This window comes from Eubalaena glacialis, chromosome 3 (genome assembly GCF_028564815.1).
Source record: "Eubalaena glacialis isolate mEubGla1 chromosome 3, mEubGla1.1.hap2.+ XY, whole genome shotgun sequence".
Classification (NCBI taxonomy): Eukaryota; Metazoa; Chordata; class Mammalia; order Artiodactyla; family Balaenidae; genus Eubalaena; species Eubalaena glacialis.
The window spans coordinates 180011744-180278617 of NC_083718.1; the positions used below are offsets into that span (position 1 = coordinate 180011744).

Here is a 266874-nt window from a genome sequence, read left to right on the forward strand (position 1 = left end):
TGTACATGCGGTAATGGGTTTCCTAAGCCTATTTTTTGGAGTATCCTTTGAAGAAGCCAGTGAAACAGCTCCAAAATACAATTCAATGAGAGCCTTTAGAAAACAGAGTCAAATGCAACTTTCTAATGGCTTAGCTTGATCCAACAGCATTTCCCAAACTGTGTTCCTCAGAAGCCCAGATTTGCACACAGCATTAATAAGTGTTCTGTAAGAAAAGGTTTCCACAGGAAATAAATTGGAGATAAAATCAGGATTAAACAAAATCAAGCAAGTTTTTTAACTGCAGGATTTCTACAAGTGTTTAATACTCGAATGTCCATGTAAATCTCAAAGGTCAGGAGAAGGATGAATTATTTTCTGTCTTCATGGAACCTTCCTCTCCACCCATCCCCAATTTTTTCAGGAGTTCCTTTTAGAAGCTTACAGAAAGCTAGAGATGCAAGGACCACAATTTGAGAGATGCTGATATGGAGGAATGGATGAGCTAAACTCCTCCAAATCAAATTTCTCTCAGCCAGGCATTTGACAGAGTTAGCCATCTGATGGTTTAAGGCAGGGGTCCCCAACCTCTGGGCCACAGACCTGTACTGGTCCACGGCTTGTTAGGAACTGGGTCGCACAGCAGGAGGTGAGCGGCGGGCAAGTGAGCGAAGCTTCATTTGTATTTATAGCTGCTCCCCATCACTCACATTATCACCTGAGCTCCGCCTCCTGTCAAATTAGCGATGGCATTAGATTCTCATAGGAGCGTGAACCCTACTGTGAATCGTGCATGTGAGGGATCTCAGTTGCGCGCTCCTTATGAGAATCTAATGTCTGATGATCTGAGGTGGATCTGAGGCAGTGATGCTAGTGCTGGGGAGCGGCTGCAGACACAGGTTATCATTAGCAGAGAGGTTTGACTGCACAAAGACCATAATAAATCAATTGCTTGCAGACACATATCAAAACCCTATCAGTGAGTGGCAAGTGACAATTAAGCTGCATCTGGTGGCAGGCTTTATAGTGGCAAGTGAGTTGATGTACTTCAGTTGTACAGCTGCATCTGGTGGCAGGCTTTAAGTCAGAATCCGACACTTATTTTAGTCCACCCGTGGCCCACCCATTATTTTATTTACCACTTCCATCCGCGCCTCTTTCCCTCCTTGCGCACTTGTCTCAGTCACAGTTTTGGTAAGCCCACAAGCTAACCCTAGCCAAAATGAGTAAAAAAACAAACTTCGCTGGAGAGCTTCTTTGTAAAGGGGGAAAGACCCAATGATGAAATGGCAGGCTCTAAGTCTGCCAGCAAAAAGAAAGCTGCATTTAAAAGAAAATACCGAGTCCTACTTAAATTCCGGGTTCATTGCAACAGGTGATTCACATTCTCCAAGCCCACTTTGTATAATATGAGGTGACCGGCTATCCAACGAAGCCATGAAAACTTCAAACTGCTTTGCCACTTGGAGACCAAGCACCCTGCATTAAAAGACAAGCCTTTGGAGTTTTTCAAAAGAAAAAAATGTGAACAGAAGCAATTATTGAAGGCCACCACTTCATCAAATGTGTCTGCACTGAGAGCATCATTCTTAGTGGCTAACCACATTGCTAAAGCTAAGAAGCCCTTTACTATTGGTGAAGAGCTGATCCTGCCTGCTGCTAAGGACATTTGTCGTGAACTTTTAGGAGAGGATGCAGTTCAAAATGTAGCACGTGTTCCTCTTTCGGCTAGCACCATAACTAGACAAATTGATGAAATAGCTGAATATATTGAGGCACAACTGGTAGAGAAGATTCATGAGTCACCGTGGTACTCAATCCAGGTTGACAAGTCTACTGATGTTGACAACAAGGCAACAATGCTTGTTTTTATGTGATACATTTTTCAGGAGGATGTGCGTGAGGATTTGTTATGTGCACTTTTGTTGCCAACCAACACCACAGCTGCAGAACCATTCAAGTCTTTGAATGATTACATACCAGGAAGACTGAATTGGCCATTTTGTGTCAGTATATGCATGGACAGAGCAGCGGCCATGACTGGACCGCTTTCTGGTTTCACTACTCGGGTCAAAGAGGTCGCTTCTGAATGTGAGTCTATGCACTGTGTCATCCACAGAGAAATGCTGGGTAGCCGAAAATTGTCACCTGAACTTAACAATGTTTTGCAGGATGTGATTAAAATTATTAGCCACATTAAAGTACATGCCCTTAACTCACGTCTGTTCAGGCAGTTCCGTGAGGAGATGGGCGCAGAGCACACACGTCTTCTCTTATACACAGAAGTGAGATGGCTTTCTAAAGGTAGATCACTGGCCAGAGTTTTTGAGTTACGAGAGCTGCTCCAGAGATTTCTTTTAGAAAAACAGTCACCACTGGCAGCACATTTCAGTGACACAGAATAGGTCGCAAAACTTGCTTACTTGTGTGACGTATCCAACCTGCTCAACGAACTCAATCTGTCACTTGAGGGGAGAACGACAACTGTGTTCAAGTCGGCAGATGAAGTGGCTGCATTCAAAGCCAAACTGGAATTATGGGGGTGACAAGTGAACACTGGGATTTTTGACACGTTCCCAACACTGGCAGAGATTTTGAAAGAGACTGAGCCAGGGCCCTCTTTCTCCCAGCTGGTGCATGATCACCTATCTCAGCTTTCAAGAGTTTGAGCATTACTTCCCAACCACAAAAGACCCCTGAACTGGGAAGGAACGGATCCACAACCCATTTGTGAATAAGCCAGGTGAATCGACTTTGCCCGTGCTAGAAGAGGATCAATTGCTTGAGATTGCAAATGACGGTGGCCTTAAAAGTATGTTTGAGACAACTTCAAATCTCCATACGTTCTGGATTAAAGTCAAGGCAGAATATCCTGAGATTGCCACAAAAGCACTGAAAAGCCTGCTTCCATTTCCAACATCCTATCTTTGTGAAGCAGGGTTTTCTGCAGTGATAGCAACCAAAACGCGATTACGGAGGAGACTGGACATAAGCAACACACGTCAGGTGTGACTGTCTCCCATCACCCAGATGGGAGCATCTAGTTGCAGGAAAAGGAGCTCAGGGCTCGCACTGATTCTGCATTATGGTGAGTTGTATAATTATTTCATTATATATTACACGTAATAATAATAGAAATAAAGTACACAACAAGTGTAATACGCTTGAATCATCCCGAAACCATCTCCCACACACCCTGGTCCGTGGAAAAATTGGCTTCCACGAAACCGGTCCCTGGTGCCAAAAAGGTTGGGGAGCGCTGGTTTAAGGCAATGGAGTCTGACAGGGTCCAGACTTGAGGTCTCCTGATACCCTCACGGTGAGATAAGAATGCCTCTTCCACCAACGCCTCTTCCAGGACTCACATTCTTAGTCCAAACAACTAGAGAACGTGCAAAAGAGGTTAAGAGGGTGAGGATGAAAATTTCTCACAACCTGTGAGATGCTCTGTCTCCACTGAGGGGGCCAGGTGTGCTCCCTGGGGCCTGGGCCAGCGGCAAAGGTGGGGGTCCCTATGCTTAGCTGCATGGAATTGAGAGGGCAGTTAAGGGAATGCAGACTCAAAGACATGCCAGATGTTTCCAAGGAGATATTCAGAAGGGGGTCAAGGGAGAATTCCAAGTTGAAGGGTTAACTAGAGCTAGCCAGAGAGATAGGGGGGGGGAGGGACAGGAAAGGAAGTTTAGAGGTGGCAGTGAGAAATGGGTCTAGACTGTAGAATCATTCCAAATTCAAAGAAAATGTGGTCTTAGGGGCTCACTGTCTGATTTCTGTAATCCAGGCATAGACGCATTTTGATAATTCTGAGTCAGACGGAAGTGGTCTTACCTGTTGCTCATCAGCTGATAGTTCCAACCTTCATGGCTTAAATCAGGTTCATAAACAACTCAGCATAGATCCAAGTTTAGGACCTGAACCAGCAGACGCTCCTCAGCCAAAAAGGCAGTTCAAGAAAATATCGTACATATTGGCAACTTTGAAAGGGCCAGATATAAAAAAAGATGCTTGTCATAGGATGGTCAATAATGGTGGGAAATGGAAACAACGCAAATATTCCACTCGTGGGACTTGATCAACTAAAATATAATACATTAATATAGCGGAATACCATACAACCGTCACCAAGGCTTTGAAGTGTGTTTATTAACATGGAAAAAAAGACGTATGATAAACTATTCATTAAAAATACAGATTACCAAAATAGAAATAGCAGGGTCCCATTTTAACAGAAAAGAAAAAACAAACATTTTTGTGTAAGTGTTCACAGAAGGAAGTCTAAAGGGAGATTTCCAAACTGGTCCTCTGTGGGCTGAGAGATTGCTGATTACTAATGTCTTTTTCTTTACATTCATAAGTAATTCCTTTATTTATTTATTTTTTTACAGTAAGCATGGATTTTGTTTTTACATAATTATTTTTTAAAAGCAGAGGGGAAAAGCGCTATTTCCAACCTCCCGCAGTTGATACCTGAAGCCCTCACTTTCTTGCATGATCTCTCCCTCTCCATCCTTATCTTCATTATCCTGTTATTGTCGTTTTGGTTCCAAATCCTGCTCCTCCATCTCCCCCACCCATCCACCCTCAGACACACTGACGCTTCGAGAGGGATGGAGGCATAGCCGGCTGGGTTCCGAGGAGCACAGAGGCAGGAATTCTGGAAGAAGAGTGTGAGCTAAGACACCAGGCAGCCTGGGGTGGGGAGGGGAGTGGGGGTAAGGGGGTGTTTGCTGGGACATGGCTCTCTGGGGCCACTGGAGTGTGGAGCGAGGCTGGGCTGATCAGAGGCCAGGCAAGGATCAGGCAGTTTGACTCATGACAACACCGCCCTCTCGCGCCTTTGCCAGTGAACTCGATACAGGGCCTAAAGCTCACATCAGAACTGTCTTTGTAGGGTGAGGGTCTGTGACTACCTGCAAAGTGGGGTTTCCGAGGTGGTCCATCAGAAGATCTGAGTCTGGTTTCCCCACTCACAGGAGGCTATGAAATTCTAACCTCACTGAGGCTGTGCTTCTCAGACTCCTTACAACCCAGGGGCTGTGTGAAGCCACAGGATGGAAGAAACTGCATTTCAAAGGGGGAAAAAAAAGTTTTACTGAGAATTAATGAATTCGCATTTGTATAGCAATTTAAAAATTATGTTTTATTTGAAGATTTGGAAGGACTCAATTTTCTAATTGTAATATTACTGCAAGCACACATGTAACACGGAGTAGAATAAAAAACCTAGATGAATTGAACATTTTGAAGGCTCCAGAGACATTTTTTCCTTCCCCTGGGATAGATCTGCTTCAGGCTATGCTTCAGATCCTGCCCACTTTCACTTCTCTTTAAGAAGCACTGGCTGGGAACTTCCCTGGTGGCGCAGTGGTTAAGAATCCGCTTGCCAATGCAGGGGACACGGGCTTGATCCCTGGTCCGGGGAGATCCCACACGCCGCAGAGCAACTAAGCCCGTACGCCACAACTACTGAAGCCTGTGCACCACAACTACCGAAGCCCGTGCGCCTAGAGCCCGTGCTCCGCGACAAGAGAAGCCACCGCAATGAGAAGCCCACACACTGCAACGAAGAGTAGCCCCAGCTCACCGCAACCAGAGAAAGCCCGCACACAGCAAAGAAGACCCAACACAGCCAAAAATAAATAAAATAAAATTAATTAATTTTAAAAAAAGAAGCAGCACTGGCTAAACAGATCACCAAAGTGTCTTACCTCTGTGTCCCTGGGTGCAGTCAATTACACTGAGGTCAGTTAGATGGCAAGGTATATAAATTACTCTCTCCCCTGAGCAGGGTTTGATGGAGGTGGGGGGGGGGGCTTAAGTAATCTCCCACAATTTCCTACAGTGTTACTGTCTCCATTTTATCAAAATGAGAAACTGAGCTTCGATGAAGTTGAAAAGACTTGCCGAAGGTCACACAGCTAGTAAATTGACAAGAGCTGGTTGTCTAACTATAAAGCCAGTGCAAATGATGGTTAAGCCAAGGCACCTTTAAGAAACAAAGTAGCTCCCAAGCCAAGATGGTAGGATGGGGGCAATGTGAAGGAACATGCTGTTAAATGCCGTCATTTCTCAGAAAATAGAAGTTTTTCAAAGGAACTTTCACGTTCTCCTTTATTTATTTCTGTAATATTTGGGTTGTTATAACCAATATATATTTTCTTCATGGTGGTTGCCCAACAACATCAAAAGGTTATTTAGACACTAACCCCAAATAACTTCCCTTGGTCTGATTACAACCTCATCCAGCTACCTTCCTAATTATTTGGCCTCCAGTAGAGCTGGCTAGCAGAGAGGGGGTCAATGGCCAAGCTGACCAAACTGTGTTGTCCACCTGATTTTCTATTTCTCATTATAAATGAATGCAGCTCAACAAATTTTTTCTTCTCCTATCTCAACCCTTCCTAGGGTCTAGCAAACAGAAAGGAGCATTACATAATGCTGGTCAAAGCAGAAAAGAGACACAAAGTCTCTTTCGGCATAGTAACCCGGGGGTGTTAGTTCTCTCTTGGCCATGTACAGCTTGATTGTCTTGTGTCAGGTAGCAATTAAAGGCTTCTTTTCTTCATCTATTGCTGCATTACTCAGATGTCTTTCCCTTGCAAGGGACAGAAATCCAACTCAAGCTGACTTAAGAATAAAAATCAGAGTGGATTTTATTGGTTATTATAACTAAAAAAATCCAAAGAGCTCTGACTTCAGGTATGGCTGGATCAAGGCATTCAATGTCATCGGGCCTTTTTCTGACTCTTTTCTCATCTTTCTTTTGTGTCACACAGTGTGTTCCTGGCACTTCCAGTGTTCCATCCTCTAGCTTGGAAACCCAGCAGTAAGAAAAACTTGTGAGTCATTCCAACAGAATTCCCAGAATTGAATCTCATTGGTTTGGCTTAGATCACATACCCATGTCTGAACCAATTCTTTCAGCCAGCGTGGTGGAATATGCTGATTGGTCTGCCCTGAATTACATCGCCTCTCTCCTCCCACAGAGCTTCGAACCACACAGAATGACAGTGGAGAGCAGTGGTTGCCCAAAAGGAAAACAGGCCACTGTAGAAGGAGAAATGGATGCTGGGCTTGGGGAGAAAACAGATGCCCAGTGCTAGAGCTGAGGCGCCTTTCAGCTTGATCTGGGGGAGAACAGAATAGAAAGAAATAACTGATTGTCAGGCTGATGGCTGAGGAGGAGAAGAGATGTGATGGCGAGGGTAGAGGGTGGAGAATTCGATTTCAGAGACAGGGGACCCAGGGGGAGGGTGAAGCAAGAGCACAGAGCCTGTCCCTTAGGGTGGAGGAAAGCACTGGGTCAGAAGAGCTGGACTCTCTGGACCTCAGCTGGTGACAGAAGCAGCAAAGGATGGTGCAGCTTGTCCTTCTGGATTCGGCGGGGCGTAGGTGAGGCATTACTTTGAGAAGGTGGATTGCACCATCCCACCCTCTGACGTTCAGGGCAAAGTGAGGAAATCACATTTTCTTTTTTAATTTTAAATTTTGTATTAAAGTATAGTTGATTTACAATGTCTTGTTAGTCTCTGGTGTACAGCAAAGTGATCCAGTTATACATATATATTTTTTCCTTTTTCATATTCTTTTCCATTATGGGAATCACGTTTTCTTAACTGCCATGCTATGTATGTCTTTCAGTCCCACATGAGTCCTGTTAGCTTGAGTCAGCTGCCTGAAGGCCAACTGCCTCTACACCAAAGGGCAAGATTGAGTTCCTGGACCCAAGAGGCTGGGAACCTGACCTTGGACGCTGGTAGATTCCACGGGGTCCTGGCCCCATGAAAGGCCCCTTGGCAGGCAGCTGGCAGGTCTGCCCTGACCACACCCTGCCTTTGCTTCCAGACCTCGGCAGAGCCTTCCTTACAGGGCTGTGCCAGGATGCAGGGAGATCGCAGGTGAGGATTCTGTCTCGAGGCTCGGCTCCAAGCAGGCCCAAACAAACAGCAGCTGTTTTTATTACTACTGGCTCTGCAGTGTGCCTGGCACACAACAAATTGCACCTGTTATTAGGTATGTGAAGTGCACAGCAGGATAGGGATGAGATGCTTGGGAACCAGTAACGGTTAACACAATTATTGTGACTGTAAAGGAACAGATGGCAGTAGCAGGTGATAAATACCTATGGACTGTTTCGGTTTTACTGTTTGGCTGGACTTTTTCCCCCCTGCTACTCAGAATACTTTTCCCATCACTTCTTTCTTCTTCACAGGGCCGCCTGCTTGCAAACATTCTCAAAGCACAAATAAACTTTTTCCCGCTGATCCTGACATCCAAAACCTTTTTTTTTTTTTTTTTTTAATTTATTTATTTATTTTTGGCTGTGTTGGTTCTTCGTTTCTGTGCGAGGGCTTTCTCCAGTTGTGGCGAGCGGGGGCCACTCTTCATCGCGGTGCGCGGGCCTCTCACTGTCGCGACCTCTCGTTGCGGAGCACAGGCTCCAGACGTGCAGGCTCAGTAGTTGTGGCGCACGGGCTTAGTTGCTCTGCGTCATGTGGGATCTTCCCGGACCAGGGCTCGAACCCGTGTCCCCTGCACTGGCAGGCAGACTCTCAACCACTGCGCCACCAGGGAAGTCCCCAAAACCTTTTGAGAAACACCCATGGCGGTGTTTCTCAAAGTGGGGTCCCCCTGGTCCACCTGGGTTAGAATCATCATGATGTTTGTTAACTGAGCAAATTCTAAGATTCCCATCCAGACCTTGCTGAATCTCAATCTCTGGGTTTGGGACCTAGAAACCTGCATTTTAAAAGGCTCCTGGGGTGGGGGGCGGTGGGTGGGGGTGGTGATTCTAATGTATCCTGAAGCTCACAAGCCATAATCCCGCAGGCACTCATGAGGCACCAGCCGCAACAGGAAAATCCTGATTCACGCACTGGCCCTGCCCCCTTGGCCCTTCTATCAGGCAATTCAAAGATTCCAGGCCCTCAAGTTACTGATTAACCCCAGGTTTCAAGGAAAGAAATAATAATAACTGAAGGGACAACGTGAGCCAAGAAACAAGCTGAGCAGCCCTGGGAGAGCGGTGCTAGATGGCTGATGATGAGAAGGAAATAGAGGCTTGAGAAGCACAGCCTGAGGTCAGACCACATCCAGGTCCCAGTGACACCGGCTGACACTTCCCTGTCGATGCCCAGGCCCTGAGCTGCCACGTCCCAGTGGCTCCTGTGCCCAGAATGGCCTGCACTGAGCTCCTGCAGCAGCCCCAGCTTATGTCCAAAGAAGCCACCGCCTCTAACACCGCGGGCCCTGCTGGGGGTCATCGCGGCTCCACGGATGGTGACCTGGAGTGCCTGGTGTGCCGGGAGCCCTATAGCAGTGCCCGGCTGCCCAAGCTGCTGGGCTGCCAGCACACCTTCTGTGCCGTCTGCCTGAAGCTGCTGCTGTGCGTGCAGGACGACACCTGGTCCATCACCTGCCCACTGTGCCGCAAGGTCACTGCCGTCCCCGGGGGCCTCATCTGCAGCCTGCGTGACCAGGAGGCCGTGCTGGGGCGGCTGGCCTGGCCGGGCCCGGAGGTGCGGCTCTGTCCTCAGGGGCTGGTGAATCCTGCTACCTTGATAGCAGGGCATCCCAGCTTAGCAGGAGAGGATGAACAGGAAGCGGAGAGTGCCAACTACGTGGCAGCCCGGAGCCTGGCGGCACACCTGCTCCTCCTGGTCTTGCTCGTCGTCCTCATCCTGCCCTTCATCTACCCAGGCATCATCGGGTGGATGCTCAGCTCTGTCGTCGCACTGGCCCTGCTGTTGTCCGTGCTTTTCTGCTGTCACCGCAGCAGCCAGGGCAGCTGCTGTTCCTCCTCCAGGACTCTCTTCTGCAGAGAGCAGAAACCCAGCGAGATCTCTTCCATCGCCTGAGAGCGCTCCGACCAGGCAATGTCTGGGGACTTCTGTCTCTGTGGCCCGTTTACTGTCACAGTGAACAGGGTAAGGGGCTCTGCATCAGACTGGCTCCCCTGGGAGAGTAAACGCCAGCTGAACCTGCAAGCCAAAGCCAGAATGGCAGTCTTGGGTCAAGAACTGTGTGTTCGAACGATAGACTTACACCTGCTCAGGGAATAGCACAGCTAAACTGTTTGGGGATGGGGAAGAGGCACAGACCACTTGAATGCTACAGGGGCGGGGGGACCTTCTGTTCCTCTTATTCCAATGCTCCCGTTTTTCTTTCTATACCTTGATAAAAGTATTGCAAATGTTGACGTTATTGCAGAACAAATAGAACCGGAACCCCTTTTTCTGCAATTTATGTATCTGGTTGTTTCTTGCTTTCTTTTGGTTTGGTTTTGTGTGTTTGGGGTCGTTTGTTTCTATTTCTGGCTGTGACACATTTTCCCTCCGGGGAAGTCAGAGCCCACAGGAAGTCCTCCTGCGCTCCCCCTGATGTCGTCCATCTCTCGTGCCCATCCCACCTCGACAAAGGTCCTGGGGGTTCGGGCCTCCCATTGAGCTGCCCCCAGGAATGGAGAGGGAGAACTTGTGTGGAGGAGTGGGCCTTCTGCTGCTGCCAGGGGATGCCCACATTTGGTTGGCAGAGTTGGGGTGGGTTGGAGAGGACACAGGTGGGTCTGGGAATTGCTCTCAGCAGCTCCACCAGGATTTCTCAGCTCCATGTCATCGGGTCCTAACTTAACAGAGAATCACAGTGTTACAAGAACTACCCCCATCTCCCCACAGCGGGTCCAGCTGCCCATCGGATGCACATGATCCCACACTCTAGAACGAAATCTTTGTGGGTGTTGTTTCTTTCTTATTGCCTCCCGATGCCCATCTGAGCTTTTGTCATAAAGATAAGAGGCCCCATAAATGCAACAGTCCTCTCCAATAATCCCACATTTCCCGCCTCTCCCTGAGAGTCACAGTCATCTGAAAGGCTTTTGTGTCTTCTCTCCACCGTTTCTGCTCCATAACAGAGAGGAGACTTCTGCCAGAGTCAAGCATCAGCCAGGGGGGGACCCATCAGGGTGCAGGGGAGTAAAAGACAGGAGATGTCACATTATTTCCTTCCAAAGACCCCGTAACTGGGAAGCAGACTTGAAACCTCAGAGGGGTTCGTTGAGTACAATCCATTGTCCCTCCTTGCCCGCCTTTCCTCCTGATAGGATGACAGTTGCAGGCTGGACGTGAAGTTCACGGTGACGGTCCCTTTGTCAGGGAGGGATGAGAGAACGCCGCCACTGCAGCACGGGGTGGGGGTGGGGGGCGGGTTGGCCCCGACCCAGCGGCTGGGCTGCGTGTGTGTTGTTGAACAGGGCCTTCTGGCTCTCTGAGCTTCATTTCCCCAAAATGAGCCAGTAGCACTGGATTATTCCAAAGTCCCCTGAAGCCCAGAAGCTGAGGATGTTGCTGGGCTCCCAGATAATGAACGTGGGGTCACATCCCCTGTGGAGTCACACCCAGAAAAGTCAAAATGTAAGTCTGTATACAATTAGCTGTTCTTGCAATCTGCACACAAAAAAATCTTCCTTTTTCTTATAAGGTACCTTCAGGGCACACTGTGACACCCATGCTATTGGCCTTATTAACTCCTGGTGCTGGGAGAGAGTGTGGGTGAGTGCGTGTGGGTGTACATGTGCCCATGCTTTTAAGCCAAGGCCAAGCGGGCCTGGAGGACACCCTGTCTCCGCAGGATGGATAAATGACAAGAATTGTTTGGCATTTCCAGAGCTGGCCTCGGGCATGTGCAGTTTGGGAATGGTTGCCAGTAGGAGAGGGAAAGAACATTCTTTCCTCACTCACCTCCACTCCCATTCCATCTCATTCTTGGACCCTCCACTAAGAAGAAAACCTCCACCAAGGTTTCAGTTGTTAATGACAACACCATTTCTACCAAAGTAACGGTGGGCTCATGTTTACGGAGTGCTTACTGTGCACCCAGCACTGCATTAACAGCTTTATGTCCATTATCTAGCTGAATCTTCATAACAGCTTTATGAAGAAGAGACCATCTTGCCGATGAGGATACTGAGGATCAGAGAGGTCAATTCATCTGCCTGGGGTTGCACAGCCAGCCACTGCCAGAGCCCCCTAGGAAATTAACCCAGTGTTCTTTCTGCTCCCACATGCTTCCTCCTTTGTGTGCAGTTTCAAAACAACCAGGAAGCTGGTCACTGCTTGTGGGCTTGCAAGGGAGAATAGGAAACTAACCACAGGAGCCTCCAAATTCCAGTAGTCAGGTGCTCAGAGAAGCCCGAGAATTCTGGACTCTACTGTCTATGCTAAAGAGAAAGAAAAGAGAATGATAAAAATGGGATGGCTTTCCTGACTTTTACCACCCAGTGCCAGCCTCCCCTGAAGGGAGCTGTGTTAGCACATGACCAACATGCCCTCCGTCCCCATGGGCAAAGATGTCTCGACACTTCTGTCCCATTGTCCTGAAGCCCAGCTGGTCCCCGAGTACTTTTGGCCCCTGGCAGTGATGGGGCAGAGAGCACCAGAGGCTAATTTCAGCCCAGGCTGCCCTGGAGAGGAACAGAGGAAACAGGCAGTGCTGCAAAAGGATGTAAGTGGAAGAAATCGGAGGGGCAGGCCAAGGCTCAAAGGCAGGCTCTGACCCAGTGTGTGACCAATAGGAGTCACAGAACTTCTCTGAGCCATGGTGTGCCCACCTGTAAAGTAGCGGAGGATGCCACACACCTCCCAGGGCCTCCGTGGGGATTCAAAGTGCTGCTGAACGAGAATCCCATGTCCTAACAGTCTGCCTTTATCATCAGACATTGACCCCTGGGGGTGAACGGGTTCCATGGGGCCTGTTCGGTATGATCGAGCAGGGCGCCAGCCTTGGTGATGGGGTGGAGAAGCCAGTCCGGAGGAGCAGTGTTGTCCAGGACAGGCCGATCTGGTGGAGAACCTTGTGCTTAGGTCCTAAGGATGGAGAGGAATTGCAGGGGGAGGCCAAATTTCATCCCCATCAGCCCCATCACCCTATTCTGTGACCTTGAAGTCAGACATACCTGGCTTGAATTCTAGCTTCACCGCTTAAAAGTCACCTCGCCCCTCTGAGTCTCAGATTCCTTACCCATGAAACAGGTTGTATACATATTTCACAGGGTTGTGGGGGAATTAGCAAAATAACCTATGGTTGAGCATTGAGGACTGCAAGGAGGTAAAGAAGGAAGGGAGGAGACAAGGAGAGATGGGTTGAGTTCTAGAAAGCCCCAATAGGAACGATGAGAACAGACTTGTCTTATTTTATTCAGTCTTATGAATAAGGAAATATATTAAAATCCAGGCACTAGAATTTACCTCCCCCATTAACCAGCCTCAACATCAGCAGCATCTTCATTAATATAAGAAAACAATCATCGCTAACATGGTTTGAATGCACCATGCAAAGTGTATTACATATGTTATTACATCTGCTAGAAGGTAGATGCTATTATCAATTACCCTCAAATTACCAACAGGGATGCTGAGGCACAGAGAGGTCAAGTAACTTGCTCAAGATCACACAGTGAGGTGATGGTGAGGCCAAGACCAGGTCCAACTCCAGAGTTCAGGCTTTGAGTCACTTTGCTGTATCAGATGAAACATTCCCAGCACATTGTAAGCCCTCAAGGTATGTGGGCCCCTGGCCTGAAGGGTGAAAAACTAAGAAGAGACGGCATTCCCTCTTTGGATGGGGGACTCAGGGGTAGACGTTTGTGGAGGTCACCTGCTCCGTTACCCACAGCCATGTTCTCATCTCACCCTAAAGCACCTGTTCATCATTGGAAGCCCTTTTCAAATGACTGGAGGAAGTCTTGCAGTCTTTGCTGGAACAGTTAATTCTTTGTGGCAATGGAAAACATTTCCGAGAATGAAGGACCTTCCCGCAATCTCTCAGGCTATGGGAACAGCACAGAGCACAGTCAAAGAGAAATGAGATCCAAGCTCTTGAATCTGCCTGGAGCTATTAATATGAACTTTATATTCTTGTCCAAGAACCTCGAAGTTACTTTTTTTAAGGCAGAATATTTCCTGGGTCAGTAGAGAACTCTCTGAAGAATTCAGGACACCATGGAAGCTAAGATCCATCTGTGCATTTCTTCAACAAATATTTATTGAAGGTCTGCTCTGTGCCAGGTACTGAGCAAGATATTTAATCTTATTTGATAAGGAATTTTGATGAAAAAGGAAAACTAATAAGTGCAAAGTTGAATTGTGTCCCCCCTCCCCAGAAAATATATGTTGAAGTCCTAACCCCCACTACCTCAGAATGTGACCTTATTTGGAAATAGGGTTTTTACAGAGATAATCAAGTTAAAATGAGGTCATTGGGGTGGGTCCTAATCCAGTATGACTGGTATCCTTATAAAAAGGGGGAAATTGGACATAGAGACAGACATACAAAGAAGAAAGACAATATGAAGATACACAGGAAGAAGACAGCCATGTGAAGGTGAAGGCAGAGACCAGGGTTATGTTTCTATAAGCCAAGGAATGCCAAAGATGGCCAGAAAATGACCAGAAGCTAGGAGAGAGGCCTGGAAGAGATTCTCTCTCAGAGCTCTCATCAGGAACCAATCCTACCGATGCCTTGACCTTGGACTTGTAGCCTGCAGAACTGTGTGAGACAATAAGTTTCTATTGTTTAAGGAACAAGGTATTGTGGCACCTTGGTATGGCAGCCCTAGGAACCAATACAGCATCTATCCTGTGCCTGTGCTTGCAACAGGCCCCTTAGCTGGGCTGCTTCAAGTTCAGCTAAATAACTTGCCCAGAGTCTTATAGCACATACATAGAAATGTCAGGCTCAAAATCAAGTCTGATTGATTCCCAAGATTAATTCCTCACCCTCATTTTGTAGATAGGAAATCGAGGCTCAGAGAAGCCCTGTGATTTCCCCCCAGACAGAGCCCAATATGTCAGAGATGGAGTTGGAATCAGAGCCCACAGTTCCTAAATTATCCTTAATCTTAGCAACAACCATATGAGAATTACTGAATTATTATCCCCATTTCACAGATTAAAGAGTTAAAACCCAAGTCATTAAGATACCTGACCTAAGGTCACAAGCGAGTAAGTGAGGTACTAGAATTTGAACCTACTGTTTGACTCTAAAGCTATGTCTGCACTTCCCACTGCCCCACACTGCTTCTTAGCACCCTGTCTGCATTGAGAAGCAGGAAAGTGTATCTTTCAGGATGCTTGAGGAACCCACCATAAGAGCCTGTTTGCTCAAAGAGGGCAGGACTAAAGTGGACATTTGTCTTGTTTCCTTTGATTGTCTTATATTCAGCTGCGCCCCCCGCCTTGTTCCCCCACCTCCCTCACTGAGGAAACTGCCCTGTAGCTCATCTTGCCCAAGGGAGAGTTCCACCAGCAACCACTACACCAGCTGGGGCACTTGGTCCTTCCTCTACCCACCTCCCGTTTCACCTGAAGCAGTCACATGATATATGTCATATGATCTCTTCCAGAACTGGAATCTGGAGCTAGTGATGAAGGAGAGATGAGTGTTTAAAGTGGCAGCAACATGGGACTTCCCTGGTGGTCTAGTGGCTAAGACCTCATGCTCCCAATGCAGGGGGCCCAGGTTCGACCCCTGGTCAGGGAACTAGATCCCACATGCCTCAACTAAAAGATCCCGCATGCCACAGTGAAGATCCCAGCCCGCATGCTGCAACCAAGAGCCGACGCAGCCAAATAAATAAATAAATACATATTTTTTACATTTAAAATAAATAAATAAAGTGGCAGCAACAGAGCAGCTGGTCCCCATAGCTCTGGTACTTGAGCCACTGGTTGATTCAGTAAACCCTCAGGTTCCTTCCCCACAATTATTATTTTTTTCTTTAGATAGCCAGAATCAGTTTCTGTTGCTTGCAACCAACATTTGTGACCTAATACAGGAGCTGTCCAGGCTCCGGCTTGCTGAAAAATCCCACCATGAACTTCAGCCCCTCCAAAGCCTGGGAAAGGAAAGCTGCAATGCCATAGGCCGGGTAGCGGAAGCCCTCTGGTACCCCCACCCTCAGCCCTCCTGAGAGCCAGCCTGACCTCGTGGCGAGGCTGCCCTGATATCAGGCCCAGGAGAATGGTGCCCGGGTCAGCTCTGCTCAGACGGGGGGTCAGACAGGAAAACACGGCATTGGATCTCAGGCCAGCCACTTTTGGAGGAGGCTGGTCTCTGGTCTATTGGCCTCAGAATCCCCAGAAGAAACAAGCTCTAGTAGACAATCAACCAGAGGTCCTTCACTGGAGTCAGTTTGCAAAATAAAACAGCCTGCAAAGTAGCTGTGGGTGCAGCAGTTCCAAAACAACTGCAGCAATCATCCTGGCTAATGTTTATCAAGAGCTTACTACATTCAGGCTACTGTTCTCAGAGCTTCCTTAACCCTTTTGTTCTTCACAACAACCCTGTTATTCTTTATGCTAGACATTTGACATGTCATCTCAGTGAATTGACACAGAGCTGCTATTTAGGTAGGCAGCTGAGGCAGAGAGAAGGTAAGGAACTTGTGTAAGTGGCAGAGCTGGGGTTTGAAAGCAGGCAGTCTAATCCAGCTCTGCCTTATTCAGTCACTGCATTTACCATCCCCCTCCTACTCTCACCTCTCTCCCTTCCTTCCTCACCTTCCCCGCCCCAATCAAAACGAACCAAAAGAAAAGGAGGGCCCTCAGTAACAGACACACCTGGGTTCAAAACCAAGTCCCTTCATTTATTCTCTGTGTGACCTTGGGTGTGATACATGCCTTCCCTGAACCTTAGTTTCCTTGTTTGGAAATGCAGGCTAATCAAGCCTACCTGAGGGAAGTTCTGTGACAATTCAATGAGATAATGCGTAAAACACCTGGCACAGTTCCCAACATAGAGTAGGTGCTTGCCCATCTCAGTCAACCTGTCAACAAATGTGTATGAGCACTTATTACTCACCTGGCAAGTGGGGGAAGCAAAAAACTACAGGGGAAGGGATGGTCCTTACCAGCATCACCCCTGTCAGCCTCTCCCTAGCTAGGGAAACAAGATATGCACATAGGTGCTAAAATCAGACCCCAGGGTGAGATCAGGACAGTCTAAGACAAAGGGTAGCTCTAGAGGAGGAGGTTCTCCCTGGGGAGAGGCAGCCAGTGGGGCTCCTGGAATGCTGCTCATGTTCTATTTCTTGACTTAGGCGATAGTTACACAGATGAGACTTATTTTCTAATTATTTATAAACAGTGCCTACATCTTGGATGTGCTTTTCTGTACATATTTCATAGTGAAAAAATAAAACTTTAAACCTAACTTAACAATGCTATAGAGTCTAAGCAGCTTGAGGGCAAAGGCTGGGCCTGAGGCTGGTATCCAGCACTAATCCCGCATTCGGATGCCTGCCGCATCCACAACCAGTTCACCCAGGGTTTTAGAGCTTTGTGGGTTGCTCTGCAGACGGTTTTGTCTGGTTTGAATCCTGACTCTGCTACTTACTGGCTGTATGAATGAGTCTCTCAAACTCCCTAATCCTCGTTCTCACACCTATAAAATGGGGAAATAATGATGGACTTATGAGCATCAAACGAGATCACCTGTAGAGACCATTTAGCACAGTGTACCGGCACACAGGATGTGCCCAAGAAACACTAGCTGCCCAAGTTAGGCAAAAAGATGAATGTATTGGCTCATTTAACCAGATGGTGGCAAAGGCAGTTTCCTGTTGGGCCTTGGCAACGATGAAACTAAGGTATGGGGCTTCATTCAGACTGTTTCTCTCCATTTCCGTCTCCTGTTCTCTCTGCATTGGAGTCGTGTTCTCACCGACCAGCTTTGTCCATGAGATTGGAAACTTGGCCAGCTCCTACTTATGTCTTCCTAGCTTCACCTCCAGAAAGAAAGGAGCAGACGTTCTTCCTTTGATTAAATGATGAAAAATCCCAAGGAAGGACTCTGATTGGTCATCTTGGGTCACATGCCCTCCTCTGTGACCAGCAGGGCTGTGACTAGCAGCCCCAAGAGAATCTTGTGATTAGGAAGAAGAAGGACCTCAAACAAAGGAGAATGCTATTTGCAGAAGAAGGAGAGGTGTTGAGTAGAGACAGCAGCAGGTGTGAGCCAATCCCCACCCCACCACAGCTAATTAGAGATGAACTCCAACTTGATTGGGTCTCTCTTTGAGAGGCCTGCCTCCTCCCCACCCGATCTCAGTCCAAGTGGGTTCTGATAGTAACAATACCATATTTGTCTTTTATGGGTAGAGCATGTGTCCCAAACCTGCCAATCAAAGCATCATGTCCCCTGGCCACAGAGTCTGTTTCAAAGCTAAGCCAATGACAGCTCTACCCAGGAATATTACTGGAGCTACCTGGAGGAAGTATTTTCTCTGCCAGAGTTGCTAGGCTGGTAGAATGTTTGGACTTTCCGGTTACCATCTTGCCCCACCAAGGGAAGGATTTTTCTATGGGTGAAGCCAACCCAGAGCAAAGCTGAGCCCAGTGATAGAGAGAGGTTCCTAATCATATTATTTGAGTACCTAGATCTGGCCACACCTGAAACCTGACTTTCCTCTGAACTTCTCAATAGTTACATGGATCAACAAATTCTTTTTCTTTGCTTAAACCCTTCTGACCATGTTGTTTCACTTCCAGGCAAAGGAGCACTCAATCACTCGTGGGTGCTTGAGTTATGAGGTCATATAGAGGGAAAGCTAAGATAGCCAGTCCAGAGCCAGATTTATGTCAAAGTACAATAGAGAGCTGGATGTGAGTGATGAATGAAGCTGATACAGAGGCAGACAAGAGGGGGCACGTGTCCTCTGAGAGGCAAAGAGAAAAGCCTCAGGTCCTGATATCCCAAATCGCCAGTCTCAGTGAGGCCTGGCTATTTGCCAGTCTTGTCCTGTCTGTCCACGAGGCCACCTGTCATATCCTTCAATATCCCTCTTTTAAATAAGCTAGCTAGGGCTTCCCTGATGGCGTCATGGTTAAGAATCCACCTGCCAGTGCAGGGTACATGGGTTCAAGCCCTGGTCCAGGAAGATCCCACAAGTCGCGGAGCAACTAAGCCTGTTCGCCACAACTACTGAGCCCATGCGTCACAGCTACTGGAGCCCGTGCATCTAGAGCCCGTGCTCCACAGCAAGGGAAGCCACCGCAATGAGAAGCCCACGCACGGCAACGAAGAGTAGCCCCCACTTGCAGCAACTAGAGAAAAGTCCGCGCACAGCAACGAAGACCCAACGCAGCCAAACATATATAAATAAAATAAAATTTTAAAAATAAATAAATAAATAAGCTAGCTACCCAGAGGATTCCGGTACCTCCTCATCCCCTCCCCTAAGACCCGGTGCTCTGTGAGGTCTACAACCTCTGTTGAATGTTAAATGGAAGAGTGCCCCAGGGCAGGACGTGGCATATGTGAACTCCTAGGGAAGACATAAGGAAGGGGGTTTTGGTGGCCAGGGCTAGCCTCGGGAAGGATGTGGGAGCTGGCTGGGTCTTGAAGGAAAGGTTTGATTTGAACAGACAGAAAGAATGGGGTGAATGAGGGTATTGCAGGAATAGTGTGAGAAAAGTATGGAAGTTGGAAAATACAGAGTATATTCAGGGGCAGAGAGTGGGTCTGTCTAGGTCAGGAATTTGTCAGGAACAGGGAAGAAAGCTGGGCCTGGCGGCAGAGGGTCCGGTGTACCAGGCTGTGGGGTCCACTACGGCACATGAAAGGCTTAGCATGGAAGTGCTCTGAGTTATCCAGCAGCACTGAAACTCTGAAATAGCAACAGCAGACCCTTGCTGGCAGACCCTGCGGCTGTCCACCGGAGGTGAGCATGGTAGGGAGTCGGGGTGCAGCGGGAACGGTGTCCAGAGTGCTGGGGTTTGCTCTGCTACAGACCCCAGATAAACTTCCTTGGGACTTGGCCTCCAACAGCATGCATCCCTGTGGGAGGGGATGCAGGACAATTTCTAGTGGTACTAACACAGATATTCATTCATTCACTCACTTATTCAATCAGTAAGCACGTATTAAACACCTACCATACACTAGGCATTAGGTTAGGTCCTAGGGAGATGAGGGTCAATAAAACATAAGACCCCTGGCCCCACTGAGCTCACACTGGGGCACTAAGGGCCGCCTGCTCAATCGCCATTCCACCTTCTCCTTCAGAGAAACCTGATTTTGTCCGTGCAGCAATGTGCCCCATCAATACCGGCAAGAGCAGTCTCTGCTCTGGGCCCCATCCTTTAGAGGGCCCCCCTCTGGCCTCTTCCATCCTGAAGGAGAGAGGAGCCTACGAGGCCAAGAGGATGTGCCCACCTAAGCCCACACTCTGGGTACCTGGTACCCCAATATTCCCTGTCCAAACTGCCCCAAATCCATTTCCAGCCTGCAGGAGTGAACCTCTCCCTGACCCATTCTCCTAAAGGTGCAGCCACTACACACATTCCTAGGTTTGAGGAGTGGCCAAATGGCAGCTGTTTGCAGGAGGGGTATTCAGAGCTTGGATGCATGGGCTGGAGTGTCCACACACCTGTGTGGGAAACCTCATGTGGTACGGGATGGAATTGGTGCTGGGAAGAGAAGGAAGATGGGCAGTAAACCAGGAGCCACATCATGGCGTGGAACTCTGAGGAGCTGAAGGATTTCTAAATTCACACCTGATATTCCATGTGGTTTGAAGGTGTGTCTGTCTGGTTGGAAGGTTAGGACACGTTTTTTTTTTATCATTTTGTGTTCTTGCCCTGAGCTCTGCAAATGTTAGGACTGGCCTGAGCCAATCCCCTTTGCCAGATTCCTTGCTTTCCCAGACTCCCTTGCAACCACGGGTGATTATGTGATCCAGACATGTGATCCCAGCAAAGGGGCTTCTGGGAAATCGTTTCCACCTTGACCATGGGAGAGAAACCATGAGGAAAGGCTCATGAGGAGAGCTCCCTTTTTCTCTTTTCTGCTTTTGAACACAACTGCTTAAGAATGCTTGACACTGAGGGAGCCATTTGGGCCACAGCATGACACAGTGAAGGGCAACAGCCAACATGCTGAGGATGATGAAAGATGGAAGGAGCTTAGGTCTTTGAGCTTTGGGGCCAACTCTGGAACCATCTACCTCTGGATTTTATGTTCCTTAAATCATCAGTGTCATTATGATTTTGGCCACACATTGGGAAGCGTTTGATACAACAGTGGCCAGCCATCCTAACGGAAACATGCATTCTTTTTTTTTTTTGGCCGCTCTGCATGGCTTGCAGGATCTTAGTTCCCCAGCCAGGGATCAAACCCAGGCCCCTGGCAGTGGAAGCGCAGAGTCTAACCACTGGACCACCAGGGAATTCCCAGAAACATACATTCTAATGACTAGTGAGAGAAACCAATCTGGCCATCTTGCCAGCCTATGGGGAGGTTTTCCCCATGGGTGAAGTCAACCCAGAGGAAATTGAGAATTTTTTGCTACATCTGCATGTTACTTTTACTATTACTGTTTTTTTAAAATAATCTCATTTTGCTTAATGTTTTAAAATGATGTCTCTATCATAAATAAAAAGCCAAGGTCATTTGCTGTTGCAGAAAGTAATAAAAAGATTTTTGGGGACTTCCCTGGTGGTGCAGTGGTTAAGAAACTGCCTGCCAACGCAGGGAACACAGGTTCGAGCCCTGGTCTGGGAAGATCCCACATGCCGTGGAGCAACTAAGCCCGTGAGCCACAACTACTGAGCCTGCGTGCCTAGAGCCCGTGCTCCTCAATAAGAGAAGCAATGAGAAGCCCGCACACCACAGCGAAGAGTAGTTCCCGCTCGTCACAACTAGAGAAATCCCACGCACAGCAACCAAGACCCAACGCAGCCAAAGGTAAATTAAATTTAAAAAAAAACCACTAAGTGCACTGTGGTATCCCAGATGGGATTCTGGGACTGTAAAAGGACATTAGTAGAAAAACCAATGAATAAAAGTCTATACTTTAGTTAACAGTAATGTACCAATGTTGTTACCAAGTCCAAGTTCGTACTGCTCACAGCACGACAGGCCAATAAATTGAGAGACAAGTTGTTGGGGCAAGGAATAGTGATTTTATTCGGAAAGCCAGCAAACCAAGAAGATGGTGGACTCGTGTCCCAAAGAACCATTTACCGGAGGTAGAATTCAGGCTTCTTTTATACTAAAAGGGGAGGGGGTGTGTCTAGTTGCTGCAAACTTCTTGGTGTCAGAATCCTTTATTCTTGCAGCTGTCCACATAGGATAGATCACGATGTTTCTGTAAACCTCCAACAAGGCAAATGTTATTCTCTGCTCTGCAACTTTTTATCTCTATATGAATGGAAAACTGTTAGACCTTTAAAGGTCAGAGCCTCCAGAATGGGCTATCCTGTGGATTTCAAGCTATAGGCAACATTCTTAACTTGTAGCAAAAGCAATAGAATACAAAGCTTAAAGTAAAAGAAACAGATCCAATACAGAGTCAGATTTGTTCTTCCCTATTACAACATTGGTTTCTCAGTCCTGAAACATGTACCATGGTTATGTAAGATGTTAACATTGGGGAAACAAAGTGAAGCATTATACGATTCTTAGGTAAGAATTCTGTACTGTCTTTGGAACTTTTCTGTCAATCTAAAATTCTTCCAAAATAAAAAGGTTATTAAATAAATAAATAACAGGATGTTTAAATCCTAACTCAATATTTTTGAGAGTCAAAGACTCTGAGCTGAGGCCCGTTCTCCCTTCGTTAAAAAGGAAGATTAGCAAATGTTATAGGAGTACAATGGCATACTATTCAGCCTTAAAAAAAGAAGGAAATTGCCTCACTTGCAACAACGTGGATGAACCTGGAGGACCTTGTGCTCAGTGAAATACGCCAGACACAGAAAGACAAATACTGTATGATCTCACTTATGTGTGTAATCTAAAATAGTCAAACTCACAGAGGCAGAGCGTAGAATGGTAGTTGCCAGGGTTTGGGTGGAGGGAGAAGGGAGATATGAGGACATGTTGGTCAAAGTCTCAGTTATGCAAGATGAATGACTATGAGTTCTGGAAATCTAATAAACAGCATGGTGACCATAGGTAACAATACTATATTGTATACTTGAAATTTGCTAAGAGGATAGATCTTAAAGCAAATCTCAACACGCGCGTGTGCGCACACACACACACACACACACACAAATGGTAACTACGTACACGTGATGGATTAAGTTATTTAGCTTGACTGGGATGATCTTTTATAAGGTATACATATACTATCAAAAATTCAAATTGTATACCTCAAATATATATAATTTTATAAGTCAAAGATATCTCAATAAAGTTGTTTTTAAAAAAAGAAATATATATACTTTTTGTGTGTTTGTGAACCTGTAAGTCACAAAGAAAAATGGTTTAAATATGAGTTTAATTAATGGCCTTGATTATTAGTTTATCAGAAACAAATAAAAATTGTACCGCAACAAAAAAAAAGATTCAATAGCATCAAACTGTGTTCTCAATAGAATAAGGATTAAAGGGAATAACTTTCTCATGCATGATTCAAGGTGATTTAATGCAAGTTCATGTACCAGCTGAAGATATCTTGTGTACCACCAGTGATATGGGTCTCATGCACTGAGATCCATATCAGTGCAGATCAGATCAGGGGTAAGTGCAAAGCATTCTTAGATGAGAAGCAGGTAGAGGGTCATCACTCAAACTTCTGTGTAAGAGATAAGACAGAAGACTACAAAATTATTACCTAACAGACAAGAACAATGGGGGAAAATACTAACCCAAGTGTCTTTGACCCTAAATGGCTGCCACTTAGATTGGCCAATTCTAGTTGATAGTCCCATTAACAGAAAGATGTTTAGTTCTTTGGGTCAAAGACACCTTAGAACCAACAAGAAACTGCTCAGCAATGTAACAATATCCATAGTAACCAGAAACCATCCACAGCGCCCTCCACCCTGACCTTCCTCTGTGGTTGTGTCCAGTCCCTCCCCATGGTAGCCCTGTTTACTTGAGTGTCATTAGGAAAGAAGTGACCATAAACGATCTTGTGTCATTCAGCCTCAAGTTCAGCACAACGGCATCATAAGGATATTCTACGGGAAGGGATGTGGGGTTGCTTTCAGTGACGTCACCCCCAGAATTCAGTACCATTCAACAAAGACTCATGCCAGGCCAGCCCCCACTCACATCCTGGAAGGACAGACATCAATGGAGCATAGCAAAGGAGCCTCCTTCTTTCGGGGAGCCATCATCCAAAACTCATCTAAGTATCTTTGAACCGGTACTGATGTTTGAGCCTATGGGATGGCAGGATAGCAGAATCAACCACATCTGGGATTAAATCCTGACTCTGCCATCTTGTAGCTCGGTGACCCTGCACAAGTTATTTAACCCCGCTGAGCCTCAGTTCTTTCCTCTGTGAAGTGGGGCTAATAATAGCACAAACTGCATAGGATTAAATGATATAAAGTATGTATGGGACATGAAGAACCAGCCACAAGGATAATGGTCCCTGAACAATATTCATGGTTATTTCTGTAATTTCTGGGAGAATCAAATCCAATCAACTGGTTGTTCTAAACCTGATTGAACACCAGAATCACCAGGGGAACTTGTTAAAAATATAAACTTCTAGGCTTCCCTGAGTACCCTGAGTAATTCTAAACTGGGTTGGTGTGGGGCAGGACCCAGGAACCTATGCCTCCATGATATACTTTTATTGTGCCTAGCCCATAGTAGGCACTCAACAAATACAGGCCCCTTCCCCGACCTGGACTGTTGAAATAGCTTCCGAAGCAGTCACCCGTGCCCACTCTTATCCGTTAGCCCACCACCAGGAGCCACTGGGATCCTTTGAAAAGGTGAAAATATGTCACATCGCTGCCCCAAACCCTATACAACTCTCCATTTCATACAGAATAAAATCCATAAACAAGGCCCTACATCAGTGGCTCCTGGGCACACGTTAGAAATACCTGGTGAGCTTGTGAACAATAACTAGGCCTGGCCTGACCCCAGACCAACAGAATCAGAATCTCTAGGGGTGGAGCCCAAGTAGGGTTGCCAGATGAAACAGAGGACACCCAGTTACGTTGAAATTTCAGATACCCAATGAGTAACTTTTTAGTATAAGTATGTCCTGGGAAATAGTGGGACATACTTGTACTAAAACAGTATTTATTTCTTGTGTATCTGAAATTCCAATGTCACTGGGTATCCTGTGTTTTCATTTGCTAAGCCTCGCAACCCTAGGCCCAAGCATCAGCCTTTTTATAAAGCTCACAGTGACATGGCCCTCATTGCCTCTCTAAGCTCATCTATTCCTCTCCCCCAGCTCTCTCCACTCCAGCCTTTTCCTTGGAAGTGTCAACCACCTTCCTCCTCTCCACAGCTTTGCAGTTGCTGGCTGCCTGTGAGACAGGCTGGGACCTGGGACCTGGGACCCTTTGCTGCAGTGCTTGCACCTGGACAAACGGCTCCTGGAGCAACAAAATATAAAGAAACTATAAGGGACTAAAAATAACTGCATTCATGTGCAGTTTGGGCAAATGATGGACAAGATACAAAAAGACCAAAAAACCCAACCGCCACTTCTGAAGAGCTGGGAGCAAAAGCAGGGTACTGCGCATGCCCCCTGCACACAACACCACCAAAGGGGTGGGCAGACCCCCTAAGGGTCCATCTGGTCTGACCCCTGGACCCGCCCCTACCTTTACCCCACGAAAGGAACCAGCTTGCCCCGCCTCAGGGATCGAGCAAGGGAACCTGTTGCTTGTTCTTGCTCCCCCCTGTTGCAGCAGGGACCCCAATAAAGCCTTGCCTGAATTTCTCGTCTGGCCTCTTATCAATTTCTATTGATTAAGGAGGCTGAGAACCCTCGTCAGTAACACCTGGGATGCTCTGTCTATGGCAGATACCAGCAAGCCTCCCTGACCACTGCACCCTCTCCCCCAGGCTCCCCTCACCTTGCTTTACTTTGTCTTTGTAACACTTACACTGATGGATTATCTATCTGTTTGGTTATTGTACATCTCCCCTCCCTCACAAACTAGACTGTAAGCTCCGTGACTTTGCTGGAAACACTCTGGTTCTTTCCTTGCTGTATCTGCGATGCCTAGAACCTCACCAGTTACTCAGTAAATTCTGGTTGAATTAGTTAATGGTAATGAAAAGGCTTTTCCTTCCAGCACAAACCCCTAACCATTCCTTCCAGAGGAGCTGATAGAAGACCTCTTAGCAGAAGTATCTTTTACCAAGAATGAGAGCAGCTAATTTTTACTGAGCATGTCCTGTGTGCCAGACACCAATCAAAGCACTTTACCTGCACGTCCTCATTTCATCCTCATGACAGCACTTGAAGGGGTCATAATTATCCTCATTTTACAGAGGAGGAGAGTAAATTCTTCAGTGTCCAACACCAAACCTCAAAAATCTCAAAGGCATACACCAGAGGGGTAAATATACTTTCTCCGACCTTTCCTTCCTGTAGCCTTGATTCCGGATTAGCTCCCGTGTGCTGTTCAGTGGCGGGGACTGGGGTGAGGGATGGGCACTGGGCAGGGCTGTAACGGATCCAAAGTCTGGAGTCAAGAGTGTTTAACACAGGATCTCTCTCGAACTAGAGACAGGGCAAGGCTGTTGTGCAAAGTGGTGCCTGTTCCCACAAAGCCAATCTGGCTGGAAGGGGCCACCAGACACTGAGCAAAGGAGGGATGGCTGGAGGTTTTCTGCTGGCGTCCACTTCCATGTGGTTATTAATACTGCAATTGACAAGGCCCACGTGCTCAGATGTACCCCCTATGCCCCTGAAGGGTGCACGCTATTAACCCATTTGACCCTCACAATGGCCTTGTAGGTAGGTAGAGCTGCTGTTCTTGGTCCTGAGTGGCCAGTGGGGAGACGAGGAGACAGAGGCCTAGACCATTCCACAAGAAGCATGAGTCACAGACTTTGCATTGGAAGCTGGTCTCTGATCCTGGCCAGTGCCTTTTCTGTTCATGGTACTGGGCTGTTTTCACCTGGAGAAAGAGTAACAACCTTGTGGCCACAATGATTCACACTCCAGCTCTGGCACTCATCATTAGTTCTGTGGCTTCTGCACAGCCTCGACCTGAGCCTCAGTTTCCTTTCGTGTAGAACAGGTGTGATGAGATTCACAGGATTGCTAGAGGAATGACATCCATTCATGCATTCATCATAGGATTCTGAGCACCTATCAAGTGCCAGGCACAGTCCCTGGGGCTGGGCACACAGCAGAGGGCTCTCCAGGCTTTTAAATTCTAGTGGGGATGGCAGGCAATAAACTGCCAACAGGAAGATAAACCAAACAATTCCACTGAGTGAGAAGTACTGCGATTGACACAGAACAGGGCTGGGAGCCTGGAGTGGGACTCCCCAGCACTTAGAACAGTACCTGGCACATAGTAGGTGCTCAGGAAGTATTTGTTCTCTGACTGAACGTGCTGGGTGGTCAGGGAAGACTCACAGATGCCACCCTGAGTGGACACCGGAGTGGAGAGCTGGGGCCACAGGGCCAGGCACGGGAACCTCAAACGCAAAGGCCCTGAGACCAGACCAAACTTGGCGTTAAAGAAACTGAAAGAAAACTCAGGGAAAGCATGGATATCTCATCACTCACTAAACTTCCAAGTGCTGTATACACACGCGGAAAGACTGCTTCTGTGCCTGGTTCTTTGATTGCACCTGATTTACTTTTGACGACCGAGCCCTTGGCAAGCAGTTTCCGCAGAGCCGAACCCCTAGGCCCTGTGGCTTCCCCGAAGGCGAACAGACCCACAAACCGAGTTTCGCGCCGGGCTGGCCCGTCACTTCCTGAAGCCGGCACCCTCTGGCGGGGTGGCGGCGGGGCGAGCGGCTTGAGACGTGCATTTCGGAGCCCGGAGCCCGGAAGGACCAGGCGCGCACGGGGCGGGCGGCGCGGCGGCAGGACCAGTCGGGACCCGCGCGGGGGGAGGGAGGGAGGAAGGGAAGGAGGGGCGGGGCCGGGGCAGCCGGGCCGCCTTCGCCGTCGCCTTCGCCGCCACCTCCAGGTAAGAGGCCCGCTCCCCGCCGCCACCGCGCCAACTCCGCGCGGGGAGCCCCCGCCCCGGCTGGCTCGGCCCGCGGACTCTTTGCCCCCGCCCCGCCCTCCGGGAGTCAAGGCCTCCGGGTGGTTGCTTGTTTTCCTTCCGAGCCGGAAGTGCACGTAGGAACCACACGCCCGGGCAGCAGATGGGGAAACTGAGGCCGGGCGCAGCACTCAGGGTCCCCTGCCTCCCTTGAAAAATGAGGACGCTGTTCCGGGCCAGGGAGGGGAAGGGACTTGCCCAAGGTCACCCGGGGTCACTGGGCTTCCACTTGGCTCACGCGGCCCCTCCAGCGCCCCTCACCCCCCTCTCCTTGCCCCTCCAGACCTCTGAGCTCACAGGAGACACCTAAACTGAGAATTCCCCGGGGGGCGGGGGAGGGGGAGGTTAGGCATAACCTCTGCAGAAAAGCCCCGGCCCCAGTGTCACAGGGAGCCCAGGTCGCCTCATCCTGACCCCTGATGTTAGAGGAGGATGCATTACTGCTACTAACTTTGGAGTGGATTTTACACCTGAGTAAGCTGAGGCTCAGAGAGATGAGGGAATTTCCCCAAGACCACACCGCTGGGAAGGAGGTCACGATAAGAACCTGGGTTCCCCGACTCCACAGCCTGACCCAGTGCTTGGCACAGAGGAGGCCAGCACAGTGCCCCCTCTCTGCCCTGCTCGGCCTGGCACAGGGAGTCGGGACCACAGCTGGGCTAGACTGGGGGCCTTGGTCTAGACACTACTGCCTAACATGGAGTAGGAGTCAACAGTTCTCTTTTCCCTAACTCGGTGTTCATTTCAGGGCAGAAACATGAAGCCCTCTAAGCTTTGGGGGCATCCAGCAAATATTTATTGAACGCCTGCCGTGTGCCAGTGTGTGCACTGTTTAGGCACTGAGGAAACAGCAGTCAACAAGACAAGTGGTGCCCTGGGGTGGGGGGGGTGGAGGGGGGTACATTCCAGAGGGTGGAATAAAACACGGCCCTTCAGCCTGAGGGGGAGGCGGGGAAGGGCTGGGCGGAGAGGAGGGACTGTTGGAATCTTCTCTACCGTGAAGTCTGAGAAGAGGGCGGAGAGAGATCAAACCTCACTGCCTCAAGCCCTCTGAGCCTCCAGCCCTCCTGGGCCTGGTTTGAGATGCTCTGTCAGCCTGAGCTCCCACGACCCACCGCCCAGGGATTTGGGGGAGAGGGCCTAGGTGGGTAGAGAGTGGGCCATAGGAAGCCCTAAACTGACCTCAGAGCCTGGAAACCTAGCTGTGTGATCTTGGATATGTCATTCTACCTCTCTGGGCCTGTTTTCTTATCATAGAATGGGGGTCATAATACTTCATAGCACTGATGATGCTATGCCAAAATGCTTCAGAAATGGTAAAGCAGGGTCCAGAGTGTGGCCCATATCAGAGGCCTTGCCAAATCAGGCATAAGCAAGGGGGTAGTATTTATTTAGAGCATATTTATTTAGAGACCCTAGTGACCCTGTTGATAACCTGTGAGTGCTCTCAGTAAAGAAATACATGAGGCAGAGGGAGGGTGGCTGAGTTCAAGGCGAGGAGCCTGAGGCTCCCTGCTCGGCTGTCTTGGGAAATAGAATGTTTATGTCACTGTCAGCGCTTCAACCTTTAGAACCCTTGCCGCCACATGTACTGCATCAGACAGATGTGGCTAACTTTGCAGCTTCCTGAGTCATCTTGAACAAGCTAAGTGACTTGTGCCTCAGTTTCCTCATCTGTAAAATACCTGTCCCCAAGGTTGTCATGGGGATGAAAGAGGCCAAAGCCACAAACAGCCCTGTGTAGAGCTGCCACTCTGGGAGCCTTTTCAGTTTTTAAGCCCAAGGCCTAGGAGTGGTTGGATGGGCACAGTTGACTGCATAGGTTGCCATAGCTCAGCATGTACCAGCATGAGCACTGTTTAGACGCTGGAGGTACAAGCAGTCAACAAGACAAGTGTTGGCCTGGTTGGGGTGGCGGGGAGGTACATCAGGGTCAGAGCCTGGAGAATTTCTCACGAGCCTGAAACCATCTCTCCTTGCACTGGTACCACCAGGCTACAAGTGGCTGGATCAGCCTCCTGGGCCCACACATGTGGGACCTGAAAAATGTCATTAGGTGGTTTATCATCACTCTGTCCTTTATGACCTGAAGGTTTTGTAAACATTGCCGTATGTTTTAAACCGGGGCTACAGATGAAACAGGGACCTCGCTGCCATGTGTTACAACAGGCAGAAGGGGACTGGGGAGAGGATATTATCCACTTGCCACTCAGCCGCCCTCCACTTGGCAGCCAGACCCGTCTTGGTACCACCATCTGCTCAAAATCCTTCTGTGGTTTCCCACTTTCTTAGCGTAAAGAACAAAAACCTTAACACGGCCCATAAGGCCCTGCAGTCTGGGCCCCACCTACACCTGGCCTCCTCCGCCAGCTGCATCTCTGATCACTTTATCAGCAGCCCTCTGTGCTCAGGCATACTGCTCCCTCCAGCCTCAGGGCCTTTGCATGTGCTCTTCTAGACCGTTCCTCCTCCCTCATCTCCCTATTCCCAGGTTAACACCTCCTCATCCATCAGATCTGAGCCCAGCCTAGACTTGCATTCCAAGTTCCTCAGGCCACAGGACATCCCCGGGTATGTGGGAGGTTTAGCCCAAAGTGGAATTTTACACTGTATAATGCTGGGATTAGTTTCAGCCTGTACCTTGTCACACCCCCCACCCCCCACCCCCCCACACACACACCTTGCAACTGTAACCCTCATGACTTCCGGAACTGGTCTGAGTTTGCTCAGAGGTGCTCAGGAATGAAATCTACCTTTGGGAGTAGCTCTTGAGCAAATATGGGAACCTTGCTTTATATAAAACCGTATTATCCTTCATCAAAAAAAAAAAACAAAGCGCTTAAGTCACTTCTTAGTTTTGGGGGTAGGTGTTCATTCATTCATCCTTTCACTTACTCTGCCAGGCACTGTTCTAGGAGCCATCAGGGAATGTGCCACAAAAGCCACTGCCCTCAAGGAGCTTTCTCTAGTGGGGGTGACAGACCACAAACAAATAAACCTGTAACCCATTGTCAGGTGGCAGCAAATTTGATAAAGAAAAGTCACACAGGGTCTGGTGGGAGCAGGCAGTGGTGGCACCTGCTGTCTTAAACCTGGATGAATAAGGAGGGAACTCTGCTGGGGAGGTGGCGAAGCACAGATGTCCTGAGTGGCATCCACTCCCACCCTGAGCCTCCTTGTCGGGGAGACAGGCACATGGGCAACCAGCCGTTATACCTGAGAGGAGGTGAGGCAGCCCAGAGAAAGCCTGGTGGGAGGTTGGGGGCGGCTTCAGAGGTGGCAGGCTGGACAAATCCAGGAAGCCTCATGGCAGCTCCTGAGACCCTTTACTAAAGTGGAGAAGAACTTGGGTTTGAAGTCACACATGCCTGTGGGGGGTATGTCCTTCCTGGTCCTGCCATTTGCCAGCTGTATGGCCCTCACCTCTGTGAGCCTCAGTTTTCTCATCTGTAAGATGGGGACAGTGTTAGTCTCTTCCTTGTAAGGTTGTTGTGAGGCTGAAATGGGATCAGGATGCTTTTGAAGAAGGGCACCATTTGGACATGAGGACCCACATCGAGAAAAAAATAGCATGAGCTGAGGCCCTAGATGAGAAACCCAGCATGGGCTGGAAGCAGCAGATGGTTCAGTTGGGGGCAAGGCTGGCTGGAAGGAGGGAAGTGGAAGAAAACAAAGTTGAAAAGTAGGGTTGTTACTGAACCAAGCTCAGCTCCACTCACCCACACGTAGTAAAGCCAATCTACTGACACCGGGTTGTGGTGAAGGAAAGCTCAGCGTTTATTGCAAAGCTCCAGACAAGGAGTCTGGGGAAGTCAATGCTCAAAAAAACCCAAACTCCCTGATGGGTTTCAGGGAAGCTTTTTTTTTTTTTTTGGATATATAGTTGATTTACAATGTTGTTAGTTTCTGGTGTATAGCAAAGTGATTCAGTTATACATGTATATATACATATTCTTTTTCATATTCTTTTCCGTTATGGTTTATTACAGGATATTGAATATAGTTCCCTGTTATAGTAGTACCTTGTTGTTTATCTATTTTATATGTAGTAGTTTGTATCTGCTAATCCCAAACACCCAATTTATCCCTCTCCCATGCCCATTCCCCTTTGGTAACCTTAAGTTTGCTTTCTATGTCTGTGAGTCTGTTTGTGTGTTGTAAATAAGTTCATTTTTATCGTATTTTAGATTCCATGTATAAGTGATGTCATGTGGTATTTGGCTTTCTCTGTCTGACTTACTTCACTTAGTATGATAATCTCTAGGCTATCCATGTTGCTGCAAATGACATTATTTCATCTTTTTATGGCTGAGTAGTATTCCATTGTGTAGATATATCACATCTTCTTTATCCATTCATCTGTCGATGGACATTTAGGTTGCTTCTGTGTCTTGGCTATTGTAAATAATGCTGCTATGAACATTGGGGTGCGTGTGTCTTTTTTAATTATAGTTTTCTCCAGATATATGCCCATGAATGAGTTTGCTGGATCATATGGCTACTCTATTTTTAGGTGGTTTTTTTTTTTTTTGGCCACACCATGCAGCATGTGGGATCTTAGTTCCCTGACCAGGGATCAAACCCACACCCCCTACAGTGGGAGCGTGTAGTCTTAACCCCTGGACCACCAAAGAGTCCTATTTTTAGTTTTTTAAGGAACCTCCATACTGTTTTCCATAGTGGCTGCATCAATTTACAGAGAAGGATTTTTGAAGGCAAGATGAGGAAGGGGAGTCACAGGGTGTGTTACCAGCTCGTGCACAATTCTCTGATTGGTTGATGGTGAGGTAACGGGGTGTCACAGGTGTTAACGTTATCAATCCTCAGGCTCCAGTGGGTCTGGGGGGCTACATGCTCATGATCATCAAGTAGTTAACTTCTTCTATTTGGTGGGGGTTTTAGCATCTGTAAAACAACTCAGGAAATGTGCATCAGATACTGTTATTTAGGTACTTCAGAGAGGAACTGAAGATTCTGTGACTGCCGTACGGCTGATTTACTGTTTAAATTATTACCAGTTCTCCTGGCACAACTGCTACATTTGTCACTACACAATCCTTTCAATCATTAATTCTTGAGCCAGGCTTTTGTGACTCAGGGGAGACCTGGGAGACTACCGCTTTTCCATAAACAAGAGACAGGCAGAGGACATGTGGGAAGGGGTCTGTCACAGGAAAGCCCCACAGGGTCCTGCTCGGTTCAGGGTGTTAACCTGTGGACAGATGGAGCTAGTGAGATTCTAATTCGGAGGTTTTCAAATTGTGTTTGAAATCTTTTGGGCCACCTCAATGTATAAACTAGACCAAAGAGGAGCAGTGTAGCATCGTAGTTAAGATGGCTGCCCTTGGGCTAAGACCCAGGTGCAAGTTTAAATCCCACATCACTTATCCAGTGACCTTGACATTCCTTTCTCAGGGCCTCTTTCTCCATCTGTAAAACAGAGATAATAGCACCTACCTAGTAGGATTATTGGGAGGAAATGAGATGATGCATGGAAAGGGGTGGCATTTACTAACATTTACCAAGTATTAGCTGGTACAATTTTTTTAATTAAAAATTTTTTTAATGGTGATGAAATAGACTAACATAAAATTTGCCATCTTAACCATTTTGAAGTGTGCAGTTCAGAAGTGTTAGGTATAATCACATTGTTTTGCAGTCGATCTCCAGACCATTTCAACTTGCAAATCTGAAACTCTGTACCCACTAAACAACAACTCCCCATTCCCCCTCCCCCAGCCCCTGGCAGCCCCCACTTTACTTTCTGTCTCTGTGATGTTGGTTACCCTGAGGACCTCATATAAGTGGAGTCATACAGTATTTGTCTTTCTGGGACTGGTTGATTTCACTTGGCATAATGTCCTCAAGTTTCAGCCATGTTGCAGTGTGTTAGAATTTCCTTCCTTTTTTAAGGCTGAATAATGTTCCATTGTATGTATATAACATTTTGTTTATCCAGTCATCCATGGATGGACACTTGGGTTGCCTCCACCTTTTAGCTATTATGAATAATGCTGCTATGAATATGGGGATACAAATATCTTTTTGAGACCCTGCTTTCAGTGCTTTTGGGTGTGTAGCCAGAAGTGGCATTGCTGGGTCATTCACTGTTGAAATTTGGAGGTGGGCATGGATGGCTCCCCACTGCATCTCCTCTTGCCCATCAGAGTAAGAGAGGTCCCTGGGGCCCTGTGGAGCAGTTTGAAAACCAGTAGGTCAAATGAACCATTAGAGATTTTGCCATTTCTCCCCCTTCCTTCCCAGGAAGACTTCCCTCTTGAATTGTTTTTTAATTATCCCTAGCGGAAACCACCCTTCATTCAGCAAATGTTTATAAGTGCCTGCTATGCTTCCATGTGGGCAGAGGGAGAGATAAACAGTAAGCAATAAACATAAACAAGGAAAGGATATAGTGTGTCAGACAGTGATGTGTGCTCTGGACCAAGCAGCGGAGCCAGTTAAAAGCGATTGGGATGAGAGGCTGGGGGCAGCGTGGCTTCCCTGAGCTGTGAGATTTGAGCAAAGACTGGAAGGAGATAAGGGAGTTGGCCATGTGGTTATCGGGGGAAGAGCATTTCCGGTAGAGGGAACAGCCAGTGCAAAGGCCTTGAGGTGGGAGCATGCGTGGTGGGATCCAGGAGCAGCAAGGAGGATGGTGTGTCTGGAGCAGAATGGGTGGAGGGGAGGGGAGGAGAAGGGTGCGCTACATGTGGCCCGGGTGCCTTCATGGTGACTGTGGGTGAGAAGGGAGTCACTGAAGGTTTGGAGCAGAAAAGAAACATGATCTGATTCTAGTGTGAGGTGGAACTTTCTGGATGCTATGGGGTGGATAGCTAGGGGTGAGGGCAGAAAGAGGCGGGAGACTGGTGAGGAGGCTCTTGCCAGAGAGATGATGGCAGCTTGTACGAGGATGGGAGTCAGGGAGGAAGGGCGCAGTGATAAATGTGGACAAAACGTCCTGCAGCCTGGGCATCCACCCCGATAGCACGCTGTTACCCTCCCTGCGCCACCACCCCGCCCTTCCTCCAGGCTGCTGAAGTGAGGTTGGGATGGGAACTTGCCCTCCATGCCAACATCCCTTTTTTTCTTCTGGTCTGTAGTGGGATTGTCCAAAACCCTCTGGGTTCTTCTATGTTGGAACTGTTGCCATGGAGACCTCCTGAGATGCTGCAGTTACCACAGACCTCCAGTTTAACTTCCAGATAGAGGTATAGAACGAATGGGTTTGTCTCCTAAAATGCTGAGAGTGGGGAGTAAATTGGGCCTGCGTAGAATCTCCACTTCTAGGACCATGTCAAGATTGTCTTGCTGTGTGTGTGTGTTTTAACTTTGGACTACAATCTTCAGAGTTTCTGGCTTAAGAACAGTGCTGTAGCTGTATTTGTTATAAAGGATTTCTTCAGCCAGATGCTTTTCCTTCTCCTTGGCTCCAGAATAATTAGTCCTCAGCCTTTCTGTGACACTGTAGCTATCTCTCTGGTAATGATTATCTCACTGTACTGCACACTCATTAAAAAATGCAGCTGTGGCCAGTTAACTCAGAAAAAGAGGAAGAGAGAGAGAAAAAGAACATCACCCCCGACCCCCACTGGGCTCCCTTCCCCTCTCCAACACACACACACACACACACACACACACACACACACACACACACACACACACACACCCCAGATTTGACCTTGGCCTTTACTGACTGCTCCAAGTTAAAAAAAAAAAAAAAAAAAAGCCACAGCTGACTCGCGTGTAAGAAAAACAAAAGAAGTTCATTCTTGCATGAGATCTTCTAAAGACCCAGGTCCCGGAGTTTTAAGGATGATTTCAAGGATTTTCAAGGATGATACTGACCACATTTGATTTTCTCCTTGGTGCTGACTTTGGAATTTTTTCTTGCTCCGAGAAGAAATCCCACTGCATCGTTTATGGTGCCTGTGAGCAAGTGTGGGTTGGGCACCTCCTGTGGGTGCCTGCAGAGCCCAGGTCAGATGTTCGGGAATGACCGTCTGCCTCCACTACTGACAGAAATAACCCAGTCCGTGTTTTCTTTGGTGACAGATAACGTGACTGGTGAGAGAAAAATAATGATTGTGGTGCATCAAAACGTGGTCCCACTCCAGACGAACCGCTTCCGTCCCACTTCTGGGCCTTGCAGCCTAGCCGTCGACCGGTGTCCTCCCTGGGGTCCTCACTATGTACATGTTGTTTCCCTGAGAGTTGGGGCTCTCCTGGGTCAGGTGTGGACCTTTCTCAGGGTTCCTTGGTGTCTTCACGGCACCTGGGCAGAGACCAGGAGACCCCAGGGAGTTGGGACTTACTCCATCCATTAGGGATGTCCTGAGCCCAGGGTGCTGCTGGACCGGCCCTGTGCACATTAGGTGGCCCCAGGCACACAGACTCTGCTAGCCCTGACCAGCGGGGTCTTTTTCTCACCACAGGAACCCAGCTCGCTCTCTCAGAATCAGTCCAGCTTCTCAGACATATTTGAGAATGTCAGTTCAACTTCAGACTGGATCCTGAACCCTAATCAGAACGAGGGGTGGAGGCCCCTGAGGACCAGCATACCCAGTTTAGGTGGCACCCCACACACGGCTGCTGCCGCACTCCCTCAGCTGGAAGAGTTTGGGGCCCATCCCTTCCGCCTGGACAGTCCATGGAGTTGGAACCCTGGGCTCCTCCATCCCACCGTCACGGGTGGCCGAGAATTGCCCTTGTCCATCTTGTTGATGACAAGACCTGTTGGTCAGAGGAATGGGACTTAACTGTGACCTCAGCCCCACTGGCTTGGCTGGGCCACATGGAGCCAGGGCTTTCTGAGACTAAGCACTCCCCTTCTAGGGATCAAGAACACAACTGTTTTTAATTCTTTTAAAAAAATGTTTTTATTTTAAAGGCTCTAATAAGCTCACAACAGAAAATGTTAAAAATTCAGAAAAATAGAAAGCATAAAAATCGATTACTTCTAGGCCCACAGCCCCACCTCCAACAGACAAGGATCATTAACATTTCGATGTACTGCCTTGTGATCTTTTTGCTCTGTGAAACATTTTTTAAAAACATAACTGGAGGGCTTCCCTGGTGGCGCAGTAGTTAAGAATCCGCCTGCCAATGCAGGGGACACAGGTTCGAGCCCTGGTCCGGGAAGATCCCACACGCCGCGGAGCAACTAAGCCCGTGCGCCACAACTACTGAGCCTGTGCTCTAGAGCCCGCGCGCCACAACTACTGAGCCCGCGCGCCACAACTACTGAAGCCCACGGGCCTAGAGCCCCTGCTCCACAACAAGAGAAGCCACCGCAATGAGAAGCCCGCGCACCACAACAAAGAGTAGCCCCCGCTCGCCGCAACTAGAGAAAGCCCGTGTGCAGCAATGAAGACCCAACACAGCCAAAAATAAAAATAAAAAATAAAACATAACTGGAATCGTACCATATATCCAGTGGTGTACTGTTAACCACCTCCCTGGAAAATAGAATCCATTCGTTTGTAGCAGTTTCCATTTCTGTGGTGGAAATACTCCCTCTGTGGCCCATTTCAGGCTCCCAGCATCACTGACACAGAGCTGGGAAGAGATGCCAGTATGAACCGGCATCAGTACACCATATTATAATTTAAAATCGTATCTATTTGTTCCGATCTTGTAATCAATACACAGTCATTATTGAAAATTCATAAAACTTGAACATATAAAGAAAAAATTAAAATCATCCAGAATTGGACAGCCACCGCCCCACCCTCCCGGCTTAGAGACAGTCACTGTCACCATCCCAATGTAAGTCCAGCAGTCCCCTCTGTACAGATGGAGATATAAACAAAATAACTGACTTCAGAGTTGAAAAGCAGTACACATCTGTGACAGAATATTGGGGAAATCCAGAAAAGTCTCTGGTATCTCACCTTTCAGAGATCACTATAGAGGCTATTCTTCTAGACATTTTTCTTCTCTGTGTCTTTTTAATATGGGTGGACTTGTGGCTTGAATCTCCTGGTTTGTAGGCATAGTATATACATTCTCGTGCCTCATAAGAAGATAACATCCAGGGGAAGGGTGTTATCACTACTCATTGATTAAAAACCCTACGGAAGCTTGAGAGGCAGAACATACTCTGGTTCCTTGAACATGGCAAATGGCCCATTAGGATGAAGCTCAGGTTATTTGAAGTTTGAGGTGGTCCCTGAGCATCTTTTTGGTTCTTCAAAAGCATCTTCTCTCTTCTCCTGCTGGGCTCTGGGACATCCCTGGGTAATTCCAGATGCTTGGCCCTTGTTCCATTCTCCCTTCCTCATCTGATGCTTGATGGGAGGGTAAGAATAGGAGTGCCTTTCTGGAGGGCATAACCAGGAAAATCTAGCTCTTGCTTAAGCCTGAAAACTAGTTCATTCGTTCGTGTCACAGGCAATTTCTGAGCACTCACCCTGTGGCAGGTAAGAGGTTGGGCACCAGAATACTGATATGGAGTAGATCCGGTGCCTGCCCTCTACTGCCAGGCTAACCAGGGAGCCAGTGTAGCACCCATGGCTCAGGGTACAAGGACTTAGAACCGACAATCCATGCACAGCGCCAGGGCTGTGCCCAGTGAATGGTAGCTGCCTGCAAACCTGCGGGGGCAAAGGCCCAGAAGAGTGGTAGTAGTGGTAGTAGGGTAGTAGTGGTAGTAGGGCTAGCCCTGAGCCCTGGGCTAACCGATCCCTCTTTCCCACAGGCCTCCTCCAGATCCCACACCCTATGGACCCATGGGCTTGTTTTTCTGGTTTGCTCCTCCAGGGAAATTTGCATATTTCTCCAAAGAACCTTCAAGAAGCTGGACAGCCTGTTTTCAGACTTAGAGGGGAAGCCCACGGTTGTTTCTTGAAATCTGGGTAAGTATTATTTAAGGTTTCTTTCTCTTCAGAACCCTTGTCATTATTTAAAATGATCTTCATTTAAATGTCGTGAGTTTACATGTTGTCTGTCTCCCCGACTAGAATGTATCTCTATGGTAGAAGGTGGTTGTCTGTCTGTCTTAGTCACCGCTGTGTCCCCAGCATGTAAGACAGCACCTGGTACATATTTATTGTACGTATCTGGTACATATTTGTTTCTTTATTTATTTATTGGTTTTTGTGGGGTTGTTTAGCTGTGCTGTGTGGCATGTGGGATCTTAGTTCCCCGACCAGGGATCAAACCCGTGCCCTGGAAGTAGTGGAAGCATGGAGTCCTAACCACTGGAACGCCAGGGAATTCCCTGGTAGATCTTTATTAAATTAACTAACTGATTGATTTGGAGTGGAGGCGAATATCTATTTTGGATTTACTTAGAACTTAAGGTTTTCATATTCTCTAGTGACATCCCACCTTTCCTTTTTAAATAATTATAGATTCACAGGCAGTTGCAGAAGTCGTACCAAGAGGTCCCGTGTACCCCTACTCAGCTCCCCGCATGGCCATCGCCTTTGAGGTTAAGTCGGACTCCTTAGCTGGGAGGACTTGGTCCTGCAGGGTGTAGCCCCTGGCAGCTTCCCCTCCAACCTCATTTCTTCCCTCCCAACCTCTACACCCACCCATTGTCCAAATCCTGGCTACACTGAGCATCCTTTTGGTTCTTCGAAAGCATCCTCTCTCTTCTCCCTCTGGGACTTGACAGATGCTATCCCCTCTGCCGAGAACATTCTCTTCCCACTGACCCCACCCCTGTCTGATGTCACCTTCTCTGGGAAGCCAATTGTGGGTTCCCCTCTTTGTATCCCTCTATCTGTGTTTTCTCCATCACAGCATTTATCCCACTGGGTTATCGTCATCTGTTTACTTGTCCATCTAGCTCTACCACTGTCCTGTTTCTTCTACTGGAATACCCTGTCCCATCCATCTGCAGGGCTGTCCCCATACTTCCTGCAGCCCTCTGCTGGAATGGCACCTTTCATCCGATACTGTTGTCACCCCCGCCGTCCTGATCACTGCATATCCCCCTCTCCCTAACTGTTCACTGCCCAACTGAATGTTTATATATTTATTTACTTACTTACTTACTTATTTAGTGGACTGTTACATCCAGATCCTCTGAGTGCGAATCTCAGTTCCACCGCTTAATAGCTACGTGATCGTGGGCAAGTACTTAAATGATTATGATCATGATTTATTGGTGTATTATTGCCTGTCTCCCACCAGAATGTAAGCCCCTTGAGAGCAGGGAATTTGTCAGTTTTGTCCCCTGATTTGCCTCAAGGCCCTCTTCGTTCATCCAGCAAGTAGTTATTGAATGCCTGCAATACTCCAGGGCCTGCTCAGAAAGCTAGGGTTACAGCAGTGAAAAAACAACCAGGGGCCTGCCTCGAGAAGTTTATGTTCTACTTGTTTACACAAGTAAACAATATAATTTAAAAATATATTATTTAAGACAGGAGTAAGTCTTATAGAAATAGAACAGGGTGCTAGGATAGAGAGGCAGAGTAGCTTGGCCTGGGGAATCAGGGAAGGCCTCCCAGAGGAGGTGACATTCAGACTAAGGCCAGAATGATGTGAAGGTCAAATGTAAAGTGTCCCAAGCTGGGGGGGATGGCAGGTGCATAGGCCCAGAGGGAGGACCAGCTTGCGTATTTGAGGAGCAGAAAGACAGCCAGCGTGGCTACAGTGTAGTGAACAAGGCGGGTGTGGGGGGCATGAGCTGGAGTTTAGAGGCGGGCAGGGGCCAGATCAGGACTCTGTAGACTATCATGAAAGGATTGGTATTCATCCTGGGGTGATGGGAGGCCTTCGGAGGCCTTTAAGCAGGCAAGTGACATGATTGGTATATAGGACAACAAGGCCACTCAGGCTACTGTGTAGAGGATGGATTATAGGGCATCAGGAGAGTATTTTGTTGAATGAATGAATGAATGAATTTGGCCTGAGCTGAGCTCTTCGTGCACTCAGCACACCCCCTCTCCCCTGTGGTTAGAGACAGGGCAGCTCATGCTTCTCTGATTAGAAGACTGTTTCTTCTTGAGCTGAGAACTAACATGGGGCTCCCCAAATACCAGCCCAATCAAATACCATCTTGGGTTCTTCTGGGTAATAGGGGCAATTACCCCAGCTGCCAAGTGGCACATGGAGTTGTTTAAAGGTAGTGGAAATTGCTAAGCCTGCTGACATCAAGGCCAGACACTGCCCCCGGTGATGTCCTTAGTTCGTGGCTTGTCGCTGTCCTCTTTGTCCACCGACATGGTCTGCGCTGATTATCTGAGCCAGGGAAATCTGCTACAAAGAGATCTCAAACTTGGGTTCCTGGAGCAACCATTGGAGGCCAGTCTTGCTGGGTGACATTGGGCATGGTCTTAACCTCTCTGGGCCTCAATTTCTCCATCTGAAACAAGGGAAGGAGAATCCCTGTGCGGGTATAGAGGAGAGAACATGGGGTTTAGAACCAAAGTCTGGTTTGACTTTCATCACATACTTACTGTGTAACTCTGGGGAAATCGCTTGGCCTCTCTGAAGCTTATAGTTAAAGGAGAGAATCATAACGCCTCACGTCCTACTTAACCTTACATGGTAGTTGTAAGAATTAAATGGATTTAAAGTGCTCTGTAAACTGTTATGTGCTGTCCAGATGTTGGTTTGTGGCTTTTAACTACCTCAGAGTTATTTTGAAAAACTGATGCAATATTAGTTGTGGACAAATTTTTAAATAATCCCTCCGTGGAGGTGATACTTTGAGAACAAAAGATTTTATTACTCAGCTGGATGAGAACGAATTTGTGGGCCAAAGTCAGGGTGGAGTATGGGTATTAGACTAGAAATCTCTTGGCGATAAGACGAGTGTTCGAAACAGAGATGGTGGCCAAGAGCTCTGGCGTTGGGCTCTGGTCTGCCATTTACTGGCATGTGACCCGGGCCCAGTTACTTCTTCTCTGAGCCTGTTCCCCCCCGGTTTGAAAACTGGATGCTATGGTATCAATAGTACCTGGCTCGTAGAGTTGGCTGGGACCGTGCATGTTAAAAACTGTAGCCCCAGAGCCTGGCATCCAGCAGTGGCTCAATAATGTTGCCTCTTACTATTATTTGTACACCTTTGCTGTGTGCCAGGCACTGTGCTGAGCATCTTATTTATTTGTTTGTTGATTCTTTTATGCGTTTATTTCTTCATGGCCATGTCATTTATTGCTTACACAGCTCTTCCAGACACGTACTATTATAGTTCATTTTTAGGCAAAGGAATCTCAGTGCAGAGAGGTTGAGTTCCCCAAGGTCCCACATCTATGAGTTGGAGGCACTTAGATTCACACCCTGTCTGTCTGGTCCTGAGCCTGCATTCGTATCCACAGTGCCCTATGGTCACGGCTGGTACCCTTCCCAGTACCCGCTCCCAGGGCCCTTGGATGCCTGACTTGGCTTGGTTTGTCCCTTCCCCAATCCTCCCCACCCATCCCTTCCCTTCTTCCCCTTCTGCCCCTGGGAAGGAAAGAGAATAAAGGGAGGGACAGAGGAAGGGGAAGGAGACCTTGCTCCCTCCCTTCCTTCCTTTCACTGAAGTATAACATACATAGAGTATGCAAATCTTAAGTGTGCAGCTCAGTGAATTTTTAAAATATATTTATGCCCATGTAATCACCACCTGGGTCAAGATATAGAACATTTCCATCACCCAGAAGCCTTGCTGTCCCCCTTCTAAGCCAATATTCCCTCCCACTGGCAACCTCTCTTCTGACTCTTCTCACTATAGATTGGTTTGACCTATTCTTCAAGTACATATAAATGTAATCCTACAGTATATATTCTCTGGTGAATGACCATCTGCTTACCATTGAGATTCACTCATGTTGTGGTGAGCCAAACTTCATTCTTTTCATTGCTGTGTAATATTCTATGGTATAAATCTGCATAGGTTGTCCATTCTGCTGTGGGTGAACATGTGGGTTGTTTCATTTGGGACTATTATGAGTGAAGCTCCTATGAGCATTCATGTCTTTTGGGAGACATAAACCTTCATTTCTCAGGAGTGGAGTTGCTGGGGTGTAGGGAAGACACATGTTTAAATTTAGTGGATAAAGTCAAACCATTTTTCACATGGTTGTACCAATTTACACTCCCACCAGCAGTGTATGAAAGTTCTATTTGCTCCTTATTCTCTTAGTATTGTAGGTCTTTTTAATTTTAACCTTTCTGATAGGTGAATGGTAGTATCTCATTGGAGTTTTAATTTCCATGTCTCAGATGGCTAATTTACACTCCCACCAGCAGTGTATGGAAGTTCTATTTGTCCCTTATCTTCGTCAGCACTTGGTATTGTCAGTCTTTCAATTTTAGCCATTCTGATGGGTGAGTAGCCGTGTCTCATTGGGGTTTTAATTTCTGTTTCTCTGATGCCCAGTGATGTTGAACACCTCTGCGTGTGCTTATTGGCCATTGGATATCTTCTGTGAAGCACCTATTCAAGTCTTTTGCCCATCTTAAATTTGCCTTGTTTCTTTTTCTTAGTGACTTGTAGGAGTTGTTTTTACACTATGGATACAAATCCTTTGTGATATACACATTGAAAATATCTCCCCCAGCCCCAGTCTCTTAAAGATGATGAATAGAAGTTTTTAATTTGAATGAGGGCTAATTTAGCCACCTTTTCTTTTATGATGTGGTAGTTTTTGTGTCCCGTTTAAGGAAGCTTTGCCTACCTGCTGAAAGCATTTTTCACTGGGATTTCTCCCTGCAGGGCTGGAAATGGCCACAGGGGACAGGTCAAGCCGGGGGCTGCCCCAGGTGGCCGAGCCAGGTGTGGAAGGGGAGCCGCATCTGCCCACAGGCCGGGAGCTGACCGAGACCAACCGCTTTGCCTATGCCGCCCTCTGTGGCGTCTCCCTGTCCCAGCTCTTTCCAGAACCTGAGCAAAGGTGAGCACTTTTATCTCACAGAGGGACGGTCATGCTTCTTCAGGGAGATGATTCTTGGCAGCCAAGCAGCCTGCCAGGTGTTACTGGACACTACAAAGAGGAGAAAGCCATTGTCCTTGCCTTCAAGGAGCTCACAACGTGGTAGGGGGCTAGGGCATCCCTCATTCAGTACCCACTTATTTATACCTTCACTAAGCATTTAAGGAGCACCTACAAGCATTTCACCAGGCACCGTTTGAAGTACGTGGAAAGTGGACATGAGTAAGACAAACAAGGCCGACACCATCCCTGCCCTCAAGTAGGACACACCCTAATAGGGGGATAAGATATCTACATTCAGTGAGCACCTACTATGTGCTGAGTGTTGTACAAGGCCCTGTGGAGAAAACAAAGAAAAGCAAGGCCTGGCTTCTGCCCTCCTGGTGCTTACAATCTGGTGGGGGGGGGGGCACCCAAGTGAGTGACTTTAACAGTGGGCAAGTGGGCTAAGTGCCACGATGCGTATCAGCTTCAGTGACACTCAGTATGTGGAGTCGGAATAGTAGAGTGGCTAAGAGCTTGGGCTTGGCCTTCAAGGCCTTCAAGGATTTTGCGGGGAGAGAGTTTGGAGACCAGAGGAGGGAGTTGTTTGGAGAAACCAGGACAGTGGCCCAGAGATGGAGGGACACAGGTGAGGCAGTTTTTCTCAGGGAGAATGCAGTTGACTAGGGGACAGCTTGGGTGCTGTGGACGGGGCAGAGGGAGGAGCTAACTTTGGCCCCAAAGGTCCAGATGGGGAGGGGGGCCTGGGAGGACAGAGATATCATTCCTGAGACAGGGAGCGATGGGTTGGGGGCAGGAGATGGCAAGAAGTTTTTGCATCTGCAGTGTTTTCAAGAACCGCAGCCCCCAACCCCAGCCATGGTCCCCATGAGTAAACTTCCCCGTGCCTTGGGTCTTGGCTGGGTTTTTGTTTGTTTTTCTTTTTATCTTTGTCCCTCCCACTGGCCCGAACCTTGAGCGTTTTCATCTCCTTGGGGGTCACTTCTAGGAAGCCTTCCCAGACCCTCCCCAGACGGGAAGCTTCTCCACCTGTCTGTCCAGTGACCTGTCACCACAGCCACCATGCTGCACCGTAACTCTTCCCTGCAGGGCAGGAGCTGCCTCGTTCATCTCTGAGTTCCCAGTGCCTGGCACACAGCTTGGTGTAACACATACCCTCGGTAAAGGTCTGCGAGAAGAAGGGATGGATAAATACTGACTTTCTTAGCACAGGAGACATTCCACGGGATTTGGACTTAGATCTGGGTTCAAGTCCTACCCCTGCCACTTTCCAGTTACATGTGGCCTTAGGCAGTTTATTTAACTTCCCTATGCATCAGTGTCTTCATCTGTAGAATAGGGCTAGTAATACCCACCTGCTGAGTGATTACAAGAATCAAATGAGATAATATAGTTAAAGCACATGGCATAGTGTTTGGCCCACAGTAGGTGCTCAATAAATGGCGGTGCTTGCTGAGTCTGTGACTTACTTTATTTGTTCAATTTCCTCATCTGTAAAATGAAGACAATCCTGGAGCTTACCCCTACCAGTCAGGGTACTTTGGGCTGCAAGTAACAGTACACTGTACTAAAAGAGATTTAAATAATAAAAGTTAGAATGACCATCATCAAAAAATCTAGAAACAATAAATGCTGGAGAGGGTGTGGAGAAAAAGGAACCCTCCTGCACTGTCGGTGGGAATGTAAATTGATACAGCCACTATGGAGAACAGCATGGAGGTTCCTTAAAAAACTAAAAATAGAACTACCATATGACCCAGCAATCCCACTACTGGGCATATACCCTGAGAAAACCATAACTCAAAAAGATACATGTAGGGACTTCCCTGGCGGTGCAGTGGTAAGAATCCGCCTGCCAATGCAGGGGACAACGGGTTCGAGCCCTGGTCCAGGAAGATCCCACATGCTGCGGAGCAACTAAGGCCATGCGCCACAACTACTGAGCCTGCGCTCTAGAGCCCGTGAGCCACAACTACTGAAACCGGTGCACCTAGGGCCTGTGCTCCGCAACAAAGACAAGCCACCGCGATGAGAAGCCCGCACACCACAACGAAGAGTAGCCCCCGCTCGCCGCAGCTAGAGAAAGCCTGTGCGCAGCGATGCAGACCCAACAGAGCCATAAATAAATAAATAAATAAATTTATTTAAAAAAAAAAAAGATACATGTACCACAATATTCATTGCAGCACTATTTACAATACCCAGGACATGGAAGCAACCTAAATGTCCATCAACAGATGAATGGATAAAGAAGATGTGGCACATTCATACAATGGAATATTACTCAACCATAAAAAGGAATGAAATTGAGTTATTTGTAGTGAGGTGGATGGACCTAGAATCTGTCACACAGAGTAAAGTAAGTCAGAAGGAGAAAAACAAATACCGTATGCTAACGCATATATAGATGGAATTTTAAAAAGTGGTACTGATGAACCTAGTGGCAGGGCAGGAATAAAGAGGCAGACATAGAGAACAGACTAGAGGGCACAGGGTGGGAAGGAGAAGCTGGGATGAAGTGAGAGAGTAGCATTGACATATATACACTACCAAATGTATAATGGATGGCTAGTGGAAAGCTGCTGCATAGCACAAGGAGATCAACACAAAGCTTTGTGACGACCTCGAGGGATGGGATAGGGTGGGAAGGAAGCTCAAGAGGGAGGGGATATGGGGATATATGTATACATATAGCTGATTTACTTTGTTGTACAGCAGAAATTAGCACAACATTGTAAAGCATTTATACTCCAATAAAGATGTGAAAAAAATTTTTAAATTTTAAAAAAATAATAAACAATAAGAGATTTGTTTTTCTCACTTAACAAGAAATCAAAAGGAAGAGAGTTCCAGCATTGATACAGCACCTCAAAAAGCCTTTGGGTTGGCTTTTCTGCAGTTCTCTTAGCCTCCCCCTCCTGATCATAAAATGGCTGCTGCAGTGCCATACATCACACCATCACAGAACAAGACCCAAGGCAAGGAAGAGGAGGACAGGGATTCTCTTCAAGTCTCTCATCAGGGAGGAACTCTTTCCCGGGATTCCCTGAGAAGGCTTCCCCTTTTGTGTCATTGTCTAGGTCTAGTCAAATGCCCTCGCCTCACCTGCAAGGGAGGCAGGGAAAAAATAAAGGCACTTGACATTCTCTGTCTCCGTCATGGGAGGGGGCTTCTGCTGGCCAGGAAGAAGGGGCTGGGGAATCACTGCTGCTGAGAAACGGCCATCCATCAGAGAGGGTGGTCCTGAGGAAGGAACATGTTGATGGCCTCTGCAGAGCCTGGCACAGAGCTACTGCCAAACAAACGTTGGATGTTCTCATTATTAATAATGAAACCACGTTCTCTATCTAGAGGTTAGTATATATCTCATTGGATGTTCTGTTCCCAAGCAAGCCAGGGTCCCATCTCCTGCAAGGGTCCAACTCTCTCCCTGCTGTAGCCCATACCTGTGCCATACATGGGAAGCTCTATCTTTCCAGAAGCTTCTCAGATCTGATAAATCCCTACCTGATAAGCTGGTAGATAGGCGGGGGAAGAGTTTTGCCTACTTTGTTCACATAAACAAATATTTATGAACCTGAACTGTGTGCCAGGCCTGTGCTGGGCACCGCCTGGGAGGGCACATGGAGAAGTTATTGTTCTGTGTCCCCCACAAAATCCAAGTATGGTCTTAAGCACATGTGGCTGAGCCGGAAGCATCTGCCTTGGGGGCACTTTCCTTCCTGAAAGTTACAATGCAGTATGCCACCTCTTTCCACTTGGTTGATCTCAGTCTTCTTAAGGCCCAAAACACATCTTAAAACCAACCTCAATCTGGGTTGTAAATCCCAGATATGCTGTTGGTTTCAGTAATCTTTAGAAAACATTCTGTGTTAGTTTATGTCCACATGGGGCATAAAAGCAAGCCTTTAAAATATTTATCTCTCTTCCATGCTGTAAGCGTCACAGACGCTGTTCCTTACAATGAACTCTATTTATTAAACATGGAGATATTAATGGTGTAGAGTAGGGGTCAGTAAGCTTTGTCCGTGAAGTCTAGATATTTTAGGCTTGCAAAACCCTGTGGTCTCTGTTGCAGTCACCCAGCTTTGCTGTTCCATGTAGGCTAAAAGCAGCCGGGAGACAGCATGTAAAGGAATGGGCGTGCTGTGTTCCAATAAAACTTAGTTTCAAAAAAAAAAGGGGGCTGCAGCCCCCTGGTGTAGTTTTCCAGCCCCTAGTGAATAGGAGGAGCTTTGGACTAGGAGTCGGGAACCTGGATTCCAGATGAGGCTTTGCCCTTTCCCAGCCAGGAGACCCTTGATATGGTGTTTAACCTCCACAGCCCAGGGCTCTGTCTCAAGACACGGCAAGGATGAGAGGGGAGATGGATGCACCAGCCTAGCCGGTGCCCAGCACTCGGTGGGTGCCAAGGAATGTGATTGCTGGAGAGGGACGATCTCTGCAGTGGTTAAGCATGGCCTCTGGAGTCAGAGAGAACCCTGGACCCTGGAGCTGTCACTTAACCTCTCTGGGGAATTCCCTGGCAGTCCAGTGGTTAGGACTCCGCAATTTCACTGCTGAGTGACCTAAGATCCCACAAGCCATGTGGCACGGCCAAAAAAAACAAAACAAACTAACAAAAAAACACCTTTCTGGTTCTGGGTGTCTTTATCTCTAGAATGGGGGTAAAAATCGTACCTCCCTCCGTCATGGGGCTGTAATGAGAAGTAAATGAGTCCATGTGTATGAAGCACTAAGTACAGGGACTGACAGATAGTTGCTCTGTGATCACCATTTATTATCATTATTGCTATTGATTTTTATGTGCTTCAACTAGATCACCAGTCACGTTAGAAGCATTTACCAAGGCCCTGCCATTCTACAATGCTATTTCTTATTTAATAGATTGCTGTACTGGCACTTTACATATATATTTATTAATTCATTTGTTCATTTAAAGAAACACCTATATAGGGCTTTATATGTGCCAGGTTTTGCTCTAAGCACATGACAAATGTTAACTTAGCTTTCAACAACCCTATGAAATAGGTTTCATCATTATCGCCACTGTTTTACAGATAAAGAAACAGAGGCACAGAGAGGCTAAGTAACTTGTCCAAGATCACACAGCTTGTGGCAGAGCTGGGATTTGAACTGGAGTTCGTGCTCTTTACCCCTCCACTCTCGTTATGAGATGCTTCTCTACATCCAGGACTTCCTTCATGGACACGGGGCCAGGCCGTGCTGCTGCCCTCGGCACTACGTATATGTTTACCCCGAAGTAATGCTCAATTCACTTAGTCATCCCTCCCCACATATACGCTCACGCATCATCCCAGGGTAATCCCAGTAATTGTAGCGGGGTAGGTTACAATAATTGTTATAGCAGTAGCTAACATTTATTGAGGGTTATCGTCTGCCAGGCACTATTATGTCATTTAATCTTTCCAGCCAATCTATGAGACAGGCCCTATTATCATCGTCATTTTACGACAGAGGAGAGTAAAACTAAGGTGAAGTAGGGCATGAAGCCGTCACCGAGGGAGCCAGGACTCCCCTGAGGGGTCAGACATTAGAGCCCGACTCAACCCTCTTCTCCACTGCCTCTCTTGGTCACCTTGTAAATAAAATAGTGATGCTAACTAACATAAGTTGAGTATCTACTGCATGCCAAGCCCTGCTCGGGGTGCTTTATATGTATCATCTCATTTAATCCTCAAACAATTTTATGAAGTTGGTTTCTTAGACCCATTTGCAGATAAGGAAACTGAGGCACAGAGAGGTCGAGTTACTCGCTCAGATGTCCTTCAGGAGTGAAGGACTTTCCTGGGACTTCCCTGGCGGTCCAGTGTTTAAGACTCCATGCTTCCACGGCAGGGGGCGCAGGTTTGATCCCTGGTCAGGGAACTAAGATCCCACATGCCCCGTGGCATGGCCAAAAAAAAAAAAAAAAGGAGTGAAGGACTTTCCCCCAGCTACTGAGAGGACTTTCCAGCACAGCCTGGGCCTGCCTCAGCTGAAGAGAGCCACTTCACCCAAGGTTCTGCCGCCTTCCTGGGGCGGCCTTTGTCCGATGACTGTCTGAAATAAGGGTATAAAGGCCCAGCCCTGTTGCCCCACTGGGGGCAGTTCTCAAGGGTCACCCCATCTTCAGATCTCCCTGCAGGGTCAGCTGAGGCTTCTGTTGAGACTGGATCTCCCTGCCCAGTCCTGCATCCTCCCTGCGCATTCACAGACGTTGACCCCAACGGAATCCCCAATAATCATTTCAGAGCTGCTTCCCAGGGACCTGGACCAAAACAGTGGTAGGGCCAGGATTTGAACCCGAGTCCTGCACTGCTCCTGTCACAGGCCTGGCCTGCAGAGATCTCTCTACTTGGGCTTTGGCAGCAGCAGCTCTAAAGAATGGGTTGGGTGGGCTGCCTGGGATCCCCGGGAACCGGAGCCGGGTGGTGCAAGCAGGGAGCTTCCTGAGGTCGCCCTCTCTACCAGGGAGCTCTGCTTGTCTCTGGGAAGCCTTTTCTCTGCACTGGTCTAATCCCCTCTGATCTGCTTCCCCTGTTCCGCATCCCAGTGGTGGCTTGGAATCAAAGCCTGATGTGGACTCTGCTGGGGTCCCCAAGGTGCCATGTGTTTCCTGCAGCTCCTGGGGTCCCTTCTCTCCTGGAGCACCCCATCCATCCCCCACCCAGGGACCCCCATGGGACTCAACTCAAATGACTGCTGTGGACAGAGCCCCCATGGTGGTGGTGGGCACGGCTGGAGGACAGACTTCTCTGCACTTTATCCACTTCTACAGCAGCCAGTGTGTCTCCAGAAAGCATGTCTGTGGCCATTTCCAACAGCAGCCAATCTCCATGTGTGGGAACCTTTTCTGGTCACTGCCTCTCACCTCACAGGTGGATTTGGGGCTCCCTCTCTGGACTCTCTGGACTCATCGGGGCTTGATTCCTGCCTCTGACCTAGCATATCCCACGGCACTGGATCAGTTAGTTCCGTCCAAGTCTCCACCCCGCTGTGAGCTTCTCATCCAAGGCCCATCTTGCTCATTTTTGATTCCACAGCCCCCAGGGCAGGCCAGCCTCAGGGCATATGGTCAGTAACTGCTCGTTACCCTCTCGTTCCTGTGGTTTATCAGCCCTGTGGTCAAAGTTTTGGTGGAGGAAGAAGCTCAAGTCCACACACCTGAAATCAGGTTTTGGCTCTCTTCCATATTCCGTGGGCCGCAGTCGCCGTGGTTTTTTGTAAGTGCCAGGTCTTCACATCCCTGCACACACCTCATATCGTGAGATGCACGGTCCAGGATCTCAGCTGTGTCTGTCTTTCAGATCCTTCTGCACGGACTTTGTGGCCGGCCTGGTGAAGTGGCTGGACTTGTCCGAAGCTGTCTTGCCAACCATGACTGCTTTTGCCAGCGGCCTGGGAGGCGAAGGAGCAGACATGTTTGCTCAGATTTTATTGAAGGACCCCATCTTGAAGGACGACCCACTGGTGATCACTCAGGTACACCCACCGCCCAGGTGGCGGCTGCCAGGGAAAGTAGAACAGATAATTTCCTCTCAAAGTCAGCCTGAATATCGCTTGTAGTGGCGTGGGGGGAATTGAAAGATTAAATATTGCATCATAATTTCATATGATGATGACGATCATAGCTAATGTTGAATTATCATTATTGAATATTTACTATCGATTTATTACTTAAACAGTACTTTTTATATGCTAATACCTTACTAATATGAACTCATTTAATTCTCAAAGCAATTTTATTAAGTAGGTAGGATGATAAATGGAGGCACAGAGACGTTAGGTAACTTGTTCAAGGGCACACAGCTGATTTGAACCTTGGCAGTCTTACTCCAGAGCCCGTGCTCCTGACTGCTAAGCTGTGGTGCCTCCTTTTGGAAGCAGCAGCTTTGCTGTGTGCCCTTGGGCATGTCACTCACCTGCTCTCTGTTCATTTGAAGCAGGCAGAAGCTTGACACAGGCTATCGGTGGGTCAAGAGAGCAGATTTAAAACAGCCCTCCCCCTCCTTCATCTGACTCCCTGAAATTCTCACGTATTTATTCAGTTATCTGCTTACTTGTTTGTCTGGCTCGCCTCTCGAATGTAGGGCAGAGGTATTTTGTCTGCCTTGTTCTCCCACTTCTTAAGGGTCAATAAATATTTGTCAAATGAGCAGGCTGGTTACATATCAACCTATTGCTAATTCCTGTTACTCTTCCCTCAGGACCTTCTGAGCTTCTCACTCAAGGATGGTGAGTTGATTTCATAAGTTGTGGGGCACGTATCTGCACCTCAGCCAGTGAAGCCAGTGGTAGGTGTTGCCCCTGCGGTCCCGTCCCCAGTGGCCTTTTTGGCACAAGAAAGGAAAGGGAAGCCAGTAGAGCTGGGGAGCCGGAAGCTCTCCATTCATGCCAAGTGCCGGGTGGTGCTTCTTAGCGGTTTTATTGATTCCGCACAGTGCCCTGTGGTTCCGCCTTCTGAGTAGCTCTGGAGTCTGGCTCCTGCCCTCTGAGGTCTGTTCTGCTGGCAAACAGGGAGAAGGAGCACGGAGTTGAAAATGAAATCCCAACCACCTCTACGCTGTGTAGTAAGGGAAGTCCCCCCCACTGCCCGCCGGAACCCTGGCTTGTGGGGGACGGGAGGGGTGAGAAGAGGAGGAAGAACAGGACGTCAGGAGCAGAAACGGCGTGTGCAGGAGCACCGGCTGGAAAGAACGCTCAGAGGAGGGTCACGGGGGCCGGGGCCGAGCGGGCTCTCCACCTACACGAGACCCCAGGCTGTTCCCGTGGAGTTTATAGTCTGAGAAGTGCAGCTCTAAGGCTCAAACCCCAATGCATATTTTTGGCCCTAGTCTAGCCTCACAGAATGCTTTCACTCCATATCTCAGAGTCAGATGGGAGCCCAAGGGTGATCTGGCCCAGCCCCTGCTTTCAGGCGGGCACGACCTGAAGTAACACTTCTCTTTTAGCCGGTGAGGCCACGTGGCTGAGTTGTGGTCTGAGGATGTGGCGGAGTTGGTCTGAAAATCCTCAGCTCTATCACTTTTTTCTTTTCCAAACAGAAGTAAGGGAAGTAAGGGAAGAATAACAATATCCGATCGTCCTGGATGCTGTTGGAGTGAGGGGTGGGTTTGCGCGGAGGTCTGAGTCTCAGGTTGCTGGAGAGCAAGGCAGCCCATCAGCACACACACGCTCACGTGATAATCACGGTAACAGCAAAGCACCAGTTCTTGAGCGCTTGCTGGGCGCCCAGCCTGCTGCCAAGGGCTGTACAGGCACGGAGCCCTCTCGGCCCCCTGAGGGGTGCTGGAGGTCGTTGTTCCCATTTTGCAGGTCAAGGTCATCTTGGATGAGACGCCCATATTCCCAGGTGGAGAGGTTGAGGCCCAGAGAGGGGAAGGGGCTTTCCCGGAAGCACACAGTGGCAGAGGTGGCCTGGTGGTCAGAACCAGGTCTCCGGCCTCCAGGGCCAGCGCTCTGCCCCACGGCCTTGTCACGGGGGAGAAGAAGCTGCCCCAGCACTCCTGTGTCGGCCTCACTCTCTCCCTTTCCTCACCCAGCGAGCCACGTTCATCCTAGCCTGCTTCCTGCCCCCGCCTGCCAATCACAAGCCCTCCTGAGCTCCCAGGAGCACCCAGGACACTTTAACTTACCCCCTTTGCTGTGGGTGACCTTGGCCTGGCTCTCACAGAATAATTGGAGTGGGTTTGAAACAGCCCGTCTAATGTCATCACCTGGTACTTCATTCCCTCCCAGGGGTGTTCTCGTAGGGAGCCTCTAAACCGTCATTGCCTTTGAAATGTCTCTTGAGAATAACCACCACTTATGAAGCACCTGTTAATGCTGGTCATGGTACCCGACCCTTGTCAAGCATTGTTTCACATCATCCTCATAGCCGTCCTTTCATGTAGACGCTCCCACTTTCCAGACGAGCAAACTGAGGCTCAGAGAGGTGAAGTAACTGGCCTAAGCTGGTAAGTGGCAGAGCTGGACATTCTAAAACAAGTGCTATTAACAAAAACCTTAGCAGATTTTACCCACGGGGGTTGAGGAATGTGGCAGCATCCCCACAGCAATATAATAATACTTCGTATCTAAAGAATACCAGTCTCTGAGGGGTGCCTTTGTTTTATCTCAAAGCCCCACCAGATGCCAGCATCTACAAACAGGAGCAGCTTCACTGGCACACCGGGACCCCAATGGGAGTGGGTGCTAGGGCTCAAAATTTCCCCAGAGGTCAGAGGTAGGTGGCCCCTCAAACCATCTAGACGACCCTCTCATGAGACACAGGCAGACCTCGGAGATATTGCGGGTTCAGTTCCAGACCACCGCAGTAAAGCAAGTCACGTGAATATTTTTGGTTTCTCAGTGCATATAAAAGTTATATTTACACTATACTGTAGTCTATTAAGTGTACAGTAACGCTGTGTCTAAAAAAACAATGGACATACCTTAATTTAAAAATGCTGTTGGAAAAATGGCACTGATAGACTTGCTGGATGCAGGGTTGCCACAGACCTTCAATTTGTTAAAAAAAAAAACAAAAAAACCCCGCAATATCTGCGAAGCACAATCAAGGCAAAGAGCAGTAAAACGAGGTCAGCCTGTAGATGAGAAAAGGAGGCCTGGAGTGGGAGTGGCTACAGTTGTCGTGTCCAACTCTATCCTTATTAATGAAGAACCAGGGACCAAGAACTGGGTGCATCTGGGGATCAGGCTGCCTGGTGTTAAGATTCAAGCTCTACTTTGGCAAGGTCCTGAATGTCTCAGTGCCTCGGTTTTCTCAGGTGTTAAATGGGAACAAACAGTACTTTTTACCTTATAGGGCAGTGGTGAGGATTAAATGAAATAACCCAGGTAAAGTGCTCAGAACAGAGCTGACATGCAGGAAGCAGGCCATGAGTGCCACTGGGGCATGGTGGTGGTGGTGAAATGGGAAAGCCCTGGGAACCAGAAAACTTGGACTCTCATCCTGTCTCTGAGACTCTCATTGTGTGACCTTGATCAAGTCACTTAACTTCTCTGAACTTCAATTTCAAATACAAATGAGAGGCAAGAGCCAGATGCTACTTCAGAGCAAAACAAAACTGTCTTTGGTCCTAAGAACACAGTCAAGGATCTTGTAAGGAGAAGGTCAGTGTCATAGTTGGGCCAGTTGTTCGAGGCCTTTCCCATAAGCTCCATGAGAGTAGGGCCCTTGTCTGGCTTGTCCACCATCATATCCCAGTGTCTGCAACACTGATGGACACGTGGTGGGCATTTAGTACTTGTTGGGTGGATGGATGGATAGATGAAGGGATGGAGGAATGGATGAAGGGATGGAGGGACGGATGGATAAATGGATAGAAGGTTGGATGGATAGAAAGAAGGATGGATGTCCTTTCCTTAGAGCACAAGCTTAGATACTAGCAAGGTGGTTTGTCTGAACTTGAGGGTTAAAACATCTTTTTTCTACAGAGACTGATGGGGTAGGACACACAGCACAGAAGAAGGCTGTCTGTGCTACTGCATTTCTCTCTGGGTGTGAGACAGGGTGATTAATCATGGAATCAGCCCAAGAAATCAACACAAAAAGCCGCACGTCTCTGAACTTCCTGGAAGGTTGACCCTTACTGACAATACTGGGATCTTAGTCACAAAACGATGCCATCTTGGCAGCTGGGTGGATTTTTTTGTGCATGGTAATCATTTTCTTCTCCTCATCCAGTGACAACCCATGAAGCTTCTTGCCCACGCAACTGGAAAAAATAAGCCTTTTATATATTGAAGGTTAAACTAAATCTGAGCCAACTGTAGACTGGGTTTCACAACTGTGGCACTGTTGACATTTGGGACTGGATAATTCTTTGTTATGGGACCACCCTGTGCCATGTAGGAGATTTAGCCGAATCCCTGGCCTCTACTCACTAGACGCGAGTAGCACTTCCTGAGTTGTGATAACCAGAAATGTCCCCATACTTTGCCAGATATCCTCGGGGGACAAAAACATCCCTGGTTGAGAACCATGGATTCAGGACCCAAAATTTGGCCGTCTCAGGTGGGGCTGGTTTATTTGTAGTTGGTAATCTTTATAAGTTACCTAGTTGCTCTCCTAGGTCCTGTACACAGATGGTGAATTATTGCATCGTATATAATCCCCAAATCAACTGCTAGAGTAGATACTGTTATCCCCACTGATAGGAAATTTGGCTCAGGAGGTTAAGTAACCCGAGGTGGCATTTCAAAGTAAGTTTCAAATTCCATTTATAAGGCAGTGAGTCTCATGGTGAACGTGCGCAGGAGACTTAAGCTGAAGCATGGTTCTTGCCCTCTGTACTCGGAATCCAAAGATAACATTGACTCCAGGCCATGGAACCCGACGACATGCAGCCGCATGAGACCTAACAACCTTCACAGCAAACTTGGCTCTACTTTCTGACCTGGTCTTTATTACTGAGTTGCAAACCCTACCTCCCCAGTGAATCAGAAAGGTTTGAGAGGTTGGTCGTTGGTCGTGGTGGAACGCGTTGTCAGCTGGTGGCTAGGTTCTTCATCAGGATCCTCAAGATTCGTCAAGCTTGCTATTAGTACTGAAACTGGCCGGTTCATCCATTCAGCAAATAAGAACGGAGCCCCCACTGTGTGTACCAGGCCGTCTGCTAGGTGCTGGGAGTAGTTCTAACCAGGGCCGATGCTCATTGAGTGCCTACTGTGTGCAGGCCCTGAGAAAAATGCTTTACAATGTGTTTAAACCCCTCAACAGCCCTGGGAGGTAGATGCTATTCCTGTCCCTCATTTTACAAAAGAGGCAGCCACGGCCCAGAAAGTGAAATCACCTGCCCGAAGTCACACAGCAAGGATTCGAACCCAGGCAGTGTGGTTCCAGAGTCCATGCTTAACTGCTGTTCTGCTTCCTACATGGAGATAAAATGATAAAATCCTCATCCTTACAGCTGACTGTAAGGGGATTTGATGAGGCCAGAATGAAGAGTGGGCACCCCATGTGGTAGAGGCCAGAGGAGCGGCCAATCTTGCCAGCAGCTGAGAGGGTGGAGCTGGAGGAGGGCCTCAGATGGGCCCCCTTTGCTCCCATGACCACTGGCCTTGAAGTAAGCTTGTTGCCACGTTGGACGCCCTTAATTGTCCCCCCAAAATGAGCCGTGAAGAGAAAAGGCAGGAGTCATACCCGAAACCATCTGAGTTCACGTCCTGCCCTGAGACAGGGTGCATCTTAGAAGTCCTGTCCCTTGGAACTTCCCTGGTGGCGCAGTAGTTAAGAATCCAACTGCCATTGCAGGGGACACGGGTTTGATCCCTGGTCCAGGAAGATCCCACAGGCCACAGAGCGACTAAGCTCTTGCACTACAACTACTCAGCCTGCGCTTTAGAGCCCGCGAGCCACAACTACTGAAGCCCGCACGCCTAGAGCCTGTGCTCCGAAACAAGAGAAGCCACCGCAATGAGAAGTATGCACATTGCAACAAAGAGTAGCCCCCGCTCGCCACAACTAGAGAAAGCCCGTGCGCAGCAATGAGGACCCAATGCAGCCAAGAATAAATTAATTAATTAAATTTAAAAAGAAAAAAAAAGTCCCGCCCCTCCAGCCACGCTCTGCCCACCAAAGTGAAGACCCTGGGCAGACTTGTAAGTCAGCCCAGTGCCCAGCGGGGCAATGGGGGGAGGAGCGTGGGACTAGAGTAAGGTGTGGTTTCCTTTATATGAAAAAAAAATTCATTGAGGGTGAAATTGGGTATAAATATTCTAAATGTTACATAAAATGTACAATTAGAAAAGCTGGAGGAATTCCCTTGTTGTTCAGTGGTTAGGACTCGGCGCTTTCACTGCCAGGTCCCGAGTTCAGTCCCTGGTCGGGGAACTAAGATCCCACAAGGCACGCAGCACGGCCAAATAAAAAGTTGGTCCATCGAGGGATGGCAGTGCAGTAGGCTGGGTAATCAGTTGAATGAATATGGCCTGAGAGTGTCCTCGGACCGCAGGGAAAGGCGAGACGAAGGTTCCCCGTGCTGACACAGCAGCAGCAGCTCACAGCCTCACCCCAGCAGCCCTGGCTTCTTAGCATCTAAGTATAGAGGAAATTTGACAGTTTACCATAAAAAGAGTACTATTAGCCACCCTTTCTTGATCACTTACTGCATCCCAGGTGCTGGCCAGTCTCATCACATGCATCTTCTCACTGCATCTCAACATACGCCAGATTAAAAGGGTATTCTTGCCCCCATTGTACAGATGAGGAAACTGAGGCTCAGAGAGGTCAAGAAACTTGCCTGAAGCCGTTCAGCTAAGTAGGTAGTCAGATGAAAATTCAAACCCCAGTCTGTGTCGCAACAAAGGCTGAAGTTTCTGCCTCTGAATTCCTTTCCTTTGGTCTGGAGGGCAGTCCCCAAAGGGAAGGGATTGGCCGTGATCTCTTCCCAAAGGTCTGGGATTCTGCTGCTCTCAGAGGAGAGGCAAGTTCAACCCCAGGCAGGTCATTCTGGCTCCCGAACTCAGATCCATACTGAGAACAGAGGCTGGTTCAGTGCCTGGCAATGGAGGTTGTACTGCTTCCTGAGGAGGTGCATTTGGAAATGTAGGGCAGGTGGTGGTGGTTATCACAGCGCCTGGGGGGCACCTGGCATTTAGTGTCAAGCTCCAAGGGCGCTGTTCATCCTTTAATGCACAGCACAGTGTTGGATGGTGAAGTGCAAAGTGCATCAACTTCTCTATTGAGATGCTGGTGAGAAAAGGAGCCCAGAAGTGTTTGTTCTGCCCCCTGGTCTGTCCAAACACACTGGGTGACTTTGGACATGTCCCTTGCTCTTCCTAGGCCAGAAGAACCAGTTGGGCTCCAAGGGCGGAGCCTGGGTGGGTGCTGGGGCTGCCCAGCAGTTGGAGGCTGGCATACTCCTGCCCCCTGGGGGCAGAGCCATGATCCCTGAGTCCGCCCCCCACCAAGATTTTCCAAAGAACAGGCTGCCGGGTGATGGGTCCTGTGTGTGCACCTTTGGCCCATGGCCTAGGGCTATGCCTGGGATTGTGGGTGCACCCCACATATGCCATGCACCCAGAAGGTAGGATTCACAGCTGACCACATGGGATTGACCTGGAATCCCAAAACTCACTCGAGTAGATTTGCCTTATTCTATTTTTTTTTTTGGCTGCACCGCTCAGCTTGTGGGATTTTAGTTCCCTGACCAGTGATCGAACCTGGGCCCTCCACAATGAGAGCTCCGAGTCCTAACCACTGGTCCTCCAAGGAATTCCCTGAAGTAGATTTGCCTTTAAAAGGCAGCCACAGTGAAATGAACAGAAACTTTGGCATCCTGGGTTTTAAGCCAAATTCCACGGCTCTCTCAGCTGTGTGATTTAGAACAGCGGTCCCCAACCTTTTTGGCACCAGGGACCGGTTTCGTGGAAGACAGTTTTTCCACGGATTCGGATGGGGGAGATGGTTCAGGCGGTAATGCTAACGACGGGGAGTGGTGGGGAGCAGCGGATGCCCGCCGCTCACCTCCTGCTGTGCAGCCCGGTTCCTAACAGGCCGCGGACCGGTACCGGTCTGTGGACTGGGGGTTGGGGACCCCTGATTTAGGAAGTTTCTTAGCCTTTCTGCACCCATTCTTCCCTCTTGTGCAAAATGAGGCATCATAATACCAGCTTCCCAGGACCACTGGGAAGATTAGCAATCAGGAATGCAAGCTTCTTGAGTGGTGCCCAGCATTTGTTAGGAGCACCGTGGTTGCTGGTTTCCTTCCCTGCAGAGGTAGCAGGAGGAGGAGTCATCTTGATTACACCACTTCCTCCAGGCATGAATGCACCCAGACCTTCTCAGATCAGGAGCTTGCTAGTTAGAACAACAAGTGCAAAGGCCCTGGGGCAGGAATGAGCTTGGCTTCTTGGTGGGACAAATACTGGTGGAAACAGGGACCAGTAGAAAGTGAGGTGGTAGAGAGTGGCAGGAAGGGGTTAGAAAATGTACAGTCTTGCAGACCATGGGAAGAAATGTGGATTTTATTCTAAGTGCATTGGGGAGTTTTAAGTTGGGGAAGAGAACCCCAATCAGATTTATGACTTCATCCTTCAAGCTGCTGTGTGGCAAATAGAGTGTGGAGCAAGAGGAACCAGGGCAATGGCTGGTCCTTGAAGAGCGATGGCAGTCAACAGTGGCCGTGCAGCAGAGATGGGGAGCCGTGGTCAGACTCAAGATACATTTTGGAGGTGCAGCTGTCAACATTAGCTGGTAGATTGGATGTCTGAGGAGGGGCAACAAGAAAAATCAAGAACGATGCCCAGGCTTTTGGCCTGAACCCCAAGTTGGGCTTTTTATTGAGACAGGATGGATTGGCCCTTGAGGAGTTAGTTGGCTACCTGGCAAGTTGTCCTGGGTAGCCCAGGACTCCTGCCCCTCCTCCACCACTCACCACCTGCCTTAAATAGAACCTCAGCTCCAAGTCCAGCAGCCTGGTTGTCAAGGTCCTTGAAATGACCCTTACACGAGGCTGACATTCCAGAGTCCCGTGCCCGAGAATACCTTGAGAGGTTTTAATCACCTGTGCACCTGGCAGTCTATATTCCAGAAACTGAATCACGGCAGCCTTGACCAATGGAGTATGAATTAGTAGCTGATAATAACTGCCATTAGTTAATCACCATGGCCAAGGCTTGTTAATTTCCACAGGTCGATTACGGCCTTCATGCAATAGTCTGTGATCCTAGGAGGGACCAGGGAGCTCCTTTATTCGTGGAACTTTAGCTGATCAATAACCCCAAGACATGGCCTGTGGTGTCTATTTCCCGACACAAAGACAGGTCTTCATCCAGGGAGGCGGCCGAGGGCAGCTGGGCAAGTGCTGCCAGACCACGGCTCGCTTTAAGGACCCTAGTTTGAGGATGGAACTGGTTTATTTTGCAGAAGCTGAGGTCATCGTAGCTACTATGACCTTAGTATAAAATTACCGTGCAGCACTGCAGACACCCAGCAGAGGAGGCCAGTTCTGCAACATTCATTAAGGACCCGTCATGGACCCAGAGTCCTCTCCTCAAAACTTTGTGAGGTGACTTACTATTTCCACTTCCACCTGAGCAAGGATGAGCTTTGCCCAAGGTTAGACACACAAATAGTATCCGTACCCAGGTCTGTCAGGTCATTAATTGAACGTTTATTCTTTGTGCCGAGCGCTCTCCTAAGGACTGGAGATAAAGCAGCGTAGAGTTTATACTTACAAAGTTTATACTTCACAGGGAGAGACAAACGAAAGTAAATGGATATGATGTCAGAGCAGGGCAAGCTCTGTGTGGAACAAAACGCAGGGTAAAGGGGTGGAGTAATGGGGGCCGGGGGTCAGGAAGGCCTCTCTGGGCAGGAGGCGTCTGAACAGAGACTTGAATGAGGAGGAGGAGCCTCACAAGAAGATCTGGGGAATGAGCCTTCCCGGTGGTGGAAACAACACAAGTGCAAAGGCTCCGCAGCAGGAACATTCTAGAAGGTGAGGTCGTGGAGTTGGCCAGGGGCCTTGTAGGTCATGATGGAGTTGGATTTGCTTCTGATCGTGATATCACGTCCTTAACAGCTTTGGGATGTGAAAATTTGATCTTTGCTAATATGGTGAAAAATGCCGCCTTTCTTCTGATCCATATGCGTAATAGTTGCACGCTGTTCCGCCCCAGAAGCTCTTTTCTTGTTCAGCTGACTGGTTCTCGGGGCCGTGCGCTTAGGATGCATCTGGGGTTTGGGTTTCATCCGTTGCGCTGCTGTTAACATCTCTGTGCTTAGAAGCTGAACTGACCCCGTGCTCTTTCTCTCTTTCCAGGGCGCTATGATGCTCGGGCCCGAGTCCTCATTCGCCACGTGACCTCCCTCCTCCGAGTGCCCTTGGAGGAGCTGGACCTCCTCGAAGAGACGTTCCTCAAGAGCCTGAAGGAAACCAAAGAGGAGGAATCTGAGTAAGTGCGCCCTGTGACCCTGGCCCCCCTGTCAGGAATCAAGGACTTCCACTCTTCAGATAACAGCATGCTGTGTGTCCCCTCCCCCCATTAAGAGATGGTGCACTGAGGTGGGAAGAGCACTGGACAGAGAGTCCCAGTGCAGCCCTGACTCGCTGTGTGGCCTTATCAAGTCACTTTTCCTCTCTGGGCCTCCATCCTCATTTGTAGGAAGGGGGGATTGAATGGATGAATGCTAAGGGCCATGAGTTTGTGACTTTAACATTCTGTGGCCCCAACACCCCACTCCCCCTCAGCTCTTGTGACACCTTGTCTGTGGGCCAGAGTGGCCTGGGTTCAAATCCCACCTCTGACACCTATTTGCTTTTTGACCTTGGGCGGTTGCCCCCCCCACCCCCCCACCCACCCCCCCCCTTCCCTAAGCCATAATATTCTTATCTGTAAAATAGGAATAAGAATAGCATCCTCCTAGGGTCATTGTGGAAAACAAATGCAATTGTATTATCAAGTGCTCAGCCCAGGGCTGGCATGTAGCAAGGGCTCAGTAAGTATGAGTCCTCCCCTTCCCCCACATGCCCCCGTACCTGCCAGCTGTCGAGAGGCTTTGCTATCTGTGTATGGTCGGGTGTGTGTCGAGGGAAATTTTCCTGGTAACTTGGCCAGAGCTCAGCTCTTTGCAGAACGCCTTACACAGCATCTAATCCCAGGGTAATAAATCAGTCCCAGTCACAGCCTAATTGCGGGCTCCTTGCACCAGGCACATCTCCCAGCCTTGGTTTTGTTCGGCCGTGAAGGCGTTCTTTGAGCAGCCAGGCTGTGCCAGTTCAGCCCAGCTGGGAATTTAGCTTTGAAGCCAAGCTCAGAACTGGAGCCGCCCTCCCGCCAGGGTTTATAGGGCAAAGGGAGGGGGTTGTTTCCTTGAGAAAGGAGGAAACTTGGTCTGTTGAAATAACCTGAAAATAGACTTGTTTTGACTCCCAGAGCTGTGTCAATAAAGAAACACCTGGATCCGGGCCAACACCTGGATCCCTCAAGTATGCCTTGAAATGAAGGAAACTCTTAAGTATTGTTTGGAAATCTATTGTCAGAAAGAAACACATTACCCAGAAGGTCTGTTCTGATAATACCAGTAATGACAGCTCAGGGAATGTGTAAAACAGAGCCCAGCTCTGCCACTTACCAGCCGTGTGATCCTGGGCAAGTTATTTAACTTCTCTGGGCCTCGGTTTCCCCAGCTGCAAATGGGGATAATAATAACACCCTCTTCATAGGGTTCTTGTGGGGCTCAAATGAGTTTGTACACATAAAGCGCTTCGAGCAGGCCTTGCACAGAGTTACTAGTTGATAAATATCAACATTTGCTATAGTGCTGTTATCATTGCTGTTATTACTGCGTGGGCCATTTCCTCAGAAAAATACTCCACAGGTGTCATTTTTTTAACTCAATTTTAGGGACTTTGGCAACCTCTCAGATTCTATCTATGGTCTCTGGAAGGGTCTGAGACGCAGGGAAAGCATAGGAACTGGTCAGCCAAGGGACCTGGTTCTCTGTTTGATTCTGCTGCTAAGTCCCTGCGTGGCCCTGGGCACGTTGCTTTCCCTCTCCGGGCACCAGCACCAGTTTTTTCACCTGTACAAGTAGAGTATCGAATTGTATGTAGGTTTCTTTTAACTCTAAGGTTTTGTGTTTCTGCAAGGTGAGCTTCTCACTCAGCACTCCAAGGCGATCCTTTGCAACTGGAGTTCAGGGTGTGATGTACCACCTTTCTGTTCTTGGGTCTCCATCCGAGCCCTGAGGCCATCCAAGCTTCCCCTACTTGTTTGGTGACTTCACTTCTCTGTGCCTCAGTTTCTTCATCTCTAGCACAAGGATAGTGGTAGTATCTCCATCATAGGGCCGTCAAGAGGGTTAAATTAATTAATACATATCAAAAGCTTGGAACAGCACCTGACACATAGTAAATGTTAGCAAATGCAGTGCTGGAGGTTGATACTGTTCCTATCGTAATAACATGGTCTACATCTAACCTTTATTGAGTGCTCTCTAGATGCAGGTACAAGATACCATCTCATCGGGTTCTCATTACAATCCCCTGAGGCTTTTGCAGAGGAAGAAACAGAATGTCAGAAGGGTGACGTAACTCACCCAAGGCCACCCAGCTGGTCAGTGGCACCATCTGATTCAATCTCCTTATCCAGTCTGAACATTGCTTATTGCATCCCTCAAGGCATGGTTGAGAATCTGAGGTTTCATCCTTAATTCTGATGAAGGCAGTGAAGATAATTCTTTTATGGGGCTTTCTGAGCTTTTACTAGGAATGTGTCTCGAGACTCCCCAGAGATAAGCACTCCCTCGCTATCTACTGGAGAAGGTGATTTAAAAAAAAGAAAAGGATGGTGGTGAGGGCAGTAAAGGTAAGGAACACCCTCTCATGGGAGATAAGGTGGCAGTGAGGGAAATTTCTTTGTGGACCCATGAGATAAGCAGTGTGGGTGTCTTTGCTCTTCACAAGGTATCTGTGACTTCAGCCTGGGATTTGGCCCATGGAATGTCAGCTCAAGGTCACTTCTGGCATCCCAGGTCATGAGTGTGGCCAGAGGCTATGTGATGACATAGATTGCCATGGTGCCTAGCCAGCAGGCAAAGTCAGTAATAGGAACAGGGCTTCATTTGGATTTAGTGTCGTGCTCTGAATTCTCACTTCCCAATATAGGAAGCATCATAGATGTAACTCAGAGCCAGCCTCTCCTCTTGTGCTTTAGAGGTTGAAATTCAATCAGACAACTGAAGTTATTGCAGGAGTGAAATGCTGTGATAATTAATGATTAATGGGAAAGCTATTCGTTTTATGTACAAAACAGTTACTAAGAGCGTTCAAGTACTTAAATAAGGAAATCGATTGGCAGTTCAGGTGTACATTAAGAGAGAGTGCCTTAGCTAAATAACTTTTAGGGAAAATATTATATTCTTTTTGATTCAGCAAGGGTTTATAAACATTCAAATAATAATACAAAGCAGGGACTTCCCTGGTGGTGCAGTGGTTAAGAATCCGCCTGCCAATGCAGGGGACACGGGTTCGCAGCCCTGGTCCAGGAAGATCCCACATGCTGCAGATCAACTAAGCCCGTGCGCCACAACTACTGAGCCTGTGCTCTAGAGCCCGCGAGCCACAACTACTGAGCCCACGTGCCACAGCTACTGAAGCCCGTGCGCCTAGAGCACGTGCTCCGCAACAAGAGAAGCCACCTCAATGAGAAGCCCGCGCACCGCAATAAAGAGTAGCCCCCGCTCACCACAACTAGAGAAAGCCCGCATGCAGCAACAAAGACCCAACACAGCCAAAAAAAATTTTTTTTAATAATAATAATAATACAAAGCAGAATACTAGAGATTAGAGTATATCATCAATCCAATCTTTATAAAATTGATCTGCTATACTAGCATTTATACATTTAAATAAAACAGCTTCAAGAATGATATTTACTCTTTAGTTATTTTATTCCCTTTAGGCTATGAGTTTCCCCCTCCATAAACTCAGCTAAAAGTGATGACTGTCTAGTATCCCAGATGTGCAGGTGTCACTGCAGGAACAATCTAGAAGCAGACGGTGCTGAGAAATGTCAAGGGCACCCACTCAAGAATTTGACTATGTTCTTAATAATAAATCTGTACTAATCATGAAAATGTTGTAACATCCTAGATTTGTTCTACTATCCCAGAAATTTCATTCTTGATGGTGATTGGCCTACACTCTGGCTAAATATTTTATTTAGCCAAAATGTATGTGCCCTCTGGTTTTCATAGAAACGGACAGTGAGTGGGAGAATAGATCACTGCAGCAAGATGTTCACGTCCAATTCTTGCTGGAATGAGTAGGTTCTTTTCAAAAAACGTCTTCTGAGCCCCATCCAGGTGCCAATCCCAGGGCCAGCTGCTGAGGGTGGAACGCAGGAAAGGCTTTATCTGTGTCCCGAAGGTTCAGCCTTGCGATTCTCAAACTTGAGATAACTGGAGAGCTTGTTACAGGTGGTTTCCTCACCCAGGAAGTAGTGCTTTTAACAGCTACCCCCTGGGGATTCTGATGCAGTTGATCCAAAGCCCACCCTTTGAAAATCAATGGTCTAGAATTCCAGGCTAATACAGTACAGAGGGTTAGGGAGGCCTGGAGTCGGAGCATGTAGGCAACCTTGAGGCTCAGGCAGGCGAGGAGGTGACTCTGGAACGATGAGTAATGTTTAACCAGACAAAGGAAGGTGAGAAGGTCCTTGGCCGCCGAGGGCCAGCAGGAACACAGGACTGAGGCGTGGGCAGTGTGCCTGCAGGCAGTTCAGTGTTTCTGGAGGGTAGAGTGTAAGTTAGGAACTGATGAACGATGAGGCTGTGAAGAAGGCAGGGACCAGGTCACGGGGGGGCCTGAGTGTCCTGCTGGAGAGGTGACTCTATCCTCAAGGCAGAGGGAGGACCAGGAGGGAGGGAGAAAGGGGGGCAGACAGTTGTGATTGTACTTTCCTGCTTGACGTTGGTCACGTGGTGGTGCTCTCATCACCCTCCCATTTCCAGTCCCTAAGTGAGAAAATTGAGGCTCAGAAAAATCAGGGGAGCCAGCGAGATCATGGCAGAGCTGGGCTCAAAGACCTCACCCCAAACATGCAGACTATTTCCCAGGCAGTGTTCGTTGAACAAGATGCTGCTGGTTCACGGAGCCAGCTGCTCGTAGCCCCTGTGTGTTCCTCTTGTACGCCCTCAGCAGCTGGAATTTCTCCTCAGGCCTTGAACCCTGCCGAAAGCAACTAATGTCCAGCCTTCCTGTTTGCCCCGATTGGTACTAGCAATTAAGGGCCAAAGTATATCTCCAGCCTGTGTTATGGAGGAAATTATCATAACCACGGAAGGAATGATGATAGCAATAAATATATTGAACGATTACAGTATGCCAGTCACCATAGGTTTAGCCCTCCTAATACCCCTGGGAATTCAGCGCTATTATTATTCCCACTTCATGGATGAGGAAACTCAGGACAAGTAATTTGTACATAGTCCCAAGGTTAGTAAGTGGCTCTGTCCAGCAGGATAGCCTAGGTTTTGCTGCGGTAACAAATGACCTCCACATCTCGATGGCTTACAGCAACAAAAGTGCATTTCTTGCAAGTTGGCTGTGGCTTTAGTCCACACTTTCTTGGTTCTGGGTCCCAGTTGACAGGGTGACCTCTGTTGGGAGTGTTGCTGGTCTCAGGGCAGAGCAAAAGGAGACTTACCAGGCGCTGCACTGACTCATAACGATTTTGACAGAAGTGATTCATATCCCTTCCAGCTACTGGCTAAAGCGGGTCATGGAACCACTCAGCTCAACAGGGCAGAGATGTGTAATTGTTCCGTAGGGAGGACCAGTGCAGGAGGGATAAGTGAACACCTGGAGGATTGTCATGCACCACCACAGCAGAGGGAGGATTCAAGCCTAGTTTACAGGATTTGAAACCTGACACCAGAACCCATGCCCTTCATCGCCATCCTGCCTTCCGCTTTGCTAAATGCATGTGGTTCGGCCTCTTCCCGCACATCTGAGGGCGTGAATTTCAATCATGAAAACCCAGCACCTGTCATCATGGAGAATTGGTTTCTGCTCAGTGGTGAAGCAACCAAGAAGTGCTGTGCTGTACCCCCAGGAGGTGCTTAGGGGAAAGTTGGTTGAGGTGAGCGGACAGACAACCAAAAAGCATAGCGGGTCTCCGAAAGCCCATCTCAAATCCAACTTCTTTTCACTGACCGGAGGATGAACTGTTTCTCGCTATCACGTATGGTTCAGGAGGCAAGAGATGGGAAGGAAACGGTTCCGGTTGAGTACTGCATTGCTCTGCTCGCCGACACACAGAAGTTCCAGCCTGCTGTCCACTCTCCATAAAAGTTTGTTGATCGAAGAGATGAAGAAGGAGATAATTTAAGCTTTACAAACCAACAGCCTTATGAGGGAGATGTTATTGTCCCCGTTTTTACAAAAGGGGGAACTGAGTTTCAGGGAGATGGAGTTTCATGGCAACAGCCACTGTTTCGGTCCCCACTCGCAGGGCCAACTGTCAAGCTCTGCGCTTGACAGACATTTTTTTTGCTGATCCCCACTGCCGCTCTGGAGGCGGGTACTCTTATCCGTGACCTCGTCTGCGATATGCAGACAATAATAAAACTGCTTCTAGGATAAGATAAACCATTCGAAGTGCAAAGCACAGTGGCAGGCCTGTTGGAAGTCCTCAATAAACATTAACCCTTCTTTTATCGTCATCGTCATCTGCCATCGCTCTATACATTGAGTTGTTGTCCAAACTCCAAGTTCAGTTCAGAGTTCCCACTGGTAGTGACCGCACTGCCCCACCCTTGTCTCCCATCCTTCTCCTTATTGCCCCAAAGCACCGGGGGCCAGATGTTGGACAGGAAAGTTGGGTTTAGTGACTCTCCTGGGCCATTCTCAGGATGCACCTGACCCCAGTTTACTCTAAATGCTTCCCTTTTGCTACATTTTGTCACTTTCAAATTTCAAGTCTGAACGGTTCTAGCTATTGCCCCAAGGCCAAGGTCTCCAGCACAGACATTTCTCTAACCCCTCTTTGAAAAGATAAATCTGAAGGAAATTGGTTTCCAGATTCCTTCCAGAGGGAGGTGGGCTCAGATGGCGGAGTGGGGGGAGGGGAAGGAAGGAGGGAGGTGATGATGTCTGTGACTCTATCTGGTACTCATTCTGGGTCCATCTGTGTAAAGATATTTTTGTGCTTCTTTCGCCATTATTATTATTATTATTTTGTCTTTTCATTATTCAAATTGCAACCCTGTTAGGATGGATCCGTTGGGTAAGTAGCACGTCCCACGTACTGGGATTCCCCAGCTGGGTTTTAGAACGTTGTCAGCTTTTTAAAACCATCGATGGGTCCAAGGTAACCTTGGTACCTCGCTCTGCATGACAGAGCACCCAGCACTGATCCCAGTTTGGGGGTTGGTGAGGCGGGGAGGTGTCAAGGGATCCCAGACACAGCCAGTCCTAGAGAGCAACCTCTTCCCCCCCAAGAATGGCCGAGGCATCCCGGAAGAAGAAAGAAAACCGGAGGAAGTGGAAGCGCTATCTCCTGATAGGCCTGGCGACTCTGGGAGGCGGGACAGTGATCGGTAAGGTGCGATGGTGGCACTGGCCAGGGCAGCGCGGAGTGAGGGGTGATGCCAGGCTGGGAGCCCACCCCTCCTCGCATGCACGTAGTAGGTGTGTTCACTAGTATTGTCCAGGAGAGGCAGCGGGAGGCCGGTGGAGGAAGAATGCAGCAGGCCCCGTCCTCACTCCCACCTCTGCCCACCACGGGCCGCTTTCCTCGCAGGCGTGACTGGGGGTCTGGCTGCCCCTCTCGTTGCTGCCGGAGCCGCGACAGTCATTGGCAGTGCCGGGGCAGCGGCTCTGGGCTCAGCGGCCGGCATAGCTGTCATGACCTCGCTGTTCGGGGCAGCTGGAGCTGGCCTGACAGGTAAGGTTCCGAAGGAGTGGTGGCCCAGATTCTCACCAGTGAGGGCTCCCTGGGAGACGGAGGGGGAGGACGTGGCTTTTCTCACTCTGAGTCCTGGCGCTGCCAGAACTTATAGCAAAGCTTCACAGAGAACTGGGTGGATGGCTTGGCATGGCTCGGGAGAAGGCTGAGTTTGAGAAACTGCACCCGGTGTAGACTTCTTAGAAAGGGTCTGATTGGACCTGTTTGTCACCATCTAAGAAGTTCCCAGGCAGGCCGCCTCAGAGACGGTTGAGCTTCCTCTTGTAAGAGAGCACGTGGCTACCCCTCATTTACCAGCATCCCGTGGGGGAGTTTTTCCAAATCATATGTGTCAGTAGCTCTCCAGTCATGCACAGAGTTTCCTGTTAAGTGGCATGTTGCTTCCCACGTTGAGGATCTTGGTCAGCTCACACCACTTTCACTGAGAGGGGTGTGTTACACTCCTGAAGTTCGTGGGCGGGAAGAAGATGTAGTTCCCACTGAATCAGGCCAGAGCGGTGGTTCCGAACTTGGGCTCTGAGTTTCAACCCCAGCTCTGCCAGCTGGGGGCTAGCCAGCCTTTGGACACCTGTTACCTTCATCTGTAGTCAGGACGATAATGGCACCGACCTTAATGAGTTCAAAAACGAGACGTTTGTCAAGGGACAGGGCACACGGTTGGCAGTCACTGTGAGTGTGTGAGTACACAGAGCCACTCTAACGTTCCCCAGGGTCCCCAGTGACCCCCATTCTCACTTTTGTATCCGGGTCTTTAGGATACAAGATGAAGAAGCGTGTCGGGGCCATTGAAGAGTTCACATTTCTGCCTCTGACAGAAGGCAGGCAGCTACATATCACCATCGCCATCACGGGATGGCTGGCATCCGGCAAATACCGTGAGGACCAAGGGCAGAAAAGGATGCAGAAGGGGGTGGATGTTGGCTGAGCTGGGTCTGTTGCTGTGGGCCAGACCCTGGCCTAGGCTCTTGCCTGTGTATGTCTTTACGGGGTGGGTAGGGGGGAACCTATTTTTCAGAGGAGGAAACTGAGACTCGGAGAGGTGAGATGACTTTATCCCACATCTGTCTTCCCGTCCATCCATCCGTCATCTGTTCATCCATCCATCCAACCATCCATCCATCTACCCATCTATTCATTATCTGTCCATCCATCCATCCATTCACCCACGCAGCCACCTATCTATCCATCCATCCATCCATCCATCCACCCATTTAAACACCCACCTACCCACCCACCCACCCATCAATCCATCCTTTCCACAGAGTTTATAGAGCATGTGCCAGACACTGAGCCAGGCCCTAGGAATTCAGTGGAGCAGCACAGTCATGGCCTCTGCTCCCATGGAACATATGGTCCAAGGCAGAAGACAGATCACTGAGCAAGTAATTACAGGAAAGCTTTATGGATGGCGCAATAGGGGAGGCACAGAGTGCTTCTGGGGAGTGAGGGAAAAGTTATTGGAGGAAGTGACATTTAGGCTAAGGACTGGCTGGGAAGTAGCCAGAGAAGGAAGGAGAAAGAAGTGAATACCAAGCAAAAGGGCAGCATGTAGAAAGGCCTAGTGGTGCAAGAGAAGCACAGGATGGCTTGAGCAAGGAGCTAGAAGACAAGAGTGTGGGTGAGGCCAGATCACACAGGAGCATGTGAGCTGTGGCGAGGAGTTTGAATTTATCCTCAGAGCAAGTGAAAGATAGCAAAGGAGTTTCAACACATAAGTGAGAAGTCAGTACATCTTGGCTGTGTGACCTCAAGCAATTTTCTTCACCTCTCTGTGCCTTGGCTGCTTCATTTGTAAAGGAGAACAAATTATCCTTGCCTTTCAGGGCACTTACAACGATCAAATTAAACAAGGTAACGTGTGGAAAGCACCTGGTTTTTAGTGACATTCCACAAACGTTATTTCCCTTTACTGCTCTAATTTGAACGTGTGTGTTTTGGGGGGATTCTAACCAGGGTGGCACTGAGGAATAAGGCCATGGTCCGCTTACTGTTGCCTCACTTTTGCAAGTGCCCAGTGTGAGGCTCAGCCAGCAGGTCGTCAATCAGAGAGAGAGCAGGGTGGGCCAGGGAGTCTGGAGCGTCCTGACCAAATACACAAGCTCCGAGCCTCCTGGGTTCCCAAATTGCTGGGATCCGAGGGCAGAAGCCACAGCTCTTCTAAACAGCACAGGAGGAAGCAGGTGAGAAAATGCCCAGGCTCTGTTTAGAGGCATTACTGGGCGCCAGAGTCTTATTGGTATGTGCGCACCAGGGCCAGTCCCCAAACGGGGAACTCTCGAACAGTGACTGAGCACCTAGCACCGTGAGTCAGGCGTTTCACCCACACACTCGGAGCTCGATGTACGTTACCTCGAGTGACCCTCACATCCACTCTCTGAGGTGAGGGCTGTTCTTGTCCTGATCTGGACGAAGAGGCAACCTAGAGGGATCACACGGCAGACAAGTGGCACATGCAGGATTCGAACCCAGGTCTCCTGACCCAGAGTTCACGGGTTTCTCTTCATTTGTGTCATGATACCATCCATGCTACAGAAAGACTGAGACAGGAAGGAAGGAGCAAGAGTCTAAGTGAAGGAATTTGCACTTCTGACCAGTATGGAAAACAAATCCCTTATGGTTGTTTTACCCACCCCCTTGCTGGATTGGCCCCAGGGCAAAATCAAGTTCATTTGCGGTGGGGGCCGGGGTGGGGGGGGCCGTTATCATGCAATATGCTCCCTAGGCAGAGGCGGTGGTTACAAGAAATGTAACCAGGCTAGGTGAATGAAGTTCAGGAGGGAAATGAGTCACCTCGTCCTGCCTCCTTGGCGGCCAGGAAATAAGTCTCGTGTCATCACAGGCTTGCTTCTGTGTGTGATGGGAATAAATGGGCTTTCTTGGGTCCACCCCTTTATTAAGTAGGATTGTTTGTAATCATGATTATGGCTTTGTAGCTCACCACTAAGCCAGGCATTTTGCATGCATTGGCTCACTTAGTCCCTCACTTCAAGCCACGGAGGTGGGCATCATTATCACCCCCATTTTACAGATGAGGAAACCGAGGCTGATAAGGGCTGCCCAGGGTCGCCTCGCTAGTCAGGAACTGGGGCATGACTCACCCCCATTCTGTCTGGCTCCATAGCCCATGTTCTTGGCCACAGGGTGATAGAATGCAGTACTGCACTTTACAGTTTACATAATGCTTTTTGTGCAGCCTCTCACATGATCCCCACAACACCTGTGAGTCAGATGCCATCATTCCATTTTAACAGGTGTAGAAACCGAGGCTCAGAAGGGCAGCGTGCCTTGCTTGTGAGTCTTGCAACCAGAAAGCTGCCGAGCTGGGTCCAGAGCCTGGGCCAGCGTCACAGCCCACCACACACACACACACACATACACACACACACACATACACACACACACACACACACACATATCTGTGCCCGCATCCTGTCTCGGGCTGGCCATCTCCTCCTCCATAACTAGAGACAGTTAATCCCTGAGCTGCTGCAGAGCTGTGACAGGCTCTCTGCAGAGCAGGGAGCAGCCCCTCAGTGGTCTGTATGTCAGCAGAGCACCCTCAGGTAGGGACGAGGCCTTCGGGTCGGGCAGCTCGAGGCATCTGGCTGAGCCAGAACCCGAAGGCTCTGGGAAGCTGGCTCCACTGTTCATTCATTCATCCTGTTTTCATGAGGCTTTGGGAATCGAGTGCTTGGCAGACAGACTGCAGGACAGACGTGCACTAAACAGATGACACAAAAATAAATGGATAATTGCAGACTGTGACGAGAACTCAGGACGAAAAAGTGCAAGGTGCATTAGATCCCCCTTGTCAAAGGGGCCGGGAAGCTTCCCCGGGGATAAGGCGACTGAGCTGGAAGCTCAGAGACAAGTAAGGGTGGAAGGTCACTCGGGCCATGGGCAGAAATGCACGGGGCCCCTCGGTGCTCCCACAGCCCAGAAATGAGTGACTACATGATGTTTGCATGGCCCTCTCCCTCCCCAGGCTGAGAGCTCTTTATCTAGATGGCTCAGTCTCCTCAGCTATAAAATGGGGCTAATTGTGGGGCCCCATTTCAGAGGCTGTGTTGAGGTAAATCAGAGAGTCCATGGGAAAGCCCTCAGCGCAGAGCTGCCCAGCACTTAGTACTTGCTCACTAAACGTTTCCTACGATGATGAGTGTCTGTATCCTCAGGGTCAAGCCCCTGGCCTGGCATAGTCTAGGTACTCAGTTAAGGTTTGTGGTATGAATGAATGAATGAACGAATGAACGAACAAAATCAAAAGCATGTGTTTCTAGAGGGTAACCTGATGGATGATGAGGCTGTGAAGAAGGCAGGGGCCAGGTCACAGGGGGCCTAAGAGCCCTGCTGGAGAGGTGACAACATCCTCAAGGCAGAGGGAGGACGAGGAGGGAGCGAGAGAGGGAGGCAGACAGTCATGGTTGTATTTTCCTGCTTGACGTTGGTCACGTGGTTGGTACTGTCATCATCCTCCCATTTCCAGTCCTTAAGTGAGAAAATTGAGGCTCAGAAAAATCGGGTGAGCCAGCAAGCTCATGGCAGAGCTGGGCTCAAACACCTCTGCTCCAGATTTGCAGACTATTTCCCAGGCAGTGTTTATTGAATGAGATGCAGCCGGTTCAGGGAGCAAGCTGCTCGTGGCCCCGAGTGTTCCTCTTGTGCGCTCTTAGCATCCTCGATGCCAGAATTACTGCAGAGTGAGAGAAAATAACACTTTACATACACAGTAGTTGGAATACTTACTTCTTACAACTACTCTATGAAGAGAGATAAATACTAGTCTCCCGACTTGACAGCTAAGCAAAGTGAGGCTTAGCGTGGGATAGTGACCCAGGGTGCCCAGGGTCACCCAACTACTAATGAATGCAGGAGCTGGGTCTCGAACCCCAGCCTGCTGTCTCAGAGCGTGGCCCTGTGCTCTGTCTGGGAGCGCGTCTGCTCTGCTATCAGCTGCTGTTCAGTGGCGTGGGTGGGCCTCTTGTCTCCCTGCAAGGGTGAGTGGGCCCCTGTCGCCGACTGTCTGGGAAAGGGTGGGGGGCCTCCTCTATCCCAGGAGAGACCCCACCTACCTGTGCTCTCCCCAGGCACCTTCAGCGCCCCGTGGGCTGCCCTGGCCCACAGCTGCGAGCAGTACTGTCTGGCTTGGGAGGCCAAGTACCTGATGGAGCTTGGCAACGCCCTGGAGACCATCCTCAGTGGTCTTGCCAACATCGTGGCCCAGGAGGCCCTAAAATACACAGTGTTGTCTGGTAAGCCTCCCCTCTCCCCACACCAGCAGCATTCCCACCACTCCCAAGCCACACTGGTTCTGTACCTTTGCATGCCTGAGGCCCCCAGTGAGCCAGGCACAGTGCTGGTCTCCAAGAACACAGAGAGGCAAAGTTTATGGTCTTCATAGGGAGGAGACAGATAAACAGCCCATCACATTATCACATAGTGTGTCGGTTAGCAATTGCTGCATAACAAACAACCCCATAACCCAGTGACTTAAAATAACAACCATTTATCACAGTAGCTCAGAAGTGTTGAGGCTTCATTTGGCTGATCTTTGCTGGGCCTGCTCATGCATCTGTGGGTCAGCTGACTGTCCACTGATCTAGGCCAGCCTTGCCTGGGGCAACCAGGGCAACTCGGCTCTGCTCCATTTGTCTCTCCTCCCCGTCCTGGGATCGCAGGCTAGCCCACACCCACAATAGAAGTGCACTAGAGGCACAAGTCCATTTCAAGCCTCGCATCCAGTAACATCTCATTGGCCAAAGCAAGTCACATGATTGAGCCTAGAGTGGATGGACAGGGCAGGAGCAGGGGGCACTGCAGAGTTATGAGGCCAAGTGGGAGGATACAGGGTGGAGTGACAAATTGGGGCCATCTCTGGAATCTCACACATGGCAGATACTTAAACATAAGGGATCTAGGCCATGTATCAGAAATGCGTGAGCTTCAGTTTTCTTCTGTACTACTCAGCAGTTTGACCACACATGGAAAACTTACAGATTCCAAGTTAGAGACTCTGGATGCATTCACTCAGGCATCCATTAGCCAGCCAATCACTTCCCTAGAAGGACCCCCCCCACCCCTGCCACCACAGCCTTCATCACCAATATCCCTCCTCCCTAGGCCTTGTGGCTGCCCTGACCTGGCCAGCCTCACTCCTCAGTGTTGCCAATGTCATCGACAACCCCTGGGGTGTGTGTCTCCATCGATCAGCAGAGGTTGGCAAGCACCTGGCCCACATCCTGCTCTCCCGGCAGCAGGTACCTGGGAATAGCTGGGGCGGGGAGTGGGGGGAGCGGGCGGGGGGCGAGGAAGCAGGGAAGCATGGGGGCTGACTTGTGCACAGACATCATACCTAAGACAAGCCCACGTGGGGTAGCCCAGTGGCTTTGGGGGGGTGGGGGGGTGGTCGTCCTTGCTCCTCCAGTTCAAGTCATAAAAGCACCCTAGGGGGACTTCCCTGGCGGTCCAGTGGTTAAGACTCCATGCTTCCACTGCAGGGGGCACAGGTTCGATCCCTGGTCAGGGAACTAAGGTCCCGCAAGCAGCGCAGTGTGGCCAAAAAAATGAAAAGTGTCCTAGGATGGACCAGTAAGAATTACAGACTGTGCATCTCTAGCAAGCAATCAGGTGAGAACTGACTAACAGGCCTCTGCAGGTGTGGACCAGGCCAGCTCTTCCTTTGCAGAAGTATAGAGCTACCCTCTGAGCAGATCTCCAGTGGCCCAAATACCACGTAAAACGGTTAGGGTTCCATCCACATTCCAGACAGTCCGAGGCAGGAAAGTAGAAGTGAAGGGCCTTTCACATCCCTTGGCCAGGACTCAGCCCTGCGGCCATCCCTGGCTACAGGGCAGTTGGAGAAACTTCATTTTTGGCTGGGTGGCTGTGGGCCCAGAAAAACTCAGGAGTTCTGTTACCAAGGACAGAGGGAGAATGGGTGTAGGGTGATGACTGGTAGCCTTTGCCACAGATTTCCTGCAGAATTGGAATACTATTTAATGGAGGGTCTTCCATGGCAGTAAATGGAGGTGGGGGGGAGGGTGGGGGGAGGGTGGGTACATATACCGGCCCAAAAGCAAGGGAAAGGAATGGAGTACTGAGACCAGCTGGACCTTTGGAACTCATCTGCTCCTGCCCTCTCCCTCCATGTAGAAGTTGTACCCAAATACCTCTCATGACTTTCTTTTTCAAGTTGCCTTTCCTACAAGTTCTTGAGTCAGAAAATTCCTCTTCGCATCTAACTTACAACCTCCTCTTATAGCACAAGGCCAATATTTCATGTCCCCCCTTCCTATCTAGGAACAGAACAGTTGTGTGTCCCCCCCCACCATGTGACTCTTTGCCTTTTTCCCCATCACTCCCGGGGTACCTCCCACCTCCTCTCTCGGCTCCAGAAGGGCCCCGCTTCACTGCAGTCATTTGCCACAGGTAGATGGGGAAGGAGTGACGGCCACTGGGTAATGGTTTGAGATAAAACCAGGGAATTAACCCAGCCAGATGCTGCCTGTCAACCTGGGAGGAAGCCGGTGTCCGAGCAGGTGCCCTCCTGCATAAGTGAGGGCCCGGACTCTCCTGATGGAGGCATCAGAGCCTGTGGCGGGGAACAGCACAGGCGTGACTCGTTAAGCGGGAGGCAGGTGCTGAGAAGTGTGCAAGGGCCACCGTCATCGGGGCTGATGTTTTTCTAGAACTGGCTGTGCACCGTGCCCCCAACACCTGTGTCCTTTCTCCCCCAGGGCCGGCGGCCTGTCACCTTGATTGGCTTCAGCCTGGGAGCCAGAGTCATCTACTTCTGTCTGCAAGAGATGGCTCAGGAGAAAGGTAAGGCTGGCTCACTGTCACAGGTGAAAAGACTTCCGGAGTCCATCCCCCAGGCCAGAGGTTCTGCGCTAGAGGTCGCGAGTCTTGTGACCGTGTTCCCAGATCTTAGAGTTTAAAACAGTTTGAAAAAGAAAAAATAGTCATTTGGAAAATTGTTTATTTCTTCCGTACGTAAATTAGAGTGGGTGTGAGACAGTCTTGTAAAAATGGCCTTTGCGTTCTGATGCGGGTTCTTGAGTGGGAGGGGAGTGGAAGAGTCCGAAATCGGGGTGTTGGCAGGGCCGCGTTCCCTCTGAAGGCTCTAGCGGAGAGCCTCGCCTCTTCCAGCTTCTGGTGGTGGCCGACAGTCTTAGGCTTGCAGACGCGACATTCCATCCTGCCTCGTCTTCACATCACCTTCTCCTTTGTGTCGTCTCTTCTCGCCTAAGGACAGTGTCAGTGGCTTTAGGGCCTGCTCAAGTCCAGGATGACCTCATCTCAGGATCCCTCACTAATTACATTTGTGTGATTTAATTACATCTGCAAAGACACCTTTTCCAAGTAAGGTCTCACTCACAGGTTCTGAGTGGACACATCTTTTGAGGGGGCCACCATTCAACCCACTACAGACACCTTTGGGAGTGTGTCATGCCATCCGAACACATACTTTCAGTGTTGATGCAGCGGAAAGCTTGAGGGCCCCTACCCTGGTCTCAGGTCGGTGAGGCCTCCAGGACTGAATGCCGGTTTGGGGCAGATCTGTCACCAGGGGCTGCCATAGCAAGGGGATAGGGGGGTGAGGTGCAGAGCTCAGGGCACTTAGAGTGGTCCACCGTGCGTGGGACTCAGGCTAACCTCTCTCCTGGTGTAGCACAGCAGCAGCAGAGAGAATTCCTTCTCTGGATGGGGGGGAGTAGCAAAGAATTTTCGGCCGTCTTTAACGCACATTTTGTTGGTCAAAGCAAGTGACAGCCAAGCCCTAGGTCAGTGGGGCGGGACAGTCCCCGCTGCCCCTTATACTCTTCCTTCTGTCCACAGCGGAGGAGCAGGGGAGCAAATGTTTGCCAAACGGTGATCCAGACTCTGACGCAGGGGATAGAGGAGGGCATGGGCTCTGCAGGCAGCTGAGACCTGGGTCTGAGTCCTACCCCTGCTCAGCTGGGGAGCCTGGGTTGGGTAAGGACTCAGCCTCCCTGGACATCGGTCTCTCCATTTGCAACAGGGGGTTCATGTCACCTCTGGGCAGTGTCAAAGGCCAGAGAGCATGGAGGTCAGGCAGCCGGCCCAGTGCTGGGTCCTGGTCAACACATCCTCTAGCGGCTTTTAGGCTGAAGTATCTCTGCTGGTGTTGAGGGTGGCTGCACTCGCCCCCTGTTCTCTAAAGCTGTTCCCCCCCAGGGAGGCGCCTGGAAAGTTGTCATCGTCTGTGCTGTCATCGTTTCGCTCCTTTCCTGGTCATCCTTCCCCCAATCCATGCAGCAGACCCATCTGCCAGGCTCCTCATTACCTGAATGACGTGGTCTAGAGGAGAAAGGCATGTCTTTGGCTCCAATTAGCATAAATTACATGTTAACCAGATCATGAATACAAGCCAAGTCTCCAGTTCCCCTCCTGAACGAATTGAATTAATTACCATTGATCATTTGGACACGGCCATTGGAATTGAGGTCGCCCATCAGCTGCCTCCAGCAAGTGAGGCTGGAAACTGATGGAGGGAGATGTTCCTGCCCTCAGCCTTCGGCGGGGGTGGTTCTCAAAGCAGCTTCCTTCCCGCCTCTTTCCTGGCCACTGCCCCCTCCCCAGGCTCTTCATAGCCCACTGCTGAGAACTGGGGCTTTGGTATCAGGCAGACCTGGATCTGGGTCCCAGCTTCATCACTGACGAGCTGTGGCACCTTGGGCAAATCACTTAACCTCTCTGAGCCGCAGCTTCCTCATCTGAACGAGGGGCTTAGTACACTTACCTCGAAGGCTCTTCAAGAGATTAAAATGAGACGATGAATGTGAAAGTACCTGCCGCAATTTGGGTTCACTCAGTAAACGCTTCTTCCTCTAATCTGAGGACCTGCTGTGCACGGGGAACTATGGTGAGTGTCGTGTAGATAGAGGCGCTTGTCATTTTGTGTCTACTTTCTGGCGCACACACTAGATGGTGAATTCCAGGTAGGCGGGATCTGCCTGTGCCCCACCATCTCCCTGGCACACGGCACGTTCTGAGAGCTCGGGAAGGTGGGTGGACTTGACTTTGGGCTGACATGCTGAAGAGCCCAGTGCAGACTCCCCATGTGCCGGGCCGTGCACTATGCAGGACCTCGGTCTCCCGGCAACCCCCTGGGAGGTTGTTATTCTCCCTGCTTCCCGGATGAGAAACTGAATGAGGCTGCGAGGGAAAGCCAGGCGGATCCTAAGAGCCAGAGCCGGGATTCGACCCCAGGTTGTCTGGCTCCAGGGCCCTCACTCCTAACAACTGTGCTATACTTTGCAGAGGGCCCAGACCTTGAATGTGGGTGGGGCTCCTCCAGAGGACCTAGAGGGAGGAGAATTCCAGAGGATCCGGCCAGAGGGAAGAGGAAGGGCTCTCAGTGTCTGAAAACGTTGAGTCTAGTTTTTCTGCAGCCTGTGAGAGGGGACCGAGGTGGAATGTGGGAAATGGTTAGGACAGGAGCCTGGCACAGGTCTCGAATGCCGGGTTAAGGTGTTGGAACCGACTGGTTAGACGCTCGGCCTCTGAACTGTGGGACGAGTGAACAGCTGAGCAAGTCCTGCAGAGGGAGGCGCTGGGGGCAGGGGCAGGGGATGGTCAGTGCTGGGCAGCTTGTGGTTGACCCCCCTCCCCCCGGTGCACACATTCTCTCTCTCACACGCGCACGTGCACACACACACACACACACACACACACACACACACACACACACGGCAGCAACTCAGCCGACCCCAAGGGCCTCTGCTGAATGGATGGGAAGCTTCCCAAATAACAAGAATCTGGTAGGAATCTGAATAGAAGCCCAGCGGCCAAAAGTGCAGCTGGTTTTCTCCCCATCCGGTCACCTTCCGAAGGAGGAACTCACGGCCAGAAGACTCTGAACATGAGTCTTTATTCTTGATCAGCCTGATAGTTTCCCCTACTTAATAACATCCCATCCCACCCTGTGTCTGGACGGCAGGTAGTAAAGGACCCTGGCAACCCTTTGCCTTGACCTTGGTCAAGAACACTCAGGAAGGGGTCTGCCCCTTGGTTGGCTGAGGCTTATTCCAAATGTAAACAGCGGCTGCTCTCACATGGGGGGAGCTGGGGCCCCACTTTCTCTCTGGGGCAGAAGAAGGCTCCCCGTGCCATGGGGCACAGGCACACTGTTTAACCCTGTCTGCCCTGCCGGCCTTCTCAGCTCCTCCAGGTGAACGGCGAGCCCCTGATGCCAGGCCTCAGAGCCGTTTATTTCCCCAGTTTCCCTCTTCCTTTCCGGAGATTATGTAAGGTAACTCCTGGTGGCTTATAGAAATGGGAAGTTGGAAACAAAACACACCCACCTGCAGAGGGGAACCGAGGGGTCCTGAACCCGGAGAGCTGGGCGCTTGTGCGTGGCCTCCCTGACGGCCCCCTGGGGGGCCTGGGTCCAAGGCCACCCAGACCACGAAGTAAAATGAATAAAAACATGGACATACACACACTCATAAAAATAGGCTCACATTCCTGCGTGTTGAGTGTGGCCCTCATCTTCCTGTGTTCTCTTTCTCCGTCATCCCCCATGTCCTCTTGCCAGCCATCCAGCGAGCCTCTGGCCTCCAGGGCTTTACCGCTTACCACCCGGTCCCCACCCATCAACAGATGAGAGCCAGACACAGCTGGAAGGATGGCACAGATGCAGGCCTTTGCGTCATTAGGTGACGGGGCCACACAGCTCTTCCCCACCGAGAAGATCCCAGCTCAGGTGCTGCAAATATGTGGGCTGTGGAGCCAGGGCATCTGGTTTGAATCCCACACGCACTGCTAGGTTCACCTACCCCCTCTGAACTCCAGGTGACTCGTGTGAAACACAGGGAATTATAATAGTATTGCCATCAAGGTTGTAAGGATTAAATGCAAGAGTGCATATAAATGCTGGCATATAAGAGCCTGGTAATTCTTATTGAGCATTTATATTATGCTAAAATCTGTCTTAAGCTTTATAAAAGGGAGCTGGCTTGGAATTCCCTGGCGGTCCAGTGGTTAGGACTCCACGCTTTCACTGCCGAGCACCTGGGTTTGATCCCTGGTTGAGAACTAAGATCCCACAAGCCGTGCACAGCAGGGCCAGGAAAAAGAAGGGCGGGGAGCTGGCACATAGGATTAGAGCACCACACACACATAGGTGACCTTGACCCTGGACCTTGCTGAGGGAAAATCAGCCTCCCACCAGAGTGGGGGCCCACAGTTTCTGTTCCTTTCTGTTCCTACACCCGCCTTCCCCCCTCTTCCTAGACAGCCCCCTCCCAAGTCCTGGCCTTGTGTTACTGATGGGGCACCTTCAAGTCTCCAGCTGGCTGTGGTTGTGAATGAATTATTCACCCTTTGCCCGGAGCTGCTGTTTCACATCTAATTCATTCCAGTTCAGCTGTCTGGTTTCAGGCAGCCCTGCTTGTTTAACACCCAATTAATCTGCACACGAAGGAGACCCTCTCCTAATTGCAGGAAAGCTGTCATTATCTGAGTTAGGGGACTGTAAAAGAGGAATTACTCTAATGCAGTTGAATCCACTAATTGTTTTCTGGATTCCCTTGAGACCAAGTAATAAAATGTAGCAATAAATCCTAGAGTCACCCAGAGTACAGAATCCTTCAGCTAGCTTCCCCCCACCCCCTGCCCCCTCCTAGCTGCAGCCCATCCTTTTTTCCCCTCCCCCAAGAAAAGCTGCCTGTAGCATTAACTATCTCACAGCTTCATTTCCTTTTTGGACCATGTTGCAAACAGCAGGGGGTTACTGCTTAGGGGATATGCAACCATTCACAAGGTGTCCCTCACCCGGGCCTGCCCCTCCCTCAAGTTCAGTGTGGGCAGCTTCCTTACAAATGGGTGTCTAGACTACAAGCCCCTTGAGGGCAGGGATTGTGTCTGACCAACCTCTGTGCCTCCTGTACCTGGGATAAAGCCAACAGAGAGTGCTCTATAAGTGAATTGTCTAACGTTATAAACATTCACATTGTATCAGTCAGGATAGGTGAGGTTATGCTGCAGTAACAAACGTCCCCCAAATCTTAGCAGTGTAACACAGCAAAGGTTTATTTCTCACTTGTGCCATCTGTCCACTGTGGGTGGGCAGGGGGTTCTGATCTTTGTAGTCATTCAGAGATCCAGGCCAGTGGAGCCTCCTTCAGTAGGAGACAGAGATTGTGGTGAGTTACACACTGGCTCTTAAAACACTTTCACCTGGAAGTAACACGTCACTTTCACTCATGTTTCATTGGCCAGAGCAAGGCACGTGGACATTTCTAACATCCAGGAAGGGGCAGTGAATGTATTCCCACCATGTGCTCCAGTCAGAAAACCTTACTTGGATTCTGGCCTCTGTAATTAATTCTCAGCTGAAGCCTCAGGTTCTTTATCTATAAAATAGGGACTTTTCTCTCTTCCTCCACCTTGCCTCACAGCTTGCAGGATAGACGTACACCTTGATGGAAAGCCAGAGTATGGCAGAGGATGCTTGGGTGAGGGCCCCAGTGATTGATGGTACCCAGGAACCCAGGAGCTCGGCCAAGGGGCCCCCACACAGACAGAAGCAGCAAAGATTCCCCAGCACGTTACCCACCAGAGGACCAGAGCTGGGTCCAGTCTGGCTGGGAGCAGGCTCCAGGCGGACAAAGCTCTGAGCTGTGTTGATGGTGATTGGCTCCAGACCATGCCCAGGGCCCAGAGAATCAAGGGAGATGACCTGGTGAAAATGCCTTGAAAAGGTAGAGCTGCCCACAAATGGGAATGACTGTCATAGCAATAGTAGTAGCAACGGCTGCCACTTACGAAGGCCCAGCTCTCTGCCTGGTTCTTGCTCACGGATTTATGTACATTCTTGTCAGCCCTCACAACAACCCCATAAGATAAGTAATCCTGCCCTGTTTTTCAGATGAGAACAGTGAGATTTAGAGAAAGGTGGAGTAGCTTGCCCTAGAACTAAGATTTTGATACCTTTCTCTGACTCCAGAGCTCCTATTCATATTGTTATTTTGAGCCCTTCTGGCTGGATGTTTTCACTCAAAGCAGTATCTCAGATCAGACCTTCCCAACGGAGAACTAGTCACAATCAAATTCACTCCATTAACTCATATTCATGAAGCACCTACTGTGTGCCAGGCAACATGCTGCGCTTTGGGGAGATGACAACAAACTAGCCAGTGCAGCCCCCGTCCTCATGGAGCTGACGGTCCAGTCTGTTAAATAATCTGCCCTCCCTGAGACATGAGTTGGGGTCTTGCAGAATGGCTGTGGGGGTGGGCAGTGATGGATGTCAGTCATCTGAACAGCACTTGGCATGTAGTAGGTGCTCAGTAAAGGGAGCCTTACTGTCCTTCCATGCCAAGTTCTAGGGTAGCCGCCTGGTTGGGGCTGACACCCTTAATGTGAACCTCCTGCCCTTAGGTGGAGACATCTGTCTCTACCACTTAAAGCCCGTAAGTACTTGGCTTAGGAAATAGAAAGAGTCACAAGAAACCAGCCCCCCAGGACACAGTCAGATGCTCGGCAAGGCTTCCAGGCCTGCTGTGCTCCTCCCACAGCCCAGGTAGGTGGTTTGGGTTTGCAGGGGCACCTCAGGGGCTGGACGCATCTGCCAAGCTTCCTTCATCAGTTAATCGGATTCTCAGAGCAGTCTTGCCACATACTCAGACGTGGGTGGTGGGAAGGACTGACTCCCAGTGGAATCCCTTGCCTTCTGGATGAGTATTTGAATGCTTTGTGTGGCTGAGGAATCTTCTCCATGCAGAAATAGACAGACCCAGGTTCAACGGGGGTTTACTGAGACCCCGCCTACCTGCTTCCGTGATTGATTCATTCTAATCATCATCATCGTCATCTCAACAGCTAACAATTATTGGGCACTTACTATGTACCAGGCACAGCTAAACGCTTTGCATGCCTTATTTTATTTAATCCTCCCAATAATCCTATGAGGTTTTAATTAGCCCCATGTTACAGATGAGGAAACTGAGGCTTACAGAGGGGAAGTAATTAGCTCATGCTTACAGGATTAATAATGATGAAACTGGAATTTGAGTCCACAATGGCGGAGCCATGCCTTTTTCATGACGTGTTCTCTAATTCTTACAGTAACCCAAGGTCAGGATAATTATCTCCATTTTACAGCTAAGGCTCGGTGTGAAGCAAAGCAATGTGCCCAAGTGGGTCCATTAGGATTTTTTGGTTGCAGGTCCTGAGATTTCCATCAACTGCCCTTCCTTCAGCCACACCCAGAGCTCTTCTCTCCCCAAGAATGAAAAAAGGGAGTTCAGGGTAACTCCTGTCTGCTGAGGTCCAGGCATCCCTTGCCTTTACACGTGTTCTCGTGCCTTTACGCTTGTTCTCGCTATCCAGAATGCTCTCTCCTCCCCTGACCCCAGGCATGGAGCCAGTTCAGACATCCTTCAAGATGTGGCTCGCGAGTTGCCTCCTCCATACTCTGTGTGGAAGGAAGACTCAGACTCGGGAGCATTTAGGAAAGAAAAGTAGTTTCTTGCAAAAAGGTGTAAACTAATTAGACTTTGGAAGGTCTGGTTTGCCAAATTACACATACGTAAGCACACACGCACACAGCAGGTTCTTAAAGGAAAACACACACTCACAATCACCAGGGTTGCCGAGTTTTCATCAGTTTGTTCTTGATGGAAAAGCAGCCATTTCTCCTGATGTTATTCTTTCTCATGAAGCCACAGGGACACCCAGAATCTTCAGACATCAGCGTTCCAAACACTGGGGACAGGATTCCCATTAGGGAGTCAGCAACTTATGCGAAATGCTCCTTCATTTGGGAACTCGCACCGGACAGGGTGCCCCTGTTATTCTTGCTTTATCTCAGACGGTCAAGTGTGGGTTTGGTTTTGGTTTTGGTGTCGGTCGCCACAGATGGGATGTCTGTGCTGATGCCTGACGGTGACAGTTTTATTAACTCTGATCCTGGCAACACCCTCATGGGGCAGGCATTTGATTCATCACATTTTGCAGAGGGCAGACAAGGACACTGAGACTCAGAGAGTCAAAGGGATTTGCCCAGAGTCAGAGCTGGGAGGTGGCAGAGCTGGAAGGCGGCAGAGCTGGGATTTGCGCCCAGCGCCCGGCCCCTAAATCTGGGTCACTCTTCTTCGTGCAGCCACCTCCCTGTGCCCTCCCTCACCCTTACTCAGCTGTCTGTCTCCACACTCACTCACAGCTCTGGGTCAGGCATTGTCTGTTGTGCTCACCTCTGTATCACCAGCTCCTGGCCTAGGCTTGGCACATACAAGGAACCCAGTACGTGTCAGTAGTTGATTCATTAACGAGGGATGTGACACCCATGAAGTTTGCCGTGAGTGCTGCCTGCAGAGAACAGTGCTGAGACCTTTGGGTGGTGAAGGGCTCAAGCTGCCTCATCACAGTGGACCCCACCGACTCCGAGACCCCGGCCAGCTGATTGGCGTGTCGCCCAAGCCTCCTAGTGACCCAGGGCCGCTCCACTCTCCAACCTCCCGGCAGGCATAATTAGCCATCATGTTCACGGCCCGTATAGGACTCCTGCCCACCCAGAACCAAGACAAAACGTGCCCCTGCCAAACGTGATGCTTTTGGGCAGGAAATGAACATAGCCAGAATTCCCAGAGATGAACAGTCCACTCCCGACAATGGTCCATCTGCCAGCCGACAGGATGAATTTGCTTTGGGAGTGACTGATCCTCTGACCAAGAGTATTTCTGGCCCCAGCAGGTGGCAAGAGTGGTGGGCAGTGCCTGATGCCAAGAACAGCCACAATCCAAGTACTCACCAAGAGACTCTGGGCCCCAGATCAGTGGATTGTTCATCTTTCTATGTATGTACTTTCAAAGTTCTCAAAAATTGAGTAGTTGGAAAGAGAGCTCAATTCAGACTGACTCATGGTAGCTGAGCCAGGAGATGGCCACATGAACCGAGAAATCAGTTCTACGTCAGCTATTTATGCATCGATTCTCCCCTTCATTCCCAAAAGATGTGAAGGGAATTGATAAGTGACATTACATGTTGTCTCTGGCTGGTGGCCCTGTCCATGCAGCTGGCAAGACATCACGAGACAAGCCAGCTCGCCTGTGCATGTTTTCACTCATCCAATGAAAGCCTGCGGGGCCTGCTGCACTCTGGACACCGGAGCCCATTCATTACATCAGTCCTGGCTCCCCCGTCCCTCCTCCATCTGTAAGCTGGCCCCATTCGATTACTTCTCCTTGTGTCTTCAGGATGCAAGGGACTGTGACCTGAGTTCAAATCCAGCCCTGGCTGGTTACTGTCTAGGTGCCCTTAGGCAAATCACTTCGCCTCTGAGCTTCAGGTTGATGAGTAAAATGGGACACTGAGGCCTTTGGGGCTTGCTCTGGACTTAATAACTACCGTTTATTGAACATACTATGTACCAGGCACTCTGCTAAGTGCTTTGCATATTTTCTCTCCTTTAATGTACAAACAACCCTAAGATGCAGGTATGGATATTCCTTTTGCTAATGAAGAGGTTGAGGGCAGGGACTGTGTCCGTTTCCTTCGCCCCTGCGTCCCCAGCACCTAGTATGGGATTTGGCACAGAGAAGAGGTATAATAATGTACGTATGGAGGGCCCGGGACCCAACTTGAGCCAGTCTGATGGCACAGCTGGCCTTGCGGTAAGGTAGATGTGACCACACGGTGCTTGGCGTGTGGCCAGCCCTCAGTAAATTAGAGTCCCTTTCTCCCGCTCTCCATTGGTATATCCAGATGGATTTTCCAGGGCTGTGGCTCTCACTGCCTCTGAACTCACTAAAAGACAGAAACATCTTCAGTCTGGCAGCTCCTGGGAGGGGATGGAGCAAAATGTGGGATTCATTTGCTGCTTTTTTTTTTTTTTTGGCTGCTCCGTGGGGTTTGCGGGATACTAGCTCCCCGACCAGGGATCAAACCCGGGCCCCTGGCAGTGAGAGTGCCAAGTTCTAACCGCTGGACTGCCAGGGAACTCCCTCATTTGCTGCTTTAATCTAAACTAACGGGGTCTTTCTGACAGGCCTGTGGCTGCAGACCATGCCAACCCCCTTTGAAAGGCATCTGCATCCTCTTGGTGATGCAGATATCCTTGACTTTAGCAGTCACACCTGCTGAAATGCATTTGCTCACACATGGAACGTCTCAGCTGTGTAAAGGCGAGGATTCAGGAGCTTGCTCTGGCCTCTCTCAGGGGCCCGGCCTCGCTGCTCCACCGTAAACCCTCAGGGCTCAGCCACCGGTTGACCCACGTCACCCTCCTCCCGCAGGTTGGCCGTCGACCCCCGTGCCTACTCGATAAATCCACTCAGCTTCCAGGGGCCCCAGGCCTGAGCTGGAAGAGCCTCCAGAAATGGCTTTGTTTAACGTTTTCATCTTACAGGCAAGGAAAAGGAGACCGGGAAAGCACGTGGTCTGAAGGCAGTGATGACTGGTGTTTGTGTTGGGAGTTTGATGTTGTTATGATAGAAGAACCCAGAAATGCCCAGATCCTAGCCCTGGAAAAGCTCCCTTCTCCCCACAGGATTCCCAAGAGTGATGAGCACATAGACTCTAGCTAATGTGGCCAGGGTACCTACCACTGACCACCACCTAGGCTGGCACCAGAAACCCCTGGGGAAGAACTTGGCTGAAGCTGTGCTGGGTCACACCGCAGGCTCAGCCCCCAAAAGCTCCACTCCTGATCCGGGGACCTACCTCGTCCTGGCCGGCGGCATGAAGGAAGGGAGTCAAAGGAGAGAGGGAGACAAAGAGGGCAGCGTCCCCACCAAACGGGATGGAGACGGGGCCACAGAGAGAAAATGTGGTCCCGGTCCTCCTCGAGGGACTCAGCTTGGAGAGGGAGCAGAGCCGCGGTCTGACTTCCCGATGTACAGTGACCTGCCCACAAGTATATCAGTGTCCTTGCACTTGACCAGTCAGACCAGCACCCCCTCTTCCCTTGGGGACAGTAGTGGGAGGCCTGGGAAGAAGGTGGGCAAAGATGTGCTGGTATAAAAGGAGGAGAGGCTGTGAATTTCACTGCTCCTGCAGGTGAGACCAGACAGAGCCCAGGTCCTTCACTCCAAGACCAGAGCCTGTGCCCTCTGTCCAGCCATCTCAGGACCATCAGCATCCCCTGGACCTGTTGTGCAGAAGCTCCCCTGGGGTTCTTTATTCCAAGACCTGTCTCCCTAGCCTGCCTTTCCTACCACCTGTCTAGCCATCTATAGACACACTTCTTACTCCTAACTCAAATGTATACGGGGCGTGAGGAGTGGGTTAACCCCTCATTAGGAAAGTCATAGAAAAGTCTGCTAATAATTACCCAGAAGGCCACAGTTCTCCACGCCACGGGGATCAAAAAGGCCTGGTTCAAATCTCAGCTCCACCATTTATGAGCTCTATGACCCTGTGCAAATTATATAAGTTCGTCAAGCCTTCCTCATAGTAAAAATAGATCTAATGACACCCACCCATCAAGATACTGTAAGGACAGACAAAATAGCACGTGTAAGGCACCTAACACAGGGCCTGGCTCACAGTAAATGCTTGGTAATTGGCTAAGATCGTTGCACAGCAGGTGGTTTGCAGTCTTGAAAGCATTAGGACACTGTAAAGGGCACTTAGCACTCAGTGTAATCACAGTTTGATGATCCAGAGGCACTTCAAGAACATCACCTTGGGGTCAGTCAATACGATGGGCCTCGGTTCATCCTTTTATCCCATGGACATCAGAAATTATGGAGTCTTAGACTCAGGGTTCCAACAGACATTTGGAATCATCTGGTTCAGACCCCTACACGTACAGGATCCCCTTAACATCATCCATCAGAGGTCTCTACTAGTGTCTGCTTACTTGCGTCCAGTGGCAGGAAGCTTAGACTCTGCCCAGGGTAGTTAGGAACTTAGGAACAGATCGATTTAACCTGAGAGTCAGTGGCTTGTGGGCTGTGCAACATCAGGCCCTGCTCAGAGAGTCTGTTAAGGTGGCTCGTGTTCAGCTATTTCCAGGGAGGCCTCTGGCACCGCAACAGAGCCCCGAGTTCTTCAGTGCCTGCGCGGCCAGCATGTCCTCAGATCTGCTGTAGGCGTTTCAGAAACATGTTTTTATCCATTTTGAACTCAGAGCTGATCTGAGTCCCATTAAGCAAGTTCACAAGAGACAGTGTGGAGAACCGAACGCTGATTCATTTCAGTCCACCATAATCGCCACCTTCAAGCAGACGGAGCAGGTGTCTGGGTTCGCTGTCCGAGCTCCTGGGGAAACAGAGTATCTGCCAGAGCTTCTCTCCACAGGAAGAGGAAGGGAATTCTTTTCCTGGCCATGGTGAGCCCTGGTGACCATCCCACTCTCGTGGACAGATCCCTCCTCCAGTGACCATTCTCAGTTTCCTTCCCTCCTGGGCCTCCCCCTTGCTCAGAATTTTGCATAAACAGGTCCCTTGCATGAGTCCCAATTGATAGTAACTGAAGAATCCAGACCCTCTGCAGTGAAGGAGCATCCCTCTGGGGCTTTGAGGATTCCAGGAGGGGAAGACATCACAAGTCTCCTTAATTTACATATTACTGAAGCATCTCAGTTCACAGCATTCTGTAATGGAAACTGTTGGGGTTTGTTTCCTTGTATCTAAGATGTCCGTGACTATCGAGCCTGCTTAGCCAATATCACCAAAACGGTTGTCTTTTAGAAAATTGCCAGGCCTGTTTTGCAGGACAGAAGATTAGAACCTTCCTGCCTGTGGGTGGTATGTTCCCTATACTTTGTGTTTTAATGACAGGGTCTGAGTTTGGGGGCCTCCATCCCTGCCCCCCGAGCACAGATGTCCCTGTGTGAAATCTGACCTTTCAGGTCTCTACTATGTTCTTCTTTATTCTTTGTGTCTTCCATCTTTGGTTCACTCATTTACTCAGACATCCATTTCTTTATTTATGCAAAGCCCATCTCCTGGATTTGCAGAACTTCTCAGGAAATATGGATAAATATAAAACATCAGGACCAAAAAAACACAGATGTGAACAGGAGGCATGAGCCAGTTGGGAAGCCCAAACACAGCAGAGTGGACCCTGCAGCCAGGCCTGGACCTGAATCCCAGCTCCGCCACTTACCAGCTGAGCACATGTACCCAGTCACTGTGCCTCAGTCTCCTCGCCTGTGAAATGGGTCTAGTAATACCTTCTTCAGAGCTTGATTGAAAAGATTAAGTGGGATAGTATATGTAATGCATTTAGCAGAATGGCTGGCAAGTAGTAGGCATTCAGTAACCACTCTCTTTGTCCCTGTTACTGTCATTACATATTCTCTTGTTATTACCCAGTTGCTATAACTGAGCTGTGACTTTAGCTACTCATTTCCTAGCAATCAAAGCAAAAGCAGAAAGCATTGACTGCCTGTTTCTCACTTCTGTGAGGGGATGTGGAGATGCCAGCTCCAGGGGTAACAAGACCTTCCATTTCAACCTGACTCACTCTGTCTGAGTGTTGCACCCTCTCCTTTTAGGAGCTAAGTGCCCAGGTTCAGGCTTAATTAGCCATTAGAGCTTCAAACAGCTCTGCCTTTGGCTAGCTAGAAAGGTTACAAACCCGGAACCATGTGGATGACGCCATGGCTGGGAATGACCTTTCCAAGGTGCTGCCTAATTGTCAGGAGGGTGGTAGCAGGGGCGTCTGCAGAAACTCAGACGGGAGATAATGATGTCTTCAGCCTTGAGCACCTGGGTACTTGGAAGAATGTTAAATAGGCGACAAGTCCCAAGTTGGAGTCTCATTTGGGTAATTTTACATTTTGTAATTTAGCAATTGCTGGAGATTGAGGCTTCGGGGGACTGTTGCCGAACCTGGCTCACAGCTTAGCGAGCAAGGTTTTTATTCATCCTGCCACATTTCTCTGCAGAAGTTTGTTGGAGAACAGCTGCTCATCTTCAAAATGAGAAGCCATCGTTCCAAGGTGGGGAGCGGGGAAGGGAGCTGATGTTTATTGAGCACCTACTGTGTGCCAGGTAGGAACAGAATCCATCTTGATCTTCTTCCCAGTCACCTTGGGAGGTGTGAGCATTACTACACCTGGATGCAGGTGTTAACATTTTCCATTTTTACGAATGAGGAATCAGACGCCCAGGGAGGTTTTGTGACTTGTCCAAAGGCACACAGCCAGTAATGAGCAAATCTGGGATTCTAACCCAGATGCGTCTGACTCTAAACCACTTCCTATTGACCCTTCTTTTCTGCTGCCTCTTATGATAAGCTTGCTACCCTCAAATTGCCTGTAATCTAGGTGAGAGAATGGAATCCAGCCTTTAAAAAGGTAGATAACAGTACCACATGCTTCACTGCAAGGGCCTAGACATTGAGCAGTTCAGAAGAGGGAGCCTTCTCCTTCCAGGTGGCAGGGAAAGCTTCAGGGAGGAGGTGGCAGGCCTTGAGGAACAGGTAAGCCTTGAGAGGCTGTGAGGGAGACAGGAGGCCTTAGAGCCGGAGACTGGCAACAGCAAAGATCCAGAGAGAGGAAGTGAACGGTCTGGGGAGGGCAGGTGACCTGAGCCAAGGTTGCTGCTGGGAAGTTGGGAGAAGTAAGGTGGGAGAGATGAACAGGGTCCAGAATTCCAGGGCTTGACTGTTGAGCGGACGCAGGCTCTGACTTGAGTCTTTCATATCAGCACTTTCTCTTGATGTATTTATCCATCAATCAGCAGACATCTTCTGAGGGCCTGCCATGTGCCAGGACCTGTGCAGGGCACAGAGGGGACAGAGATCGGCCAGACCCCATCCCCACCTGCTGAGAATTCGGGTGGGAAGGGACTCCCTTCTGAGCATGCTCCCCACTCCATCCCCAGCCATCCTGCCTGCAGCTGCGCAAACCCACCCATCTGCTGGTCCCGGAGGCCTCTCTTCTCTCTCATTCTGCTTCCTGAGGCCAGGATCTCCAGCCCCCGGTTCGGCCCAGCCTTAGATGCCCCTTAAGAGGATTTGTTGAACTGCACCGAATGAAGCCAGTTGACTGAGTGCCATTCCTGCCAGGCCCGTCCCATGAAGTGTCTCTTTGATGGCCACAGCCAAACTGGGTAGGCCCTGGGCCTGCCTGACTCCCCCAGCAGGGCTCTCTCCAGCGCCCCATGGGGACCGTGGACCTGCCCCTTTCATTGTACAGCTGAGTGTTTACCCAGCTCGTCCAGGCTGCACAGCTAGTAAGAGGCAGGGCCAGGGGAAAAAAAAAAGAAAAAGGCAGAGTCAGGTCTGGAGCGGGCTCCTCTCAGGGACCCCGGGGAGCGGCGGGCGCTCTAGGCTGTCATCAGCCCACCCCTTGGCAGGTGGCCTTCCAGAAAGGTCCTGGAGGAGTGCCAGGCCCAGGAGACACCTGGAGCATTTGTGGTTGCCACAGCACCACCTTGTGGTCACTCTTGGGGCGTGCACTTCACAAGCCGAGCCTGGAGTGGGTTTCCAGCAAGAGCTCGCCGGGGAGTGTCTACCCACTGCCTTCCACTGAGGACTTGTGAAGAACTGAGCAACTGCTCCTGCTTTCTGAGAAATGTCCATGTCAGCCAGCTACATTCTCCTTGTTTGCATTTATTAGGCATCAAACATACAAAGTGGGGGGTAGGGGAGTTCCCTGGCAGTCCAGTGGTTAGGATTCGGCACTTTCACTGCCAGGGACCTGGGTACGATCCCTGGTACGGGAACTAAGATCCCACAGGCTGCATGTCATGGCCAAAAAAAAAGAAAAAAAAGATACAAAAAGGAGGAGGAACTAATATTTACCAAGTACCTGCTGTCACAGGTGGTTCCAGACATCATCCCATGGACCCTTCCCAACAGCCCTGCAAGTTAGCAATTCTTGGGCCAGTTTCCAGATGAGGAAATGGAGAGGCGTGGTCTGGCCCAGCCCAGGCAGTGCAGGGCCCATCAGACCCCTGCTCACACGTTATCAGAGCAGAAGTTCTGCCCGCCTTAAGTATGGCTGGACCTTTCTGGCAGCAGCTGCCCAAAGTGTGCTGTTATTTCAATGAACTTTTTTATCCCCAGATGAAAATCAGGAGGAAATGATCTGAAAAAGAATTTCTTATAAGAAAAGAAAGAAAAATCAGATCCCATTAGTGATGTCATCTTTTTTTTAAATGACCAAAACTATACAAGATCACGGTCCTGTGGCACTTTTTTTTTTTAAGATGGAAGGGAACTCAGATGGGGTTGTTTTTGAGAATTCCACAGCATCCCAGACATCACTGGGAGGCCCCTGCCATGTGGCAGACCTATGCGGAGAAAGTCATTGGCAGAGAAGAGGAAGGACAATGACCAAGAGCAATGGGTATCTCCCATTACCCATCGGGGACCTGGGCTCAGGCTAAGGAGGTCCATGGACACACACTCATGCTCACGGGGACATCCAAAGATGCAGACAGCTGCCAGATCTGAGCCGCTTAGCGATCTGGGGCTCCACGGTTTGGCAGAGCTATTCATGCAAGGAGATGGCGGAGTTTGTGAGAAAGACATTACTACCAGCAGCCTTATCAGTGATCTCTGCCCTGACTGTTCCTTACCAGCAGTCACTGTGCCATCTGTTTCAGAAACGGAATAAAGAGTTGTAAAGCTTGGGAGGGGGTAAGAGGAAGCAACCATGGGGAAATCTTATTTTGTACCTGGATCCAGTCACATTAAGTAAATTACCCAGTTGAAACATGACCACCTTTTAAAATAACTGCTGTCAGAAAGCGAACCTGACACTGTAGCCCAGAGAACATCAGAAGTTAAGTGGACTCAGACTTGCTAAACTATAGCTAATGCTGTGGACACCAGGTTGTAACCGCTAGCAGAATGATAACAACCACTGTGGATTCACAACCAGGTTCACAACCACAGGCATTATCATACAGGATCATGATTTGTGTTATTTCTATTTAGCATGGGTGTTCCAATTTAATATTTTTATATCAACTCATAATGTATTTATTTTGTAAGGAACCATTACCTCAGCTGGAAACCGAGTATTATCATACATGAAAAGAATCATTAAAAAATTAAAACATTAAAAATAAAACAATGCTATTAAGATCTAGCATGATGTTGTCACCTGCCAAAGGCCCTGAGCCTGAGACCTATCCTTTTTCTTTTAAAGAGGAGATGATTAACATACAGTGGAGAAATATTAGAGCTATATTAGCAATTTCTGGAGTGGCAATAGTGTGAACTAGTCAGCCTGAAAATTCTCTCACTACAAATACTCCAGAAATGCTAGATGAACTATAACAAATACCTCTTTAAATGCTTAGCTGGGCTCCCAAAAAGTAAAGGAAATCAATCACCAGAGGTGAGGAACAAGGAGGGAGCAGAAAACCAGAGTAATAAGCATGTTGCCCTGACTGGGGGGAAAAAATATGTCTCCTTGGGGAATTCAGAGACACAGGGCCATGCCTCACTCGGGTTTAGGGTTCACATTTATACCACCTGCATGATCCCAAGTTCCCAAAGTCAAAAAATTGACACCAGACTAGTCTGGGGAAAAATAGGTCCTCAATCCAAACTACACAGATTCCCATGTAAGAGCAGCTTTAAAGATGAGCTCTTATTCCAGACTTAAAAAACACACAGGGGGAAAAAAAAAACACCATGTGGGAAAGTCACAAACAAACATCAGGATTAGATGCTCAGTCTAATAGAACAGTCTGAAAGAGCTCCCCCCTCAAAAAATAAGCAGCTTTACAATTATTAAAGATATAAATTAAAACATTGAAAAATAAGTGGAAAGAGTAAGACATTGAAAAAAGAACAGGGAGATTTTAAAATAAGTCAAATGGAACTTTTAGAAATGAAAATACAGTCATTGAAATTAAAACCTTGGTGGATGAATTAAACAACAGATTAGACAAATCTAAAGAGAGAAATAATGAACTGGAAGATTGATTTGAAGAAATTACAATGCATCACAGAGAGTTAAAGAGATAGAAGATAGGAAAAAGAAGTTAAGTTCAACATTTGCCTAATACCAACTCCAAAAAGAAGAGAGTAGGAGAGAGATACAGTTTATTGGCTGAGAGTTTTCCAGGCTTGATTCCTGAGGTTCAAGGAACATGAGTCTTGAGAAGGATAAATATTTTACACCTACGCACATCATAGTGAAATTGCAGAACTCCAAAGATAAAGAGAAATTATTTAAATGATTACTTTAAAAATGATTTTTTAAAAATGATTACTTACAAAGAAAGCTCAGCTAGACTGATGAGACTTCTCAAAACAATAGAAGCCAGAAAAGAAAGAAAAAGAACTGTCCATCTAAAATTCTATATCCAGCTAAACTATCATTCAAAATGGAAGCCAAAAGGTATTTTCAAAGACTGAGCAAGTTTACCTTTAAGAGACCCTTGCTGCAATAACTACTCAAAGATCTACTTCAAAAAACAGTGAATATTACTGTGATAATACAGAGAGAATAGCACTGTTCCCAGAATCCAGGGCCATGCTGGTAAACACTAGCTGCCTTTATCATAATTGAATAAGAGCCTCCAGACCCTGCTCTGCAGCCGTGACCTCTGGCCCTCTGAATCTGGTGTTTGTGCTTGATCTTGAACTTGATCAGGATCAGTACTTGAACACCCCACCTTGATCTTGCCTAAAGGGTTCTGCCTTGGCCTACTTTTCCAGTTCTCTAGGTGGATCCTGCCTTCACTCAGGGTCCCCAAACCACATCCCTGAAAACAGCCACTTGGAAACAGCCTGGCTGGGCCACCCCCGCACCCTGGCATCATTCCCACCCAGTGTTCTTCCCACTCCTTCCCCTTCTCACTAAGTGAGAATTCAAAGAACCATTCATCTAGTACTGGTATCATCAGGGATTTTTAACCCCTTGCTTATTGCACATGACCTATCAGTACTTTGCAGTGTTTCAGATATATTGTGTATATCTGTGGTAGACTGATTGCAAAAGATGGCCCTACTTCTCCACCCCTCCCTGTATCCACATCCTTTTCAATATGACCCTGAAGCTCTTCCCATCAAGAAGTGGAGTCAGTTTCTTCACCCCTTGAATCTGGGCTGGCCTTGTGACTTGCATTCACTAAAAAAGTAGAGGAAATGACATCATGTCAGTTTCAAGCCTAGGCCTCAGAAGGCCTTGCACATGGATTCCACCCTCCTAGAACCTTGCCATTGTCTTAAGAACAAGTCAAGGCTAGCCCACTGGAGGATGGCAGATTACATGGAGCAAAGCCAAGTTATCTTAGCCAGCCCCCAGCCTACCTACCAGCTGGTTGTAGACACATGAGTGAGCCCAGTGGGATCAAGCATGCCTGGATAATCTCAGCAGAACTGCCTAGCCCACTGGTAGGATCATGAGAAATAACAAATGGTTACTTTAAGCCACTGAGTTTGGGGATGATTTGTTACACAACAATAGCTAGCTGATAGAACATATATGACATTTTATTTATGTGTATGCATATATATAATGAAATTGCTTGTTTTATACTGGCTCATAGCCTACAGTTTACCAGCAGCTGTATTTCCAAGTTATGTCGTCTTAGTCAGTTTGACCTTTCTGATGGGGAATTGAGTTTGGGTGTTAGGGTGTAGGCGGATTGCCATAACTCTCCATCAAAAAATAGAAAGTGTGTCATCTTTCATGTGGACCCCTTTTTCTTTTTCTTTGCATTATCTTTTCGCCCACTTGGTTTGGCACATGTTCCCGAGATTGACAAAGCAGAAGGTCATGTGCCTTTGGTGTGGTGCCCACATCAGGATATTAATCTTCTAGCAAAGTCTAGCCTGCTAGTGCATCTCTTGACTCAACCAAATTGGAACTGTTCATCTTGGCAGGGTGTGTTGTTCTGTTTTTAATATACGATTTTAGAAGATGTCACAGTTATCAAAAAACATATGTTTTGAGTCAAGATTATGTTTCATAGCAAAGAGAAGTAGGACAGGAGAGTAGGAGAGAAAATGTAGGAATAACTGAATTCCACTCTGCCACTTACTGTGTGACCTTGGGCAAGTTACTTAGTGTCTCTGAGGCAAGCTTTTCCCGTCATAAAATGGGAGTAGTACTGCTTAACTCCTAGGATCATTATGAGAAGTAGATGCAATAATATATGTATAAAGCTCTTAGCCTATCCTGAGGTAAGCTGTGATGATGATGATGATGAAGATAAAGAAAAGAAGGAGGGGGATTAAGAAATAGAATACCAGAACTTTGTTTTAAAAAAAAACAACTTTGCAGCAAGATCTCTCTCTCCAATTTCATTCCCAGCCTCTAAGAAGTTAGACCAACATTACTGTCCATGATGTTTGAAGGACAAAGCCAAGGCAAAAGAGTTTGTCACTAAGCTCAGATACATTTAAACATCCTGACCCTTGAATTCCTAAACTCTCACTTAGCTGGAAACTATTTCTGGGCTGTCACTAGATACCAGCTGAAATGCAGAACAGATTGTCATTCAGCCAACTGGCTCTTTCATCTCCATGATAGCAGACGTTGCATTTGATGGGATTTCTTTCCCTTCCATGGAATTGCATCTGTCAGTTGCTTTGTCCTCAGACAGACCCGGCTTTAGCCCACCCGCTCCCCCCCAACCCTGCCCTCCAGGGTAGGGTGGTGGAGAACGAAGAGAGGTCAGGCATGGAGATTAATTTTTTGGGTCCCAGGATGCTAGTAACAGCCTTACCACTTTGCCAAATGAAAGAGATGGAAATCAAAAGGGAGAGATGAAGGCTTACTCCTTCCATAAAGAATTCATCCCAAATCCTTATAATATATCCAAACGGTCTCCCTTAAACGATTCTTTCCAGTGTGAACCTCATTCCACTGGGGGGTCGAGGGGTGGTGGACAGTCAAAGCCTCCCTTCATCTCCCTTTATGCCTGGCTCCTGCCCTCTCCCTCTCCCTTTGGCCACGTCTGTGTGTTTATCATGGGCGCGTATGTGTATCTTTGGAATGGATTTCGTTTGTGTTAGATGCAGTTCATATCATTTACTTCAAGGTCTGTTTTCTGGACTCGAAGTCAGGAGATAATTTCCTCCTTCATTCCCACCTTATCACTCACTGCACACATGACCCCCTGCCAGGAGGGAGAAAATCCTGCTTTTTTGCTTCTCAAACTTTGGTCTTTGCAGCCCAGGAGAATCTCATTATTGACAGTGTGATAGGCCTATGGGAGTTTGTGATGTTGCCTTTCTGGCCGTTTGATGAGATTTCTGTGTAACTCCTAGAGGAGGGTGTTTGGAAAGACCTGGAAAGCGCTGCCTGGGCCTGCCTAACTTTCAGAGAGCCCACTGTATGGAAAGGACAGAATGACAGGGGAAGCTGGGACTGGTTGTTCCCAGTGACGGCTGGTCCTCCCTCATTGTACAAAAGGATTCTCCGTGGGACGCTTTGAAAGGGCTGGCCCTACTTGGTACATTTTAAGAATGTTTAGTTTAACAAAAACTCAGTTTATATATGATTTTCAAGGCCAAGGCTCTAGTGTAAAGGGACACTTGCCGTTGTGAAGAACGGTCTATTCTCAACTCTTGGGTTTTCTTTTGAAAAGCTAAGACGATCTCCAGACTGCCAGGAGCGCCAGGTGGTAAAAGTGTCATATCAGGAATCTGGCGTGAACTGCTGAAGGAGTGATAAGAGCAGTTGACAAGATAGAAACTGATTTATCTAAATTCTGAGTGATAAAAGCAAGTGAGGATGGTTGCACAACCATGTGACTGTACTTAATGCTACTGAACTGTACACTGAAAAATGGTTAAGATGGAAAATCTTACGTTAGGTGTATTTCACCACAATTTTTTTTTTTTTAATTTTGGGAATTCCCTGGCGGTCCAGTGGTTAGGACTCCGAGCTTTCACTGCCGAGGGTGTGGGTTCAATCCCTGGTCGAGGAACTAAGATCCCTCAAGCCGTGTGGCTCGGCCCAAAAAAAAGAAAAAAAAAAAAAAATTAAAGTAAATGAGGAAGTGTTTAACCATTGTTTACAGCTCTTCAGCTGCTTCTCTCTAGAGGCTGTGCTCTGAAGGAGACCGATGCTACTGTCCACTGCTACCAGATGCCTGGCATCACCACTTCCCACAACTAACTCCTAAAATAGTGCCTGCAATTAGCGGCTGGCTAGAAACAGGCACGGTGAGTATAATGGCTGAGCCATCTCCAAAGACAAGGCCTCATGCCCACCATTTCTACCTAGTCGCCAAATTGATCATCTGCACGGGAATAACAGTGGACACCACTGACCAAGCCACGCGCCAGACACCACCCTGAACATATAACCTCACGCCACCCCTGGGAAATCAGTATTATTATATTATCTCCATTTTAAAGATGAGGAAGCTGAGGCTCCAAGTTATTAAATAACTGACTTCAGTTCACGTAAAACCAAGATTTGAACACAGATTTCTCTTGTGCCAAAGGTCAAGCCACTTCCCCTGGACTGCTGATTCCCAACCTTTTTGAACCTGAGCCCTTTCTAATGGCAAACACTTCACAGCCCTGCATATGGCAGTCATCACACTTTCAGCATCTCCTGGAGGAAAAAGTATGTAATGACCAAAAACTACCTGAATCCAGGAATTCTGTGAGTTGCAACAGCATCTGATACAGTCTTAGAATCATGACACCTGCTGTGTGAGACAGGAGACATTTAATTGGCCGACAGCAGTTTGCAATTGTGCAGTTTCTTAGGCCCTTGAAGTTGCTCTGGATCTTTGCCCCCAGAGATGGGGCACCCTGAGCTGTACCATGAATCATCTGAAGGGTCTGGAGACCCTGAGCCTTCTTATTATGTAGGCCAAGCCCAAGGGATTTTTGTTAATACAGGTGATGTCGGGTGCTTCTTGGGAGGGTCACCATGAGCCTCTGGGTCACATTGTCAGAAGCCAGCAGAGGAGACTGAGGCCGAGTCAGCTTTGGAAGGACCGGTCATTATTCTTGCCCACTGCAGACTGCGGTCAGTCACAGTAGCATCCGTTCCCCTGGAGCAGAGCGCTGGAAACCAGCAATTGAAAGAGCTGAGAACCCTGGTTAAATACTCTTCCATTTACTTTCAGCCAAGTCAGCACTCTTCATTTGCTTTTATCCAGTCTACAGAGATCCTCAACTAGAGCCTCTTGGAAGAAGTTATACCGGGAGGAAAATTTTAAAAATTTAAAAAATAAACTTTTTGCGTGTATTCTCAACATGAAGGGTTGCTGAGTCCCACAGCTTGCTTTCATTCATTCCACAAATACTTACTGAGCAGAGCATCTGTGCCAGTTGCTGTTCTAGGCACTGGGGATTCCCTGGAGAACACAAAAAAGAACAATCTCAACCCTTGAGGAGCTCACGTGTAGTAGGAGACAGATTATAGGAGAGATTGTAAAAGTAAAATAGGTAGTAAGTCAGATGGTCTCAAGTGCTATGGAGAAAAATAAATCAGAGAAGGGAGATGGGGCACCTGGTAGGGGTGGGAGGTTGCATCTTCCTCCCTTTGGAGGGTGGCAGTTCAACAAAGAGGTGAAGGAGCAGGTCGGGGGGTGAGGCTTGTGGATGTTGGAGGGAAGCACATCAGGAGGAGAGATCAGCAAGGGAAAGGCCTGGCATGTTCTGGAACAGCAAGGCCAGTGTGGCTGGAAGAGAGTGAGCAAGGAGAAAGCGTGGGGAAGGTCACGCAGGGCTTCGAGGGCTGTTGAAATGACTTTGACTCTGACTCCACGAGAGATGGATCCCACAGGAGAGTTTTGAGCACAGGAGTGAAATGATCTGACTTTCCTGCAGTGTCATTTACATATTACACAATCCCCCCATTTTAAGTGTACAATTCAGTGATTTTTAGCGAATGTGTGGAGTTGTACAAACCATCACCACGACCCAGTTGTAGAACATTTCCATCACCCCCAAAAGGTACCTCATGCCTATGACTCGAATTTTAAAGGGATCTCTTTGGGTCCTGTGTTAAGAATAAAAAAAAGAGGGACTTCCCTGGCAGTCCAGTGGTTAGGACTCGGTGCTTTCACTGCCGTGGTCCCAGGTTCAATCCCTGGTCAGGAACTAAGATCCCACAAGCCATGGGATGCGGCCAAAAAAAAAAAAAAGAATGAAAATAAGAGGTAAAAGCAAAGACAGTATGGGAAGGTAATGTTTCTCACCATACGTGAGTGACAAAAAGGACTGAAAGTGGAGGGATAAAGACAGGACTAATAAAGCTTTTCTTTTTAATTGCCCCAGGGGTGGAGCCTCCTTAATGCCAAAGTCATAAGAATGAAAGGCCTCCAGCTTCAACAGTAAAAGTATTATATTAATAACATACACAAGACTGTTTAAAAAATGAGCAATCCAAGCCCAAAAGCTGAACCTGAACTTGAGTCCTGAACTTGAAGGTGACTGATGCACCTTGGATCCCTGACTATTTATAAAACTATGGAACTATATCTTAACACCTTAAAAATTCACAAGAAGAAAAGTTGGTGGTAGCAATATAGGAATAAATCCCAACATGTTTCAGCAAACATTCGTGGTTCCTGCAGGAAAAAGACAGTGAGGTCATCTTATGTTCGTTATTATTAAAATGTTAAATGCCAGTTTCTTGTGTTGGTCTTGAAAAGCGGGGGTATTCTGCGCTGAACTCATGTCATGATGTGACGGATCATCTGTGCCCATGAAAGGGGACTGCTTGACACTAAAAGTGGTACCTGAGTGAGGATTTTCTGTATTTTACCTGGAAGGCTGAAATCTTCTGGTATTATAAGGTTTTGGACCAAACAGTGAATTTTGACATTTTTTCTCCAGCATCTACTTCAGCAGCCAGTTTTCCTAACTCAGGTTTCCCCTCCTGGACCGTCTCATTCCGGGAACAGTACAGGATTCTCCCTTGGGTGCGTCTAAAATGATTCTCACCAACTTTCTTTAAGCTAACACCTGTGCATTACCAAGAGCCTGCCACGTGGCTGATCTCTAGGTATGCAGCCTCCTAGAGAGCAAATCATCTTTTCAAACATAAGACAGGCACATCTGAGTGTGGCAGCATTCTGAGAATAAAGGGGAAGAGGTCTAGAAAGGCAGTTTAAAGCCAGGCTTCAGAGATAGGTAAATGTGTTTCCAGCTCGCCGCCTACCCTCACTTGATTTGACTGTGCTCTGGACTGTTTTGTGAGATTCAGCTACTAGTCTCAGCTCAGCAAAAGGCAACTACCTTTGTTTGCTTTTCATAACACCTGTCCGATCGCTAGTCACAGGATCCTGACAGCTGCTCAGGGTAACCTGATAGGGAATGCTGCAGTTCCCCTGCTGGCCACAAGGAGGTCCCAGCCCTCCAGGCGTCGGCACCCAGGGCTGCAAAGCTGTCCCAGCTCCCCAGATGGAGAGATTCTGGGGGACAGGGCAGGTGCCCTGAGTGGCCGGCGTCTAGAGAGAGCTGCTAAGCTCAGTCGTTGACCCTGGACCCACAGCCGTTTGCACCGTGGGAGCAATGATAACCCACCTGCGATCGCTGTGCTCTGAGTTGTTACCGTAAACAGCAGAGAGAATGGTCCCAGGCCCCAACAGCTCCCCGTGCCGGTTTCTGGGCCCAGCTGTATTCTCACTACCTGTGTGACCGTGAGCATGCCCCATCCCCTCTGAGACTCCGTGTTTCCTCATCTGCCGAGAGAAGGGGTCAGAATCAAAGCTACAGCCTTGCCAACAGCATAAGCACCTGAAATAGCCCTTACATCAAACAGTATCTGAGTCATCCTTGCAATTCAACACAAACCACCAGCTTCCTGAAGTTTTCCATCCTTCTGCCAGATTATCCTATCCCTGGAAACAGAGGAGTGAAATCAGAATTCTGTGCCCTGGAATCTTATAACTCAGAGCCAGAGGAGCACAGGGGTTCTCAAACTCTTGTTAGCCTGGAACCCTTTACTCAGACAAACTCTGACACAGCAGCCCAAACGGAAAACAGTTAGACGCACTCTGGTTAGAAACCGGAGCCCAGAGAGAGGAAGCCACCTGTCCTGTGTCTCTCAGCAAGAGAGAGTGGTAGGACTGGGTGAGCTCTCCCTCCGGGGCCCACTCCCCAGGAATGACACGGATCGTGCTACTCCCCAAATTTGGGGGAGCTCAGAACCTGCAGAGAGGCAGGGGCACAGGACAGGGGACGGGGCGGGGAGACACTAACTTCCACTGTGCGTTCACTACGCTGGGTTTTTCCCCACCATGATTTCATCCCCATAAAGACCACCAAGGCAGTACCATAGCCACCTGTAGGCTCAGAGAAGTTAAGTGACTTGGCTCAGAAGTCACTGAGCCGGGATTTGAACCCAGGGCTTTGCAACTGCAAAGCACATATCCTGGCTGTCCCAGGGGATGGCAGTGTATTTACTCACTCATTCATTCACACCTTTACTGAGTCCCAAGTATAGACTAGACACTGTCCTATACAGCTGTGACCAAGGCAGCTGAAGCCCCGCCCTCCCTGAACCCAGATATTAGAGGAGGAGACAGATGTAAACAAGTGAGGTGTGACAAGAAGAAAAATAGAGCCGGGTCAGGGGGTGACTGGGGGTGGAGGTGCACGTGCACCCCCATGGGTCTAGAGCAGTGCTTCTCAAAGTGCACTCTGCACTCCCGTGTGTGAGCTGTTGGTTTCCAGTCTGCAAGGAGATCAAAGAAACGCTGCTTTGCTGATCTATACTTACAAGACAGACAGCCCACAGGCCAGCCCTCATCCACGAGCTGCGCTCAGAGGAGCCCTGGCCTAAAATACTCTGAACCACTAGGTCAGTGCAGCTGCTATGTGTACTCCGTGTCCCAGGATCCTGAGCCCCCCTCTCCTCTCCACTCCCACCTTCCCGCCAGGCTCTACAGACCCCTGAGAACCTATTGCAGAGGAAGGCTCTGGTGTCTCCTGCCTGGCACGTGCAGTGCGCTAGGGGCCATCAGTCCCTTCTAAAGGGAGACACCCCATCTGAGTCCACGGCCAGTTGTGAGCTTCATGGAGGGTGGAAATAGACCTGGGTCCCAATTTGGGCCGTGCCACTTACTGGCCATGTGATCTTGAAAATGTCTTTGGTTTTCCTTAACTCTAAAAGGATGATGATGCTTTGCAGGAATAGATCGGACAGCGGAGGGCCTGGAACTCAGTAAATGGAAGCCACCATACTGTGTGGGCATGTGTGTGTTTGTGTGCATGAATGTGTGTGCGCGAATGTGCGCAGGTGCCTGAGCATATGTGTGCATGTCTGCATGAGTGTGGGTGTGCATATGCACGTGTGTGCGCGTGTACGTGACATCCATTCCCTCCACCACTATTGGAGAGTCGCTCTCGGGACCCGCTGTGGCCAGGGCTGCTGACGGTCTTTTCCGGGGTCTCTCTCCAGATTGCCAAGGGATCATCGAGGACGTTGTCCTGCTGGGCGCGCCCGTGGAAGGAGAAGCCAAGCACTGGGAGCCTTTCCGGAAGGTGGTATCTGGAAGGATCATCAATGGCTACTGCAGGTCTGTCCAAACCTTGTGCCTGTGAGGAGGTGACAGTGCTTACTGAGCACCTAGTGTGCCCAGGCCCTGTGCCCAGGACACAGATGTTGGAGGCCATGCCCTTGTCCTGGAGGATCCCAGGGACCGGTAGGACACCAGCCCTGCTAGAAGCAAGGCCTGGGCCAGGTGTTCTGACCTGGGTAGGATCCATCCCCATAGGATGATGGACAACAGGGACAGATCCTAAGAAAGATTTCCCTGTGTCGGGCCTGAGACCAGTTTACAGGATGACACGAGAGGCGAGGCTGGTCACCGTGATCTGGGGGAAGAGGGTGAGTGGGATGAGACTGAAAAGCAAAGATTGGGCCCTAAATGGGGGGTCTTTGAATGCCGACTGAGGAGCTCGTGTGTGGGTTATCTGGCAGCGCAGGAAGGGAGTGGGGAGTGTCCAGGCTGAGCTTTCAGAGCAGTGTCTTGGGGCAGGGCTGACAGCCATGGGGGAGCCAGCACCCACACCACACGACAGACCCTCCTGCAAGAGAGGGGGGCTGCGAAGACTGACAGCTGTGGGGCTGGAAAGGAGGCATCCCTGGGCTTGGGTTTGAGAAGAACTTGAGAGGTTTCAGCCAAACCGTGCCCTCGACTCTGGGGAAGAAGAGAAGATGAAGGCCATCGCTGAGATGTCAGGAGATTGGCCTGAGAAGATGCCTGGGCCCTTCAGCCTCCAAATGAGGCAAAGGAGGGAGGTGACAGTGTAAACACGAGAATAGGGATTTGGAATCGCACAGACCTGGGTCTTAACATTGGCCTCAGTTTCTCCATCAGTGAAGGGGGGATAATAGTAGTGACTCCCCCCAGGGTTGCGAGGATAGTCCAGCAATTTACAGAGTTGCCCATGGTGGGTGCCTGCTCCGTGAGTGACAGATGGTGTTACCGTTTATCAGCAGCAGCATCAAAGCGCCAACCTCGTGCCAGGCACTAGCTGGAACCTCAACAGGAACAAGCCCCCACCTAGCCCTGTGCAACCTCGCACTCAGCAGCGCAAATAGGCAGGAAACAGGCAGCTCCAGGCAGGCATACGGAAGCTTGTCTGTGACACCAAAATCCAGAAGCTCTGAAACCAAAGGCTTTTCCCCAAGTGTGGTGCACACTCACTTAGCAACAGGAGGTGAGACTTGTTGGGGAAGCGGCTGAGTCACGGGGCTATGAACATGAAGTGTCCAGCAGGGCGGCTGGAGATGCAGCCCTGGAACTGAGAGAGATGAGAACTGGAGTGAGGGCCAGTGGGATGTCAGCTTCAGCTGAAGCCAGAAGGACAGGTGAGATCATTTGAAAGGCAAAGCCTAGAGAAAGAGGAAAGTGCTGGGTTCCTGATTCTAAGGAATATATGTCAGGGTGGGAGGAGGGAGAGGCTCCAGCCTGAGGTTAAGGGCAACTCAGAATCATGCAACATACATGCCCAAGACCTCCTGCTGGACGTGGGACTACAAAGATGGACAAGACAAGAGGAGTTCATGTCTAGCAGAAAAGACACATATGGAAACAGACAATTATTCAAAAAAAAACATGAAAAATGCGATAATGCAGTGATGGGGGAGTGGATATGACAAGTATTAGATTCTTACCACCTGTCTCTGTTGTCATTTTCTCCGTTAATCGTGCAAGTGAGGAAACTGAGGCCCAGAGAAGTGAAGTCAAAAGGCCAGTTAACTTTAATTTTGATCTAAGCCCAACCATCCCAAGTAGAACCTGCAACTGAATAGAACAGATTTGGAAAGTCTTTATCATTTTGATAATTTAGCCCATGTCTAGTTCAGAGCTAAAGATAAAGATGGTCTTTAGCCATGGATAGAGGGCATTAAAGGGGACACGGAGTTGGAGTTCAGCCAATCAGTATGGCTTTATCACTCATATTCTAAGCTGAGTTCTTAGAATCAGGATATGGTAGAAAGAACAAAGAAACAAAGACAAAGAGCTCATGCAAATCAATAAGGAAAAAATCTAATAAGAAAAATGGCCAGAGGGACTTCCCTAGTGGTCAAGCGGTTAGGACTCCTGAGCTCCCAATGCAGGGGGCCCGGGTTCAATCCCTGGTCGGGGAGCTAGATCCCACATGCATGCTGCAACTAAGAGTCTGCATGCTGCAACTAAGAAGTCTGCATGCCACAACTCAAGATTCCACATGCTGCAACGAAGACCTGGCACAGCCAAAAATAAATAAATAAACAAAAATTAGAAAATGGCCAGGGACTTCCCTGGCAGTCCAGTGGTTAAGATTCCATGTTCCCAATGCAGGGGGCACCAGTTCGAACCCTGGTCAGGGAACTAAGATCCCACGTGCCTCATGGTGCAGCCTAAAAAATAAAAAGAAGGAAAATGGCCAAAGGATATCTACACATAAACATGGAATAAATACAGTCAATAAACTTTTGAAAATATACCCAACCTCATTATTAATGAAATAAATGCAAACTAAAATCAGTAAAATACTATTTATCATCCGTCAGATTATCGAACATCTGAAACATGAATAACATTCAGTGTTGGTGAAGATGTGGAGAAATGGGCACTGTCATACACTGCTGGTGGCAGTTGAATTCAGTGGAGGATAATTGGCAATATCTATCCAAATTTTTAATGTGCCAATCTTCTGATCCCACAGATTCTGACTTCTGTGATCCTGCTGTACTAGATACATGCACAGAGATGGGTGCACAGAGGGGATCCTTGCAGCTTCATTTATAATTAAAAATTTAAAACAACCTGAATGACCGCAAAGAGGGGAACAGTTAAGGGGGAAAAAAGCAAGTGTGACAATATGTACTATGATCCCTATCCCATACATAGTATGATAGTACTATGATATGTACTATGACAATATGTACTATTTACGAAGGAAAACGTTTCTGTGTGTGCATATGTGTATCTGTATGTCTGAAAATGGACAGCCAGGTCCAGAGGGACCCTGAGAAATTAATAACAGTGGTCACCCCTAAAGAGTGGACAGGATTGGAGGTAGGGCTTAAAAGAGACTTTTTTTTAATTGATACGTAGTTGATTTACAACATTGTGTTAGTTTCAGGTATACAGCAAAGTGATTCAGTTATATATATGTGTGTGTGTATATATATATATATATATATATATATATATATATATATATATATATATATATAAAAGAGACTTTAATTTTTTAAGTAAGGGCAGTTTAAAAAATAAGAAAAGAACACCCTAATGTCCATAGCAGCACTATTTACAGTAGCCAGGACATGGAAGCAACCTAAACGTTCATCAACAGAGGAATGGATAAAGAAGGTGTGGTACATATATACAATGGAGTATTACTCAGCCATAAAAAAGAATTAAGTAATGCCATTTGCAACAACATGGATGGACCTAGAGATTGTCATACTGAATGAAGATATTGCTTATATGTGGAATCTAAAAAAGGGGTACAAATGAATTTATCTACAAAACAGTAATAGAATTACAGATGTAGAAAATAAACTTATGGTTACCAGTGGGTAAGGGGTGGGGAGAGGGATAAATTGGGAGATTGGGATTGACATATACACACTACTCTAGATAAAATAGATAACTAATAAGGACCTACTGTATAGCACAGGGAACTCTACTCAATACTCTGTAATGGCCTGTATGGGAGAAGAATCTAAAAAAGAGTGGATATATGTATATGTGTAACTGATTCACTTTGCCGTACAGCAGAAACTAACACAAATTGTAAATCAACTCTGCTCCAATAAAAATCTTTTAAAATAAATTAATTAATTAATTAAAAACAAGAAAAGAGAAGGAATGGCCACAACATTGTTGTCAGACAGTCCTCAGTTAAAATCTTGGCTCCACCATTTACCACTCAGGTGGCTTTGGACAAACAAATCTGAAGCTCAGTATTCCTACCTATAAGGTGGGAATAACAGTCCCTCCTGCACAGGGGTTCTGGGGAGATTAAATGAGATTATGTAGGATGAAGGCTGGCACTTTATAGGTGCCCAATAAGTGATAGCGGTTATAATTATTATTACTGGGCATATTCACAGCACACGATTTTTTTGATGCTTTCATAAACAGCAAAGGGAAAGAATTAAAATTGCATGTGTGCAATATGAAAGCAGCAAAATCTTATTAAACCCATCTGTTCTGTTGAGAACCTGAGGCTAATAAGTTTGGTTTTCCATTATTTTGTGAGATCCTGAGCCATCTCTCCAGAGAGAAAAAGGAGGAGGGGGAGAGGAGGAGGAAGGAGAGAAGAGGGAAGGAATGCACAGACCAAAACAATAACTGTAATTTCTTGATTAAATTAAGCACCGACCAGGAATTCATATTCTTGGCCCCCAAAGGTGTTTTAGTTGCCGTAAACCTACTTAAAGACTGGGAGTGGAATGAGGGGGTGGGGGGAGCTTCAGGCCAACACTACCAAACTATATACATTTATAAATTTATAATGTACATTAATCAAGCTCTTTGCAAGTTCGTTAACTTGCTTGGGCTTTCACGAACCTCCTGGAAGCCAGCCGGGGTGAGTGGTGCTTCTCCCTATTATACTGTGAGGAAACTGAAGCTCAGAGAGGGTCAGGTGCCTCACCAAGGTCACACAACAGAGCCAGGATGTGAGCTCAGGTGAGACCGTCTCCCTGATAGTTGGGATATCTGCACTGAGAGGGTTTTGTTCTGAGCCCCCGGGGGACTCCCGGTGTGGTCTCTGCTCCAGTACCGTGTGGGGTGGGGATAATGGTAGAAGGAGCGGGGAGGACCCCTGCCCACAAGTGGTCCCAGGCCTGGGAGGAGCCACGGCACACCCTTCAACAGGTCATGTGGTGTGAATCAAGGTTCACTTGTATGCATCCGCCTGGCCTGGAGGGCCATTGAGGCCTGGCTTGCGGGGCACCGCACCCACCTCCCACCCCCAAGGGAGTTCCTGATTCTGCTTAGGATACAGGGTGCAGCCCTAAGGCACAGTCCTGCCCTCAACAAGCTCTCTGCCCAGAAAAAGAAAAGACCCAGGAACGGACACACGGAGGACATGTGACAAAGGTCACAAGAGGAGCAGACACCAGTCACGTGAGGGACAAAGGATTAATACTATCAAGTGGAAGGGCTCAGGGGCACTCCCTGGAGAGGTGACATGCAAGCTGAATTTTGAAAAGATGGATAGGAGCCCATCAGAGCCTGGAAGAGTAGGCCGAGCAGGAGAGAGGCCACACTGCCCACGAAGGCCCAGAGCGGGAGGTATCATCGTACCCAGTGCCTCCTGAGCCCTCACGTGTGTGAGCACTGGATACACGATGTGCCATCTCTGTGCACGCTCCTGCCCGCCCCGGAAGGTAAGTTACAGCGAGGAGACTGAGGCTCAGAGGGGTCAAGCAACTTGCCCAAGGTCACACAGCTGGTAACTGACAGGGTGGGACTGGCTCTGTGTGGTCCCGAGGGTGGGCTCGTGGCCCACCCCAGGCAAAAGAGGCAGATGCTGGGTGCAGAGGGTCTGGAATGCCAGCAAAGGCCCTGTGGTTTGCTTAGCACAGTTTCGAGGCAGTTTCTAGGATGTGGAACCTTCTAACACATGTTCCTGTCCTGCCCCTACATGTGTATGAATAAGTGCATTTAACATTGTAAGTAGAGTGTTGTCATGATTAAGACGGATCATTGGGAAGGAACAATGCTGACTTTGCTCCTTTGCTTTCTGTGTCAGCACCATATAGGGACCTCCCTCACGCCCCATATTTGATGCACTAAGTCTCATGATTAGTTAATAAAACAACTTGAGTCAGTCTCCTTTCTTCTCCCCTTAGCCATCATTCTGAGGGACAGTGTTTCTTGGGCCTTCAATATTAGGATAACCATTGGGACGTGCAAACATTGCTCTCTGGCAGTTAGGGAAGAGAAGGCCTGTGGGTAGTGGAGAGTCAAGGTTGGCTTCTGAGAGGAGAGGGCCGTGGTCGGATGAGAGTTGAAGGAAGACCCCAGTGGCTCGAGAGAGGTGAGGCCAGGAGCGAGGAAGAGGCCGTTCCTTTTGTCCGTGGGGGGCTGGGTGGGGAGTTGCCTGATCTCAGGGCTGGAGCAGAAGGGATGGGTTTTGGGGGAGTGGGGAGTAGGGGCAGGTAGTACAGATCTGCAGGATTCCGTGATAAGTTGGCCATGGGGGGAAGGGAGGCCTAGGACATGGCTTTGCTGGCTTCTGCTCGAGGGACCTGGTGGACGATTCAGAGAAGGAGTCACAGGCTGATGAGCTCAGGGTGGGGCACAGCAGGAAGGTCTGTTGAGAGCCCCTCAACTCTGGACCCCAGCCTTCTAGAGGCTTCTAGGGTGGTAACCACACAGGCACCCATGTGGCCAGAGATCCCAGAGGGTCAGGCCTGGAGAGCCCACAACACCCTGCGTCCCAGACAGCTTTGGGGCCTCGCCTGTGGGCACAGAGGGTCACGCGGGCAGGCTGGGGACTCCTGACTCTCAGCCCATTCCCCCCACACGGCGTGGAGGGAGGGCCCTTCTTTCAAACAAGTGCACAGAAACGATGGGCTCAAATGGCCCTGCAACCGGAGTCAGACTCGGTCTAAACAAAAGACGCCCAGTGTGCTAAGTGGGGTCTCAGTCCTGGAGGCAGAGGGGGAACAGAGGCATACACGTGCATGGACTTGCTGAGGGAGGGGCCCAGCTTCACCCCGGACAGGGCGCAGGGGTTCGAGGGGCAAGGCTGTCCCGTGGACCCCGCAGACCACGTCTCCCGTGGACAGTGCTCGGGGTACCTGAAGAATCGGGCCACGGAGTGTCCGGGGTTATCTTCTTGCCAGAGTGCAGGGTTTATGTCTGGATGGGGGCAGGGTGCAAGGCGTGGTGTTCACAGCAGCCATGAGAGTGAAGGAGTGTTCCAGGGCTGTGACCTGCCTCGGGGGGCCGCGCTCACCTCCTAGGTGGCTGAGGGCAGGGAGAGCTGCAGGCTGGGCCAGGCCTGTCTCAGAAGGCACAGCTGGTCCCTCCAGCTCAAAGACAGATGGGGGGCCCCAGACCCAGCGTTCCAAGCCACGGAACACGGTGGCCCCAGCTCCCTGTGGTCCTCTCCCCTGGGCAGACGCCCTGCTGCCTTTCTTTCGTCTCCCAGGGAGCCCTGGACCAGCCTCCACCCCCAACCCTGGGAACTGGATACCCTCCCCAGCTGAGAGCAGCTCACCCAGCCACATGCAGACTGTGGAGAACTTCATCCAGCTTCCTCATTCACTCACTCAACAGATATTCGTCTATTGCCCACCAGCACTGTTCTCTGCTCTGGGGACCCAGCAGGAAACAAAGCAGCCTCCCTGGAGCTGCCACACCCTGGGCAATGCTCCCGCAATGCCAGTGGCTGCAGCTCCCACCATCATACACGGGTGCAGCGGGGCCCTGGTTTCCCACAGAAGCTCCCGTCCCACCAGGCTCCCCTGGGGCCAGGCAGGGCCCTCCTGAGGTTGACGTCCACCCCTTCTCACTCCGTCCTCTCTGCCCACAGTGGGGACTGGCTCTTGAGCTTTGTGTACCGCACGTCCTCCGTGAAGCTCCGAGTGGCCGGCCTACAGCCTGTGCTGCTGCAGGACAAAAAGGTGGAGAACGTGGACCTGTCCTCCATGGTGAGTATCACCTGTCCCTCCTGCGGCTGGAGGGGTGGGCACTTCGTCACTCCAGCCCAGCAACCCAGGTCCCAGGGACACTGGCCCGGGCTCAGTCCACCCCAGAGGAGGGAGATCATGAGAATTCACTTGGGAAGAGGTAACTCCTGTTCAAGGGCACCATCCTTGTGCTGGGGCATTGTCCCCAGGCCTCTGGGGCGGGCACTATTATCCCCATTCCACAGATTAGGAAACTGAGACTTAGAAAAGTTCCCATCACACAACTAGCAACTAATAGCCTGGATTTGAACCTCCAGAGCCCATGCTCTTGCCCCTATATTACTGCCCTCCCACTACGCCTCCCCCCACTCCTCCTCCCACTGCCCCCACTCACTCCCCCAGCCGGCATTACTAGTCAGGACAGTCTGTTTCTCCTGGAAGTAACCAGAACAACCAGAGGACACAAGTGGAGGCATTCAGGCTGGACCAGAGCAGAAGCATCCAATTGCCAGACTGTGAAACCGTGGAATACAGAGCAGGGAAAGTGTGTTCCAAGGTCCCCCACCTTGGAATCATCTGGAGAGTTTATTAAAAATGCAGATCCCAGAGCCCCCCTGCCCAGACCTCCTAAATCAGTCTCTAGGAAGTAGAGCCTGAAAGTCCGCATTTTAAACATACTCCCCAAGGATTCTTACACATCTCAGACTAGGCAGGGCAGACAATGAAATGAATTCTTGCTGGGAGTGGAATGCGAGGGAGCCCACCCCAGCAGCTACACAAACCTAATTTGAGTTTCTAGAGCCATGTTTTGGGCTTGAAGGAACCTCGTCCACCCACCACATGTCTGTCATAGGGAGTTAATAATAGCTTCATGTGTGGACACTCACTTGATGCCCAGTTCTGCCCTAAGCCTTTTGCAGTATCCATATCCCCACTGTACAGATGAGGACACTGAGGCTTTGAGAGGCTAAGGGACTTGCCCAGGGTCACAGAGCAGGAACATGGCTCAGCAGGACTCAAGCCCAGCAGGACTGAGCCAATGGGCATCGCCCCCGGTTGGGTAGATGTGAGAACCAGTGGGAGAGGTACCAGCTGCCAGGAGGGTGAGGATAATGGGCTGCAGTTATGTCCCCAAGCACACTCAGCCAGTGAAAATTCCTGTGTTGCAAGGTTCACGAGAACAGGAACTTTGTTTTCCCATTATTACATTGCCGGCTGCCATTTATCAAGTACCAAGCATTTCCTGAGCGTAACCCAATTTCCCCAGGTACCACATAAGTAATTTGAGCCAGCCGCACCATCCTGCCTGAAAGCAGACAGTCCAGGCCCCTCCCTGGGCATCTGAAAACTCCCCTGGGGAGGGGCACCCCGGTGGACCCTGGCTTCTCCCTTCAGCTTCAACAGCAGCGTGACCCAACGACACACACACACACACGCACGCACACACACACACACGCACATACACACACACACACTGCACCTCGTGGTAGGGGAAGCAGGCACCCTGACCCACCCACACCAGCACAGCTAATGCTGGGTTGCATGCTTATTGAAACTTGACTGAGGGTTGAAGAGAGCACAGGGGGATTCTAGCGCAAAAACTTAAAACCAGAATGTTATCAGGCACTGCTGCCGCTGAAGCTCGTGGGCCATGACCTTGCCCCGAGGTCCCCTGGGCCTCCCACCCAGCCTGCCACCATGTCACTGGGGCCAACTTGTCCTGGCTTATATCTTCACTCCCCCAGACTCCCAGGGCCCTAGCTCACAAGTCCTGACCCACCAGACAACACGAGTGAAGCAGTCCTGTGCCTTCCTGACCGGCAGCTTTGGGGGCTGGTATTGGTCCAAGAATAAGAAGAGTTTCTAGACTCATCCACCCATGAAACTTATCACTCCTAATTCAAGAGGCAGTCTTCCCAGGACAGACATGAGCTTCAACCCCTAGAGCCATCTCTTTAGATCATCTGTATCCCCAACACACTTGCTTCACGTGATGTCAACCTCACAGCAATCCCGTACCGTGGGTATTGGGCATCCCCAAGTCACAGACTGGAAAACTGAGGCTTGAGAGAATAGATTCAATGTAGCCAGAGAGTCATAGATCTGGTCTCTGAAACCAGGTCCAGAGCCTGTGCTGTACATCTCCCTGTGGGAGTGAGGGAAGCTGGGTAACAAGACCAGGAAACCGCAGGACTCAGTGATGCCTCCTGGCCCATGTCTAGGGGTCTCTGTCCTGTTTGAGGGTCCCTGTACCCTGATGGGGTGAAGGGGAGAAGTGACTTGATGCCTCACCACTCCAGGGGTCTTCCTCTGCCACAAGAATCAAATGTGAAAAGGAATGGCTGAACGTTCCTTTTAAATGAAAATTTCCTTTAAATGCTACAGAGCCCCTGAAAGATAGTTTCTGCCCTGGGAAGCCCCTGAATGGGATACAGTGGGAAGAGCACAGCCTTTGGTGCCGGAGAGGCCTGGCTTAGAATCCGGGCTCTGCCACTGGTATACTGGCTGTGTGACCTTAGGCCAGTGACTGAACCTCTCTGTGCCTCGGTTTCCTCATCCTAGAAACAAGAGATATCACCTATCTTCCAGGGCACATGCGAGATGGTTGGTGCACAGTAGGTCCTCATTTAATGCTGGTTCCCGCGTCTCCTGCCCCTGTGTCCACCTTCAGTTCTGCCTCTGGGACCACAGCTTCAGAGACTCCTCTCCCCACTCAGACTGCCTTCATGGCAGCTTCCCAGCTCCTGCCTAACAATAGCTCTTTATCACATTAGGAGCACATCACAAAAAGCAGTGCTTTCCTCTTCTGGGTAATTAGAGGTAATTAGCATTGCCGTTGTGCTGCACTCTTTTCCTTGAAAATTCTTGCTGGAAGAGAGGTTGCTGGCAAAAGAGTCCTCATGACTGCTGTTGCGAAGCACTGGCTGCCCTGTGCTCGGAGCAGAAACCTACAGGACCTTCTACAGGAGAATTCCCTTCTCCCCGCTGGGCTGACGTGGGCAGGGCCCCCTGAGCATCATCCCAGCGTCAGCCACCCGACACAAACGTGGTCTGCGGTGGCTCCTAATCTCAGGACAAGCCTGAGCAGGAGTGAGCCAGGGGCAGGCCCTGTCGCAGGCAGAGGGCATCTCTGGTGAACGGAGCAGACAAAGCCCAGGCTGCCTGCCTGCCTTTCAGGCTCTCCTGTGTGGGGACTGGGTTGCAGCGGGTGGGGGTTTCTGCCACCCCGGGGGCCACGTCATGAGGTTTCTTGGGGGGGCAGAGACCCAGCCCAGGGTCTCTGGAGTCTTGGTGTCCCAAAAGAACGCCAGCTGGCTTCTAGAGCTTAGCCCAGGGCTTGGCACACAACAGACATTCAGTAATAATAACAAGAATAACAACAATAGCCAGCGTGCCAGACACTGCTCTGCATGGTTTACAGACCTTATGTCACTTGATCCCCATAGCTGTCCCATGAAGTAGGGATAATAACCCCATTGTACAGGTATAGAAACTGAGGCTGCAGGAAGGGACACTGCATGTGAGTGGCAGAGCCAGATGAACTAGGGAACCTACCTCAGAGCCTGGGCTCTTAACCAGTGCATTCACACTGTCTGCATTCACGCATCTCTGTGGCTTCCCATCAGTGACCTCCAACTCTAGGCCAGTAAGCCTGTGACATGTATTATCTCGTTGAATCCTCACAACCAGCCCACATGGTGTATGGTGTACGTATCTTTATTAGCCCCATTTTACAGAGGAGGAAACTGAGGCCTAAGAGGTAAAGGAACCCCAGGGGGCCTGATAGGCTTGGAAATTGTTGACCAGGCAGAGACAGGTGGCAGCAGCTTTGGTTTGGGCAAGTCAAGGTGTCTTGCAAGGCAGGAAACCAGAAGCGCTGAAGCCCATTCATCCTGTGTGGATCTGGTTACCCTGAGCACCCACAGTGTACAGGGCTGTATGTGGGGAGTAGAGGTGAGTTAGAAGTGGTCCCTGCACTTCCTCAGCTCACACGGTCTATCAGAACACAGACAGATGCAAGCAGATGAAGACAATGGTGTGTAGTGAGTGCTGTTGCAGGGGAGCCCCAGGAAGGGTCCCTAACCAGCGTGGGAAGGTCAGGGAGGCTTCTCAGCATCAGGGACATCCAGCATATCCGGACAGGTGGCAGATTTCAATCTAGACAGCCAGGGAGATGGTCTTGGGCTGAAATCTTTATCCAACATCCGCCACGCCAGAATGTTCCACTGCTCAGAAGGGATTCTTTTCCCATCCACCTCACTCCTGCTCTCCCATCCCTCTGGCTACCTGTAAAATTGGAACTCTGCCAGCCAGTTCTGCCTCTGGGTCTTTGCAGAATGGCAGATCAGGGACAGGGTTGGCTGAGACCTGGACCAACTTGTAGCCAAGAAGGTCCAGAGCTGTGCATTTTAGGGCAGCTGCACAGTGGAATTTCCATCTGGAATCAGCTGTGGCCAGTAGCCATAAACACCTCCCTCCCTTCCCATCCTGCCTGCCTCCACCCAGCCCTAGTACCAGCCCTTCACCAACATTAAAAAGGTATAGGGAGGCCATCCTTGTTTGTCCCTGTGGGTCTAGGTTTCTGCTGGCCCGAATTCAGATGTGATGGCTAGAGCTTCAGCAGCCATTTTGGGTTCCCGAATGTATCTGCCTAGCTCACTCCCTACCTTCTATCCCTCCTTCCAAGAAAATTAAATTAAAAGGAACTCATATTTATGGAGCACCTACTGTGTACCAGGCGCTGTGCCTTGTGGTTTGTATTATATCTTCCCACCAACCCCATGCGATGGGTATCACTAACCCTAGTTGTGTAATGTCCCTATAAAAGTGTTTGGGGTCATATATGGAACAGAATAGTTCCCACAAAGTCCCAGGCCCTTGGAACTCTCATAGCAGACATTCAAGGTATGAGGTGTCATGATCCTCATTTTATAGATGGGGAAGCTGGGTTTCAGGATGTTGTACAGACTCACCCAGTTACTAGAAAGAGACAGAGCCAAATCTGGAACCCCCATGTCTCTGATTCCAAACTTAGGTTCTTTCTAGTGCCATGCAGCCACTAATGTCCACCCGCTATGGAAAGATGCTGCCCTACCTTGACCTCCACCCTGAACCCAGGGATCTGAAAAGCCTCTTCTGTGTGTATACATGTGTGTGTTTTCACTGAACACTCTTTAAAAGTGGTTGTAAAGAAAAGAACAAGAAGTAAGCAGGTTATGAGAAAATAACAAAACTGTACAGGGAATTGTCTTTTATGTTCTTGCAAAGTCATTGGAATAACCCGGTGTGATTTGTGATTCAAATGGAAATGCAGGTGTTACCAGCCGAGGAACTTACTTCCTAAGCTCCCCAGCACAAGCCTCCCCAGTGCTTTCCTGTCTCCTTTTTAGACAAAAACCTTCCTCTTCAGTCTTGAAGGACTGTTCTGTCTTGTGCTTGCCTTTGGCACTAAAGCAGGCACCCTAGGCTGGCTGGGGAGAGCGCAAGTCTCCATTCTCAGGGAGGAGATTTGAGCGAAGCACCTCCGCTCTCAGCATCTCAAGCACAGCACACGGCTGTGCTTTTCACGTGCTGTGTGTCGTTAAGCAAACCACCACCCCTCTCTGGGTTTCTCTTTTCTCATCTGTAAAATGAAAATGATTTTTAAAGTCTTCCCCACTACACACCTGATTTTCTATGAAGAGAACAGGCCTGGATTCAGACCCCAGCTCTGACACCTGGGTGACCTTGGGCAGGTCACTTTACCTCTCTGCCTCAATTTCTTCATCTCCAATTAGCAGCCAGTACCTGTCAAAGGAGTATATTCAATAAACTCATTTCCTACAATGTATTAAGGACCTACTGTGTGTCGACCATTGTCCATTTTCACAGTTAGGCATCGGGCACTCCAATCACACCCCTATTTTTCAGTCACTGATGTATGCCAACACAAAAATAGGGGAGTCTCTCTTCTCTCAAGAAGGGGGTGGGCACTTCTGAGTTCTTGACCCTTGTCTTAGTGAAGATTCCATCCATAACAAAGGCCCAGATGAAGTGGCTTAACCACACAAGAGGTGATGCTGTCCCATAGGCAAAGGCCAGAAGAGGCGGTTCAGGGCTGGTGGCTCCATAGCCTTCAGGGGCCAAAATTCCCTGTCTTGCTACTCTGCCATCCTTAGTGAGCCAACTCATGGCTCATGGTGGCTGCCACAGCTCTGGCCATCCTGTCTGAATTCCAGCCAGCAAGAAAGAGGAAATAGGGGGAAAAGCGAAGCACTCCCCCTTTTAAAGAGAATTCCAAGGAGCACCGCATGACACTGCTGCTTCATCTCATTGGCCAGAACTCATCACCGTAGTACACTTAGCAACAAGGGAGGCTGGAGAATGTACCCAGCTATAAATTGGAGTTCTTATGACTAAGGGAAAGGGGGAGAGTGAATCGTAGAAAGTACCTGGCAATCTTTCTAGCCATAGTTCTATTTTAGATTTGGGGGCTTTTTCCTGGAGGAACCCTCACAGCAACCCTCTGATGTAACTACTCTTACCGTCCCCATTTTACAGCTGAGGCACATGGAGGTCAGAGGCATACAGGGGCTTGTCCAAGGTCCCACAGCTGGTGATCCACAGAGCCCTTCCACTGTAACCTAAAGCTGCAGGCAGAGAACGGGAACTTCCACTCCAACTCCATCAGGAGGATCTTTCCTGCCCCCAGAGGACCCAGATTCTGTAGAGAAGCTTCCTTCGTCTTTATTTAATAAATTTTAGAGCAGCCTTGAACCCAGAGGCCTCCCACCCACTCTGGACTTGAGAATCCTTGAGGGTTGGAGTCATGGCATTGGTGATTGGTTGGTGAAGATGCGGAGGGAGAGGCCCGGGAGCCCTGGGGAGGACTGGCCTCTGCCCACCACGCGTGGTCCTCACTCACTGTCCTTCTGCAGGTCAGCGGCCACTTGGACTACGCCAGGCAGATGGGCGTCATCCTGAAGGCCGTGGGCATCCACACCAAGCCAAGCTGCGACGAGAAGGGGCTCTTGCTGGCCCCAGGCAGCCCGCCCCAAGAGGAGCCTGGCCAGGCAGCAGCCCCCTCCTCATCAGATAAGACCACCAACCAGGATGGGCAAACCCAAGGTCCCACATCCCCTTTGGGAGACACCCCCAAAGCAGCCACATCCCTTGACCCCAGCCAAGCCCAAGTGCCAGTGGGACCGGACCAGTCTGAAGGGGCCTCCCTTCCTGCTTCTGCCAGCCCTGCTGCGAGCCCCCCCCTCTGCAGCCATGGCATGGGCCCCAGCCCACTGGGCTGCCCCGACTGTGCCAGCGAGACACAGGGGTCCTGCCCAGGGCTGGACTGACCCCGGAAGAGTCACTCTCCCAGATGTCTATATGCAGCGCTCTCTTACCCCGCTCCACCGGGTCCCTCACATGAGCTCTGGAGATGCAGCATTTCTACCACTGCCTTTCCTAAATTGAAGACATTGGTGCTGGAAGGAGGGGGATTGTCAGAAGACACCGTCCCCTCCCCAAGGAAGCAAGGCTAGAGCCCTGCAGAGTCAACGAAGCACGGTATAGAGCCCCAGGGCTAGACCAGCCGTGGGCCTCCTGTGCTTCGGGTCAGAGCTGTAGGGTCTGGTTGCCTATCAGGTGGCTCAGGAGCTCTGTGGAGCCTGAGGCTCCCACCCAGCCACGCTCCCCAGCCTCAAAAGCCTGGTGTCTGCCGACCCATTCTCCAGGGCTGCCTGCCAGCCCACAGGCACCACTGCCACACCTACAGAGCAGGTACAAGTGGGGCAGGCAGCTTATTCTCTCTGCTCCTGGGAGATCCGATGAGATCTGCCACATGCAGCGGTACAGGCTGTGCACCGCACTACAGGGGCAGCATCGGAAAGACGTGATGTGAAGGGCGCCCCCCAAAGTTATGCCACGTAGTGGCCCTGGATATAATTGTTACAGAACGTGGTGAAAAAATGCTGGACCAGCAGGCAGTGTGGACGGAGACTGGGCCTGTGACGAGAATGAATTAGGTGGGAAAGGACCTCCTATAGCAGGAACAGAGGCGTGGTGATTCTAATAATAAATAATAATAACAGCTACCGTGTGTTAGGTATTTACTGTGTACAGGGTGCTTACATGGATTGTCTCAGTTGACCCTCACAACAACCCTATGAGGTAGGTACTATTATTATCTTCATTTTCACTTGCAGACCCAGAGAGGTTAGGTAAGCTGCCCAAGATCACACAGATGGTCAGTCTCAAACTCCAGTCAGTCGGCCTCTAGAGCCCAAGCTCTTAGCCACTGTATCTGCATCCCTGGAACCATCCCCTTTGGTCCTCCCACTGTCCCTGAATGAGCGGGCCAGAGATAATCCACCCCCGCCCCCCGCATCGTGCAGATGGGGAAACCAAGGCCCAGGCAGAGAAAATATTGACAAGCTCAGGGGAGGCAGCGAGGAGTGGGGAGAGGCAGGGGAATTAGAGTGTTGGAGCCAAGTTGGTCCTCAGGGGTACGTGTATTTGTTTGTTCTTTCAAAAAATATTTACAGAACTCCTACTGCTGTTAATCCAAACAGCTCGTGTCACCCATGGAAAACTGAGGCCCCGAGAGAGGAAATGACGTTGCTGAGGTCCCAAAGCAAATTCAGGGCAGAGTCTGGACCAGAACCCAGGACACCTGCACCCAGAGTCTCTTCCCACCTCACCAGCTGCTTCTCCAGCCCGAGTGGCCCCTCAAGCGAATTCAGTTCACACCACAGTCACCGCCTCAGCTAGTGTTTATTGAGAGTCCACTGGGGCAGGCCTGGGCGTAGAGGGGGAGCCCCAGTAAGCACCATGGCCCCTCTACAGCCAGTGGCATGGCCAGAATTGAGTCTACTCAGCACCAAGGAGAGCTCCAGGCCGCCAGTGGAGGCCCCTGGGAGTTTGGGTTGATGGAACTTGGAGGTGGGAAGCAGGATAAGAAAAACCTCAGACTAAAAAGAAACCTAGGGCGCCCCTGGTGGCACAGCGGTTAAGAATCCGCCTGCCACTGCAGGGGACACGGGTTTGAGACCTGGTCCGGGAAGATCCCACATGCCGCGGACCAGCTAAGCCTGTGAGCCACAACTACTGAGCCTGCGCTGTGGAGCCCGCGAGCCACAACTACTGAAGCCCGCACGCCTAGAGCTCGTGCTCCGCAACAAGAGAAGCCATTGTAATGAGAAGCCTGCACACCGCAACGAAGCGTAGCTCCCGCTCGCCGCAACTAGAGAACGCCCGCACGCAGCAATAAAGACCCAACTCAGCCATAAATAAATAAATTAAATTTAATTAAATTTAAATTAAAAAAAAAAAGAAACCTAAAGCAGGTAAACTTTGGGAACCAAGAGTTCCCCCCTCAGAAAAAACCAGGCCCCTGTGCCAGGGCCCACCTGCCTGCCCGAGGGCACCAGCCCGCACCAGGGTCAGCTCTACAACTCTGCTGACACAATGGCCACCACTCCCACTTCCCTCACTGATCCCCAGGGAAAGCCAGAAGGAGGTGGGCAAGGGCTGGTTCTGCCCCCATCAGCTGGTTCCCTTCTAGGCCCAAGGAAGTCCCGGTAGAGGAACACCATTCCTGGCGCTGAGCAGAAGCCGCCAGCTATCCCTTTGGCTCCAGGAGATGCAATGCAGCCGCCTGGGAGCTGGGGTGGGGGCCCTACCCAGCATCCAGAGCCAGGAGTTGGGGAACCAGAGTCAGGCTGTGGGATCTGGGCCGGGGCTGAAGAGGAGGAGGAAGGTGGAAGAACAGTGGGAACAAATAGCCCTTCCCGGCCCTCAGCCAGAGGCCAGGGGGCTGGACGGCCAGGAGCTATAACAGCAGGGACCACCAACCGACCACCTGCCGAGCGCTGGGCATTCTGTGTGCGCTATCCTAACGCTCAAGACACCCTATGAAGCAGGCATCATTACTCCCATTTTGCATGTGGAATAATAGGCTCAGAGAGGTTAATTAACTTGTACAAGGACTGGTAAGTGGTGAAGCAGAGGTTCAAATTTACGCCTGCCTGACTCCCAGGCTCGGATGCTTTCTGTGCAGGCAGCTGTATCCTGAGAGCCTGACTGGTCCGAAAACTGTCTAGCAAACCATTCTCAGGGTTAAAGATCGCCTGAACCAGCACATCTCAAACCGTAATGTGCGCAGGAGCCACCTGGTGATCAGCAGGTCGGGGTGGGGCAGAGGCGTGCATTTTTAACAGACTCCCGGGAGCTGATGCTGGTGGCCCATGGACGACACTTTGAGGAGCAAGGAATTTGGCCCAGCGCCGAGCCACCTCTGCAGACAGAGGTATCCCTCCCATGCAGTCTGATAGAACGTGCAAAGGAGATGGTTTTCTTCATCCTAATCTGGACCAAGAGGTCCTTACCCCACTCCCTGGAGTCCCCCAACCTTACTCTACACACAGCCACAAGTTACACTCAATAGTGGGGCATCCTGGAGAAAACTCTACTGAGCCAGCAACTAGCCCTCCAGGTAGGAGGCCTGGAGTGGGCAGGGGGAGCTGGCTCAGTGCAGCCCCCTGGAGCTCAGCGGGCTCCCGGGAGACCTGGAGCCTCCTGGTTTTAGCCAAGAGCTGGTCCAAGGCCTCAGGGTCTTGGTCCCATCCAGTCCAGCTCTCCAAGCCTGCATCAGTTCGTGGGGGTACCAAGCGGATGCAGCTGCAGCTCAGGCTCCGCAGGATCAATGTTGAAGAAGTTGACTGCGGTAGTGGTCCTGGCAGGCGGCGGGGGGTCCCGGGTGGCCTCTCCAGGCAGCAGCAGCTGGGCCGTGAGTTGCAGGCCTGAGGAGCCCCCCGAGCCCGGGTCCGAGTCCGAGTCCAAGTTCGGCAGCAGGGGCAGTGGCAGCACGTGCTGCAGGCTCAGGCCCGGCCGTGGGCCGCTGTGAGAGGTACGCGTGGAGGGCGAGGCAAGACTGGGCTGGTGCTTCCGGGGGCAGTGGGGACACGGCAGGAACCTGCCCAGGGCCCGCTTGAAGTCCCGCATGAAGAGTGGGTAGATGATGGGGTTCATGGTGCTGTTGCAGTAACCCAGCCATGTAAGGACATCAAAGAGCCCCGGGGAGACGCAGTCGCACACAGCCTGGAGGGACGGGGCACGTCATGCCTGGTCCCGGAGGAGGGACGCAGGCCACCCCACCCAGCATGGATGGAACAGACACATAAACACGTGGAGAGGCGGCCCGCCCTCCTCCCTCCCTGGGTCTGGGCAGGGGTGGGGCTCAGGGCCTCCCCAACAAGGCGTGGACTCACCTGCCCCTTGTGGTAGCATTACCTGGGCTATGTTGACCACAAAGAAGGGCAGCCAGGTCACAAAGAACATGCCCAGCAGGATGCCCAGTGTCAGGCTGGCCTTCAAGGCCTTCCTGCTGTGCTTGGTGGCTAGACGCCTGCTGTCAGCTGACTCCACCTCGGGGCATGGGGTCCTGGGCACCTGCGGAAAGGAAAGCCACGTGATTTAGTGAAGAATGAACCCCAGTCTGACCCTGTTCCCAGCCACAGACTGAGCCTTACTCCTAATTCTAGACTGAGCCCTAGTTCCAGTATTAAACTGAGCCCTGACCCTTGAATGAGCTCCAATTGTAGTCCTAGACTGAGGCCTGACCCTGACTCCCGACTGAACCTTGACCTTGGCTTCAGACTGAGCCCTGACATCAGCAATAAGCTAAGCCCTACTCATGGCCCTGAACCCCTGATGCCTACCATAGATTGAGCCCTACATAAACAAGATCTCAAACTGAGCCTCAACCCTGGACCAAACTGAGCCCAATTTTAGCACCAGACTGAGCCCTGATTCCAGAAATAGACGGAGCCTTGGTCCTGGTCCTGCACCGAGCTATGACCCTGACCCAACGCTTCACAAGGAGCTCTAGGAAGTACAGTGAGATTTCCGAGGTGCTGGGGCTCATGGTCATGTGCGTTGGCCCGTGTCAAATGTTGTCCTTTGCAAGGAGTGTGGGTCTTCTGAACTGTTGGATTTGTGTTTGGGGCAGTGTTGTCCTGCGCTGCACTTTGGCACTACAAGAATTAGCTGCAATTGAACAGCACTTGACAAAAGAGGGCAGTTGCTGTCCAGGGCTTGGCCATCTCTTTGCCTGTGGATTCTCTTCATATTTTGGAGTGATGGTTTTGTCTGCACCACTACTCTCATACTCCACAAAATAAAGTGCATTTTTGAAAATATGTGCCCAAAACAAATGTGTACAATTAAATCTGTATAAATTACTAGGGATGCGAGCAACCTTGGCATTTTAAACACACATTTCACTGTGGACTGACAGACATCTCCATTCCCACACGTGGACTCCGTGAGCGGGAACTAGGGGAGAGGAGGAGGAAAAAACTAGGAGCTGCTCCATGGGGAACACGGCATGAGGGGTTAGAATGTGACTTTACAAATGGGAGCGCAGGCGTCCCAAAACATTAAAAAGGCTCTCTGATCCCAGATGACCCATTAGCCCAGAGGTTCTCTTAATTTTTTCAACTTTGTGAGTCCATTGAGACTCTAATGAAATCTACAAAACCACTCCTCAGAAAACAAAAAGCTTATAAAATTTTATAAATACACACACAGAGAGAAAAAAGTTCCCTCATGTCCAGAGGGTTCAGAGACCACTGTGAAGTCCATCCATGAAACGCCTAGGGGGTCCATGAAAGCTGGAATGTGAAGCCCTCCTCTGAACGATGTATTGTAATCAATTTGGATTTTCTTATATCAGCTTTCCACAAGGCAAGATTCACCTATATTGACAATTTTTAAGTAAACACTGGTATGCAGAGGTGCGCACAATTTACTGAATTATGAAGGGGTATGTGGGCTGCCTGGGAATATACCTGGGCTTTGAAAGCCAGGGATTTCCCCCCAACATTTCCTAAACTGCATGAGAGCCCAGCTTAGCTCTTGAGGCAACCAAAGATCGCTTGAGTATGGGAAGATGAAAGAGAAGGAGGCAGGAAGGGAGCCAGATTCCCAGGCAACCTTCACAGATGAAAATGGGGCGGAGGAGGCAAAGCCAAGTTGTGTCAGCCCTGCGAACACCAAAGCCACACCCCCTACCCCATTCCCCTCCCAGCCCTTTTGCTCTCCCCGCCTCCTCAGGGTAGCCAGGCTTGGTTACCGTCCATGGTGCTGAAAACCAAGCTGCATACCTACAATATCTTTCTATAGGATCTGGAATGGCAGTGGGCCGGAGAGGGGAGACAGGCACACTGCAACTCCCACCCTTCGATGTGTTTCTCTAAGTGAAATCTGGTTAGACAAATAGCAAAGACACCCAGAGCAGCCTAAAAGAGGCCCTTGATTTCTCCCCTCTGTCTTGGTGGGGCAGCATTGTGCAGAGGCAAGAGCTTGTTTTAAGACAAGTGATCTGGCTTCAAATCATGCCTCTACCACTTACTCGCCCTGTGATCTTGAGAGTCTCTGTTTCCACATCTGTAAAATGGGAGAAAATACTCACCTTACGGAGTTGCTGTGAACCTGTGGATATACATGCATGCACAGTGCCCGACATAGAGTAAGTGTAAATACATAGCAGCCCTGATGTCGATTCAGCGGTATGAGTATGAGGCTGGGGGAGTTTTTAGCACCCTCAGGAGCCCTGTTTTTCTGCCAGCAGCTTGAGCTTTCCAAAGCAGCACAGATGTCAGGACAAATGCTCTGACCCACTATGCTATAGCAAGGAAGAAAAAGAGGATCTCCTTTTCTCTCTCCTTCTCATTTTCTCTCTTTCAGAGTGAACTCTATATGGCTCCCGTGGCCCCACCTGTTCAACCTGGAGGGAGAGGCTCCTGCTTCCCCAAAAGAATCTCCTAGGATCTGCCGTGACTTTGAATTGCTGCCACCAGTGGGGACAGACATATGGGGAAGAGGGAGACACCGTCTCCAGAAAGCCCTAGCCACACAGGTACCCCTTGGCCCCTGAAGACCTGGGGAGGGGGCAAAAGACAGCTGTGATCTTGCTAGAGCTCTAGGGCACTAGGGTACCAAGGCACTCAGGGAGACATTTGGGGGCAGTCGTCAGGGCAGGGTGATCCAGAGGAGACAACCATGATCTGAGAGTCCCCCTCTAGTCTTCCTGGGAACAAACCTGTATTTCTCTTTCTCCTCTTCTCCCCAAAGAGTTGACCCAAGAACACAAGCAAGAGGGAAGAGAGAAGGAACTGAGGCTCAGAGATGGTGGGGGAACCTTCCCAAGGTCACATTGTGCCAGTACAAAGCCTCAAACAAAAGCACCAGTGACCCCAAATGATCATCTCCACTTATTGAGCACTTACTATGCATCAGCAGTTGATGTTCATTCTGCCACCGAGTCTTTATGGGAAGAAGGTATTATAATCTCCATCTTGCAGATGAGCTTCAGAGAGGCAAAATAACTTTCCAGGAGTCACACAGCAGACAAGTGCTGAGTTAGGGAATCAAAGTCATCTCTGGCTCCAGAAACTGCACTTCACCAGGCTGCTTCCATTTTGGAGGATGGCACCCCCAAGTAAAACCCCACCACTGTCACTGAGAGGCCCTCATGAAGCAGAAGCCAATGGCAACCGCCAGGCCACACTCTGGGTTCTGGCTGATGCCAGCCTCACCCTTCCCACTTCTCTCTGCCCTGTAGCCACCTCATGGCCCCATGGCACGTTCTGTTGTTTGCATGTCCCTTATACATGTCTGTGGCATTTGTCACTGTCAGAGGGCAGCTACTGGAGGACAATTGGGCAGTGCCCTTCCAGGAGGCAAGTCCGCTTACAGGTCCTTATGTCCATAAAAACCCGTACCTGTGTCTCTACACTTGGCTTGGACAAGAATGTGTACCACAGCACCATTCGTGATAGGAAAAAAGGTTGGAAACAGCCCAAAAGTCCATCAAAAGGAGAGTGGTTAAATAAACCCAGGTACGTTACCACTATAGAATACAACACAGATAGGGAGGGTGGGAGGGAGGGAGATGCAAGAGGGAAGAGATATGGGAACATATGTATATGTATAACTGATTCACTTTGTTATAAAGCAGAAACTAACACACCATTGTAAAGCAATTATACTTCAATAAAGATGTTTAAAAAAAAAAAGAATACAACACAGATGTTTAAAAGAATGAATTGATCAAATGGAAGGATCTCCACGACACATTATCAAGTGATAACGGCAAATTGTACAAACGAGATACAGCATGATTCCCTTTGTTTAAAAAAATACACAAAGCAAAGCACTAAGTTTCTTTAGGTACATAAACAAATATGGAAACACACAGAAAAAGAACCGGAAAGACATTGAGAGACCTAGGAGTGGGAGGTGATTGGATAGGGTCAGAGAGGTCTTTTATTTTATCGTTATTGATGAATTTTCATTTTAAAGTGTACTTGCGTATTCCCTCGTGTAATTTCAAATTTGTACGATCATCTAATCATAGTGTGAGGGTAATAGGATAGACCCTGGAGCCAGACTGCCTGGTTTAAATCATGGCTCTGTTACTAACTAGCTGAGTGACCTTAAGCAAGCTACTTTACCTCTCTATGCCTCAGCTTTCTCATCTGTAAAATGGCAATTACAATGGCATCTACCTCGTAGGATTGTAGTAAGGATTAAATAATAGAAAGTTACTTGAACAGTGCCTGGCACATAGTAAGTACCGTGTGATTGTTAGTGATCCTTGTTGTTGTTTATTGTTATTTGTGTTCACCTCAGCTCCTTCATAATGAGGCTGCTGATGGCAGCGAGGGTGATTTTCCCCCTAGAAAGTCTCAAAGGGGGAAAGCTGCCCAGGACCGTGCATTTTTACCATCAAGAGGAAAAGATAGGAATTAACATTTGTCAAGCACCTACTATGCGCCAGGTTTATATATACCATCTCATTGATTCTTCAAACAGCCTCAAATGATAAATAGCATTACCCCTGAGATAGAGGGAGGTGAGTGACTCATCCACAGTCATCCAGCTGCGATGGGAGAGAGGCAGGATTTGAACCCGAGCTCAGGCAGATGCACAAGCTCCTGTGCCCTGCCCCAGCTGCACCAGGCAACCTCGTCATGAGCAGCAGCCAAGGCTGTCATGCTCGGCTCTGCTCCTCTGCCAGCCTCTCCCACTCAGCCCCCTCCTCCCCCTCCAAGATATTTCTGTGATCACAGCCTCCTCTGAGGAGGAGGAAGCAGAGGTGGAAGGGAAGATGGATCACTAGGACAGAATGATGCATAGCTGGGTGATGGAGGGTGAAAAAGCTGGGGGAGGAGGACAAGGAGGAGAAATTGAGGGAGAGAAGGAAGGTATGGGGTGCAGAAGGAAGGAAGAGAGGGGTGAGCTACAACAGAGGGAGGGGGGATAGAGAAGGGGAAAAGATGAGGTGGAGAGGAAGACGATAGGGAAAGGGTTTTGACCACAGAGACACAGGAATCCTGGCAGAGAGAGAAAGAGGCTAAGAACGCAGGAACGCCCAGCTGAGCCTCCTGCTGCCCCCCATCAGGCTGAGCACCCACACTGGCCCCTCTGCAATCCCCCAAGGATGCGTACCATCCCCACATGGGCACCCACCTTTCACACACACACACACACACACACACACACACACACTCCTGCCCTGGCAGCATCTCACTCTGGCACCACCACCACCTCTCACACCCCTCTCTCCAACCCCAGCCCATATACCCTGCCTGACCTCTAAGCAGAACTCTTTCTCACAGCCCCTGGGGCTGGGAAGACCTGTCTGAAACCCCTGAGCCAACCAGTGGCTTTTTAAAAGGCCATTCACATCAATAGGCAGATGTGGTGGATAGAGGCATAGAAAGATGCTCCAGCCAGCTCAGCTCCCATGTCCGAAACCCCAGAAGAGCCAGGACTTCAGGGACTGGTGCCCAGCCCCCTTCCCTCTGTGGGGAAGCTAGAGGCTGGATCGGAGAAGGAGCTAAGGGTTCAGTGGGGCTGGGAAGAGGAGGAAAGGGGCCTAACACAACCCCAAGTTCTGTTCATTCTCATCAGTTCCTTTAGGTCCAGGCACCGAGAACGCCTCCATCCCCAGGTTGGATGCTGCTGGACTCTGGGGCAGGCCAGCTTGGGTGGGGGAAGTGGGTCACGATCCAGGAGGCCAGAGTAGAGGCAGCATCCCAGAAGCAAATTCCCCAAATGCAGGCAATTCTCCAGGCAATAAGGAAAATTGCCCTGCAGAAGGCTTGCTTAGGATCTGAGTGGGTTTGGAAGCAAGGGCAATGGTAGAGTCTAACACTGTCTCATTCAAATAAAGAGAAAAGGCTTTTCAGAAAGTAGGAAGAATTTGCACAAACACATTTCTGGCTTGAGAGGCTGCGGGTCATTCTGCCAGCTAAATGACCCATGAAGACTCCTCCCAGCCTTTGGTTTCGTGACTTCCTTGCTTCAGTTTGCAAACGTATGCACAGGGAATAATAGATCCTGAATGTTTACTGGCGGAGGCACCCTTCTTATAAGCTCCAGAACCCTCATCATGATAGGGTTTCGTGATCAGTGTCTCTCTCTCCAGCTAGAAAGTAGATTCCAAGAGGGCAGGATCTTCTCAGACCCACTCATCCCTGCAACCACAGCACAAGGGAGGTACTCAACACAGTACCAAGGAAGTGAATCAATGTACTAAAAAGTGCAGGATTCATCAGCTACAAGAACTGCTTCTAAAAGTGGGAGAAAAGGGAGAAATGTGAGTTGGGATTGAATCCCTGGCTCTGTGAAGCACTGTTGTTCATTTCATTTCTCTCATCACTGTGCACTGACCACTCATGGCACGCCAGGCACTGTTTTAGGTGCTGGGAATATAGCAATCGAGACAAGTCCTCACCCTCACAGAACTTACATTCTAGTAGGAGGAAATAAACAGTCAAACAGTAAATGGGAAAGTATATAATATGTCAGGCGGTGGTATTTGTTGCTGAGAATAACTTAGGAAATTAGGACTGGACGGGGTCTGGACAAGTATGGCCGTTACTACTCTTGACGAAGTGATTAGGGAAGACAGCCAAGCAGAGGCCAGAAGAAAGTGATGGAAGTTAGGGGGAGAACCATGCGGAGATGTGAGGAAACGGCACTTCAGGCAGAGGGAGCAGCAAGTGCAAAGGTCCTGAGGCAGAAGTGTGCTTGGTATGCTCAAGGAATAACAAGGGGGCCAGGGGAGCTGAAATAGAAGGAGTGTGGAGGGTGGTGGAAGGAAAGGAGGCCAGAGAAGGAGCAGAGGAATGACATAACAGGACCTGCTTTTTTTTTTTTTTTTTTGGCCATGCCTCACAGCTTGCGGTGAAAGTGCCAAGTCCTAACCACTGGACCACCAGGGAATTCCCAGGACCTGCATTTTAAAGGGATCACTGTGGCTGCTGTGTAAGATCAAAAGGGAGCAAGGATGGGCTCAGGAAGCCAGTGGGTGATCACTGCAATAACCCAGGCATCAGAAGCCCAGGGGGCCGAGGGAGGCAACCAAGACATAAGAAGTGTTTTGAAAGCAGAGAGTACACTGGGTGTGCAGTGTGAGAAAAAGAGAGGCATCCAGGCTGCCTCCAAGGTTCCTGGCCTGAGCAACTGATATCAGTTAGTCGATATGAGGAAGACAAGGGAGGGACTATGTCTGGAGCCTGGAAAATCCGGAGTTCTGTTGCGGGCAGCGGTAAGTAAGTGGCCCAGGCTGGAAGTCATCAGTGTGTAGGTGGTACTTCTGGTCATGGCACAAGACCAGCTCACTGAGTGAATGTGGGAAAAGAGCAAGGACGTCAGAGGACTGAGGCCGGGGGATGCCTCGGATGGTGGCGGAGCAAGAGGCCCAGTAGAGGAGACTGAGAAGGCACAGCCGGTGGCGTGGAGGGTCTCACACCGGGTGGCATCCCTGAGGTCAATGTTTTAAGAGCGTGTCACCGCCCACAGGCAGCACAACGCTCAGATCCAGGCGTTGGCATCAGCCAGACCTGAGCCTGAACCTCACTAACCGGCTGTGCATCCCTGGGCAAGTCACCTCCCCTCGGTTTCCCCAGATGTCAAACAGGGATGATGATTACTTGCCCCGTTGGGTGTTCGGGGGATTCGCTTAGCTCAGTGCCGGGCAGGTAGAGAGCGCTCAAAGGCTGTGGGGCTGCAGCTGTTAGCACTTGGGGGACACCTGCCCAGTTGCTGAGGCCACAGTCTCAGGTACAGTCCTGGCCAGTTAGCTTCATGGAAAGAAAATCTATGCATCACAGACACTGCTGGAACTGAGAATCCAGACCAAGGCCGGCCAACTTCTCACCTCCTTAGTCACTGGGGCAGAGCTCCCCAGAGTGTGAGAATTGGAGATACCCTTGGGTGGTAACTGGACACCCCATAAAATAACTGAGTCACAGAGTGGGAACATAGGCCTTTACAGTTCCCTCCCAGCTCTTCTGGTTACGTCAAGAGAAAGTCTCGTGTCAATGGTACTGTGTCTTTAACATCCCTCCAACATCTAACAAAGAGAAAGCAGGCCTCAGGCTCAGCATCTCCAGCCATCCAAGCTGGACTTAGCAACGCTGCTGGCGCTTCTGCAGCCTCGCTGAGGTTGTGTTTGTGATCACCTTCTATTTATGGCAAGGATACTGACTGTCCATTTCCGGAAGAGAAAAGAAGATTTCTTTCTAAATAAATTCATGGAAGTAAAAAGATAAATGAGATGACGCCAAGGAAATGCTAAGTACATACGGATGCAGAGGCTTGAGGAGTGTGTGAGGGTGGGTGGAGGGGTAGCAAGGCAGACACCACAAGGCAGTTCTCAAACGCCTGAAGTCTGGGAAACGCTCCTTTACAAGAACCCAGGGAGAGAGGATGGATGGCCCAGGGCAGCTGCCCCACAGCTGCAGGACCAAGTCAGGGTCACAGCCACCTGCTGAGACAAGAACGTTCTCCAGTGCATACAGATCGGGGAGAGAGCAGGGCCGCAGCCAGGACCTCCTGTGCACCCAAGACCCTGTCCTCCTACTTGATGGGCCTCACTGCTGGGATGACACAGGTAAGCCACTCTAGGGGGGCTGCCGACCAGGGTGTTAGCCTCTCAGCCCCCATCTATCCAGTGACCCCCCCCAAGGTACCTCCCATCCTGCAGGCGCCTCCTCCACCTGAGGCTACACCAAGATGACACGGGAGAGCCCATCTGGGATCTTCTTGGGGGCCTGTGACCTAATTCTCTAGGGCTCAGGCCTGGTCAGTCTAAAGTCCCATCCCTTGGCATGAACAATAGGACTCGGGCACCGTGTGACCCACTCCACTCTAGGCACTGCGGACCTTGAGCAAAGAGCACCTACCCCATTCACAAGTAATCAGTGAGCACCTACTATGTACAGTGGAGATCAAAACCCACTCAGATACACCCAGCCCTCGTGGGAGCTTACACTCCAGTGGGGGAGACAGACAATGAACAAATCAACACATAAACTGGGGATCGGGATCAAGAATAAAAGGGGAGGGGAGGGCAGGGAGGTCTGCAGACAGTGTGGTCAGGGAGGGCCTCTGGGAGTGGGTGACCTGTGAGCTGAAGAAGAGTCTCAGTCAGGCAAGGGCGGCCCCAGGGGAAGAACATTCCAGGCAGAGGGCACAGCCAGTGCAAAGACCTGGGCACAGAATCAGTCTGGTGCCTACTAGGAGTGTCAGAAGGGCCACAGGACTGCTGCAGAGAAAGGGGTGGGGAGGGGAAGAGGTGCAGCTGGAGAGGTTGTCACGACCAGATCCTGAGGCCAGATCCTGACACAGGTCTCCCCTTTATCTTGAGAGCAATGGGGAGCCACTGAAGGGTTTGTAGCAAGGAAGTGAGGTGATCACGCTTCTGTTTTTGTTTGTGCAGCAAATGGATAGGAGTGGGTCTGGCGTGGAGGCAGGGGGAGCCAGCAGGAGACTATCAAAGGCTCCCAGGTAAGAAGCAATGGAGGCTTGGATCAGGAAGGTGGCATTGGAGATGACACATGTTTAGAGGCAGCACCAACAGGCCTTGCAAATGAATCCCATGAGCATGAGGGAGAGAAATTATTCCTAAGTTTCTGGCGTGCGATGCCATGATGGTGCCATTTGCCACGATGGGGACGATGGGGGGACGAGCAGGTGGGGAGAGTTGGGACCCCTTGAATCCCCTGTTGCACATGTTACCTTCGAGAAGACTGCCCCACATCCTGGAGCATCCTGTGGACAGTTGGACATTGAGTCTGGAGTTCAGAAGAAAGGTGGGAACTGGGAATGACCAATTGGAGGTCGTCAGCAATTGTATATTACGTGGCGGATGCCTAGTGGGCACCCAATGGCTGCTCGCTCCTCTCCATCCCACAAGCCCGGGTCTCCCTGCGCGCCCCGGGTACCTGCAGCGTCTCCAGGGCCTGGACGGCCATGCCGGTGGTGAGGGAGGCCACCTGCACGGCCTGCTTGCGGGCGGCCAGCAGGATCCTGCAGTAGGTGAAGCAGATGGCGCCCGAGGGCAGGAAGAAGGTGAGGCCCGACGCCACCAGGACGAAAGGCAGGCTGGCCAGCAGGCGGCACTGGCCCGGGGCGGGCGCCCGCGCGCGGCCCAACTCGTGCCAGCCCAGCAGCAGGGGCAGGAAGGAGGCGAGCGCGGCCAGGCTCCAGGCGCTCAGGACCAGCGCCAGAGCGCGCGGGGGCGTCATGCGCAGCTTGTAGCGCAGCGGCGAGAGGATGAGCAGGTAGCGGTCCAGGCTGATCAGGCAGAGGTTGAGGATGGAGGCGCTGCAGCACATCACGTCGAAGGCGGCCCAGAGCAGGCAGAGGCCCCGCGCCAGCACCCAGCGCCCGTACAACGCGTTCAGCATGGCCGGCGGCATCACCACCAGCCCCACCATCAGGTCCGACGTGAAGAGCGACACCAGGAAGAAGTTGGACGTGTTGCGCAGCGTGGGCTGCGTGCAGATAAGCGCGATGAGCAGCGAGTTGGCCGCCGCCGTCAGCGTGATGACCACACACAGCGCGGCCGCCACCCAGCCGCTGCCCCCCGGCTCCGATGGCGGCCCCGACTCCCAGTCCGGGGTGCTGTTGGTGGTGGGGCCCTGCTCTGGGACCATGAGGGCGGAGCGCGAGGACCTGAGGCCCGAAAGGGGTCCGGAGGACGAGGTAAGGTGGGCGGGAAGACGGGGAGAGGGACCTGCAGGAGCAGAGGCTGGATGGGCGTAGTCGGTGAGAACAGACCACCCCCCCCCCCGGGGCCGCAGGTGGGAAGATATGAATGGGGCGCTGGGTCAAGGGGCAGCAACCCGAGGAGGATGGAGAGGGGGTCTTTGGGCGCCCTCGGGTGTGATGTAGGGACACCTGGAGCAAACCGGTGAGAAGTCTGGGAGGGGGCACCTGACGAGCAGTCCTCCAGAGGAGCGGCCGAAAGTCAGGAGGACCGGGACGCAGACTCTGGGCGTTTGGCCGGGTGGGAGCAGAGCGCCTAGAGGGGGCGGGCGGTAAGATGGGTCGAGGGCAGGGACGCGGGGAGGTGGGAGCCCAGGGCGAATGGGCGCTATCCAGGCCGCCCCGTGGCAGGTGGGCGTAGGGGGGGTGCGCCAGGTGGGGAGCCGTGGTGCTGGGGGTCGCAGGGTGGGGGGTCCACGGGCCAGAGCAAAGCCCCCGGCGGGGAAGGCAGGTCTCAGAGCCAGCGCAGAGGCACCCCGGGCTCGGGCGGACACGGTCCCCGCGGCGAGAGGGAGGATGCCGGGCCGGCCCGCAGGCAGAGAAGGAGCAGCGGCCGCGCCTCCGCCCCTTCCCCACCCGGCCGCGGGTCGCCGGCCCCGCTCCCTCCCGCGCTCGGTACCTGGGGCGCTGAGCGCTGCTCCGCCGCCGGCGACTGCGGCAGGAGCCGCGGGGCCAGGAGAGGAAGAAGCGGCCGCGGGCCAGGCAGGCGCCCAGGGACCGGGAGACTCCGCGAGGGGCCGGCGCGCACGGAGGAGCGGTGGCTGCTTCCAGGAGCGCGCGGACCCCGAGCCGCGGAGCCTGCGCCCAGCCCCGCGGTGGGCGGGGAGAGCCGAGCCCGGGACTCGCAGGCGGGCGGGGTTCCTGGTACCCGCAGGCCTGCGGAGGGATGATCCGAGCGCTCCGGCTGCGCCAGGTGGCCTCCCAGCTCTAGCAGCCTCCACCCCACGCATGCCCCTCCCCACCCACACGGGGCGCAGGAGGAACTCAGAAGAGGGGGCTGTGGCCCGCCTTCACCCAGGACTGCTCCCCATTGCGGGGCTGCCTGCCCGCTACCAGGGGGAGCCCGTTGGGAGGTATTGGGCAGATCGCTTGACATACATGTACACATATACAATACTACACTTACGTACATATATATTGTATATACTATGCAATAGCCTATATAATACTTCCTTCAAACCTTTGAATAGATGGCTACCTCCTCACAGTCCTTCCGAGCAGAAACCATCCTGCCCCCCGACAGCTCCAGGTACTAAGGATGAAGACCCCGAGGTGCTGGCACTCCCAGTCTACCCAAGAGTGGGAACAGATTGGGGAATCCCCTGGCCAGGTGGGGTGGAGTCACTGCAGGTAGAGGGGTGGGGCGGGGCACACCCTGTGCAACGCTGCTGTGTATTCCACCCACCCCCAACCAGAACTAAGAAGGGTCTCTACCTGACATGTCACAGATTGATATTGTGGATTCAACAAACATTTATACTGAGCACCTACGAGGTGTCAGGCACTGTTTTGCCCAATCTGGACACTACAGTAACCAAAACAAAGATCCAGCTTCATTGAGTTTACAGTCTATTGGAAGGAGACATACAATAATAAGCGTAATAAACGTTTAAAGTAGTCACAGAGTGATAATTGCTATAGAAAAAAAGGAAATGGAGAGGAATGTAAAGGGGATCTAGGGTAGAAGGGGGTCTTTTCCCCTCCACAGAAGCAGGAAAATAATACCTCCCATGTTTAAGGTTCCTGCTGTGTTCCAGGAACTTTATTATACTATTCCTACCAATACAATAATGCTAAGAGGTAGGTGTTAAACTGGGGCTCAGAGAGGCCAAGGGCCTCACTCAAGGTCACCAGCAGCTAGTGATCAAGTGGAACTGAAACTCGGGTCTGCCCAATGCCCAAGGCAGAGAATCTTCAACACCCTGCACACCCCCATGCTCCCCCCAAACCACTATTTGGCACCCAGAATCCCAGCCCTGCCTGCAGATGGGTCTATGCAGCAGGAGGAGGACTGTTCTCCCTCCCAACGCCACCTGCACCACTGTGACAATCTCTGTCGTGCCTCAAGGAACAGGATACCAAGCACTGGGCAGAGAACCAGAAAGACCAGACTTGGGATCCCAGCTTCACTGCTAACCAGCTCTGTGGACTTAGGGTTGGCAACTCCATCTCCTTGGGCCACTGTTTTCTCCTCTGCAATAACTAGCAGAACAATACAGCACCCACTTACAGGGTTGTTGGTGTCACCTGTAAATTTTACAGTGCTGTGTCAATGCTGGCTATTGGCCTCAATGTTCCCATCTGTACAACGGGAATGCATTCAGCTCTTCAGTAACTCCTTCAGCCCAGGGATTTTTGATGTGAGCAACAGCAAAGCTGAGAAGTGCTGTGTGGAACACACTTTGGAGCCCAGTGACCTGGGTTCATAATCCTGATTCTGCTACTTGCTCTGTGACCTTGGCAAAGCCTCTTCATTTCTCTGCTGCTATGAAACTGGGGTAGTGGGGATACACATGGCATGAGTATTTAAACCATTTTGCACAGAGGAGGTGGCTGATAAATTTTAGCTTTGTGAAAATTAAAAGTATATAGTGAAATAGAATATTAGTCCCTCTACTTTAGCTCTTTCAGTTTGATTCCTTTATTTAAAACACAAAAAACTAGGGGGAGGGAGAGGGATGGACGGGGAGTTTGGGGTTGGTAGATGCAAACTATTACATTTAGCATGGATAAACAACAAGGTCCTAATATATAGCACAGGTAACTATATTCAATATCCTGTGATAAACCATAATGGAAAAGAATATAAAAAAAGAACATCTATTATGTGTATAACTAAATCACTTTGCTGTACAGCAGAGATTGGCACAGCATTGTAAATCAACTACACTTCAATAATAAAATAAAATAGAATAGAATAGAATAATTTTTTTAAATCTAGGGAATTCCCTGGCGGTCCAGTGGTTAGGACTCGGCACTTTGACTTCTGGGGCTGGGTTCGATCCCTGGTCGGGGATCCAAGATCCCAGCAAGCCTTGCGTCGTGGCCGAAAAAAAACTAAAGAAAACATGACCAAAAATGTTAGCATTTGTTCATTCTGTGTGATAGATTAACAGATGCTTGTTATATTATGAGCTGTGCTTTGCTATAATCAACACCAAACACTCCCATTTACCATTGCAACTAAAAGAATAAAATACCTAGGAATAAATCTACCTAGGGAGACAAAAGACCTGTATGCAGAAAACTATAAGACACTGATGAAAGAAATTAAAGATGATACAAACAGATGGAGAGATATACCATGTCTTGGATTGGAAGAATCAATATTGTGAAAATGACTCTACTACCCAAAGCAAACTACAGATTCAATGCAATCCCTATCAAATTACCAATGGCATTTTTTACAGAACTAGAACAAAAAATCTTAAAATTTGTATGGAGACACAAAAGACCCCGAATAGCCAAAGCGGTCTTGAGGGGAAAAAAACAGAGCTGGAGGAATCAGGCTCCCGGACTTCAGACTATACTACAAAGCTACAGTAATCAAGACAATATGGTACTGGCACAAAAACAGAAATATAGATCAATGGAACAGGATAGAAAGCCCAGAGATAAACCCACACACCTATGGTCACCTAATCTATGACAAAGGAGGCAAGGATATCCAATGGAGAAAAGACAGTCTCTTCAATAAGTGGTGCTGGGAGAACTGGACAGCTACATGTAAAAGAATGAAATTAGAACACTCCCTAACACCATACACAAAAATAAACTCAAAATGGATTAGAGACCTAAATGTAAGACCGGACACTATAAAACTCTTAGAGGAAAACATAGGAAGAACACTCTTTGAAACTTAAAAGTTAATGAACTTTTGAAACTTAAAAGTTTCAAACTTAAAAGTTTCTTGAAACTTAAAAGTTTTTGCACAGCAAAAACTTAAAATGAAACTTAATATTTTTGCACAGCAAGGGAAACTACAAACAAGATGAAAAGATAACCCTCAGAATGGGAGAAAATATTTGCAAACGAATCAACGGACAAAGGATTAATCTCCAAAATATATAAACAGCTCATGCAGCTCAATATTAAAAAAACAAACAACCCAATCCAAAAATGGGCAGAAGACCTAAATAGACATTTCTCCAAAGAAGACATACAGATGGCCAAGAAGCACATGAAAAGCTGCTCAACATCACTAATTATTAGAGAAATGCAAATCAAAACTACAATGGGGTATCACTTCACACCAGTTAGAGTGGCCATCATCAGAAAATCTACAAACAACAAATGCTGGAGAGGGTGTGGAGAAAAGGGAACCCTCTTACACTGTTGGTGGGAATGTAAATTGATACAGCCACTATGGAGAACAGTATGGAGGTTCCTTAAAAAACTAAAAATAGAATTACCATATGACCCAGCAATCCTACTCCTGGGCATATACCCAGAGAAAACCATAATTCAAAAAGACACATGCACCCCAATGTTCATTGAAGCACTATTTACAATAGCCAGGACATGGAAGCAACCTAAATGCCCATCAATAGATGAATGGATAAAGAAGATGTGGTACATATATGCAATGGAATATTACTCAGCCATAAAAAGGAATGAAATTGGGTCATTTGTAGAGACGTGGATGGATCTAGAGACTGTCATACAGAGTGAAGTAAGTCAGAAAGAGAAAAACAAATATCGTATATTAACACATATATGTGGAACCTAGAAAAATGGTACAGATGAACCGGTTTGCAGGGCAGAAATAGAGACACAGATGTAGAGAACAAATGTACGGACACCACGTGGGGAAAGTGGCGGGGGTGTGGTGGTGGTGGTGGGATGAATTGGGAGATTGGGATTGACATGTATACACTAACATGTATAAAATGGATAACTAGTAAGAACCTGCTGTATAAAATAATAAATAAAATTTAAAAAAAAATAATTTTTCAAGACTGGGCCTGGGTGGTGGTGCCACCTTGTGGCCACAGTTATTATCTTGAATTTAAGAACTTTTCAGAAGTTCTGCGTGCGCACCTGAATTTGTCATTTCGGTCATAGAATAATACAGTCTTGGATGTCCTTAACATTTCAGGGTAGAGAGGCATGCTCAGTGTTTTCTTTATTACTTCTAGCCACAGGGTGCTCCCTCCCTAGAGGAGAAGGCTTGTGCCACAGTGGGATGGCTGAGTCTTAGGAAGTCCTCTGTCCCAGATCTCCATGGAGAGCTCCTCATGACAGAGATGGCGAAACCAAGGTCCAGGGAGGTTGTGAGGCCTGCTGAGAGCTGCTCTCGCAGGAGGCATTAACCAACTGGTTAACTGAGGGCAGGGATTTGTCTGCTTTGTTCACTGTTGTATCCTCAGCACATATTAGGTTGCCATAAATATATGTTCAATGAATGAATGAAGAAAACTATCAGCCCAACCACCAGCAGTTGTGGGCCAATCATTTACTCTCAATAATTATTATTATAATGGCTGACATTCATTGAGGTTCTATTATATGCCAGGCACTGTTCCAAGCTCTACATGTACATTGATTCATTCCCACGACCTTGGGAATGAGGTGGTGCGATCATTATTCCCCAACTTACTAATGGGAAAACTGAGCCTCAGAGATCTTAAGTGACTTGCTCAAGATCACGCAGCTAGGAAGTAGCCCTACCAGGATTTGAACCCAGGCAGACAGGATTTTCCCAGAGGCTCAGAGCATGGGAGGAAAACTAGATGGGAGTTATTGGCTCTATATAGGCAAACAAGGAGGGGAAGCCGGTACTAATTACCCGCCCATCCGGAGAGGGGCCAGCGCAGACAGTGCTGCGTCAGTGTTTATCCCTTGTAAAGATTTTCAATCCCTCCACCCTTGCGGGGATTGGGGAGAATGGTGGCGGCGGACCTTCAGTTTTTCTTCTGGGCTGTCTTGGTGGTTCAGTTTGAGGTTGGAGAAGAGAAAAATTGGCCGTCACTAATCCACATCTCACTCCCGTTGGCAAACTGGCACAACTAGAGATGCTTCTCTGTTCTCGCAGATCTGGCTCTTCCCACTCGCTGCTCCCACATCCAATCAGCAGCGCCTCTCCTGTGTGGCCCCGCCTCTTTACCATGGCCTTGCTTCCCTAGGCCTCCCCCGCCCCCACCCAATTCTGGCCTCCATCACCTCCTGCTTGGACTACTGCAGTCTCCAGCCGGTCTCCAGCCTCCCCCTCCTTCTCCTCCCACAAGACTTCTTTTCGTCTCGCTGAAACCCAGTTCTGTGCAGACACCTCCAGGGCTCTTACTGCGATGAGAGTGAAGTCTGAACTCTGGCTAGCACTCCAGGCCTGCCACCAGCCGTGCCAACCCACCTGCCTGCCTCCTTTTCAACCAGCTCTTATTAATTTCTTTACATATCTATCCATTTATACCCCACCTTGTTCCATACACAGGATGAAGGCAGCTCCTGACCAAGACTCATCCTGCCAAGTTGATGCTCAGGTCTCAGAGGCCTAGTACCAAGGACACCACCCCAGGAAGTCCTTCATTTGGACCTGGTCTCTGAGTACTTTCTCTGTGCCCTCCAGTCAGTCCCCACCTCCAGCTGTATAGAATGACTGTTAATATGGCCAGGGCTTACCCCTGCCTGACTGAGAGGTCACTGAGGTCTGCGTGCAGGAGAGATATACTTTTCTCCAACCCAATTCCACATCAAAGGACACAGGACCACCCTGGATAGTTGAGTCCTGCACGACCGCAAGAAGCGCCATTCTGTAGTTGGGAAGTACACAACCTACACAGCAGTACAGAGCCGCCATGAAGGGAAGGCTTGGTACCCAGAGGAAATCGTGTGTGTAGTACACAACTGTTATCATTAGAGGGCGCTAGACTGGAATCCACGCGCACCGCTGCCTCCCAGCCTGGGGGAATCACTCCCAGGGCATAAAGGCCTCAGTTCACATTTGCAAAATGAAGATGCTCCGTGGATTAGAAACAATATATATAAATTGCCTGGTATTGGTGGTCACAGCAATGTGTGCAAGGAAGAAAGAGAGTCATAGCTCTCACCCATCCCACCAGCCCTGTCTCAATGGAGAATCTGGGGGGCCCCGAGCTCAGCTGCATGCAGGTGATGATCTCAAACCCATAGGGTCATCGTGAAGGGGAAGGGACTCCAGAGTTGTCAAGCACCCAGCCCGGCACATAGGTGGTCAGCAAATGGCAGTTACTAAGGTTATACCGAGAAGACTGATTCAGCCAGACTGCCTGGGTTCAAGTCCTATTGGAGACATTTCTCAACCCTGGGCAAATTACTTCATCCCCCTGTACTTCAGGGCAGTAAAACGAGGGCAGTATTTGCATCGTAGGGTGGTGGTGGGGATTCAGCGAGTTAATTGATATAAAGTACTTAGTACAGCACCCCACGTCCTATATCAATTTGTAACCATTAGTTTTTGTCTGTTTCCCCTTCTCCAGAGGCCAAGCCAGCTGGGGTGCAAGGAAGGGCTGATGCAGGGTCACCGTGAGGGTGAGGAGGTGTCATGGGCCTAAAGGATCAAAGGTCAAAGACAGAAAAGGGGTTCTGGAGGCCCAGCCAACGTATATGCGACGCCAGAAACAGACAGCCAAGGACGGAAGCAGGAGGTGGGGAAGCCAGGAGCCAGGGGGGGCACGTCACGGCGGGAAAGTGAGGACCACCAGGACGCAGGGAGGGGCGCTCAGGGCTCCATGTGCACGCAGCCTGACTCCCTCCCCTTGGGGAGCCCTGAGTCAGCAGGGCTGCCCTTTGAGGAAGAGAACACAGGTGTTGAACGAATTTATTCATGAGAAAACTCGGGGTCCATCCTACTGGTTACAAGCTCCAGAAGCTCTTGTCGGAATAGCCGTGAGGGCCGGGGCACCCCCAGGCAGGGGGCTGGTGGGGCCGGCAGCGGCCCTGGGACAGAAGAGCAGACGCAGGCAGCTGTGGGTACTGAGGGGCGTTCTTCCCTGCCCGCCTGCCCAGCCCTCCCCCGGGGCCCCGCACCCCCTCTAGGGCTAAAGTGCAGCTGGGAGGAGTGGGGGGAGGGGACTAGGCAGCTGGAGAGCCCCAGTGAACACAGCCGCCCCACGAGCCCTCGACCCTCCTCTTCCTCGTTCCTTGAGGCTCATCCAGAATCCATCCCACCCAGGTCCCTCCTGGGAACCTCTGGGTAGCGGAGACCCCTCCCCACCATCAGATATTCAGAAAGAGCTTCCCAAGAGGGTGAGGCTGACTCCATCAGCTTTGAGGGGCCTAGAACCTGGGGGGCAGGGAGAGGCGCTAAGATCTGGGAGAGGGCAAGGAGGGAAGGATGCTCTCTGGTCCAGGGCGTCATCCCCTCCCCCTGGCCCAGCAAGGCTCCTCCTCCCCCGCCTTCCTCCCCGCCCCCCGGAAAGCCAAGGCAGGCAGGGAGCCTGGCTCCCAGCTCCAGGGCCGTGAGTCAGCAGGGTCCTGCCCAGGCCTGACTCCCAACCATGCCATTGAGGGAGGGCCACCGCAGTGCCACCGGGGAGAAGCTGCCCTGGGGACGGGGGTGCGAGGCCTTTGGGGAAGCCGGTGGGGCTGGAGTGTCCTGCTTCTGCCAGTGGCCTTCCTAGCCCTGCCTCAGGGCTGCCACTGGCAAGGCGCCCAACCTCAGCTCAGGGCCCTGCGCCACCATCTGCACCCCAGGGCCCTGCCCCACCGAGGGGCCGTGCGGGCCTTGGCGCGTCTTGGACGGCCTCACCCCAACTCAGCAGCTTAGCCAACTATCCCCCCTCCCCAGGGCACACATCTAGGAGGCAGAAAAGAAGAGAACCCCCCTCCGAAAAAGAACCCTGAAGACCTCTGCTTCTTCCCCCCAACTCGTGAATATATTAAATTGTGCAGCTTGGCGCCAGTCCCACCCCCTTCAGATCTCCGTGGCAACCGGGAAGCGTTCCAAGTCCAAGTCTGAATCCAAGTCCAACCAGTGCCAAAGGGGGGCTTCAGCCTCTCCCCCAACTCTTCCCCAGGAGGGTGAGACCCCACATTCCACAGGGAACGAGAGGGGAGGAAGAGTCGGGGGCCTCAGTCCTCAGCCCCCTCTTCCTCTGCGTGGGGGGCCCCAGGGGGATCCTCGGGCTCGGGGGTCTGCCCGCCAGGGTGTGGGTGGGCGTGGAGGCCGGGCTGGGAGCCCTGCGCGTCCTCGCCCTGCACGTAGACGCTCAGCCCCTCGTGACTGGGCTCCTTGCCGCATGCCTGGCAGCTGCAGTGCAGGATCTTTTCCACCAGCTTGTCCACCCTGGGCACCTCCTCATGGCCAGGGCACTCCAAGGTCACCTGCGGAGGGCAGGAGAGAAGGGGAGAGAGGTTTCCAAGGGCCTGGGGCAGGCAGGAAGGCCCCAAGGGTAACACTCCTCATGGGACCAAGAATCCCAGAGACCCCAGAAGCCTGAGCCCACCTGGGACACCTGGGCCCATCCAGGGGGAGGGGGATGAGTCCCTGCAGGAGCCACCTGACCTGTCTCCTCACATCCTGCCACTTTCCTGCCCATCCCCACAGCGGCCAGAGGGCACCTTGAGGGGACCCAAGTGGTCCGCCCCCGCCTGAAACTCCCCCCCGCCCCAGGGCTGCCACTGCTCTCGCAGAGAAAACGACTCCCGACTCAGGCCACCCAGGACCTTGAGGTTGACCCCCGGTGGACCTCTCTCTCCACCCCTGACCTTGCGCCCCTCCCGCCAACTCTGTCCTGCCTGATCTGCCTGAGACTTCGCACATGCCATTCCCTCTGCCTGGGAGGTCCTTGCCCCATCTGTCCCTTCCACACTGCCCTAGACTTTGCCCACTTAACTTCTACTCAACCTTTGGACCCGAGCCCAGACATCACTTCCTCAACGAGCCCCTCCCAACACCCCCCCACCCCGCCCAGCCAAGGCTCGCCCTGTACGAGCCCCGTTAGCGTTCACTCTTCCCCTGTTGTCGCACCACTAGCTGCCCTTTCTTTTTCCTTTCATTCCTCCTTGTCTCTCCCTCCCTCCTTCCACAGAGCACCTTCTCCACGCCAGCTCTGGGGACACAAGGACAGGCATGGTCCTTCAAGGAACTCAGAGTTTAGCAGAGGAAACAGACTTGTCAAAATCACCCAAATGCAGATGAAAAACTGTGTGTGTGACAGATGCTCAAAGCAGAGGTACACAGTGCCTGGGGGATCAGGAAAGGGGTTCTGAGAAAATGATGCCTGAGCCAAGTGCAGAGGAATGACTAGAATTTAACTAGGGGGGGAGGAGGAGAAATGTATGTCAAACAGGGAGAAGAGCATGTGCAAAGGCCCCATGGTGGTCGTAAGCAGAGTAGGTAAGAGAGACTGAAAGGAGGTGGGATTGGTGTCAGGGTCAAGCTAGTGAAGAAGGTGAGAGAGGCAAGATGAAGCTAGAAAGACTGGTGAGCCAGACCATGCCTTGTGGGCAGGCCTTATGGGGCCTGGCAAAGATTTTGGTCTCATCCTATAACAATGGGAAGCCACCAAAAGGATTTCAGCCTGTGACTGACATCAGAACAGAGCTTCAGAAAGAGCTCTTGAAAAAAAAAAAAAAAAAAAAAGAAAGAGCTCTTGTCCTGTACATGCTGGTGTCGGACTTGTGAGCCATCACGTGGCAAGGACCATGTCTGTATCTCCAGCACGAGGCTCGGACCCTGCACACAGTGGCCAAGGCCGGGGCCGGCTCTGGGCGGGAGCTGGGCAGCAGCGGGCAGCAGTACTCACGATCTCCCACAGGGACTGGGCCGGCATGCAGGAGTCGCAGTGCACCAGGGACTCTGTAGACTGCGGGAAGGTATTGGGAACGCTGTAGCTGAAGCACTGTCCCAGGCACGCCCTGTGGGAGGAGAGCCCGCCACGTCCGTGTCACCACGGTGGAGGCAAGAATGGGCAGCCCTGTCCTCTTCCTCCCTCCTGGGCCCGTGTCCTCATCCCTTCCACCCACCACCCCGGGATCCCACCTGTTCTGGATGGACTTGGCCTCACAGCCGCTGTGGCCCACGATCTGGGTGATGTTCTTGGCCTCGCACCAGGCGCTCTTGTCCGGGAACAGTGCCAGCTTGTTGATGGGCGGTGGAGCAGCCAGCAGCATGGCGGGGAGGACAGCCCCCACCAGGACCCGAAGCATCGTGCCCGTGACCTTTGGAGCCCTTGAACTGAGTACAGACTGCAGGTGAGGCCAGCAGGGTCCAGGAGGCTGGGCAGAGGGCAGGGGGGCAGTGGTGTTACAGCGTGGGCTCTGACACCTGACTGCCTGGGTTTAAATCCTACCTCTACCACTCACTAGCCAAGCACAATCTTGGACAAGTTATTTCTCCTGTATGAACCTCAAAACTGGGGCTGCTAATAGTACGAGCATCAGATGGGTATCATGGAGATTAAACAAGGTATTTCATGAAAAGCCCTGAGCAGAGAGACTAGCAGATAATACACATTCCATATGTGTTAGTTATCTTTATAACTTACTTTGTAGCTTTGAGCAAGTTACTTTTTATCTCTGTGTCTCACTTGCTTCATCTAAAGGGGGATGGTGATGCTGTGTGTGGCAATGATTATTGCAAGTACTAAGCCAGACACTCAGTTTCCAAGCATCCTGTTGAGTATTGAACAATCATTAGCTCCCTCCTCACTGTGATGTTGTGGGTCCTTGAGGGGCTGGCCAGCCAGCAGGTCTCCTGGACATGTTGCCACGGTTGTCAGCAAAGCTAACCATCTTCATGTCACTGTGAATTCTTGTGCCACCTTGGATGGGTGGATCTCAGGTGAAAAAACTAACCCTAACTAGACTGTACTTCTCGTTTGGGTGCCCCATCAGAGCCCCAAGCCCTGAGTCTACACACACATCACTATCTCCAGCTCCAACCTCACCCCTGAGTCAAACAAGAGGCAAGGCAATCTAAGCCAAGGGCTTGACCCTCTGAGAATTGGATGGAGCGAGGCACTAATAAGGCAATACCAGAACCTGTCAGGAGATGGCGGTGCAGGGCAGAGTGTGTGTCGCAAGCATTGACTCAAAGGGGATTTTCCCAATGTTCCCCAACTTCATCTTCTGTAGGTTTCGCCCACTCTCCCACTGCAAGAATTGTGGAGGAGGGAGGCTTCAGAGAGATTCGGAAATGAGGGCAATGCTCACAAAGGGGTCCTCTGGGGGCAGGACACTGGGGAAAGGCACTGGACTGGGAGTCTGGAATCCACATATGCTGTGGGACCCTGGACACTGTGGCCTGTGTCCCCACCTGGGAAATGAGTGGGGTGCCCTGGACTGGTGGTTTCCAAACCTGGTAGAGCGTCAGAATTCCCTGAGGACTAGTGAAGTGAAAGTTCTAGGGTGGGGTGGGATTCTGCATTTTTTTACGAGCTTCCAGGGTGGTTCTGATATGCAGGCCAGGCTTAAGAAGTGGTCCAGCTCGGTCAGACTGGGATTCTGTGTCTTGGGACAGTCCCCAGAGGGTCCTGGGTGGGGCTGAATTGGGAGCAAGGGCCAAGTATGGTCCCACTGGTCCCACAGATGCCCAGTACTAGTCAGGCTGGCTCAGGGCTGGAAATCCCATTCAGAACAATGCTACCCTCAGCCCACCTTCTGCTGAAGTGGCAGGTATTTGGTAAAAAGTTGGGAAGTGAGAGGTGCTGGGGGATCTTGCCCGCTCCTGAAGGCTAACTACGTGGGCTGACGCAGCTGGGCTTGCAGGGAGGGCCCAGGCCGGCCTGCAGAGCTGTGACCACCTCCGCAGCGCTCCGCTCTCTCCATCCAGCAAGTTCTGCTCAGGTCCTGCCCCTTCTCCCTGCAGGAGGTCTCCGGAAGCAGAGACAAGTCCCATCTCACTGGATCTCAATGCCTGGGTGACCCCTGCTCCCAGCCCAGTGGGGAGGGGTGAAGCGGGGAGAGCAGTGGGAGGTGAGTCCAGACCGTCTGCCCCATCCCAGGGGAGTCTGTGTCATGACCCAGGCTCTCAGCCACACATTTCCAGTCTCACTCACAAGGTGGGCAGCCCCACCTTGAAAGCCCATGTTTTCAGTACAACCACATCCTAAGAAAATAGAATGGACTTGTTCCTAACTGGCAACCTAATTTTTCAACACCCTTAGCATCCAGGAGGATTTCTCACCCCACCAGGTCCTTTTCTGTCCCTAGGGAATTAGCCTCTGCACCAGGGTCCGACCACCGTAGCACACCAGCGGAGACCCACCTAAGGCCAGAGCTCCCTGGGCCTCCCCAGGCGAGACCGGCCCCTAGAGACCTCAGAGAGGTCCGGGGACTTTTGTCCTATGCCTGACTCCATCAGGATTCCTCAGGAAGGCCAGGTCAGGTGGGGCAGGGGATGATGTTAGGTTTCCTTAGGATCGGGAATGGAGCCTGAGGTTGTAATGAAAGGAGCCTGGAGATGAGCGCTGGGGCTGGCTTGGGGTTGGGATTAGGAGAGGTCAGGACTGACGCTATGGGTCCGGACCAGGCTAAGGGGGAGCGGAGTTGAGATGGGGGTTGAGGTTAATAACAAGGTGTAGTGGGAGACGGGACACCGGTGAGTGTTTCAGGGGAGTCACTGGCCTGGAGGGTGAGGACTAGTTATCATGCATCAGGTTGTAGCAGACGCTGAGGGGAAATGAGATAAACTGAGGCAGAAGGCCACCTCCCTTATCTACCCCCCTCTCTAGGGCACAGCTAAAGGTCAGCTGGACCCACAGAGCGGGTGCTATAACCCAACCCACCAGGCCCGGCCTCTCACCAAGCCCTGGCCGGGACCTCAGAGGAGGGGCCAGGCCGCACTCACCCTCTCCAGGCCAGCAGCCCTGAGCTCCAGCCGAAGCATGGCCCCGGGAGCCTCCTAAGTTCAAGTCCCAGGCCTCCCACCTAGGAGCTGTGTGACTTCTGGAAGTACAGTCCACCTCTCTGCACCCACCTACCTCAGCCCTAAAACGGGGAGCAGAGCCCTCTCCTTGAAAATGACTGGGAGGATGCGATGAAAGCACCCAGCACCCAGCAGGGACCCAACTCAGGCCAGTTCCCTTCCCCCTGGGGGATGGTGGGGAGGCTGGGCCGGCATCAGAGCCAAAGCTGGACGCTGGAGCAGGAGCCAGAGGGGACGCCGGGCTGGTCTCCCACACACACCCACCTGCCGCCCACCCTCCCACCCGGCCCCCAAGAACCCCTGCTGCCCCCCCTTCACACTGGACTCAGCTCTTTGCTAGCAGGTTTTATTTTTTGTTGGCTTGTGTTTTGTTTTTTCAGGCAGCAGCTCAGCTGATTTGATTTTACTTTTTTGATTTGATCCAGCAGTCGGACCTTCCTTCCTGAGACTTGAGAGCCTCACCCAGATTCTCATCCCTTCCTCCCGCCCTGAAGGTCACACGACAAGTCACGGGAGTCCCAGAACGCCAGGGCGGGAAGGGGATCCCCCAAGCCGATCCTCTTGCTTTGCAGAGGGGTTGTCCCGAGGCCCCCAGCAAGTCAGGCCAAGCAATGCCCTTCCCCAGGCCAGGCGGTTCCCTGCAGTTTGACACCGGTTTACCAGGCACCTTCTAGGAGGGCGGAGAGGGCGGCGAGGGTGGGGGCCTGGAGAGCGCAGAGCCTGGAGGGGAGGTCGAGGGAGGTGGGTGAAGAGGAAGCAGCTGTTCAGTGCGGGGCAGTCAGACAGCTGGAGGGGCCAGGGGAGGAGAGATTCTCAATTCTGGATTGAACTCAGGAGTACAATTAGTTACCCGTGGTTGAGGGAACTGCACGGGCAAGGCCAGGAAAGGGGGTTTACAGATATCAGCCCAGCACACCCCTCCCAGCCTCCTAGTAGTAAGAGCTGCTCCTAACTGTGGGCCAGGTGCCGTTCTAAGGCTTTTATGTATATTCACTTATTCGGTCCTTATAACAACCCTAGGAGATAGATACGGTATTTCCCCCATTTTACAGATGAAGAAACCGAGGCACAGGGAGGTTAAGAGATTTGCTCACGCTGACACAGTTAGCATTCACTAGAGCTGAGATTTGAACTGGACAGCAGCAGGGTAACCACCAAGAGTTTCACAGAAGAGGAAGACAAGGTGACGGGGAATGATCTGGAGCAAGCAAGAGGCCGGGGCTTCCCGCCCCAGCAGCTGCGTCTCCTACCCCTGTCAGCACTGCGGGGCTCAGCCACAGCCAGGGTTGGAAGCATGGGCGCCCCATGGGGCGGAGTTCAAATCCCAGCGTGGACTCCCCTGCAGAGGAGCATGCGGCCGAGGCCGACCCCTGGCTCCCTGGAGCCTTGGGGAAGGTACGGCGCCGCCCTTCCTCCGAGTTGTGGGGAGGCCACAATCAGGGCACCCTCAGCCCAGGGTACGTACCTTCCTACCAGCCCACCGTCCACTCCCCAATCCAAGCCCTCCGGATCCTCAGAGGCCTTGTGCCGACACCTGACACATCTGAGGCTGCCAACAACACAGAAAGATGGCCCCTGGGGGAGGGGAGGGGACACAGCCAACCCACTCCAGCCCCGTGGAAACTGAGGCACAGAGCAAGGAAGTGACGGCCCATGTCTCCCACGCAGGGGACGAGGGCAGTGAGCAGACACAGGGCACCTGCCCTGGCAGCTTCCTGGGGAAGGACGGGGGTGGGGCAGCAAGAACACAGGCTCCGGGGTCGGGCCTGTGGGGTCCTCTCTACGTTTCACGCCTACCAGAACCTAGCATCTTCCCTGAGATGCTTGCCAACAACTCAGAAGCCCGGGCCCCAGCCCTAGATATCCCGACCCCACACTCTGGGTTGTGGGGTGCAACCCAGGCATCTGTATCCACTCCCACATGATTCTGAGGACCAGCCAGGTCAAGAGCCCCCCAACTCCCCAGGGAAGGGTCCCCCATAACAGCAATGCAGACAGGGGCCACCCACCCCACTGCCTAGGCCTAGTGCCTGGAATCAAACCTGAAATTCACCAGAGGGGCCTAGATTTCAAGGAAGACCTCTGGCCCGTCCGCACCCACCGTAGAGCACCCATTGCACAGCAAGGAGTCGATTTAGTAAAACAAGTGAATAATCACCCTCCCTGTTTCCTCTTTGGGATAAATCTGAATATTCAGGGTCCTTAAGGCCAGGTACACCAGAATTTTCTTGGTACAATGGTCCACTCACCCCCAAACACACACACACACACACACAAGCACACACCAGGCCTTCGGTTCCCAGCAACCAGCCTGGTGTGGGAGCAGCTGGAGGGCAGGGCCAGCAAATGGTTAGAAGAAGGCAAGCCTCTCCCCAACTTTAACTTCTGCTTTCCGTAACCTCCTCTGGAAATCTTTCCCACCTAAGGCCCCAGCGGATTCAGATGGAAGTTTCTACCTGTGGGCTCTGGTGACATCTGGATTCGCACAGAAAGCATGTGGGGTTTGTGGTGAGTTGTTTTTCAAACTTATCAGACCAGATGCTCCCAGTCCCTTCCTCTCCCTGTTCTCCTCCTCCCCTGCCCCACCCTGACACACACAAAGGGCCGGCTCTGGGTCTCCTTTATTCACAACGGGCTGTGACAGACCCCAGTTCAAACCCTAGCTCAGCCCCTTTAACTTTTCTGTGCCTCAGTTTCCTCACCTGCAAAGTGGGGGTAGCCGCCTCTTAGGGCAGTTGTGAGAATTAAACTGAAGAGGGCATGGAAATTTCAGGAGAGGACGCCTGTCACAGGATGTCCTCAGCAGAGGTCCTCACTACGAGCGCTAGCTTTGAGTCACCCAGGGCTACTCACCCTCCCTGAACTCTGCCCACACCCTTCTGTCTCCCCCTCCCCCCTCCCACACACCCCCCCCCTTGCCCTCCCCTCCTTTCCCCCTCCCCTCCCCCTCCTTTCCCCCTCCCCTCCCCTCCCCCTCCCCCTCCCTCCCACTGGATCCTGAATGCATCCTGAGAATATCTAAACCCCGGGGTTGCATCTGCCTTGAAGAAAATGGATTTAGGGGAAACTCAAACAAGATGATGGCTGGGCGAGGGTTTTATGAACTGTCTGTGCTGCCAGGGTGGGAGCAGAGAGGAAGATCCCACTCAGACTCTAATTCTTGGGCCACTGACTGAAGGGAAAGGGTCCCGGAAAGACCAGCAACTTCGAGCAAACAGGCTGGGCCTGGCTGCCGGGCGTACATGCTGCTGGGTGCAGAGGGTGTGGCATCTGTGGCCGGCCCTAGGCTTGGGGATCAGCAGGAGTGAGGCAACCACCGCAGGTCTTGGAATGAGTGCAGGGGACTTCCTTGAATGGTGCAACGGAAGGGAGGGGCGAGCCAGGGTCAGACCCCAGCCCTGATCAGCTCAGCAGGCCCACTCTGGGGTCCAAGGACAAGTTCAGGCCCAAGCTCATCCGCTGACTCCCTGTGCGCCTGGAGGCAGGACAGTACAGTGCTTAGAGGCCACTGACCACTCGGTTCACCTGCCCAGGCCTCCCATTTGCCCCTGTGAAATGGGAAGCACAGCCTGGGAAAGTCCATCTTAGCAGATTCCCTCAAGAGGAGCCTGGCTCCAGCGCGCTCCTTAAGGCCACTGTGATTCCATGACCCCAGTCACCACAGGGTGGCTTCCTTCCTTCCGTCAGCGCTGGCAGAGCATGAACCAACTGTCCAGGGGCGGACACGAAGGGCCAAGCCCATGCCCCAAAGTCCTGCCCATCTCTGCCAAGCAGCTCCACCTCCCTGGCTACAGCCCCCCAGCCCAGACCACGGCCCGCCTGCCCGCAGACCCTCCTGACCGAAAACTGTCTCCAAAACAAATCAATGCTAATGAGCTGCTGCAGGGCCGGCCTACACATCTGCTCAGCAGAAGTCCCGCTGCAGACTTCACCAGCATCCCTGCCCGCTCCCGCAGTCTGCGACCCTTGGGGGGTGGGGGTGGGGAGAAGTAGCGAACTCAGTTGGAAATTTCACTCTAAAAGGATGAAGATATATGCGGCTAATGCACAGCACATCCTCCTGGGTCCACCCTCCAGCACACAGGCCCAAGAGAAAGAGGTCCAGCTCGCAAGGGTGGGGATGGGGGGGGGGGGTCACCGACGAAATGCTCCAGCCTCGCCTTTTCTTTGGCCCCAACCAAAGGCAAACCACACCCAAGCGGCCCCAGCATCTGGAGGAGTTTCAGGAGGCTGGTGGTTTCCACAGTAACAAAGGGTGAGGGGTTCCTTGTTGACAAATTGCTTCCCCACCCCCATCCCCCGCCAGCGCCCAGCCTTTGGCCTCCGGCCCTGACCTCTGTTTTCCTGGGGTTCCCGTAGTTACAGGCTGGTGTCCTCCAGCTGGGCGAGGACCTCGGAAAGCCTGAAAATGTGCCCTTCTCCCCGGGTGCCGGCCACCCCCCTGGTCACGCCAAGGCGGCCAGCTGCCCCCTTTACTGCGGCTTGTAAAAGATCAGAATCGCCCCGCCCAGTGAGCGGGGCGGGCAGGTGGCCGGCAGCACGGCCCAGTTGTCCAGGCCGCCTCGCGGGGGTGGAACTCTTACGAAAACTGAGCCCCCTGAAAGGCTGGCTTCCCTGCCCCAGACTCAATTCCAGGGGGATGACCCAGGCCAGTCCCCCGGGGCAGGCGGAAGGTAGGGGGAGGGTTTCGCTTCTTTTACCAGGTCTAGGAAACTATTCACGAGCCCCGGTGGGGGCCCCGTGCCTCCGACCCGGGCTGGGGGCGCTGTCCGATATTGAGGGCGGGGGACAAGGAAGACGCAGGAACTCAGAGAGAGACTCCCACAGCGGGGCAGGCGGAGAGACGGAGAGAAAACATAAAGGCAGAGGCACAAACCCAGGGAAATGGAAAACAGGCAGAAACGGAGAAACAGAAAGAAAGGGACAGAACCAAAGAAAGAGAGGAACGGAAATAGAGAGACAGGCAGATGGGGAGACAGGCAGATGGGGAGAAACACAGAGAGAGACAAAAAGGAGGCAGAAACGTACGGGAGCGGAGAGGCTCGCGGCGCGGCGAGGCCCGGACAGAGCAGCGGGGACGCGCGAGCCCCGCAGCCGAGCTCCGGGCGCTGCCCCGGCGGCCGCGCGGCCCGACCCGCCCTCGACCCGCCCGGCTTTCTCTCGGCCGCGCATCTCCCTCCCTTTCTCTCTTGGCCGCGGAACTCCTACCGAGAAATGGAAACCCCTGTTGAGTCGGGGGACCGGCTCGGGGCGCAGGGGTGCTCCCTGGCCACCCCGTGCCGCGTCCACGTCCCCAGCCCCGGCGCCCCGAGCCCCCGCGCTCCCGGGCTCGGCGGCGGCGCCTCCGCACGGTGCCCTGGGCCGGCGGGAGGGCCGGGGGCGCGGCGCTGCGCCTGCGGCCGAAGCCTCTGGAAGCTGGGCGCCCGCGTGCCGGCCCGGGCGGGACTTACCGCGCGCGCGGCGGCGGTGGGGTGCGCGGCGCGCCCGCCGGTTCCTGCGGAGCTGTCTGCGGGCCGCGGGGGGCAGGCGCGGCGCCCCCGGGAGGCTCGGGGAGGCGGCCGGCAGGGCTGGCGGCGGCCCCGCGAGGCTCGGCTGGGCTGCGCTGCGCGCTGTCTGCGGCCCCGGGCGGGCGCGCAGTGCGGGGGAGCGGCGAGCCGAGCGGCTCCGACGTCAGGGGTGTCTCCGCTCCAAATAGGGAGCGAGGGCGGGGGCAGTGGAGGGAGGGACGCGAAAAAGAAAGAGCGGGCGGGCGCGCTGGGCCGCTCCCTCCGGGCGCGCAGGAGGGGGCGCCTCAGCCGCCCGGGGCCCCGGCCCCCTCTCCCCGTCGCCCTCGAGCCCCGGGCCGGGCTCCGGCGCGGTCCGACGGCGCGGCGGAGCTACCGGGGCCGCCCTGGTCGGCGCCCTAGGGGCAGGGCAGAGAGCCCGGCGCCCCGGCTCGTTCTAAAGCGCCCTCCGCCGGATTTCTCTGCGCTCGGACTTCTCTCCAACTTTCCCCCAGCCCGGCCATAGGGCCGTGCCAGGCCTCCGGGTGACAAAGATGGAAGTGTTCCTTTTTGTGGGAACCGGGTGCTGCAGTCTTGCTCCGAGGGTGTGGCGCCCCAGTCCACCGAGCCGCGGCACCAGGAGACTGTCCTCCCTCCTCAGTCCTGCGCTGCGCCCAACCTATCCGCTCCCGGCCGTGCGACCCGGGGCTGGTCCGCGCTCTTAGTTCCCTAGTGTCACTCGACCTCCGCCGGGCCTCGCCTAAGCGCCAGGCACTTGGCTTAAGTGTGCAGAGAAGGGTCTGAGAGTCCCGAGGAGGACTATTAGGAACGTCGGAACCTGGGCTCACTTCTCTGACTCCTGCGAAGAGCAGAGCGCCCAGCACGGCGTCCCAGCCTCAGCTGTTTGGTACGGGGATACCCAGCTTATCAGCCTGTACTTGGGCACTCGGGCGGGTTTCGGTCGTGCCCTCTCTGTTTGGTGTGCCAGTGAAGTGAGAAAATAGCTTTGCTCCTGGAAAGTAGTAGCCCGGTCCTGAGACAAGATTTCGGAATTTTGCGTTCTACCACAGTGGTGGGTGTCCATGCATCTCGCCCCAGCCTGGCTGGAAGCCCCAGATGGAAGCAGCCCTGCTCATCCAATGTCACAGGTTGCTGAGCATCCCGGTGGCTCCTAGTGGCCTGTTGATAATTCCATGGTGTACGCTGACCTACCTGCCTCTCCAAACCCAGTACTGCGTCTCTATGCCTCCTAGCTCTTGCTTGTGCTGTTCCCTCTGCCTGGGGTTCCCTTGCCCTCCTTTCATCTCCTGGTAAAGGCATTCTTCAAGCACCCGATTGGAAAGCCTTCCCAAGACCCAAGTAGCATAAACCCCTCCCTTCTCCGGTGTGATCCTGGAAGCACAGGATACATACCCTCTGTTCATGGTAATTTCCCTCTAGACTAGTTGAGTAGATCTCTTTCCTCCACTTGACCGTGGGCTCCTTGAGGGCAGGGATAACCTGTGTCAGTGTCCCCAGGGCTTGGCAAACAAGGGGTACAATATATTTGGCTGAATTAAGTAATTAATATCCCCCATAAATGTTTCCATGAGTATAACTATAATAATGCTCATAATAGCTCAGGCATATTGAGCACCTTCCTATACTACGTGCCTGGTCCCATTCTAAGCACTTTCCACCCACACAATAAATCTGTGAAATAAACAGCATTGTTATCCCCATTTCATAAGTGAAAGTACCAAGACCAAGAGAGAGAGGTTAAGTAACTGGCCTAAAGTCACACAGTAAAGGGGATGCCAGCTACCGTCTGTTGGAGGAACACATCCCACCAGGTGTAGCCTCACTGCCTGGTACACAGTAGGCACTCAGGAAACACTGACCATTGTGCTCACCACTGCCACTCTCACTGTGCACCCCAGGTGGGGTGGGGACTGGATGTCTACATTTTGTAAGAACCCACCCCACTGCAAGAAGCCAACTGGGTAGCCTAATGAGTTTGTCAAATCATACAGACAGCCTGAAGTAGAAGCCCTTGACAGTTCAGCCACCCAACCACCTAATCAAGGACATGGGGTTTGGGATTGGGTCACACCTGTCTGGTGAAGACTCGTAATTACAGGAGGGCTACCATGTGAACAAGGGGTCTGGAAGGTAACTTGTTAATACTATCAACAGCTATCACTTTGTGCCAGGCATTATACTAAGCACATGCCTGCTTTATTGTATGGAAACCTGACCATAATCCTATCATTATTCCCATTTTACAGATGAGAAAAATCAAGGCATCAGAAGCCTAGTTACCTGCCCAAGATCACACCACTAGTGATGGACAAAGTCCAGACTTGAATCCAGACCCGTCAACTCCAAAGCCCATGCTCCTTTGCCTACCACACCCTCTTGACTGCCTCAGAGCCCCTCCATCAGGCTGCAGCAAGGATGCTGCACCACCAGGACCCAGGGTGGTGGGGCCCCAGCAGGAAAGGCAGAACCTGTCACGTCAGAGTCTCCAAGTACACGGAGATGCACCTGGTTGGCAGCGGTGCGCCAGTTGCCCCAACAGGCCTGGCTGGCCCTGGGCACGGGCCTGAAGCCAGAGCCTGCTGGCCCTGGGCCAGCCTCTTGGGGCCGAGGTAATGTGGGGCCCAGAGCTGGGGTAGAGGGCTGAAAGCCTCTCTCCCCAGCTCATTAGCAAACATCTGGGCTCAGGAAAATGACCGACCTGGAATGTGACTGGGCTTCGGGGAGCTGCTCCCTCCCCGAGTCCTGGGAATGTGAGCTCCCTCCCGCAGGGCACGGGCTTGGGCCAGCTGTTTCCTCTAATCCCGTCAGCCTGGCCTCAACAGGGGTCCAAACCTCTGCACTCTCCCGGAGAAAGAGGGAAAACAAGAAAAGGCCTTCCCTCCCAGTCCGGCCCCCTGACTCAGAAGGTTGGTACTGGGGCCTGGGACAACCACAGTCCGTCCCTCTTCTGCAAGATAAAGACCAAGAGAGTCCACATGTCCAAATGTGTAGGTGGGAGGGGCTGTGAGGACTCATCACGGAAGGTTCTGGAGTCTTCCTGCTTGGGTTTGAATCCTTGCTCCATCACCCACTGACTCTGTGCCAGTTGTTTCCTGTCTGGGCCTCGGTTTCCTTCTCTGTAAAGTGCAGCTGGTAACGGCATATACTCTCTAGAGTTGTTGCCAGGGCTCTCATTTATTTATTTATTAACATAAACTCTTTTATTTATTTGTTTATTTATTTTTGGCTGTGTTCCGTCTTCGTTGCTGCGCACAGGCTTCTCATTGCAGTGGCTTCTCTTGTTGCGGAGCACGGGCTCTAGGCATGCGGGCTCAGTAGTTGTGGCACGCGGGCTCAGTAGTTGTGGCGCACGGGCGTAGTTGCTCCACGGCATGTGGGATCTTCCCAGACCGGGGAGCGAACCTGTGTCCCCTGCATTGGCAGGCAGATTCTTAACCACTGTGCCACCAGGGAAGTCCCTCTCATTTATTTAACAAATACTTTTGTGCAGACTGTGTGCCAGGCACAGAGGTGTCAGGGACACAACAATGGGCTGGACCAACAAGGTCCCAGCCCTCAGGAAGCTTCAGTTCTGCAACAGGGAGGTGGAGCGTGTACGAGTAAAGAGGAGAATGGGTTTCTCATCATCTAAGTGTCACGGAGGAACTAAGCAAGCCAGAGTGAGTGATGGGATGGGAAAGCCTCAGAAGACATCTCAAAGAGGCGACGTTTAAGGTAAGATTATGATGAGAAGGAGGCAGGATTCAAGGAGATAAATGGATGCAAAGTGCTCGGCACAGTTCCTGGAAAATAGCACGTGCTCCAGAAAATGAAAGCTATTTTAGGGAGGTGTATAGCAGAGAGAAGGCAGGCAGTCAGAGTCCCTGGATCAAACCCAGGCTTTAGCACAAAGCTTTCTCTCACCCTCACTCAAGTAATGCACGTCCTGAGCCTCAGTTTCCTCATCTGTGAAATAGGAATTTTAATAGTGCCCAAGTGCACGCTTACTGGGAGAATTCACTGAGGGACGTGTGCATGAAGCACAGAGCCTGGCACCAGCTCGGCCCTTAGGAAGTGAAAGCTACTAGTGTCGTCTTCTCCTTTCCCATGGAGGAAAAGGATTTGCCTAGGTTCACTCAGCGAGTCAGTTGCAGATCCAGGAGCAGAATCAGATCTTCTGACTTTGAGCCCACCCCCTGGGCTGGCTCTTGCCTTCTCCTGTCCCTGGGGGCTCAGGAAGCCTCTGGGCCCCATCTTGGGCTCAGAGAAAGCAAGAGGAGGTGACAATGCACTATAGGGTCTGCCCCTGAAGGCTACTGAGGGTGTGGGAGGTAGGGCGTTGGCCCTGACTGGAGAGCAGAAATGAGGCCCCAAGGGGAACTTGTCCCCTGGAAAAATGTCAAATGCCCTTTGTAGGTAGGGTGGGAGACCAAAAATCAAGAGGGATCAAGTGCTAAGGAGGGGGAGATGAGAAGAGAGAAAGGTCAGAGATGAGATCTAAATTCGGGGAATTTCAGAGTGGAAATTTAAACTCAAGTCGGTCTGACTCCAAGGAATGTCCTTTTCCACTCCAGAGAGGCAATGGTGGTTATGGCTGTCTCCTCATCTGTAAGAATGAACATACCGATGTCACCAGGAATGTGACCTAAATGCCAAGGACAGGGTGCCAGGGGCTATCCCCAACCCCTCACTTTGCTCCTTGTTTGTTTGCTTCCTCCCCCCATCACTCTCCCTGTTTTCTTCAGCTGGGGTTGCCTGATCCCACGGTAACAACCCACCCACCTCCAAGTGACAGCACCAGAGCCGGGCTCTCAGGAAAGGGCCTTGTGCCTGGAATTCCTCCGCCCTGCTGCTGTGGTAAACACGGTGAACAGGGCTGCCCGGGTGGTGGGCAGCGTTAGGCAAGTCAGTTCTTTTATAATGTCCCTTCTCCGTTGTTTCTTCCATTTCTCAGCTCCCAGCAGCCCATGTATATCCACAGAGAGTAGGAGAATTTTTCTCTCTCCTCAAGAGTTGGTCCTTCTGTATTTACTATCCCACAGAACAGCTATTTTTCCTTAAGGTTTTTGTGCACCAGATAAAGTCTTTGAAAAATCTTCCTGTTAGGAACATGGGTATTGGAGAATTGGAAGGCACAGAAGAATATCGCCTGGGTGTCCGTCCAGCCCCTCTACCAGGGAACCGGCTCCCAACCACACACCAGTCAACACAAGGTACCTCCGCAGCCAAGTTTGTTCTCCATGAACCTGTCCTCCTGTGGCCCAGAGTGACAGCTGACCCAGGCTGGGCCAATCAAGTCCTCTCTCTGAGGAATCCAAACAGAGAGGCATGGGGACTGTGCCAGGGAGCTGAATCGCGTTAGGGGCAGAATTCTAGAGAACTCTGGCTGCTGAAGGAGCTGATGAGGGGCTTGGTTCTCGCCCCTCTGCCCTTCATGTTCACCTTTCCCTGGACTCTCTGAACTTCTCCAGTATCTTACAATTTTAAGCTGATTGGAGGAGTTTGTTGCCTACCTCCCCAAAAGTCTTGATTAAAACAACCTATTTTTTTGACCACTTACTAAGTGTCCAGCGCAGCATCAGGAACTGGAAACAGAGTAAGGCATAAGGCCTGCCTGGAAGGGAAAAGGGCAGACACACTGACAATGGGAAGTAGAGGAGCAAAGGAAAAGCTCATTGGCAGGGAAGCTGCCCAGGCATGAGGCCATAGGGGTTCAGAGAAGGCAGCATTCCCAAGGAGCTGGCATGCCTAGGAAAGGCTTGCTGGAAGAAGGAGGATTTAAACAAGGGCTCTGAGGTATGAGCAAGACTTGGACAAGTCAAGAAAGCCGTCCACACTAAGAAAGAAAGGGCCCGGAAAAAGGGTTTTGCACTGGACAAATATGTGGCCCTCAGACCTTCAGAGCACCACAGAAGAGACCATTAACACACATTTTCTGGATTGGCCCAGATGTAGCCTCAGTATCCTTCTTAACACAGCTCCTCAAGGCAGTCACCAAAATGGATACATTTGGCTTGTGAAATAAATGTATTTGTTTGAATGAATTTGTCACGCCTAGGAAAATGTGTTTCAGGAATAGATAACTAGTTTGATTGAAATAGAGGTAATAGACTAACATTCAGTTTCTCAGTGAATATTTATTGAGTGCCTACTATGTGCCAGGCTGTATTCAGGTACTAAGGATATGGCAGTAAAAAAGAAAACTCCAAAATAATAAAAGTATCTACCCTCAGGGAGCTTACATTTTAGTGGGAGGAGACAGACAACCAACAAAATATGCAGGTAAAGATACAAACTGTGAGATCATGATAAAGGCCAAAGAGAGAAAGCAGAGAAGTGTGTTGTGGGGGGTGGGACGGGGGGGGGAGAGGATTACAAAAACCAGAGCAGTCTGGGAGGGTCTCCCTGACACACACTGAGGAAAGACTTGAAAGAGATGAGGGAGCGAGTTGTGTGGACACCCGGGAGAAGAGAGGGAACATCCAATGTGCTCAGACACAGCAGGGACAGAAGGACTGGAGCAGAGGAACAGAGAGCCGGTGGTAGGAGTCAAGGTCAGACTGGCACCAGGACGGCCAGATCACGTAGGGCCTCAGAGGCCACTCTACTGACTTCGGCTTTTTCGCCAAATGGGATGAAGGCTTTGAGCAGAGGACTGACATAATCCAGTTTATGTTTTAACACTGGCTGCCGTGTGGAGAATAGCTTTAAAGGGGGCAATAGTAATAATATAGTCTAACATTACTATACACCAAGCACTGTTCAAAAGGCTTTTCATATGTTCTCATAATAACATTTTGAGGTGGGTATTAGCATCATTGCTCCCATTTACAGATGAGGAGACTGAGGCATGGACAGAGCAAATAACTTCCAAGGCCCCATAGCATCAAGTAAGTGTCAGAATTGGATTCAAACCCCAAAAGTGTGGCTCCAGAGCCCCTGCTCTTGGCCTCTATCTTACTTCATGGATGGAGTAGGGGGCATACAGTAGGAGGTAGAGATAGGGGCTACATGGTAGAGGACCTTCAATGCTAGGCTAAGAAATGTGGACCGATAGTTTGTGCATCATCGGGGAACCATCGAAATTGTCTGAACAGGAAACAACACACATTAAACTGAGTTAAAACTGGTAAGAGGGGGAGAGGCTGAAGGCTGGGAGGCCCCTGGAAGATCTGCAGAGATTCTGGCAAAGTGAGAGCAAGCCCCCAAGGGTCCCCTTCCTCAACTAAACTGAGGCTTTACAGATCACATGTCCAGGCCAAAAAGAAGTATTATGGCTGCTTTCTGGGGCCAAGGGAGAGGAGTCATTAGATGTGGCCACTAATTGACACGTTCTATGCCTCACCTTCTGTGGCTCTGTCTCCTGGTCTTCAAGAAGGGTATCTACATAGATTAAGGAAAGATCTACAATTACCTTGATATTCCTTGACAAGAGAACTTTTCCTGGTAAAACAAGCAGAACTTGGGTTTTATCCATGAAGTCCACTATAGAGAAAAGAGGAAGTAAAGTCTGGAACAGTGGTGGGCCTTCTCTTTATTTCTGGGGTGTGAAAGAGTCTGTCATGGGATATCACAATTGATAAACCTCCAGCTTAAAGGGGGATGATTCTTTTGATCATAATTTGTTACATAATTGATTATAAGAGAATCTTATTTAGCTGGCTATTTCACTTTTCTCCTCAAGAACAGAATGCCTGACCTCACATTTGTACTGTGTGACAGGAAGGAATCATTACAGCTGTCTTACAATGAGGCCCAGAGAGATCAAGTGACTTGCTCATGATTACGTAGTGACCCAGGGAAGCAGCTCAGATGAGAACAGAGGATGCTCTATGGTAAGAATTTTGGGAAGCCTTTCTTCTAATTGAAAGTCACTGACCCATAGAAATGACCAGTCAGGGCCACCCACTTAAAAAGTTAATTTAGGGGTTTTAAAAATATAGCAAACATTAGGACTTCCCTGGTGGCGCAGTGGTTAAGAATCCACCTGCCAATGCAGGGGACACGGGTTTGAGCCCTGGTCCGGGAAGATCCCACATGCCGAGGAGCAACTAAGCCCGTGCGCCACAACTACTAAGCCTGCGCTCTAGAGCCCGCGAGCCACAACTACTGAACCCGCGTGCCACAACTACTGAAGCCTGCGCACCTAGAGCCCGTGCTCCACAATGAGAAGCCTGCGCACTGCAACGAAGAGTAGCCCCCGCTCGCCGCAACTAGAGAAAGCCCGCGTGCAGCAACGAAGACCCAATGCAGTCAAAAACAAATACATTAATTAATTAAAAATATATATATATATAAGAAACATAAAACGCAACTTCCTAATTGAAAAATAGTAAGGATAAAACTATTCCATAAATATAATGATAATCAAAAATGGGTCTTGATCACATCCAAAGATACAGACAAGCAAGGAATGACAGACACTGGAAGACATGCAGACAAAGACTAAGAGAGGCCAGAGAGCACACGCGCACACACACACACACACACACACACTCTCTCTGACTACCTCTCAAAGAATCACAGCATATTTCTACTCATGCACAAGTAGACCTAATTTATACAATACTGCTCTTTGGAAATTAAATACCTTAGTGCCAAGTTTCACATTGTTAGATAAGGGAGTTATGGACGAGGGGAAGGCCAGACTAAACGCTAGATTTTGGACTTAAGAAATCAGTACAGGGCTTCCCTGGTGGCACAGTGGTTAAGAATTCGCCTGCCAATGCAGGGGACACGGGTTCAATCCCTGGTCCAGGAAGATCCCACATGCTGCGGAGTAACTAAGCCCATGCGCCACAACTACTGAGCCTGCCCTCTAGAGCCTGCTAGCTACAACTACTGAGCCCGTAAGCCACAACTACTGAAGCCCACGCACCTAGAGCCCATGCTCTGCAGCAAGAGAAGCCACAACGAGAAGCCCGTGCACCACAACGAAGAGTAGCCCCCACTCACCACAACTAGAGAAAGCCCGCACACAGGAATGAAGACCCAACACAGCCAAAAATAAAAACAAATAAATTAATTTTTAAAAAATCAGTACAAACTCGAGGACACACACACACCCCTATTCCCTAGCTCCATCTGCTGAGAGGCCTAGAAGCAATGACACTATAGCAATGAGCACACTTACTGATCTTGGTTTCTAACTACCATTCTCCATTAAAAGGAATTAGGGCTCCTTGGAGAAATGGCTGACTCCAAGGCTGGGGCAAAGCAAATACAAGAAGAGTCTGGAATATCTCGTGCTTAAAGAATGGACTAGATATGCCAAAGGATACAGGCAACAGCTTGAGAGAGCTCCTATTAGACAAATCTGAACAATTTGAGTAATAAATATTGACAGTAATGGATTATAAACAATTTAATAAAACAAGAATCCGCAAGTCCACACTGATATAAATTAATGATCAAATAAATGGGGGGAAAGGGAAAGTTCTTCCTCATAGAACGTCAAATAATAAGGAATAATGAATTTAGAAAATTATCAGTGGATGCTAAAACTATGATAGTTTGATAAGGAACAGGATATTTACAGCCTCAAAAGTATCTCCCCACAACTTATTTATAAATTACAAAGAGAAAAATAATAAATTTACAGTGGAGAAACCAGGCAAACACCACTTTAACTAAATGGCCAGAGTTCATATCATTAATGTTGAGACAAATGGACATCATGTGCCTCCTGATATGATGTACTGAAAAGGACACAACATCACCTGTGCCAAAATTACAAAATCTGAATCTAATCACGAGGAAACATCAGACAAACCCAAACTGAGAAACATTCCACAAAATAACTGGCTTGCACTCTTCAAAAATGTCAAGATCAAGAAAAAAAGCTGATGAACTGTTCTGGATTAAAGAAAGAGACTCGACAACTAAATACAATGCATGATCCTGGATTGGATCCTAGACTGGGGGAAATCGATAGACAATATATTGTTTTGACAATTTACAAAATTTGAACATGTACTGTGGATTAGATACTATTTTTATCAACGTTAACCACCTGATTTTGGGACTTCCCTGGTGGCAGTGGTTGAGAGTCCGCCTGCCAGTGCAGTGGACACGGGTTCGATACCTGGTCCGGGCAGATCCCACATGCCGCAGAGCAACTAAGCCTGTGCACCAAAACTACTGAGCCCACGTGCCGCAACTACTGAAGCCTGCGTGCCTAGAGCCTGTGCTCTGCAACAAGAGAAGCCACCGCAATGAGAAGCCCGTGCACCACAACGAAGACCCAACGCAGCCAAAAATATATAAGTAAATAAATTTTTTTTAAATTGCCTGATTTTTATAATTGCACTGTGGTTATATAAGAGAATATCCTTATTCTTAGAAAATATACATTGACGTATTTAGGGGTAAATGGGCATATCTCCAACTTCCCTCAAATGGCTCAAAAATACTATACATACACCAAGAATGATAAATGAGAAAAAATGTGAACAATTGGTAAACATGGGTAAAGGATACAGAGGAATCCCTTGTATTATTTTCACAACTTTTCTGTGAGTATCAAAATCAAAAGTTATCAAAAAATTTAACCCCTTAAAAGTAAAACATAAAGGTAGTGAATATTACCAGTATACATTATAAAAAGTGTTTCCATTTTCTACCTGGTGATAGGGGTGCATTTTACTGTCTATAAATTATGTCTTTAAAAAAAAACTAATTGGGAGCTTCCCTGGTGGCTCAGTGGTTGGGAATCTGCCTGCCAATGCAGGGGACACGGGTTCGAGCCCTGGTCCGGGAAGATCCCACATGACGCGGGCAGCTAAGCCTGTGCACCACAGCTGCTGGACCTGCACCCTGGGGCCCACGAGCCACAACTACTGAAGCCCGCGGGCCTGGAGCCCGTGCTCCGCAACGGGAGAGGCCGCCCCAGTGAGAGGCCCCCGCACCAGGCTGAGGAGCAGCCCCCACTCAACGCAACTAGAAAGGGCCCACGGGCAGCAACGAAGACCCAACACAGCCAAAAATAAAAATAAATAAATTTATTTTAAAAAAACGAAAAAAACTAATTGAAAAGTATATATAGCTTTATTTTTTTTTTTGGCTGTGTTGGGTCTTCATTGCTGCGTGGGCTTTCTCTAGTTGCGGCGAGCAGGGGCTACTCTTCTTTGCAGTGTGCGGGCTTCTCATTGCAGTGGCTTCTCTTGTTGCAGAGCATGGGCTTTAGGCGCGCGGGCTTCCGTAGTTGTGGTTCGCGGGCCCTAGAGCGCGAGCTCTAGAGCGCAGGCTCAGTAGTTGTGGTGCACGGGCTTAGCTGCTCCGCGGCATGTGGGATCTTCCTGGACCAGGGCTCGAACCCGCGTCCCCTGCGATGGCAGGCGGATTCTTAACCACTGTACCACCAGGGAAGCCCCGAAAAGTGTATATAGTTTTTAAGATACATAGGTCAATAAAATGTCATGATGCTTTATTACATTTGCAAGGATTTAGCAAAACTCATCAGTAATACTGACCTGAAGCTCTGATTGACAATTATATTTCTAACTAATAAACACAGGAATTATTTTAACAAACATAGCTAATTTCAAATTCGATCAACTTTTTCTTATCAATTTAAACTCAATGAAACTCTGATTAATTTCAACTAATTCCATCAGGTTTGTATCAAATCATGTTTACATTGGCTTAAACCACTTTGAATGATCCTTCCCAGTTTAAACAGCTTTCAACCAGCATAGCAGAGCAGTTAAGTGTCTGGGTTCTGGAATCAGGTAAAAATCCTGCCTGTGTCACCTCTTAGCTGTTTATCCTGAACAAGTTATCCTTTCAAAATCTGTTTCTTCATCTATAAAATGAAGATAATAGTACTTCTCTAACAGAATTGTTGTAAAAATTAAGTATGATATACATAAAGCCTTAGAATAGTAACTAGCACACAGTAGGTGCCCAATAAATACAAACTATTATTATATATTCATTTGAAGTGATCAAATTAAGTTCTGCCAGGCTCAAACTGGCTAGACCAGGAATAAAGATGATTGACAGTTGATAATGAGCTCCTTTTTCTAGTCCCAGTTTCTTCCCCATTAAAGGCTCATCTTCTGCCCACTCCTGAACTCCTCCAGAATTCTTGACATCATCTTCCCCTACTTACATCTTCTGGCTCTGAACTCAAGTGAGAATCACACTATTGAAGCCAATTATCCTGAAGGCAAATGCTCCGTCCTTATCCTGTTTCCTACCACGCCAGAAGCCCCTGGAGCTCTCGGGTTCCCGTTCTGTTTCTTCAGTGTCCTTTTCCCTCCTTCCCCTCTTGGCATAGCACTGAGGCCGTGTGCTCAGTAAGTAACTCTGGTCTTTGAAAAGCTCAGGTGGAGTTTCAGGAGGCTTTACTCGTGCATGTCTCAATGGAGTAGGGTGAAAACAAATGACACTGATGCTTATTCATGAAGATGCATAGTATAGTGTTTTCCAACAATTTTTAGGCTTTTTATCACCAGGAACTCATTTGAGACACCCATTCTCTCCCTCAGATCTTGCTAACTTAGACTCTAAGAGCCAACTCCTTGAGCCCATGGATTATGCCCTCTTCCTGTTCTAGAACAGTCCCCTGACTACCTACCATTAATACCATGTGCTCTATTCTGATTCAAATAGCAGCATCTGCTTTTTAAATACTTGTGTTAGCATATATATTTGACCCTCAATGTCTGTAAGGTAGAAATCATCTTTTCCTCTCTTTACAGATGAGGAAACTGAAGTTTGAAGAGACTAAGGAACTCCCACCGTCACATGGCAAGTAAGTGGTGGAGGAGGGACTCGGACCCAGGTCGTCCAGCTGGGAACCCTAAGCTCTTCCCGTGGAGGCCCTGCCCCTCCCTTGTTCCCTGCTCCCTGTCCGTGCCCTCCCTTCGAGGCACTTTACTGCTGGCGCAGTTACCCTAACTCTCACCCTTGTTCCACACAAGACTGCTCAGCAAACACGGGAACGTCTGCCCTGCTCCTGCCAGGTCTGTTTACCCCAGCATCATACTTTAGTGTCCGAGGGGAAGTGGTGCTTGCAGCACACTTAGAGAAAAGAGTGGTGATAACTTCCAGATGAGCTTGTGATTCTAAATTTAACATTCCTTTCGGTACTGAGAATTTCCACTTTCCCCCTTCCACCCCTTGGCATTTATGTAATTATAAAGCATGCCACAGGAGATCGTTTGTCTCAGCACCACTCGGGATGAAGGCTGTTCCAGCCCCATGGAGTACCTCCTTGTGGAAAGACTTTGCAGAATTTATTTGGACAGGTTCAAAAATAGTCCTTCAACAATACAATCAGATTGAACCATGACAAGTAAAATATAATTATGGCTTGGTTACATTAAAAAAAAAAAAAAAGTAAACAGTGAGGTTTGGGAAAACTAAAAGCAAAAGTACATAGATATTTCCTTCATTCCCAATTTCTGCATCTCCTGCAAGCAGGATTTCAAGACTGCATCCGTGGATCTTTTGAAAGGGGTGAGAGAGGATGACAATCAAGGAGACAGCTCAACAGAGTGTGTTCTGAGGCCGTTTCTCAGAACAAAGGCATACTTCTGCACAAGGCAAATGTAGCCTGATAAAGGCTCCCCCAGTGGGTTCTCAGAATGCCAAAGCCATTCACCTAAATGAGTTCAAAATACATATTGTTCTGGGCCAAATTATACAGTGTCAAGTTCAGACTGTATGGATTTATATATGTTGGCAGGGCAGGCCACTTTTGGGGCGCCACAGCTTTATCCCAGTATCCTGTGCCCAGTTGGGTTCCCATCACTCTCTCCCCAAACCCATGAATTTCCTTGTATTTGGTTCCAGAAGTGCAGACAAAAAGCAAAGTTTCACAGGCCCACAAGGGAATACGGCCCCAGAGGACTTGAATTTCTGATGAAACTTAAAGTAGAACAGAATGTGTGCCTTTGCCAACAAGCTGGGACTTTCTGAAAGGTGATTTGAGACAGGAGCAGGGAGAGGGGACAAGATCGAGCATTGTGCTTTGGGCCAGTCTCTGCTAAGAGCTACAAGGCGGGAATACAAAGTACTCTGGAGTTAAAGCAAACAGCCAATGCTTCCCTTGGCTGGCCTTTGCCCAGAACTATTCCCTCACAGAGCTCAGTTTCTCAAAACACGCAAGTGGTGTTTCAAAGATGCCGGGCAAAGGGGTCCATCCAAATGAATGCCTAAAACCTAATAACGAATGACATAGAGAAGCCTGATTCCAGTGTCCATTTCCACTCCATATTCTACTGACACATCTAGAGAATTAGTGGGCATGCTGTGTTTTCTGTTTTTGTCTTTTTTGGGAGGGGACCTGTTATTCTCCTCTCTGCCTGAATAAAGATGGAAAAAGTGGGAGGAAATAGTAACTTTTAAAGCGAATATGGAGAAAAGTGTAAGAGATGAAACGGGTTGTAAGGTTATTTTTCTTTTAATTACTTGAGTGTCTTGATCATGGAATGAAGAGGGCAGAGTGAAAAGCAGCGGAATGGCTATGGCAGGCCAGGGCCATGACTTCCAGTCCTGGGCTCAGGCCCATCTTTGGGCTTCAACTGATCCAAAGAAATGAAAAAGCCCAGAGAGCAGAGGAGCCTGGACAGTTTGTAGGGCCGAGAGCCACTGCTGCCTGTTTTGGTCCAGAGTTTAGCACACCTTTCTGGGAAGGGGGCTGGGGTGAAGGACGAGGAAGGAAAAGGGGAGAAGGCATACCTACACTTGCAAGAACTGTCTAATCACTGTTCCCGAACTGGGGTCAGACACCAGCTCCACCCTGATGCCCACCCCATCCCTCCACACCTCTCCCGCCCCTGCACACCCTGGCTATACTGACCTACTTGTGGTTCCCCAACAGTAAAACGCACTGCCATGATTCTGAGCCTCTGCAAAAGCTACCTTCCCTCTCTTCCTGTCTGTCTGGAAGGTCCAATCAACTTCAAGTTTCAGTCCATGTCCTCTCCTCCTCTGCCAGGCCATCCTCAGGAGACTTAGTTGCTCCTTCTCCTTTGCTGCCACTGCACTTTGTCTACACTCCTCCTCGTCCAGTGTCAAAAAGAGTTTGTGTGTCTGTCTTTGCTTCAAACTCTAAGCTCCTTAAAGGGGCCTGTGTCCTGTCTCTCATCCATTTATCTCTGCTGCCTATAACCGTGCTCAGCTCACGGTAGATGCTCAATCAACATTTAAAGGGACAAGTGGGATCAAGTTCCACCCATCTTAATTTTATTATAAAGAGAGAGAAATAAGATCTGAAAGACTGAGCTCTGAGATTCTGCACATTTTTAGAAGAAATTGCTACAATACTACTTTTGTGTCTAGCCTCCCTGGTTCAAGTGAAACCAAAGGGATAAATTCACAGAGGGGCATGAGTAGTGGCCCTTTTGTCCTCAGACTTCAGCTGCTATGTGAAGATGAAATCAACCCCAAACATGGCCTTCCGGACAGCTGTGTGAGCCACGAGCTCTCCCCAGCCCCCAGGACAAAGCCCCCAGTGCTGAGGCCCGGACGGTGTCGAGTTCCTTGAAGCTGTGGGGAACTGTGACATCAACGGAGTGAGCCACTGACAGACACAGTGAGGTTCCGTACCTGCCAAGACAGCCCACTACCTGACCTCAGCACAGCAGACACAGCTGAGACGTGCCCAGCCAGGTCCAATGATGAGAACACAGGGTTTTAAAGAACGGCCAGAGCAAGCGAGGATCCTCAAGGCATTTGTCATCTTCGGACAACGCAGCAGCACTCTCCAAGCTCCGATTTATGAGGTGGAAACAGCTCTGAAACTACACGTTAAGGGGCGAGTGGGGAGGAATGCACAACGGCTGTGGTTCCAGGAAGGCTCTAAAGAGAGGCTGGGACCAGGCGGTTACAGCTGCTGGCAGTCCAAATATACTTTTCCTCCTGCTCAGAGACCAAAGGCAAAGAAACGCAGGCAATGCACTGGGCTGCCTATTTTTGTTTAATTTATTTCTTTTAAGACCACCTCCTTGCAATTTCCAGAGAGAAAATACAAAACAAGAAACAGACTTGGTTTCAAATACATAAACAGTGTGCTGGAGTTTAAAGCATTACTGATAACATTGTTACAGAAGAGTGTCAGCTTACTCCAGGGCACTTCAGTATTCCTGAGGAATAAACATGATTTCTCTTTCCCTCCCACCGGGATGTTCTCAGATGTAAGTCACTGCTCCTGCTCCTGTAAAGTAAGGACACTCAGGTTAGAACTGTGCACACAGCATTCTGACAACCCTCTCTAACTTGCTGCTGCAGGTCAGACCCAGAGGACCAAAGGGCCCCAAGCCTTACCACTCTGTTTGCTTTAAATCTGTCTCACAAGAGGACTGTATCCTTCCAGCCCAGGTTCTTCAGAGTGGCTCCTCAATCTTTGAGGGGGGAAAATAGAAAAGGAACGGAACAGGGCTGAACAGTCGGTACCTGGATAACTATATTCCTAAAACCCATCAAAGGGACGGATCCCAGGTGAGTGGAAAGAGCACGGCTCTGGAATCAAATGGCCTACTAATGACAGGAGCTTCGGCAAGTTTCTTAACCTCGGTAAAATTCGGCCTTCTCACCTGCTGAATGAGGGTAGTAAAACCTCTCTCACAAATCTACTGGGAGAGAGGTCTAGAGAAAGAATGTAAAGATGAAGCACCTAGGATGGTCCACAGGTCATAGCAGGCACTCAGCAAGCAATTACCATGATATGACTACATTGAAAAAGCCCCAAGTTGGGATTTTGTTCCTCTTTTCAGAGAATGGAGGATGACGACATCAAGGCACAGACTCAAGTTCAGATAAAGTTACAAGGCCATTTTGGAGCAGTACACACAAGGCTGTAAATACTGTAACAATATTTTCCACAGTAACTCCCAGCCATTAAATACATCCACATATAATCACCCCGAGCCATTATCCATGACAACTCAGTTTGGAACAATGAAAACATTTCAAACAATTAAAAGACCTGAAGCTCCTCTCCCTGTTCCTTTATGTTCTCCTCTAACTTCAGCCGTGGCGCCAAGAGAGCGAGGTGCCAGGGAGCAGTGGAAACCGCCTGTCGTCAGCGCTGATGCCACGCAACTGCGCCTCCGCTCACTCGCGCTGTCCCTCTGATTGCCTCACCCTGGCTCCGGCGCAGGGATGGGTCATGACTACGGAGGGCCTGGGAGACGCCTGCCAGGCTTTCCCGCTGGCCGACTCCCCTGCTCCCAGTCCTCTCCCCAGGCCCGCACAGGCTGGTCAGTAGGCAGCTGACCGTCTGAGCATGTTCTCAGATAGAGGCGACCGAGCTGTGGTGGCATACTGTCATTTAAGATTCGGTCACCCTTGTGGCTACAGCTTTTGACCAGAACTGGGACACTCATTTGTACCTCCTTTTCTGCCCTACTTGTTATTATGGTGGAACAATGAACGAGTCAATCACCCTTTCTTAGTTGGCCTCAATTATAATAACCAACATTTCTATTTATATATATATATATATATATAGCACCTCATAGCTTAAAAACATTTTCACATTTAATCCTCACAACAACCCTGTAGGCAGAAATTACTACCCTCATTTTACAGACAGAAAACAATCTCAGAAGTGAAAAACTCAAGAGCGCATAGAAAGCAAGTGATGAACCAGGACTCACATCTGGGTGTCCTGGCTTCTGTGCTCTTTCCACTGGCCCCCTGCTGCTGCCCAGATCACAGTGATTCTAGCTCCAGGGTAACCAAGAAAGTAGATGATTCTACACATCCAGAGACTGTGAAGCTCTTCATGAAGCTTGTGTTGCTATAAAGGTCATGCCTTAATAAGCCTGAGGCCATAGGCACATCTAATAAGATATACAATTTATTTCATTCATTTATTTTACATTTATTTGAGCACCTACTTTGTTCCAGGCCCTGGGGATACAAAAATAAATAGCACCTCTGTCCAAGGGCTGCTACACACAAAAACTTTAGGAACCGTGCTACCTCCTTCCTCTTGAGGCATGTGTTACACTTTTTCATCCTGTCTGCATCATTAAAAACCCATCTGTAGACAAGGACTTCGGCAGAATCATGTGGGACTCACAGTCAAGAACCTGCCCTCTTCAGTAGAAAGCAGAATAATGGCTGAGTTCAGAAGTCTTCAGGTTTAGCTTGAATGTGTGTGAGATGTTTACAGGGCACTCTGAGATCTCGAACAAAAGTGCTACCTACAGATATCAGATATTTAATACGGATCTACTTTACCCTAATGATAAACGCTGAGCACTTAGGATCTCAGTGGTGCCACAGTGACATGACAGTGTATTTATCAATTATATGCACTCTAAAGAATTCTTCGGGGACTCAGGAGAAAGAAAGAGAAATATCAATTCTGTACATACTTTGACATATTTTCCATGTAGAAGATATGGAGCCTGGAAATCATGCTGACAGTTGGAGTAGGCCATTCCCAACCCCATTCCAGAACCAAAGGCTAATGGCCACATTCTTCCTGGTGAGCAGAAAAGGAAAATCCCAATAGGGAACCATTAAGAGAAAATAAAGCTTTTCTCCAGCTTAAATACATTTGCTTAGGGTTCAATAAATACTCAACATGCATCATACTGTTGACTATAATATGCCATACACTTCTGTCAACGTTTAATCACCAGCCAAAAAATGGGAAAGGGGGCTCTATTAAGTACCCATGCTGCTAGATTTGAGGTATTAATAAGTGGTACAATATGAAAACAGTAGACACAGTTGAACCTCTTAACTTCTCTATGTCAGTTCTAACCATTTGCTCATTTTAACTAATTCTTAAACTTAGAAATAAAACCACCTTTCGGTAAGGTCTTTGAATTTTTAAAATATGTAAGAATTTCTGGAACTTCCCTGGTGGCGCAGTGGTTAAGAATCTGCCTGCCAATGCAGGGGACATGGGTTCGAGCCCTGGTCCGGGAAGATCCCACATGCCTCGGAGCAACTAAGCCCGTGCGCCACAACTACTGAGCCCACGTGCTGCAACTACTGAAGCCCGCGCGCCTAGAGCCCGTGCTCCGCAACAAGAGAAGCCACCGCAATGAGAAGCCCGCGCACCGCAACGAAGAGCAGCCTGCCGCCCCCGCTGCAACTAGAGAAGGCCCACGCACAGCAACGAAGACCCAACGCAGCCAAATATAAAGTAAATAAATTTATTTTTTTAAAAATAGAATTTCACCAATATTTACATATTTTCATTCTAGTAAGTCATGAGGTTTTCTTAAGCCAATGCCATGATTATTTCACATCAGCACTATGTGTTAATTATAATTCTCTAGTTGTGTATTCCCCACCAGTTCTTCATGGAAAGAGGTCAAAGTGACCCCTTTGGCTTCTATTCAATATCCAAACTGCAGAAGTTCTTCCACAAAATGAAAGGGACATTTCCTGCCCTTTGCTTAGGAGAATTTTTGGCCAAAAAGCATGGGTATTTCTGGTCTACTTTTTTACTACCAGCAGGACTCTCGTTTTCAAGTTCCTTTAGAAACAATTATAATTAATTAGAATTATCTGAGAGTGTAGATTTGGCCAAATGACTCACTGGCATAAAGTACAGGCTTTTTTTTTTTTTTTTTTTAGGCTTTTTTTAATGAAGATATCAGGCACCGTGACTCAATGCCCAGGGGGAATTCTGGAGATGCCCAACCCATTTTGACCTCTTTTGAGTGCACGGTCTTTGTCTAGCTCACTTTACAGAGGCCACCTAAACCCACAAATGGATGGACTGGCAGCCACGTAGCCATGCCTTCTGGAAGCGTCCCTGCCATGTGCACCTATATACTAGGACATTATGTTGTAAAGGTAGGAAGAGTCACACTTACTTTTAAAGAAGGTAAGTGAGAAAACAAGTCCTAATCCAAAACCAGTACCTACAAAGAGGGAGGAAAAACATGTTAAATATCTTAATAGTAATGACAAAAACAAAACAAACATTTCATAAATGTGAACACTTATAAAACAGATTTTTTAATTTGGTAGAGAGATGATTTTCTCATTTCTAACCTTCCTTCTTGTTGTCAGAGGCTTTATCTATGCCTTTGGTGCCTTTGGTCCCTTTGCCCCAATAGAGGATAAGAACTTTCTTCACCATTCTGTCTAAACAAGTCTTAGGGGTGGGGGAACAAACCAGGAGACAGTTCCCGAGTAGAGGCTCTCTGCGCTGCTTGCGAATAGCGTCCAGCACCTTGGGCTCTCCCACCCACCTTCCGCAGGGGTGCCACAGCCAGCACATCAGGTAAACAATGTCAGCAGGAAGCTCCCCTTGTCGTTTCAGCACTTTGAGTGATGGCTACTTTTTGAGGAAGATGGAAAGGAGTGATCCAGAACAGTTGCCAAAGGTTGTCACAAGTCAAACACAAGTCAGAGTGTCCAGACAGAGGGAAAGCACTTCCTCAAATGTGAAGATTAATCCCCTCTCCTCATTTTACTCACAGGGCATTCTTAACCACTATCCTTCAAAATAAAAGAACAAATGCAAGCCTGTTTTAATGATCTGGTAGAAAAAAAAAATTTTTAATACCTAATTTTAAATCAAACTTCATAGGAACATAAGCTTGGGGTTAAAAAAAAAAATGTTAAATTCTCATTTTGACCAATATTTCTCAAACCTTGGTCACTGCTACAGTCATAATTTTTGCTAATGCGTACTTATCTGCACACTTATCTTCTTTGAAAAAACCTTCAATGTATGTATTTAATTATAAAATTCAACCTCAACTTAAATAATATTAGTATAATCATAGATTTGACTGCTAGCTATATTTTTTTCATAAGGTGTGTTAAAATGAATGTAGAACCACTAAAATAAAAACATTTACCTGTGGTACTACTTTAGGGAAAAAAATCATCTCCCATACTGTAGAGATACATGTCCCAAACTTTGAGATAAACTTATTTTTCCATTATCAAAAAAGTAAGTTATACATGCCAACGAAGACAGCTAAGATCTGATTTTTTCCCCCAGACCTGACAGATTAATTGTTTTCAGACTTTTCAGAGTATACCGATGCTCTTTACTAAGTGTCTGCTCCATGGTCCAACAGAGACCACGACCAACCTCTTTACAATTAAGTACCACATAAAAGTCCCAATTCTCACTTGCCTTAATGGTTTTCAAATACGTGCTGTTGAAATTCCAAGAGCTTCTTTCCTGTCTAACCATGAATTTAGGCTACTGCAGTGTGAACATTCAAAGTACTCCTCAGTCAGCAAACCTGACCTTTCTGCTCCAAACACAGAGAACTTCGTCTTGAGCAAACAAGCTAATCCACACCTTTTTTGCTTCACCTATGCAACAATCCAGCTGATGCTGGCCTGAAGAAAGTGTTTATGCTATCATCCAGAATGATTTCTGATAATTTTCTCTTACAGTCTATAGGTGGCCATGATGTGTATTTCCTTCCTATGACTATATCCTATACAAATATGAATTTTAATTAAAAATCATTACTTTGTACTGTCCAATAGACCCTGCATTAGGTACTGGTGCCCAACTTTAAAATGCAACATTTGAAGATCACTCATGTCATCCTAATTTCCATGTAATTTAATAAAATGATGGAAAACTCGTCAGTTTACAGACCACAATAGTTAACCTATTCAAGGCTGATATAAAGAGAAGGAAAAGGAACAAACATCAGTATTTCCCATGAGTACCCAACATTCCCTCCCTACTCTACCAAAAAAAAAAAATTATCTTTTAAGCCAAACAACACCCTGATATGGTATTACCCCCCAGTTTCCAGATGCAGAAAATAACTTGCTCAAGGACATGCTCAGTTAGTGGAAGAGCAATGAACTGGGCCCAAGTCTGCCAGACTCCAAAGCCACTATACCCACTATGTCCTGACACTGGATTCCCCTACAACTTCAACCCCTAAACAATCACTACCTCCAAGGGAAATTGGAGTGTCAAGATTTCTACTGCCAATGAAGTAGGATACAGCCAAAAACCAAATTGTGCTTCCTATGCAACAGCCCAGAACGCTAGGCAACCAGGGTAGTAACAAGTCTGCACAAGGCCAGATGGGCTTGTTCCGATTCATTCCCAGACTAATCCTACAGCACATGTCACAGACACAATTCTACCTGGTAGGTGTGATTCAAGAACTTCACGGAAATGGCAACTATCACGATCGACAGTCCTCAGCAAGAATCTGCCGTTGCTTGGTTTATAAAATGGCACAGGGTTCAATTTCAAAGCAACTTGCCTCACCCCCTTGCAGCTGGAAGATGAGTAAGACAGTAAATTGGTACTAGAAAATGAGGTAAAGAATTTGGACTGGGGGGCTTCCCTGGTGGCGCAGTGGTTGAGAATCTGCCTGCCAATGCAGGGGACACGGGTTCGAGCCTTGGTCTGGGAAGATCCCACATGCCGCGGAGCAACTAGGCCCGTGAGCCACAATTACTGAGCCTGCGCACCTGGAGCCTGTGCTCCACAACGAGAGGCCGCGATAGTGAGAGGCCCGCGCACCGCGATGAAGAATGGCCCCCACTTGCCGCAACTAGAGAAAGCCCTCACACAGAAACGAAGACCCAACACAGCCATAAATAAATTAATTAATTAATCAATTTAAAAAAAAAGAAAAGAATTTGGACTGGCCTACAGATTTCAAACCAGGCAATGGGATGGGGAGTTAGGCCAGTAAAAACATAATGGCTTACAATCAGAGCTTTTGGTCTTCTCCATCTGGAAGGCAATTTTTTGGCAAACAAATCAAAAGCCCAAAAGGAAAATATTTCAGCATTTTTCTTGTCCCTCTGATTCCATTCCTGTCTCTCCTATTTTCCCCCAAGGAAAGAAAGCTCTCTGATGCTCAACTTTTCCTAACAGTAGACCAAAAACGATGCTAAACCCACTGCTACCAGTATCACTCAACCACAAAGAGGAGAAATGCTTCAACATCAACCAGTACAGAGCAGAAAATCTTCCCTCTCTAGACTTCATTTAAGTTCAGGTATATGCCTGACCGCCCAGTTTTGCTCCGATTAAAGGCATTTACCTGCAACTATAAATATGAGATCAAAATTACAGTTCAGACTAGCCCAAAGACGGAGTGTACTCTATGGTCTTAGTTAAATTGGGCTGCTACATCTTCAATTCCTATGAGACTTTTCTTCTCTATTTCTATATTTTTAAGACACAAAATATCAAGTCTGTTCTCTTCAGAAAAAATAATATGGAAAATGATGTTTAAATGCCAATGTGTTACTTTAAGTTAGCTACCTCGGTTATTTAAGAGATAAACAGTGGTGGAACTGCTGATGAGTTTTACAGGTTCAAGTTCTCACATGCTCAATTTTCTTTTAAAAGGCAACATGTTGCTTCAAAGAAAGTCCCACCTGATTAGGGGACACCAACTCTGCAGCTGTTTCCACTAAAGATTGGCACCTCTAGGCCAGGTTTAAACTTCGTAACAATAAAACATGAAAGGTTTGTCTTACAATGAAAACAAACCAACATGGAAAAGAGAAGAGTTTTTCTCTGCCTTTGGCCACTTTTTTTTGTTGTTGCATGACAAGTTCTCTTAGAAGAAAAAGCCAAAGGAAAAAGTACAAAGCATTTTTCACCTTCCCTGGAAGCAAATATTTAACTATGAATAAAATTTATATAACTCTGCCTCCCCTTTTAAGCCTGTTCTTTTGGCCCACGATGTCTGGAATGACAAATAACCCTAAAGTAAAGAAATGCCTGATTGTAGATACACATCTTCCTAATGGCAAAGTCCACCAAGGGGGGTGGGGAGCAAGGCAAAAAAACCAAAAAAACAACAAAAAAAACCCCCACCCCATAACAGAGAAGCCTTATGGAATTGACATTAGGCAGGGAGCCCATGCTCTGAAACCATTTCTTCTGGAGAGGAAAAAGAATTGGCACAAATTCTTTCAAAAAGAAATTACTCTGAATCAATCTAACCCTGCACTTTAGGGCATGCTTAGTGCCCAAAAGGACATCATAAAACCAGCTAGTAGATAAACACACATTTTTAGAAAGAAGCAATTCCTTAACAATTCATCTGATACTATTTTAGTAACAAAACAACAGAGAACTTGCTCCACTAACTACATAAAAAATACTGCCTCATCACATCCCCAAGTGGATTTTATAACAAATTTAAAAAAATAACAACCAACAGCAGGATATCAGTGTATACCCTAAGCCACACTTTGTGTGGGGGTGGGCGGAACTATGCTGATGGCCATCACTGTGACATATGGACCATTTCTAGTTAATCAATGCAACTTTTAGAAAAGTCTTTGCTCTTACCATGCCATATATCATAAAGCTTGACTTCACTGAAATTATTGAGAAAGCAAACATAATCAGCAAGAATTAAGAAGCAGGCTACATAATCTGACTGCAGTCCTGGGGTAGAAATGTACTTTGAATTTTTGGGGGGGCCGCGCCGGATGGCATGCAGGATCTTAGTTCCCCGACCGGGGATCAAACCCGGGCCCTCTGCAGTGGAAGCGTGGAGGCTTAACCACTGGATTGCCAGCGAAGTCCCAGAAGTGTACTTTGGATATCAGTCCCTAAGCAGAACAAGTTGGAGCGATAAAGGTTCCTGTGGAATCAACTTTGTAGAAGCTGCAAATGCCAATGGACTTTCAACTGAGGAAGAATAACTCATTGTTGGGAGAGGCATAAAAAAATCCTTAGAAAGTCACTTAGAAAACATTTCTATGAAAGATTGATCATAGGGGAAAGAAGACCATAGACCCACTTTATTTATCAATAATTGATCATATAATTAAGATCTCACTCCAGCTTATAGTTAACATTTTAAACAAAGCTCCTAAATTCATAAGTCTAATGTGTAGTTATCAATGCTAAATTTTCATCTGCATCTAAAAATTAAAATTGCAAAGCAACTCCATTTTAATTTGTATAATATAACAAGATGTATGAGCAAAACCTTAACTACCATATTCAACTGGCAGTTTATGAATATGAGAAACTACAGGAATTACAAGCAAGTTTTCAAGATCCTAGGAGCCATGGGCCAAACAACTTTATTCTTAAATGTCTGAAAGAAAAGATACAGCTTCCAAAAAATGACAGATTTACTCTCCCACTGAGTGGGATGGCAAGAGCACTGATGCTGTCACGACATAGGCCCAGTTCAGACCACTGGGCCATCCTCACCAGCCAGCTCTCTTGACCTTAGGTCAGTGCTTTAACCTCGCCCACCCTCAGCGTGCTCATCTGTAGAGTGAAAACCATCTCCTAGGGTTGCTGTATTAGGAAAATGTAAAGGTATCTGCAGTGTCTGACACAGACTTCAATAAATAGCAGTAAGTTCTGCTACCTTTCTAAAAAGACTCAAAAGATGTCAAAACTGTAAGATAATAGTTAAATCCTCTATTAAAACACAACTCCCTGGCTTGCGGAGGATCACACACTGTGGGTGAACCAGAGCTGAAAATCAGAATCTATTTTTCCCACTCTTTGCATAGTTGACTTTATTTCATAGGCATTAGCAACTGTTTATAGAAATACATCAGGTTTTGCTACATGATTTTTAAAAAATAGGGGATTCCTTCAGACTCACTGCTGAACTAGAACATTTTGCTTTAAAATATAATAAAGATTTTCCTAGAGCTGTCTTGTGTTTAATAAAGCTATATTTATGCTTTGAACATGGATTAATATCAAACTGGCCTATTTAGAATGGGTGTGCTTTCCTGTTCAATCATGTTGCTATCAACACTATTACAATCATCGAATGCATTTGTTGTGACAGACAAACAAGAACGTGCTTTTATAGAAAAGTACCCTTGGGACTGAGTTTGGTGAGAATTACATTTCCAAGAAACATTCCTGATTTATGAAAGATGCTCAGGGCCCAATTTATGAGGGGAAAAAAAATAGTTTTAAGTCAACTCCAAACTGTGTTACTTAATCCTTTGAGGCAAAGACAGATTGTCCCAGGTGTCCATGTGTAAATGCCAAGTCATGTGAATTAACCAAGAAAGTGTGCCAGACCAAAGGCCCAGAGATGGTAAATGTGGTCTGTGTTAATCAGCTTCTCACAAGTCAACATTGCTGCAGGGTATGTAGGAAATAGACTAAGAAGGTGGCTATTTTACAAGACCTTAACCTTCCTGTTGCCTATCGGACTAGACAGAGGCTGAAACATCTGTAGGAATTTCTCTGGTGGACATCAAATACCAGGATTCTGATCAGAACAAGTAAAGCAGTCAGCAGAAAGCAGTAAAGATAGGGAAGGTAAATGTGGAAGTCATTACCGGTGTGCTCTGCTTGAAGAAAAGCCAAACTCACAAAAAGGGTCCTTTTAAATGAGTGCATATAGCACATAATCTAGCTTTCAGAATTCTGACAGTCGTACAACTTTCCAAGAATGCAAAAAAGAAACACGGCTGTACACATTTTACTAAAATATAGTTAGTTAATTCACATGTGGGCATAGTATGTAGGAAAATGTGAAGACGCTCTGAAGATTAATTATTAAAGGGACATTGAAAAAATGCAGAATTACTAAGTTTCAATAAACACAATAAAAGATGCCATGTGTTACATTTATTGGGGGGAGGGCGATTTGGAGGTACTAACATTTATAGAGTGGCAGGCACTGTACTAACGTTTCTATATATTATTTCATTTGATCTACAGAACCACCTATGAGGTATACTACGATCTTGTCTTACAGAAGAAGAAACAATGTAAAGGGGTTAAGTGACTTACCCAAGTATACACAACTAAAAAGGGGAATTCAAACCCAAGCTGTCTGACTCCAAAATCATGGTTCTTCCCTATTCGCAGAGATAAACCTCAGGGAGAGGTCAGGAGAGCAGCAGGGAGACTAGTCTATTGCTACATGACACAAAGTGTTTTTCTGGATTTGCTGGACTGTAGTGCTCTGCATGGGTAATTTATGACAATGTGACTCTTCAATCCCTCAAGAAAACAACAGAAACCACAGATGTTTGACTTATCAAGAGTGATAACAAAACCCTGAAATGACTTAGAATCAATGAGAAACAGTTAACAAGTCAAGCTGGGATGTACCTCCCTCTGTGCACTGGCTGGAGATAAAATGAATTCAAACTGTTCAAAAGGGACAGTTGAACAGTATTCAACTGGTATTTTCCAGCAAGTCCCTTCCCTCTCAATACCTCCAGCCCCTCCTCATCAATATCAGTAACTGGATTCTCATCTTTGTGAAAGTAAATATAAGAATCAGGGATTCATTATACCTTATGTATACATCATTATAGCTATTACGTTGTTGCCTATTCCTGATTCAAATGAAAAATCAATGGAGAAACAAGAACCAATGGTTTCTTTTCCTTATACATTTACTTGATCTATATTTATTAGCATTTATTAAGTAGAAGGCACTGGGGATAAATTTCTTTCCTCTTGGAGCACATCACTAGAGTATGTAGTGTTTATTCTTCAAAGAGTGGGAAATGTTACCCAGTGGTTACACATCAGTTATAGGGTTATGTGGACTTGGGGGTAACATAGGTTAAACATGATTGAGAATACTGATTAGGTTACTTACTAGTGGTATGTCTCAGTCCCTGGACAAATTATATACCTTCTCTAGGGGTCAGTTTCTTCGTATAGAAAAATAGGAATACTAATATTGCCTATCCCTGACTGGGGAATAGCAAGGATGAAACAATATAAAATGTGTAAGAAGCTTGGAAAAACAGTGCATTGCACACAGTAATTGTAATTGCCTTCTTTTCCCACAAAAAGCGTTTCAAGAACAAATATTTGAGCACTGAGCACTGAAGGGCAAGAGTACTGGGTTCAACAAGGGTCAGAAGTAAATAAGACAGTCTCTTCCCTGGGGAGCTTGGGATCAAGAAGGAATAACAAGTCAGGTATCCAGAAAACTGAACAAAAGCAGATCCTTGATGCCGGGAGAGGGTCAGTGTTCTGCTGGTCGACAGGAAGGTGGGAACACATTTAGCAGAGTTTTTGTTTTTGTTTTTTTTAATCTTCAAGAAAGAAGTGGCATTTGAGCTGTCTTAAATGGTAGACTTTTAACAGCCAGAGTTGGGGAGGGGGGTGGCGCGCCCCACCCAGCGGCCGAAGAGAAGCAGGGCTTGTGCAGGGAAATGGGAGCAGGAGACAAGGCTAGAAAGGGACGGGGACCTCTGAAGGCACCAGAAGCTGGACCAAGCAATCTGCACAGCACTTAATTCAGGAGGCAGGGGCTTCCCTGAAGAGTTTTTAGAAAGGCATAATATGACTGAAGCTGTGCTTTAAGAAGATTCATCTGACTAAGGTGTGTAGGATTACTTGGAAAGGAAGAGACATTTTGCTGGCAGAATTTACAGGACTTAAGAACTGATTAAGTGTGTGTATGTGTATCTGGGGTTTTGGGGGGGTGCAGTGGGGAAGAAAATGCTGAGAACTTCTACCTGGATAATTATAAAAACATTGGTGCTGGGGCTTCCCTGGTGGCACAGTGGTTAAGAATCCGCCTCCCAATGCAGGAGACACAGGTTCGAGCCCTGGTCCAGGAAGATCCCAATGCCGCAGAGCAACTAAGCCCATGCGCCACAACTACTGAGCCTGTGCTCTAGAGCCTGCGAGCCACAACTACTGAGCCCGCGCACCTACAGCACGTACTCCACAACAAGAGAGGCCACTGCAATGAGAAGCCTGCGCACCACAACGAAGAGTAGCCCCCGCTTGCCGCAACTAGAGAAAGCCTGCACACAGCAACAAAGACCCAACGCAGCCATAAATAAATAAATAAATAAAAATTTAAAAAAACATTGGTGCTATTGAAAAGTCATCAAATAACCTTTTAATACCAAATTCCCTTAACAAATCTAAAATATAACTTGATTTACAAAAATGCAACATATACAATGTTTTCATGAACACCAAATAACATCACATAAAGGGGAAAGCATTTGCTAAGCACTAATGCTTCAGGATTAAATTACCTCATTACATCTTCACAATAAACTTCTCTTATTAGCCCCATTTTATAGACCAAGAAACTGAGACACAGAAAGGTTAAGTAACTTGCCTCAGGTCACATGTCTGGGATTTGAACCCAGGCAGTCTGACTCCAGAGGCCTCGTCTTTGGTCACCATGTTAACCCTGCCACCAGTGTGGCCTCCTCACAGATATACAAAGTTATTATAATCAACCTTACTTACCAAAGGAAACTAAATACCTTCCAAAATTCATCCTAGCCAACACTATGTGTGGGCATTTCCTTCATTACACAAACTGAGCACCCACTGTGTGCCAAGCACTATGCTAGGCCCCAGGAAATAAGGTCCTGCACTCAGTAAGTTCATTATTTAGTGTTAGAGCCTACTGATAATTAGAAACTCAAAGTACAAGGAACAATGACAGAAACAGGATGTGCTCGAGGCACTGAGAAGGGTACCCAAGCCATCCTGGAGGGTTGGAGAAGGGAGCGGGAGAGAAGGTGACGAGAGAAATGGACTACGAGGAGCTCCCAGTTACTAAGTTACCGAGTGTGCAGCGGGAGACAAAGCAAGACAGTCCTTTATGGCAAACTAAGGATCTTGGCCTCTATTACAAGCAGTAGGGAAGCAGTGGCAGAAATTAAGCAGGGAAACAACACATCAGATGTGTACTTTACAACAGCCCACTCACAGCAATGAGGACAGATTTGAAGAAGGCTCCATCAAAGATGGAGACACCAGTTAGGAGAAAGCCATTGCAGTAGGCCAGGCGGGAGCTAGGTCCAGACTTCTGATTCTCCCTTCTCTGCTATCTGACTGAAAAATGTGACCCTACATACTTTGGTCTCTCCTCAACACCACACTCCCCCCACCCCCTGCCTTTGTGTACTCCATGCCTAGCAGAAATGAGAGACGGTACTAAAGGTAAGCAGGACAGGTTAAAGCACGACTCTGACCAGGGATTAGGAATTTCTGAGGAGTGGGAGTGACCACACTTTATGATGATTCTTAGATAAGGGATCCTTAGGTAAAGATATAGTCATGGACAGAGATGCAGAGATGGAAAAGGGGGTCAAATATTTTAAAAATATACCAATGGTTTTGCATTTAAGGTAGTGTTGGTGCAAATGGTGACTATCCCAGACCAGCATTCACAAAAGTGTGGGAATGGCTTGCCTGAATTTCGGGGACCTCCGTGAGCAAGCAACTTTTTCTTTGCTGTTCAAATCTGGCTCTCAGGCTTCCCTGGTGGCGCCGTGGTTAAAAGTCCGCCTGCCAATGGAGGGGACACGGGTTCAAGCCCTGGTCCAGGAAGATCCCACACGCCGCGAACAACTAAGCCTGTGCGCCACAACTACTGAGCCTGCGCTCTAGAGCCCGCGAGCCACAACTACTTAAGCCCGCACACCTGAAGCCCGTGCTCCGCAACCAGAGAAGCCACCGCAATGAGAAGCCCATGCACCGCAACAAAGAGTAGCCCCCGCTCGCAGCAACTAAAGAAAGCCCGCGCACAGCAACGAAGACCCAGCACAGCCAAAAATAAATAAAATAAATAAATTTTTTAAATTAATTAATTAATTTAATTTAAATGTCTTCTTAAAAATCTGGCTCTCATAAAGTGCCCAAGATTATGAGGTTTAGGAAACAGCACCCAGCTGACTTTCTATTATAGTAGTATTCTACAGTCATTCTTTGTTTTTTAGATTTATTTATTTAATTATTTATTTATTTTTGGCTGCATTGGGTCTTCACTGCTGTGCGCGGGCTTTCTCTAGTTGCGGCGAGCGGGGGCTACTCTTCGTTGCGGTGAGCGGGCTTCTCATTGTGGTGGCTTCTCTTGTTGCGGAGCACAGGCTCTAAGCACGCGAGCTTCAGTAGTTGTGGCTCGTGGGCTATAGAGCGCAGGCTCAGTAGTTGAGGCGCACAGGCTTAGTTGCTCCGCGGCATGTGGGATCTTCCTGGACCAGGACTCGAACCCGTGTCCCCTGCACTGGCAGGCGGATTCTTAATCACTGTGCCACCAGGGAAGCCTACAGTCTTTCTTAAAGGCATAAGTACTCTACAAAGCCCCATAAATAAACCTCTCCAAATCACTGGACTTGCATACATTAAGAAACCAAAAATTTAGTTCTCATACACTGAGTGAAGAAAAAAAAAGTCTTCCTAAAGATAAGCTATGCGCTGAAATAAAATGAACTTCAAGTTGCAGTTGGAACAAAGGGAAAAAAGCTGTGATTTTTTTTCAATGGTCACAGCCAATCTCTTCCGGGAAAACATAAGATTAGTAGCATTTATACTAATGTCAAGACAACATAAGATTAGAGCAGTAATATACTGTATTTTTGCTTCTAATCAGAGGGGGATATTATAAGCTCACATACAGGCTTATGCTGAAATGGTTAAAAAAAAAGAATTCCTACAACTCATGGACTTCAATGTAGTCATCTGAAATGATGCCAAGAAACTAGCAGCTTTCTTAGGACTACCTTCCTAGTAAAAAGTGAATTATGTTGCTCAAATCATTTGCTTCAGTTAATCATTTAAAATCTATCAAAAAGGAATTCTGAGTAGTTTATATGTGCAGGTTGTGACAAACAATCAGAAACATTTGTTTCTAACATTTGTCAAAATAAAGTAGGTCTACAAATCCATCAACAATTATGTCAGAGTGTTATAATAATTACAAATTATCCTAAGCATTCTAATGCAGGTTTAGGTTGGATAAACAAAACGGAAGTAAAAGCAATGGATTTCAATTCCTCCCATATACACTGTTAACTATTAATCAAATTCTACCTGAAGATATACACAATTGAAGCAACTTGGTGGTGGGTCTCTATTATTTTAAACAAGCACCTGGGCCACACTGTGATCTGCCCCCCCATCTGCCCTCTCTCCCAGACACATCTCACTCGTACCATTTTTCTAAACGGCTCCCCATCCTCCATTAATATTGACCATATTTTCATATCCCATATTCTTCCAAAATGTTATTCTAAGTGGTACCCCCCCCCTTTTTAAAATACGGAAGGCTTCACAAATTTGTGTGTCATCCTTGCTCGGGGGCCATGCTAACCTCCTCTGTATCATTCCAATTTTTTTTAGTATATGTGCTGCCGAAGTGAGCTCACCTCTTTATCCTTTATTTCTTGTTCCTATCATGCTTTCTAAAAAGCATTTCAGGGACTTCCCTGGTGGTCCAGTGGTTAAGAATCCACCTTCCAATGCAGGGGATGCGGGTTCAATCCCTGGTCAGGGAACTAAGATCCCATCATGCTGCAGGGCAACTAAGCTCACGTGCCACAACTAGAGAGCCCACGTGCCGCAACTACAGAGCCCACATGCTCTGGAGCCCGTGCCACAAAACTAGAGAGAAGCCCTCGCGCCGCAACGAAAGATCCCAAGTGCCCCAACTAAGACCCGATGCAGCCAAAAATAAATAAATAAATAATTTTTAAAATAAATAAATAAAAAGCATTTCAAATTCACTTTCTCCACTTCTTTTAAAAATGACAAGTTAAATTGTTAATAATCATTATCTAGATTCCAATGGACTTTCACTTTAAGTAGTACAGTTCTTTTTTTTATTTTTTACAAGTATGTATTTAGTCAAAAAAAAAAAAAGACCTAAAAATTATAAGCTATGCTTTCTTTAAAGTCATTCTAGGGAATTCCCTGGCGGTCCAGTGGTTAGGACTCCGTGATTTCACTGCTGAGGGCGCGGGTTCAATCTCTGGTCAGGGAACTAGGATCCCAGAAGCCGTGCGGTGTGGCCAAATTTTTTTTTTTTTAAAAAGTCATTCTTGGGCTTCCCTGGTGGCGCAGTGGTTGAGAATCTGCCTGCCAATGCAGGGGACACGGGTTCGAGCCCTGGTCTGGGAAGATCCCACATGCCGCGGAACAACTAGACCCGTGAGCCACAACTACTGAGCCTGCGCGTCTGGAGCCTGTGCTCCACAACAAGAGAGGCCGTGATAGTGAGAGGCCCGCGCACCGCGATGAAGAGTGGCCCCCACTCGCCGCGACTGGAGAGAGCCCTCGCACAGAAACGAAGACCCAACACAGCCAAAAATAAATAAATAAATTAAAAAAAAAAAAAGTCATTCTAATTATTCTGTTTGTTCCTTTTTCTTTTTTTTTCCACTTCATTTCCCATTATGTTTGTTGCTGAAAGAGTCTGTGAGTACAGATGTACTATATGTATGAATATTCGACCCTGTGTTGGGTGAGTGTAGTCTGGCAGGGCTGTGGCAGGGGAGTCGTAAAGAATGAGAAGTCTAGAGAAGTTACATTTGTCACGGGCAGGATTTATCAACCTTGACTGCTGACATTTGGGGCTGGTATTCCTTTGTCGTGGGTGCTGTCGTTTCAGCGGCATCCCTGTCCGCGACCCACCAGATGTCAGTACCCCCACTCCCCCATCCCCCAGTATGGCAACCATACATGGAACCAAACATTGCCAAATGTCCCTGGGGGTGAGGAGGTACTTCACCCCCAGTCTAGGGGTTTACAGTTTATAAAATACTTTCACAACCATTAGGTTATTACCTAATCCTGGGCTTCATCAAAACCATGTAGGGATTAGCATCCCAAATTTACAGAAGAGGAAACTGAGGCTCAAAGAAGCCAAAGACTGCCCCAAGCTCACTCGGCTCAAGGCCCACTCTTTCTTTTTGGGCTGCACCATGCCAAATGGTACACGACCAGGGATTGAACCTGGGCCACAGCAGTCAAAGCGCCGAGTCCCAACCACTAGACCACCAGGGAATTCCCAAGGCCGACTCTTCTTTCAATGTCCCACACACTGCTTTTCCAGCTGAAGGAGGTTAACACTGCAGGCCCTCAGTTCCCTCACCCTTACAGTGAGAGGCTGGACACAATTCCCTTCCTTCTTCCTCTTCTTTCTTTCAAAGCAGAAAGCCTTTCTTCCAGAGAAATCTTCTGTGAAAGCCCAGTACATTCAAAAGATAAAACTAAGCTGCTATTTGAGGAGTCCAAGTAGCATCCAGGCCCTACCCTCCTGAACCCTGTACTTGTCCCCACCCCAGATGGGCCCCACAAACTCTAGGGCTCTATAGACCACATTTTGAAAACATGATAAATAAACTCCCCTGTTTGTTGTAACATATAAGTTATATGATTCTAGATAGCCATTTCTCAGTTAGAAATGGTCTCTAGCTGAAATAGGAAGCAAACACATTCAATAGAAATGTTATCTTAAACCAAGGTCCAAACTACGTTACTGACTGGTCAGTGGTAGGAGAATGGAGAGAGTGTGTGTGTGTGTGCCCCAAGTGTGTGGGACCCCAGTGACTGGGTAAATCCAGGAGGAGTTGTAAAGCAGCAGTCTCGTGGACAAATCTGTCCAATATCCAGAACAGAAACAGGTTCCAAACAAATCACTCTATAGGAACAGACCCTGGGAAACACATCTCAAATTCTCCAGACATCATTTTTCCAATCTGTTAAATGAAAGGGTGGAAATCACTGTTATCAGTCTTTTTTCCCTCCAAAGCATTCAAATTATTTTTCCAAATAAAATCTTATGCAGAAAATATATAAATACAACAGATCAAAGCAGAGTTGCTCTGTTCGGGCAGGGGGAGGGGACTGGGCTGAAAGCCTGACTAGAAATCCATTTGCTCGGCCTTCCCTTTCTGCTCTGTACCTAGCCCCCCTCCGCCAGTGGCAACCACTAGGGTACTTTGGAAGACATTTAAAAACCACTAGACCAAATGAATCCCTAAGGCTCCTTCCAGCTCTAATAATCTATCATTCTGTAAGTCTATGTATTCATGGAAGTTATTCAACTGGGGCCAAACAAGGAAAGCAACAATGGGACATCACGTCCACCAAGAGCGAATCCCATTAACCTGTCAATCAATGAGAAACTTCATTAATAGTTACCAGTGTAATTTCAAAGTTAGTGAAAAGCTTATTTAAACTAACCTACTAAATAACAAAACTAGACTTAACATATTTATTTAAAGATTATTCATAGTCCTCAACTGTAGGAACCAAATGAACTCAGTAAATAATTTTTTGAACAGAAATTGTTCTCATGTTTATTTCCTTACATCATAAAAAGAGCAAAGTTAATGATCCTCCCCACCAAGCATCATTATCATTCCAAGAAGTAATTTGGATTAAGTTTATTGTTTATCACTCCATTTATATAAGTAGGATCGTTTATCACACATGATGTTCTAAAATTTGCTTTTCTCACTTTATGATTATCAAGGACACCTTTCAAGGACATATATATAAGACTTTTTGTGAACATATGTTTTCATTTCTCCTGAGTAAATAAATACCCAGGAGTAGAATGAATAGATGGTATGTTTAACTTTATAAGAAACTACCAGTTTTACAAAACGATTGTGCCATTATACTTTCCCAACAACAGTGTACAAGAATTCCAGTTGCTCCACATCCTAGAAAACCTTTAATGTTGTCAGTCTTTTAAACTATTTTAATGGGTCTATAGGGGTATCTCATTATGATTTTAATTTGCATTTCCCCAACGCCCATTGATGTTAACATCTTTTCATGTTCTTATTTGCCATTAGTATAACTTCTTTTGCAAAGAATCTTTTCAAACATTTTACTAATTTTCTCAGATGGATTGTCTTCTTATGATGAAATTTTAAAATTCTTTATTCTGGAAACAAGTCCTTTATCAGATACATGTATTGCAAATATTCTCTCCCATTCTGTGGCTTGCCTTTTTTTGTTCTCTTAATGGTGTCTTTCAAAGAGCAAGTTTTAAATTTTGATCAAATCCAGCATATCAATTTTTTTCTTTGTGATTTTGCTTTCTGTGACCTAAGAAATCTTTTTTTTTTTAAGGAATCTTTTTGAACTCAAGGTCACAAAGATTTTTCTCCTATGTTTTCTTTTAGAAATATTTAGTTTTAGCTTTTACATGTCTGTGATTCTTCAAGTTAATTTTTATATGTGATAATGAGGTTCATTTTTTTTCTCTCTATGGATACCCAGTTATTCTAGCACAATTTCTTGAAAAGATTTTCCTTTCCCCATTAAACTGTCTTGGCATCTTTGTCAAAAATGAATTAACAATATATTTATGGGTCTACTTCTAGACACTAGCCAATCTCACCGATTTATACGTGTATCCCTTCTCCAACACCACACTGACTTGTTTACTGAAGCTTTACAGTAAGTCTTGAAATCAGGTAATGTTAGTCTTCCAACTTTGTTTTTCTTTTAAAAAATCGCTTTGGGGACTTCCCTGGCAGTTCAGTGGTTAAGACTCTGCGCTTCCACTGCAGGGGGCAGGGGTTCGATCCCTGGTTGGGGAACTAAGATCCCGCATGCCTCAGGGCACAGCCAAAACAAACAAAAAAAATCACTTTGTTTTGGATTGTTTACATTTTCATGTGGATTTTTAAATGAACTTCTCAGTTTCTACAAGTATCTTTGAGCATTATTTTTCTTGCTGAAAAAGAGATAATATAAACTTCCTCACTGAATTGCTAGGAGAGTAAAAAAGGGATAATATATTAGTGTGCCAAGTATGGTGGCACATAACAGATATTCAATTAATGTTAACTTCCTCTCTCTTTCCCTCTCTTGGCCTTTAAATAAACAGGATCCAACCTAGCAATGCCCTAACATTTCAATAGTGGGTTAATGGCCGTGGTAAAAATATTACCACACCAAACGACTTTTATAAGTAAATATTTGTATTTTCCCTTGGATTCAACACTGAAATGCACTTGCCAGAAAAAGCAATTCAGCATATTTACTAATAAACTGTTTCAGGCCACATTTTAGGAAAGCATAAAACCACAGCCAGAACAAAAATTTAAATATGTTTTCAAGTTTCATATAGTGCCTAATTACATTATTCTACAATACTAACAGAAAATTCTCCTCTAGGAAGATCACAATGTTCCATTATTCATATTGCTGCTGCAAATGGAAAAAGGATTTCTGCTCCCAAACATTGTTTATAAATACATAAAACAAACAAAATACGGCTACTAATTCAACAATTAACATGTACTAATTTGAAACCCAAACCTATAAACAACCAAAAACCTTTGAAGTATTTTAGTTTACCCTAATTGATATCACTCCATGAAATGGAGAGGTATCAGTTTGCAAACACAGGCTACCAAAAGGCACTTTTTGGTGAGCCACCAATACTTTGTGGTAACCCACATTTATCAGATGAACTGATACTTAAAGAAAAACAGTAATTTGCTTTGTTTTTCCATGACTATTCAATGGCCTCTTTCAGTATAGTATTTTTTTTTGAATTTTTGAATTTTATTTATTTTTTATACAGCAGGTTCTTACTAGTTATCTATTTTATACATATTAGTGTATACATGTCAATCCCAATCTCCCAATTCATCCCACCACCACCACCACACCCCTGCCACTTTCCCCACGTGGTGTCCATACGTTTGTTCTCTACATCTGTGTCTCTATTTCTGCCCTGCAAACCGGTTCATCTGTACCATTTTTCTAGGTTCCACATATATGCGTTAATATACGATATTTGTTTTTCTCTTTCTGACTTACTTCACTCTGTATGACAGTCTCTAGATCCATCCACGCCTCTACAGACGACCCAATTTCATTCCTTTTTATGGCTGAGCAATATTCCATTGTATATATGTACCACATCTTTATCCATTCATCTATTGATGGGCATTTAGGTTGCTTCCATGACCTGGCTATTGTAAATAGTGCTGCAATGAACATTGGGGTGCATGTGTCTGTTTTGTTTGTTTGTTTTTTTTATTTTTGGCTGCGTTGGGTCTTCGTTGCTGCGCACGGGCTTTCTCTAGTTGCAGCGAGCGGGGGCTACTCTTAGTTGTGGTGCGCGGGCTTCTCATTGCAGTGGCTTCTCTTGTTGCGGAGCACGGGCTCTAGGTGCGCGGGCTTCAGTAGTTGTGGCACGTGGGCTCAGTAGTTGTGGTGCACGGGCTTAGTTGCTCCGTGGCATGTGGGATCTTCCCAGACCAGGGATCGAACCTATGTCCCCTGCATTGGCAGGCGGATTCTTAACCACTGCGCCACCAGGGAAGTCCCGCATGTGCCTTTTTTTTTTTCTTAACATCTTTATTGGAGTATAATTGCTTCACAGTGGGGTGTTAGTTTCTGCTTTATAACAAAGTGAATCAGTTATACATATACATATGTTCCCCTATTTCTTCCCTCTTGCGTCTCCCTCCCTCCCACCCTCCTTATCCCACCCCTCTAGGTGGTCACAAACCACCGAGCTGATCTCCCTGTGCTACCGCATGTGCCTTTTTTTTTTTTTTTTTTTTTAATTTATTTATTCATTTATTTATTTATTTATTTATTTATTTATTATTTATGGCTGTGTTGGGTCTTCGTTTCTGTGCGAGGGCTTTCTCTAGTTGCGGCGAGCGGGGGCCACTCTTCATCGCGGTGCGCGGGCCTCTCACTATCGCGGCCTCTCTTGTTGCGGAGCACAGGCTCCAGACGCGCAGGCTCAGCAATTGTGGCCCACAGGCCCAGCTGCTCCACGGCATGTGGGATCCTCCCAGACCAGGGCTCGAACCCGTGTCCCCTGCATTGGCAGGCGGACTCTCAACCACTGCGCCACCAGGGAAGCCCTGCCTTTTTGAATTATGGTTTTCTCTGGGTATATGCCCAGTAGTGGGATTGCTGGGTCATATGGTAATTCTATTTTTAGTTTTTTAAGGAACCTCCATACTGTTCTCTATAGTGGCTGTATCAATTTACATTCCCACCAACAGTACAAGAGGATTCCCTTTTCTCCACACCCTCTCCAGCATTTGTTGTTTGTAGATTTTCTGATGATGACCATTCTAACTGGTGTGAGGTGATACCTCACTGTAGTTTTGATTTGCATTTCTCTAATAATTAGTGATGTTGAGCAGTTGAGCAGCTTTTCACGTGCTCCTTGGCCATCTATATGTCTTCTTTGAGAAATGTCTATTTAGGTCTTCTGCCCATTTTTTGATTGGGTTGTTTGTTTTTTTAATATTGAGCTGCTTGAGCTGTTTACATATTTTGGAGATTAATCCTTTGTCCGTTGATTCGTTTGCAAATATTTTCTCCCATTCTGAGGGTTGCCTTTTCGTCTTGTTTGTAGTTTCCTTTGCTTTGCAAAAGCTTTTAAGTTTCATTAGGTCCCATTTGTGTTTATTTTTGTTTTTATTTCCATTACTATAGGAGGTGAATCAAAAAAGATCTTGCTGTGATTTACGTCAAAGAGTGTTCTTCCTATGTTTTTCTCTAAGAGTTTTATAGTGTCCTGTCTTACATTTAGGTCTCTAATCCATTTTGAGTTTATTTTTGTGTATGGTGTTAGAGAGTGTTCTAATTTCATTCTTTTACATGTAGCTGTCCAGTTCTCCCAGCACCACTTATCGAAGAGACTGTCTTTTCTCCATTGTATATCCTTGTCTCCTTTGTTATAGATTAGTTGACCAGTATAGTATTTTTTTTAACATTAAAATGGTCTTAAACAATCAATTTAACTACACGTAATTGATTAGCGGATGAATACGCAAAACCTGCTGGTTAATTCTAAGGTAGGTCAGCTGCTAAATCATTTACTGTCCTACTTTCTTAGCAAGGAAGGAACAAGGCCAAACCCTTTCTTTTCATGAAGATGAATGCATGGCAAAGCATTAACTTTCATCCCTGTTGACTGAGCTGCATATAACCAGTGACAAATCTCAAGACATAACAGAAATTAATAAACTGCAAAATGTTACTTGGGCTCCCCTCCTGCCTCTCCTACCTGTCAACCGCAATTCCGCTCTCCATTTATGTAGGTTTGACATCACCCTGACGACTCCTGCTCGTGAGACTGCATTTCAAGTTCTGTAAACATTACTGCTGTACTGTCACCATTACATCCGTCTCCATTCCACTCCTTCTGCCCCCATCTTAGTTCTGGGTTCCTCTAACCTGATCATTTCACTTATGACATGACTTTGCAATAATATACTAATACATCCCTTGCCCTCATTCTGGCCCTTTCCAATTCATTCTCATAATACTTCAGGGATCTTTCTGAAATCAGACATTCAACCACATCACTCTTCAGCTTAACATTTAATGGTTTTTCTCAATGCTACACAAAGAGCCATACAATCCAGTAATCCCACTCCTAGGAACATACCCAAGAGAAATGAAAACATATGTCCATATAAAAACTGGTATACTTGGTCACAGCAGCATTATTCATAATAGCAAAAAAGTGTAAACAACCTAAATGTCCATCAACTGATAAATGGATAAACAAAATGTGGTATATCCATACCATAGAATATTATTTGCTACCAGATGTCAATACTATCCAAAGTGATCTACAGATTCGATGCAATCCCTATCAAAATCCTATGATATTTTCTGCAGAAATATAAAACCCATCCTAAAATTCATATGGAATCTCAAGGGACCCTGAATAGCCAAAATAATCTTGAAAAAGAACAAACCAAGAGACACATTTCCTGATTTCAAAACTTACTACAAAGCTACAGTTATCAAAACAATGTAGTACTGGGAATTCCCTGGTGGTCCAGTGGTTAGAACTCAGAGCTTTCACTGCCGTGGGCCCGGGTTCAACCCCTGGTCAGGGAACTAAGATCTCTCAAAACACACGGCACGGTCAAAAAAAAAAAAAACACAGTGTTGTACTGGCATAAAGACAGACAGATAGACCAATGGAATAGACAGCCCAGAAATAAACCCTTGCATATATGGTCAACTGGTTTTTGACAAGGGTGCCAAGACCATTCAGTGGGGAAAGGCCTGTGTTTTCAACAAATGGTTCTGGGAAAACTGGATATCCACATGCAAAAAAAATGAAATCAGAATCTCCTTATCTGGCACCATATACAAAAATTAACTGAATACAGCTCAAAAACCTGTAAGACTCTAAGACTCTAAGAGGAAACATAGGGCAAAAACATCACCACATGGGATTTGGCAATGATTTCTTGGATATGAAATCATACAAATACATATATCGGTCTCTGCCTCCAGTTCCTGGCAGAGAGCTCTTAAATCCCTTAGAACTTCCTGGGTGATAGCCGTGTCTTTTACTCTAATGAGGCGACTCTTGATGGGCTCCTGCATAGCTTCAGGATGAGGGCTGATCACCAGAAAGACCAAGTCACGCTTGGAATTTTCAGCCTCATCCCCCATCCTCCAAGAAGGGGAGAGGGGCTGGAGACTGAGTTAATGATTAATCATGCCTTCATGATGAAGCTTCCGAAAAATCCCAAAAGTATGGGGTTCTGAGAGCTTCCAGGATGGTGAACACATCTACATGCCAGGAGGGCTACATGCCAGGAGGGAGGTGCACCCCACCTCCACAGAAACAGAAGTTCCTGCGCTTGGGACCCTTCAGGACCTCACCAAATGTATCTCTTCATCTGGCTGTTCATTCAGATTCTTTAGTATCCTTGGTAATAAACTGGTAATCTACTAAATAAACTGTTTTCCCGAGCTCTGTGAGCCATTCTAACAAATTACTGAACCCTAAGAGGGAATCATGGGAACCTCTGATTCATAGCCAGTCAGTCAGAAGCGTAGGTAACAATCTGGACTTCTGATTGGCATCTGAAGTGAGAGTCTTAGGGGACTAAGCCCTTAACTCATGGGGTCTGTGCTATCCTGTTATTGTCAGAATTGAATTGTGCAATGGAGCACCCAGCTGATGTCAGAGAATATCTTGGTGTGGAAAACCAACACATTTGCCATCAGAAGTACTGTCATTATGAGAGTAGAGAGAAACAAGATTTTTGCTGCTCAGACACCAAAAGCACAGTCAACAAAAGAAAAAATTGACAAACTGGACTTCATAAAAATTTTTTAATTTTGTGCACCAAAAGATAATACCAGCAGAGCAAAAAGGTATCCCACATACATGGGAGAAAATATTTGCAAATCACAGATCCGATAAAGGATTAATATCAAGAATATATAGAGATGGGACTTCCCTTGTGGCACAATGGTTAAGAGTCCGCCTGCCAGTGCAGGGGACATGGGTTCAAGCCCTGGTCCGGGAAGATCCCACATGCCGCAGAGCAACTAAGCCCATGTGCCACAACTACTGAGCCTGTGCTCTAGAGCCGGAGAGCCACAACTACTGAGCCCGCGTGCTGCAACTACAAGCCTGCGCGCCTAGAAGCCTGTGACCGCAACGAGAAGCCACTGCAATGAGAAGCCCACACACCGCAACAAAGAGTAGCCCCCGCTCGCCACAACTAGAGAAAGCCCACGCGCAGCAACAAAGACCCAACGCAACCAAAAATAAATAAATAAATAAATATTCTAAAAAAGAATATATAGCGAAATCCTAAATGCAACAACAACAAAAATAATTCAAAGACGGACAAAGGGGGCTTCCCTGGTGGCACAGTGGTTAAGAATCTGCCTGCCAATGCAGGGGACACGGGTTCGAACGCTGGTCCAGGAAGATCCCACATGCCGTGGAGCACCTAAGCCCGTGCGCCACAACTACTGAGCCTGCGCTCTAGAGCCCGTGAGCCACAACTACTGAGCCCGCATGCCACAACTACTGAAGCCCGCACGCCTAGAGCCCATGCTCCACAACGAGAAGCCACCACAATGAGAAGCACGCGCACCCCAACGAAGAGTAGCCCCCGCTCGCCACAACTAGAGAAAGCCCGCGCGCAGCAACGAAGACCCAACGCAGCCAAAAATAAATGATAAAAAAAAAAAAAAGATGGACAAAGGAATTGAACTGACATTTCTCCAAAGAAGATATACAAATGGCCAATAAGTATATGAAAAGATGCGCTGAACATCACTAATTATTAGAGAAATGCAAATCAAAGTTACAATGAGATACTACCTTACACTGATTAGGATGGCTACTATTAAAAAAATTTTTTTAAAAGAAAAGAACAAATGTTGGTGAGGATGTGAAGAAACTGGGACTCTTGTGCAGTGTAAGTAAGAATGTAAAATGGTACAGCCACAACGGGCTTCCCTGGTGGCAAAGGGGTTAAGAATCTGCCTGCCAATGGAGGGGACACGGGTTCGAGCCCTGGTCCAGGAAGATCCCACATGCCGCAGAGCAACTAAGCCCGTGTGCCACAACTACTGAGCCCACGACTCACAACTACTGAAGCCCGCGGGCCTAGAGCCCGTGCTCCACAGCAAGAGAAGCCACTGCAATGAGAAGCCCACACACCGCAACAAAGAGTAGCCTCCACCGGCCGCAACTAAAGAAAGCCCGCGCGCAGCAAGGAAGACCCAACACAGCCTAAATAAATAAATAAATAGAGTAAACCTTGAAGACATTATACAAAGTAAAATAAGCCAATCTCAAAAAGACAAATACTGTATGATTCTACTTACATGAGGTACTTAAGAGTAGTCAAAATCACAGAGACAGAAAGTAGAGTGGTGGTTGCCAGGGGCTGGAAGGTATGCGCAGGAGTAGAGAGTTATTGTTAACTGGGTACACAGTTTCAGTTTTACAAGATGAAGAGTTATGGAGATAGATGATGGTAATGAGTGTACAGCACTGTGAACGTATTTAATACCCCTTAGTGGTACACCTAAAGACGGTTAAGATGGTCAATTTAAAAATGTTTTAATTTAAATTAAAATTTTAAAAATTTTATTGAAATATAGTTGATTTACAATGTTGTGTTAGTTTTGGGTATACAGCAAAGTGATTCAGTTTTATATATATATATATATATATATACGTGTGTGTATATATATGTGTGTATATATATATATATATATATATAACTTTTTCAGGTTCTTTTCCATTATAGGTTATTACAAGATATTGAATATAGTTCCCTGTGCTATACAGTAGGTCCTTGTTGTTCATGTATTTTATATATAGTAGTGTGTATATGTTAATCTCAAACTCCTAATTTATCCCCCCCATAAAACGGTAAATTTTATTTGTATTTTATCACAATTAAAAAAAAAATTGAGGGAAAATACCCCTCAAGACTATGAGGATTAAATGAGATAATGTAACATGCTTAGCACAGTGTCTGGCACATGGTAAGTGCTCAATAAATGGTAGCCATTATCATCACTCCCCGAAGGAGCCAAAGTCTCTCTCTCCTCTGGGATGATGCCTGGACAGTTTCTGAGACCCGAAATGCAGACCTCCACCCGGTCCACCTACTAAACACCTAAGATGGAATTCTCTAAGATGGAATTCCGAAGTCTCCACCTCCTCTTCACATTCCTCAAGAAGGTAAGCCCCTCAAGGGTAGGCCCAGTGCCTATTCACCTGTGCACCCCTCCCCCGAGATTTCCACAATGCCTGGTATTAAATTGCTTAGAGAAGTATACATTAATTATTACTACTATGTATATAAAACTGGAATACCAATTGTCGGACTTCCATACCACCCACAATAGCCGTGATAGGAGCAAATGTGTTATTTTAATTTATAATTGCTATCCTTCATTCACATGCCTGCAGCTAGTATTTACCAAGTACAGGTAATGTACTAACCACTGTACAGAGATTATCTCATTTTATCATCACTTGTAAACAACTACCATTTTATAGTTGAGGAAACTGAGGCACAGAGAGGTAATTATTGGTACATTTATTTCTAATGCAAAAAATCAGGCAAAAGAAAAGGAAAGGCATGTGAATGCTACCACAGTCCATTAAATGGAATACATTCTAGGGGCTGCTTATAAATGTCCATGGCTTGCATTTTTCCTTATGCTTAATACACCTGGCTTGCAAGAACAGCCTTTTTCAGGAAAGTATCATGGCATTGGTCAACCCCTCTCCCAACCATGACATCTCCTTCCCCTCTTTTAGATTTTCTGGCCAATACATGGATTATTAAGACTAGACATTCCTGGGACTTCCCTGGTGGCGCAGTGGTTAAGAATCCGCCTGCCAATGCAGGGGACACGGGTTCGAGCCCTGGTCCAGGAAGACCCCACATGCTGTGGAACAACTAAGCCCGTGTGCCAAAACTACTGAGCCTATGCTCTAGAGCCCACAAGCCACAAATACTGAGCCTGTCTGCTGCAACTACTGAAGCCCGTGTGCCTAGAGCCCATGCTCTGCAACAAGAGAAGCCACCGCAATGAGAATCTCGTGCACCACAACAAAGAGTAGCCCCTGCTCGCCGCAACTAGAGAAAGCCCGCGCCCATCAACTAAGACCCAACACAGCCAAAAATAAATAAATTAATTAAAAAAAAAAAAAAGACTAGATATTCCTTACTCTGGTCTCAAAGTGGGAGTGAAATGTGGGGGAGAAGGGACATAGCCAATTTCACAGTTTTTTCACATTAAGGATTCCCAAGGCCTCCAAATGAATCCACAAAGTACTGGAGCGAGATTCTCCTCAAAGCTTCCTCCAGCAAATCTGGGGCCATAGCCTCTGCCACACAGACATCAACTTGGTCATGAGGTCACAGCCTGCCAGCACAGGCCTTCTGCATTCGAGAGTGAGTTGTAACAGCACTCTAAGGGCAATGACAATGCTTCTATGACCTACACTCGCAGGGCTTAGATATTCTCAAATTGCAGGGAAGGACCTCCATAAGTCTCATCAACTCTGATTCTCTCATCTCTTAGGATCTTATTTCCCCTGGGAAACAGAAAATAGATAAAACTTCCCATCGAGTCCGAGTGACAAGCAAAGGTGAGCGCATCAGCTCTGTCCCAGAACTATTGAGACTCCTGTGTTAGCACAATACTATGCTTCCTATTCTCATTAGCAAGAATGTGTGTCTTATTCATGTGGGTACACACAAGACTAACTAGTCAGTATGTACAAGGAAAATATCAATAAATGGCACAGCCCTTGAGCAGAGTGGGAAAGAAAACCAGAGCATTCAATAAATCTGATAAAACAAAAATAAATTCATAAAATTAGCAAAAACCATTAATGACGCCTTCACATAAACTAATGGAACATGCTATTCATAAAATGTAATATTCTTCACTCCTTTTTAATTTCCTGCAATAAGGCTTTGGCAGTACCACTTAAACCAACATCATGCTCTACTTGTTTAAATAAAAAGGTGCTCTCTGGTTTATGTTTCTTGGTTGACTACTCCCAAATATTTCTAATACTACTTTATTATTAAGATTACTGACAATAATTTACATGCCCAGATGAAATTAAAAGTTGGTAACAGTTCCAAGAGTACAAGGACACATGATCAAAGTGTGAACTGGCAGAAATTCACATGAAATGTACCCTACTTGGACTTTTAAAATTTAAATGCTAATTCATTCAGTTAATAAAGACACTGAGTAGCAGATACAGGCTGAGAACAGAGTCTACAAAATTCTCAGCAACACATATCATTCATTTAACAGTAGTTACTGTATGCCTCCTCTATCCCAGGGGCTGGGGGTCAACAGTGAACAAAACAGTCTCTGGTTCTCACGAAGTTTACATTCTAGGGAGGAGGGACAATCAAGTAAAGAAACAAATTGCAAATTCCAGATGGTGATAGGAGCTATTAAGAAAAATTTGTGGGGCTTCCCTGGTGGCACAGTGGTTCAAAATCTGCCTGCCATCTACCCTGAGAAAACCATAATTCAAAAAGAGCCATGTACCACAATGTTCATTGCAGCACTATTTACAATAGCCAGGACATGGAAGCAACCTAAGCGTCCATCGACAGATGAATGGATAAAGAAGATGTGGCACATATATACAATGGAATATTACTCAGCCATAAAAAGAAACAAAATTGAGTTATTTGTAGTGAGGTGAACGGACCGAGAGTCTGTCATACAGAGTGAAGTAAGTCAGAAAGAGAAAAACAAATACCGTATGCTAACACATATATATGGAATCTAAAAAAAAAAAAAAAAAAAAAAAAAATGGTTCTGAAGAACCTAGGAGCAGGATAGGAATAAAGACGCAGATGTAGAGAATGGACTTGAGGACACAGGGAGGGGGAAGGGTAAGCTGGGACGAAGTGAGAGAGTGGCATGGACATATATACACTACCAAATGTAAAATAGATAGCTAGTGGGAAGCAGCCACATAGCACAGGGAGATCAGCTCGGTGCTCTGTGACCACCTAGAGAGGTGGGATAGGGAGGGTGCGAGGGAGACGCAAGAGGGAGGAGATATGGAGATATATGTATATGTATAGCTGATTCACTTTGTGATACAGCAGGAACTAATACACCATTGTAAAGCAATTATATTCCAATAAAGATATTAAAAAAAAACACAAAAAAACGCCTGCCAGTGCAGGGGACACAGGTTCGAGCCCTGGTCCGGGAAGATCCCACATGCCGCGGAGCAACTAAGCCCATACGCCACAACTACTGAGCCTGCGCTCTAGAGGCCGCGAGCCGCAACTACTGAGTCCGCATGCCACAACTACTGAAGCCCGCATGCCTAGAGCCTGTGCTCCGCAACAAGAGAAGCCACCGCAACAAGAGAAGCCACCGCAACGAGAATCCCAGACACTGCAACGAAGAGTAGCCCCCGCTCGCTGCAACTAGAGAAAGACGGCGCACAGCAAAGAAGACCCAACACAGCCAAAAATAAAATAAAATAAATTTTTTAAAAAAGCTTTAAAAAAATTTAGTGATGTGATGGAGAATAAATAGGACACCTAGGAACTTCTTAAATGCTAACAATGTTATTATTATTTTTTAAAGACATTAGTCTCAAACCTTATGGATGAACTAGGGAGAAAGGAAAAATGTGAGGGGAAGAAAGGAAAAGAAAGGAACAAGAAGTGAAAGAAGAGAGAAACATGTTTAACAAACAATGGCCTATTGTGCCTATTATAGGGAGGCGTGTGTTTTGTTTTGTTTCTTTGAGTCAATGAGCTCAGTACACCAGGTCAAACCATATTAGAAATCTTCTATCCCACATACTCCTATTATACACAAATAAATAGATATTTTAAAACCAGAATATGGGGGAAATAAAACTGCTTTCCCTATGATAGGAAAGGAGGGGTGGTATTTATAAATAAATGTAGCTCTTCCCATAGGACAAAATCATATGAGAACATTACTCAAGCTTCAGAGTAAATCCTTGAAGAACAATTTTTAAAACAACTTGTGCCTAAAGTACATGCTTATGAGGGCTCTTTAACTCAGCTGTACAATATCTAGGCTAAACACGAGCGATTAAAATAGTCATTTTTCAGCAAATCGGTGGGAAAAGAATGAAAACACTTAGTTATAAGGTGCCAAACAGAGAAGTGCTCACCAAGGGAGCTGTCCATTCACCTTGACCTCCCTTCAGTCTCTCTGAAGCCAGAGAATATGAAATTATCAATATGCAGCTGAAAGCCTGCCTTGGCCCTTCTTCCCTGCCTACATCTACAAAACCTCTATCTTATTATGGCAGGCTGCCGTTCCTGAGTCTCCATCTCCATTTTGAAGTACTAGAAAAGCAAGCAGCCAAAGATGTTTAAAGAGTTCTATAACCTCACTGCCTATAGGAATAGGAACTAACACACTCACTATAGAAGACTGTTCATTCCAGGGACTTCCCTGGTGATCCAGTGGTTTAGAATCTGCCTTCCAATGCAAGGGATGCAGGTTCAATCCCTGGTCGGGTAACTAAGATCCCACATGCCGCGGGGCAACCAAGCCCGCAGACTCTAGAGCCCATGCGCCACAACTAGAGAGAAGCCCACGTGCTACAACGAAAGATCCTGCATACCACAACTAAGATCTAAGGCAGCCAAAAAAAAAAAAGTGTTCATTCCATAGTCTCAAATACCTCTTAGACGAAAGTCCCCCCAAATTACACTTCCATGCTTCATTTCTCATATGCCCTTTCTCTACGTCCATTACTTCAGGGACAACCCCCTCAAAATCTGAACTCAGCTTCTCCCTCAAAATTAAAAACTTCTTCTCAACCTCATTATCATTCTCAAACAAATTCAACCATGTAAGCAGAAAAACAATCAAAATTATGAGCTTTTTTCTCACTACAGTCTCTCTCCTGCCACTTCACATGATCAGTTACTAAGTATTATATGTAACTTAGTATAATGAGGTGCACATGCACCCCTCCCGCTTTACTTCCAAATTCTGATCAATGACATCACCACTTAAGTTCTAACCTTGGAGTCATCTTTGTAAGAAATGAAATGAGGCAAGTTAACCCAGTTGGAGAGAAGATAAAGAAAATAGCATTTATTGAGTTTCTACTACGTACTTGGCACTGTGCTGGCCCAGGAGGTCGGTATTACTATCTCCTTTTTATAAATGGGGGGAAAAGTTTGAAGCTTCTCAAATAGACCCATTCCTTTCTGGTCTAACAGTTCAGACTTTTTTATCACTTCACATTCACAGTACTGTTAGCCTCCTCTACTCCTGATTTGTTCTATATAAAACACTGCCAGGACAATCATACCAAAGTTCCATTTACATCACATAAGTTCCCTGTTGAGGGCACTGAAATGCCTTCTGTTTCCCTATCTGCCCACTGACTGGCCCATAGCTCAGTACATATTTGTTACTTAAAACCATCTCATGATTCCCTACTAGCCTCGACTTACTGAGCCCTGGGAGCAGAAAGTAATAGTTTTTTTTTTTTTTTTTAATTTTTGGCTGTGTTGGGTCTTCGTTGCTGCTCGCGGGCTTTCTCTAGTTGTGGCGAGCTGGGGCTACTCTTCGTTGCGGTGCGTGGACTTCTCATCGCGGTGGCTTCTCTTGTTGCGGAGCATGGGCCCTAGGCGCACGGGCTTCAGTAGCTGTGGCTCATGGGCTCTAGAGCGCAGGCTCAGTAGTTGTGGCACACAGGCTCAGTAGTTGTGGCTCACGGGTTCTAGAGCACAGGCCCAGTAGTTGTGGCGCATGGGCTTAGTTGCTCCGCGGCATGTGGGATCTTCCCGGACCAGGGCTCGAACCCATGTCCCGTGCATTGGCAGGCAGATTCTTAACCACTGCGCCACCAGGGAAGTCCCAATAGATTTTTAAGACAGAGGTGTTGAATACGCAGAATGCATGTGAAAAAGCCAAAGCCAACTCAAAAGCCTTCAAGATAAAGTAGAATCTCTCTAAGGTAATTCACAATTCTGACTCCACCCAAACCAGCCTTGTTTAGGGAGTAGGCGGGTGCTGAAATTAGAATGCCTGGTTCTAACCCCAGCTCCTCCACTCCTAGCCACTTAATCTCTCCGTGCTTCAATTCCTCCTCCATAAAAGTTCAACCAGCCTCTGCTCAAGTTCTTCCACTCTCCCTGACTATCCAAGTCCAAGTCATTAACCAAAGCTCTACTAAAGGCCCACTTCCCCCAACCCACCACTCCATTTACTTGATTTATAATAATAAACAAAAAGTCTGAATAACTTATTTTAGTTTTTATCTGTAATCATATATCACCATGCTTCATTTAATTATTCCACCTGTGTATGCCCCACCAATGTCCCACTCATGAATGACACACACTACTTACTGCCTCAGGTGATCATCAGTGGCACAGTATCAATATCAACAATTATTACTACCACCATTTACTGAATATATAGTAAGTGCCAGGCATTGTGCAAGTATCTTGTGTACTTTTCTGTCCTTCAGTCTTCATAACCCTTTTAGGTAAATCTATCTCTTTATCCCCATTTCATAGTTAAGGAAGCCTCTACATAAACTCACTCATTTAATCCTCAAAACAACTCTGTGAGATAGCAACATTATTGCCAATTTACAAATGAGTAAGCAGGCACAGAGAGGTTAGATTACTTGCCCTAAATCACACAGCCGGTAAGTGGTGAATTCGAGGATGAAGATGTAGCTGTGATAAATTACTTCATTTACTGACTCATTCTCAACATCTTTTATTAAGCACTCTTCTGGGAGCTGAGGATACAGCAGTGAATGAACCAGAAAACATCCCTGCTCTCATGGACCTTACAATTTTATTTCTTTTCCAATATTTTCATTCAAGGGCACAATCCTAAATACTTTTCTAAGATTTCCATACAAAAATATCAAAATTAGATAATAAAAATTAGTATCGAAGAAATGTATGGTATTTGAAACCAGAAAACCTGGGTTAAATTCCCAACTTTGCCATTGATTAGGCCCTGGGCAAATCCCTTCACTTGACTCTCAATTTCATGACTTGTATTAAATAATGTATTAAGTTGCACACCAAGCACAGAGTCTGGCACTTAGTGAGTTTCCCTCTTTCCCTCTCCCCTCCAAGCAGTGACTTCATAATTTTTGTGTCGTCCCTGAGCACATGTTAAAAGGCTACACCGAGTTACACTAAGGGCTGAAAAGTTACCAATCACTATCTTACTTTCCAAGGCAATTCTAATTCCAGATCACCATCACTATGTCTCGGATTTCAGGCCCCAGGCTACTCTGATGCCTATAAACCACGTTACAAGTCGGGAATGACAGCAACTCACGTTAGAGCCTGACAGTATCTATAAAATGCTCCCGATGACCTTCTTAGAGGGCACTTTTGATTCAGCAGAGGAGGAATGTGGCCTCCAGGCCAAGCTGCACGCCCCGTGCGAGAGATGTGACACGAGGGAGGAGAATTTCCAGCCTCCAGCCCAAAGTTGCGCCCTGCATACTGCTTCAACTCGCAGAGCTCCCCAACTCTCCTGCCACCTGCCAACCCGACCCCCAACTCCTCGGGGCTGCATCTCCACACCTCTCACCTCGGGCAGCCACCCAGACTCCTGGAGCCCGCGTCCCCGGCCGCCGTAGTGACCTCCCGCCCGGGCCCGGGCAGCTCTCCATGGCCTGAGGGGCTGGAACAGGCCGAACGGCCTGACCTCTCACGGGGCTTCTCCTCCGCCCTCCGGGTCAGCGGAGCCTTGAGCCAACTTATCGGCTCCGGCTGGGGCCTGCCGGAGACGAGGAACCCCTTACCTATCTTCACGACGGCATCCGCCAAGCACCGATCCCACTTCCTGCCGAGCTCTGAATCCGACATGTTCCCCACCCGCAGTTCCAGCTTTCCGGACCGTCGGGCCCCGCGCTCAAACCCCAGGCAAGTCTCGCGAGAGCCGCCTCCGTTTCCCAGGCCCGGAAGGCCGACGACGTCCCGCCAGATATCGCGAGATGATCTGACAGCTTCCGTACTTTCCGGTTTTTTTCAGTTGGTCGTCAAGGTGACGGGTTGCCTGGAGGCCAGAGGTGACCCTGACCTTGGAGCCGCGCCTACGTAAGGGTTGCGAGGCAGACAGGTTTCCTAGGCGGCATCCAGAGCCCTGTCTGGAAGGTCCTTCCACAACACCAACTCCCGACGTTGGCCTTGGAAATTCCCAGGGCAAGTGAGGGCACAGCGCTGGATTTATTGATTCATTTACTCATCTTGGCTTTTTCTCCTTCCTCATTTACTCATTTTTTGCAGTGGAGCTCCCGCCTTCACCACTAACACAGAAATTGCTCTGGCAAACGTCACCTATTGCGGGGACTTCCCTGGTGGTCCAGTGAGTAAGACGACGTGCTTCCATTGCAGGGGGTGGGGTTCGATCCCTGGCCGGGGAACTAGATCCCACATGCATGCCGCAACTAAGAGTCCTCCTGCAACAACTAAAAAGGAAAGAGCCCTCATGCAGGAAGGAAGATCCCGCGTGCAGCAACTAAGACCCGGCGCAGCCTAAATAAGTAAATAAATATTAAAAAAAAAAAGTCACCTATTGCCAAATAAAGTGGACGCTTTTTGATCTCTGTACAGCATTGGACACAACTGATGTTGTGTGGTATTGTCTCTCTTTCCTGATCCTCCTTGTCTCCGCCTTCTCTTTATTCATTTGACTCCCAGGACACCAGTCTTTCCTAATTATCCTCTTCTGACTCTTCTCCTTAGGGGTCCATCCAGGGCTGTTTTTCTCTGCAGCTAGTTAAGAGTGTTGGTTCGCTGGGTCCCATCAATCCTCTTTACATACTCTCCCTGAGTAATTGCAAACAGTGCCAAATTCTATCTCCAGATCAAGCTTCCTATTCATAATTCAGCCTCTTTGCTGGTGTCCTTTAGTTTTCCCTTCCCGTTTCCATCCTCCATCCTACCAACAAATACAGATTTGACTCTATTATTCCTCTGATTAGAAGCTGTCAATGACTCCTGTTCATCTACTGGTTATATTCAAGCTGCAACAATACATTCTAGGAAACCTACACTAATAGAACTTAGAGGCCCCCTTCATCCATCCACTAATAGAGCATGGAGCCTCCCTCCATCTTCTTACTGTCGCAGGAGCTCACCTACCCCACAGGATTCTCTACATTGTATTGAAACATCTCTTTACAGATGTTTGTATCTGCCAGTAAAACTAGAAGCTCATTAAAGGCCTGAGCTGCCCCTTCTTCATCTGCACACTCCCAGTTCAGAGCACAAGGCCTTGGACAGTAGGATCTTCTACGAAATATATGAACTGAATTGAATTCATTCACCCATATACTTATTTATTCTTGACATCTTTAACAGCAGAACCACTGTTCTAGTCCTTGCTATGACAGAGCCCCTTCCTTCAGGAAGCCTTCTTTCCATGACATAACCATCCTTCATCCAGCTCGCATCTGAACTATATATCAGACTATATTGTAATTGTTTGTGTGTCTCTTGGATGTGACTGTGAGCTCCTTGAGAATGGGGGCTGTGCCATTTCTATATCCTGATGACCAGGAGAGAGCCTAGTATATATTGGATTTTCAATAACTGCTTTTCGAATGGATGTAAGAATGAATATATAAATGATTGGCTGACTGATCAGTTGAGTTAGAGAGAGGAAAAAAAAGTCTCTGTTCTGGGGGAACTTTATAGTGTAGCATTTATGTTGAAAAAGAGAAGGAAAATTAACTTCACTAAATACCAATGATGTGTCACAAATACCACCAGGCATCTCATGTACTTTAATTTATCCTCACAGCAAGTTGAGATTAGGATCTTCATTTTCGCAGATTTGGAAACTGAGTCTCAGAGATGTTAAGTAATGTGGAAGATGCACGAGGCTCTGCATTGTGTAGATTTAGAAACTGACAGAGGCATTTTTATTGGATTCAAGAGAGTTGTGAATTTTTGTAGAAGGCAGAGAGCAAATTACGAGAGCAATCAGAGGCAGATGGTATAGCATGAATTCTGGAGCCAGGCTGTCTGCGTTCAGATCCCAGCTTTTTCCTAGTTTGTATCTATTATTCTCTCTTTCCATGGTTCCTTTCCCAATACGATGCTTTATTCACTGCTGTAGCCCCACCCCTAGAACGTTATCTGACACATAGTGTTTGCTTGATAAATATGTTGATTGAATGAATAAATAAATGAAAACTCTGGAGTTTTTATAGTTCTTAGAGAATAAAGACCAATACAAGAGGGAAAAATATATTTTTAAACAGCAATTAAAAAAAAAAAAACCAGCAAGACACTCACTGTAAACTTAGTTACATTCAAAATGATTAAAAATAGATTTCTCAGTGCTGGAGAAGGGAGTTACAAACATGGAAAGGGAAAAAGCTTGAAAGAATTCTTTGCTTTTGGATTGGAATTGAGTGTATCAGTATGAGCTCATGGTATTTAATGTAATAGAGATACATATAAAAGTGTGTGTGTGTGTTTGTTTCCCAATCCTGTCTGTGGAGAGGGCCTAAAAGCAACGACATACCAGTAGCAATAAGCAAACCTAGATCTTGGCTTCTAAATACCATTCTCTACTTAAAGGACCCAGGGCTCCCTGGAAAATTGGCTAAGACTCCAGGGCTCAAGCAGGGAAAATTCAAGATGACCCTGGAATATCTTCTTGTATCACAAAGTAAGGAAGTCTTCAAAGGATGATAGTGTCATGTCAAAATGTTTTAGTAACTACAAACTGCCTAAAGAATTGCTTTGTTCCTAATTTGAACCCTTTGTGTAAGCTATTATTACCATCATTAGGACTTCTCCCAATTGTATGGAGCAAATTTCACAAAGATAGACGTTTGCGTTTCAAACGGGTAAACACAGAGTCTTGTAATAAAGCAATTTCACAGTAAGAGAGCCAGTATCTTTTTACATTGGATAGAAGAAAAGTGAAAAAAACTGTCACTTAAGTAGAATAGATTTTAGCCTCGACGGGTTTATCAACTAAACATAAACTCTTTATTTAGTTTACTAGGTTGTAAATCCAGCTTCATTAACAACACAGATTAGAATATTTTACAGCACAGCACCTGCATATATAAAGGTCTTTTAGATTCCAGTATTATTTTTTCAGTTTCCCTTCAATTAAAAACTAATTCCTTTCTTAAAGGGAGATTCACATTTTTTGATTCATATCTTCTCTAAGAGGGGTCTTATATCATCTTGCCACTTCAGTAATGTGTCCAAAGTCAAACAGCTACTAAGTAGCTTCCTTGTTTGTTTCCAAAGCCCAGGTGGCTGTCCTTTGTTGTTGTTGCTGTTGTTTTAAAAGCATGAATATGTGTGAAATACAACAAGCATACAGAAAAGTGCTAAAAACATAAATACAGCGTGACACATAAATTATTGTAAAACAAACACTACTAGCACTTCAGAAGCCCACTCCCTGGTGTGTCCTTTGCCAGATCACATCCCCTCACTCCCTGCCGGCATAACCACTACTCTGACTTCTATGTTATTCATTTCCTTGCTTTTCTTTAAGTGTTGTTATCTGATTATGCATCCTTCAACAATATGGTTTAATTTTGCGTGGTTTTGAACTTTATATAAATAGAATCATACAGTCTGTATTCTATGGTATTTGACTTCTTTTGCTCATTATTATGCCTTATGATTCATCCACGTTGTTGCATGTATAGTCCGTTCTCGATTCATTGCTATATAGTATTCCATTATATTCTATCCATGATTTGGTTTTTGTTTTTTTTATTGAAGTATAGTTGATTTACAATGATTTAGGTGTACAGCAAAGTGATTCAGTTTTATATCTATATCAATATATGTTTATATATATTCTTTTTCAGATTCTTTTCCATTATGGGTTATTACAAGACACTGAATATAGTTCCTTCTACTATACAGTAGGTCTTGTTGTTTATCTATTTTACATATAGAAGTGTGTATCTGTTAATCCCAAATTCCCAATTTATCCCTCCCCCCTTTCCCTTTTGGTAACCATACGTTTGTCTTCCATGTCTGTGAGTCTCTTTCTGTTTTGTAAATAAGTTCATTTGTATCATTTTTTAAGATTCCACAAATAAGTAATATCATATGGTATTCGTCTCTGTCTGATTTAATATGATAATCTCTAGGTCCATACATGTTGCTGCAAATGGCATTATTTCATTCTTTTTTTATGGCTGAGTGATATTCCATTGTGTGTGTGTGGGGGGGTGTGTGTGTGTGTATATAAAACACATCTTCTTTATCCATTGATCTGTCGATGGACATTTAGGTTGCTTCCATGTCTTGGCTCATAATTTGTTTATTTTTTCTACTCTCCATGGGTATTTGGGTTGTTTCCAGCTGGGTATTATTACCAACAAGGTTTCTCATCCTTGTACATATATCCTGGTGCATATTGGCATACGTTTTTATATGATATGTAACTAAGGAGGGCAATAGGGTTTGTTTATCTTCAGCTTCATTAGATACTGCCAACTTCAGCCCAAAATGACTGTACCAATTCACATCCTCACCAGCAGTGTATAATCACTCCTGTTGCTCCACATCCTCGCCAAGAGTTGATTTTTTAAAATTACACTCTAAAATTGTTGCCAATCTGATAGGTGTGTAGTGGCATTTTATTGGGGTAATCCTTGCTCTTTCAAGTGATCAAGCTACTAGATCATGTGTTCTGAATATATAATAGCAGGAATGGGGGATTCGAACTGAATGAAAGGGTCCCTGAAAGAGGAGAAGATGACAGAGACACTTTGCAAACTTAATGCTTTGCTACCTTGAAGCAGGTGTACTGGGTTGAATAGTGTCCCCCACCACATTCATGTCCTTCCCGGAACCTCAGAATGTGACCTTATTTGCAAATAGGATCATTGCAGATGTTGTTAGTTAAGATCCGATCATAATGGAATAAGGGGAACCCAAAATCCAAAATGACTGGTGTCCTCATAAGTAGAAGGAAGAGATGTAGAGAGACAGGCAGATACAGAAGGAAGATGGCTATGTGATGATGGAGGCAGAGATCAGAGTTCTGTGGCTGCAAAGCCAAGGGGTGCCAGGGGGTGCCAGCAATCCCAGAAGCCAAGAGAGAGGCATGGACAGAGTCTCCCTCTGAGCCACCAGGAAGAGACCAACCCTGCGACACTTTGAGTTTGGACTTCTAGCCCCCAGAACTGAGGGAGAATAAATTCCTGCTGTTCTGAGCTACCCAGTCTGTGGTTCTTTGTTACAGCAGCCTTAGGAAACTAAACTAGCAGACACCACACTAGATTGGAAATCGTGAGAGCTGGATCCCAGGCTACTCTGCCGCTAACTGGTAGTGATGTACCCACAGCAGCTCCCCTCAGATGGGCCTCCCCATCAGCTCTCTTCAGATTCTTGGATTTGCTGCTTCCCCTTGTAGCTCAAATCCAGCTTAATGGACGTCGGCGGCAGGCCGGGCCAGGCCGAAAGATGAGGCCACATTGCAGCGGGACAGAGACTGCGACCGCGCTGTTGGCCCCAGAGAGGCACGAGGACAGGGGACACGGGTTCGATTCCTGGTCCAGGAAGATCCCACATGCCGCGGAGCAACTAAGCCCGTGCGCCACAACTACTGAAGCCCCCGCACCTAGAGCCCGTGCTCCACAACAAGAGAAACCACTGCAATGAGAAGCCCACGTACCGCAGTGAAGAGTAGCCCCCGCTTGCTGCAACTAGAGAGAGCCCGCGCGCAGCAACGAAGACCCAACACAGCCCTAAATAAATAAATAAATAAATAAATAAATTTATTTATTTATTTTTAAATGAAGAAATGCTAGAAAAAAAAAATGGGCCTAATGCTGGCAATGGCTCCCACTGTTACTAACTCCGGGGTATTACATCATTCCTCTCACTTTGTAAATAGTAACTTTACAAACTCTCCTCCATTTCCCAGTTTGAGTGGACCACGTGTTTCCTGCCTGGACCCTGACCCTAAACCTATGAGAGGCCCTTGCCCCGCCTCCATTCCCTACCTAACTCCACCCACACCCTTTGTTTCCTTCGTAGAGCATATCACAATTTGCAATTATCTTCTCTATTTATTTACTCCTTCCTTCTCCCCCTCCATCACCCAACCCTGCTTCTCCCACCAGACAGTAAGTTCCATGAAAGCAAGGACTTGACTTGTCTCATTATCACTATATGCCTAGTGCCTTGCAGTGTCTGGTACATTGGAAACATTTAATATTTCTTGAATGAATGGAGGAAAGACGAGCAGGAACGATGTCTTCTTCATGTTTGCCTCTCCAACACTATCCATGCCGGGTGCTCAGTGGTGCTCAGCTGATGTTCCATGTTCTCACATGGTCCTGCCTTTAGTGCCAGAGGGGCCCAGTGTGAAGCACAAGTTAAGAGTAATAACCAGAGTGGATTTAAGTGTAGCTTTGTGGCCAATTTTTTTTTTTTTTTTTTTTTGGCTGCGTTGGGTCTTCGTTGCTGTGCGTGGGCTTTCTCTAGTTGTGGCAAGTGGGGGCTACTCTTCGCTGATGTGCGCGAGCTTCTCATTGCGGTGGCTTCTCTTGTTGCGGAGCACGGGCTCTAGGCGCACAGGCTTCAGCAGTTGTGGCTCCCGGGCTCAGTAGTTGTGGCGCACGGGCTTAGTGGCTCCGTGGCATGTGGGATCTTCCCGGACCAGGGCTCGAACACCTGTCCCTTGCATTGGCAGGCAGATTCTTAACCACTGTGCCACCAGGGAAGTCCCTGTGGCCAATATTTTTTTTAACCATATGTTTGAATTGACCTTAAAGGGAACACTTGAAAAGGTGCAACTGAAGGTGCATTTTCTGCCATTACCTGCATTTGACATGGATGTGTGAGAGAGCATGAATTTGAGGCAAATAGCATCACTGAATTGGTTTGGATTTAAGCACGTGAACTAAGTGAGTGACAGTTGGTACAAATGTAATCATCATAGCTTGAGTATTAATATTTCAAGGGCCAACCAAAATCAATCAGACATTTTTCCACTACAGAGCTCCCCTGGCTAACTTAACGTCAAGTGACCTTTGATTTTGACCTGGATTATATGAACGCAGCCATTATGGGGTAACTGGATATCACTTGTCTCTTCTGTGGGTTAATAAAAAGTTAGGGAATGCAAAAATGATTTCTTAGCCAATGCAATCTCTTTGCTAGAGAAAATATTTCTAAACATGGGATCCAAGGAGAAAAAACGGCATTTTTGGCAGAAAATAGGCTGGGTAGCCTCTTCTTAATTTCTCTTCTGTCTCACAGCCAGAGAGGTGGGTGTCTCCGCCCTGAATTTGTACTTCGGTCTGTCTGCTTCTAAAGTCACAACTTTACCTGGGAGGTTGATGGATGTGTTTCAGAGGGTCTTTCCATGAATCCCTGAAACTATGCAAATCTTTATGGAGGAGTGCATATCTTTTTTTCTTTGAGTCTATGGCTTTCTTCTGATTCTCAAATAAGGTTGAAAACTATTGACCTGGAGTCAAATACAGGTCTGGGGATGAGGCCAGTCCCTCCAGCAGAGGGCGGTGGCTCCCACATTCACTGACCTCCTTGACCTTACAACATTGGTTGTCAAGAGATGGAAGAGGGGGCTTCCTTGGTGGCGCAGTGGTTAAGAATCTGCCTGCCAATGCAGGGCACATGGTTTGAGCCCTGGTCCGGGAAGATCCCACATATTGTGGAGCAACTAAGCCCGTGTGCCACAACTACTGAAGCCCATGCGCCTAGAGCCCGTGCTCTGCAACAAGAGAAGCCACTGCAACGAGAAACCCGCAACCAAGAGTAGCCCCTGCTCACTGCAACTAGAGAAAGCCCATGCACATCAACGAAGACCCAACGCAGCCAAAAATAAATAAATAAAATAAATAAATTTTAAAAAAGGAAAGAAAACATGCTCATTAGCGCTAAAAAAAAAAAGAGAGAGATGGAAGAGGGTGAGCCAGGTAGGGCTGACCTGAGGGCACCAAAAAAGAACACCAACCTTTCCCTGTTCTTCCTGTTGGGTTGGTTTTGAAATCCCATTTCCAACCCCCAGTTGCCACATCATAGGATACATAAACTCTCAAGCAGTGGCTTTGGGGAAGACTACCTTCTCCCATCAACTTCCTGAACAGGCCTGGAAGATTCTTCTCAAGGACACGTGTTTTTCTAAGCGTTTTTGCCCCTTTGTCAATGCTGGTTTCTCTTGCTTCCTTTATGGACATGTTTAGACCACCTGAACAAATGCTGATTCAGAGGTCCTGGTTGGAATACATTTTTCAGTGGAAACTTAAATGAACTGACCTTGATTCTCACTTGGACACACTTGCCTATAGGATAAACACCTAGCTCCTTAACTTTGCATTCAAAGCCTTTTGAGAACGGTTCCACTCCCCCTTCAACTCTTTCGCTACTCTCCCACTTGAGGTTGAAATGGAGCAGGGCCCTGTGGGGCCCTCCTGGGTACAAATCCTTTCAGTGTCCCCCATTTCTCCTTTGTAGGAAATAGGTTTCATTCAGCCTCCTTGACCTTCCTTGAGTTCCAAAGGGCAGATTCAGTTGATTATCAAGGTAGGGAAGGAATGCAGAAACAAAGGAGGAGCAGTCAAGAAACAACAGTGCAGCCATGGGGCAGGGTCCTAGTTCTTCCTGAAGGAATATACATAAACAACACCTTTGAGTTCTGCTGCAGGAATTAAAGCCCCCACCCAGGCGGAAGATGGTAACTTCAGGTTGAGCACAAGATTCCTGGAACACTGCACTGTTACCTCACCACCAACCAATCAGAAGAAAGTCTGCACGCAGTGGAAGATAAGGAAGACTCTGACCCCCTCCCCCGAATGATTCTCCCTTTAAAAACTATCATGGTCAAGCAGAATCTTCAGAGTTGGGTTTTGGACACAAGTCTGCCTTCTCCCCAGGTTGCCAGCCTCCTGAATAAAGCAACTTTTCCTTTCCAACCAACACTCATCTCTTGAGTATTGGCTTTTGAGCAGCAAGCAGCTGAACCTGAATTCAGTAATAAGGTCTCCATGTAAGGTCTCCTTCTTGGCCAAATTATTCCTGCAATCATTTTGGACCTTCCAACAAGCTCTTGAAGAGGTCACGCCTTCCTTCCTGTTTTCCTAATCTCTCCCATTCTTCAGCCCCTTCTTCCTCCATGGAGCCTTCTCTGGCTGAGAAGCAGTGGATCATAGAGGTGTTAATGAAACCAAACAGGACCCTGTGGGCATGGGAGCCTTTCTGTTCAGCCTCCATGACCTTCCCTGAGTTCCAAAGGGCAGATCTGAACAGTTGCTAATCAAGGGAGGAGCAGCCAAGAAAACACCTGAGGCGAGATTAAAGGAAACAGAGAAGCTCGTCAAGAAGATTACCCAAGACCAGATTAGAGGAGTGCAGGCCCTGCACGCACCCTAATCTTGTCAGCAACCCCAGCCTTGAACTATTGCTATAAAACTCCTCAAAACCCTGCCGGGCTGGGACCCAGTTTTTTGGGTCTGGAGCCCGCTGTGCCCCCCCTTTGCCCAGCAAAGCAATAAAGCTATTCTTTTCTACTTCACCCAAAACTCTGTCTCCAAGATTCGATTTGGCACCAGTGCACAGAGGTCAAGCTTTTGGCATCATTAAGGGCTCTGAAAGACTGAGGAAGCAAACCACAAAGATAATTGAGGGGAGAGTCTTGTAGGCACAGAGAGGAGCAAGTGCAAAGGTCCTGGGGTGAGAGCTTGCTTGACCCTTTAGAGGCACAATATGGCTGGAACAGATTGTGCAAACAGGAGATGAAGTCAGAGGGATGGTGGAAGCAGATGGTATAGAACTTTATAGGCCACAGCAAAGACTTTGGTTTTACTGTGAGTGAGGTGGGAAGACAGTAGAGGGTTTTGAGGAGAGGAGTGACACCATCTCACTTGTGTTTAACAAGGCCACTCTGACCATTGTGCTGAGAATAGAATGTTGGGGGCAAGGCAGAAGCAGAGAATCAGATAGAAGAATATTGCAATCATCCAAAAATGATGAAAAAGGAGGCAGTGAGAAGAGGTTGACATCTGGATGTTTTTTGAAGTTAGAGCTGATGGGATTTGCTGATAGATGGGGTGTAGGGTTTGAGGGAAAAAGAAAGAGGCGTTAAGGATGGTTCTAAGATTTTCAGAGTGAGCAAGCGGAAAGGCAGGAATTGACACTGAGATGGGAAAAACTGAGAGAAAGAAGCTTGCATGGGGGAACAGAATCAGGAATTCCATTTTGGCTAGGCGAAGTCTGGAGCTGCCTAGTAGACCCAGTTTATGTGCTGCCCCATATTTCCTCAACTCTTTCTCCTCCCCGTGGCCCCTTGACTGCTTACTCAAAGAAGAGCCTTGGTCACCACACCTAATGGTCTCCTGCTAAGACCACTGGCTGTCTCAGTCTCTCCCAGGGTGAGGGCCAGGCTCCAGCTCACCTTCACCATGCCTGCTGCAACGGAAGCTGAAAAAGCTCCAGGCATCAGACCCAAACGACCAGACCATGGCGGATATGGTTCCTCCCAACGCTTCTGAGTCTAGGATTAAGTTCTAAACCACGGCTTGGGGAGCGGGCATCCTCAAGAAGCCCCAAAAGGCCAGGGACTACAACCTGAGGTACAGGGGTAAACTATTATCATTGAGAGACAAGAGATGAGAAGGAGTCAACAGATGAATTCTATTTCCTTCTGCAGGCCAGAAATAAACTTTACCTTCTTAAGAGGCAGCAACATGTGCTGTGGTGTCTCCCCACCTCCACCCCGACTCCCACCCTGGCCTCTCTGGAGATGTTTCCATGTGATCACACCACTAGTTGTGTTTTCTTATGAATATATGACTAGCTTGATAATGCACTCCCTTGTGTTTGCTTACCTTCACTCCTGGCCTCATTTTCCCTTTCTCTCACTCTCTGCCCTGGGATTCCACTTCTTCAATAGAGCATTTCTAAAGCACCTGGCTAAGTCCATATTCAAGTGGAAATACAGAGTGAACTGGGGAGAGGTCTGTGCTGGAGATAAAAATGGAGAGTTCAATGCATATATATACACTTCTCTAAGATCACCTAAGGAAGGAGTATTGACAGAGAGAAAGGAAGACCAAGGACTGAGCTTTGTGGCACTGTAACATTTAGAGGCTGGGGAGTTGAGGATGAATCAGCAAAGAAGAATGAGAAAGAATGACTATGGCTGGGAGAAAAACCAAAAAGAATGGTTTTCTGGAAGCCAAATGAAGAAAATGTTTCAAGAAAAAGAACATGATTAACTGGGTCAAATGAAGATGAAGAACTGGCCATTGGATTTAGCATCAAGGAGGTTATTTTGGTTACATTGACAAGGACAGTTTCCTTGGAGGGGTCAGAACCAAAGTTTAAGACAGTGGATTTGAGGGAGACGAGGAGGAGGACTGGAGACAGCAAGTGTACCCTGTCTTTTCAAGGAGTTTTCTCCAAGGAGGGACAAAGGAAAAGAGCAATAGCTTGAGAAGGGGTGGAGTTGCTAGCGGGTTTTTAGGATGGGAGAAATTACTCATGTTTGTGTGTGGAGGGGGATGATTCAGGATAGCGGGTAAAACCGATGATCCAAGAGAGACAAGAGAGGAGATGGCTGCAGCCTGAAGTTCTCAGCAGAAATGCTAAGATTTTTACATTCCAGGGGGCTGGAAGTAGGAGGTTTGATTCTGAGGAAAGAGGGAGGTTGCTAGACATCTGGAATTTCCTTTCCATGGATGCCTGGGTCTCCAGGGCTCAGCTTTTAAATTTGAACATTTCCTTTTTGATGTGGTTAGAATCCCTGAGCTCACAATGTGTTCCCAAGAGTATTTAATTAAATGGGAATCTGGTGTGCATCTGTGACTAATTAATGCTGATCAAAAACAATTAAATATTAAATGTCAGGGCTGTTACCTGGTTCCTAATCATTGCAAAGGGCTGAATGTAATGATCAAGTCCTGACCTCCATAGGAACCAAGTTCATGTTAAAATAATGAAAGACTAAAACTGAGCTGATGAAAGAGCAGAAAGTTTGAAAAAATATTTGAAGCAATGAAATGCTGAGCATCAGGACAAGGGAATCTCTTAGAGTTCTCTTCCTCAATGTGTGGGTTTATACTGGATTTTTTTTTCTTTTTTACCATATTTTTTTTTGACTGCGCCGTGCAGTATGCAGGATCTTACTTCCCCGACCAGAGATCGAACCTGTGCTCCCTGCATTGGGAGCGCAGAGTCTTAACCACTGGACTGCCAGGGAAGTCCCAGCATGTGGGTTTAGAAGGGCCCTCTGGCTAATAGAAATAATGGCAGTTCCACTGAGCAATGTAGTAAACATTTCTAACAGTTCTTTTTAGAGCAAAATATGCTTTCATATGCTTTCACGTGCTTTCATTTTATATGATATATATAAAATGATGTAATTCATTCAACAAGCGTTTCATGAGATCTGATTTGGCCAATCCTGTGCTAAGCTCTGGGAATAAACAGATGCATAAGACTAACCCTCTGTCGTTAAGATCTAGCCTGGTGCTTCTCAGAGGGCGTCCTGATGTCCACCATTGTCAGAACCAACTGGGATGCTTTGCCTTTCCTCTCTCTACTTTACCTAGTGTGATTAAGGGCAGCTGTTGTCTCCTGGTTTTGTAAACAATATTTTTGTTTCATTTCTTGTTGAGTGATTTTTAAAGATGGGGGGTGGGGAGAAACGACTTTGCCATCTTGAATCTGGCTGGCCATCATGACCCTTACGGTCCTGGTGAGGAGTGGGGCGCTTCCAGTGGACCCCACGGATGGGCTGCTTCTTACCCATGGGAGCAGGGTGGGAGATGGAAGGACAAAGACCAAAAACAATGGCTTGGATGGGTGAGGTTGCTGAGAGCCAGGAGAGTGAGTCAAGCCTAGAGAACCATCTAGCAAAAAGATGGGTGGAGGCTAGGAACCATAGCATGAAGCCAAAACAAAGAGAGTTTATGAACAAGGAGCAGCAGGGTGGAAAGACAAGGAGGTGGTCTGGAAGGAGTCCAGAGACAAGCTGGGGATGCTTGTGGAGACTTTATATCTCATCCCTGCACTGGCTTGAATATGCTGCCCAGGTCATATAAAAGCATCATGGTGGATGGGCCATTTGATGTTTTCTCCCTCATTGCCCATCTGAAAAGTGAACAGTAAGCTCCTTCATGAGAGTCTGAGTTCTGAGTTGTTGTCAACTTTAAAGTGCTCATTTGATGCTCTCAGGATGGTACTTGATACTTCAAATTCTTAATTTGTATAGAGGAGACAAATGTAGTTCCCTCAACCTGCTTTACAAACGCATGGGGATGCTCTGTGGACCAATGAGACTTTCAGTCTGACTTTCCCCTTCGGGAATAGGATGCCCTTAACAGGGACCATTTATCCTGAGAGCTCAGACACTTTTGTCTTCTGCTTGAAACCAAATGCAGGAGAAGGAGGCAAGGAGGAAGGAGGAAAGGGAACTCACAATTCTGTTTAGCACCTGTTGAGTGCAAGGACCTTTCCATGTGTTGTTTCTTTTTTTTTTTTTTTTTAAATTAATTAATTAATTTATTTATTTTTGGCTGTGTTGGGTCTTCGTTTCTGTGCGAGGGCTTTCTCTAGTTGCGGCAAGCAGGTGTCACTCTTCATTGCAGTGCGCGGGCCTCTCACTATCGCGGCCTCTCTTGTTGCGGAGCACAGGCTCCAGACGCACAGGCTCAGTAGTTGTGGCTCACGGGCCCAGCTGCTCCGCGGCATGTGGGCTCTTCCCAGACCAGGGCTCGAACCCGTGTCCCCTGCATTGGCAGGCGGATTCTTAACCACTGCGCCACCAGGGAAGTCCCCCATGTGTTGTTTCTTTTATTCTCCTAATGGCCATCTGAGCTGAGCCTTCTTACCCACTCTTACAGATAAGGAAACCATGTCCATGGAGGACATGGAATTTCAATGCAGGTCTCTCTGGCTCCAAAACTGTGATCTTCCCAGGACATCACAGTGACTGTGGCTCTGCCACTGCCAACCCTTGTTCCTCCCTCCCCACCCTCAGTGAGAGGGACACTGTAAGACAGGAGGTGACCAACCTCCCTTGTTTCAAAGCAAGAAGATAAGCTGACTCGAGGCTGAAGTTTTCTCTGAAATTTTATGACTCTGATCTTTTGAACCATGAATAAAATAATTTTTACTTTTAATATGGTTAAACATGAGATCCTCTTATCCAGTGAATAAATATATGTTGAACACCTAGTTTACGGAAGATACTGCGACAGAATGTTGGAGGATTTGGAAACGTATAAAATATAGGCAAATCGTATAAAATCACTTTCACGGTTAAGATTAATTTGAATTCAGACATACTAAAAATTATCCAACTTTCAGTTTGAAATTTGTCAATGGCATTCACAAGAGAGGTCAGGGCGGGATTTGCCAGTAGGGGACTCACTCACCTGGAGGTATTAAAATCTTGAAAATGGATGAATTTCTCAAAGAAGATGGAATTACAAGGGATAAAAATAAAGACCAGGATAGAGCCTTAAATTATATCAATTTTTGGGAGCTGCAAGAGGAAGTTAAGGCAATGAAGCCCTAGGGATGAAAGGGGAAGAAGAGACAAAGGAAGAGAAGATAAATAAGAATAAATAATAAGTTTAGAAAGAGCACACACAGAGCTGCAAGAGGGGGAGGTGCCCAGGGCTTCATAAAGGGCAAGATGAATGGGAATTTTTTTAAAACCACAGAGTACAAATATCAAGAGGTCAATGATTTTCTGCAAATGTCACATCTTGAGCCAGTGGTGAGAGCAGAAACCAGAGAGCAGAGAGTCCGAGACAAATGGAGAAAGCTGGTTCATTGTACAGAGGAAAAGGGAAGAAAATCAGATGCGTACATAGTACTCAACATTCAAAGTGGACTCTGAGGGAATTCCCTGGAGGTTCATGGTTAGGACTCAGCACTTTCACTGCCGTGGGCCCGGGTTCAATCCCTGGTTAGGGGACTAAGATCCCGCAAGCCACGCGGTGTGGCTAAAAACAAACAAAAAACAAAACAAAGCAAAAACCCAAAATGGGCTCTGAAAGGATTAAATGCCTAAATATGAAAGGTAAAAATATATTCAACGAATGAACAGAACATAGGAGGATATCTTTGTGACCTAGGCAATGGAGACAAATCCTTAAGGAGAGAAATCTGTTAATTTGGTTACATCGTAACTAAGGAATTCTGCTCAACAAATGACACTGAGAGACAGTTAACAGGCAGATGACAGACTGAAAGGAGATATTTGCAATCTCTAAAACTAATAAGAGTCTAATATTTAAAATGTACATGGTGGAGAGAAACAAATTAGGAGTTTGGGATTAACATATATACACTACTATATTTGAAATAGGTAAACGACAAGGACCTACTCTATAGCACAGGGAACTATACTCAATATCTTGTAATAACCTATAATGGAAAAGAATCTGAAAAAGAATAGGTATAGATATAGACATACAATTGAATCACTTTGCCGTACACTTGAAACTAACACAACCTTGTAAATTAACTATACTTCAATAAAAATAAATAACAAATAAAAAAATAAAAATAAGGGGGGAGGGAGAAATGGAGAGTTGCTGCTTGCCAGGTATAAAGTTTCAGTTATGAAAGAGGAATAAGTTCTAGAGATCTGCTGTACAACGTTGCACCTACAGTTAATGACATTGCACTGTGCACTTAAAATTTAAGAAGGCAAATCTCATGTTAAGTGTTCTTACTACAATAATAAAAATAAATAATAAAATAAGTCTATTAACAGTCAAACAAAAAAATAAAATAAAATAAAATGTACGTGGAATACCAGCACATCAACATGGAAAAGACAAACTCTTCGTAGAGGATGCAGCGGTGTTTGCCCAGATCCCCCACTTCAGGACTGAGGCACTCTCAGACAGAGTGGTGCCTTGCCCAAGATCAAGCCCTCTTCCTAAAGGCATCTTGCATCCAATGACTGGTCCAGGAAGGAATATAAATGCCTTAGCCTCCTTGCCGCGAAGCAGGACAACTCTGAAAACCCATTTCAACTCCAGAGCTCCTCATGGTTCTGTCTGAAACCTTCAGAGCAACTTCATCAGAGTGCAGCTTCTCCCTCTGCATTCTGATTCTGATTGCCCCAATTCTGATTCTCTTACTCAAAGGTTTAGTTCCTGAGAGCACCCCACCTCTAGAGTTCTTACATGCAAATTTCAGATTCAGAATCTGTTTCACAGAGAACTCAACCTATGTCAGTTGATACTGGAAGCAAACTAAAATGGGATTTTAGAGCTGGATCACCTGCCAGTTGCCTGGCAGTTAAGACCCCGTCAATGGTGGTTTGTAGAGTACCAGGAGCCTCTGGCATGCAATTACGGGGTAGTTTTAAGGATTTTCACTGGTGGTGAACTGGAATGGGATATGAGAGGAAGAGGATGAACTGATGGGTGCAATCCATCAGGTGTTTGGGAGTTTTAAAGACTTTGGAATTGGATGGCTATTGCTGGAAGCTACCAATGCACCGGAGAAAGACAATGAAAGGGGGAGAGTGATTAATCACCAATAAAGGGTGAAATCACCAATGTGTTCCCTACCAAACCCAGACAGATCATAGAAGATGCTGTGGACTACTGTAAACTCCGCCAAGGCGTAACACCAATTGCAGCTGCTATGCCAGATGTGGTATCTTGGCTAGAGCTGATAAACACAGCCTCATATACATGGTATGGGGTCACTGATCTGGCAAATGCATTCTTTTCCATCTCTCTCAGAAAGAGGGACCGGAAGCCGTTCACGTTCACATGGAATAGACAAGAGTATCTATTTACAGTCTTGTCCCAGGACTATGTCAACTGCCATTTGTCTGAAGGGACTTGGACTCCGGATCACCTCATAAATAAAAACCTATCCTTGCCCTGGGTTATTTCATAGTCTAGGGAGAAAGACAGAAAGTAACAGAGAGATCAGAAAACAATCTACTCAGGGAGTGCTTGTACTAGTCAGGACTCTTGATTGCAAGGGACAGAAACCCAATTTGAACTGGCTTAAACAGTCCCAGGCTTGAATCTCATTGATCTGGCTTGGGTCATGTCTATCCCTGAACCAGTCACTATGGCTCGAGAATGAAATACTCTGATTGGCTAGGCCTATTCACGTGCTCAGTCCAGGAATGAGGGGTGAGGTGGGGTTAAGATCAGCCCACTGGGCTGAAAGCAAGGAGGGGATGGTTCCCTAAAGGACAACTAAGGACAACTAAGGAATTGAGGCTGATCAGGTAAAAGAAGCAGATGTCCCTTGGAGGGCTCAAGTAGAGTAGCCATCTGCCCGGGGAGTCAAGGGAGGCTTCATGGAGAAAGTAGACTTTTTTTTTTAATTGAAGTACAGTTGATGTACAATATTATATAAGTTACAGGTATACAATATAGTGATTCACAATTTTTAAAGGTTATACTCCATTTATTGTGATGATAAAATATTGACTATTTTATACCTAATAGTTTGTACCTCTTAATCCCCTACCCCTATATTGCTCCTACCCGCTTCCCTCTCCCCACTGGTAACCACTAGTTTGTTCTCTGTATCTGAGTCTGCTTCTGTTTTGTTATATTCACTGGCTTGTTGTATTTTTTAGATTCCACATATAAGTGATATCATACAGTATCTATTGGAAGTGGTCATTTGACTCAGACCCCAAGGAACAAGTAGGAGTTTGTCAGGTGGAAACGATATTCCAGGCAAAGAGACAGGCTTGTGAAAAATCACGGAACTGTGAATGGGCATTGCATGTCTAGAGAAGATAACAGTTCTCAGTGGTAAGGGATGGGGCTGGAGAGCTACTGAGCTCACCTTAGGGAGGATCTGTCTAGAGAAAGGCAGTATAGACCTATGTCCAATACATTGATATGAAGTTATTATTGTCAACTATTAATTTGATTCTCTCTAGATCAGTAAAGGGGACTTCGTGTGAGGCAGAGTATCTAAAGTCTAGAATATTAGCTGCTGTGGGCAGAGATGTTTGACTCTTGTTCAGTGATGTATCCATGTGCCTAGAACAGTGTCTGGCACATGGTAAGAGCTCAATAAACATTTAGGTAATAAATGTCTGAATTTAACCGTAATATTAGACATTCCACGAAATCCTTGAGTAAAGGAATAGGGCTGGGAAAGCTTAATAAAGACAAGGGCAAGGAGTAGGGAAATTGATGGGGTTGAAAAGAAATAGAAATAGATAATAGTAATAATTAATTAATTAATGATAACACTTACTGAGCACGTATCTATTAGAGGTTGCTTGTACTAGTCAGTAAATATCTAAATATCCTATATTCATTATCTCATTTAATCCTTATATCCACCCTATGAGGCAAGTATTGTGATCCCCACTTACACAATGAGGAAACTGAAACTCAGAGAGGTTAAGTGAGTTGCCCAAGACCACACAGCTAGTTATGCTGATACTCAAACCCAATCTGTTTCTCTCTAGAGCCAAAGCTCTTATTAAAAATAAGTCCTTGGACTTCCCTGGTGGCGCAGTGGTTAAGAATCCGCCTGCCCATGCAGGGGATGCGGGTTCGAGCCCTGGTCCAGGAAGATCCCACATGCCGCGGAGCAACTAAGCCTGTGCGCCACAACTACTGAGGCTGCGCTCTAGAGCCCGGGAGCCACAACTACTGAGCCTGCATGCCACAACTATGGAAGCCCGTGCGCCTAGAGCCCGTGCTCTGTGACAAGAGAAGCCACCGCAATGAGAAGCCCGTGCACCGCAACGAAGAGTAGCCCCTGCTCGCCGCAACTAGAGAAAGCCTGCGCGCAGCAACGAAGACCCAACGCAGCCAAAAATAAATAAATAAATAAAATCTACGTTTTAAAAAAAAAAAAGTCCTTAAGAAAAATAAAGCAAGCACCTTTTACATGCCGGGTACTGTTCTAGGCATCATACACTTTCTACACCACAACACGTCCATGCTGGTGGCATTGTTATCACCATCATGCCTTATGTTAAAGACACAGAAACGAAGGCACAGAGAGGTGAAGTAGTTTACCTAAAGTCACATGTAAACAAACAGCACAGGCTGGATTTGAGCCCAGGCAACTAGTTCCAGTCTCAAGACTCTAAACTAATACCACCCTGCCACTTGGCTATGACACTGTCCTGATTCAGACGGGCATTTAGGCTGCAACTTATGATACAGTTTGTTTTGATGAAATTAAAACTTTAGAACTAACCCTGAGGGGACTTCCCTGGTGGTCCAGTGGTTAAGACTCTGTGCTCCCAATGCAGGGGGCCTGGGTTTGATCCCTGGTCAGGGAACTAGATCCTGTATGCCACAGGGAAGATCCCTTGTGCTGCAGCTAAGACCTGGTGCAGCCAAATAAGTAAATAAATAAATATTAAAAAAAAAAAAAAAGAAAGAAAGAAACAGCTCTGAGTTTGAATGCCTGATTTCCCACTGACTGGCTGGGTGACTTTAACCTCTCTGAGCCTTAATTTCCTCAATTGTAAAATGGGAATAATAGTCATACCCACCTTGCAACTGTAAGGATTAAATGAGGTTAATGTCTAACAAGTTCCTGGCATGGTTCCTGTCATGGATCAAGAAATTTTAGTGCCTTATTTATTTTTTTGCTTCCTGTCTTGTCAAGGATATTGAATTTAGATTAGAGGTTTTAACTCTTTTATGCCATGGACCTCTTTAGCAGTCTAGGGAAGCTGATGCAGCCTTTCTCAGAATGATTTTTAGATACAAACAGTAAAATTCATAGGGTTACAAGGAAACTAAATATAATGAAATACCATTATCAAAAATGTTTTAAATCTGAATTTGTGATATAGTAACATATGTGCTTGTTAATGCAATGAATCATGAGACAGAGTGGCAGGCTCTATAACTACTACTAGTTCAAAGTGAAGTGGGTAAAAGACATTTGGGGATAATTTACAGCACCTGTTATGTGAAATGAAAATATCTGTGATTCCTGTTGATGTCAGTTGCTGGTCCTGCTAAGTCTACTGGGGTTTGTTGCCTGCGCTCATAATTGAAGGAAGCGTTAAACTCAAGTAAGAGGTTAGTGGGAAAAAAAAAAGTTGTACTTTTTTTTCCCATCCAAGTTCACAGGCCCTTGGGTTCAAAACAGCTGGTCTAAAGGAAGGCGGTAGTGGGGAAAGTCAGGAATTGGCCGGTTTGTTTGGAAGCTCCTCATAAATGGGTCTCTTCGGTCATGCTTTTGGATGTTATTTATTTGGCCCTGTATGGAGAGAAATCACACATCTCAAACTCACTGTGTCTTCCTTGCTGCTCCTCGAATGTGCTAGGCAAGTGTGGCCTTAGAGGGCCTTTGCACTAACCTGACTGTACTCTCTGACAGTAACAATCTTTCCTGAAACATCAGTTGCCTCTCTCTGACTCTCACATCTCTCTCTCTCTCTCTCTTTTTTTTTTGGCCAGGCCATGCGCCTTGCCGGGATCTTAATTCCGCAACCAGGGATCCAACCCCGGTCCCCCCACCCTCCCACCCCTCCACCCCTCCACAGTGCAAGCTCAGAGTCCTAACCACTGGACCGCCAGGGAATTCCCTCTCACACCTAAGTCTTCAAACGTCCCCTCCTCCGTGAGGCCTATCTTGATTACCCTACCTAAGTGTCTCCAGCCCTCCCCAAACCCTTAGCCTGCTCTAATTTTTCTTTTGTCCTTAGCATATACCACCTATCATGTTTCATAATTTACTTCTTTATTTTGTTTATTTTCTCTTCCTCTCTCCTCCACCCACCCCCGACTAGAATATAAGCTCCGTAAAGAAAGGGATTTTTCTTTTCTTTCGTTTTGTTTTTGGCCTGGCGTGGCATGCAGGATCTTATTACTCTGACCAGGGATAGAACCCGTGCCCCCTGCAGTGGAAGCACCCAGTCTTAACCACTAGACCGCCAGGGAAGTCCCAAGAAAGGGATCTTTGAGAGAGTTTCCTGACTGTCCAGTGGTTAGGACTTCGTGCTCTCACTGCCAGAGTCTGGGGTTCCATCCCTGGTGTCAGGTAATTAAGACCCGGCAAGCCAAGCGGCACAGCCAAAAAAAAAACAAAAAAAAAAAAGGAAAGGGATCTCTGTTTTGTTCACTACACTACGAGAACAGAGGATGGCGCGTAACAGGTGCTCAATAAATTGAGTACATCAACGAATGAAGCATGGTTGCGGGTTGCGGGTTGCGCTTTACAGTGAAACAGCTCAGACCTGAGAACCAGAACCGGACTCTGATGTCGGCTGCCGCTGCCAAGCTGGGCTGCCTGGGGCAATCCACTCAATCTCTCTCAGCCTCGGTTTCCCCAACTGTAACAGGAGTCAAAAACCCTGTCTCACAAGTTTTGAGGATCCATTGAGCCAGTCAGTAAAAGGCTGGCATTGGGCAGGTGTTTCATAAATGCTAGTTCCTGGTCCCCTTTGGACCTGGAGGAAGCAACTTCCTCCTGTTGGCACTGGGTCCCGGGAGCTCCCGTAAGAGGGCAGGGCTCTTGTCCCTCACCTTCGCTGTGTTCCCAAAAAGGCTCAGAATAGAACCAAAGTCTCCTGGCTCCACTTTTGTTGTAGCCAACAGACCACACGACCACTTTTTTCCTGTCCACGACTTTTCTTTTGAGGTGGAAAGTAGTCGTTGGAATAACTCACCCAGGGGCAGGGAAAGGAAAAAACAGCAAAAATTGTTTTAAAAGGGAGTTATACAAGCATGTGCAGGAAAACCCCAGTGAGGGACATAAATGCTGATTCAAATAAGGAGGAAATATGAAATTTGACAGTTTTCCAGGCCTTCCCTGGTCCTAAATTTCCTCTCTTCCATCACACTTTTTTTTTCTCGCCCACAAAAACAGGCATTAAGAAAGATGACAGGTCAAAAAATAGACCATGGAGAAAAGAGGAGGGAGTTGGAAGTCGTTGATCGGTGTGAGTATAAACGCTACTCCCTATTATCACCAACCTATTCCCAAAGTCATGATGGGGAAAGGCAGGCTCCAGCAGAAGCTGATGTCTCCCTAGGGAAGGAGAATGAATTCTGGATCACTAACGGAGACCGTTTTCCAGGGCTGCTTTGATCTCCTGCCCGAACCAGGGCTGGGGACCAGCAGGCTGGGACTCCAAGGAAAACCGGACTTCACAGCAGTTTCAAGCAGCTGTCTGCCCACAAGGGCGTGTGCCTGCAACACATCCAGCCCAGCTTGTGCCCTGCTCCTGGGCCCTGGTCCTTCGGCCCCAAGGAGTCCTGCCTCCCCTTTTCCTCCCCACCCAAAACGCTGAGTTGGCGTCTGAAAATGAGTAAGTGTGAAGCGAGACTGCACATTGGTCTTTGCTGAGGATTTGTTTTTGCCAGACGGCTTGGTGGAGAAGATTGCGTTTCTTGGTTATTTTTAAACTGGGATTTCTGGAATTTGATTTGGAAAAACACAAAAACGAAAACCGGAAACTCAAGTCATGAGAGCCTAGTGGCTCTGGGCATCCTCTTTAGGTGGGCTTGCTACTCCCTAGAGTGGCCAGGAGCCCAAGGAGTGTGGCGCTGGCAGAGAACAGAGATGCAGAGGGGTTCCAGGCAGTTCCAGAAAGCATCCCTGCTCTCCATCCCAGGTGAAGAAAATGCCACACCTACATGACACCTCACTTCTGGTCACTTGCTGCATGCCAGGCTCTGTGCTGGATGGTGATAGAAAGTCTTGGTCCCTGGTCATTATGGGGGCTCACCTTTTAGATGAAAAGATTGATGGTTGCAACATATTTACGATAGGAGCTTGATGGGGGAAGATACAAGGTTCGAGGTGGCGCTGCTAAACCTAGCCCAGAAGGATCCAGAGAGACTCCAGCTATGAAACCTGAAGAATGAGTGGGAGTTAGCAAAGCCCAGCCAGAGAGGACTACGGGTAAGAGAGGGGTGTGGTGTGGTGGGGACAAGAAGACAGAGGCTTTGAAGACAGACAGATTGGACTTCTAGTTCTCTTCCTCCTCTGACAAGCTGTGCCATTTAAGCAAATGTGCCTGCCTTCTCCGTACCTCATTCTCCTCATCTGTAAAACTGGAGATAATCTGAATCCTTTACTTACAAAAGCTAACATTTACTAAGCCTGTACTGGGTGCCAGGCACTGTTCGAAGCATCTTACATATCTTTTTTTTTTTTTTTTAATTTTATTTTTGGCTGTGTTGGGTCTTCGTTTCTGCGCGAGGGCTTTCTCTAGTTGTGGCAAGCGGGGGCCACTCTTCATTGCGGTGCGTGGGCCTCTCACTGTCGTGGCCTCTCTTGTTGCGGAGCACAGGCTCCAGATGCGCAGGCTCAGTAGTTGTGGCTCATGGGCCCAGTTGCTCCGCGGCATGTGGGATCTTCCCAGACCAGGGCTCGAACCCGTGTCCCCTGCATTGGCAGGCGGATTCTCAACCACTGCACCACCAGGGAAGCCCAACATCTTACATATCTTAACTCATGATAATTTTGAAAAAAAATAAAAATTTGTCTCTCATATGGATATGAAATGAACCCGTAGCAAAGATTTTATGGAATCTGTTAAGTAATGAGGGAACCAGAAAGACGTTATGACTAGTTCCAAGGAGAAATCAAAGTACCCCACAATTATAGTGAGATAAGGAACAATGAAATTAATTTATAAATAGTTACAAAACTGGCAAAGTTGGTCAATATCCACTAGAGAATAAATAATGAATTGCATTCCACTGGACACAACTGCATTTCTATAGACAAGAATCATTCACATTACTGTCAGTTTTCTATAACTTACAGAGCTATAAAGTAGTTCAAAGATAATGAAAGGGAGAGATAACCTTTCACTGACAGCCAGTCAGGACACCCAATAAATTTCAGGATCTTTCCAATTCATCCATATGGTCTCCCCATACCCCGTATGGTCATAATAATCTCAAAGAAAAATTATTCTTGATCATAAAATAAAGCTGGTCTCATTAGATTTGTACTAATTGTTTACACAAGTGCAGTGAAAGTATTAATTTGTCATACAAGTCTTGTAAATTTGCTTTACAAAATTTAAAGCCATACAGTTTTCTTTTTAGATTATTAGCAGTTCTTTATTTTATTTTATTTTTTTTAACATCTTTATTGGAGTATAATTGCTTTACAATGATGTGTTAGTTTCTGCTGTATCACGAAGTGAACCAGCTATACATATACAAATATCCCCATATCTCCTCCCTCTTGCGTCTCCCTCGCACCCTCCCTATCCCACCCCTCTAGGTGGTCACAAAGCACCAAGCTGATCTCCCTGTGCTATGCGGCTGCTTCCCACTAGCTATCTATTTTGCATTTGGTAGTGTATATATGTCCATGCCACTCTCTCACTTCGTCCCAGCTTACCCTTCCCCCTCCCCGTGTCCTCAAGTCCATTCTCTACGTTTGCGTCTTTATTCCTATCCTGCCCCTAGGTTCTTCAGAACCTTTTTTTTTTTTTTTTTAGATTCCATATATATGTGTTAGCATACGGTATTTGTTTTTCTCTTTCTGACTTACTTCACTCTGTATGACAGACTCTAGGTCCATCCACCTCACTACAAATAACTCAATTTCGTTTCTTTTTATGGCTGAGTAGTATTCCATTGTATATATGTGCCACATCTTCTTTAGCCATTCATCTGTTGATGGACACTTAGGTTGCTTCCATGTCCTGGCTATTGTAAATAGAACTGCAATGAACATTGTGGTACATGACTCTTTGAATTATGGTTTTCTCAGGGTATATGCCCAGTAGTGGGATTGCTGGGTCGTATGGTAGTTCTATTTTTAGTTTTTTAAGGAACCTCCATACTGTTCTCCATAGTGGCTGTATCAATTTACATTCCCACCAACAGTGCAAGAGGGTTCCCTTTTCTCCACACCCTCTCCAGCATTTATTGTTTGTAGATTTTTTGATGATGGCCATTCTGACCTGTGTGAGGTGATACCTCATTGTAGTTTTGATTTGCATTTCTCTAATGATTAGTGATGTTGAGCATCCTTTCATGTGTTTGTTGGCAATCTGTATATCTTCTTTGGAGAAATGTCTATTTAGGCCTTCTGCCCATTTTTGGATTGGGTTGTTTGCTTTTTTGACATTGAGCTGCATGAGCTGCTTGTATATTTTGGAGATTAATCCTTTGTCAGTCGTTTCATTTGCATATATTTTCTCCCATTCTGAGGGTTGTCTTTTCGTCTTGTTTATGGTTTCCTTTGCTGTGCAAAAGCTTTTAAGTCTCATTAGGTCCCATTTGTTTATTTTTGTTTTTATTTCCATTTCTCTAGGAGGTGGGTAAAAAAGGATCTTGCTGAGATTTATGTCATAGAGAGTTCTGCCTATGTTTTCCTCTAAGAGTTTTATAGTGTCTGGCCTTACATTTAGGTCTTTAATCCATTTTGAGTTTATTTTTGTGTATGGTGTTAGGGAGTGTTCTAATTTCATTCTTTTACATGTAGCTGTCCAGTTTTCCCAGCACCACTTATTGGAGAGGCTGTCTTTTCTCCATTGTGTATTCTTGCCTCCTTTATCAAAGATAAGGTGACCATATGTGTGTGGGTGACCATATGTGTGTGGGCTTATCTCTGGGCTTTCTATCCTGTTTCATTGATCTATATTTCTGTTTTTGTGCCAGTACCATACTGACTTGATTACTGTAGCTTTGTAGTATAGTCTGAAGTCCAGGAGCCTGATTCCTCCTGTTCTGTTTTTCTTTCTCAAGATTGCTTTGGCTATTTGGGGTCTTTTGTGTTTCCATACAAATTGTGAAATTTTTTATTCTAGTTCTCTGAAAAATGCCATTGGTAGTTTGATAGGGATTGCATTGAATCTGTAGATTGCTTTGGGTAGAACAGTCATTTTCACAATGTTGATTCTTCCAGTCCAAGAACATGGTATATCTCTCCATCTGTTTGTATCATCTTTAATTTCTTTCATTAGTGTCTTATAGTTTTTTGTATACAGGTCTTTTGTCTCCTTACATAGGTTTATTCCTAGGTATTTTATTCTTTTTGTTGCAGTGGTAAATGGGAGTGTTTCCTTAATTTCAGCCATACAGTTTTAAACAACTACAAATTAACTTTTGTCTGGAAATTTTTATAACGGATCTCCACTTGGAATTTTTAAAGGCTCTATTATTTGTTATTCATAGGTTAAGAAACCCAGCCCAAGAATCTTTTTTCACCAGATTTCTCTCATCTGTTGTACCTACAAATTTGGGTGAATTCCTCTTTTTGAGGTCCCCCAAATATCCCAAATATCATTCCTTAGTACCTGTAAACCAGGTGCCAGACCAGTTTTCTTGGAGAGCTTTGTAGGGATTAATTCTGTAAATACAGCCAAATTTGAAAGCAAGTCCCCTAAAACCAAGTTACCAGCAGAGCTTATGATTAACCTCTCTATCCAAAACTTTATTCCCTTTCTTGTCCAGCCCTTGTTCTCCTCAGGATTGAAGAGTATCAAAGAAAAGGGGGGATTGAAAAGAAGCAGGACTCTGCAGGGCCCTCCCAGGTACAAAAGGCCCTCCATGTCCACTGTTTCTTGTTTGTAGAAAAAAGGCTGTAGTCTCCTAGGCCTTCCAAAGAGCAGACTCAAGCAGTTACTAATTAGAGAAGTGATGGGATGCAGAAACAAAAGAAAAGCAGTCCAGCAAGAAAAGTAATAATCCCTTAAACAATAGTTCAGTGATAAAACAGAGTCCCAGTTCCTCCTCAAGGGAGATACATAACAATCTGACATGTATCTTTGAGTTGTTCTGCAGAAACTAAGACCCCCACCCAGGTGGAGGATGGTGACTAAATGCTGACCACAAGCATGTAGGCCTCAGACTGATTGGAACCAGAAGGTTGATGATTAGGATTCCTGAAACATCACCCTGCTACCTCACCACCAACCAATCAGAAAAAAGTCCATGAGCTGATCACACACCCTGCAACCCTCACCCCTAATTTTGCCTTTGAAATTCCTTCCCTGAAAGTCTTCGGGGAGTTTGGTCTTTTGGGCATGAGCTGCCCATCCTCCTTGCCTGGCCCATCAATAAATGCTGTACATTCTTTCACCACAACACAGTGTCACTAGATTGGCTTTGCTGCCCATGGGCAAGCAGACCCAAGTTCAGTTCAGTGTCAAATTTTGTTCCCTAAAATGTCTTGTTATACCTGATTTGAGGAGCATCATTCTCAAATATGACACTCCAGGCCTTGGTGTACAATCGATTTATCCCGGCAAGAAGGAGGGAATATTCTTATTAAAACTATGCAAATAATTCTTGCCATGAAAAGTAGGGGTACATTAAGAGTTTCTAAATTCTGCAAGGTCAGTGAATGTTTAGTTCCACTTACAAAAGCAGAATCTACTAAATTGTTATGGGTTACAGATGGCTTAAGAAGAAAGACAAAGGGCTTCCTTGTAAATCTGGAAAAGAGAACATTAAAACAACATCAACAATATTCCAAACAAATAACTACAATAAACTTTCCCTTGTCAGTTGATTCAGTCCTATGTAATTAATTCTAGTTCTGCTGACTCTTGAGGTGGTGTCTTAGGAAGCCTTCTGCTTGACTATAGCGTCCTGGAAATCCTGACTCACTCCACTGGCAGAGCCTAAAAGTTGTCTGAGCCGGGTCAGCTCAGCTTTGAGTGTCAATAGTTTGAAGTATCTGGTACAGTCCTTTTCCGTGAAGCTCTGAAACTGTGCTTTTTTGTTGAGAACACAAACTCTGGTCTGTGGCTTATAGCCGGGTCTTCAGGCAAGCCTCAGAGATATCGTAGATGGCAATGACCAAAATGGATATGGTTAATTGATTACTGATAATTTTCCAACATGAAAGGTCTGATGAGAGTGCATAATAAGAATCATGAAACTGACAAGGAAATTTCGTTGTTTCTGGCATGTAAAACAAAGATAATCAAACATTCGGAAAAGAATAAAATTTAGGCAAACTATCTCTAAAGATAATGATTAAGCCTATTTTCAAAGAAGTTAGTCAATGTTACATCTGATTCATAAAAATGGATAAACATAATTTGTAGAGAGGAAAAAATCTTGAGAGATAACATATAATAATCCTGAGACTTTTTTTTGTACCGGGAATATCTGTAGATGTCTACAGACCTCTATTCTGTAAGTCTGATGTGCATTCCACTGGCCTAGACCATGCTAGATTCAAATTAAAGAAAGAAGCCTTGGGAATTCACTGGCGGTCCAGTGGTTAGGACTTGGCGCTCTCACTGCCAGGGGCCTGGTTCGATCCCTGGTCCCTCACGCCACGCGATGCTGCCAAAAAAAAAAAAAAGAAAGAAAAAATAAAAGAAGGAAACCTTACCCAAGTATTGTAGCAGAGAGTAAACATTTTAAATAATATCTGAGCTCATGACTGATACACTATACTATTGTTGCCAATATCAGGCAAAACACTGATAGGACTCTGATGAAAGTAGGAAAACTCAGCAAAGCTATTTCATAATTGTTCTAGTTCTTAAGAGAACTGGTTCATAACAGTGCTTTCCTTGAGGGTAAAAACATACTATGGAGAGTAAAGACATTGTTCCAGGGACTTCTCATAAAGGATACAATTTTAAAATATTTGTATAAATAACATTTTGCCTAGATATATTTAACCTAGAGAAAGCTGAGCATTTCTTCTGATTTGACAGCTCTTTCCATGCAACTCTTCAAGCAAATCTAATTATTTCTAGCATCTTTTTTTATAAAGTGAAAGAACAAGGGACCTCCCTGGTGGTGCAGCAGTTAGGACTCCGAGCTCCCAATGCTGGGGGCCTGGGTTCAATCCCTGGTCAAGGAACTAGATCCCACATGCGTGCCACAACTAAGAGTTTGCATGCGACAACTAAGGAGTTGGCAAGTCGCAACTAAGGAGCCCTCGAGCTCCAACTAAGACTCAAGACAACCAAAATAAATAAATAAATATTTGTTTAAGAATAAATAAAAAATAAAGTGAAAGAACAAATCTTTGTGATTTTCCAAAGATCCTATGGGAAAGCTCAAAGATCGTTTTAGACGTAGCTAATATCTTGAAATTTTATTTTACTCTTTTTCGATATTTAGGATCCAGTCTGGGAAGGCAAAAATTCAAAAAAGTTATCAGTGACGATTTGGACATTCAGTTAAGAGAGGCTCATGAGTGCCTATCATTGTGATAATAAAGAATTTAAAAATAAACATAGACGGTAACAAGATGGTAAAGAAGATTCGCTTTTTCGTGAGGAATCGTGGTTCTTCTTTTTTCCCCCTTAAATAATCGATACAATAAAATCAGAATAAATCACAGAAACTTATTAAGACATGGAAAGTTTGCTATCTAGGCAATTATACAGAAAGTAAAGAATAACCTTTCATAAGCAGGTGAAAGCACTTATCAGTAAACCAAGGAAGCAAGCCTGTCAAGACTGAGCAAACTTTGCTGTAATTTTAACATATTTCGTAGTTTCTTTTCAGACTCAGGTGTCACAAATCAAAGCAAGTAAAATTTATTTATATATATAAATGCTCTTTTATATTCTGAATCAAACTGACACTTTACCTTAGCACAGTGTTTCTCTTTCAGTGGACCCACAAGGCCAGAACAATTTTCATATTAATGCTAAGATGATATTTATGTTAACAAGCAATGAGTACACCTTTTTTTTTTTCTTTTTTTTGGCTGCGTTGGGTCTTCGTTGCTGCGTGCGAGCTCTCTCTAGTTGCGGCAAGTGGGGGCTTCTCATTGCAGTGGCTTTTCTTGTTGCAGAGCACAGGCTCTAGGTGCGTGGGCTTCAGTAGCTGCAGCACACGGACTCAGTAGTTGTGGCTCGCGGGCTCTGGAGCGCAGGCTCAGTAGTTGTGGCGCACGGGCTTAGTTGCTCCGCCACACATGCTATCTTCCGGGACCAGGGATCAAACCCGTGTCCCCTGCATTGGCAGGTGGATTCTTAACCACTGCGCCACCAGGGAAGTCCCGAGTACATCATGTTTACCTTCAAATGAATCAATATATTACATTTTAAGATTTGTTAAAAAATTTTTCCCAGCCTCAAATTCCAATATGGTAAATATTAACAGTTAAAATTTGCGTAAACAAAATTAAAAAAATTTATATATAAAAAATAAAAATAAAATCTATATATTTTTAAAATTTGCATAAACAAAAGCTGTTTGGAGCCCTCAATAAATCTGAAGAATGTAAGGAGATCAAGAGGCTCCCCCCCAAAAGCCTGAGAACACCTGCTCACATATAACACATATAGTTCTCTGTTACCGCTGCTCTCAACCACTCATAGCATTTTTACTTTTAATCAAAGTTTTACTTTTCACCAAAGTAACTAACTTCTATGTCACAGATAACAATAGGGTGTGGGGTAAGTTAAGGAAAACCTGTCCGCCTTACCCAAGTATTGCAGCGGACAAGCAGAGCTTACGGTGCAACTTTCTACAGTCACAGGTATCTCTTCTACACGTTTTAAAAATGCTCATTAACGTAACCCAGAACATAGCCTTTATATAGCATATATGCAGAATATATAAACTTAAAATCATGCTTAGTTAACAATGTTTCAGTGTTCTATCTTAGAAATGATTTAGGTATCAATGATTATTCATTAAATAACTCAATTTAATATCAGTGCAAGGTTTTCAGTCATCTGACGATCTTGGATTAGCTAACATACTATAAGACATGATCGCTGTTAAAATAAGATTTGTCAGAATAATGATTCAATCCAGTTGAATACAAATTTACCTTTCTTCATTTTGTAAATGTTACACAGGAGTAACGTTAGCTAGCTTGATCAATTAACCTGAATAAGTTCAGGATAAATAAACCCAAGTAGAATAAAATGTCTACTGGTATTATAGTCACACTGATAAATCAGACATAGCTGTTTTTATTAAAGTAAAATTATGTATTTATTTTAAAAATAAATTTATTTATTTATTTATTTTTGGCTGCATTCCGTCTTCATTGCTGCACATGGGCTTTCTCTAGTTGTGGCGAGCGAGGGCCACTCTTTGCTGTGGCGTGAGGGCTTCTCACTGTGGTGGCTTCTCTTATTGTGGAGCATGGGCTCTAGGGGCGCGGGCTTCAGTAGATGCAGCACGCGAGCTCAGTAGTTGTGGCACACAGGCCTAGTTGCAGCTCCGCGGCATGTGGAATCCTCCCAGACCAGGGCTTGAACCCGTGTCCCTGCATTGGCAGGTGGACTCCCAACCACCGCTCCACCAGGGAAATCCCAAAGAAAAATTATTAAGCTAGCCTTATTTGCCAAAGATTTATCTTAATTAAGTACATTTGAGTTTTTAAAACACTTCTGAGTTTCCATAAGAATAATTGTTTTTTACTTATCACACAATTTAAGTATTAGAAATTCAATTTCCTCATTTTATTCAAATTTTAAGAATATTTATAATCTTTTTTTTAATCTCTGTAAGAGATTCAGAAGAGCTCCTTTTCTTTGAGTCTTCATAATCTAATTTATTAAGATCCTCTACAGATATGAAAACTTTACACACTTACACAACAAGAGATAAGAGCCTTTCAGTATTACACATATACAAACTTACAGAGCTTTAGATCTACAATTTTGCCAAGGATCAAGAATAAACTCAAAAATACATGAAACTGACTGGTCAAAATCTTAATTGATTTGAGCTCAAATAAACAAACAAAAAGACTAAAAAGCCAGATTCTCTGCCTCTTTCTCCAGAGGATAGATTTCTATAATTCATTAACCCTTTCACAGAGATCAGTAAATGTGCTGACCATAAAAATCAAAATCCCAATTGTTGCTGCCACTAAAGGGGAATAATTTATTGACTGTAAACAAACCAAAATGAAAAACAAAACACAAACTTAGTAGAAAGAATATATAGAAACAGAGACTTAGCAAAGTTAAAGTTCTATTGCTAGTTGGGATCTACCTCTGAGAGCCAAGAAAAGATGTGCTTGTACTTAAACCACCCACGAGGTGTACTTTGGTAAAGGCAGTTTACCTGGCTCTGTCAGGTGGATCTGTTGGATATCTCAGTGGAACATGCAAGGCTCATTTTCAAAAAAGATAAAATCGTGACTCTTATACAGACACAAATGAACATTGACCAAGACTTTATTTCTTTTTTTTTTTCTTTTTTTTAATTTTTTTAATTTTTTTTTTTTTTTTTTTTTTTTATTTTTGGCTGTGTTGGGTCTTCGTTTCTGTGCGAGGGCTTTTCTCTAGTTGCGGCAAGCGGGGGCCACTCTTCATCGCGGTGCGTGGGCCTTTCACTGTCGTGGCCTCTCTTGTTGCGGGGCACAGGCTCCAGACGCGCAGGCTCAGTAGTTGTGGCACATGGGCTTAGTCGCTCCGCGGCATGTGGGATCTTCCCAGACCAGGGCTCGAACCCGTGTCCCCTGCATTGGCAGGCAGATTCTCAACCACTGCGCCACCAGGGAAGCCCAAGACTTTATTTCTTTTTAAATATTTATGTATTTATTTATTTGCCTGCCATGGGTCTTAGTTGGGGCACGCAGGATCTTTTGTTGCAGCGCATGGGCTTCTCTCTTGTTGTGGCGTGGGCTCCAGAGCGGGTGGGCTCAGTAGTTGCCCTGCAGCATGTGGGATCTTAGTTCCCTGACCAGGGATCAAACCCGTGTCCCCGGCATTGGCAGGCGGATTCTTAACCACTGGACCGCCAGGGAAGTCCCTGACTGAGACTTTATGGAGCTCATTACACACACAATGAGGGAACCACTAAGAGGTTACAAGTGATTAAAAGCAAAATTCAAAGTATTACATTTATAGTCAGAAAAGGAATGCTGAAATGACTTTACAAACAGATGCAAACTGACAAAACTGGTCAATATCCTCTGGACAAAATTTCACTTCACCAGACACAATTTGCATTTCTACTAGCAATAATTATTGCATTACTATCAGTTTGCTACAACTTACAGAGTTGTAAAATAACTCAAAGACAATGCAATGTGGCCTCCCCTGGTGGCGCAGTGGTTAAGAATCCACCTGCCAATGCAGGGGACACGGGTTCGAGACCTAGTCCAGGAAGATCCCACATGTCACAGAGCAACTAAGCCTGTGTGCCACAACTACTGAGCCTGCGCTCCAGAGCCCGTGAGCCACAACTGCTGAGCCCATGTGCCACAACTACTGAAGCCCATGGGCCTAGAGCCCGTCCGTGCTCTGCAACAAGAGAAGCCACCGCAATGAGAAGCCTGCGCACTGTAACGAAGAATAGCCCCGACTCGCTGCAACTAGAGAAAGCCACGCACAGCAACGAAGACCCAATGCAGCCAAAAATAAATAATACATTTATAAAAAAAAAGATAATGGAACGTGCCAAGAACCTTGATGTGTGAGTTAATCCTTCTAATGTTTTTTCTACTTTCTTTCTCTCTTTCTTTTCCCCCCATTTCAAAGTCTTTCACAATTTTTCCCTACATCTTTTAAGTAGGCATATAAAAAAATTTATTTTTGGCTGCGCTGGGTCTTCTGTGCTGAGCACAGGCTTTCTCTAGTTGCAGAGAGCGAGGGCTACCCTTCATTGTGGTGCGGGAGCCTCTCATTGTGGTGGCTTCTCTTGTTGTGGAGCACGGGCTCTAGGCGCTCAGGCTTCAGTAGTTGTGGCACACAGGCTCAGTAGTTGTGGTGCACGGGCTTCGTTGCTCCGCGGCATGTGGGATCTTCCCGGACCAGGGCTCGAACCTGTGTCCCCTGCATTGGCAGGTGGATTCTTAACCACTGTGCCACCAGGGAAGTCCCTAAGTAGACATTATTATTATCCCTATTTTAGATAAAGAGAATTCAAGGCAGAGAGAGATTGAGCCCAAGGTCACACACCTGGTAAGAGGCTGAGCTGCTGTGAAATGTACCTAAGATTTTATTTTAATCAGGTATGGTAAGATGACAGACATGGAGACAACTGCCTTTGAAAGAAGAATGTATTACAATTCTCAAGAGGAGTGGGGCATGACAGCTACACAGGGCTGCGTGGGAAAGCAACAGGGTCAGTACGACAAATAAAAGCATGGGCAAAAGTTTTTACTGTGGTTTTCATGGGAAGGAAGGAGAGAGGCAAGGTGAATCAGGATTGGCTAGTTTGAATAATTTCAGCAGGCTCCAGGCTATGGGGTGGTCCCTAGTTACCTGGTATCTGGCCCTAGGGTGATTGACAGCTGGGGCAATATTGACTCGGCTGTGAGAGTTGATAAAGGATGTAGTCAGGTGTTTGGTTTTGGATTGATTGGTTTGCATGTGAAAGGCAGGTTTTTAGGCAAGTTGTTTACTATCTCTAGGAATTAGCTAGCCCTGGGAGGGGCAGTCTCTCCAGGATTAGCAAGGCCCTAAAATGTCAAAACATCATAAATACAGAAAATAAAAACATGATTAATACATGAGCCTGAAACTGAACTTCAGCAGACTGTCTCTGGAGTGTGTTTCTACCTTGCACACTCTACTGCCTTTCATAGGGTTATTGTGAGTACTCAAATGGGGTGTAAAGTACACATATAATACTTAGCACATTGCCTGGCACTTAGTAAGTTCTTTATAAATCACCAGGACTATTATGCAAAGGCCAAGAAGTGGGAGAGAGAACAGGGTGTATTCAGACAACTAAGCAATTCAGCATGACTTTACTAAGGAATGCTAGGGTGTAGGGGTGTGAGGGGATACTGGGGAGAAATCGAGCTGGTGTGGTAGGAGGGGCCAGCCACGTCTTGGAGGCCTTGTTAAAGAGGATGGAGTTTACCCTGAGGGCAAGGAAGGACCGCTGAAGAGTTTTAAACAAGGCTCAGATTTGTTCTTTTTAGAGAACATCTTTCTGGCTGCAGTATGGAGAATGAATTTACCCCAGGATGACAGTGGAGTCAATAGTGACCAGCAGAACTGGAGGAAGGTTTGATCTCCCCAGCAACCATTCAACACTCCCAGATTTTCATTAGGGCCTCTGCCTTTCCCCCATTCTCAGTTCCTTTGGCGGTGGGGTGGGGTGGGGTGGGGAGTGGGTCTATCTCCCCCAGTGGTGGAGAACTTGACCCCCCCAGGCCCAAGTGAATCAACTCAGCCCATTCCTTGGGCCACTATGATTGGCTCAATGAGAGGTCCAATAAGAGTGACTATCAGGACTTTGACTCAGACTATTGGGAAACAAACTTGTTTTTGTGGGCAGAACTCGAATATGAGAGGATATGAGGGCTGGAGCTGCTGCAACTGCCTTGCCACTAAAAGGAGAGAGCCTGGAGCTACAGGGGGCCATGGCCTAGAACAGAATAAGGCCAACCCAGTGGGAAACAGAAAATGAGCTCCAATGTCATCATTTGAGCCCTGAATCCAGGCATGCCTGAAGCCATTTACCTCACTGTTCACTCCATTTTTTGCCAAGCCAATTTGAGTTTGGTTTCCGGCTGATACAATGAAAGTAAGTGAAAGCAAATGGCTCATTGCCAGTCATTCCCTAATACTGACTAATCAAGAAAAAAAAAAAAAAGTGCAATCCTACTTCCATAGACTGAATGTTTGTGTTCCCCCCAAATTCGTATATTGAAATCTAATCCCCAATGTGATGGTATTTGGAGGTGGGGCCTCTGGGAAATAATTAAGTCATGGGGGTAGAGCCTTCAAGAATGGGATTAGTGCCCTTATAAAAGAGACCCCAGAGAGCTTCCTTGTCCCTTCCAACATGTGAGGACAGCAAAAAGATGGGGGTATATAAACTAGGAAGCATGCTCTCACCAGATACCAAATCTACCAGCATCTTGCTCTTGGATTTCCCAGCCTTCAGAACTTTGAGAAATAAATTTCTGTTGTTTATAAGCCACCCTTTAGAAAGAATCCAAATGTCCATCAAAAAGAAAATGGAAAAATAAATTATGGAATTTCTATACAGTCAAAGTTATTCTATACGATGGCAACTCAAATAACATATATAGCCCTGCACACAATGAAATACGACACAACCTTTTAAAAGACTGTGATAGCTCTGTATAAAGACGTGGTGACTTGTCCATGATATATGAAAGAAAACAAAGTCACAAACAATATGTATGGTATAATCCATTTGTGTCTAAGAACTTTATGTTTTAGTACATACTAGAATACCCACCAAACTGTCAATCATGGTCATCTCTAGACAGTCAGCTCATGGGGAAATTTACATATCCTCCTTTATATATTCCTGTAATGTTTTATTTTCCTAAGACATTTATTACTTGAATTTAAAAACAGATTAAGGTTAAATATTTTTTAAAATAATGAAGTTACAGTCTCTATATGTGTCTAACTGCATTCTTTTAACATTATAAATGAAAAATAGCTCAAAATGTTCTAAAAACAATGACATCATTTTAATAGATAAAGGGGAAATTGTGCAAATATCTCAGCAAATGCCTTCAGGGTCCTTCTCTCCCAATTCTACACATTTGTAAGACTTCAGTCAAAGGAGAAGTTTACAGTTCTATGGAGAGCATGAGAATTAGGCTCTTTGGCCTTAACAGAGCTCCAATATTAGCAGATCAAAAGCTAGAAGTTCTGTCTTCATGTTGACAACATCCAAATGTTTAGAAACATGGGGAAAATGGACTGACCTTTCCTCTTCTTGATGCAATTGTTTTGGCTTTGAGCAGGAAGTACTTTTGCATCTTATTTCAGGGTTTAATGTCTGACCTAGAGATACAGCTCCTACTAACAGAAGAGGAGTTAGAGTAAATGAATGAACAGTTAGTTGGGAGGGAAGAGTGAATAAAAAAGTAAAGACCCCTTGGTGGCAAGTAACAGAAAATCCTACTCAAACTGGCTTAGGCCACTTGTATCTGACAAGTCTACTAGCTTCAGGTATGGCTGGATCCAGGGGTTCAAAAGTATCAAGATTAGTCTCTCTATATTTCTTTATTGTGGAACTTTATATAGGAATGGTCCTCCTACGTTGTGGCACTTTCACCAGCAGCTCCAGTATTACATCCTATTCTCTCTTAATACCAGCCGGAGGATGATGTTCCATTTCCTTGGCAGTCCCATTGACTTGAATTGGTCCCAATTCTCTTTTGTCTGAATGGGGTCATGTTCAAAGCTGTCACTGTGACCAGAGGGGTAAAGTAGACTGACAAGTGTAGGCCTGGTCAACGTGCCCGTTCCTGGAGCTGGGGTGAGAGTTATGCCAATCAAGTCATATGGACTGAGAGTGGGGGAAGGGTGGTGTCCTCAAAGGAAAATCAGAAGAAGGAGAAGGTTTCAGAAAGAACAGATATAAAATACAGGAATAGTCAAGTGGCTAGATGGGGCTTCGGCTCCATTTCAAATAGTGGCAAATGCTATGAAGAAAAATAGAGTAGGGTAATGGGGACAAGAAAAAGAAAATCTTGCCTCCTTCCTCTGCAACTAGTACCCTTTCCCTGCTCTTGAGGCATTTTGGGGTTTAATAGGTCAATGCCATCAGCTTTTAGTTTTATAATCTGGAGAGTCCTTGGGTGTGAAGTGAGGGAATTCAGGATCAACATTCCAGGGGTGGGGGAAGAGGTTCATTTTCACACGATAGGGGGCTCCAGGGTCCTGAGCTTCCCAGGAGCTTCAGTGAAGCAGTGCCCTGGGTCAGGATGCTTTCATTTCACATTTTCCATCCAGTGCCTATCCAGCTTCAGGCAGAGCTCACGGTGATACTGCAGCCCTCACAGAGTTGACTCAATACGATGAGGCACAGATAAGGAACAAGTCAACAGACATATAGAACATGTTTGGTGGTGAGAAACGCTATGACAAAAGATAAAGCATGGTGAGGGGGAAAGAGGGTCACAGGGTGGTCAAGGAAGTGCTCTCTATTGAGAAGACATTTGAGCAGAGACTGAAGGACTTGAGGGATGGAGCTGAAACCTTGCACCTCAGGTTGGGACTTGAACCCATGTGGCCAGGACTCGAACCCAGCCAAAACCCTGATTGGGATTTGAACCCACGTGGCTAGGACTCGAACCCGGCCGAAACCCATAGTCTTCCAGCTGAGATCACACACCTGGTTTCAAGACTTAATGAAGCTCAGGTTCTTGATGTCTCATCACAGAAAGAATTCAGTGAGAGACAAAGTGATGGTAAGAAGTGGATTTATTTAGAGAGAAACATACTCCACAGACAGAGTGTGGGCCATCTCAGGAGGTGAGAAAGGCACCAGGGTATGGGGTTTGTCAGTTTTTATACAGGTGGGTAATTTCATAGGCTAATGAGTGGGAGGAGTATTCCAGCGATTTCAGGAAGGGGCGGGGTTTTCCAGGAATTGGGCCACCGCCCACTTTTTGATCCTATTGTCGGTCTTGGAACTGTCATTTAGCTTGCTGATGTGTTGCAGTGAAGGTATACTGAGGCTCAAGGTCTAGTGGAAGTCCACTTGTCTGCCACCTTGGACCCATTTGGTTCTAATCAGTTTATGTCATGTCCTCGGGCTATGTTATTCTTTCAAAGGTTGTGTCCTGCCCCCTTCCCTCCTGTTTCAGAGCCATGCAACTCTCTGGGGGAGCAGAGTTCTGGACAGAGGGAAGGGCAAGATCAAAGACCTTGAGGCCAGAGGATGTCGGTGTTGTTGGAAGAACAGCCCAGAGGCTGGTGTGGCTGGAACAGAGTGAGTGAAGGGAAGAATGGTAGGAGGCAAGGTCGGAGAGACAATGGGAGGACAGATCATGCCCTGGTAGGCCATGGTGACAACTTTAGCTTCTACCCTGAGTTAGACAGGAAGCTGTTGGACAGCATGAGCAGAGGTGTAGCATGATCTGACTTTGGGGTTTTTGGGGGTTTTTTTGTTGTTGTTGTTTTTGGCCATGCTGTACAGCATATGGGATCTTAGTTCCCCGACCAGGGATCGAACCTGTGCCCCCAGCAATGGAAGCACAGAGGCTTAACCACTGGACCTCCAGGGAAGTCCCTGAGTTTGGGTTTTAAAGAATCATCCCACCCACCAACCAACCGACCAACAGCAGAAGGAATACTCTGACAGCTGTGTGGAGAACAGACTGCAGTAAGCAAGGCTGGAAGCAGAGAGGTAGGTCAGGCATCTGTTGCAATAATGCAAGTAAGAGATAATGTTGGCCTGGACTAAGGTGGCCACATGCTAATAGTGAAAAAAAAAAGTGGCCCGGGTCTGGATGTGTGGCAAGACAATGAATGAACCAGCCAGGTGTACCTTGAGGGTCATATGACAATGATGGGGATATTTGTAATTATTCATAAGGGCATCCGCAGACTTTTGGCCAAAGGGCATCCAACTCCCACCTTCCTCCTATTAATACACAAAGCCCCCTCTGTTGGGACTCACTTGGAGTCTTACAGGACGGGCTATTCCTAACACCCTTACTCACACTTATAAATGGAGCTGAGAGGGCCAGATCCTTCCACCCTCTGTCCCTTAGGGATGGGCCTGTTACATAAGCTCAGCCAGTGGACTCTCCAAAGACAAAGAGAATGGAAAAGGGGTTGGGAACCCCAGACTCATCACAGAGACAGCACTTGAACATGAGTAGCATAGCCTTAGCTATGGTTTCTGCTGCCCAGCCTTCCTCAGACAAGGCTACCAGTGCACTGCACAACTCCAGCAGGGCACCATTTCATGCTATTCTATCTTAGTCTAGGGCAGGGGTCAGCAAACTTTTTCTGTAAGTATTTTAGGCTTTGCGAGCCATATGATCTCTGTCACAGCTACGCAACTCTGCTGTTACAGTGCAAAGAGGACCATAGACAACATGTAAAGTGATACGCATTCTGGGGGCAGTTGTTGTTCTCTGCAGCCCTGATGGAAGAAACCAGCAATGTTGTAAGAAAGAGGTAGTTCCAATAAAACTTTATTTGTAAAAACATGTGGTAGGCTAGAATTGGCTGGTAGGTCACAGTTTGCTAATTCCTGGTCTATGGGAAGAGTGTCTTCTGCTACAGGAATTGTACAAACATGACTGCCAGGCCTTGGAGGTCCCTTTATTCCTGCTGGTTTTCTAAGCTTCCTCTTGATTCTGTGAATCCCCATATCCTTTGTCTTAGTCAACTCAGGCTGCCATAACAAAATATCACAGATTGGATGGCTTAAACACTAAGATTTATTTTCTCACCATTCTGGAGGCTGGAAAGTCCAACATCAAGGTGCTATCAAGGCAGGTTCATTCTGAGACTGCTTCTCTTGGTTTGTAGGTAGCCTCCATCTCACTGTGTGCTCCCATGACCTCTGTTTTGTGTGTGCTGAAGGTGAGGGGAGAGAGAGAGCTAGCCCCCTGGTGCCTCCTCTTATAAGGGCACTAATCCCATTGTGAGGGCCCCACCCTCATGACTCATCCTATCCTAATTACCTCCCAAAGGCCCATCTCCAAATACTACCACATTGGGGGATAGGGCTTCAACATGTGAATTTGGGAGGGACATAAACACACAGTCCATAACAGCTTTCTAATGAATTTTGGTTTTGCTTAAGGTAGAGTCAGTTTCTTTTTTTTTTTTTTTTTTAATGTCTGAAACATTTATATTAACATATTTCCATACAAATAACCCAATGAAAGTTTAGTATTAGTTGTTTTGTTTGTTTGTTTATACTGCAGGTTCTTATTAGTCATCAATTTTATACACATCAGTATATACATGTCAATCCCAATCGCCCAATTCAGCACACCACCATCCCCACCCCACCGCTGTTTTCCCCCCTTGGTGTCCATATGTCTGTTCTCTACATCTGTGTCTCAACTTCTGCCCTGCAAACCGGCTCATCTGTACCATTTTTCTAGGTTCCACATACATGCGTTAATATACGATATTTGTTTTTCTCTTTCTGACTTACTTCACTCTGTATGACAGTCTCTAGATCCATCCACGTTAGAGTCAGTTTCTGTGGCTTGCAACCAGGAAGCTTAATTGATGCAGCACTTAATTTCATTTAATTCTGTGTGGCTCTTAGGAAAGAAAACAAGAAGGGAGAGTGAGGATAGCTCAAAGTCCCTCATTCCCACTGCTGGAGAAACAGCCTAAAGCAGATTACAACTAACAGAAGTCATTAGTGTCATCTTGATTTATGATACATCCGTGTGTTTAAGAGTTTCCTCACTGCATAGTTTTAACTTCCTACCTCTTTCTTAGAAGGTTCAATCAGGACTGCAGTGAACAATAACTGCCCCTGGAGCTAGTTCATTCATGGTCGCAGCCTTCCTCCCCACATCCTCCCCTCATCAGCTGCTTGGCTGTTAGAGCTGTGTGTTTCCTGTTTACAAAGGGATATGAAATATATTAGTTGAAGAGTCCACCCCTAGTGTTTCGCTGCTTCCTTCTGCCTCACAAGATGAATTTCACTTGGCCCTGGAGTTTTATTTGACTTTGGAAGTAATGGATTTGATGATGTTTAGAAATTCATGACTATAGAAGACCATATCTGTAAGGTGCTCATTCATGTTATTCATTGTGTTTTATTTATTTATATAATCCACCCTGTTCCCAAGAGGATTGACTAAATGCATGCTGTGTAAAAGATTAAAAAAAAAAATAGGGCTTCCATGGTGGTGCAGTGGTTAAGAATCCACCTGCCAATGCAGGGGACACGGGTTCAAGCCCTGGTCTGGGAAGATCCCACATGCCACGGAGCAACTAAGCCCCTGCACCACAACTACTGAGCCTACGCTCTAGAGTCTGCGTGTCACAACTGCTGAAGCCCGTGCGCCTAGAGCCTATGCTCTGCAATGAGAAGCCCCCACTCGCCGCAACTAGAGAAAGCCCGTGCACAGCAACAAAGACCCAACTCAGCCAAAAATAAATAAATAAATTTATTTTAAAAAAAAATGTAAATGGTATTGTGGTTAAGACAATGCTATGTATCTTCCTGAGAAGACCACATTTCCCAACTCTCTAAGAGTTATTTATGTTGGCCCCAAGTGACTGAGGTCTGTGCAGTGGAATGTGGCTACAAGCCATGTAAGCTACCTCCAGGCCTGGCCCTTCAAAATGTGCCACCTCACCATCCAGTTTTTTCTTCCTTTTGCAATGACCTTGATCAGATGATGGGAAAACAAGACTAAAGAGGGCTGCCCAACCCACACTGGATTCTGTATGAATGAGGGGGAAAAAAACCCACAAAAAAACTGTTATTTTGTTAAGCCACTGAGAGTTTCAGGATTTATTTGTTACTGCAGCGTAGCATGATATAGCCTGACCAAAACAAGTACAAACAGACTTATAACAAAAACAAACAACAAGAAAAATGCAGTTCGCCTAACCTGACCTCTCCTCACTTTCTAGTCTTATTCCCCAGCTGCTGTTTTAGCAGCTTCTTTGGGCATTGATGTCCATATTTCTACATATGATTTTACTTCTAATTTTTTATGTATCTATTTTAGGCATTATCTATTAACTTCCCAGTATGGCAGATGACTTTTTTAGCATCCTTAAATCATCAAGTACCCTGACTCTCTGCTTTGCATCTTCACCAGGTGATAAATATGAAATGTGGGGGGTTAAATCCACGTTCAGTTTTGATGTTATTCAGAATATGCAAATGTAGAACCCTGGTGAGCCAGATAGTGTACTATCATGTTTCCTTTCTGAACATTTCTTATTTTATTTTTATCTGTATTTCTACTTGTCTTATATTTGGTTTCATTTGCTTAGTTTTTGTGTTGTTTTGTTTTGTTTTAGTCTATGTAGTACGAATTCTTCCTATACTTCGATAGCGGATATTTGTCATTCTTCCTGGCTGCCCAGGTTTAAACCCTTCCTGTATTTGGGGAATTCCCCCTTAGGAGACTTGTGGGAAGCAGAACTTCCTTCATAGAAGTGGAAGATTCTAGATGCTTACTTTCCCAGCCTCTTGCAGCTTAGGGCATGGCCACTTGGCTTGGGCTCCACCCATCAGATGCACACATTTCTTTTTTTTTTTTTCCTCTTGTTTTTTTCTTTTCTTTTCTTTTTTGGCCGCACCACACGGCATGCGGAGCTTCCCTGACCAGGGACGGAACCCATGCCCCCTACAGAGGAAGCACTGCGTCTTAACCACTGGACCACCAGGGAAGTCCCATAATGCACACATTTCTGACTTTTAATAGATAACTAATGACTGGAGAAGCAGAAAATACAAGAACCCTTTTTTGGGGTAGAAGAAGTTGCAGCAGGGCAGCAGTGCAAGACAATGACATTGAACCATCCCCAGGGATGCAGCAGTATCAGATCTGCAAGCTGCAGTGCCTAGTATTTGGGGACAGTGGTGGCATCACCTTCAGTGTACTAGTTTACAGCCTGCTTTAAGGAGTTTCCTCTAGTAGGGTAGCTATGATGAGTGTTCTCTAACCCTCTTGGGATTTTATGGACCACCTGATATTCTTTGAATAAATTCCCTTTCTCCATAAGTCAACTAGAGTTTGTTTCTCTTAGCTTGCAGATGGGGACGGCTATTGCTATAGTTTTCTTTCTTTCTTTCTTTCTTTTTTAAATATTTATTTATTTATTTGGTTGCGCCAGGTCTTAGTTGAGTCAGGCAGGCTCCTTACTTGCGGCTCACTGGCTCCTTAGTTGCGGTATGCGAACACTTGGTTGCAGCATGCATGTAGGATCTACTTCCCTGGCCAGGGATCAAACCCGGGCCCCCTGCATTGAGAGCGCAGAGTCTTAACCACTGCGCCCACCAGGGAAGTCCCCAGCTATAGTTTTCCACATGGTCACATGCAAGGCCGACTTCCTGGGCGTATGACCCATGCAGTTCCACGGGGCCCCATTCTCAGAAGAGCCCACGCAGTTTTTGTTTCTGTTTTTTTATTTTATTTATTATTTATTTATTTACTTATTTATTTTGGCTGCGCCAGGTCTTAGTTGCAGCATGCAGGATCTAGTTCCGCAACCAGGGATGGAAACTGGGCCCCCTGCACTGGGAGCATGGAGTCTTACCCACTGAACCATCAGGGAAGTCCCCCACCCAGTTTTTTTAATGCCCTGCTTTTACCATCTTGAAATTCTTAATAAGTTTCAAGCCAGAGGCCTTGCCTCTTTAGTTTCATTTTGCACTGGGTCCTGTAAATGACGCAGGCAATCCTGGTTGCATGGAGTGGATGATGTGTGAATTTCCCTATTTTTCAGGAGACCTCAACCCCGGAGCCCTCTGCCTTCCTATACCCATCTGGCCTGAGCTGTCTGCACAGCTGTCATGCTGTCTTCCTTTTGCCATCAACTTGGGAGTTTCCCTCACTTTTGGCCTGGGTTGGAGCCACTGTCTCCTGGATACTCGTCTTTGTCTTGTGTTTTCCTCTCACATGGGTGGAGTACATCATCAATCACTTTCTGAGAAAAAGTGCATGGGAGGTAAAATTTTTGAGAGTTTGTGTATCTGCAATTATGTTTATTCTGCCTCACATCTGATTGATAGATTGGCTAGGCGTAGAATTCTATCTTAACATTTTTCACTTAGTGTTTTGAAGGCTTTGTTCCTTTGCTTTCTAGCTTCTATGTAATTTATTATTTAGAAGTTCAAGGCCGTTCTAATTTCCAAGTCCATACATGTGGCATGTTTTTGGTTTTTCTTTTCTCAGTCTCTCTCTCTCTCTCTCTCTCTCTGAAAGCTTTTTGACCTCCAGGCCAATGCCCACAAGTTTCCTGGGGATGTTCCTCCAATGTCAAAATGTATTTCTTCATACTCCATAGGGTTCAAACTAGGAATAATAATTACAGAATCTCCCTATTTCTTTCATTCAACAAATGATTTAATGAACACTCACTGAGTGCTGGACAGTCTGCTGAGCCCTGGGTTTGCAATGGTCAATAGGGCAGAAAGGACTTTTGCCCTCCGTGGAGCTTGTGCTATAGTAAACAGAGAAGTATGTGTAATTAGATCAAACAATTGCATATTTTGGTACTTACTATGAAGAAAAGATGGTGTTGTGACAGTGAGGGATGAGGGTGATCAAGGAGAGTCTCTCTGAGTTCTGAAAGATGGGAAAGAGGCAGCATGTGAAGAGCCAGGGTGGAATGTTCCAGGTAGAGGTTTCTACAGATACCAAAGTTCTTGTGCCAGCCTGTCAGACTCACCTGATTAAAATTCCTGTTACTTCTTGACTCTCACCTCTAACTCTCTTCCAGCCTCTCTGGCCACCTCACTGTTCCTTGAACATACTGGACACGCCCCAATCTCAGGGCCTTTGCACTGAATACTGCTTCTTTTGAGAATACTCTGCCCCCACGTGTCTGCCTGGCCTGTTCCCTCACCACCTTCAAGTCTCAAATGTCATCTTCTCGTTGAGACCATCCCTGGCTACCCTGTTGAAAATTGCAAATCCACTCCTCAGCACCTCTGATACCCTCCCTCAGCTTTATTTCTTTTCCCTTAGTCCCGATTCTCATGCAACATACTGTGTTCATTGATGTGTCTTGTTTACAGTCTGTGTCCCCTCACTAAAATGTAAGCTTCCCCAGGGCAAGGATTTGTGCACATTTTGTTCCCTGCTGTATCTTCAGTGCCAAGGACAATGTCTGGCACATAGAAGGTGCTTGATAAACATGTTTCGAGCGAGTGGATGGCTCTGAGTGTGAAAGAGCTTGGTGTATTTGGGCAACAGAAGGCCAGTGCATGCGACAGGGTGAGCAGATGGGGGGAGGGCAGGAGAGGAGATTGGAGAGGTGGGCAGAAGGCAGACACGTGGGCCTGGTGGGGCATAGAAAGGCAGGTGGATTTTATCCAAAGCATAATAGAAGGCCTTCCAAGGGTTTTAAACAGAGAAGAGACATTATCCAACCTGAAAATTTTATTTATTTTTTTAAATTTTTATTTATTTTTTTTACAGTTTTTTTTTTTTTTTTTTGGCTTCACCATGAGGCTTGTGGGATCTTAGTTTCCTGACCAGGGATTGAACCCGTGCCCCCTGAAAAATTCCCTGAAAATTTTAAAGGATCACTGTAGCTGCCATGAGGGCCTGGACTTAGGATAAGGAGTAGAAATGGGGAGATGAGTTAGGTGGCTACTGCAACAGTCCAAGCATGAGGGCAATGCAGATGGTCAAAGTAAACAGATTGCAGATTTGATAAGAAATCTGCACTCAACCCTTGTCTCAGGATCCTTGCTAAGATCCAGGTGTAAGTTTACTTTTACCTCTTTTTAGGAGATCTTCCTTTAAATTTCAAGTTTGGTTTCATGGTTAATGATCCAGTTAGACTCTAAGAGAGATTGGAAGGGGATAAATTAAATCCTGCCAGCCCTCAGAAGCTAAGACCAAGAAGTCAGAGGAATCCTTGCCCTAGCCTTCAAAGTCCTTAACATAAGATTTTCTCCCCTCGACTTGGCTCATGGCTGATCATACTTCCTTGGTATTCCTTGAATCTGTCCTGACCTCTCCATGTCCAAGGAGCGAACCCTTCCTTGCTCTCTCCTGCTCCCAGTTCACCTGGTATGCAGATCAACCTCTGCTTACTGCTCTGCGTTGAAATTATTCACTGGTTTGCCTGTCTTCCCAACTAGACCGTGAGTTCTTTGAGGGCAAGGACCTTGTCTACTAATCTTTGTGTCCTGGTCTTGTCTACAGTGAGTGGCACATAGCAGTTGCTCAGTAAAAGACTGTTGAACTTGACTGCCATAGCCACACTGACCATGCCCTCAGGACAGCTCTACTGCTAACATCCTCATGGTGAGATAAGAAGAGCTGGCTTGTCTTTATCAGCCCTGAGCCCTCAACCTGATCAGTCACAGACACTCTTTCCAGGATCTTTTCCACATTAGGCAGAGACTTCCCAGATGCAAAGGCCTCTGACAGTTCTCTCCAGCAAGTGCCGAGACTTGGCTAGCCAGGGAAAGGATTCTGAAGTTGTCTCCAAATAAGGTGAAGGGATTAGCTGCTGTTAAAACAGCATGGGAGCTGTCAGTAAGGAAATAGTCTCTCTGAGATGGACCCTCCTGAAATTGATAATATGATGCTTCCAAATATGAGCTACTGACAGGACAGGAGCCTGCTTATCACTGAGTCTGACTCTTCCTTCCCAGCCAGGGATCCAGTGGTGCCAATCCCACTGAGGGCTGGTGTACAACAGATGTCAGGATGCAGCCCACTTGAGATCCCAGGCAGGGAAGGGTCCTTAATTAGTTAACAGGCATGGTCTAGTAATAGTAATGTCACAAGGAAAGTGTGGGTTCAGGCTTTCTGAATAGTGTTAAAACACTATGTAGAATGAACAGTCAGAAGTCTCCATGAGCCAAGTATTATTAGAAAAGCCTTTGTTTTAAACTTTTATCAAGAATATTCATACAAAGTATATTATTATCTATTGCTTTGTAACAAATTATCCCCAAACATAGCCACTTAAAATGGCACTTATTGGGACTTCCCTGGTGGTCCAGTGGCTAAGACTCTGTGCTCCCAATGCAGGGGGCCCAGGTTTGATCCCTGGTCAGGGAACTAGATCCCTCATTCCGCAACTAAGAGTTCACACGCCACAACTAAAGATCCGGCACGCCACAATGAAGATCCCGTGTGCTGCAACTAAGACCCAATGCAGCCAAATAAATAAATAAATATATTTTTTAAAAAACCCCAGCACTTATTATCTCATGGTTTTTCTGGGTCAGGAAAGTGGAAGAGGCTCAGATGGGTGGTCCTTGCTCAGAGTCTCTGATGAGGATGCAGTCAAATCTTTGACTGGGGCTGCATCATCTGAAGGCTCGACTGGGGCCAGGGGATCTGCTTCTGTGATGGCTCACTCACATGGCTGTTGGCAAGAGGCCTCAGTTCCTTATCACATGTACCCCTCCACAGAGCTGCTTGAGCATGCTTATGACACGGCAGCTGTCTTCCCCCAGAGCAAGCGATCCAAGAGGGAGACCAAGATGAAGCCTCCATGATTTTTATGATCTGGTCTTAAAAGTTGCGCACTGTCATTTCTACTTTATTCTATTTGTTAGAAGCAAGGCACTAAGTTCAGTTAATAGTCAAGGAGGGGAATTAGGGTCCACCTTCTGAAGAGAGTGTCAGAGTTGCAGACATATTTTAAACTGCCTCATCCAGTCAAGAAAAAACAAGAAGACTGAAAGTCTTGAAGCTGCTAAAATTTCTATTGCATTTAGGTCAAAGGGGATTAGGCATGAAGAAGAGTCCCAGACCAAAAGTGATGGCGAGTTTGTTCATTCATCCATCCATTCATTCATCTATTCATTCCACAGCTACCCATTAACACCTACTGTGTGCAGTTGGGAATCTGGACTATATGTTATAGGGCTCATGAAGAGGCACAATTATAATTAAAGTGACAGTTGCTGACCTTTATAGAGCACTTACTGTGTGCCCTTGCTGCAGAGAGCTTTAGATCTAATTATCTCATTTAATCCTCCCAATAACCCTTTGAGGTGAGTACTATTATTGTTCCCCATTTCACAAATGAGAAACTTAGACTTGGAGTGAAGTCAGGTACCATCAAGAGGTAGAAACCATGATTTGACCCAAAGGACTCTGACCCCAAAGCCCTTACACTTCTACTACTAATAATGGTCACAAGTATTATTCCTACTTTAATTGTCTGTTCCTGTTATTTGGCTGAGGCTGAGAGGTTGAGTGACTTGTCCAAACTTGTTTTGGCCGAGCTGGGCTGCAAAGCCAGTTCCTGAGAGTTCCAAGTCTGTGCTCTCTCTCCTCCACTTGCATCAAACCAAGTCCTTTCTGTCCTGCTTCATGCAGAAACAGAGCTAAGACGGGAAAGGGCCCAGGGGAGCGGGGAGGGGTGTGGGAAGGGGAGAAATTATCGCCGAGGCCTGGAAGCTTTTATAAGCGTGGCTTTCCCCTGGTTGGTGGAAGAACTCATCAGCATCTCTCCCAAGGCTGCTGTGGAGATGCCGTGGAATTCCTGGTGGGCCTGAAGAGGTGTTGCTCTGCCGAGGCTGTCAGCCAGCTGGCCTCTCAGAGAAGCCCCTGCGGGGTGTGGACACTCCAGACCCTGAGCTGCAACGAGAAATGATGTCAGATGTGGCTAATCATTACGGAGCCCTCACTGAGCTTCAGGCACGTAGCTAAGGTGTTGTGTGTCGTGCACGTACACTCAGGGCATCCTCACAGCTGTAGACGAGTCTGCACTAGCTATGATTCCCATTTTACAGAGGAGGAAGCTGCAGCACAGAAAGGGTGACTTGTCTGAGTCCACACAGACATCCAGGCTTAAAGTGGGTTAACTAGGGTTCGGAGAGGGGGTGAGCCATAAATAGTTTAAGTGCAGGGGCCTAGAGTTAGGGGGTCTGGAGGCACTCCTGCCCTTGTGGGCCTTTCCTTCCATAAAAAATATTTAAAATCATATTTTAGGACTATGTTGGAATAAGGATGAATCAAATCCAGACTAAATTTGTTATATATTTATTATCATTATATTCATTTTTTTCCTCTCGATTTTAAAATAAAAAATTGGGAATTCCCTGGCAGTCCAGCGGTTAGGACTCCATGCTTTCACAGCCAAGAGCCTGGGTTCAATCCTGCAAGCTGCCGGCATGGCCAAATAAATTTTTAAAATAAAATAAAATAAATGAAAATTAAAACAATGTGTGGGCCCCTAAAAATATCATGGACCTCATGCAATGTGCCTCTTATGTCTAATGGAGAAGTCGGTCCAGTCTGGTGTCCTGATTCCCTTGCTCACTGACCCTGTGGCCTTGGCAGAGTTACTTGACCTCTCTGTGCCTCACTTTCCCTCCCTGGAATATGGGAATAAATGGCAGACTATATTATAAATGGTGATAATGAGGATGACATGAAGTAATACATGTAAAATGCTCAGCACAATGCCTGCCATAAATGAAAATGCCCACACTGAAGATATGGGACTCACCAGCCTCCATAACTGTGAGGCTCAATTCCTTATAAACAAACAAACAAATAAATAAATCCATCCTATTGGTTCTGTTTCTGTGGAGAAACCTGAATAATATAATACACTGTCATGATAAATTTTTGAATAAAATGTTTTCTCCTACAAAATAAAAATAATACTTGCATATTAAAGAAAATATTCCAAGACAACCTCTGCTAACATTTGGGTATATTTCCCTCCACCTTTTCAAAACAAAATTTTAACACAGTTGAGCTCTCTATAATTTTGTTTTTTTGCTCTTAAAATTTAACATTATGACAAATTACATTTCCTCATATTATTACAAACCTTGAAAACATAGTCTTTTCTGATTTAAAATAAAAATAATACATGCTTATTGTAGAACATTTGAAAAATACAGAAGAGTGTAAAGAATGAAAAGTCTCCTGTGATTCCACCACACACTAGTATGTTTTTGTAATACATTCTAGTCTGTTTTCTTTTCATGGATATAATATAATAATAGATTTATTCTACTTTTTTATATTATAATCTCATTAAATATTCTTCAAAGTCTTATTTTTAGATGGCTTGTTATTATATGAATATACCATGAGTTTTTTAGAATACATATCACCCCATTTTTTGGTTTTGTTTTTTATATCACTCTATTTTTTACATAAATTTATTTATTTTATTTATTTATTTTTGGCTGCATTGGGTCTTCGTTGCTGCGCGCAGGCTTTCTCTAGCTGTGGCGAGCAGGGGCTGCTCTTCGTTGAGGTGCGCAGGCTTCTTATTGCAGTGGCTTCTCTTGTTGTGGAGCACGGGCTTTAGGCGCGCGGGCTTCAGTAGTTGCAGCACGCGGGCTCAGTAGTTGTGGCGCATGGGCTTAGATGCTCTGTGGCATGTGGGATCTTCCCGGACCAGGGCTCGAACCCGTGTCCCTGCATTGGCAGGAGGATTCTGAACCACTGCGCCACCAGGGAAGTCCAATATATCACTCTAGTTTTGAACTGTAAAATGTAATTTTAAACTGTAAGTATATAATATAAGCAGAGGCTCCATAAATCACTTCACCATTCCCCTCTGGTTGGACATTTAAGAAGACGCAGTAAATATTAAAAATACCAGATGATTTCTCCTTCCCACCAGTGTCCTGCAAAACTGGTCCATTTGTCCAATTTACCCCCAACCTCTTTCCTTCTGATCCCACACTCCATACTTGCTTAGCTACACTTGTCTTTGTGTATGGGATGAATGAATGGCCACAGTGGGCAATAAACTGAATGCCTGCCAGAGGATCTCAGATCTTAGACTTTATTTTATAGGCGACAAGGAATGAGCAAAGACTTTTTAGTAACAGAGGGCCTTAAGCAGATCAGATCTGTTTTCCAGAAAGATCAGTCTGGTAGGAAATGAACAGTAGGTGCAGAAGGGAAATGAAAAAGGCAGGAAGTCTAGGTAAGAAGCTTTTCAATTGAGAGGTGAGAGCAGTGGAAATAGAAATGAGGAGATAGATGAGAGAAAGACATTCCAGATAAAGAAGGGACAAGGCTTGGTAATCAAAGAGGAGGGAGGAACGTGGTAGAGAGGCCACTGATAATTGAGGATGATGAAGCCATTTAAGTAAAACCCTGCCCTTATGCCCACCAACCCCTGGAAGGGCAAGCAGGCGGAGTCCACTCCCAGGAAGTTCCCCAGCCAATCACAAACATCCTCAACATCAAGACGATGATGTAAAACATCTTTGCTATTCCTGTGCTCTCTGCATTGGTACCTTCTCTCCCACTTTGCCTCCTCTTTCATCTTCTACCCCTGGACCCCCCCAGGGCCTCTGGCTCCATCGAGCCACAACCCCTTGTGATTGAGGCTAAAGAGACTTATTTCTGTCTTACCAATATTAATAGGTTCTTGTAGATCTTTGTGGCATTATTATGATAAAAGATCTGCCTTCTCATCTCCTTCCAGGGTTGAGAATGGAAGGGAGCAGAGAGAGTGCAGGGCCCAGGGAAACCTATCCTGCCACACAACCAAGAGAGGAAACACACAAAGGACCAGGTTTGAAATTCACGATGCCAATTTTCACTGGATGCATTGTTCTTTTGGTAGCACAGGCCTTGCCTGCCACAGTCAAGAGGGAGGTTTTGTTGGGCAGAGGGTGACGTTTTCTTGGCAGATGATGTCAATTGTGGTGACTGGAGCAATGCTTTTGAGTCTCGGTTTTTCTACCTATAATGTGGCCTGAGTATTACCAGTGTTTTTGCAACTATGCCTGAAGGTAAACTTTCTCTTCAAGATCAAGTTCTGCTTCCTGATTCAAGCAGTGGTCATCTTCTCTGCCAAGAGGCTGTGTCTGGGGGTCCTTGACCAGGTCCTCACTTTGCCCTTATTCTTCATCAAAGTGTCTTTTGGTGTGAACCCCCTTTTCTCTGGCTTCAAGTTTCCATGAGGCAGGAGGTCCATCACAGTGACATGTCAGCGGCTTTTGGTTCCTTCTCTTACCGTTGTCCATAGGAGGAGGAGTAACGATCTGATTGGCAGGTTTGGGAGAAGGAACTGGACATGCTCAGCTCAGTGCCTTCCTCCTTGCTTCTCTTTAGCAACACACATCTTCTTCTGCTCCTCCAAGCTGTAAGTCCAACAGGAGCAGGCTCTACCCCTGAGGCATAGGTCTGTTCCCGTCCACTGCCATCTCAAACTGGGTGGCTAAGCCTGCCTAATTCTGGGGTGAAGAATTAGAAGGCCCCTTAGTCAGACACCAAAAGCCAACGTTTTCATTATCAGCTTTATTGGTAATAAAATTTCTTTCATCTCTTACCTACTTGATTCCTGTCTTCCCTTCATTTTGTTCCAAATTCAAGCAGGAAAAAGTGGCATGTTATTTACTGGGCTTTCCCCAAACCCTAACAGTCCCAGTAGAGACACATCTAAGATGCTTATAATAAAATTAGAGAATTGGACCTCCCAATAAATAGAAACAACACACATTCATTTTAAGTCTAACAACAGAGACAACATATAATTCATTATAAGCCTAGCAACAAAGTGATGGGATTTCCAAAAAAAAAAGTTGTGTTCTTCCAATCTGTAGCTAAAATATTTACATGGGGCCCTGGTGATATGCAGGCAGTGGTTTACAGAGTGCAGCCTGTTCAAACCAAACAGTTGCTCTAGTCCCGATTTTGGAAACTCGTCAAGGAATCAGTGTTTACTTAGACGACTTGGGCCCCAAGCAGCTCTTGTGTAGGCTGGATTCAATCCAAGGAGAAGCCATGGCTCGGGAACATTCCTTCTTCTCCCCTGACCATTAAATCACAGACCTCTCAGCTCTCCAGGGCCCTCCAGAGGGCATCCAGTCCAGTCTCTGGTCAACTGTCCAGTCCCCAGGCTGGGCTACGTAGACTTAAGTTCTGGTTTAGAACTGGCCCCTTGGCGCCCAACCTAACGAGTAATCCTGTGTGTGAATGTCTTATTCATTTAACTCCCAAAGAGAGAGTATAGGCTTGAGGGCAAAGGATTTGATGTTTAATATGTGGATGACTTGAATTAGTCTGGAGCATGATGCAAGGGGTGGGCCAGCTGTGGGAAACAGACCATGGAGAACCTAGGAAGGTCAAGTCTGAGTGTCCAGGAAACAAGATCTGCTATTTCTACCCAAAGTAAGAAAACAAGCCCAACATTATCGAAGAACAAGCACAAGCATGAGGATCAAGAACAATGCACAGGGGCTTCCCTGGTGGCGCAGTGGTTAACAATCCGCCTGCCAATGCAGGGGACACGGGTTCGAGCCCTGGTCCGGGAAGATCCCACATGCCACGGAGCAACTAAGCCCGTGCGCCACAACTACTGAGTCTGCACTCTAGAGCCCACGAGCCACAACTACTGAGCCCACGTGCCACAACTACTGAAGCCCGCGCGCCTAGAGCCCGTGCTCTGCAACAAGAGAAGCCACCGCAATGAGAAGCCTGCGCACCGCAACAAAGAGTAGCCCCCGTTCGCCGCAACTAGAGAAAGCCCGCGCGCAGCAACAAAGACCCAGTGCAGCCAAAAATAAATAAATATAAATAAATTAAAAAAAAAAAAAGAATAATGCACAGAAAAAGCACGTGCCACTGTACCTCGGCTCTCAATACGAGATAGTATTGTTATTACTGTTCTCACTGAGATGATTTTGAAAAATAATGAGATTAGCGTGTGGGTAGGCCCAGTGCAAATAACAGTGATGGGGTTAAAGCAGTGACTGCCATTGTTTCTGTGTGCTCCATCCTTTTTTCTATTTGGCAACTGCCTTTTCTTGATCTTCCATGGTTCTAATGGAACCATCAGCCACTGCCCCTGTTGGTACAGTGGGGGACAGTGACTTAGGCCAATCTTTTCTTCCAATGTGATTGGTCCTGGGATAGGCTGGTTACCCAAGCAGGCCAATCAGATCCTTCTGTGAGATTTGGAACCTCCCCACCATGAGGTATGTTGGTGTAATAGAAAGAGCATGAGCTTTGGTGTCTGAAGGCGTGGATCCTGGCTCATGAAGTTAGGCAAGTTTCTTTACTTTTCTGAGCCCTCAATATCTTCATCTTAGCATGTGATGGAATAAAACTGACCTCGCAGGGTTGTGGCGATTAATGGAGATAAAATGCATACAGTGCTTGGCACACAGTGGACATCAATAAATGGCTCCTGTTGCTAACATTCATGGTAAAAAACAAGACTCTAATTAACCTTCTCCATTCACCCACCCTGCCTAATCAATCTATACTCTGTGAAGCACTTTGAATGAACTATAATTGGGAGGTCCTACCTTTTAGTCGGGAGGCATCGTCTTTAATTTTCCCTGACCCTTGAGCTCCCTGGAGTGTAGAAATGTGATGAGAGAGTAAAATCTTAGGATGGAAAAGTCATTGTCTTGTCAATCCACTGATAACAAGTGGCTAGGAAATCTATCTCCTAGAGTTCAAGAAATGGTCTTCAGGGGCTTCCCTGGAGGCACAGTGGTTAAGAATCTGCCTGCCAATGCAGGGGACATGGGTTTAAGCCCTGGTCCAGGAAGATCCCACATGCCACGGAGCAACTAAGCCCACGTGCCACAACTACTGAGCCTGTGCTCTAGAGCCGGCGTGCCACAACTACTGAAGCACACGTGCTACAACTCCTAAAGCACGCGCACCTAGAGCCCGTGCTCTGCAACAAGAGAAGCCACCGCAATGAGAAATGAGAAGCTCGCGCACCGCAACGAAGAGTAGCCCCCTCTTGCCACAACTAGAGAAAGTCCGCCCGCAGCAACGAAGGCTCATGCAGCCAAAAATAATTAATTAATTAATTTTAAAAAAAAGAAATGGTCTTCAGTCTAGATGCTGGAGCAGTGCTGTCTAATAGAACTTTCTGCTATGATAGGAACATTCTATATCTGTGCTGTCCACTACAATAACCACTAGCTGCATGTGGCTATTGACCACTTGGAATATGGTCAGTGAGACTGAAGGGCTCAATTATGTATTTATTTAATTAATTTAAGTTTAAATATACACATGTGGCAATGGCTACCATATTGAACAGAGCAGCTCTAGACCAAAGCACGGCATTAGCAAACACAGATGTGGGTGAGGATAATACCCAGTGCTTGCTTGGCCAGGAACATGTGCAGGAAGAGCTGCAATTTATAAGTGGCAGGGGACAGGGGGACTCCAGGATTGGAGCAGTTGGTAAAGGAAAGTCATCTCTCTAGTTAGCAATTTAAAACAATGTATTCTGAAACCTAGAGATTATCATACCAAGTGAAGTTAAGTCAGAGAAAGACAAATATCACATGATATCACTTATATGTAGAATCTAAAAAAAATAAAGATACAAAGGAACTTATTTACAAAACAGAAATAGACTAACAGACATAGACAACAAATTTATGATTACCAAAGGGGAAAGGAGGGGAAGGGATAAATTAAGGATTTGGGATTAACAGATACACACTGCTATACATAAAATAAATAAACAACAAGGACCTACTATACAGCACAGGGAACTATATTCAATATCTTGTAATAACCTATAATGGAAAAGAATCTGAAAAAGAATATATATGTATATATGTATACATATATACATATAACTGAATCACTTTGCTGTACATCTGAAACACTGTAAATCAACTATACTTCAATGAAAAAAAAAACAATGCATGCTGGTGTATGTGCTCTACTGCAAAGCTACAGGACTTCAGGGAAGACTGTCTTAGAATATTTTTTTAATTTGTAAATTGCAAAGTAATTTAACCACATTACAGAAAGATTAGTAACCAGAGGGGGGGGAAAAATCCCTCTAAATTCCACCACACAGTTGTGATTATATTTATATATTTCCTTTCAGTCTTTTGCACATGCTTGTTTATACTTCACATGCTCATTTATGTAGTGGACATACATTTTAAATTATAACCTCCATGGATATACATTTTGTATCCTACATTTTCCATTTATCACAAGTATTTTTCTGTGTCATCATATTCTGTGTGTAATTTTCAATAACTGCAAAATATTCTACAGGTTACACTCACTCTATATAATTCATATAACCATCCACTGATTTTTGTATTTTTTAGGATGTTTCCAATTTTCTTCAGAGGGTTGGCGGGACAGGTGTCCTAAGGCACATTAACTCCCCGCCCCTGCATATTTTGTGGAGCAGGAACATGAGCTTTGAAGGCAGGCAGACCTGGGTTTAGATCCTGGGCCTCCATCACTTAGTAGCTACATGACCTCTGAGAAAATCATTCATCTCCTTGAGTCTCAACTTTTTCATCTATAAAATGGGAATAATAATACCTGCCTTTCAGGTTGTTGTCAGGTATTTGTAAATTGCCTCCCACACTGCCCGGAATCTAGGAGATGTTCATGAATTATAACACTATTATAAATATTTTTAGATTATAGTTTTTTTTAGAAGGTTCAATTACTAGTAGTGTTTATAATCTAGTCAGTGTTCTGAGGACCTCTCAATTGCAAGAAATTTCCTGATTTATGCTAATGAGTCTCATGGCCCATCCCACCTGCTTGGACCAGAATCCCTGTCAACTTAGAAGAGAAATGCGGGCTACGGGGAGCCTCAGGGGAGGCACTGGGGGAAGCTGCAGAATGGGCTGGAGAGGTGGGCAGGAGGGGGATTCGCCTTTCACCTACTAACCAAATGCACAAGCTTCCCCTTTGGCTTTTGCTTCTCTCCAAAGCTCTTCTTTTCCCACAGCGATGGGTGACGACGTACTGAAAATGGGGAACATCAAAGTGAGGGTGGAGGAGGAAATAAGAGGATTTACATGATATGCTTTCCTGCCAGAGCTGGCCGCCCCGGGGTGACAGGTAAGGCACTACATTTGGAATTCTGTCCCTCTGGGGACTTCTAGTCCTGCCTGAGCTACCGTGAGCAAATTCCTAAGCCTCTGTGAGTTGGGCTTTCCTTGTTGATTAAATGGGGATGAGAATAATAATGTCCACACGGAATTGAGAAACTCCAATAAGAAAGAAACAATAGTGCCCAGTCCTTAAGCATGGAGCACCTGCTAAGTACCAGGTGCCAGGTGGGGCGATTCACACCCATCACCTCTTCCATCAGTCACAACAGTCCCCAAAGGCCGGTGTTGTTATTTCCACTTTACAAGGAGGAAATCAGGGCTCTGAAAGGTGAAGGCCCGTGCTCACCCCAGTGCACCTCCCTGCTTTGTAAACCGTAAGGCCCTGGACGGTTGTAATCTGTTGTTATGACCCTCTAGAGGTCTTCTTAGCTCATTCCCTGGAGAGTTTTGCTAGAACGTTCTTCTAGAGGGTTGCAGAGTACATTGAACAAACTGATTTGACATGTACATGTTGAGCGCCTACTGTGTGCTAGGCATTGTTGTGGAGATTCAGCAGTGAATGCCACGGATAAATTATCCTCCAAGAGCATACATTTTTGTGTGAGAGGGCTGACGGATTAAAAAACAAACAAGTAGGGAATTCCCTGGTAGTCCAGTGGTTAGGGTCCCGCACTTCCACTGCAGGGGGCACTGGTTCGATCCCTGGTCGGGGAACTAAGATCCCGCATGCCGCGTGTCACAGCCAAACAAACAAACAAGTGTATAATATGCCCTGTGATGATAAGTTCTGGGAAGAAAAATAAAACGGAAGGGTGATTTTATGTCCAATGGTCAGAGAAGGCTCCGTGATGACAGCTGTGCTCACCACTCAGATATTAGGGTCTACAAGGGTGTCATCTCCGTAAGGACAGAGCCCTGGGATCTCGTTCGTCCCTGTAGCCCCAGTCCCCAGAAGTAGTCCTGGTTCCCCATAGGTGGTGAATAAATATTGATTGAATGAGTGAATAAACAAACAGCCATCATCTCAGACCTGCTGGAGAAATGTCCACGGCAGGGTAGGCACGGGGTTTTGGATTCAGTTCCTATCAGCTGACACTTATGGAGACCTTCTGTGTGCCAGGCATTGTTCCAGCCTCCATGGCCGCAGAACAACCCTTTCCTTTGAAGATCTTCGCTAGAGATGATGGGGGAGCTTGCAATCTAGGAGTCTAGAAGAGAAGGAAGCGAAAAGAATAAGGGGAGAGCAAGGGGTTAAGTGCAAAGAGTAAGAGTTTCAGGGTCAGGAAGGAGTTCAGCAAGCGTATTGCCTGACTTCTTTTTTTTTTTTAGTGCAAAAAATAGCTAGTTCTGCTTTTCGGACTGAGGCTGGCTGAGTCAGGGGTTCAAAGAGAAGAGCATGAGGATGGGAGTGGCAGTTGTCATCTGCAGCAGATGGTAATGCCCCAGAGACAGATTTGTGGACTTGAAGATGCTTCCCTCCACCCGCTCTGGCCCTGGAATCAAGGTCAGGGGCAGACAACCAAGCTCAGTTCCCTGGGGTCCCCATCCCAGCCTCTCAACCAGGCCAGCCCTTCCCGAGAACATCACCCTTGTTCCACCCTTGGACTCTACATCAGGCTCAGCAGAGTCTCAGAGGCCAAGGGTGTGAGAAGAATCATCCCAGCATCTGTTATGAACCATTATTTCCATTCCTTTGGTTGTGCTTTCTCCTGAGCCCCGAAGACACTAGGTCAGTGCTGCTTTCAGCCCAAACGTCTGACGTGCCAGGCCTTTGTTCAGCCTCACAAAAGAAGGGGATGATTATTAAAAGAACAGACCTTGCATTCCATATTTACCCCAGATGACATTGCCTTGATCCCTAAAATAACTCCAGATCGCCTGGGTGGAACTTGCTCGTTCTTTTTCATCTTGCTATTTTGCAACTGTTTATGGAGACCATCACCATAGTGATATTATCAGAGCGGGTCAAATGAAACTCCAAACCCTTGGGTTGTTATTGGTTTTCCTTTGTACCTTGGAACATGACTTTTTCACCCTAGACCAGCTCTTTCATTTCTTTTAAGCACTTTTCTCAGCTCCAAGTCAGCAGCAGTACTTTCTAACTGGTTCCCAGCAGTTAAAACCACAGAGGTGGTCCACGCTGAGATGAGGGATGGAAGTACTTGGGCTGAGCTTCCAAACTGGAAACCATATTTACCAGAAATCTCCTTTTCTTCAGATAAAACTTGGGTCAAAGTTTCAGAGTATTGAAAGAGGCACTAAATAAACTAAAAGTCTAAAGAACCTTCAGTGTTTGGTCCAAGGAACATGGCTATAGAGTTCAACAAATAAACACAGCTGGCGTGGGGAGAGCCTTTAGCAAATACTTATCTTCTTGATTATTTTTTTCATAACCATCATCTTGGCCAACAGCCTTTATTGTAGCATTCTCATACATTGCTGGTGGGAGTGTGAATTTGTAGGACTTTTCTAATAGAAAACTTGGCAATGGTTAGGAAAAGCCTGGATAGTGTGCTCTTTCTGTGAAGCAAACTTCTACTTGTGGGTTCTAAGAAAATAATTAGGGATGTGAGCAGAGGAATACATATGAAGACGTTTGTTGCTAATAATGGTGGAAGAATGGAAATAACCAAACTGTACAATACAAAGGGATTGCTTTAAAAAAATCACCATCTATCCATACGATGGATACTAAACTAGAATTACAAATTGTGCCACAGGAGAATCTTTAATACATGTAAAACATTCATGATATGTTCTCAGGTAGGAAAAAACAGGTAACAAGAATGTGCATGCAGTATGATCCCATTTTTGTAAAACATGTATGTATATGGAAAGGAAAAAGATTAGAAGGATAGGTTCTAAAAAGATGGCAGTGATTATTCCTTGGATAATTTTCTGGTTTTGGTGCTGTATCTATAATTTTTACAATGAGCATGTATTTCCGTAGTCAGATGTTTAAAAAGCTATTTTGAAGAAGAATAAGCCACTGTGCCTTTAAAATCACCTCTGGGGACTTCCCTGGTGCTCCAGTGGTTAAGACTCCGCACTCCCAACGCAGGGGGCCTGGCTTCCATCCCTGGTCAGGGAACTAGATCCTGCACGTGGCAATGAAGATCCCGCGTGCCGCAACTAAGACCCGGCGCAGCCAAATAAATAAATAAATAAATAAATATTTACATATTTAAAATCACCTCTGATGGATTTTGTGGGCAGAAACAGACTCTTATTCCAGGAGCCTCCTTACATAAAGCTCATAAGATAGAAAGTGCTCAATGATCTCTTATTGTGGTTGAAGATAATGAATGAATTGTATGGTAACTGGGACTGATAAATATTTAGCAACCATGGGTTTTCTGCCTATTTAGAGTTTAAGGTCAAAAATATACAAGGCTGACATAACCAGGCATAAAACACACACACAATGTAGTAAGACCGGCAAATGTATTTACGAAATACCAAGAACCGTCTGATGTTCCGTAACAGCAGTGAGGATTGTTGGGGGCAGGGGAGGGGACCATCCATAAAATCAAAGAGCACATGATATGCCACCAAATTATTGCCTGTCTTATTTAAACTTCATGACAATTGTACGTGGTAGGTATCATACACCCATTTTACAGATGTGGAAACTAGAATATGGAGGTTCAGTCACCTGCTCTCTCACCATTGCAGAGAGATAGAAGATGCAATTATTCAGCTAGAAGAGGCGTGGAGCCCAGCTTATGACTGGAATGGGTGGGACAGGAAGGAAGGAGTACAAGGAGAAGGAAGACCTATATACCTCTATGGCATGGTCCCCAAAGGCTTCTACCAGACTGGTAAACATTTAGGTTGCAGGCTGGAGAAAATAATAATTTTAGCTACCCTCCTTTGAGTACCTGGGCACGATGTCAATATAAAAATGAGGATTACAGGATGTCATTGTATCCAACCTCACTGGCTTGTGGGAAGCGGTAGACGTGCTGCAGGAATATGTAGCACAAATATGCCAGGGAGTAAATTACACAGAATCCTAGAGTCTGTCATCATTATGATCATCACTCAAAACATCTAAACACCTCTTTGTTTGGGGTAATGTGGAGAAGTGAAAAAAAGGATAGGCTTTTTGGATCAGACAAATCTCCATTCAAATCCTGGCTCACCTTTCTGTAGTGATGTGACCTTTGTCCATCTTCACTGGCTCCACCTTGAGGTACCTGTGGAACCTTAACACATTTATGGAA

General features: G+C 47.4%; 5 protein-coding genes and 1 non-coding gene across 16 annotated transcripts; 2 read left to right on the forward strand and 4 right to left on the reverse strand.

Moving 5' to 3' along the window:
* Positions 1 to 9155: 9155 nt before the first annotated feature.
* On the forward strand, positions 9156 to 9836 carry RNF186 (ring finger protein 186). The gene has a single exon (XM_061187043.1). The coding sequence runs from the start codon at positions 9156 to 9158 to the stop codon at positions 9834 to 9836; it is 681 nt and encodes a 226-aa protein (XP_061043026.1).
* A 17997-nt stretch (positions 9837 to 27833) lies between these two features.
* On the forward strand, positions 27834 to 120302 carry TMCO4 (transmembrane and coiled-coil domains 4). Of its 8 annotated transcripts, XM_061184821.1 has the most exons (16): positions 27834 to 27899; positions 35078 to 35185; positions 38736 to 38830; positions 43630 to 43807; positions 51160 to 51334; positions 52060 to 52087; positions 61624 to 61756; positions 68809 to 68906; positions 69110 to 69253; positions 70030 to 70149; positions 74362 to 74526; positions 75395 to 75531; positions 77011 to 77095; positions 104541 to 104658; positions 112139 to 112256; positions 119153 to 120302. In XM_061184821.1, exons 4-16 carry the CDS (start codon positions 43638 to 43640, stop codon positions 119564 to 119566), a joined length of 1905 nt encoding a protein of 634 aa, XP_061040804.1. In that variant the 5' UTR covers positions 27834 to 27899; positions 35078 to 35185; positions 38736 to 38830; positions 43630 to 43637; the 3' UTR covers positions 119567 to 120302. The 8 variants fall into 8 exon arrangements, with proteins under 8 accessions (XP_061040804.1, XP_061040805.1, XP_061040807.1 ...); XM_061184822.1 differs by lacking the exon at positions 43630 to 43807 and having other exon boundaries at positions 38674 to 38830; XM_061184824.1 differs by lacking the exon at positions 70030 to 70149.
* Positions 120303 to 122858: 2556 nt separating this feature from the next.
* HTR6 (5-hydroxytryptamine receptor 6) lies at positions 122859 to 134224 on the reverse strand. The gene is made up of 3 exons (XM_061187044.1): positions 133511 to 134224; positions 123501 to 123659; positions 122859 to 123308 (listed from the first exon to the last, which is right to left on the reverse strand). Exons 1-3 carry the CDS (start codon positions 134222 to 134224, stop codon positions 122859 to 122861), a joined length of 1323 nt encoding a protein of 440 aa, XP_061043027.1.
* Positions 134225 to 142099: 7875 nt separating this feature from the next.
* On the reverse strand, positions 142100 to 205504 carry NBL1 (NBL1, DAN family BMP antagonist). 4 transcript variants are annotated; one of them, XM_061184831.1, is made up of 4 exons: positions 205418 to 205504; positions 145297 to 145532; positions 145061 to 145172; positions 142100 to 143636 (listed from the first exon to the last, which is right to left on the reverse strand). In XM_061184831.1, the coding sequence occupies exons 2-4, from the start codon at positions 145461 to 145463 to the stop codon at positions 143385 to 143387; spliced, it is 531 nt and encodes a 176-aa protein (XP_061040814.1). In that variant the 5' UTR covers positions 145464 to 145532; positions 205418 to 205504; the 3' UTR covers positions 142100 to 143384. The 4 variants fall into 4 exon arrangements, with proteins under 4 accessions (XP_061040814.1, XP_061040813.1, XP_061040816.1 ...); XM_061184830.1 differs by lacking the exon at positions 205418 to 205504 and adding an exon at positions 173462 to 173478; XM_061184833.1 differs by lacking the exon at positions 205418 to 205504 and adding an exon at positions 153633 to 153734 and having other exon boundaries at positions 145297 to 145491.
* MICOS10 (mitochondrial contact site and cristae organizing system subunit 10) lies at positions 169583 to 205553 on the reverse strand. The gene is made up of 4 exons (XM_061184834.1): positions 205418 to 205553; positions 173462 to 173509; positions 172001 to 172110; positions 169583 to 169830 (listed from the first exon to the last, which is right to left on the reverse strand). The coding sequence occupies exons 1-4, from the start codon at positions 205479 to 205481 to the stop codon at positions 169816 to 169818; spliced, it is 237 nt and encodes a 78-aa protein (XP_061040817.1). The 5' UTR covers positions 205482 to 205553; the 3' UTR covers positions 169583 to 169815.
* LOC133089231 (U6 spliceosomal RNA) lies at positions 185590 to 185700 on the reverse strand. The gene has a single exon (XR_009700612.1). It is a non-coding gene; the product is annotated as a U6 spliceosomal RNA (small nuclear RNA).
* Positions 205554 to 266874: the final 61321 nt, after the last annotated feature.

Coding starts and splice junctions, on each gene's coding strand:
- RNF186 (XM_061187043.1), top strand. CDS start 9,156: ATGGCCTGCACTGAGCTCCTGCAGCAGCCCCAGCTTATGTCCAAAGAA.
- TMCO4 (XM_061184821.1), top strand. CDS start 43,638: ATGGCCACAGGGGACAGGTCAAGCCGGGGGCTGCCCCAGGTGGCCGAG. Junction 51,335..52,059: donor ACCCACTGGTGATCACTCAG/GTACACCCACCG, acceptor CTCTTCCCTCAG/GACCTTCTGAGCTTCTCACT. Junction 74,527..75,394: donor AAAATACACAGTGTTGTCTG/GTAAGCCTCCCC, acceptor CCTCCTCCCTAG/GCCTTGTGGCTGCCCTGACC.
- HTR6 (XM_061187044.1), bottom strand. CDS start 134,224: ATGGTCCCAGAGCAGGGCCCCACCACCAACAGCACCCCGGACTGGGAG. Junction 123,660..133,510: donor AGGCCCTGGAGACGCTGCAG/GTACCCGGGGCG, acceptor TCCTTTCCGCAG/GTGCCCAGGACCCCATGCCC. Junction 123,309..123,500: donor TTGTGGTCAACATAGCCCAG/GTAATGCTACCA, acceptor CCGTCCCTCCAG/GCTGTGTGCGACTGCGTCTC.
- NBL1 (XM_061184831.1), bottom strand. CDS start 145,463: ATGCTTCGGGTCCTGGTGGGGGCTGTCCTCCCCGCCATGCTGCTGGCT. Junction 145,173..145,296: donor GCCAAGTCCATCCAGAACAG/GTGGGATCCCGG, acceptor CTCCTCCCACAG/GGCGTGCCTGGGACAGTGCT. Junction 143,637..145,060: donor CCCAGTCCCTGTGGGAGATC/GTGAGTACTGCT, acceptor TGCCCTCCGCAG/GTGACCTTGGAGTGCCCTGG.
- MICOS10 (XM_061184834.1), bottom strand. CDS start 205,481: ATGTCGGATTCAGAGCTCGGCAGGAAGTGGGATCGGTGCTTGGCGGAT. Junction 173,510..205,417: donor GGATGCCGTCGTGAAGATAG/GTAAGGGGTTCC, acceptor CCCTCTTTGTAG/GTACTGGTTTTGGATTAGGA. Junction 172,111..173,461: donor CTCACTTACCTTCTTTAAAA/GTAAGTGTGACT, acceptor TCTGCTCACCAG/GAAGAATGTGGCCATTAGCC.